Source organism: Triturus cristatus, chromosome 7, assembly GCF_964204655.1.
Source record: "Triturus cristatus chromosome 7, aTriCri1.1, whole genome shotgun sequence".
Classification (NCBI taxonomy): domain Eukaryota; kingdom Metazoa; phylum Chordata; class Amphibia; order Caudata; family Salamandridae; genus Triturus; species Triturus cristatus.
Window position 1 is genome coordinate 523,821,934 of NC_140590.1, and position 288,358 is coordinate 524,110,291.

The window sequence follows — 288,358 nt, forward strand, 5'->3', positions numbered from 1 at the left end:
GTGGGCTGTTCCGCACGAAGCTGGGAGTATCGTCAACAACGACTGTGACACATTAGCAGTTATACACCGGAGATGTCATTGTGCTCATGCAATGCTGTGTTTCCAAATAGTTCCTTTGTAAAATGCTCAAATTCAGTTCTAACTCTGGGCATGGAGGAAGGAGGCAGATGTTATGTTCCAGCATGGCACTGGAGAGCCGTGGGGCACAGCAGATTTCTGTGGCATGCGAAGATGGTAGGCGAAAACTCTGAGGTGGTGAGAACACAAGTTATTTATTTTAGGGGCATATCATCAAGCTGGCAATAAAAAATGATCGCCGCTTTTGTGGCCGTTTTCGGCCGAAAAGCGGCGATAAGTTTATCGCCTAATTAGCAAGGCCACGCTAACGCGTGAAACCTTACATTAGCGTCAGGATTCCTAACGCCCAGCTTTGCATCTCTAATGAGATGCAAAGTGGGCGTTCCTGACCTGACATGACAGGAGAAATGTCGCTAAGAGACATTTCTCCTATCATCAAGCCCCACGCTATGAAGCATAGCGGCAGGAAAAGTAGCGATAACCCCTGTTATCGCTACTTTCCTTATGCCTGCTTCAGGACTGAATTAGCCATGATATCCTATGGTAGGTGGATATCATTGCTAAATTTGTGAGTCCCTATCAGCAAGCTAACGCCACACTACGTGAGATTATCGCTGGGTTTCCAGCGATAATCTCACGTTTGGCAGTTAGTGCTAGGATTTTTATCTCTTTTGAGATAAGCGTTGCTAATAGCACGCTATCTCAGCTATAAAAATCCACGCTAGCCGGAGATAATTATCCTAGCTCTAAGTGCGCTTAGCGATAATTATCGCAGGTTGTTGCTGATATGCCCCTTAGTTATATGTAGTTTGCTAACTAGTGGTTTTACCCCGTTGCGCTGTAACATGCACAATACCATATTGTGCAGATCGGAAAAAGGCCGAGAATTCCCCGAGGCCTCACCATGACGGAAAAACAGGTTTTAGGAGAATCTGCGGTTAGCAAAGCAGGTATGAGGTTCATTGTGGCAGGTGGCGACAGACATGTTCTACAGGAATCCATCATGTCATTGCTTCATTTGAAGTGGCACGTCCCACCAGAGCTGCCATATTTCAATATAAAATTGTCAAGAATCCTTAATCTACTAGTAATAAACAACGCCAAATAATAAAGATGGCCCAGCTAGCGCTAGCATCTGGTTTGAAAAGCAGGTCATGATTTTGAATAATTATGGGGCCAATTCAGACATTCATTTTTCTGAGGTTGAAAAATTGAGTACCTTCCTTAGAATGCTTAGAAAGAGCAAAAACGATAGTATGATCCCTAAATAAAAGTAGGCTAATGGATGCCAATGGATGAGAACAACACACATGCTGACACCGCACAGGACCATAAGGAAACACAAGTTTTAATACTAACGCAACCATGACCAGGATTCAATATTATGTTTTAGCACTATTATGCCTGAGGAAGCTCTAGGCAAGAAGGCCACTGTGAGGGGGTGAAACAGAAAGTGTTGGCTATCAAATGTTCTTTCTTTTTGTCACAGGGATCCATTGATCCGTAATCTGCTTTGCATGACTCAGACACTCCAAAAGAGTCGAGCATCTTAAAACTAATAAAGAAGCAATACATTTGAATTTTTCCATAAAAAAGAGTGACTACATCAACTTGTTCTGAAGTGTACTGCTACTGAAGAGTTAGTGTCTGAGGTCCAGTTTTTATACTCAATTCTGCCTTTGAAGTGGGGAAAAGCTTCTAGAAGCAGGCCATTGATGTGCCCAGGTGCCCTGTCTTCTTGACCCTTGCTCCACACTAACTACAGGGGGTATGAAGCCCTTTGTGTAGCTGGGCTCAACTCCTCACTCTCATCCTACCAGTGATGGCCCATCCGGTCACACCTAAACTCCCAAGTGTGTGTGAGTGTCTAGGAGAAGTACACAAAGCCTAACTGTCAACTACACCAAGTCATGACACCCAATGCAGACATCAAATGGCTAAGGCAGGAAAATGCAAACTTTCTAAAAGTGGCATTTTCATAATTGTAATTTTAAATCTGACTTCACCATAATTTAGGATTTTTCATTACAATTCCAAAGACACCAGCATGAACTGGCTACCTGTTCCCATATGCAAATTACACTAATTAAATGTTAATAGGTAACTTCAAGGCTATCCAATGGGAGAGGTAGGTCTTGCAAGTAGTGAACAATGAATTAAAGAGTATTTCACTACCAGGAAATGCAAAACTTAAAAGTACGTTTTACTATTTAAATATATTGACCCTGCCCGCTTGGGCAGTCCAGAGCCTACACTAGGGTTGACATATATGTATTAAAACGAGAGGTTTTGGCCTTGCAAAAGGTTTACTTTGCCAGGTCAAAAGGGAAGTTTAAAAACTGCACACACACAGGCTGCAAAGGCAGGCCTGAGGCATAATTAAAGTGCCATTTAAGTAAGTGGCACAATCAGTGCTGCAGACCCACTAGTAGCATTTAATTTACAGGCCCTGTGCACAGGTAGTGCCACTTTACTAGGGACTTATAAGTAAATTGAACATACCAATTGGGTATACGCCAATCTAACATGATTTAGGGAGAGAGCACAAACACTTTAGCACTGGTTAGCAGTAGTAAAGGGTGCCGAGTCCTAAGACCAGCAAAAAAGAAGTTGCAAAAACAGGACGTATGAAGGCAAAAAGTTAGGAGAAAAACCACACTATGGATGCCAAGTCTAACAAAATCACTATTGTAAAAATAAACACACCAAAAGTAAGTTATATATTTGCTTCAAAATAGATATCAGAATCCATTTAATACAAAATTGGCAAAAAACAATAGGGGAAAAATATATAGAAGTGTTCCTCCAGCCTACGTGTGTCTCCTACAGTGGTGGAAAGCACACAGCTTTGTTTAAATACCCCTCATCCACCATAAGGACCCTTGGTGGCATGCTTTTTTTTTTTTTACTTTATTTTGAAATTTTCCCAGTTATCAGCGATACAGAGTTGTTAGATCACTGTCAGCCATAAAAATCAAATGTATAAAGTACAATTGCATATATAGGTGTTACATGTAAAATATATCTATTATTTCTAAAATATCTGAATCTTTACATTATTCAAATCTCAGTCCCCGGTGTCCCTTCCGCCCCTTATTCCACTTACAGGCAATACTTTTTCCCAATGCATTCTTGGTCATTACAGAAACACAAATCCCATCCATTGGAAAAGACATTTCCTCAAGATAGGGCTCTATATGAATGCAACAATGTGTTTTATAAGCGTGTGCAGATACCCCACTCCCTCCGGGACTTGTCCCTGCTCCAGTTGTGAATTCGAGTTCTGCCACATTGTTTCCACATATGTCCGATAAGGGCCCCAAATGTCCTTAGGGCGAGACGAACTAGTCATCACACTGGCATATATCTCACTATGTACGTTGCAATATGCCAAGTTGCGGAGCCAGCCCTTCAGGTTGGGCACAGCCCTACTGCCCTAGTTTAGAGCCACTTCTCTCTTGGCCAACAGCAGACCCAGGGACGCAAATCTTCTGACCTTTTTAGGGAAATTAACAGTGTATCCTAGCAATGCTACTTCTGGAGTGGGGAGAAGGGTCAGGTTAGTCATGCTTCCTAGCGCGCTGTGGACTTGTTCCCAATAGTTCTTCATCTTAGGACATGTCCAAGTTTGATGCACAAAGTCTGCGTGTGGGGCGTTACATTTCTGACAATTGTGTGGTCTAGAAGGATCTAATTTGTGTGCTTGTGCAGGTGTAAAATAAGTACGGCGTAGGAATTTAAAGTGGAGAAGTTTGTGTCTGCTATTAAGAGAAACATCCTTTGTGACCTCACAGCACCTCTTCCACTGATCGTCAGTGATTGCACGGCCTAAGTCGTTTTCCCATGCAGCACGAAATTTGTCATCAGTCACTGGCCTCATGTCAGCGATTGCTTTATAAAGTTTGGATATAAGATGGGCACCAGACTCGCTCTCTATGATTAAAGTCAGTGGCGTGAACGTAGCGATAGGGGATGATGGACGGAGCGCTTGAGCAAATCAAACACTCACCCCCAGTCAACTGATCTGGGTTTAATCCATCATCATTCTTTAGCTCACTCCACCACCCCAGTTCAGACAAGGCGTGAATGTGTCAGGTTCTACGGGATAGGGAGGCAGAGTGGCACACAGAGCAGAGCACACTCTACCCAGGACGAAGTTGTCCATGAAGGAGATGTCTTGGAAGCGGGCGTCTTCCGACACTGAGATGATGTGCCTCTCCGGGTATAGATCCCCGATTTTGGAAACATCAAATTTGGCCAGAGTGCGGTGTACTATTTTCTCTCCAGTTATTGGCAGCCAAGGAGGATTGGGGAGGGGTAGGGCAGATGAATACAGCACTGTGGCACCGGCGAGCCAACGTAACTTATCCCACTCCCAGCTCTAATGTTGGAGACCGCCTGTATATCGGTTGGGTCTCTAGGGAGGCCCTTCGGCAACACAATAGCCAACTTTTCTGGAAGGACGAGGTCTGCCTCCGGATGCAGAAATGGGAATCTGGTATCTGGGTGGAACCAGGCGTATCAGCACTGGGCCACCAGATAATATAATTGTAGGTCAAGGACCCCATACCCGTCTCTACTATATGAGAGAGTGAGTACCTGTCAGCGGACGCGTGCCCGTTTCCCTCCCCACACCAATTGGATTAGGTGTTTGCACAGTGTTAAAAAAAAAGTTTGTCAGGGGTATGGGAATATTGTTGAAGAGGTATAAAAATTTGGGAAGCACTATCATTTTAAGTATGGCGACTCTGCCCGCTATGGATAGCGGTAGCTTCAACCATCGTTCCACTTGAGACTACAAGGCGCATATTGCTCGCCCATAATTTAAACTGAGGATCTGGGCGGTATCCAGGTGAATGTGGATGCATAAATACTTTACAGAGTCATTACACCACTCTAGAGGGAACTTTCAATTCCATGGAACTGTACTGCTCGTCAAAGGGAATATCACCGACTTATGCCAGTTGATGCCCAGTCCCGAAAAATGACCAAATCTGAGTATTTCTCACACTAGTGGATCTAAATTATTCTGGGGATCTCTAAACTAGAGAATCATGTCGTCTGCATATAGCGAGACTAGTAAAGGGCCAGTGTTAAACTGTAAGCCTCTATGTAGATGCCGTTCTTGGAAATGTCGAATCATGGGATCCATGGCCAGGATAAACAGAAGAGGGGATAGTAGGCACTTTTGTCGTGTTCCTCGGGTGAGTGAGAAGGGCCGGGATAAAGTGCCGTTTAGGCGAAGTCTTGCAGTGGGCGTGCGGTATAGTAACACAGTGGTGGCGACATATCCTATTGGCATGCCCATGCGCCGCATTATCGAGTGAAAGAAGGGCCATTCTAAAGAATCAAAGACCTTCTACGCGTCAAGAAGGATTTCGGCTGCGGGAACGTTAAGATTGATTCTATGAATAACGGAGAAGAGTGTTCTAAGATTTAAAGAAGTGGAGCGTTTTGGGACAAAACCTGACTGGGCCGGAGATATGATATATTCCATCAACTGTGAGAGGCGATTGGCGATAATTTTAGCTAAGATTTTATAATCTAGGTTTAATAGCGACAGGGGTCTGAGGAGCCACAGAGAGACGTATCTTTGCCAGGTTTGGGGAAAAAAATGATGACAGCATTACGAAGTGTGGGGGCAGTATCTGTTTCTCTAGCGCTTCGGCATACACTTCTATCAAATGTGGTGCCAGTATGTCCTTGTAAGCCTTATAGAAGTCTCCAGTAAAGCCGTCTAACCCAGTGGCTGAGGAGCCGCGGAGAGCATCAATGGCACCCAGGACATCGGCCTCAGATATCGGATCAGCTAAGAAATCCTGCATGTCCTTTTCTAAATACACCAGTGCAATTACGGATAGATAGGCTTCCTGGGCCGTGGAATCGCTCCTTTCTTTAGTCGCGTATAGGGCCGAGAAATAGTCCAAGAACACATTGTGGATCTCTGTGGAAGAGGTGTGTGTCTGAGTATCGGAAGTGTGCAGCTCTGTTATGTATGCCCTTTCGTATGGGGGTCGAAGCATCTGCGCCAATACCATGCCGGGCTGCTCACCCTCCCCATATCGCCGGGCCGACTGATATTTGCTCATATATAATAACTCGCGATCTGCAGCCTCGCGAAACTCAACAAGAAGGACCAAGCATTTTCCCGTATCCAACTCTGACGTGCAGAGTGCTATGGAATCTAGGTCCATGAGTTCAATTGGTGGCATGCTTCATCATCAGGGTCTTCCCGCCCCGCTGTGGGATGGGGCGTGCTGCGACCTACGACTACGTGGGAGCACTGATTATGAAAAACAATACTATGTGTGGTGTAGGAGTGTGAGTGGAAACACGGAGCCGCGGCGAGGCAGTGTCCTGGTAAAGAGGTAACCTTGATATTTGTGTGACTATCCCCTATACTTCCCTCCCATTCTGAAGGCTCATGGGACATTTATCTGGGCAATATAAGAAACCCATTCAGCAATATACCTACTGGGGTATAGTATTTTGTGCATGTAGAATTTATATGCACCACTTAGGTATGTTTAAATGTGAATACACAGTTTTTTTGATTTGAGTGTAGAAGGGATATCTTCAAGGTCCTGATGAGGAGCCAAGGGAGGGCTTCGAAACATGTCGACACAGGAGACACTGCTCATTAAAGCATAGTATCTTCATTTCATTCCCCACGTTTAACGATACCAGCTCAAAGGAACATTAAAATTATTTTTTTCCACTGAGCCAGGTATTTTTCACCATTCACTCACTTCTGACCCTTCCACTCACACTACTACCCCACACATAGTATTGTTTTTCATAATCAGTGCTCCCACAAAGACCCCGATGATGAAGCATGCCACCAAGGGTCCTTTTGGTGGGTGAGGGGTATTTAACCAAGGCTGTGTGCTTTCCACCATTGTGGGAGACTCACATAGTCTGGAGGAACAGTTCTATATTTTTTTCCCATAAGGGTGGATTCCTTTGTTTTTTGACAATTTAACTTGAGGAGGACATATCCACCTCTTATGCTCTTTTGAGCATTACCTCTTCACTCCCTTCTTTTGTCACTCCATTCAATACAAGTCAGACTTAAAGAAATGTGTAGCTCAGAATGTCTAGAAACATGTGAAGAGATTCTATCTTTCCTACAATTATTAAAAATGTTGAAAAAAAGAACTTGTTGTCATAAATATCATATTTCAGCTTATCACGTTTCATTTGAAAAACTGAGCAGAAGAAGGAAACGCCACATTTCGTTTTAGTGTTTTTTATGTGCAATTTTAATTATGCTCTGGAACCTATTTTTTGCATCAGCTGCAGACCCTCTCAGCTGGCGCTGTTTCATCAGAACTCATTTGTAATAAATTTTTTACGTTGAAAGGCATTATTTTGCAGGCGATTGGGGACAGCAAAAGTCGCCTATAAAAAGGAAATTTGAGACAGTCTTATATACAGGGATTATAGGGTGCTTTATATTATATTATGTTTATTCTCAGCAGGCCTCATATATTTAAAGGGCCAGTACAAGCACTTGTCAGTACAGCTGTTACCAGCAATGAACACTATAAGCACTTCTCAACTGTGCCATTGTGCATTTAGGGGAACACATCCAGCACTTCTCTGTAGGCTGCCATATTTGTAATGTAACATCATTGACCCCTCTCAGAAGGGCTGCTTTACTAGTAATGCACAGCATATAGCATGCCTCCCCTAGTAGGAGAGCTGTGTTGTTACTGGATGTTATGTCCACACATTTCGAATGGTGACTGGTTGGCAGGTCTTATTGGGGGTATCGTGATTAATTTTCCTGAAGAAGACCTTGCTCAACTTTCATTCGTGGTCAAAAAGGTAATTAATTACAAGCCTCTGCCTAACAGCAAAATGTAGATCTGTGAATAAATACTAACCAAACTATGTCTGAACTATAGCAACGATGGTTTGTAAGAGTGTCGAATTGTATCTCAATACATGCACATGGTTTGTTGGTAACTTTACATCTAGATCTGTTCAAATAGATTTAAAGGAAGTTCCCCCTGGGGACACTGTGCATAATTAACTTTGACCCATAGTCACAATAGTCCACTACGTACAAGAATGTTCTGATACATAAATGGCAAATCACAACACTGTCATGTTTTCCTGAATTATAATTAAATGTAAAAGGAAATAGGTTCAGACAGCTCAAGACACTATCGGTTCATGTGTCCAACTCTACCCCCACAGTACATCCACTTGCCCCTAACTCATCACATTATCAATGTATGTCCCCACCTCATACTATGTGTTTATGTGCTTGAAATTCATTATATTATCTATGCAAGTAGCCCAAGGTCTTCCCACTGTGTCCAATGCATGCCAATTAATTACCCTGTCTGTTTATGTGCCCCAAACTTCTTACAGTGTAACAGTCCACGTGCCACAAGCTTTTCAGACTGCCTACTCATAGACCCCCACCAGGGCCGCCAGCTCTTTGGGACATTTCCAAGAAGACTGGGTTGGTTGGTGGGCTACCCACTTTAATGCATTTTTTGCTATTGCAATAGGTAATTTTGTAAGGTACTTCAGATATGTTAAGGTTTGCAGGTAGGGTGGTAGCACCAGCGCAGGGCTGCAGCTGCTGGTCTTTCTCCCAGTAGCGGCTCATGGAGGGAGTTCGGTGGGGCAGTGAGGTGGGGCAGGGGAGGGGCAGCGCGCGCAACGAAATTCGTTTTATTTATTTAAATATGTACTTACCTCCGTTCATCCATATTCCGGTGTTTACATTTCCGCACCCTGCCCCTCCCCCGCCCCGCCTCACTGCCCCACCGAACTCCCTCCACGAGCCGCTACTGCTTTCTCCTTCAGGTTTCAGTCACTTGGAAAGAGCAGATGAGAGCTCTTTAAGGAACACTACTCACTTTCTGTGGGAGTGACTATGCCCAAGGCTCACTTGCTATCTTCTTCTTCTGGGTGCATAGAACGGAGGGACAAAGAGTAAGAAGTATGAAGGCCCCTCTCCAAGGGACTCCTGGAAGTGACGCTGAATGAAGGGAAAGGGTGGGCATTGAGTGGATTAGTGCTACAAGAGGTGCTGCTCTGGGGGTGCAGCACAGGCTCGGTATGAGAGATTGACTGAATGATTATTAACCTACAAAAAGAATAGTTAAAAATAAGTACCTTGATACAGGGTTCCTGTCAGCTGAACAGAAAAACAGAATGTGCACATTGAAAGGCTTCTATTTATTTACATATCTGTTTCTTTTAGCACCACCACTGTCACTTGAGCAGCACCTCTGGCACTCCAGCAGCACTCTTAGCACTCCAGCAGCACAACAAGTACTTTCAGCAGCACCCTTGATAGTTGTCATGTTAAAAGTTAAGAGTCCCCAACAGCTTTCGTTCAGGCTCGCCTCAGTGCGGCAGTTTGCAACTTGTGTTGCCAGAAGATAGATGGTGTATGTGCTGGAGATGGGATGTGTTCTCCCCAGGTGGCACGGTGACGCAGAAGCTTGTGGTGCAGGGTTTGCACTGAGTACCGATTGAGGTCTTTGATTTAGAAACATGGCCTTTCAGGTGCACTCAAAACGTGCAATTCTGGAAGCCAGAGGTTGGGAGCTGTCTCTTGGCTCAAGCAGTATGTGTCCGAACAAATTCTTGGTACTTAGCAATTCATGTAATTGGCATGACTTCTGGACGATCCTGTCGCCTTCAGATATCCTCCATGTTTTGAGGTGTAGGTCAGGATTTCATATGGATGTGCTGGTGACTTTGGAAAACAGCTTGTGTTCCTTGTGTGCTAATTGTTCCTCTTCACGATATTTATGGTGCCTTCCATTCTAGAAGGTTTCCAGCTGGCACTGGGAGAGCATTAGTAACATGTTGGAAATCGGAGGGTGCCAACCTGTGTGCATTTTCATATTGCAAGCTGCCTATGTTACGTTTATTCCCTCTTTCCTACCATTCACACAAATTCAAGAGTATATAAATGATTAATGAGTGAGCGGGATATTTTCCCTTCCTGATCAAAGCAGTGACCTTAGACAGCACTTCACCTGGCAGTTTGAGAAGTGCCCTGCTAATATGCTGTGTCCGTTTTCATGGGACACACTCAAGACACATTGAGCAGCTTCTGAGGCAACTAGAACAATGGGCTTGATTTAGAGTTTGGTGGAGAGGGTACTCCATCACAACGGTGACTGAGTTGACTCTCTGCCAAAGTGAAGGTCTGCCCACCTCATTTCGGGGCAGAATTACAAGAAACGGACGCATCTATAGGGATGCGTCAGTTTCCCTGTGCTAGCCTGTGATACCCTTGCGCCACTCTGGATGTGCCGTATACGGCACACGATGGCGCAAAGATTGACAGGTGCATCAGAAATTCTGACGCATCTGTTGGCCCAAACGTCACTCATTGCTGGAGCCGTGTCGCAAGCACGACCCAACTCCAGCAATGCATGTTGAGACCTTTACTTATTGTACTGCGTCACTTCTTACGCCTGCTTCAAGCACACGTAAGGTTTTGATGCAGTAGCGTCCTAGAAGTGGCGCAGTGAAATCTTGAAGATTTCACTGCATCACATTTACAAGGCTTTCCTACGTGGGAATGCCCACCCTGCATATATAATACCTGATGCAGGTATAATGCCACGCAGGGCTTTACAACATGACGCATCTCCCTAGATGCGTCACGTTGCAAATTGGGCGCATTTTTTATGCCACAGCTGTATCACAAAAGTGCCACAACGGTGGTGCAAACGTGTTGCAAGGGGCTTGTAAATTTTCCCCTGAGAATTTAGCGAACCTTCAGTATGGTGACAGAGGAGACTACGCCATCTGCACTTCGGAAATACACAGCCAACGGCCCAACACAGTAGTGGCTGTCAGAGGTTTTGCCATTTGCCTCTCTGTTTTATTTTGAGTGGCAAGTTTTCATTGTCCATCAGTGTCAGTTAAAAACCCTGATAGTAAGGGGCAGTGAAAACTACAAAATGACCCCCTGGGTCATTGCTTTTTTATTTTCAAAAACAAAATCCTGCTTTGGGATTTTGTTTTTGAAAACAGAAGAAAAGATGAAAGTTTGGTGTGTGCCTCTGGTATGTTGATTGAGCCATCTGTCGAAATTACGATGGATTTAAAGGAACTGCCATGACAGTAGTCTGTCGGGCTGGCGGGCATCTCTAAATTTGATGAGTGAAGTACCCTTGCTTTTTTGGGAGTGAAGTACTCCGCCCTGGTAACGGTACTTAATCCATCCTCTTAACTATAAATCAGGCCCTTAATCTGTCTGCCAAACTACAAATCAGCCCCAATATTCTTTATGTATGAGTGGATCCAAAGGCACTTTAAGACAAATATCTGGAAATCTCTGTGCCCCTCCTTAATTGAACACCGCATCAGCATATTGAACAGCACACCTGGAACTTGTTCAGAATCCTAACATTGAGAAGCCTCTGCCTTCTGATTAACAGCCTGAGATTTGGAGTTTTCCTTTAGTATTTGAGCATCTACCTGACACTTTACTTAAAACTCATGACTTTAGTTTTGTGCAATTTTTGGGGAAATCTGGAGAGTATTATATCAAGCTAGGAAGTATTTCTAGTATGCCATTAGTAGCATGAACATATGAGCAGCATCACTGGCGTGTTAACAGCATAGTATTATTTCTTGAAGCACCAAAATCAGCAACGCTCTGGCATGTAAGCAACAGGTACTCTTTGTTCTGCAAGCTTGGCACTTTGAGCAGCACATTTGTTGAATGAAATAGTACTATTGGAAGCTGAGCAGCTCCCGAACACTTTCGTCATTACATCTATTATTTAAGTGCATCCCAAACATTGAGAGGCACCATGGTGTTTTGAGAAGCACCAAGGCAACAGAGCAGCAGCCTCCCACTTGAACAACCATTGGATTATGGGAGAAGCATCTTTTGAATATCTGGGCAGTGTTGTCCTTTGAATATCCGAGCAACATAGCTAGCGTATTCGGGTCACACTCACATTATTTGGTCAATACCCTTAGCACCACTATAAAGTAACACAACAAGGCCTATCAGCAGTATATTCAGCACCTTAAGCAACCTTCCTGCGTTTGGAGCTGCGGCCCTGAGCACTTTAACAGTGCTCTTGAACCTGAGCAACACACCTGGTACTTTGCAGAAAACTGCACGAGCTGAGCGCTAGCCCTGATATACGTAAACACCTCCAGCATACTCTTGCAACACCCCTGGGCTACAGTGGCGTAACGAAAGTTGAGGGGGCCCCCCTGCAAGGTACACGAAGGGGCCCCTGCTCCGAATTTAATCCAGAGCTCTCAGGCCTGAGTACTGTGCTGAGGGGGCCCCATGCATTTCTGCGGCCCCCCGCACTGCGGGGCTGCGGGGGGCCTTTGTTAAGCCCCTGTGAGGCAGGGAGTCTGGATGTGGAGTGAGTGAGCGAGGCAGGAAGCCTGGATGTGGAGTGAGTGAGTGAGCGAGGCAGGGAGCCTGGATGTGGAGTGAGTGAATGAGTGAGCGAGGCAGGAAGCTTGGATGTGGAGTGAGTGAGCGAGGCAGGGAGCCTGGATGTGGAGTGAGTGAGCGAGGCAGGAAGCTTGGATGTGGAGTGAGTGAGCGAGGCAGGGAGTGGTTCAGGGAATTGATGAGGAAGTGAGGTGGCCTGTATTGTGAAACCCTATAAATCTATCGCCTCTCTGATATAAGTCAACTAGAAGTAAATCATGAACCCTCTGCCTTGTGTTACCTCACTGATGCTTTTCCAGCATCTCTTCCTCACTTCAGTTTTATTCATTATATTAAATTAAAACATCTCAGTTGAATGACTACTGGAGACGTTAGGCAGAAAACATAAACAATTGCAGATCACCTGGTTTTGGGTAACGGCGCAGGTAGAAGTAATTACGTTTTCAAATGTTCTTAGATCTGAAAGCATGCTAATTACAGCTAGAGGCTGATGTTCCATACCTTTGCCATCCAATGCATTGTGCTACCCATTATAGAGCACCCAGCAGCACATGCATCACAGTACATATCCAACCCTCTGCTTAGAAGCATGCAGATGCACGTCTGGCCATCTTGGCATGGTTTTTGTAACAAAGAGCAGTCCATGATGGTTGTCGATGCATGCACAACATGATGCACAGGCAGGTATTTTTCCATTTTAAAAACATTAATTTTCTATTCCATGGCAGCTGACTTCCATTTAAAATGGCGAATAAAAAAGAGGTATCCATGCAATGCTGCATTAAGAAAAAAAAGCAAGCTTCCCAGTGACAGTGCAGCTGACGAGCCCTAACCAAAGCAATATATATATATATTTTAATTAGGTGTATGGGAAGGGGCAAGGTGGGGTAACAGGAGTTGGGGAAACGGGAAGTCCCTAAAGAGAGAGAGGGTGCAAAGATGTGAGGAAAAGGAGTGGATGGGAGAGTGAGACCAAAGAAAGACAGACACCTCCATGGAGTGCTGAAACACAAATTAAAATGTAAGCGGTGGAAAGATAGAACTCATTCAATCAGTAAGAAACACAGTAAAGATGAATTGATCCAGGGAAGGGACAAATGAAAGACCTGGGTAAAAATACACAGATGAAGAGTCAGGGAAGTGAGACAGACAAGAAAGCCAACCGGTTATAAGCAATGTGCGGACCCAAAGTCCACTCAATGCATTTTGTTAATTGCGTTGTAGTCATCCCCCAGACAATAAACATCTAAAGCTGCCTGTAAGCGAGGCCTAAAGAACACTTTGCCACAGAGTGCATTACATCTTTGGCAACTCCTTATAAAACCACTTCTGAAAATGTGCCTTCAGGTGCACTGACGATGTACACTGGCATTCTGTTCCAATGTATGGTTGGATTCAAAGCTAGCAAGGCACAGCCTTCTTTAAGGGATCGCTTTGTAAATGTGTCTTTCTCTTTCTGTTTAAGTTAGGAATTCCATCATGTTGAGCCTACACATGGTCCAAGGAGATGCATTCTGGAAACCCACATAACAGTTTATTCATCATATATTCTGACAAGTAAAAGCTGCCGCACTCTAACCAAATATTACTTGCACTTAAAGGTGTAGTCATAGGAGGCATGAAGCAAACAACGTTAATTTCAGAAGCACAGGGGTCGTTCTAATCACAGTCAAAATATATAAATTTATAATCGCGAAATGTAATTGTTGCTACTTATTTTAATATGCTACTCCAGTTTTACTCTTTCATTCTTAACAAATGTAGGGCACGCAGGAACTGATGTAAAAATCTCCTTTGTGATCACGACCTTAAAGTTTTTTTCCCGTTTTTTTTACCTACTAACCTGCATATAGGAAATACCATTCTGACTCATAAATGGGTTATGCAGTCCACTCTAAATTGCGTTTAAGAAAGTCCTTGCGAGTCCCTCCAAGTCGTGGTTCGTAATGACCCGCATCAATGATTTGCGACCACAGCCATTGATCACAAAGTGACACCCAAGGTATGGTGGTTTCTGATTCGCGAATAGGATGCTGTATCTTAGGGACAGCTTTCTCTTTGAGAATCATGTCAGATGGCCTCAGGGGACGTCCCCCCTCTACAATATCTTCTCAAATGGTAGATTTTCTTTTTATAAAGCAGAACTTGCCCCTTTATAGGGCTGCTTTAAAAAAAAAAAGTTTACATATGGATATGTGAACGCAAGAATGGAGGTCTGCTGTCCCTTGCTGACTATCATCCTGATTGTGGACTTAAAAATATTGCCTTATAATAATAATCCACATTTGTAAAGCGCGAACAATCACCTGTAAGGGTCTCTAGGCGCTGGGGGCCGTCGGGAAGATGAAGCAAGCTATTGCCCAGAGTCACATGGTGCTGGGCTAATCTGCCGCCGGCGCCGGGGATCGAACCGTGATCCCCAGATTCCGGAGTCAGTCGCCCTGGCCGTGGTACCCCACCCCTTAGTGCACTTGGTGTATGAGAATGGAGTGTTGTTGACAGACAAAACTCACGTGACTCCATTTGTTATCCACACCATGCATCTGCTTCACATCCCCCCACGCCCACCTTTCATTATCCCAATTTCACCCCGCTGGCATGAGTGCAGCCCTCAGGCATGCCACATAAGGGAGAAAGGGTCCCAGGATATACAGACTTATTAGGAACTAACACACAATCAATAACAATGAGTACAAAAAGAGTGAATGACAAAGTGTTATTTAATCACACCTTGGCAAGATACACATTTTTCATAAATACAATCGACTGTGATCAAACAGTGCGGGGTGCCATGGAAGGGAAAAGGGGGTAGTGAAATGAGTGAGGTAAAAGGGAAAAGTGACATATAAATTGTATGAAACTGTCACAACTTAATTGTAAGGCAAAACAATTTTGAGCCACAGAATCCAGATCAAGTTCATTGGTTTGGAAAATAGATTATTTACAGAAACCATGTACAAACAAGAACACAGTGTGAAATGCACTGTTGGAAGTACTGGCAATGAAGTATTGTCGACGTTTCGACCCCTGGACATAGGTAGGTAAGTTGGCTCCTTACTAACGGGGTCTTCTTCAGGACACAAAGGACGGTGTGACAAGGGGGAGTGGCACCTATAATGATATTAAATCGATATTACAAATAAAATAGGAATCCCAAACAAACGAGATGGAGGGGACTAGATATGAAACAAATGGCTATATTTACCCAATTAGAAGGTGGACATGTAATCAAAATCCGCTTGGCGTCAGAAGGCGCAGGGGCTGAATAGCTCCCGATGGGGGTGGGGTGAGTGACACCTACAAAGAATAATGAGGTGTCATAGTGGAGATCCGTAAAACAAATAAAGGATACATGAAAGTTCAAAAAGACTACGGCATGATTGACTTACTTAATTGCCAATTTCGAAAAGATCGGAGAAATTAATAGCTCCAACATCCCACGCCGTGGCGCACCATCGGTGGGGAGAGTGAAACTAATCACAAAGGAATCCAGCCTCTAGAAATAAGGTAAAGGAGTAGTAATAAAAAACATCTTAAAAACCCAAACCTAAAGGAAGTACAGCGCAAGGGAAAAGGAACCCAAAACTATCACCAGCAAACATAACTTTAAAGGGTTTGCTACTGTTCGGCACACTCGAAAGGGAGGCTGCGGGTCACAGCGGGAGATGGGAACAGTATAAAAATGTGTATGCCCAACAGTTAATTCAAATCTTGATATGGTCAAGTGTGGTGAACACAAAACGGCCCCCAGCGGGTATAACATTAATCAGCAGGGGATGCAATTTAAACGGAAAGGTAAAATATAGGACCCAAAGGTATATATCGGCGGCGTTAGAAACGGCAGCACCCGCTATCCTCGGAGTTCGTAGGAAAGGCACTGATGCGGCACTGAGTAAGCATTGAAGTAGAGAACCTTCTCTGACATGTAAAGTCTCACACTCACGCCTGCCATTGTAGACGCAAAATGTTCGAACAGTTTGCTCAGGTCTGAAGGTTTACATTTTTCTACTGGTTTGAAGGTCACTTTTTCAATGTCATTTTCTGCACCTACACAGCTCTTTTGTTTTTATTATGTCACGTGATCTCCTTTGAAGCTGTGCAAATGGAAACGTATAAATCTGCCTTCTGCGCTTGCGTGCTTTACCTTTTATGCTCACAGGGATCCTTGCCGCCCAGCTCTGTGATTTGAAGACCATTTTTTTTGTTAATAAAAATGTCCTGCCTCCCAATTCGGCATGAGCAAAGATTTCTCTGAGAATCTGGTGCGCTGGCTGGTGTTTGCGATTGACCAACAGTGGGGATAAGAGGCTGGCTCTATGGCGTGAGTACAGTGCTAAGGGGGCCCCCTGCAGCTCGGGGGCCCCCGCACTGCGGGGGATGCGGGGTCCTGTGTTACGCGCTAGGTGTGTTTCACTCACAAGATAGTGAACACCTCCAGGGACATCTTAAGGATTTTGGGGGCCCTGGGCCAAATGTATTTTGGGGCCCCAGTTCGGAACAGCTGTGAATTTATGATCTATTTTCAGCTCTTACATGCCCTCTTTGGCCAGGTCACTGACAGTCCACAGACACACTGGTCCAAATTCTAAATGTGTTTGCATCTGTATTTAGGGTTAGTGGGGTCTGCTTTCAATATTGTAACACAGCAGCAGTTCACTAATATTACTGCAAATAACCTCTGTGACATATGAATGTGTGAGGGGTCCTGCTTTGATCTGAAAGAATGAAACATAAAAGCAACATTTCTCTGCAAAATGTCTGTTTCAAATACCATTGTATTTTGATTTATTTTGAATATGGGTGATGTGTGAGAGTCTATGACACCCTGTGTAAGAATTATTCGGGGTCATCAGGGTAAGACTCTGCAGAACCGAGCTGGCTCTATCAGGGGCCCCTCGGAAAGGCTGGGGTCGTGGGCCAGAGCCCACATTGCCCATGCCTTAAAATGTCTCTGAACACCTCCCATGGCACGTTCAGAGCAGCACCCGTGACATATTGTACCAGCAACACTGAAACATTAAAGAGCACCCCAGAAATAGAGCAGCAACTGTGCCATATTTGGGTAGCACTCTGACATATTTAAACAACACCTCATGCACACGAAGCAACACAACTGGCACTTGAACAGCACCCCTTGAACTTTAGCCACCACACTGAGCACCTCCTGGCATAGTTAGTTATCAGTCAGTATACTGATCAGCACCTGAAAGTTTGGGCATCACCCCTGGAATATGTAAGCTGCAGTCTATGCACTTTGTGCAGGCATCGGTGAATGCTATGGGCAGTCCCCATGGCATAGTTAAACAACACCCCTTTAACTTTGAGGACCATCTCTGACACCTTGATCATCCCGTTTGGGTGGTGAGCTTTTCTCATTGAGTCGAATTCCTGGTGTAATCAAATTATGCACATGGCACAAGCAGCACTAAAACTGGCATAAAAAGTAACAGTCCTGGCATATTTGTGCATTGTCCTGGAATACTTTGTAGAACATTTGAAAGCAACGTGGAACTTGAGCAGCACCTGCTGCATTTTTAGTAGCACCCCTCTCACATTAAGCAACACTCCCCACACTTGAGCAGCATCCCTGGTACATTATCCCTCACACTAAGCAATACCGTTGACCTATTTCAGCTGCCTACCTGGCACGTTAAGCAGCATTCCCGGCCTGTTTCAGCAGCACTCGCAGAATTAGTTAAGTTTATGTTTATTTTAGTACCCATGGCAATTTTAGAGGCATGTTGCATTTTTGAAAATCATCTATGAGACTCGAGCTGCACAACTTCAATGTAAAAGAACCTCATTGATGTAATGTTGCACAATATACTTGGCATATCTCAATAGTACATCTGGTAAATTTGAGATGCATACTGCAGGCTTTGAAAAGCAATCCTTGAAATTAGGACAGCATTTCTGGCATAGGGAAGACCCTTGGGAGGACTCTTGCCATTTTGAGTAGCATCATGATATCACCTTATTGAATGGCATTCTGGTTTTATTGAAGCACCCATGAATATTGAGGTTGCACATTAATATGCCTGACAGTCGAGTAATCTCAGACATAGGTCCCGTGCACAAAGTATCACAGAAAACAAGCTATACCTGGCTGATGAGCAATAACTAAAATGAAACTGGTCCTGGGTTGCTTGTGTTTCGTTTGTGGGTGGATCTGGCCAGGCAGTTCGGGCTGGACTGTTCTCAGTGAAGCAGAGACAAGACTGATTTACACATGGTTGGGTCCAAACTGAGGTGGCATGGTCTGCAAAATAACAATGGATTGAGATGCGTCCCCTAGTAATTACCAGTGGCTGACATTAATTCAAGCATTCCATCCATCACCTTTTGTATACTTTAGTGTGTCCCCATAAGTGGAAGGGGCATGTGAAGGCTGGGTCCTGTGCACACTGTGTCACTGGAACCAAGCTATACTTGGCTGATGAGCCCTTACTAGGGAAAAACCGGTCCTTGAATGCTTGTGTTCCACTTCAGAGAGGACCTGGCTCAGCAGTTTGGACTGGACTGTTTCCATTGGAGCAGGGTCAAGGCTGATTTGCATATGGCTGGGTCCACTCTCAACTGAGGTGGCATGGTTTGCAAAACAATGAGGGATTGGGATGCAGCCCAAGTAATTACCTGTGACTGACATTAATTCAAGCATTCCATCCATCACTTTTTTTGTATACTTTAGTGTGTCACCATAGGTGGGATGGGTATGCACATGCGTGGGTGCTGTGCACACTGTGGTCCTGGAACCAAGCTATAACTAGCAGATGAGCCACAACTAGGGTGAAACTGGTCCTGGGTTGCTTGTGTTCCAGTTCAGGGAGGAACCGGCCTGGCAGTTCTGGCTGGACTGTTCCCATTGGAGCAGGGTCAAGATTGAGGTGGTATGGTGTGCAAAGTAATCATTGGTCGGAATGCAGCCCCAAGTAAGTATAGCCTGTGGCTTCGATTAATTCAAACATAACATCCATCTCTTTTTTGTATACCCCGGATCATTTGAGCAGCACCCAAATATATATTGGCAGCATCCTGACCTTTGACAGCTGAAATTCCATTATTGCTTTATTTATGGTACACAAATTCGTATAGGATATTATTACTTGACTACGGGGCCACAATAACTATTTGGGGCATATTTACAATAACTGGCGCATCCCTGCATATCAGCAGGGATGCGCCAGTTATTGTGCGCCACAGCTCCGCCACCGTGGATGCGCCGCATTTACAATGCGGCGCACCATGGAGCAAAAATGGCACAGATGCGTGACGCATCTGTGCCGTAAAAGTGGCGTATTGCTGGAGTTGCGTCGCAAGCGCGACGCAGCTCCAGCAATGCTCTGGGGGGCCCAATCTTGTTAATGCTGCATCAATCCTTATGCCTGCTTCAGGCAGGCGCAGGGTTTTGACGCAGGATGGGCATAAAAGTGACTGAGTGAAATCTTGTAGATTTCACTCAGCCACTTTTAGGAAGCGTTCCTGTGCCGGATCGCCCTCCCCCGCGCGCAGGAACGCCTACAACGTGACGCATCTCCCAGATGCCTCACGTTGTAAGTACCCCGCACCATGCCGCAGGATTTGCGTCGCCGCTGCGTCACAAAAGTGACGCAACTGCAGCGTAAATGAGGCGCAAGGGGCTTGTAAATCTGGCCCTTTGTCTTCATGCACAATGTTCAAAACTGGTGCTATTCCTCCAGTGACAAGAATTGATGACGACATTGTTTTACCAATGGGACACTGGGGGCAGCTTGGCTCTGCTTACCGATGCAACACGCGCCTGTGTGCTGAGCCTGCCGTCCCCGGGCTCTCAGTCCTTCTCCATTCTCTTGTTGTGCTTTGATGGACGCCTTCTGCTGGGTAAACTTTATGGAGAGCCTGTCTCGTTAGCCCAAAGTCACGCTTTGTTTGCTCCTTTTCTCGGAGAGGTAATTAGACGCTCATACCTCTTAATAATGCATGAGAACTCCTCTTTTATCCCAGGTGCTTTAAATGTGTCTCTTCAATTTCGCCGGAATGTGTTTGGAACATGCACAATGTATATTTTATGACTGCTATCAGCTGCAGGATGCGTCCGCTCCCAGGGCGCCTGTCCTTCGACCGAAGGGCTTCCATTCTGCGGAAAACATAGCTCAGTTTTAAGGAGGCTGACGAGAGTGCCGGCTTGTCACAGGTGACTGGGGGTGCCATGCACGAAGAGAGGCCCTCGGGTATACCAGGCAGCGAGGCGCATGTGTCCGCTCGGTTGTCTGTCGGCTTGAATGCTGAAGTCCCTCGGCCGCATCATGATGGGCTGCGCTGCCTCAAACCAGAGCGGAACAGCTGTTTTTGTGTGTCAGCAGGGTGTAAAGTGAAATCATTTTACCCGACCTTTCTCAGAGTTACGGCAACTACAGCTCGGACACGGCCATCTTTGCCTCTTTCTGTTTCTCAGCTGTGCTGTCTAAAATAACGCTCGAACTCGGAGAAATATCGGATTAAATTAATTTACTTCACGCACACTGTAGGCTAAAAACAAATGCAGGCTCTTTGTGGCCCATGCTGATACCCCCCCACGTTCAACCCGGCATAAAAGAGTGTAGCACAAATACAGCGGTGTGGTTTAACAACTCATTTCACCTGCATTAGGGTAGTCTGATGTAATCTGGACATTGAGTAGATAGCCATAAACTATGAAAAATAAAAATAGTGCTAATGTTAGTGGCAGTTCTTAGGCACAGGAAACGCGACGAATAGTGCTGAATGTGCATTTTGCAAATAAGTAGTTATGGTGAGAGTAAACAGGCGGAAAAATAGTTTATTATTAATGTTTAGTGCTGGCACTTTTGTGGTTCAAATCGAAGGAAAGCATTGCATCCATGAGAGGCACGTGGGTGCAGCGCCAAAATGTGCAGTGATTTGCAAACGTCAGCACAATCCCTAGCAAATTTAAGCTAGATTGTACAGAATGAATGAAAACGGTACAATCACAATGACGCAGGCTCACATACTACTACAGTGAAGATTCTTGCCTCCTCACTCCTTAGGCCCGGTTTCTCCTCTGCTGTGTTATTTTTCTCATCTGGAGGCTTCTTTCTTCCCACTGGGAAGGATGCTATTTCTTGGAGTTACTGTTCCCCACTCAGCAGGTGCCCAACTCCCCATAAGGAAGGTTCCTGTTTCCATACTCAGCAGGCTCCCATCTTCTCACTCTTCACTGTTTGTCTTCATTCCCTGAAGTTTCTCCGCTCCTCATTCTGAGTTTTCCTGTCTTCCCATTCTTCAGGTTATCGCCACACTCTGCAGGCTCCTGTCTCTGTACCCCGGGGGTTCCTAGCTTCTCAATATGCAGGTTCCTTTTCTCCCCTCTGTGAAGTTTGTCTACTCACCTAGGGGCATATTTGCAAGCTGGCGGTAAAAAATTATCGCCGCTTTTGCGGCCGTTTTCGGCCGAAAAGCGGCGATAATTTTATCGCCTAATTAGCAAGGCCACGCTATCGCGTGAAACCTTGCTTTAGCGTGGGGATTCCCAACGCCCAGCTTTGCATCTCTAATGAGATGCAAAGTGGGCGTTCCTGACCTAATATGACAGGAGAATTGTCGCTAAGCGACATTTCTCCTATCATCAAGCCCCACGCTATGAAGCATAGCGTCAGGAAAAGTAGCGATAACCCCTGTTATCGCTACTTTCCTTACGCCTGCTTCAGGACTGACTTAGCCATGATATCGTATGGAAGGTGGATATCATGGCTAAGTTTGTGAGTCCCTATCATCAAGCTAACGCCACACTGTGTGAGATTATCACTGGGTTTCCAGCGATAATCTCACGTTAGGCAGTTAGCGTGAGGATTTTTATCGCTGAGGAGATAAGCGTTGCTAATAGCACACTATCTCAGCGATAAAAATCCACGTTACCCGGCGATAATTATCCTCACGCTAAGAGCGTTGAGCGATAATTATCGCCGGTTGTTGCTGATATGCCCCCTATTTCTGTAGTCTGTACATTTGTGTTTCTTGGTTATGCAGAATCTTGTGTCCTTCTCTGTACATTTTGACCTCTCCCCCATGCTAGGCTTTTCTACCCCCTTACTATCTCTATTGGTCAAGCTGGAGAACACAGGAGGACATCAGGCAAATCTAGTCTAACATTTATGAGGACGCTTCCTGTCTCACTCTACTTCCAGTCAGTGTTTTTTTTTAAAGTGTAAGCAAAGTTCATTATATAAAGATAAAAAGGAACAACCTTTAGCAAGTCATCAAATGTAAATGATCGTACCAATTTCTATTAAATATATATGACAATTAAATAAATATCATGTAAGATTTGAGAATTGAAAAAGGAACAGAGAGCAGAAAAAGAATAAAAGTTAGAAAGGAAAAAGAAGAGATATAAGTTGGATGATGAAGTTATTATGAAACAGCATACATATTCAATACAATGTCTATCTATAAATAAAAATAATTCATATCATATGTGTGTTACCATAGAGAGGATAAGAAGTAATTATAAATACATAGATTAGACCTATACACTGGAACAGTGAAGTGGGTTTGTTGACTTCTTCAATTTATGGGTGTTGAATAGTAGAGGACTGAGTAGCTGTGTCTGTATAAAATGTGACAGGTGCCCAAATAATCCCTCTTTGTATAGCTATGGTCAATGGATGAACATAAACTTGGTCTAGATGATGGTTGTAGAAAATACCTTACCACCACACATGAAAGGAAATAACAGAGGTGTGCTTCCAATTCTTGCTAATTTGTTGAAAGGCAGCTGCCAGTAACAAGTCACTAATATAAACATTATGAGCAGAACGTTTCCAATCTTCCAATAAATTACCAAAAATTGCATTTGAAAATGAAAAAGTAACACTAAGTGAAAAATATTGCTTACTTGCTTCCATCTGTTGTGCCAGAACTGATGTGCGTGAGAGCAAGAAAATAACATGTGACATAAATCTGCAAAGGGGGATTTTACGAGACCAACAATTAGTCATAGTGGGGGATTCATTTTATGTAATGTAAAGAATGTGATTAAAAGCCTATTATAAATAAATAAATAATGTTTCAACAAGGTTTTCAACCCTAGAGGCTTTATGAGTTGTAAGCCAAATTTTCTTCCAGATTTGAATTAACCAAACACATTTGAAATACTTTTACCATTGTAGCTTTATTTGTGTCTTCTCTCTTAAAGTTGAAATGCTGGGCGAATTAATGGTCTTGTACAGAATTAGGGCATTGGTAGACATATCTATGGGGAATACCAATTGACCATGGGATCTTTCTAATAGGAAGAAGAGAAATCGTCTCATAGTGAAGTATATTTTTGAACAAAGGAATTAGGTAGATGAAAACAGATTGAGCTTGCTGTAATGTCATACAGGTATTTTTTTATGAACAAGCTATTCAACCCAAAAGAGAACTTTGCTCCCCAGGCCTTCTAAAAAAACAATTCCACCTCTAATCTTGATCAACAGATTGTACCAAAGGGATCAGATTGATGAGCCACTAGAAATTTCTTTAATGTTTAAGAAGGTGCAACAGAATACGATGTGATATGTGTGCAGTTTTTTGAGTAAATGTTACAAATTTCTCTAAGGATAATAGGAATAAAAAATGATAGTTCAATATCCACCCATAGAGAAAGAGAGCGAAGATTATCATCTGAATGAAAATATTTGGATTGATTTAAAAAAAAAAAAAAAAGTATGATGGTATGTATGAAAATTAGAAAAGTGAACCCCACCTAATTCTTTAGGGTGCTGTATGTTGGAAAGACAAGAGAAAAGAGTGTGTCCAGAAGGACTAGTTTGCACACTTTAAAGAGAATCCCCTAGACCATCAATTCTAGGGTTCTTATCGCTTTATTTAGCTTATTTTAAATTATTTAGATTAGCGAAGCAAATATTTTTTCATGTCTTAGAAAAGAAACCTTTCATTTACAGAACACCACATTTACAAAAACACATTTATACACAATGTTATATTCAACTTAAAAACGAAAAAATTCAAAGACAAAAATGACAAGTGAAACAAACTTAGACAATCGTGTGAAATAACATTAACATTGAAAGTAAAACACCAGTCCTAGTTTTTACATAAGGCAAAAAGCGGACGTTAGATTCTTAACTAGACGTTGTTAATTGTCCTGCCTAGGCCAAGAGACCTGGTGTTATGTCTTCAAACCAATGTTGCCTACACAAGAGGAAAAAAGTATTACTACATTCCTTAAGGTACAATATATACACAATTCCCCGGGCTCACAAGAACTCTTGTGAGCCCAGGGGATTGTGTATATATTGTGGACACACTCTTTTCTCTTGTATTTACAGTGGTCCAGTCCAGGAGATTTTAGGACCCGAGCCTTCTTTGTTCTCAATATGTTGGAACGAGACATCCGAGGATGTTTATCATGCCACAAGAACAACTGAGAAAGAGTATTAATTGTTTTAAAGTAATGGCTCTGAATCTACACCAGGAGATTCATTTTCATTGAATCTAAATGCTCCACTAAGATAAATGGAGTCCATCTAGAAGTTAAAGAAGACATTTTTGATTGACTTCAAAATTAGCTGAAATAGTGTCTTTGTTATTATCTATAAACCATAGCTCCAGCTATTTAATTTCTGAGCAGTCCTTGCAAAATTGATGTAATCAAATTCATGTTTGAAACAAAATGCAGTAAGAGGGAGAATTTCACATTTACCTGGATTAAGCATATATCCTCAGACTGCAGTAAATCGATCTATTTCCTTAAGAAATGCTGGTTTTTATGAAGTTGGATAAGAGAAAAAACATCAAAATATCATCAGCATACACTGCCAATTCAATCTGCTTATCCCCATATAGAAATCCCACAGTATTCAGATTATGTCTGATTTTAAGTAAAAAGGGGTCCAAGGCCAGGATAAAAAGTAGTGGAGAAAGAGGACAACCCTCTCTAACCCCTCCATACAGGGAGAAAGAAGAGGATATCAGCACAGGTACAAATATAGAAGCTGTCGGAGAGGAATATAATAAAGAAACTAAATTAAGGAAATAGAGACCAAATCCAAACCATCAAAGCGAGTGAAAAATAAACTACAAGCTCATTCTATCAAATGCTTTTTCTGCATCAAGAGGAAAAGCTGCCAATTAATGTTTATATTTATGGTATTTCCTTCAAATAATAAAAATAATCTAGTGTTGTTGGATAAATTTTGACCTTTAACAAAACATGTTTGTTTGCTGACTGTCAGCTTTGCTCCAGTGTTTCAAGCTGTAATGCAACTAGTTTTGGTCCTTAACTCTACTATTGGTAATTTGCCCCCATCTTATAAAGGTAGGAGATGTGCAACGACTATTGATTTTATTTTTGTTTTGCAGTCCCTGGGTCGGCTCCTATCCTTATTTAATATTCAACAGAGCCCTTTCAGTGACCACAATTCCCTGATTCTGGTGCTTAATGCACAGGGCACCAAGACAGCGACACGTAGTACGAATATGGGCACACTTTCCGTCACAGACCAGGGAAGGCGCCTAAGGTGGTCGGAGGTGGATACTAAAGTTTTTAACCACTCTCTTTTTCAAATGCGGTAACATGAGATCTTAATGTGTTTAAGATCCCTCAGTCTCAGGGTAGGTAATTGTTAACTCATTTATTGTTATTGTTCAGTCAGTAGCAAGTTTGCTAATAGTCCCGGCAGTCACTACCTGCTTGGATTGCCCTAGACTGTTCAATAGCGAGGGCTCCAGGGCACTTCGGAAAATTAAGACGGCCTTGAATCAGATGCCATGTGTTAGATCCTGGGTGGCCAGTTGTCCGAGTAACTACAAAAGGGCTGTTAAGGAACGGAGGCACTTGTTACAAAAACAAGCTTGGGAAGAGTTATCACAAGCTAGCGAACTAAGAGATAGTACTAATTTCTGGAGGGTCATCAATAGCCCTTGCTGCTCAGAACTGGATAAACCAAACCTATGTCATCACATCACCGTTGATCAATGAAAGATCCATGTATCCATGTATGTTTCCAACTATAGTTAAGGGGAGGGATTTATCAATGAATATCAGCCCTTTCTGAGTGCGGCGCTGATAAACTTCCTTCTTGATGAGGTCAGGCTTGGCATCGAGGGATTGTCCCCTGGACCCGATGGGATTCCCCCAGACCATTCCCACAACAATATTGACGTTTGGGCTCCGGTCTTGACCAGTGTACTAAATGCAGCAGTAGCATCAGTGATACCACTCTCGTGGTCCACCGCCACTATTGTACCGATCTTCGTGAGTCCTCAAACCTTGGTCCCAGGATCTCACTCTCCCCAGCAGCTCCGTGGAGCTCTGCCGCTCCGTGGTGCTCTGCGTCGCCTTGACGCCAGCCAACCCTCCGGTGCAGAGTTTGAGTCTATCTTGATTTGCTTTTGCCTCCTGATTGACTTCTGTATTGTGCCTGGTACTGTTTTCGTCAGTTTTAATCTCCTGTAATTGTGCCTGCTTCTGTTATTTTATTTCTGCTAATTTGTGCCCCCTCGCTGTGTTTTTTGTCTTCCCTCCATTTTCTGCCGCTGTTGTTCCACTGACCCCTCCCCTCCGGCCCCGCTCCCGCCTCCCAGCTGCTCCCCCCTCCCCTACAAATGCCGACCACTGATGCGCGCCAAAGGCACGCCTGAGGCAAGCCTGTCTGTGCCCGTCCGGACCTGGACCGTGCCCAGCACCAGACCCCTTGGCCCCCGCGAGCGCCACAACACCCGACACCGCTAGGACTCCAACACCCTCCACGCACTCAACACCAGCCGACCCCCTGCCTGCTTCCAGGCCATCCCAAAGCTCACCCATGGACCCTTCACCTGCCGAAACTGCAGATACACCAGCCAGCACACACAGGCATGCCCCACCAAAGCAGGCCCCAACAGTCTCAGATGCATACTTCTCGACACCCACTCAGTCCACAAGCACGCTGTCGAACTCTGGGACCTTCTCGATTCATCCTTCCCAGACATCACCTTCCTGACAGAGACCTGGATGAACGCCTCCTCGGCACTCGACATAGCCATAGCCCTCCCGGACGGCTACAAAATCACCCGCAGGGACCAAAACAACAGACCAGGAGGAGGATCCACCATCGTCCACAGGAACACAATCAGAATTTCAACCAACACAAAAGACTCCCTCAGCATGGCCGAACACCTACACTTCCAGATCCACATCAATCACAACACCACCCTCAGAGGAACCCTTGTCTACAGACCACCGGGACCCCGACCACAGTTTAGCGACTACATCACAGACCTCATCAGCACACATGCCCTAGCCTCGACAGACTACATACTCCTCAGAGACCTGAACTTCCACCTCAAGAACTCCAACGACAGCAACTCCACAACCCTGATCACAACCTAGCCAACAGCTCATCTCAACACCCACCCACTCAGCCGGGCACACGCTCGACCCCATTTTCTCCGCCAGCAACCACATCACCTTCAGCCACACCACCGAACTCCACTGGATCGACCACCACTGCATCCTCTTCTCCTTCGCGAAACACATCGCACACATCTAACCACAATGAATCCCATTCCGCAGCTGGAACAAAGTCACCGATGACCAGCTCCTCACCACTCTTGCCCGAGACCCTCCATCCGAGCCCTCTGACACCAACGCAGCAGCCCACAACTTAAGACAATGGACCCCCGCCCTGATCAGGAAACCCTCCAACAGGTGCTCCCACACAAGAGCCATCTGGTTCAACGCCGACCTCAGACCTCCAAACTAACCTGCGGAAGACTCGAGAAGCAGTGGCACCAAGACCAGACAACCACGCGGCCCTCAAGAATGCTAGACGCAAGCACCACCAACTCATCAGAGCCGCCAAAAGGACCTCCTTCAAGGAACGCATCAACAACAATGCACACAACAGGAAAGAGCTCTTTAGCATCGTGAAAGAACTTGCCTACCCCAGCTCCAGCACAAATGACATCCCACCGTCGCAAGAACTCTGTGACTCCCTGGCCACCTATTTCCACCGCAAGATCGCAGACATCCACGACAGCTTCAACACCCAGACACCAACAGATGCCGACACCCCCGACTCAACACCCACCAAACACACCGACCTCCTGCTCTCCTGGATCCAGGTCAACGACGAAGACATCATCAAAATCATGAACACCATCCACTCCGGCTCTCCCTCCGACCCCTGCCCACACCACATCTTCAACAAAGCAATCCCATCATCGCACCCCAACCCCGAAAGATCATCAACAACTCCTTCGAGACAGCCACCTTTCTGGAGAACTGGAAACATGCCGAGATCAACGCCCTTCTCAAGAAACCCAAGACGGACCCAAAGGACCTCAAGAACTTTCAACCCATCTCCCTGCGCCTGATCCTGGCGAAAGTCATTGAGAAAATCGCCAACAGACAACTAACCCACTTCCTGGAGGAGAACAACATCCTGGACCTCTTCCAATCTGGCTTTCGCAGCAATCACAGCACCAAAATCGCCCTCATCGCCGCCACCGACGACATCAGGACCCTGCTGGACAATGGTGAAACCGCGGCCCTCATCCTCCTGGACCTCACAGACTCCTTTGACACTGTATCCCACCACACCCTATGCACACGCCTCCATGACGCAGGAATTCACGACAAAACCCTGAACTGGATCACCTCCTCCCTCACTGGCAGAACCCAGAGAGTCCGTCTCCCCGCTTTTAGATCCAAAGCCACCACGATCACCTGCGGCGTACCCCAAGGATCATCCTTCAGCCCAACCCTTTTCAACATCTACATGGCACCTCACACCAACATCGTCCGGTCGCACCATCTCAACATCATCTCGTACGCCAATGACACCCAGTTGATCCTCTTAATCACCAAGGACCCGGCCACTGCCAAATCCAACCTTCACGAGGGAATGAATGCTGTCGCAGAGTGGATGAAAACCAGCCATCTGAAACTGAACTCCGACAAGACGGAGGTCCTCATCCTCGGCACTACCCCTTCCGCTTGGGACGACTCCTGTTGGCTGGCCACGCTGGGAGCTGCCCCAACAACCCACCAACCACACACGCAACCTGGTATTCATCCTGGACTCAACGCTTACCATGACCCAGCAAGTCAACATTGTCTCCTCCTCCTGCTTCAACACCCTCTGCACGCTCCGCAAGAGCTGCAGATGGATCCCCACCAAAACCAGAAGGACGGTCACTCAAGCCCTCGTCAGCAGCAGGCTGGACTACGGCAACACTCTCTACGCGGGAACCACAGCCAAACTCCAGAAGAGACTCCAACGCATACAAAACGCCTCTGCATGCCTCATCCTCGGAATCCCTCGCCATAGCCACATCACCACCCACCTAAGAGACCTGCACTGGCTCTCGGTCAACAAGTGGATCACTTTCAAGCTCCTCACCCACACCCACACCCACAAAGCACTCCACAGCGCCGGACCTGCATACCTTAGCAAACGACTCACCTTCTACACCCAAAACCGCTAGCTTTGCTCCGCTGACCTCGCCCTCGCCACCCTCCCTCGCATCCGCCGTGCAACCACCGGTGGCAGATCATTCTCCCACCTCGCCGCCAATTCATGGAACACCCTCCCCATCCACCTGCGACAGACGCAAGACCTGCTGACCTTTAGGAGACTCCTTAAGACCTGGCTGTTCGATCAGTAGCTGCTGCACCCCCCCCCTAGCGCCTTGAGACCCTCACGGGTGAGTAGCATGCTTTATAAATGTTTTGATTGATTGATTGATTGATCTTCAAGAAGGGAGATAGGGATGACCCTCACTGTTATTGTCCCATATCACTCCTTGATTTTACGTTTAAGGTGCCGGGGCAGGTTTTAATAAATAGGCTCTCTGATTGGGCTGACAAAAAATCAAATCATCACAGAGGTGAAATATGGCTTTCGCAGAGGCAAATCCATAATAGATCAGTGCTTGAATCTCTATCTTCTAATTTCTAAATATATGATTGCCAAATGTGGACCCCTGTGCCTTGGTTTTTTGGACCTTACTGCAGCATTCGATAGATTGAACCGAAATAAATTGTGGAGGTTACTTTGCAACTTAGGAGCCAAGACCTGCAATTATAAACATCTTAATGACTCTTTATGCCCATACCACTGCAGCAGTTAGATATACCCAGGAAGGGGGTCTAGCCGACTCTTTTAAATGCACTAGAGGGGTGCGCCATGGGTGTATCCTTGCCCCTTTTTTTATTCACTTTATATATAATGGATTAGAATCCGCTTTGACCTCTTTACAGGCTGATACTCCCAGAATAGGTAGGAGAGAGGTGCCTGTCCTGCTGTAGACAGATGACGCTGTCTTAATATCAACTACCCCTATGGCATTGCAGGCCCTAATAGATGGGTTTGTCTCGTTTATGAATGGCTTGGACCTGTCACCCAACTTTACAAAATCATATGTCATGGAGATAGGTAAACAGGGGACTAGATCAAAGACTTATAAGGCAGGCACACATAGCTTAGCAAAGGTTCTGGCTTTCTCATACCTTGGCATCTTATTTGATGTCAAATGAAACTGGAAACCCATGCAGGAGGGGAAGGTACTGGATATGAAAAAATCAATGGGAGCTATCGCAAATTATGCCCACAGAATAGGGTCATGGTCTCCGTGGATGATTTTTAAATTATACCAGGCTTTCTGAATTTCTAGAGTGCTGTACGGCAGCGAGATCTGGGGGTACATGGTGGTTGCTAAATTACAGACGGTTCAAAATAGATATCGAAGACAGCTTTTGAAAGTCCCCCTGGGTACATCAGTGTATTCTGTACATGAAAAATGAGTTATCAAGTACATACCTGACCTGGTTGCGGTCAAGCCTGTGTTGTGTTGGGTGAATGATTGGGCTAGCGAGGAGACATCATTAAACAGAGCAGTAATTTTGGATTGCCTCACAGTTGACCAAGCTTTCAAAATCCCATGAGTGGAAATAGTGATTTTTTTAGCTAAATTTGATGTTTGCAGGGGATTCTGGGTAGGAAAACATTGGGGGATCCACGCAAGCCATACCTCACTGGACTCCTCGGGTGTCTAGTTTTCAGAAATATGTGGGTTTGGTAGGTTTCCCTAGATGGCCGCGAACCCGGGGTCAAAATATCAGGTGCCCCCCTTACAAAACCAGGCAGTTTTATGATGGGTAATTTTGAAGTCACCACAGTACGATTTGGGTCCTTTGCTGTTGCAGCCACTATGCCTACCCCAACAAGTGAGGTACCATTTTTATAGGGAGACCTAGGAAAACGCTAGGTGGTAGGAAATTTGTGTCAGGCCGGTGGTCCCACAACTTTCCCACACAGAAAAGTGAGGAAAATGTGATTTTGTCCGGCTAAATATCAGGTTTGTATGGGATTCTGGGTAGGGACACATTGGGAGATTCATGCAAGCCATACCTTACTGGACTCCCCACCGTGTCTAGTTTCAGAAATGTGTGGGTTTTGTACGTTTCCCTAGATGGCCGCTGAGCCCGGGGCCAAAAACCCAGGTGCCATTCCTTGCAAAACCAGGTTGTTTTGTTATGGGTAATTTTGATGTCTCCACAATACGTTTTGGGCCCTTGCCTGCCGCGGGTATTTGACCCACCCACACGAATGAGGTGCTATTTTTATCAGGAGAATTTGGAGAATGTGGTGGTCTGGGTCGAAGTTTGTGGACCAATGCAGATTCCAGAACTTTCCATCACAGAAATGTGGGGGAAATGTGTTTTTTTTACAAAGTTTGAGATTCTGGGTGACAGAACTTGGTGAGAGCCACACAAGTCACCCCATCCTGGATTCCCCTGGGTGTCCAGTTTTCAAAAGTATATAGGTTTGCTAGGTTTCCCTAGGTGCTGGCAGAGCTAGGGTTCAAAATCTACAGCTAGGGACTTTGCAAAAAAAGTCAGTGCCTAATGTGCTTCCTGCTGGCCTGGTGAGGGGGGAATCGAGGGGCATTGCCCCAATATGCCCCCCATGGGGGGGCAGAAAGAAAGTGGCTATTTTCTTGGGGGGAATTGGGGCGATTAAGATGCCCATTCTGGGCAGTCCCCACCCCTGCGTTTTAAAGCCAGCATAATCGCTGTTGCCTAGTGGGCACTCTGCCCCCAGGGGGGCATATCAGGGGCTACTGCCCCATCTGCCTCCTGGGGGTGCAGAAAGTCAATGGCATCTTCTTTGTGGGGTGGGGGCATTGGCATTTCCACTCTGGGCAGCCCCCACCTCTGAATCCTTTTTTATCCCTGGTGCTTAGTGGGCTTTCTGTCCCCCCGAGAGGGCAGAAAGGGGCTATTGCCCCCTTCTGCCTAGCGGGGGGGCAGAAAGACTGTGGTAATTGGTTGGGGTTGGGGCATTGGCATTCCCATTCTGGGCACCCCCCACCCCTATGTATAAAAAAAATCCCGGGTGCCTAGTGGTCTTTCTGCCTCCCCGGGGGGCAGATTAGGGGCTACTGCCCCAATCTGCCTCCTGGGGGGCAGAAAGACTGTGGCTTTTTTGTTAGGGTGGGGGCATTGGCATGCCCATTCTGGGCAGCCCCCACCCAAACTTTGGATAAAAAAATCCCTGGTGCCTATTGCACCTTCTGCCCCCCGAGGGGGCAGATAGGGGGCTATTGCCCCATCTGCCTCTCAGGGGGGCAGAACGACTGTAGCATTGTTTTGGGGGATTGGGGCATTGACATGCCCAGTCTGGGCAGCTCCCACCCCTACATATATATAAAAAAAATCCCTGGTGGTTAGTAGGCTATCTGCCCCTCCCGGGGTCAGATAAGGGGCTATTGCCCCCATCTGCCTCCTGGGGGGGCAGAAAGCCTTTGTTTTCTTTGAGGTGGTAGGGTGGGGGCATATGCATTCCCATTCTGGGCAGCCCCTACCCCGGCCTATTAAAAAAATCCCTGCCGTCTAGGGTGCTTTCTGCCCCTGGGGGGGCAGATTGGGGGCTACTTCCCCAATCTGCCCCCCAGGGAAGCAGAAAGACTGTATGTACCAACATTTTAGGGTGGGAGGAAATGCCCTAGCCCAAGGGGCCGCTCCCCCCTCCCTGGTGGCAAGTGGGTGGATCCCTATTTGGGGATCACCCTCCTAGGGTGATCTCCAAGCAGGGATCCACTAGGGAAGATTCCCATTGGAAAGGCAAGATTCTCCCCTTTCCAATGATACCTCTCCCAAGTGTTTCAGTGCCCGGGGGGCTGAGATAGCCCCACAAGCACCGAAACAATGAAATTGAAACCAATCAGTTTCATTTTCAATGCAATGACGTCAGCGCGCCATGCGCGGGATCGTCATTGCAGTGAAAATGCAAAACAGCCTCGGGAGGTTGGGGATGCTCTTCCCCAACCTCCTGAGGCCAATAAAAATAAGGAAATCCCTCTACTGTCTGCAGCAGAGGTATTTAGTGCCCCTGTTCTCATGACGGAATGGTTCCGTCATAAACACAGGAGCACTGGTGCTCATGATGGACCATTCGGTCATGAGCACCAAAACGGTTAAAAGAATTGAGATTCAGGCATGCTCGTGTAGCCCTATTGTATTTGCAACTCTTGCCTAATGTGCGTACGCTCTTAAGAGCAGTACTAAGATTAAGAAGCTCTAGTATATAATTGATGGATATAAGGATATGGTGACTTTGTACAGTTGACGTCATATTGTTTTTAAATGAAATTGTCATAAGTATGTTTATCTCTGTTTCTTTTATGGCTGTGACTACTGCCGAATAAAGATTATTATTATTAATATTATGATTAACTAGTTTTGCAAAAGGTTTATAATCAATGTTGACCAAAGAAATAGGTCTATAATTTTTACACAGTGTAAAATCATTACCCTCCTTGGTGATTAAACAATTGAGGGTATCTTGTAACATACCTTCGGCATATTGTTTTTTATAACAAAGAAGGATAATAACTTAAACAGTTTAGGATGAAGTAATTTAGAAAAAGTAAGAGAAAATTCTATTGAAAATCCACCCGGGCCTGGGTCTTTCCCTTTTTTAATCATATTCATTGCTAAAAGTATTTCCGTAATGGGAATTTCATTACTAGAACATAAAATACGTAGACAAGTGATTATCTTTAGGAATCTGTGTTAAATATTTGGTAATAAAATCTGAAGATGCAATTGCTTCAGGTGTGTATAATTTAGAATAATAAGATTTAAATTTAGCTAAAATTTCAGAATCTTTGAAAGCGGAAATAATGCCCTCTGTTAAAATTGACTCAATCTTTGTTCTCGTCTTCTTAATCTTACGGTAATTAGCTAAGAGTTTTCCTGCTTTGTTTTGGCCTCCTTAATATTTAGTGCTGGAATGAAGTAAATATGATGCTGCATCATCAGTGGAGTGTTTATTGAATTGACATTTAGCTTCAGTTAAGTCATCTAGACAGGCTTTGGATTCAGTAGTGAAGTATAGATGTTCTAATTGTTTAATATTTCTCATTAAGTCAGATGATTTTTGATGATTTGAATTACGTTGTTTTGATACAAATGAGCTGATACATTCTTTTGCCAAGGCTTTAAAAGAGTCTCAGACAATTCAAGGGGAAATATTAGGAGTATCATTAATAAGGAAAAACTCCTAAATAAAAGATTCAAAACTCTGAGTAAATTGAGTAGTCCACAGAAGAGAATTATTGAATATCCATCTTTATTTCCATTGGAAACTGGAAGTAAGCCCAAATCTATCTAACTGGTGCATGGTCCTAAATTAATATAGAATCCATTTCTAACATCAAAAAATTGGAGCATAACTCTTTGGATTAAATAAATGATCTAATCTAGATTGTGAAAAGTGTACTGGAGAAAACAAAGTGTATTCACATAGGGTCGGATTACAAAGCCTCCAAGCATCCACCAGAGGACGTTGCTAAAGTTGCATATCTGAATTGTTTATGGATGATGGAAAGAATGAAAGAAACTTTTGATCTTTTATGAATAAATAGATCCATAACTAGATTACAATCTCCTCCTAGAATAAAAAAATCCTGGGAGAGAGACATTCATTTATTGGAAATATGAAGCCAAAAATTCTTGTCTGGTTATGTAGGAGCATATAAATTAAATATCGCCAAAGGGATTTTGTTTATGAGCAATTTAACAATAATCCAACACACACTTTGTATCACAATTCTGAGAAAGTAATCTGAAATCCAGAGATTGTTTACCAATCACAATGACACAATTTTTCTTACCAAAGCCAGGAGAGGAAAATACTTGATCCACCCATGACCGAGAAAGTTGTTAATCTCACTTTGAACAATAAGTGCTTCTTGTAGTAGAGGCACATCAGTTTCCAGCCTCACCAGATGGGATAATACACATTCACACTTAATTGGTGAACTTAACCCCCCTAACATTCCATGAGGTTATTCGTAAGGTCATAAACCTACAACTTTGACTATAATTTAAATATAATAAGCAATAAAATAAGTGTGAGAAGACTGCTGTACATTCAAATTAATGACAACAATAAAGACAATTAAATGAAATAGAAAAGAAAATGAGAAGAAAGAAGTGATGAAAGAATAAAGAGGAGAAAAAAGTGGACACAAATAAGACAAAATCAGCTCATTGAAAACATAGAATAATATATATATCACATCTAGAATACAGAGAAAAAATCTGGAATGGTGAGACCACATGATGAAGACGACACACTGGACCTCAGGATATAATGGAGAGAAAGTCGGTCCAGACGGATAGCTGTAAGAACTTTCCATCATGGTGAGGTAACATAACTAAATGGAGGAAAATGAAAAAGAAGAAGAAGAAAATATGGTCAATGGCATCATTGAAAACAGTACATGCTAATAAAGCAATCAAGGCAGAACAAATCTTGTCATGTCCATGGCTTTTGTTTGCAACTATCAATGAATTTCTGTAAAAGCAAAGGATTCTCATATGTGTTTGTTTTGTTATGATAAATGACCTTAAATAAGCATGGATGAGATAATCCAAAACATGCATTTAGTGAACTAGGAGCAGGGTGCATCTCCAGGAAACTCCAGGAACATTTAATGCCTATCTGCAGGTGCATTGGCATAATCTTGTTGGAAAAATAAATTGGAACCCATCCATGAAATATGGCTTTCACCTTTTGTGGTCTTGAGAACCTCTAGCAAGTCGGTAAAACAGTATGATGACTGCCCTAAGTGTCTTAGAGGTTGTTACAATTTTAGGAGGCATGACCTAGACAATGAGCTCATTTAATATTTAAAGTAGAAGTTTCTGGCATTCAAAGAGCTTTAGTGATAAAGGATTTGAAAAATGAAATAAGATCTGAGCCTTGCAAACTCTCTGCTAGTCCATAAATGCAAAGATTATTCCTTCTGTTTCTATTTTCCAGCTCTTCAGTGTTTTTTAGTTGACACACCTCTGATTGAAAAAATGAGAGTTGATGATGAGTGTCATGCATAATTCCTATTTTTTGTTGTATGTCAGTGAACCTATGAAGTACCATAAAAATAAACTAAAGGACTACACCTACCAATAGTCCCAACACCATTACAAATAATTAGTCATTTGGCAGTGAAGAAGGTTCAATCGTTTATTAAACAAAATACTCTATAGAGGAGCGTCTCAAAACCTCATCCATCAGGTGCGCCGAGAAGACTGTTGGCTCGTATTCAAACATGAGGTTATATACTTTTCGGTTCAACACATACAATCACTGTGAAAAGGAAAAATACCAGTTGGCCCTCGAGCTCCATGGAAGGACCATATATGGCACACATCAGATCAGTACAAATGCTTGACTATCTATTACACAGGAGGTCAGGAGGGGTGACTCCCTTTCGTCTTGGTGCCTGGGAGTGTAGACACGGCGCCTCCAGGAGTGCGCTTATCGCCCCCAAAGCCAGATGCGACCTTGAGTCTTAGAACAGTCGAGTTAAACAGCCTACCTTCAGCTGCTACCTGTAACTCAGATGAACTGGGGCCTGACAACTGCACGTGATCAACACGTGATCACGGCCCGTGCTCGAGCATATGATCAGAAGATGGCGTCTGTATGGTTCTTGGCCTACTCTTTTAGCAATAGATATACGGGGAGGAAATAAACGAATTTCCTCCATGCAAAAGGATATATATCAAACAGGGAGTATACGTATAGATGCATCATGCTAACATAATATAGGTCCGATACCCCTTATATACAGGAAATCTACCTTTTTTATCCCTCAGAACGGCCCTTTTAGCATGATGTAGCTAACAAAAACCGTTCAATCTTTAAATATTCCCTCATCAATCTGCATTAAGTCTTTGAGCTCCTGTTGAACTAGCTGAGCTTTTACCGCTGTTGGGGATGGACCAGACACAGAAGAAGTGAGTTTTGTCACACAATAAGAGCAACATGCAGGTCCACATTGTACACAAACACAACACGTGAATATGGTACCGGCTATACATGCCAGCAACATCAACATATTTCATCCCCAAGTAGACAGCAAACCCCAGAACCAACCAGAGAGAGACCACGTACCAGTTCCTACATGTATATCGGAAGCTAGACGATGTAACTTCTGTATAGCCAAATGAACGGAGGGGGCGGAGTCAGGAATATAAACACAGCAAGAGCTGCCGATCACACGGCATGCTCCTCCTCGATCTGCCAAGATAACGTCCAAAACCATACGGTTTTGAAGCGAAACGAGTCTAGTCGCCTGTAGCTCTACTGTTATATTGGTCAGTATTCCTGCAGTAGTGTTAATCACCCCTTCAACTACTCTAGACAAACGTCGTACTTCTCGGCTAGTAAGCATAGGCCCCCAAAAGGGTAACACTCCCTTCACAATGTCAGTAAAATGCTGCAGTGGAGTATCGGTCTGATCTATATCGGTGGTATCTATCTCTCTTTTATTTCTCCCACTAAGCACACTACGTTTATCTAGTCGGTGATCCTTGTGATAATTAAAAGAGGCAATATAGACTGGAGGGTACAGGAAGGACAGGTAGCAACGTCCAGTCCAACCTCAAGGAAGCCAAGTATAGGCACTTTCTCCACAGACAAAATATATATTAGGAGGGGTTAACAACGGAGGGCTGCCAAAGGTACGCAACCGATAAGTGTAATTACATCGGCTTTCTCCTACTGATATGTACCCTGCTCCTTGAACACAAAACGTAGCGGTATTATTTAATACAGGTACTGGAATAACCCTATCTTCAGTAACATTACGGTCCTGAAACTGTCGATAATATTGAGTGAAATTGAATTCAACAAAGTCCATAATTTCATTTTTCAACCAAGTGGTATTTTCAAACGTTATATACATATTCATACAAGCACTAATAATAATCTTTATTTAGATATAACACAGATATCTTTAAAAGAAATTACAAAATTTCACATTAAAAAACCAACTGTTTTAAAATGGAGAAAACGAGCAGCAGATCAGTAGCCACACTAGAAGTAAGAATTTTCTACATCCTAAACCGCCTGATTCAATGACACTGTAAAAAACTGTACAGACATTACTTGTTACGCTGACTAGAAAAATACAACATACATATTAAAAACAAGTGTTGACCTATTAGATTGCAAAGCATAATAGTCTTTTCATTTCATCTTCCCTAAAATTTTTGTTAGCAAGGCCTATTTTACATAAAAACTGCGATATGCTTGCTGAATAAAAGTTGTTAAACCCAGGTTTAGATCTGTATTTTCGGGGTTCAGGGCCGCAATAATGGCTTGCCTACATGTCCGAACACCCAGCCTATTCCAGTCTGCTTTGAGTTTGAACCTGCGTTGAGAATTAAAAGCTGGGCAAAGACAGACTACATGTAGCAGAGTTTCAGCAGTCTTGCCACACCCTCTACAGATGACGTTTTCCGCCGTGCGTCGCCAGGAGTGCAAATCTTGCAGAAAACGCCAGTCGCCCATTCTAATTGTCATAAAACTACATTTTAAATGCAGTGAGTATGTGCAAGACAAATAAGTGGCAGGGGCTAGCCGTCTGTATGAGTTTACGAGGGCCCAAGCATGACTGCGTTTGGTAAATAGTGCCTTATCCATTATAAGAGAACTCATTCGCACACATTTTTTAATGGCAGTTTTAAATACTGCCCGACTGGGGTTAAGGGCCCATAGCTCACTCGCCGACATTTGAAGGATATAGTCCTTGAAAAGGCAACCGAACGTACCTCCAGGGTTTTTCTGGGTAATTTCCAACCAGACTAAAGATTCTAATGTGCCTGAATCTGCTTGCCTCAATTTATGACAGAAGTTTAAATATGTACCCATGTTGGAGATCTCATAATTCAGTATCCCCAGCTCTAATCTTACCTGAGCTGGGGATGCGGGGTTTGGCAGATGGAGTACCTTTTTGTAAATTTTGGTTGTATGTTGGTTTAGGGCAGTATTCAGCTTGCCTCTGAATATCTCTATGCCGTATAATAAAGTAGGGCCAATTTTTGCTCTCATGACTTCTAAGAGTGGTAAAAGAGTTGGGCCAGAGATATTTTTCGAGAGCTTTGATATTGACACCGCAAGGGTCATAGTTTTAACTGCAATCTCGTTCCGATGTTTAATGAGATTACCCCTAGAGTCCAAATGGACACCTAGGTACTTGTACGAGTGTCCTACAGCAAGGCTTACGTTGTTATATGACCATCCACCAACAGTGTGCCGTTTCCGACCAAATGGGACAACTTGTGTTTTCTTTAGGTTAACCTCTAGTAGGTTCATTGTCGTATAAGTGTACTGTTTATCCAGGAGTCTTTGCAGCCCAACCCTAGTAAGACTAAAGAGGACCAGGTCGTCGGCGTCTAAAAGATTACTTAATGTCGTGCCTCCTACCTTTGGGGGGTGACTGTTAGTGTCGTCCAGTAAAGTTGACAAGTCTGCTATAAACAGATTAAAGAGCATGGGGGCCAGCACGCATCCCTGCTTCACGCCTCTTGATGTCGAGATGTTCCGCGAGAGATGCGTGCCGGACCCCAACTTCACCCTGACCCAAGTGCTGGAGTGAAGTTGTATAATTGCCTCCAAGAGTTTATCCGGGATCCCCCATTTCCTCAACTTGTCCCATAAAGCAGCCCTCGGAACCCTGTCAAACGCTGCTTTAAAGTCGACAAAGCAACAGAACACTGATCTGGATGTAGAAAGAGCTTTGTCGACAATAGTTGACAGTGCTAATAAATTGGTCATCGTCCCAGAGTTGGCAATAAAGCCTGTTTGATTAATTGGTATCAAATTGTGGTCCTTTACCCATAGCCTCAACTCCTCCAACAGGAGGCCCGCATTTTGCTTTGCCTCAATGTCCAGCAGTGCGATAAGTCTATAATTATTGGGAGAGGCCCGAGAACCTGATTTGTAAATAGGTTGAATTATTGCACCCCGCCATGAGTCTGGGATTGTTGCAGTTCTCAGAGCAAAGTTAAAGAGATTTGTCAGTGGACCTGACCAGAGAGCCACATCAGATTTAAACAGATTCTGTGGCAGGCCATTTGGGCCTATAGCTCCATCTGATCTAGCTCTTGACACAGCAGTGGCGACCCTTTCTTGAGACATCTGAAGGTCCTCATTGTCGGTGTGTGAGCACTCTGTAAGAATGCTCTGCTTGTTATTAAAATCTGTTACATTCTCTCTTATGGGGCTGGTTCCTGTATCGCCTAGGCATTCTGGAGATCTGAATGGTCGGTGAGGAAGGTAACCCAGTCTGATTCTTGGATGTTGGCAGATCCAAGGCTCAATGTGCTCGAGTTGGACGGATTGATTAGGGCCCAAAATTTTCGTGAATTTTGGCTCTTACTCTCATACACTAACTTACACCAGAATTGGTTATCATGTATTCGTTTGTCTTTAGTGATCCCCTGCCTAAGTGACTTTTGGGCTGCTTGATACTGTTTTAAGCATTCACTATTTCCTGGAGCTTTTACCAGTAGTCGTAGGGCTTTGTTTCTGGCATTCTTAAGTAGCTTCGACTGTTATGAAAGTGCAAACTGGCGCGGAAGGGATCTCCTTGGGGAATGCTGTTTTTTTGGGAAAAGATTAATCAGATGTAAACAGAGCATCGTCCATGTCGCTATCGGGGAGGTTTCATGATCAGTTCCACCTCTTATGAGCTCCGTGCTTACTAATAGGATCTTTGGGCTGATATCTTCACTCCATCTGAGGCGCTTTAGGTTTTCAGAGTAAATTCCCCTGCTGGTTAAGGGGGCGGATTTATGCTTCACTGGATTTGTTTTGAAAGCTATGACCTGAGGTCGATGATCACTTTCAGATCGAGGGTGAATGCAAAAGCTAACCAGACATGGGAGCAAAGCTGAGTTACAAATGGAATAGTCCAGATAGGATCGTTTCTTTCCATTTGTCCAAGTCCAATTGGGGGGGATATCGCCCTCCGACCTTCCATTTATGACCAGGTAACCTGCGCTGTAAAAGCGCATCACACAGAGGTGACCCAGGCCACAGTAGGCTTGATTTGCCGGTTTGAATTGTAACTCTGCCTCATTCAAGGAGAATAAAAAGGGCCCTTCAGTTTCTGTTAGCCCCTGGAATAAATTGGTATTAAAATCCCCAGTAACAATGCAGTCTGAGTCAGAGTACTCCACGGCTAAGTCACTCATAATTTCTGTTAATCGTACCAGGTGTGCTTTTTTTGTACGAGTATTTGGATTGATATATACGTTTAAGAAAATGAGTGAACGATGTTCCCGCCATGAGTTGATTTTGACCCCCAGCAGCCAGTCTTCCTCCAGTTTTAGTTGTGTTATTGGCGCTTTTAAGTTGATTGATATATATATTGACATGCCACCTTTTGAGTGACCATACCGGCTGTCCCTCAGTGACAAGCATTCGGATCTAAAGTTCCCTCTTCATTGTTCCCTTCGGGGTTAAATCCTTGATGAGCCTCAATATACGCTAAAATCATTTCATAATCCTTCTCTGAAAACCTTTGAGCATCCACAGTATAATGCATGTACATCATAGAAAGCAATTTAAACCAAGCCTCGCAACTTCCAAGATGAGACAAAGGTAGGGATATGAATAAGTCGTGCTTGTGCATAACAGATGGTAAAAGACCACAAACCCAGCAATTTGTAGAATTGGTAGCACTGTGTGCTTGATGAAGCATTTCAATGAATGCATTTTTCACGTAGGTCTGACGATGCCTTTCCTTATGAGGGGCTAAAGTATGAAACACATGTTCCGGAGGTGGGGTAGTTGTTCCTAAAACAGTATGCATAGGGTGGCAAAATTTCTGAACACTCCCAGTAATATAACTAGCAATATTGCTATAGTAGCTACAAATGCAATTTTAACACGCTTGGTCCAACTAGAAAAAACAGGCTTATATGTAGGAAAATAGCGTGGTACAAAAGGACATTCCTCTTCAGGAACAAAACGAGCAAAGGGATACATGCTAACTAAAAGTCCAACAATAAACTAGGGAAATGCAGTCCAACCTGCCAGAGGGTGCTTCTTTCCTGTGTCCATTTAGAGCCTCACAGGCAGGCTCCTATCGTTCATCACAGATAATACTAAAACAAAATATCACACGTTGGAGTTATGTTCTCACTCAACCCTTGAAGAAAACACAACCTGGGCCCCTTTTAACATAAAAGTCAGTCTTTCTTTCTGAACAGAGCAAACAAATGTTCAAGGCTCTCAGCGCGTTCAGTCCAGTGTCTCGCTCAGTACACCAGAAGCGTATCTAACAGACATTCATAGCACAGGTCTGTACCCTATCACTCAAGTCTCTCCCTATCTCCTACCATGTTCACCTGGTGTACCATGTTGTTTTCTGGGTCGCAGGTTGTACCGAGTATGGCCAGGCACTTCTTGATAAGGGAACAAAACAGAGGATAACGAATCTGGTGAAACAGGGGCACTGCGAGCCTCTGAATTAGCTGTAGGTACAACAGAATCTGGGGTGATCAATTGTGCTGATAACAGAGCCCCTTCCGAGCCTGGTGCACCTTCTCCTTGCTCTTCAATTACCTGGGCGTCAGAAAAAGGAATGAATCGAGGAACTCGCTCACCTTCCTGAGTCAGAACCCCGTCCTGGATTCGCTGATCATATGGAAGCGGTAGGGGTAGTTTTTTCAGATGTGACACATGAATCCAGTGTCGCTTGCCAGTCACTTTTACCTCCGTTTGCATGGCCAACAAGACTTGAAATGGTTCAGACCAATGAGTATCCAAGCTGGATTTTCGCTGCTAGTTACGGACCAGAACCCACTGTCCTGGTTCCAAACGATGTCCAGGACCCTCCGGCAGGGGCTGCAAGACTGCTGAGACCTGTTGATGAATGGAACGAAGATCTTTAGTCAAAGCATACAAATAGTCTGTCAGCATAGGATACTCTATATCACGAAACGTTCTGGGTCTCGGAACACCCCAAACATTAGCAGGGCGCCCAAAAACAACCTCACACGGAGACAAACCAGAACGAGAATGTGGGGTAACTCGTATTGACATTAATGCCAGCGGCAGAGCATCTGGCCATTTCAATCCAATACTTTCCTGAACTTTAGATAATTTGAGCTTTAATATCCCATTATACTTCTCGACCAACCCAGCGGACTGGGGGTGTCGAGCCGCATGGAATTTCTGTTTAATCTGTAGTCCATTACATATATGTGTGATGAGTTCTGCATTAAAATGTCTTCCGTTATCACTCCAGATCACATGAGGCAATCCGTAACGAGGGAAATACTCCTTTACCAACGCTTTTGCCGTTGCCAAAGCAGTGTTTTCTTTTGTCGGGTAGGCTTCCACCCACTTACTGAAAGCGCATACCACGACCAGGACATACTTCAAATTATTAATGCGCTCCAGCTGGATATAATCCATTTGAAGCACCTCAAAAGGCAAAGATGGGGGTGCAAAGTTTCCACTCAGAACAGGCTCCCTGCCCCCTGGATTATGTCGTAATCAAACCATGCAATATTGTACCAAATGAGCAGTGGTCCTAGAAATATTGGAATTGTACCATACAGGATCTAATAATGCACAAATACCTTTCACCCCAATATGAGCTGGACCATGTGCCATTGTCACCACCGCATTCACTAATGCATTAGGCAAAAAGCGACCGCTGCTTTTCTGTCAGATCAATCCAACAACCATCCTCATCTAATCTCCCAATTCGCTCTTTCCAGTGAGCCAGTTCAATAGGGGTAGCTTCTTTCTGTATTTCACAGACACTCTCCATGGTATTATCAAACATCTCTGTTTTAGCCACCCACCTAGCAGAGCTAGTCACAAACATTGGGGTCAATTTGGATTTCGCAGTTTCCTTAGCGACTTGATCGGCAAAGGCATTACCCTCCCCCACTGCATCAACCACTGCCTTATGTGCACTATATTTGACTACAGCCACTATTTTCGGTAACGTCAATGCTGTCAGTAATCGCAGAATCAAGGGTCCATGCTGTATTCGCTGACCATGAGAAGTAAGAAAACCTCTCTCTGCCCACAGTCGACCAAAACTATGAGCCACGCCAAAGGCGTACTGGCTGTCGGTGTACATATTTACTCTCAGTCCTTCACTTAACTCACAGGCCCGAAACAATGCCACTAATTCAGCCACCTGTGCTGACTGATAGGGTACTCGAGAAGCCTCAACTATAGTATGAAGAGTGGTTATCGCATGCAGCAGTTTTCGTGCCATCTGGTAACTTGAAACAAGAGCCATCGACGTACAACTCCCCTTGAGGGTCAGATAGAGGAGTGTCAGTCAGGTCTACCCGTCCCTTCATTTCTTCTTCAGTCCGAAATATTCAATCATGTACATCATTGTTCTTTTCATTCGAAGGGAGGGGTAGTAACGTAGCAGGGTTCAGAGTGGCACATCGTTTAATCGTAATAAGGGAAGCAAACAAAGTCAATTCGTATCCAGTAAGACGCACATTCGTGAGGTGCTGGGTCTTTGTTTTGTTCAATAATGTGTCCACAGCGTGCGGTACCATCACTGTGAGGTCAGTGTTCAGAACGAGCCCTTCCGACTGCCGAATAGCCACCGCAACCGCAGCAGTAGCTCTTAAACATCTAGGAAGTGCTCTGGCGACGTTATCCAACAACGCCGAGAAATAAGCACAAAGTCTCTGCTTACCACCAAATCCTTGTGTTAACACAGAAAGCGAGCAACCGTCCACCTCGTGTACGTAAAGCACAAAAGGTTTTCGGTAGTCTGGAGTACCAAGAACAGGTGCAGAACAAAGCGCAGATTTCAAAGAGTCAAAAGCATCTTGACAAGCATCCGTCCAGGGTAAAGGTTCATGCACATCTTTAGTGGTTAGATACAGAAGAGGTTTAGTAAGAAGGGAAACATTAGGGATCCATTGGCGACAGTAAGAGGTTATGCCGAGAAATGCACGAACATCACGCTGAGTACGAGGTACACACATATTGAAAATGGTAGTCACACGCTGAGGGGTTAGTCTCCTCCCCTCCTTCAACAGTAGATGACCGAGATAGGTCACCTCCTGTCGACAATATTGAAATTTAGAAAGGGATACTTTATTGCCATTAGAAGCCAAATGAGACAATAACAGTACTGTAGCCTTCTTACAACCTTCCTCGGTATCAGAAGCCACTAACAAATCATCCACATATTACAAAAGCACATTACCGGAGGGCAAGACCAAATCATCCAACAATGTTTTCAAAGCTTGACCATAAATACTAGGACTCTCTGTATACCCCTGGGGAGCGCGGCAGAACCGGAAGCTGCGACCAGATAATGCGAAGCCGAAAATATGATGGCTATCAGGATGAAACGGAATGCTAAAGAAAGCATTCTTTAAATCAATCACAGAGAAATATTTAGCAGTAGGAGGAATCATAGTGAGAATAGTAGTGATGTCTGAAACCACAGCGTATTGAGGCACCACTATTTTATTAATTTCACGCAAATCAATCACAAAACGATAGGTATCAGCATAATCAGGATCGCTTCCAACAGGGGGTCTCTTTAAGATAGGTAAAATGGGGCTGTTACACACATTAGCAGCTGTCTCTTCTACCACACCCTTTTTTACCAAATCTTGTATGATGGAGAGCAAAGCCTTCTCGCCTGCCGGAGAAATTTTGTACTGAGGTATACGAGGTAGCCGAGCATTTTGCTTCAAAGTAATAGAAACGGGCAGCATCTTTAATAATCCTACATCTGTGTCACCAGTGGCCCACAATGTTGCTGGAATAGCAGCAAACTCAGGAGGGAGGGGTTCATTTTTAGTGCAGCACTGCAAAGTATGCTTCCCAAGGGAATTAATAGTCAAGTAAACACCATCAGGTGAACAATGTATTGTAGCATGTAATTTCTTCAACAAATCCAAGCCCAACAAATTTTTGCCACAGTGGGAAGTCAAGAGAAATGGGGAGTCTATCGTAACAGGACCAATTGTAAAATGCGTGTTCGCGAGATATTTCTCCCCGAGCACGCAAACAGCGATTGTGAAAAGGAAAAAAGCATCGCGAACAAGCGATTCTGCGTGTTCGCGAAATTTCTGCGTGTTCGCGGAGATTTTTTACCGTTTCGCGGAGATTTGCGTAACGCGATTCCGCAAATTCCGCCCACCCCTACAATAAGCACAATGGTTTATTCCCAAAACGACAGCCGGCCCTCTGCCTCGTCCAGTTCCCGCCCCCCTCGGGACGAACCCTCTACCGCCCCTCTCTCTGCCTCGTCCTTGCGCAACTTGTTGGAACAACACCCGTGTTTTAAGATCCTTCGCTTTCTTTTCCATCTTATCCTTACTCTCATTTTCTCTATGTTCGTAATATTGGGCCATGCTCAATATTACCGAGGGCGTGGAAGTGGTCCAGGTACTTTCAGCAGCTTGTAGCCATGCAGAGACTTCTGGTAAAAAATTGGTCACAAAACGATTAACAAATAATCGAAAACCGCCTTCCAACGATAAATCCTGTCCACTAAAATCAATGAATATGCCCTCAAATCTAGTGAAAAAATCAGAAACACTTTCATCTTTCTTCTGTTTACATGCGGTCAATTTGTCCCAATCCACCTTATGAGGCGGAATTAAGGAATTCATGTAAGTGATAATACGGCCAGGTAATGCCAATAATTCAGGTCTCGGCTTATCCCCAGGCTTACGATCCTTGTCCCAATCTTTTATCTGATCCCATGTTCAGCCAAATTCTTGAGCATGGTCCTGATCATGCACCTGACGCCATACGTCAACGGGAACTAACAATGCAAAAAATAGCTCTATGTCAGCTAAGGTCATGAAGGCCGAGGAGGCCACCTCTCTGAGTGCTTTATAATAAGCCGTGGGATTCTTACGGGGGTCGGGTAATTGTGATTTTAGCGAGAGGACTTCACTCCTCTTCCAGGGCCTCTACATGAGGTCTAGTCACCACGCCATGGTCATCCTTTAATTCCGGTATTTCAGGATGAAATAAAGGGTGAACTTCTCGCATAGGATGCTGAGAGTCCCACGAGGGACACTTTTGATGCATCCGCTCGCGATAATTTAATAAAACCTCCACATTTCTATACACTTCCTCCGGGCTAAGTTCAGACTTATGAGCCCTGTCCCGGATGTCATACATCACTTGTGGGGCCATCCCTCCTGGAAAGCACTGTTCCCAGAGAGTAATGATACGTGCAGCCATGTATTTCAAGGCATGTTGCTGCATAACAGGCTCATAGTCTCGAAGCGTGTTCCATATGTCAAATATAGTGTAAATAGGCTGTCGCATCCACTGGGATGACTGATCCGCAATCATCTGTTGCTCAGTCGGTCCTACAGCCGAACGGGTAAACAACTTCCGTGCGTCGAGATCCCCTGAAGCACGAAATAGAGTCGAAACAGCTGGAGATGGGGTCGTGCTCGCAGAAAGGAAGGCCCACACAGTGGTGGGGGGGGAGACAAAACAGCTGTGGCCGTAACGGAAGACGGCAGTGTAACAGGCAATAAAGTAGCCGTCTCAGACACTGAGGGCAACAAAACAGAGGACGTTCCCGGAGAGGCAAGGGAAGAGGAATCAACAGGGGCGGAAGCTGAAGGGGCCTGTACTAGAGTCTTGGGAGCAACAGGATATATACGCTGCGGAGCATAAGGTGGAGGTGGACGAGTAGCCAATAAATCCTCTATTTCATCTTCCGCTTCAGTCCTAGCCACATAGGTCTTATCCACTTGCAATCTAAATTGTCTGTCTGCACAATCAATCCCTTGTTCAGTTCGTGCTTTATCATAAGCTATAGCTTTCTGTGTAATCGTCTGATTTCCTTTCATCCTACATACTTTCTCCTCCCGCATACGTCTACGCTTTGCTTCCTTCTGCCACAGGTTTAGGGAGTCAAACATTGACTGTCGACTACGTTTAGAAAACAATCGAAATGTATCTTTTTCTCATCAAAAGACCCGGTTAAGGGCCATTGTAATTCCACAATATCTTTAGTATATTTATGCCATAGTGTATTAAACAAGAGAGGGGTAATACCATGCTTTACATACATATCATAACTTGGGCTGCCCTTAGGCGGGGCAGGTAGACTTTCAGCCAAACGCATATCATTAGGGCGACAACAACATCCAAAACAACTCAATTTGCTAAAACACGGCATGGTTATTGTCATCGTGCGTTCCTCAGCCAATCATAAAAATAAACTTCCAAACATGGCCATGTTCAAACATTTACAAAACATACAACTTCACGCTCATTCAAACATACACAAGACAATAATATACATATACGTACAAAAATATTCCAAATTACGTCTTTTTCAAACAAAGAACGGAGCCCGTCGACTCCTGTTCATGGAGAATCAATCAAATTCAGATTCCAAGACCGACAGATACCAAAATCAAGCAGTACAAAGGCTACCAAGAGGCCGTCAGACAGGTATAACCACAGACCGACCTACAGACCATCCCGCAGCCTTCCTGGTTCACTCTTGGGACTATTCTGACTAAGCCCGCTTCATTAGCACCGCTTCAGATGTGTCCCCAAGGCTACCCAGGTACAGCCACAGGCGTTTCCGAGAGCAGTCCGGCCGGGCGTGCACCACACGTGCCACACCGGGCGTCCGATCGGCGTCTCTATTATTCACAAAAGGTCCGTCAAGCATCTGTACGTGCAGCTACCACAATGCTGCCCCGTCAGACCCCCAAGATTCTCCGTGGTACACTAACCACCAAATACTTACACAGCTAACTGCTTCAAAAGCACTTCTCAACAGTGCATGCCAAGAACATCAAAACAATTCCACTCACCTGGTGCACACAGGTACAATCGCGTGTTCTCCACTGCCAACTCCTGAAGACCAACACGGTCAGCTCCTGGGTTACGCCCGTAGGACTCCTGTGAAGGGTCACTAGCAGCAGGGGATACTCTGATCGTGAGAGCGGAGTAAGTTCATACCAAAGATGGCTAAATTTCAAAGGATACTTTTTCCGTCCACCCGCTCAACCAGAATTACCCCTTGTCCTTACCACCCGTTTACGGGGAGGACGACCCAGTCATGGAGTCCCGACGGAGTCGCCAACTGATGTACCATAAAAATAAACTAAAGGACTATACCTACCAATAGTCCCAATACCATTACAAATAATCAGTCGGTTGGCAGTGAAGAAGGTTCAATCGTTTATTAAACAAAATACTCTATAGAGGAGCCTCTCCGAACCTTACCCATCAGGTGCGCCGAGAAGACTGTTGGCTCGTATTCAAACATGAGGTTATATACTTTTCAGTTCAACACATACAATCACTGTGAAAAGGAAAAATACCAGTTGGCCCTCGAGCTCCAGGGAAGGACCATATATGGCACAAATCAGATCAGTACAAAGGCTTGACGATCTATTACACAGGAGGTCAGGAGGGGTGACTCCCTTTCGTCTTGGTGCCTGGGAGTGTAGACACGGCGCCTCCAGGAATGCGCTTATTGCCCCCAAAGCCAGATGCGACCTCGAGTCTTAGAACAGTTGAGTAAAACAGCCTACCTTTAGCTGCTACCAGTAACTCAGATGAACTGGGGCCTGACAACTGCACGTGATCAACACGTGATCACGGCCCGTGCTCGAGCATATGATCAGAAGATGGCGTCTGTATGGTTCTTGGCCTACTCTTTTAGCAATAGATATACGGGGAGGAAATAAACGTATTTCCTCCATGCAAAAGCATATATATCAAACAGGGAGTATACGTATAGATGCATCATGCTAACATAATATAGGTCCGATACCCCTTATATACAGGAAATCTACCTTTTTTATCCATCACCTAGTATCCCCGAAGGCCATTTGTAATCCAGATTTTATAGGTGCAGATTCGTTTTCTCCATGTAAAGTTTGCAAGAACAAATTTCTTCCAAGATAATGTTCATGGTAGGAGAATAGGTAGACTTAACTGGAGAGGAAAGATCTTTTTTGATTCTTCTATGTGAGGAAAGATTTGAGGAATTATTCACTTTGGCAATAGATTTGGAAGAAACTGGAACCAAAGGATTAGACACTGATGAGCTAGATACTAAGGAAGACTGTGACAAAGGGTCTGAATGCTCCATGTCAGAACGTAAGGCAGAGAATGGGTTAGGGTCTGAAAATGTAGAATTAATGGAAGATATTCTAACATGAGGTGCATTAAATTTCAGATCATGTGTTTTCCCCATAAAAGATTAGCAAGTTTTCTCCAACATGGAGTTTAAGATCATGGAAGCCAGCTGAAGTAACACAGGTTATCGTCAGAAGTGACCTCAGAGTATTTAATAATGAGAGGCAAAAGAAAGTCCAACTGCTGCACTGAAAACAAATATAGAAATACAGAGACAAATATGCAGCCAAAAGTTACAAGTAATGGGAATACCTGATGTCAACTGTATCTTGAAGATTCATTCTAATAGTATATGACACTATTGAGATGCATACTGAGATGAGGGAAGTGCCGGAACCAAAACAAATAGGCGAGTGCCATCTGCCCACCCAATATCTTAATGAGATAACCACAGTGCCACCATAATATGATGTGACAGTTGACTTAAGTGGTGGAGCAGCACTTTCCCTGAGTGTTCCTCCTCGTTCAGTGCTCCATAATACAGGCAATGTATCCCCGGCTGACTGCTTCTCCCTGTCAGGCCACAGCACCCCTCCAATCAGTGGTTTTACCCAACTGGAGTAGGCGCCTGATCTGAAGCAATGGTGTTCCACAAGAGCGTATTTAAGTCTCCCCATGCCATTTTAATGTTTTCCGCTGGAGCTTTTTGTACCACAGTCATACCTAACTACAGCTATAAAAGCACGTTGCAACATTCATGATGAGGATGGCATAATCGTGCAAGTTACTTTAGTAGCCTTAGATAAATTGACTGGAGGCTGACAGCAGGTATGGCCAGGAGGGGCATTTATATTATTATCTGATACACAGCAAGATACACAGAGTAAGTTGTTATCTACAATGTAGGTTCCTCACCTAGAGCTAAACGATAATCACTCAATCCTCAGGCAGCCTTTACTAGTGGCTTTTACCAGTCACCAATTTTCAACAAGGCAATACTGTACTGGAACCTTCTGACTTTACAATAGGGCAGGTGCCTGAAACAGATACAGGACAACAGGAACTCTCTGACCAGACATAAGGTGAACATGTCACACCATACCTTATTTCTTTGACTACTAATAGAAAAAGACAATCCCCAACAAGGCACAAAAAAAAAAAAACTCATCACATGATTCACCGCACCACCATTCTAACTAAAGCTTTAAGAATACAAGGAACATGAAACAAACAGAACGAAGACTGCTCTCATCACGCCCTTTGAAGAGAAACCATCACTGCACAATCAAATCAAGCTACAATGTAATTCTAACTACAAAAGTGGGGGAGTGATTCAGTTCAGGGATTCAGAGGCTGGAATCAATATAATAATCTTTAAACAAACAGATACCTCTGAAACCATACATGAGACTTTACTTATGCCACACTAGTCCTTTTTATTAACTCTGGGCTCCAATCATTTTCTATTTCTCTCAGTTTTTTAAAATTGATGGTTGCTATCACTATATATATTAGAACATACCCTCTATGTTTTTTCAAAAGCAACTGACAAAAACAATTGACAAAACATTATTTACATCACATACATATGTTGTATCACTAACAACACTTAGTTTTTTTCACACATAAAAAACATATGAAACAACATCAAGCACAATTGTAATGATGCTTTCAATTTTTCATAAAGGATATACTTCTCATCCAAACTTTTTAGTCCTACTAAGTTGTGTCTAGTATTGAGACCTTTTTTCCTTATGTCCTCAATATTGTCTGTTCACAAGGTCCTGCAGAGGTCAGAGACTGCTTTCAAACTCTACTCTTGAGCTTGTACACTCCAGCTCAAGACGCCTGTTGTTTGGCGTGTTATTGTCCTTGTTTGCTCTGGACCTCTTGATAATAAGAGCCAACGCGTTTCGACCTTCATTGGGGGCAGGGGCAAAGATGATATATCTATGGGAAGGTCTTTATCAGGGCGGGGCTATTTTCAGGTAGGACATCTATTGCCTGTGTGAATGAGAATAATGATAGTGTAAATCTGTGCTTTCTGCTATTAACACTTAAAAGATTTTTATACTTGGCTCCTTACATATCAGGTCAGATTCTCATGGTCTGCTGAGGTGCAGTGTATGGCCTGTGTAATTACAAATAACAGTACTGTAAGGCTAATCTTCCTGCTCACTGCAGTTTAAGTTCTTCTGGTAATTGGCTCACAACATACCAGGTTGTGTTTTCATGATGCACCGGAGTTCCGTTGTTTGTAGCCTCCTTAACATGTCATTTTGATCTGTTCTTTATATTGCCTTCTACGTATTAACGTGCTGGAGATATAGTTGTAAAAAGAAGGAAGTGCCTTTAATCTTAGTACTTAATGTTCCTATTTAGTGAGCGGCATGCGTTATCACCTCATGTGTGCCAAGGTGTAGATGATTTTTAAACGAAACGGTGTGTTTTTAAAAGACTCGCAATTGAGGTGAGAGAACATAATTAGCATGTTGCAACCTAATTGGGTGTAAATATGTGGTCTGTGGTCGTAGAGTGCCCGTCATGCAGAGGGTTGTGCAAATGTGTGCATGCCTCGTATTGTCCCCCTCAATCTATTCATACTTAGAGTTATGTTAAACCTATCGCAGCATACGGCATGCAGGGTCAAGTAGGCGGCATTTGAAAGTAGTGGCGTCGTTCTCTGCCGCTACTTCTGCATATCTTGTTTTAGGGTCGTTGTGAGCCCGTCTGTTACTGCTTCAGGTTTTAGTACTTCAGTGCTCCAGGCGTTCTCGCGTGTAGTGCCATAGCCGATATTTAAACGGCTGATTCTTCCTCCTCTCTCTTACGTGCGTATAACGTAATTACGCACATGTCGTATGGGGCACTTCTTGCCTAACTCCGCCTGACTTCTGAATCATGGCGATTTGGATATTATCATGATGACGGTGCGGCATGTCATTCAACCTTTTATTGATTTATTTATTAGCGTATTTATTATTTATGAGGCTTCTTACATGACTCTGCCTGACTTATGGTTTTACTGTTGTCATGGCATTAGATGTTATGATAATGACGATGCGGCATGTCTTTCAGCTTTTGGTGATGTATTTATTTGATACTTCATTTGAGCCTGTGTATTTTAAAATCTCCTTCGTTCTAACACCTCCCATGTTTTACAGTAAAGGGTGGAATTTCTTACTGATCTGGCCTTACTCAATGGGTGTTCTCCGGACTCTTTTAGGATTTAGGCATTAATGTCCACGACCTAAAGCAATGCTTATTGTGTGTTGTTTGTGGTTGTTGAGCCAAACTTTGGAGTTTCTAATGTGCACTCTTCTTTTATTGCTCGCCCATATTTTTGTTATCCACAGTGTGTTATCCCATTCATTTCCTTCAAGCCATTCTCGATCGTTCCCAGGTGCATGATCGTTTTTGCTTCAATTCTGGATAGTAAATTATCGATGTTGTATCCAGTCACGTGCCTTAGCTCTGTCCATTTTATATCATTTGGGCCATGGCCTCTATCAATGCAGTGCGTTACCATTGGTGCGTTGAGGGTTCTACATCTTATTCGTGAGTGGTGCTGAGTTATCTGCTCTTTTATGGGCTGGGTGGTCTTCCCAATGTAGGCCTTTGGGCAGGTGCATTCTCCACAATAGATTACATTATGTGTATTGCAGTTCGTAAACTCTTCGTGCTTTATATATTTATTGCCATATATAAATTGTGTGCCCCAATCGTGCTGTTGCATGAAATACAGTTCCCACATCTCCTATGTCCTTTGATTGGAGGTAGAGACAACAATGTGCGTAGGGACTGGACCTGCTTCTTTGCTACAGTGTTTGCGTGCACTAGTTTGTCCTTTATGCTTTTATTTTTCTTCAGGGCAAAGATAGGTGTATGTGCAAACGGTTCCAAACCCTTCACCGTGTTCCAATTTTTAGGTACAATTGTTTTCACTTCGTTAGTGAGGCCGGAAAAGGTTGTAACACAGACTAATGACATACTGTCTGTCTTTATTCTTGGTGTTAAGAGGGAGTCCCTAGGAATATACCAAGTCCTTTTCATTGCGCGTTTGAGCAGTTTTCGTGGATAGTCTCTCGCAGGTAGTTTTATTAGAAGGAGTACAGCATTGTTTAAGTAGTCGTCCTTCTTGGTGCAATTGCGCCTTATTCATAGAAACTGTCTGAATGGTAGATTCTCGCGCAGGTTTCGTTGGTGGAAACTTGTGAAATGAAGAAGTGTGTTCCTGTCTGTTTTCTTTGTGTATAGGGTTGTATATAGAGACCCCTCTTCATGTTTAACCAGGAGGTCCAGGAAGTGCATCTCTGTTTTGCTGAAATTCAGGGTGAACTGGATGTCCGGATTTCTGTTATTCAGCCAGGTCACAAAATCGTTACGATGTTCTGCTGTTCCTCTCCATAGCATGAACACGTTGTCGATGTAGCAATGCCAAATTTGTAGGTGTCCATCGTAGGGATTATTACTATATATCAATTTGTCCTCAAAAAGGGCCATAAACATTATGCCATTTCTGGGGCGAAAGTACACCCCATCGCGGTTCCCTTAACTTGTAAGAATTGATTGTCATTAAAAGCGAAAAAGTTGTATTTAAGGCATTTCTCAGCGAGTTGTAATCGAAAGAATGTGGGCACGTTGTGCGGCCTTATACATTTATAAAGAAAAAATTGGAGGGCTTCCAATCCTGCTTCTTGAGGGATGTTGGAGTATAAACTGACTATATCCAGTGTTACCAGTAGTTCATATTTTTCATCAAAGGGTTTGCCTTCCAGCAATGTGATACCTTGCATGGTGTCTCTTATGAAGCTCACAGTGTCACCCACTAGGGGTTTGAGAGATGTATTGACATATTTTGCCGGTCTTTCGAGAATGGAATTTACTCCAGAAATTATCGGTCTTCCCGGAGGGTTAACTGAGTCTTTGTGGGTGTCCTTGGGTTGTAATTTATTAGGTATTGGGATTCTTTTTTTGCTAACCAGCCTTCTTCTTCTCCAGTGGATATTAAATTGATCAGTGTTAATTTGATCATTTTGTTCCAGTCTTCATCTGGTCTTCGATAGTACCCCTTGTCGGATACTTGACAAAGAACTTCTGCCTCATACTTTTCACGTTGCAGGATCACAATGGCACTGCCTTTATCCGCGGGCTTTATTATGATTTCTTGATTACTCATCAAATGGTCCAGTGCCTGTTTTTCATTTTTTGGTAAGTTCCATTTTGTGAAGGTCTTCTTTTTGTCAAGTCGGTCTATGTCCCTCAGTACGTTTTTTTCAAATGTCAGTAACTCTATGGGAATATTTGTTGCATTTGGAAAAAAAGGTTGATGGGTTTTTTAGCCTAGAAGCACTTAAACTGCAGTGAGTAGGAAGATTAGCCTTACAGTACTGTTATTTTCATTTACACAGGCCATAAATAACTGCACCTCAGCGCACCACGAGAACCAGACCTGGTATGTAAGGAGCCAGGTATGAGAATGTTAATAGCAGAAAGCACAGATTTACACTATCATTATTCTCATTCACACCGGCAATAGATGTCCTACCTGAACATAGCCCCGCCCTGATGACGACCTTCCCATAGATACATCATCTTGGTCCCCCCCTAATGAAGGTCGAAACGCGTTGGCTCTTATTATCTAGAGGTCCAGAGCAAACAAGGACAATAACACACCAAACAACAGGCGTCTTGAGCTGGAGTGTACAAGCTCAAGAGTAGAGTTTGAAAGCAGTCTCTGACCTCTGCAGGACCTTGTGAACAGACAATATTGAGGACATAAGGAAAAAAGGTCTCAATACTAGACACAACTTAGTAGGACTAAAAAGTTTGGATGAGAAGTATATCCTTTATGAAAAATTGAAAGCATCATTACAATTGTGCTTGATGTTGTTTCATATGTTTTTTATGTGTGAAAAAAACTAAGTGTTGTTAGTGATACAACATATGTATGTGATGTAAATAATGTTTTGTCAATTGTTTTTGTCAGTTGCTTTTGAAAAAACATAGAGGGTATGTTCTAATATATATAGTGATAGCAACCATCAATTTTAAAAAACTGAGAGAAATAGAAAATGATTGGAGCCCAGAGTTAATAAAAAGGACTAGTGTGGCATAAGTAAAGTCTCATGTATGGTTTCAGAGGTATCTGTTTGTTTAAAGATTATTATATTGATTCCAGCCTCTGAATCCCTGAACTGAATCACTCCCCCACTTTTGTAGTTAGAATTACATTGTAGCTTGATTTGATTGTGCAGTGATGGTTTCTCTTCAAAGGGCGTGATGAGAGCAGTCTTCGTTCTGTTTGTTTCATGTTCCTTGTATTCTTAAAGCTTTAGTTAGAATGGTGGTGCGGTGAATCATGTGATGAGTTTTTTTTTTTTTGATTTACACTATCATTATTCTCATTCACACCGGCAATAGATGTCCTACCTGAACATAGCCCCGCCCTGATGACGACCTTCCCATAGATACATCATCTTGGTCCCCCCCTAATGAAGGTCGAAACGCGTTGGCTCTTATTATCTAGAGGTCCAGAGCAAACAAGGACAATAACATGCCAAACAACAGGCGTCTTGAGCTGGAGTGTACAAGCTCGAGAGTAGAATTTGAAAACAGTCTCTGACCTCTGCAGGACCTTGTGAATAGACAATATTGAGGACATAAGGAAAAAAGGTCCCAATACTAGACACAACTTAGTAGGACTAAGATGTTCGGATGAGAAGCTTATTCTTTTAGAAAAATTGAAAGCATCATTACAATTGTGCTTGATGTTGTTTCATATGTTTTTTATGTGTGAAAAAACTAAGGTGCCGATTCCGATCCGGTAAAAATAATTTGCGTATATTTTTACGTACGAGTTGTACAAGTACCGTACAAACTGCCAAGTACGATTCGTTCGTGAAAAATAACTACGAATAGCGTCGGGAAAAGTCTACGAGAGTGCGTCGGAAAGTGTTCACGTCCGAATATCGTCGGGAAAAGTGTACGAAAGTGATCCGGACATTTTTACGTGCAAATCGTAAAACACAAGTCCGAGCGCGCAAGTACGATCCCGACCGTCCGTCCGAATACACAATCGCACGTAAAAAGGCCCGTACGGAGCCAACGCAGGAGCACACATGTACACGGGTAAACTCATGCCCGTGTACGAGCCGTACAGCCCCCCCACCCCCAAATAGGTCAGCACCGTACACCACCCTGTCCGCACTGTACCCCAGCCCCGCAACTGTACGTGCCGTACACCCCCAAGTACGCACTGTACCCCCCATGTACGCGCCTTACCCCCCTGTCCGCACTGTACCCCAGCCCCGCACCTGTACGTGCCGTACCCCCATGTACGCGCCGTACCCCCCCTGTAGGCGCATCACCCCCGCATGTACGCGCCGTACCTCTGCATGTACGCACCGTACCCCAGGGCCGCACGTGTACGCACCGTACCCCCAACGCATGTCCGCGCCTTACCCCCCCATGTATGCGCCGTATCTCCGTATGTACGCGCCGTACCCCAGGGCCGCACGTGTATGCACCGTACCCCCACCGCATGTACGCGCCTTACCCCCCATGTACGCGCTGTACCTCCGCATGTACGCGCCGTACCCCAGGGCCGCACATGTACGCACCGTACCCCCACTGCATGTATGCGCCCTACCCCCCATGTACGCGCCGCACCCCCGCATGTACGCGCCGTACCCCAGGGCTGCACCTGTACGCACCGTGCCCCTACCGCATGTACGCGCCCTCTCCCCATGTACGCGCCCCCCTCACCCCATGTACGCGCCTCCCCCCATGTACGTGCCGTACCTCAGCATGTACACGCCGTACCCCAGGGCCGCACCAGTACGCAACAAACCCCCACCGCATGTACGCGCCGCACTCCAACACCGTACTCCAGCACCCTCACCCAGCATCGCGTATGTATGGATCGTACCTACGCGAAAATGACTCTTACAGAACCAGAACACTGTAAAACAGCACAAGGAGGGTCAATTCGACTCGCACAACACCACAAAACACGTCTACATGACAAAATACAACTCAATGACTGACCTGGCACATCCAAACAGCCAAACAGAGGCCCCAAATCACAACCACCACTTATAACACACCCACCAAAATTCAAACACAGCCACACCCAAAAATGGACCAATAAAAAGGGCCCACACACACAACCGATGAGCCTTTGCAACAGACCCACTGCTGCCAGACCCCACTGACAAACAACTCCACTGAGAAACTACTCCACATCACTCATACCTCCACTACACCTTCACTCACACACCTTCACACAACCTCCTCCACAAACATCCCCCTCTTCACATTCACACACACACCATCACATTCACACCCACACACCCACAACCATGCACACCCACACCCACACCATGCCCACAGACAAGAATCCAAAGTTCACAATGGCGGAGCTGGACCTCCTTGTCAACGAAGTCATCCGAGTCGAGCCACAGCTGTTTGGAACATTGGTCAGACAGACCAGCATATCTGCAAAATCTGCCATGTGGCAGAGGATTGTCGACACGGTGAATGCTGTTGCGCCCATCCGAAGGACCAGGCATCAATGCCAAGCCAGGTGGTACGATCTGCGCAGGGCGGTCAAGAGGAAAATGACTGAAGAATATGCCCAGACTAACATCACTGGAGGTGGGCCGCCCCGCAGACCCGTACACTACCATCCCTGGGAGGAGAAGGTGATGGCCCTGCTACCGCCGGTGGGAGTACACGGAGTCGAAGGAGTCGCAGAGCCTGATGAGTACACAAACAACTTATGTAACATGGGGGCAATGGGGTCCACACCACATACACACCAAATGCACCCAACTTCCCCCAACCACTCACCGCAAACAACCACACTCAAAAACCACGCTGATGCCACTAACGTCACCATGCACCCTTCACAAATCAAGCCAAGCCTACAACAACCACAAACACAAGACTGTATGTCCCGGAGGCTGGGAGTGTGGGCCCCACACAACACATTGTGAAAATGAGACGCAGACACCAATGCCCTCAGCCCATATGGCATAGGTACATAATCATGCACAATGCACAAGGACTGGCAAAGTACTGACAAGGTAGATGACACTTGGCCCTGCTGTATGCAGCACAAGGCCCTCCTGGGACCACTGTACACTCAAACACCAACTCCACAAGCACAGGTATCTAGCACAGGAACTCACACTCACTGTCATGCCAGCATGCACCATGAGGGGACAGACACATCACCTGGGAGACCCAATGACAACTCACACTACACACAACAGCAGGCCCGGTCACAACCCCCCCTAACACAAGCACACACACCCGGGGCAGGCAACGGATTTACAAACTCCCACAATGGACATGACACAACAAGACCGATCCAGAGCCAAATAAGCATCAGAGCAAACAATCTACAGGTCAAACACTCAGGAGAACATCCCAATCTGTCCCCCGCAACATACCCATCCCCAAGTGGACATTGAGAGGAATGCTAGGCACATCCAACTACCTGGAGGAAATGTGTCAACTTGAATATGTATGAAACATAGATGTCGCATGAAACACCATTAACATTGTCTCTCTCTCACACACAGGGCAACGTCGTCGATCTCCCCCCAACACTGGGGGGGAAGAATCACAGTCCCAGGCACCAAGTGAAGACAATCCCACCGGCAGCGACGACTCTCACCACTCCTTGGATGACCCCGACCAACCTGGACCCTCTGGTGCCCAAGCCCCTGCAGCACCTGCGTCAGGTACATCTGTGCCAACCACCACCACCATTCCTGCCACATCCCAGGACACACCCAGGAGCCCTGCTCACACTGAACAACAGAGCCAGTCTGACCAGGAGGGACAAGGTTCTCCGGGCACCCAGGAGGAGGCAGGCAACCCTGCAAATGCCATCCCTCAGGGGTCCTGTAGACTCGATGTGCCCACAAGGGCAGGCCAGGCTCAAGTGGGCAGGGGTGGTGGGAGAGGAGGCAGGCGGAGGCGCGAACCTGACCAGTCAGCTCAGGACCCCGGTATGTCACACATACGCAACATCCTGGACTCATACCGACGTGACACCAGAGGCATCAACCAGGTCGTGTCAAGACTCTCCGAGATGCAGGGGACCCTCGATGACATTAAGAACCTGCAGGTCGAGCATCATGCCAGTCATCAACAACACCAAGAACGGATGGAGGCAAGACTGTCTGAGCTCCTGGCGGTGCACAGGGACTTGAGCCAATCACTCCGTCAGGTCGCCCAAAGCCTGGCAAACCCTCCCTGTGCCACCAGGCGTAGACCAGCACCAGACACAGGTAGGGAGGAGGAGGATTCATCTGACGGAGCGTCCCCAGCATCGTCAAGACCTGCATCTGAGGGTCCCCGGAGGAATGTGGGTCGTCCACGGAAAAGACTGTGAGAGTCAGCGGACCATCCCCATCTCCCAGGTCACCTGGCCTGGCACCTGGCCCTCCGGCGCAACAGCAGCACCTCATCCAATGACATTCTCTGCCACATGGACTTGCTGGTCACAGTCTGACCAATGATGACCAACACTGTGGTCTGGACTCTGATGACTTCCAATGCCAAGGATACCATCTCCCCCTGTGAACTTTGGATTCTATTCCCCCGGTACAGCACTAGGGGTGGACGGAATTTGCGAAATCCACTTTCGCAAATTATCACGAAAATGTTTAAAATTATCGCAAACAAGCGGAAATATCGCGAAGATGCGGAATTTTTTTTCCCGCATGTTCGCGAGATTTTCTGCATGGTTGCGGGTCGCCAACTTACCCATGTGGTTGCTCACGGGCGCGGCCTTCTTGTTTTGAGTTGTCTTGCGGTGCATGATCGCGAGAAGAAAGACGTGATCGCGCGACGCATGACGTCACTGCGGGCGCGAACTGTCGCGAGACAGCGCAAATGGCTAAAAACAAACCAACATCTCATGGAGAACGCGACCGGATCAAGAAAACTTGTCGGCGAACGCAGGGATTCAGGTAAGGCGATCGCGCGCGCGCGAGAATGTATTATTTTACAGCGCGAGCAAGAAACAAATTATCGGCAAGCTGCGGAAAGCGGAAATTTTTACATTTTCGCGCTCTCCGTGGAACGCGAAAATGTCAAATTATCGCAATTTCCGCGAACGGAACGAAATTTTCGCCCAGGCCTATACAGCACCCAATTGCATCTACCAAACCACTTACCCCACCGTAAATAAATATTTCTCTTTGGACATGAGACGTTCCTGTCATTTTGCATCATTCAACGACATATGTGTGTGGAAATGTAAAACTATGGCTGAGTGTTGAACCAACTCCAGCCATCCATACCCTGGGATCAGAGTCTGGTACAGGACACACATGGGTCACAAGGTATCATTCAATGTAGGCATGGATCACAACACTCACCTGTGATGGCCTCTGGCTGCTGAGGGGGGGCTTGCTAAACTGTGCGGACAGACCTATTTGGGAGATCATCATCAAGGCGTAGAGGTCATGGATCATGTGGAGGTTCCCGGGGAGGGAGTCCCAGGTATGTGTGGCCAGGTGGGAGAACAATGTCCTGTATGCTGGAGTACGGTGGCCAGGGCAAGGTTGGATGCACGGAGATGGCCCAACGGGATCTAGGATGAAAGATGTACAAGGTTGGTTGGGGTCGGGGTTGTGGACTGCCTCCTGAGTGTGGGTGGGGAGTGTGGAGGTCACCCTGCAGCAGACAGTGAACCATTACAGCTATCCATGGTGGATGGTGAGGTGGCTGGTGCGCAGGGTGTTGAATCTGAGGTGTGCAGATGCCCCCTGGAAGTGGACCAGTTTCCTGGGAGTGTGGATGTACTTGCTCCGTAGAGGGCAGGGCAGTATTTGACACGGATGTTGTCATGGACCTGGGGGATGGTCTGTCTTTTCTTGGAGTGGATCCATCTTTGGATCATGTGCATAATGCAGAGGGCGTTGCAGCATGAGGTACAGATGCTGTGGACTAGCATGGCATATGTGAGTGAGCCAAACATGATGCACACCATCTTGTGTGTGTGGTACTGGGGGCTTGTGCAGGGCTCTTGCGGGTGGGACGCAGGCACTTGACACAGCTGGAAGGGGACAATCCTCAGATGTTCACCTCAGTCCTGTACAAGTCCAGCCTCAGGTGGCTCGTGTGCAGCCATCCATCAATAGATCTCATGCATACTTGAATGATGGAACTGCCAATGTCTGTGTCTTTGTTGAGGGTGAGGAGCACCTGGCTGTCAATGGCACACGACCTGATGATGAGGTGCTGTGCGCATGTGATGGTGGAGAGGGGGGTCCTGGACACTCTATAGATTGACATGGTGAGAGATGATACCTGTGCCATGTCCCAGACGATTACACCATACTACATGCTGAAGCCTTGAGTGCCACTCCCATGCCCTTGCTGGGCTACAGAGCCGGTGGGGAGTATTGGGAACGTGACCTGGTTGGTGTGACAGAGCCTGGAAGGCGGGGCAGCGCAGTGTAGGCAGGTGTTGTGTGTGTGCCCAGGGTATGTCTGACAGCAGGCGTTAGATGTGCGGATGGACATAGCGTACACGCGTGAGTACGTGCCTATCACTATCGTTGGGGATACCGTAGGGCCTAGTGATACGGCACGTGCTCAAGCGTGTACGGGCCGTACACGCGTGAGTACGTGCCTATCACTATCGTTGGGGATACCGTAGGGCCTAGTGATACGGGCCATACACGCGTGAGTACGGCCCGTATCACTGTAGTGATGGTGCCCTAGGGGTACGTGTGAAAAGCGCCGTACCTGTGTGTGGATTTAAGAATTACAATGGGGACACATGAGGGACAAGTATTAGGGCCTAAATGCATGCTTGTTGTCATGGATACCGAGTTTCAAGTTCAACATTTTACACCATGTGATCTGGAAAAATCAGTTGGCCACATTTAACATTGTTGCGAAGAGGTTGTTGACTTGACATGATGCTGCAAAATCGAAAGATGCAAAGGCTGTCACTGGTGTATGTTTAAAGGGATTGGAGGAAACGTAGGATGCAAATGAGTCTGACAAATCACTCTGTACTCCTGTATATGAAATAGGCCAGCAAGGCAGATATAAGGCAGCCAGAACCCATGAGAGGGCACTTGCCTGCACAACATGTCAGTCGATACCACTGCTGCTGTATTGTCTCCCTCTGGCACCATGTCAAGGACTGTGGAGAGGGCCCAGCCTTTCACCCAGGAGGAGAACGAGGCCCTGCTGGATGTGATCCTCCCACAGTACCCCATGCTGTATGGTCGACCAGGGGAGCAGGTGAGTGCTGACTCCAGTACCTTTGCCTGTGCACCGTTATTGTGTCTGTCACTTCTGGCATTGTGGCCAGGTGTGACAGACATGCAATGTTGGGTGGAGTGGGTCCCGGGGGGGGGGGGATTGCTTATGTCTCCCATGCAGGGCTTGATGTAGTTCATGTCTGCACCCCTCACTTGCATTGTGCTTACTGTGACATTCACTGCATAGTGCATAGCACATTCGGCCAGTCAAATCCTCTTGGGCATTCTTGTTCTATTGTCGTGCAGTGATTCAGTGGTCACTCCGGTGTGACAGGTGACTGCACCCACAGATGTGTTTGAGAGTTGAGTGGAGCTGTGGTGAGAGTGGTGAGAGTGTCCAAAAGATGTGTACGCCTCCTGGACATTGATGTGTGTGAATGTTTCTTGTCATGTGGATGAGAGTCTATGTGGAGTGTTGCACCACAGCTGCATGGAGGAGGCAACTGCTCAATCAATCTGATGTGTGAAGTAAGCCATGCTGTGTGTCTGACTTGCTGAGCTAGCCCCACACCTATGACCCCCCCCCAGGCAAGTGGCACATGTGCAGAGTGAGGTTTGCATCCGCTGTTGCCAATGGCAGGTGATTGAGGTGTGCCTGTGTGTGTCTGTGTACTCTGCTGAGGTTTCGTCAGTGGCCTGGCGCATGTGACTGCTTTGCGTTGCTGTCCATCAGCCTTGCGTTGCTTGGGCTGCACAGTGTGTGCCATGATCAGGGATTGGTTTGCACCCCTCATGCCACCTGTGTACTTACTATGCCATGTAGTGCATTGCTGCGTCCCCAGTGGAAAAAGTCCCTATGACTAAGGTGCCATTACTTGCCAGCATACTATGCCCTGTTCTACCAATCTAAGATGGTCAACTGTGTGTCTCTGTGACATGGTGCAGGTGTAGTGATGTTGTCCCACTTTGTCATCCACACAGGTATCCCCCTACCACAAGGGGAAGATCTGGAAGGACGCCGTCAAGGCCGTGCAATCGGCGGAGGGTTGCAGTCGGCGCCTGACACAAGTGAGGAAAAGATGGCAGGACATCCGGTGCTGGACCCGGAGGATCGCCCGGGTCATGCTGAAGGAGGAGGCTCCTCGCAAGCATGGCGGGCGCCGGCGCCTGACCCACCAGATGTGGCGTGTCCTGGCGGTGGTCTTCCCTGACCTGGATAGGCGCATACAGGAGTTACAGCAGCAGGAAGGGGGTAGGAACATGTGTGTTTGTTGTGTGTCGCAAGCTTTTGTTGCTGCTCAGTCGCCTGGAGACACTGCCAGGGTATATATGTGCAGTGCATATCTTGTTCCCCCACAGTCAACCTGTGCTGTTCTTCCTCTCTTCCCCTCCGTGACATGTGTTACCTGGTCTGTGTGTGATCACTATTGCACATGGTCATCTAGGCTGCCAGTTTATCAAGGTGCACACTGCTTTCAGCATCATGTGTGGGGGTGGTCTGCCTGTGCCCTGTCCTGTACAGTCATTAGGGGGTGCATATTTGTTGCCACTGATGCTGAGTCCCAACATAGGAGTGTGAGGTTTCAAATGAACAGACTTGCAGCATGCATTACCAATGTTGTGGCCTCAGACATGATGTGCATGAGTGGGATATATGCATAGTGCCGGGACGGTTGCTCCTGTAACAGTCAGCTCATTCCAGGACCATGGAGCAGTGTGCACACTACAGTCCCCTGTCACAGCCTGCCCTCCTACTCATGTATGTCATCCAACACTGTGCACATTCACTATTGGTACATAATGGCTCTGCCTCTGTGGCATTGTTTTCTGGCCTAGGTAGTAGTTTTCACATGTGTAATACATTTGCCCACTGGACAGGGATTCACCAGTTTTTCTTGTGCATACTCACACTGGGAAGTGCCTGTGTGGCTATTCACAACAATCTGTTGATGTTTGTTTGTGACCAATATGTTTTGCCAGCCCTACAAGGTGATCTTGTGTTAATGAAGCTAGTTATCAAGCACAGTTATTGTAACCCTGAATATGAGCTCTCACTTCTTGATTGGTATCAGTCACATTGACTCAGGTATGGGTGGGTGTGCGCGGGAGGGTCGTACATGTTCAACCCTGATGTTTCATTGCCAGTTCTGACTTGTGTGTGATGATTCAAAGTACAGAAAGTCATCGTGAAGTGCCCCCGTGATGTTGGCCAGTGCTTGCTGTTGGTGCTTTATTGCCTGTGTCAGTTATTGGCAATCATGTATCCTGCTTGGACATTTTTGCCACCTGTGTGTGGTTCAGATGCTACACAGTTGTGACTTTGTGTGCTGACATCTGTGGGTACATTCTGGCTTGCCATGAGGGGGAACCCAGAGTACAGCTAGACTTTTTTGCTAAACAATTGCAGGCCCATTAGCTTATGCGTTGTCCTGGGTGTGGACATGTGTGCCACTCCAGATGACAGTCAGTAGGTCATATGTGTAGCCAACTGTGTGATCAGGTGACGGATAGCCATGTGACAAATGACATTTTTCAAGTTGTTACTCGGGGAAAATGTCCATTGGCACTCACTACACTTGTCAACATGTCTCAATGTTTCATATGCTTGACCTTGTTGTTTGGTTGTGAAGGACAATGATGTGCCTGCATGACAGATGTCTCCCAAGGAAGTGCACAAGACAACACCTTTACACTTTTCACGGACACGCTGGCACATTTTACAGTAATGCACAGTTTGGACAACACTTCTTTGGAGTTCATACATATACATGTTCCCACAGTGTGCTAGCATTTGGGTTAGTCCTTGGTTGTTGCTGGTACCAAATTACGAGTGTCAAGTCATCCAGCCACCCTGGTGCCATGTATATGTACTTACTGCTACACCATTTCTTCCTAACAGTGGCTGATTTGAATGAGTCTGGCAGCTCAGACAATGACTGTGTACATGTAGTTTGGTGTGCACCTCCTTGTGTGACTTCTGCTATACAGACACATGTGTGTTGTGTTCACAGAGTGCCACATTCACACATGCTAGACATGTCCATTTTGTAAAGGGTTGTGATTCTCCAGGAGTCACAATGTATTTCTTTGGGGTGTCAAAAGTACTTACAGGTCTCTGAGTGTGGGGACACCTTCTGCATTGGCATGTGGTATTTGGCCTTGGGTGCGAGAATACTGTTTGTTTCCCAGTGAACAAGAGGTGGCATGCCTTCATAGTCTTGCTGTGCTCAACTGATCCCAGACACTAGCTTCTCATGATCTTGTGATTTCGAGTTATTTGCTGTTGTGTCCTAATTTTCATTGTTTGTAAGTGGCATGGTGCGTCAACCAACTGGGGAGTGCAGGGCTTACATATGTGGGGAGTATCCTAGATGTTACTCCTGATGCCTTTCCTGATATGCACTGTTGCCTATTTTGTTTGGACTCATGTGTCAGATGTATACAGGTGACAGATTTTTTCCTGTCTCTTCACCTTGCACACAGCATCATCGGAGGACACCGAGGGAGACACCGGCACGGACGTGGAGGAGGGATCGAGCAGTGGTGCCACCACTGCTGTGGAGTCGGTGGAATCTAGTGGCACGGAGGGCGAGGGGAGTGAGGTGGAGGACCTGCCCAGTACCAACACAGACTACGAGGCAGACGGGTCCGAGGCTGAGCTCCCAGAGGGGACGGAGGCTTTGGAACCGTGTGGAGAGGTGGACCAGCCAGTGGGAGACTTCAAATAATTTAAGAATTCATAAGAAGAACAGACGGCATTGCGGGGTTAGGATTTATAGGCCCCCCGTTCATCTAACTGACCCCGAAGGATTTGGTCCAATAGAATAGTAGTCTCGCCATGGATACATTGCCGCTTAAGAATATGATGGGGCAACACGGATTGCTGTGGAATTGATGTTGTTCCAGGAGATATATCCTTATATACCCTAGTCCTGATGAGGCCCGCAAGCAAGTTGGGCTGAAACGCGTCGACTACTGTTGAATATAAAGAGCCCCTGAGGAATCTAAATCATTGGTTGAATTGAGATATATATAGTACTAATAAATTGTGTAAAGGGGTGTAAGTGGCATTACCTCCTAGTACTATTTAATGGGGCGACTTTAAACAATGGAATGCTCACGATAAAAGTGTTAACATCCATTATTTGTTTTAGGGGAATAAGGAATGGATTAAATGTCCTTTGTTGTGTGTTTTTGTTTTTCCCTTTTTTTTGAGTAATGGATCTATGTTCATTTATTTAATTATGTGTGAATTGAATATTTGAAACTTTATTTATATGTTGATAAAAGGGATTCATCAAATGAAACTGTGTCCAGACAATGATATGACTAACAGACGATTAATTTCAATACATAAATAACTCACTGTGAAGGATTAATTTGTGGTATCCTTCATATTTTGAGAGAAATATCATTTGATTGGTTCCTTCGCATCATCTTGTTTTTTGTTATAATTGTTCTACCCAGATGCGGTTGGAATATTGGATGCCCCCTTATTATACATAACCCAGAGCTGAAAGCAGCAGTACATCTCTCGCCGCCCCCTCCATTCCCATCACCGCCTTCCCACTTGCTCGGGTCCCTTCTGGCCGTGCTAGGCCATACCGTGTCTCCTTCGTGCCAGGCACCGCACCCCCTGCCCCTGTCCCCCCTGCTGCCCTCACTGCCGAGTCTGTGGACATTCAGCGGCAGTTGCAAGTTGGGCAGACATCGATCCTGACTGTCCTCCATGGCCACACCAGACTGCTGACCCAGATGGTGTCGTACATGGAGGGCATGTCATCAGCGATGTCTGACCAACGGATGTTGCTAAGGTCCCTGGACTCGTCACTGACGGCAGTAGCGAGTCACCTGCAGTGCTGCCTCCCCCCCTACCCCTGGCCCATCCACAAGTCCAACACCCATGCCTGTCCCAAGCACACCCAGACATCCACTCACAGGCACCCCACCAGACACAAGCAGCACACCACCACGTAAGGGCAAGCGCACACCTCCTGACACGCACACTCAGGGGGTAGCAGGCACACCCACTGGGTCTGGGGCACACAGGCAGGCATGCAGCCACAGTCCTCATCCGCATGACTCACTCCCCAGTCCCTCTGATGTCACTCCCCTTGGCTCCCCTGCCCCAGATTCGGAGAAGGAGGCCTACTTTGCTGGGCTGGGCCTCAGCCCCACTAGTTCACCTGGACGCAAACGGTCACGGCACTCCACGGGTAGGGGAGTTAAGTCCCCCAGCCCGTCCTCCACCTCTCCCAGTAGCGCTGCAACCCATCCCTCTGACCCCCCCCCTCCTTGGGGCCTGTTGTTTCTCCGGGTGCAGGGGAGACGCTTGAAGAACTGGCAGAAGTGTGCAGCGCTGAGCTCGCCTCCACCTTTGACGCTGCCCCACCCCCTGTGGTGGAGTCGTCCGTCCCTGCACCCACCACACCTACCCTTCCCCCTCCTGTCCCTGCGGTGCCTGGTCCTTCCCCACATGATGCCCCCCGCCCCCCAGTCCACAAAACACTCTTGTGATGTGCAGGCAAGCTAGGGGAGACGCATGGCCATGTGTCCCCCCCAAGGACTGCTGATATGGACTGGCCATTGGCCTCTGTGAATAGTCTTGTTTACACATAATTATTTTCATGCTGAATAAAGCATTTTCTTTTTCTTTGGAAAAGTCTTGCATTTCAGGTATTGATGTTGATGCTGATGCTACAGGAGTTGGGGTTGTGGGCATGTGTTATGTTTCAGGGAAATGTTGTGGTCTGCTGCTCATGGGGTGGAACCTGGTATCTGCGTGCCATCACAAGATCTCTGCAAAGATTCTTTGTCGTGTATGCTCTTTGTGTTTGGAGACATTGTCCCAAGGGGTGTTCCTTCCTCTGTGGCACCTGACATCTCCCCTGCAGAGAGTTGCACAATTGTTGTGTTGCCCTGTGTCTACATGTCCTTTGTTGGTGATGGATCCCTTCAACTCTGGCCATGCCTGCTCAGCAATGTGTCCGGCTGCATCGTCTGTGCCATCCTTGGTACTCACTGTACTTGTGTATAGAGTATTTTGCCATGCCTTCATGGATAAATGGTCCCTTTTACGCACAATGCATGTGTGTAATCCCAGCCTAGTACACATATGGTACTTGTTCTGCTGGGTATTTGAACACCTGACTCACAATTGTGGGCATTGTATCTGTGGGAACTCCACACTATTCCTTCCATGACCGACAACATCTTGGTGGCTAGCCCAGCACCTGCACATTCCTATCAGTCCTGGGATGTGCGTGACAGTGTGTGTTCTCTTTGGCTCTCTTAGTTTGTTAGGCAGTGACATGACTATACAGTCTTGTGGCATGTTCTCAATGTGTGTATTGTGCTGCATCTGCCAGGGGTGGGTATGCATGTGTTATTTGTCCTCACACCCACATGTGGTGTGTCATGCAGTGGGGGTAAGACCTCCTTCCTCCTGGGAGTGGGACAATGCTGTCAGTGAGGTGTTGTTATGGCACTATCCTCATTGTCCTAAGTTAGGGATACGTACATTCACCCATGGAGCTGTGGTCATCTGATAATGATGTACACCCCCCCATGTCTCTGTCCACTGCTGGGAGTCCTCTGCACCCACCCCTCATATGTCTGGGTACTGCTGGGAGTGATAGGCACCCACCCCTCATATGTCTGGGCACTGCTGGGGGTCCTCTGCACCCACCCCTCATATGTCTGGGCACTGCTGGGAGTGATAGGCACCCACCCCTCATTTGTCTGGGCACTGCTGGGGGTCCTCTGCACCCACCCCTCATATGTCTGGGCACTGCTGGGAGTGATAGGCACCCAACCCTCATATGTCTGGGCACTGCTGGGGTCCTCTGCACCCACCCCTCAAATGTCTGGGCACTGCTGGGGGTGATGGGCACCCACCCATCATATGTCTGGGCACTGCTGGGAGTCCTCTGCACCCACCCCTCATATGTCTGGGCACTGCTGGGGGTCCTCTTCACCCACCCCTCATATGTCTGGGCACTGCTGGGAGTGATAGGCACCCACCCCTCATATGTCTGGGCACTGCTGGCGGTCCTCTGCACCCACCCCTCATATGTCTGGGCACTGCTGGGAGTGATAGGCACCCACCCCTCATATGTCTGGGCACTGCTGGGAGTGATAGGCACCCACCCCTCATATGTCTGGGCACTGCTGGGGGTCCTCTGCACCCACCCCTCATATGTCTGGGCACTGCTGGGGGTCCTCTGCACCCACCCCTCATATCTCTGGGCACTGCTGGGAGTGATAGGCACCCACCCCTCATATGTCTGGGCACTGCTGGCGGTCCTCTGCACCCACCCCTCATATGTCTGGGCACTGCTGGGAGTGATAGGCACCCACCCCTCATATGTCTGGGCACTGCTGGGATTGATAGGCACCCACCCCTCATATGTCTGGGCACTGCTGGGGGTCCTCTGCACCCACCCCTCATATGTCTGGGCACTGCTGGGAGTGTTAGGCACCCACCCCTCATATGTCTGGGCACTGCTGGGGGTCCTCTGCACCCACCCCTCAAATGTCTGGGCACTGCTGAGAGTGATAGGCACCTACCCCTCATATGTCTGGGCACTGCTGGGAGTGATAGGCACCCACCCCTCATATGTCTGGGCACTGCTGGGAGTCCTCTGCACCCACCCCTCATATGTCTGGGCACTGCTGGGGGTCCTCTGCACCCACCCCTCATATGTCTGGGCACTGCTGGGAGTGATAGGCACCCACCCCTCACATGTCTGGGCACTGCTGGGAGTGATAGGCACCCACCCCTCATATGTCTGGGCACTGCTGGGGGTCCTCTGCACCCACCCACCCACCTGCGCCCTTGCTGTGGTACACTGCTGTCCTGGCCATACACCACCCCCATCCGTGGCATGTGTACGCCTTGTATCCATCATGTATTGGGGCTGTAGGGTTACGCGTGTACGGCCCGTACCCACGCTCTGGGGGCGTGGGTACGGTCCGTACATGCGTACCCCTACATCACCACTGCAATGGTGGTACGGCCCGTACCCATGCTCTGGGGGCGTGGGTACGGGCCGTACCACCATTGTGGCGGTGACGTAGGGGTACGCGTGGTACGGCCCGTACCCACGCTCTGGGGAGCATGGGTACGGGCCGTACCACCATTGTAGTGGTGATGTTGGGGTACGCGTGTACGGCCCATACCCATGCTCTGGGGGCGTGGGTACGGTCCATACACGCGTACCCCTACATCACCACTGCAATGGTGGTAAAGGTCCGTACCCACGCTCTGGAGAGCGTGGGTACGGGCCGTACCACCATAGTGGCGGTGACGTAGGGGTACGCGTGGTACGGCCCGTACCCACGCTCTGGAGAGCGTGGGTACGGGCCGTACCACCATTGTAGTGGTGATGTAGGGGTACGCGTGTACGGCCCGTACCCACGCTCTGGGGGCGTGGGTACGGTCCGTACATGCGTACCCCTACATCACCACTGCAATGGTGGTACGGCCCGTACCCACGCTCTGGGGGCGTGGGTACGTCCCGTACCACCATTGTGGTGGTGACGGGTACGCGTCCACGTCCACTTCCGTTGTGGCGGGACGTGGAATTGGTGGACACGCCCCCCGAAGTGACCAGACCATGGAGGTAATTAATGTGCAGGATGTATTAGTAATTTGTGGGGTGTGGGTTATGTTTCCTGCCCCTTGCACACACCCACCCCCCGCTTTGCCCCTGGGGGTTGTTCTGACCTTCTGCGGCATCTGCGTCGGTTTCTGTACACGAGGTGGTAGGCTATGAGGGCCGGGATGACGCGTAGGTTGGGGTTCTTCGCTGTCCGTCGCGTACCGGGGCTCCTTGTTTGCGTCGTCCTCAATTTCCCGGCAGTTTTTGGCTCTAGTAAAAAATGCTGCGTGCGGAGTGACGTCGGCACGAATCATACTTGCTGGTCCGTAGAACGCTACCTGACTCCGTCCTGACATCACGTATGCACCGTCCAGATTCAGATTTGTGTGTATTTTTTTGCCGGTCGGTGTTTTTTACGACTCGTACGGAAGTGGTATTTCTGTGCGAATCGTACTTGCGAGTTTGTAGGCCGTTTTTCCCGGGTACGAGTCGGACTGAATAAACGCTCCGTACGACCATTCGTACCCGGGTTTTACCGGATCGGAATCGGCACCTAAGTGTTGTTAGTGATACAACATATTTATGTGATGTAAATATGGTTTTTATCAATTTTTTTTGTCAGTCGCTTTTGAAACAACATAGAGGGTATATTCTTTTTATTTATTTTTTATTTTTATTAAATCAGCATTGATAATTTCATAATTACATTCAAAGAGGTTTTAGTCAATACATAATCAATACATAAAGGGTACCTCAGTCAGACCCAATTAATTATTGGGGCCCATAATGCTAACCCAAATTTCTTTTGAGTTTATACAGAGCAATTTCCAAATTATACAAAGCTAACAATTTAGCCTTCCAAATAGAGAAAGACGGTGAATCCGGACTTAGCCATTGAGAGGTGATACATAAACGGAAGACAGCCATACATAAAAGCAAAAACCCCTTCTCAGGAGTTGAGCGCTTTCTAATATTTACCCCAAACTCATAACCAAATAACACTAATTGAGGTGTAATATCGACAAGCACTCCAAGAGCTGAATTCAGGAAACATTGTACCTCCTTCAACAAGGGGACCAATACAGGACATTCATAAAACATATGCACCGAGTCAGCTGCCCTCAAGGCACATCTAGGACAAACGTCCCCCCGACTGGTCTCCCATTTAGCTATCTTCGCTGGGGAATAGTACAGATCAAAGATAGCCATATAACATTGACTTTTGAAGCTACCTGATAAAAGAACGGCATCCACCAGGCCCAGTACAAGCTGTAGGTCAATACCTTCTACCCCCAACCTTCTATCCCAACGTTGCTCAAAGTGTACAAGGTCGTCCTGCTGGGTTGCCATTATAAGTTTAGAAAGTTGAGAGATCTTACATCTCCCCTTTATAGATTCCAAAATCAAGTTTTTTTCCCAAGCTAATACGCCCTCTTAAATTACTTCTATCTAAAAAACTTCGAATTTGAAGATATTTAAAGAAGTCCGAGCGTTGCAGCCCATACTTCTCTTCAAGTTCACAAAACGACATCATATGATTATTTAGAAAAGGGTCCCCAATAGTTCTAATCCCCTGAATATTCCATCTCAGAATAATTGAGTCACAAAAGATTACAGGGAGCTTCCCTGTTATTCCTAGAGGCATATAGCGATTATATTCCTTTAACCCCTTCCCTGCTCATGACGGAACCACTCCGTCATGAGCCACGGGCGCCGTGTGCTCATGACGGAGTGGTTCCGTCATGCTGCGGCCGTTGGCGGCCGCTCCGCCCACGCGGCAATGATTCCCCGCCTGTGCGGGCGATCAATGCAAGTGTGCGGAGTCGTGACGGAACCACTCCGTCATGAGCACAGCACGCCCGTGGCTCATGACGGAGTGGTTCCATCATGAGCATGGCGGTGCCGCAAACACCCCAAACCCCCCCAGCGCCGCGGCAAAATTTGTGCCGCGGCGAAGGGGTTAAAATGAAATGTTTACAAACTTTGCGCCAGACTGCAACTGCAGCCCCAAGAATCTTAAAACGGGTTCCTTTATAATAACTTGGCTCAAAGAACTTAGAAAATAAATACCTAGCTTCAGGCCCCATGATGAGCTCATATATAGAAGGAAAAACAGCTTGATCTTTATACATCTGAGTACCAAAAAATAGTATCCCCATGTGCTGGAGCATCGCAGCCCAATAATAATAACAAAATTGGGGGATATCCAACCCCCCCCCTTGCTCTTGGTAAATTGAGCCATTTAAAAGCTCTCCTTGTCCTCTTATAACCCCATATGAAACGAGAGCACATTCTTTCTATCCTTATAAAGATTGAATTAGGTAGCAAAAGTGGGATTGTACGAAATAAATAAAGAAATTTAGGAAAAACAACCATCTTAATAACATTGCACCTGCCATATAAAGACAGGTGCAAATAATCCAGATTCTCTAACATTTTATTGGACGAGGCTAATATTGGATCGAAGTTTAAATTAACAAAGGTTTGTACCTTTTTATTAACTCTGGGTTCCAATGATTTTCTATTTCTCTTTCAGTTTTTTAAATTGAAGGTTCCTATCACGAAATACATTAGAACATACCCTCTAAAATGTTAGAGGGTATGTTCTAATGTATTTCGTGATAGGAACCTTCAACTTAAAAAACTGAAAGAGAAATAGAAAATAATTGGAACCCTGAGTTAATAAAAAGGACTGCTGTGGCATGAGTAAAGTCTGATTTATGGTTTCAGAGGTATCTGTTTGTTTAAAGATTATTATATTGATTCCAGCCTCTGAATCCCTGAACTGAATCACTCCCCCACTTTTGTACTTAGAAGTACATTGTAGCTTGATTTGATTGTGCAGTGATGGTTTCTCTTCAAAAGGCATGATGTGAGCAGTCTTCATTCTGTTTGTTTCATGGTCTTTGTATTCTTAAAACTTTAGTTAGAATGGTGGTGCGGTGAATCATGTGATGAGTTTTGTTTTTTATGTGCCATGTTGGCGATTGTCTTTTTCTATTAGTAGTTAAAGAAATAAGGTATGGTGTGACATGTTCACCTTATGTCTGGTCAGAGAGTTCCTGTTGTCCTTTATCTGTTTCAGGCCCCTGCCCTATTGTAAAGTCAGAAGGTTCCCGTACAGTATTGCCTTGTTGAAAATTGGTGACTGGTAAAAGCCACTAGTAAAGTATGCCTGAGGATTGAGCGATTATCGTTTAGCTCTTGGTGGGGAACCTACATTGTAGATAACAACTTACTCTGTGTATCTTGCTGTGTATCAGCTATTATTATAAATGCCTCTCGTGGCCATACCTGCTGTCATCCTCCAGTCAATTTACCTAAGGCTACTAAAGTAACTTGCATGATTATGCCATCCTCATCATTAATGCTGCAATGTACTTTTATAGCTGTAGTTAGGTATGACTGTGGTACAAAAAGCTCTAGCGGAAAATATTAAAATGACATGAGGAGCCTTAAATAGGCTCTTGTGGAACACCATTGCTTCAGATCAGGCGCCTACTCCAGTTGGGTAAAACCACTGATTGGAGGGGTGCTGTGGCCTGACAGGGAGAAGCAGTCAGCCGGGGATACATTGCCTGTATTATGGAGCACTGAACGAGGAGGAAAACTCAGGGGAAGTGCTGCTCCACCACTTAAGTCAACTGTCACGTCATATTATGGTTGCACTGTGGTTATCTCATTAAGATATCGGGAGCGCAGCTAGCACTCGCCTATTTGTTTAGGTTCCGGCACTTCCCTCATCTCAGTATGCATCTCAATGGTGTCATATACTATTAGAATGAATCCTCAAGATACAGTCAACATCAGGTATTCCCATTACTTGTAACCTTTGGCTGTTATTTGTTTGTTTAAAGATTACAATGTAATTCTAATCACAGACAGCTGCACCCTTCATACAACCTTATTATTAGAGCAGTAGCTACAAGCCTAAATAGCAGTCTGAAACAAAAATGTAGAGCCGTCCCCTAAGTAGGCTCCCTTCGATCCTGAATCAATACATCTTTCCATAGAACATACATTAACCTGCAAGGCACCTTTGTAGGGATGTCAACTGCAACCTCCCTCCTGGACAACCTCCACATCATCGGACTCAGACAGATCGTACCAGAACCAATGAACTCATCAGCACACACCCTCGATCCCATCTTCCCAGTAGGTGACTCCAGCACCTTCAGTCACACCTCCGAACTCCCACAGATGGACCACCGCTGCGTTCAGTTCACCTTCAAAACTGCCCTCTCCCGCAGACGCCCACATCAGCTCCAGCACAGGAATTGGAACAAGATCTCTGATGAACAGCTTGCCGCTACCCACATCAGCTCCGCTCCCACCGCCACAGACGATGACCCTACCACTGCCACCTGCATGCTACACAACTGGATCACAGACTGCACCAACACCTTTGCCACCCTCAAGAAAGCCTCCAACCCTTGGCAGAACTGGACAACGCAATGATACAGACTTCTAACCCGGATACAGCGGGGAAACATTTGGCCCTCCTCACCGAATACAGAGATAATGCGGATCGCAAGATACTTTTTTTAGGCAAATATAAAACCACTTGGCGATATGGCGAAGGCGAGCGTCCTGGCCAGGTGCTAGCTCAGATGCTTTTTCCCTCATAGAGCAAGACCGTTGTTACCGAGCTGCGTACTTCCACAAACCAGGTGCTCACTGGCACCTCGGAGATTTGCGATGAATTCCTTGATTATTTTACATCTCTCTACACTTCCAAAGTAGGGTGCGATCCCATGGCGCAGGAAGCTTATTTATCTGAGATCGCATTGGTCTTTCTGGAAAAAAATATGCAGGACTTTTTAGCGGAGATGATCTCCGAGGCTGATGTCCTTGGGCCATTGACACCTTTCGATGCTCTTCTGCCCCCAGGCTGGATGGCTTTACGGGGGAGATTTACAAGGCGCACAAAGATCTACTGGCGCCGCAACTAATCGAAGTTTACGCAGAGGCCCTGGAGAAACAAATTCGTCCCCCCACACTTCATGAAGCAGTTGTCATACTCCTCCCCAAACCGGGCAAAGACCCGTAATTATGTGGGTCCTACAGACCTTTGTCCCTACTAAATTTGGATTATAAAATTCTAGCTAAGATCATCCCAAATCGCCTGTCCCAATTGATGGAATTTATTATCTTGCAGGCCCAATCTGGCTTTTTTCCCTGTTGATCGACCTCATTGAAACTCAGGACGCTCTTTTCAGTCCTCCACAGGATTAATGCCGAGGTCCCCACCGCCGCACTGAGAAGGCCTTTGATTCTTTAGAGTGGCCTTTTTTCGTGTTGGTTATGCACCGTATGGGAATGCCTGTGGGATTCATAGCCACCAACTCACTATTATACTACCGCCCCACGGCGAGACTTCGCCTGAACGGCACACTCTCCCGACCCTTCTCTCTATCCCGCGGCACCCGACAGGGCTGTCCTCTGTCCCCCTTATTGTTCATCCTTGCCATGGAGCCCTTAATGCGACATTTCCAAGAAAGGCATCTGCAGAGAGGCCTACAATTCAACACTGGCCCCCTCCTGGTCTCGCTCTATGCAGATGACACCATCCTCCATGTCAGAGAACCCCAGGTGAACTTAGCGATGCTCATTAGAGAGATTCTCCGATATGGTCAACATTCCAGCCTGGGCATCAACTGGCGCAAGTTGGTTATTTTCCCCTTAACCTCCAGTACGACTCCATGGGAATGTGAATTTCCCCTCGAATGGTGCTCTGACTCTGTTAAGTATTTGGACATTCACATCCATCTTGATACCGCCCAGATCCTTTGCATCAATTATGGGCAATCAATCAGCGCCCTCGAAGCTCAAGTGGAAAGATGTTTGCGGTTGCCATTATCTATCGACCGCAGAATTGCAGTTATTAAGATGGTGGTTCTCCCCAAATTTGTATATCTTTTTAACAACATTCCCATACCTCTCCCGAACAGTTTCTTTTTGACATTGCGTTCACACCTTATCAGATTGGTCTGGGGGGGGGAAACAGGCTCGCGTATGCTGGCAGGTGCTCACCCTACCATAGGAGAGGGGAGGGTTTGGTGTGCTGGATTTACACTTTTATTATCTTGTGGCCCAATTCAGCTACACCTTTGCATGGTTCCACCCTGACGCTAGGATCCCCTTTCTCCGCCCTGAGGCAGATTTTGTCCTTCCTGAGCGGTTATCCACTGTATTACCTAAGGGCGTACCTAGAGACCCTAATGATATCCAGACTGTTTCCACTACCAGCTGGGCCTGGGTATAGGCTGAGACGAGTCACCGGCGCCTCCACACTATATTCCTCGGCTCTCCCTGTCCCCAATGCCCGCTGGCTGCCAATCACCGGTGAAAAACTGGTGCAGCGCACTTTGGCCAAATTTGATATCTCTAAACTGGGAGATTTGTACCCAGACGGGCACATCTTCTCGGCGACAGAGGATGTCCGCTTCCATGATGCCACATTTATGGATAGCTTTGTGCTGGGTCGGATTCGTTCGGCTCTACATGCCACGCTGCCTGGTTTTCCCATTGAACCGGACTCATTCACTCCGCTCTCGCTCATCATTGAAAACGAGAGTGGACTTCACCTCATATCTAAACTGTATAAGACATGCTCTGGGATGATTCTGGACAATGATGACAAGATCCGCAAAAATTGGGAAGACGATTAGGCCACCCCATCACGGATGACCAGTGGACTAAATTCTGTACAGTAATGAAAGAAGTCTCACTAAACAGCAGGCATAAACTACTACACTTTAAGGGGCATATTATCAACGGCCAGCGATAATTATTGCTGGCCGTGCTTAATGATAATAATATTATTGCAGGCTATCTCTGGAATTTATTGCCCTGGTAGCGTGTTATTAACAACGCGTTTCTCCAGGGCGATAACAATTCCAGAGATAGTGAGGTTATCGCCCTTTCGCAGGGAACATCGCTGGTTTTCCAGCGATGTTCCCTGCAAAACGGCGATAACCTTGCTGATACGACCCACAGGGTCGTATCAGCATAATCCACCCCTATGTAAGGGATGGCTAAATCAGGATTTTAGCAGACATTAGATTTTGGCGAAAACACCAGTTTTCACCAAAATCTAACGTCTGCTAAAATCATGTGGGCTGCCTTGTAAATATCACGATGTAAACATCAGCGATATTTGCAAGGTAATCCATCCGGGGAACGCCCAGTAACGCCCACTTTGCATCTCATTGGCGATGCAAAGGGAGGCGTTGGGAAAAAGGGTGCTAACACGCGATTATGCATGTTAGCACCCTCTTGTAAATAGGGCGCTGGTTTTATCTCTGCTTTTTTGGCTTTGTAAGCCAAAAAAGCAGAGATAAAGCCCTTGTAAATATGCCCCTAAGTTCTTACTCAGAATATACATCACCCCTGCCAGAGCCCGTAGACTAGATCCATCCAGACCCCATACCTGCCATAAATGCGACTCCCCACACGCTGATTTTGCACACCTTACATGGTCCTGTCCAAAACTACAGTCATACTGGGAGATGGTGCACAGTACACTAGGCGACATGACCGAGCTGTCCCTCATCCCCACACCTGAAGTGGCACTACTGGGGTATGTGGTAAACTTCCCCAGAGGCATCAGGAGGTTTGTATCCCTCAGTCTGCTGCTGGCCAAAGAGAAATAGCTGTTCACTGGAGCCATAGGACAGCTCCCACTTTGCAAGGCTGGCTGAATAGTCTGGCTTACTGTAACACCAACAGCGAAGTATACTCTAGCACACTGCCTAGCTCCTCCCATCCCAAGGACATTTGGAGTCCATACAGGTCTTATGTGGAAACTGCTCGACGAGCCTCTGGCTCACAACTGGAACGGGGCATTGTCCCTGCAGGGGTGGGGTAACCAGTCTCGTCATTTTCAATTGTTTGCTTTCCTTTGCTTTGCTGTGCCCTACAGTGCTTGTGGCTCTTTGACTATGTGGCTTCACCTATGGCGGTTGGATACGGGTGGGCCTGTAGACCTGCTGCTGGGAGGCGGATGACTACTTTCAGGAAAAAGGGATGGGCCATCTGGACTGTATTTTAAAGCCTTGCTGGTTCTCTTCCTCTATTAGATACATGCTGTGTCGACTTTTGTATTGACGTATTACGCTCCACTTTACCTTTCTCAATTGTAATGACAATGACAGTGAACAACTATGCCTGTATTGCTATGATGTACTAAAGGGTAAATAAAGTTTAAAAAAAAGAAAGCCTCCAACCCTCACGCCAAGAAAGCCAGATGGTTCTCCACCGAACTCCATGACTCCAGACGCACCTGCAGATGCCTCGAAAAGCTATGGAGGAACTCCAAAACCCCAGCAGACCTAGACAACTTCAAAACAGCCACCACCGGCCACCACAAACTCATTAGAAACTCAAGGAAGCAATAGCAAGGAACTCTTCAGCATCATCAAAGAGTTCGCCCAACCCAACAGCGAGACCACTGACATTCCACCCTCCCAGGACCTCTGGGACAGACTCAGTGCCTTCTCCCACCAAAAAATGAAGAGGAACCCTCTCCCAGCATTCCCAGCACCACGCAGCTAACACTAGACAGCTGGACCGCCCTCAGCATTGAGGACACCCTGAAAATTATGAAGACCACCCAGTCCGGGGCCCCCATGGTCTCCTGCCCCACCACATCTAACACAGAGCCGCAGTCATCATCGCCCCAAGCTTTAACAAATCATCCACTGCTCCTTCGAGACTGTCTCCTTCCCCGAAGACTGGAAACACACTGAGATCAACCCTCTTCTGAAAAAACCCTCGGCAGACCCCCACCGACCTCAAGAATTTCTGACTGATCTCCCTACTCCCATATCCGGCCAAAGTCATGGAAAAAGTCGTCAACTCACCCCTTTTATAGAAGAAAAAAACATCCTCGAGTCCTCCCAATCAGTCTTCAGGAAGAACCACAGCACCAAAACCGCCCTTCTCGTGCGACAGATGACATTCAACCCCTCCTTGGCAGAGGAAAGACTGTGACCGTCATCCTCCTGGACCTCTCTGTGGTCTTCAACACAATCTCCCAATGCACCCTAGCCCGCAGACTCCATGACGCGGGCATCCGAAACAAGGTCCTTGACTGGATCCGCTCTTTTCTGTCAGGCAGAACGCAATGGGTCTGACTTCCTCCTTTCCTCCTGGATCCCACACTGACAACCTGCGAAGTCAAACAAGGCATCCTCCATCAGCCCGACGCTGTACAACTTCTAGATGGCCCGCTCGCATCCATCACCAGATCACACGGACTCAACATCGTACCATATGCAGAAGATGACACCTAACACATCCTCTCCCTATCCAACAAAACCAACATCACCAAACCCAACTTTCAAGACAGAATGAAAGCAGTTGCCAGGTAGATGAAGGACAGCTGACTACAACTCAACACAGACAAAACCGTGGCGGTCATCATGGGCCCACACCCGACGCTCGGAAGGACATCTGGTGGACACCCGCCCTCGGGAACCCTCCCTCCCTCCTTCACAGACCACGCTTGCAACCTCGGAATCATCCTGGACTCCGAACTCAAAATGGACCGGCAGATAAATGCCATCATCTCTTCCTGCTACCACACCCTCCGCCTACTCCGAAAGACCTTCAAATGGATTCCCCCTGAACACAGGAAAAACGCCACTCACGCCCTCATCAGCAGCAGACTGGATGACGGCAATGCACTCTATGCCCGGATCAACAAGAGCATCACCCGCAAACTCCAGTACATCTAGAACCCCACCACCAGATTAGTCCTCAACCTACTGCACCACTGCCACATCAGCCAACACCTACGAACACTACACTGGCTCCCCGTCGAGAAGAGAATCACCTTCAAGCTTCTCACCCAAGTTCACAAGGCCCTTCACAACACCGGACCCACCTACATGAACCACAGCCTCATGTTCCACGCACCCCAACGATCCCTCCACTCGGCCCAGCCCTCCTTTGCGACGGTACCTCGCATCAAGAAGACCAGAGCAGGAGGACGCTCCTTCTCCTTCCTTGCTGCCAAGGCATGGAACACTTTTCCTCTCCACCTCAGACAGACGTCGTCACTCCCCGAGTTCTTGAAGGACCTTAACTTCGGGGAGCTGCATGCCCTCCTCCCCCCCACTCAGCACCTTGAGATCTTTTCAGGTGAGTAGCTGCGCTTCATAAACCCTTGCTGGACTGATTGACCAGGTGCACAGACCTCATAAGCATCCCATACTACCGCAAAGTATCATGGCAGAACAGTAGAACATGGATGTATGGTGGAAGATAAAGTAGAGCACCAAACCAATGAAGAGGAGATGACTAAAGCACCACTACAAACTCAGACACTAATACTAACTGAACACATTAGTCTTTAATAACATCCTATAACTGCATAAACAGGTAGAATGAACAGAAGTAATGCTAACACTCCATTAATAACGTACAACACAAAGGGCTTTCTAGTGAAACCGATAACCGAGTCACACTAAACCGTATACCAACACTGAGGCGGGTGATACATTTTGCACTGCTAGCCGAGTTGATGGAGTTTTGGCCATTGTACGTTACGAATGTAATCAATCAATCAATCAAGATATTTATAGAGCGCGCTACTCACCCGTTAGGGTCTCAAGGCGCTGGGGGGGAGGGGGGGGGGCGCTACTGCTCGAAGAGCCAGGTCTTGAGGTGCTTCCTGAAGCTGAGATGGTCCTGTGTCAGTCGAAGGTGGGAGGGGAGGGAGTTCCAGGTTTTTTCTGCCAGGTAGGAGAAGGATCTTCCTCCAGAGGTGGCTCTGCGGATCCGTGGGACGATAGCGAGGGCGTGGCTGGTGGAGCGGAGCTGGCGGGTGAGGGTGTAGAACGTGAGACGGCTGTTGAGGTATTTCGGTCCCATGTTGTGGAGGGCTTTGTGTGAGTGGGTGAGCAGTCTGAACATGATCCTCTTGTTGACCGGGAGCCAGTGGAGATTTCTTAGGTGCGTTGAGATGTGGCTGCAGCGAGGGATGTTGAGGATGAGACGCGCAGAGGCGTTTTGTATGCGCTGGAGATGGTTTTGGAGTTTGGTTGTTGTTCCAGGGTAAAGGGTGTTCCCGTAGTCCAGTCGGCTGGTGACGAGGGCCTGTGTGACTGTTCTTCTGGTTTCGGTGTGGATCCATCGAAAGATTTTCCGGAGCATGCGCAGGGTGTTGAAGCATGCGGAGGAGACGGCGTTGACTTGCTTGGTCATTGTGAGCGAGGAGTCCAGGATGAAGCCCAGGTTGCGTGCGTGGTCGGTGGGAGTTGGTGCGGCGCCCAGTGCCGAGGGCCACCAGGAGTTGTCCCATGCGGAGGGGGATTGTCCGAGGACGAGGACCTCCATCTTATCCGAGTTGAGTTTGAGACAGCTGTGCTTCATCCAGTCTGCTACCTCTTTCATTCCTTCCTGGAAGTTTGTTTTTGCGGTGGCTGGGTCCTTGGTGAGGGAGAGTATCAGCTGGGTGTCGTCGGCGTAGGAGATGATGTTGAGGTTGTGTTTTCGTACGATGGCAGCGAGGGGGCTCATGTAGATATTGAAGAGTGTTGGGCTCAGTGAGGATCCTTGGGGTACGCCGCAGATGATTTCGTATGCCGAGGAGCGGAAAGGGAGGAGGCGGACTCTCTGGGTTCTGCCGGTGAGGAAAGAGGTGATCCATTCCAGGGCCTTCCCCTGGATTCCCGTTTTGTTGAGGCGGTGGACTAGGGTGCGGTGGCATACGGTGTCAAAGCCTGCTGAGAGGTCCAGGAGGATGAGGGCGGCTGTTTCGCCGTTGTCCATTAAGGTTCTGATGTCGTCTGTGGCTGCGATGAGGGCGGTCTCGGTGCTGTGATTTGCTCGGAATCCGGATTGGGAAGGGTCGAGCGAGTTGTTGTCCTCGAGGAAGGCGGTCAGTTGTTTGTTGATGGTCTTCTCGATGACTTTGGCCGGGAAGGGGAGAAGTGAGATGGGCCGGAAGTTCTTGAGGTCCCTGGGGTCAGCGGTGGGTTTTTTCAGAAGAGCGTTGATCTCAGCGTGCTTCCAGCTCTCCGGGAAGGTGGCTGACGTGAAGGAGCTGTTTATGGTGTTCCGTAGGTGGGGTGCGATGATGGTGTCGGCCTTGTTGAAGATGTGATGGGGGCAAGGGTCGGCGGGGGAGCCGGAGTGGATGGTGTTCATGATGTCGATGGTGTCTTCGCTGCTGATGGGGGTCCAGGAGTTGATGGTGGTGGTGGGGGCCGTCGGGCTGGTGTCCGGAGGTGGAGGCTGGAGACCGAAGCTGTCGTGTATGTCAGCAATCTTGCGGTGGAAGAACGTGGCGAGGGAGTTGCAGAGGTCTTGTGAAGGGGTGATGTCGTTGTTGTTGGCGTCTGGGTTCGAGAACTCTTTGACGATGCTGAAGAGTTCTTTGCTGTTGTGGGTGTTGTTGTCTAGTCGTTCCTTGAGTGATGTCCTCTTGGTGTTCCGGATCTGCTGATGGTATTCGCGGGTGGCAGCTTTGAGGGCTGTCATGTTGTCTGTTATCCGTTCTTTGCGCCAGGGTTTTTCGAGAGTTCGGCAGGATTTCTTTGCAATTTTGATGGCGTCTTTGAACCATGCGGGTTTTCTGGTTTTGGACTTGCAGTGGGTGTTCTTTAGTGGAGCGAGGTCGTCGGCGCAGTTGGTGAGCCAATGGGTGAGGTTGAGTGCTGAGATGTTGGCGTCGGGTGTGTTGGTGTCAGCAGGTGGGTTCTGGCTCAGTGATGTGGTGAGTTGGTCCGTGGTGATTTTGGTCCAGCATCTGCGGGGGATCCGAAGCGTGTGTTGGTGATGGGTGGGCTTCTTGAATGTGAAGTGTACGCAGCTGTGGTCGGTCCAGTGAAGTCCGGTGGCGTGGTTGAAGGTGATGTGGTTGCTGGCGGAGAAGATGGCATCGAGGGTGTGGCCGGCGAGGTGGGGGGGAGAGTCTACTAGTTGCTTGAGTCCGAGGCTGGTGAGGTTGGTAAGCAGTGCGGCGGTGGCGCTGTCGTTGTTGTTTTCAAGGTGAAAGTTCAGGTCTCCTAGGAGGACGTAGTCTGGTGAGGCTAGGGCGTGCGGGCTGATGAGGTCGGCTATGGTCTCGCTGAATTGTCCGGGAGTCTGTAGATGAGAGTTTCTCTGAGGGTGGTCTGGGGGTCGGTGTGGATCTGGAAGTGCAGATGTTTATCGGTGGGGAAAGTGTCTTCAATGTTGGTCGTGATGCTGATGGTGTTCCTGTAGATGATGGCGACCCCTCCTCCTGTTCTGTTGGTGCGGTCCCTTCGGGTGATCTTGTATCCGTCCGGGATGGCTATAGCGATGTCGGGGGCTGAGGAGGCGTTCATCCAGGTTTCTGTGATGAAGGCGACGTCCGGGGCTGTTGTGTCGAGGAGGTCCCAGAGGTTGATGGCGTGCTTGTGTACGGAGCGGGTGTTGAGGAGGATGCACTTGAGGTGGTTGTTGCCGATTGGTTTGGTGGGCGTTGAGCGGTTTTGGAGGCAGGTGAATTTGCAGGCTTGACAGGTGAAGGGTCCATGGGTGCGCTTGGGGGTGGCTTGGTAGCAGGCGGGCGGTCGTCCGGTGTTGAGTGCATTGAGGGCGGTAGTGTCGTATCTCAGTCGGTTGGTTTGGGTCCTGCGAGGTCCAGGGGTTCTGGCGCTGAGCGCGGTCCAGGCGTGGACGGGCGTAGACGGGCTTGCCTTTGGCGTGCCTTCGGAGCACAAAATACAGGAGAGCACAAAATACTAGTTAGCAGAGGACGCTAACTCGCGGCAGCAGCGGTGATAACCTGAGCGCACTCACGAGGAGCCGTGCGGTACGTGGAGCGACCGGCCCTTCAGCAGGGACAAGGTCACAGCTCACTACCGCGCGGACTCCGCCATAAATGGCCAAGTGGGAGGGAGGAGCAGCTGGGAGGCGGGAGCGGGGCGGCGAATGGGAAGGAAGGTGAGGATACAGAAGAGAAAGGGGGCGGGGCCGCAGGGGAGCAGCGGCGGGGAGCAGGGGGGAGTGCACAGGTGGGAAAACGGTCCCAAGGGGCGGCGAGGGAGAGAGAAAAAATACAATCACAAAACAGTGGCAAAAACAGTCACGGGCAACAGTACAGTTACAGGGCACAAAATACAGGAGAGCACAAAATACTAGTTAGCAGAGGACGCAAACTCGCAGCAGCAGCGGTGATAACCTGAGCGCACTCACGAGGAGCCGTGCGGTATGTGGAGCGACCGGCCCTTTAGCAGGGACAAGGTCAATGTAAGGTGGAGTCCTGGAAATATTCTGCCAACTGAGCTGCTCGTCTGGTGCTATCGCTAAGTGCGATTTTTGGTCACTAGTAGGGCACCCAGTGAGATTTCCCCAGTGCGGGTGGTCGCGACCGTTCATGGTCTGAAAGCTGCCATGCAAGTAGAAAATATACTTGAGCGGCAGCAAAATCAGCTCGAGAAGCAGAGCCTGCTGGCATGCCTAGTGGTGCTGCTCGCTCTTATTTTTCAACACAATACAAGGTCCTGGCACTAAAAATCAGCATGAGCAGTGCGACATGCCTAGTTTTACCTATTCACTGAACTCCGCGGAATCTCACTGAGTTTCATTTAACTCAGCGGAATTCCGTGGAGTAAAACTCCATGAGTTCCGCCCACCTCTAGTTAGCACACACTGCTGCACCTAAACCTCTGAGCACATTATGTAACATTCTGCCACTCTACCAGACACACAACACGCCAGTAAGCAAATACCCAAAAATGCATAAGGAAAATACACCAAAGAAGCATTCTGCAATGGTAAATACACATGGAGTGTTCTTGATATATTAAGTAGCAAGCGATATGCACAAATGCAAAAGGATACACCACCTTAACCACTAACAGAGAAGTTGGGCAACAATGAAGGAAAATGGCTAGCAAGGGGATCATTTACAAAAAGATTATCAACTGGAAATGTGCTTTTGATGTCCAAAAGGTGACATTCAGATTCAAACATGCAGTGCGATTCAACCTGACTATAGATTGGAGTTTATCTGAAAAAAGCATGCATAAGTGATATGGATTTACTTGAAAAAGACTTTTTTATCATGTAAGTCATGATTGAAAGCAAAATATAACATGCAAAACACAATACATTAATCATGCCTTGCAAAAGTGAATTCGTAAATTCTGTAGACCATGATACAATGTATGACAATTCTACACTTTTCTAAGGAATCAGTCAAATGTGAAGACCAGGTAATTCACGGATGAGGATCCAAAACACAGTTTATAGAGACGAAGTGGAAGCACCATCGACGTTTCATGCTCAGTTGTCCTTAGTATGCGAGACCTTCCTCAGGACTGTTTTATGTGTCAACCCCTCCTGACGGGTAAACAGATTATAGTGGTTAAGCTCCATCAACAGAAAAAGCATATAAAAAGGTTTCGGCTGTTGGGTGGCTCCCGATGCTAATAAAGGTTCCATCGTGTATTACCAAAGAACATCAGCTGCTACATATACGCATCCACTCGTTCTTAAAGCTGTGAGATGTAATCAGATTGCCGCTAGCACTTCAAGGCAACTGGTAATCAATTTTACACCTACGTATTTATTTTTAACTGGACTTTATACTATCTCAAGACTTATCTACTTTTATATTATGGATTGACTTTTATCGGTATTGTATATTGTAAAGGTTTTCAGTAACCATACACAATAAAGATTATTAAACTGGAAAACAAACCAGAAATGTATATATGTGAGTTTGAAGCTGGTTTAATTTAAGAAGACGCCTGGCAACTTTTAGAGCGGCTGCAGTGTGTACGAGGATTTTTGCTGTTATACTCCCTCCTTGATTCATACAGGAGAGCTGCATTAAGTTATAGTCAGAACAGCTTTCAAAGTAATATGCACATTCAAAACCACATATGTACAATTCCTTTGATTGAGCACAGCCAGTATAGTCTGTTTATGTGTCACTAGGGATCAACAAATATCTCCTTTAGCTAAAGCAGCTCTGAGGATGGCCTTGCGTACTAAAGACAATTGAGAATAAAACGTCAATGGCACTCCCACTTTTCAATAAACTGTCTTTTGGATCCACGTTTATGAATTACCTGCCCTTCACTCTGGACTGATTGCTGAGAATTGACCCATGGTCTACACTATACTCAAATTCGATTTTACTAGACGTGATTAATATATGATGTTTTGCATCTAATGTACCCTTTGTTTTGTACTTAGTCATGACTTGCATTATAAACTTATCTCTTCCAAGAAAATGTATATCACATATGCCTTCTTTTTCTGGATAAGCACCAATCTATACTTTGTCACATTGAGTTGCACTGTATGATTAAATCTGAATGCCTCTTCTGGGACATTAAAACACTCAACCAATTAGTAATCTCTTCATAAATTATCCCCTTACTGGGCAATTACCTTGACTTCGTCAAATACCAAAGCTCATGAGGGGCTCTTGAGTTGCCCTTTTGTTCTTTTTATGTCCCTGTTGTGGCAACAGCCATGGTTGCACCTGCGGTTGTAATGGAAGCATCCATGACTGTTGTAGTTCCTACTGTGCTTGCAACTGCTATTGCAGCTGCTTTTGCAACTGTGGTCTCAGCTGTCATGACTGGGGTTGTAGCTTCTTTTGTTGCTATATAGTCTCACCTGTTGTTGAAGCATATTGTGGCTGCTGTCATTGGTGTCATGATGCTATTGGTGTTTCATGCTTTTTTTTCTGATGAGGTTTCGGCATTAGCCGTTGTTTCTAAGGTGCTGACTTAACTCCTGTGATCCCTGTGTCATCTGCTGTGGTCACTGCATGCTAATGTGGTTCTTGCTGTGACACCTATTATTGCTGCTGTGGTTATAGCTGAAGTGGTAGCTGTTGAGGCAACTGCTGTTGATTCTGTGGTTTGTTCAGCTGTGGCAAATTTAATCACTATTTTTGTTCCTATTATTATGACAGATGTTGTCCTTGCTGTTTGTCTTTGCCTTTGTGGCAGCTCTTGTTGCTGTTTCTGTCTTCGGAATCAAGGCAGCTGCTGATGTGGTTTCTGCTGTAAGTACAGCAGTGGTTTTTGCTGTTGTCCTGGGTAGGCTTGCAACTGTAGCTGATGTTCTTTCCTCTGCCTTTCCTACCTTGGTGGCGACTGTGGTTATGGCTGTGGTCATTGCTGCTGTTGCAACAGCTGTGGTTGCAAGTGTTGTGACAACTGTTATTTCTGCTGAAGTGTTTGATGTATTTGCTTCTGTAGACATTGCTGTGGATGTGTACCAATGTCTGTGGAAGCAGCAGGGGCAGCATTTGTGTCAAGAAAGCTCCTTAGTGTGACAGTGGCGAGGGACAACTCTTTCATCCACCTCACCAATTCAAAAACTCAATACAAAATGTATAACACTTCAATCAACTCCTTTTGCTAACACATTAGCTTGGCAGACTGCGAAAGCACTGAGCAGGTCGAAGAACCACTGGCGTCGGTCTACTCTTATGAATAAACATTTACTTTCCTTTTAAATAGCCACACAAGAGATGTATATTGCCCTACTTTTGTCAATGGAAATATAAAGATTCTTCTGATAATATTTCCCCAGAGAAAGTAGGCTCGTTATCTATAACATAAAGCACACTCATTAGTAATTGCAAACTAGCCCCTAGAGAAAACAAGTGTACCTGCAAGAACGGCATACCAGTAATTAATAACTTTAAAAAAAAACATTGCAGGAAAAGGAATATTCCCTCATTATCACTGTCCCACCACAGAAAGTGTTTTGTTTAATTTCCAACAAAACTAAATTGTTTCCCTGCTGATAAAATTATAACACCATTGTTTATTTCCTGTATCTACTGCAAACCAGAACAAATGAAATGACACTAGATACCTACCTTCTCTTTACATGCTATGAACCCTAAATTAATTTCATATTAATTAACTGTTTTTCAGTAATGCACAAAAGAAGGAACAAACAATTGTCAAGTGAATGACAGGAGCGGCCCATGCAGGTAAGATCGGGGGGGGGGGTGGGAAGGGAAGGGAGTCGACAGACGAGGACGAGTTAAAGTTACATTTAAAAAAAGACAAACACTTACCTTGCACTCGCTGCATCACCGAATCGTCGATACCGCTAGTACAAGGCAAGTGGTTTTCTTTTTGTAATTTAATTTTAACTCATCATCATCTGTCGACTCCCTCCCCACTCTGGCACACCGTTCTTACCTGCCCTGGCCACTCCTGCTGAATGATCCTGTCTGAAATAAACAGTTTAGGAAAAGAGAGCCATGTCTGAAGTGGGCCCACCACTGTGGTAAGCACATTTGGAAGAGCCAGGAGTGACAAGGAGTGTCTGGCATTGGTGACTATTTGGCCGTCGTGTCATTACCGTCTTGAGCATGCGCCGAAGGGATTACCTGATCCCTGCACAGATGAATAAGTACGAAAGTGGTATTGGACAGTGCACATATAAAATAATCTATTCAGGCCATCAGGAAGCAAATTACAGCAGGCTGGTGTAGGCCCCTAGTAGGAGATGCATTCCTTACGGTACCATGGTGGGTAAGTCCAGCAGGAGTCTCGGGTACTCACAACAACCCTGGCATGCTTGTCACTTACGTGGAAGTGGAGTACTAGGGCTGCTGCCTCCTACTCGGAGGCTGCCCTCAGGTAATTTCAAGGCCATGCAGGTTGATTCGGAGGCAGAAAAGCCCAGAAGTCTCTGGCCCCTCCCCAGCGAGGGACCAGAAGCAGGCCCACAGCAGGCACAGGATGGCCAAAAGAGGCAGGGCCAAGGTTCTCATGGGCATAACAAGATGAAGTAGAAGAAGGGCCACAGAGATGGGCCCCCAAGAAGGGGCCAGGGGACAATAGAGCTATAGTGCTGGCACGTAGTGGCATGCAGAACCACAGCCAAAGAAAGATAGCACCAGGCGACATCCATCAAGGAGGACAAGAGTAGAATGGTAGAGAGAGGAAAGAGGACTGGCCGCCCATCAATGGAGGGAGTTAGGCAGCACCAGGCATCTTGGCAGGTAGTGTGCCCATTGTTAGTCAAAGATACTTCTATTAAAGAGCAGGTTGTGAGGGTGTACGACTCCAACACTCTGGGACCAAAGGAGAAGCATAGTGCTGCTCACTCAGCAGGCAAAGAAAGGGCTGTGGTGGACAGTACATACCTCACCCTAAGAAGGCTGGTTTACAGGTGCCAAGCAATAGTGTGGCGCTAGGGCAGGAGTCAATTTGGAGAAGGAAAGAGTCAGGCTGGCATGCTGGGGAGGACAGAAGCGGAAGTTTACATGATGGGTTATGTTCCCAAGGCAGGGGATCAGGGGTCTGTCAGAATCTGGCCAGCCATGGAACAGCATAGCGGCTGCACAGTAACAGGGAATGAGGAGTCTGAATTGCTGGAGGGACATCTAAAGAGGAGATGAGTGAGATGAAGGATGGTAAGGCACTGCCTGTCCGGTGGAAATGGAGTTTGATGGAAAAAAATCATTTTATTATGGGTGTTGGCTTTGCGAGCAAGTCAAGACAATGGTAAGGAGATGCCTCAGAGCAAGAGAGTCTGCACATGCAGAAGAAATGTGAAGTACAGCCCACAAAGGAATAAGCAGACACATATGTGGGAGAAAAGACTACACTTGCAGGAGTGAAGGGAGGAAAGGGAAGCTACTGAATAAAGGAGCATGGTATGTAAAGCGCTCTGCTACTCATAGGAGCAGCATCCATGCTTGAGGAAAAGAGACTAACATGGGCCAGGAGCCTAAGAGCCCAGGAAACAGGAACTGGATGTCATTATGACATATGAAGGATGTGTGGTGATAAGACAGGATGGATTGAGGGGATGGGGTCAGGACTCTGGAGCAGAATTAAGATGGGGAACGTGGGGAAAAAGAGTTTGTGGTCTTCTGATCTGAGGTGTTTCTTTAGGCATGGTGAGATTCATGGGATAGGTTTTTGGAGAAAATCTAAGACAGCTAGAAAAAGGGGGACACACCTTCAAGTCCAGAAGCAGGCAGTGGCCTGAAAGGAACGAAAGAAACAGGCAAGAAGAGAGGGAAGAAGTGAGGAACAAACAGACCACCAAGTGGGGCACTGTGTCAAGGAAGTGAGGGCTGATGGTGGCGGCACCAGTTAATGAAAAGGAACTATATGAGGGGAGTACCATGGGCCAAAAAAGATGAGGTTGTAATTTATATATATGCATGGTAGTACTAGATACATCAACCTATACTGACCTCTGACATATATTTGAGACTATGGAAATAGTACCTGATGTAATTGTGATATGTGGGTATGTAAAGCTCAACCTTCTACATCATTGATAATATAAAGAATTGCCATCCTGCTTGCAAAGCTACTTGAATGTACAAAGATAAATCCAATATCCCTCTTGTAGGAAGGTGGATATCTGACTATGGTTACCCCCAACTTTTTGCCTAGTGTCTAGCTGGTTTTTCGACTCAGTTGGCCTGAGATCCTGCCATTCAGGGTCTCAGGCTGTCTGCTCTCTCTTTAAAATGGACTCCATGTACCCTAGGTACATAATCAATTGGTAAGGATCACCTTATTGGACCCTGTACAGTGTACCCTAGGTACCCAGGGCATAGGTGTACCCTAGGCCTCCCAGGGGCTGCAGCATGTATTATGCCACCCCTGGTCTGGCCTTCCAATCAGACACAACTGGCTGATCACTCAGCTGGGGCAAGGTCGTGTAATCACCCCTTGCTTATATATAGTATGCCTATATCTACCCTTATATATAGACACATGTGTACCTATCAGTCACTCCTATGGCAGGCCTTAACAATCCTGGAGGCAGAGTGCTTGGTAACATGTGAGATGGTGCTCTAGCATGAGCTGAGCCTGTCTGCAGCTTTCGGAACCATGTCCTTATAGCTGTTCTATGATATAGCCTACCATATACTCTTAAAGTGCCTTATAATCTTAAACGGTTATGGTAACTATGGTTTGGCTTTATCAAAACATGTCGTGTAAGGTGTCTAACACTTTGGAATAATACCCCCATACCATTTCTGGTGATGAGGATATTATTCCTCCCTTCTAGAGGGAGAGACATGTTAAAATCCTACTTTGCTGTTTAACTCTAACCAAAGCCTCAGCATCACAAAATGGATGCTGCTGCCACGACACAAGTCTGACCTCCTGCAGCTGGGAGTGATCCCAGCCAGGGAGGCCTGGACAATAGGTTTCCTGCTTGGGGAGGTGCTAGCACCTCCCCAGACAGCCTTTAGTGTATTGGGGCAGGGTGGGCTGAAAGGAATGAGACATGCCTGGGGCACACAAGGTGTTCCTTGCATAGTCCAGTTCAAACCGGCGCTGGGGCACTCCAGCCCCAGCTCTGGCGCGAAACTGGACAAAGGGAAGTGGGTGTAACCACCCCCTCCCAGGTCCCACCCATAAGGCGTGACCTAGCAGGTATACCAGCCCCCCAGATTAGTATAAGAGTGGGAGTTGGGCCTCAAGACTTTAGATTATCCTGAACCTGCAAACTTGAACAGAAACTCTGGACCTTCGACATTCGACGAAAGAAGAAGACTGAAGAATCTCCCTTGTAGCCAAGGAGTGGCTACCCTGTGCAAACAGGCACCATCAAGAGACTACCCTTTGCTTTGCCCACGTTCTACGAGGAACCGACTGCAGAGCCCGACCAGAGCCTTGACTTCCAGACTTCTCCGACCCTGATCCACATCGACAGCAAAGCTGAGATCCGTGGAGGCGACGAGCGACGTGGGACCGGCTACCTGGGAAAAGTGGCTAGTAACTTAAAGCGCAGCTTCTGAGGCACCGTCGAAGTTGTGCACCGGGGATTGAGAAGCCCCAACCCCAAGCACCATCTGCACCGAAGATCAGCCCCCCACACTCCACGAGTCCTGCGTGAGGCCCTTCTGCATTTTCCTGCTTGCCGCGTCTGTCCGGTTGCTTGCCCGCTGGCTGGTGGCCTTTGTGACGACGCTCCCTGAAATCTTCTGCGCTGGTTTGGCTCCTCCAGACTGGCTCCCGCTTCTCTGCAAAGAAGAAGCACCCCAGACCTTCCTGGTCTGCACCAGAAGCAAGTCCTCCGTTCTTCGTGGGTTCCGCTTGCCAAGGCTTGGTGAGTCCTAGTCCAACTTCGACGCCGCCGACAGCAAGAGCCTTCGTGGGACAGCTCGCCTCCTGGTCCTGGTCGTCCTCGACGCTTCCTGGTCCTCCTGGCTGCAGCGACAAGCTTCACCTTCACCTGCAATCTTCACGACATCGCCTGGTTCCTTCCTGGTTCCACGTGGTCACTGGCTAGTGACCTTGACTCTGTCCCTTCTGCTTGCAGGTTTCCTCTCTTCTTGATCCCAGCCTTGGGATCCACCGGACACTCTTCACTGACTGCCTGTCAGCATCTTTCTTCAGGCATCCATAGGAGTCGACGACGAAAACAACGCATCTTCACCCCTATGCACCCGCAGCCTGTGGGCTAGGTAACTTGGGTACTCCGGTGCTCATCAGGATAGTGACTATCCTAGTGTCTAGTTTTCAAGTCTCAACTTCCTAGCTACTCTGGAAGTGTCCTAAATCTACCGTTTTCTAAACTGTACTATTGCTATTGACTATTACGCATTACGCGTGAGTGTTTCCACTCTGCACACGAATCCCGTGGGCCTCCCACTTCCTAACTAACGCTAGTGTAGTGTAGCCCCAGCGATTCCCTAGGCCTAGGCCTATTCTATTTCCGTGACAGTGGTCCTTATACCACTTACTTAGTATATGGTTTGCGTGGCCCCTAGGGCCTAACTGTATTACTTACCTGTGTGACTTAATGTATACTTAAATAAGACTGTGTTGTACTTACCTCTAATCTCATAAAGAGTGCTGAGGGTTTGACTAGAATAAATACACTTTATTTTATATATATATCTGTTGTGGTGTCCTTTCATTTGGTATTCAAGGGATTATATATGGTATCACAGCTGGCTTCACATGCCATTCAGAGTTTAGCCTAAGACTGCTCTTGTCCATGCTACCACTAGGATAGCTGGTCTATAAGGTTGACTTTACAACCAATCACCATAAGGGTATTTGGACTGATATAAGGTGTGCACTAGAACTAGTGACATCATACATCAGGCCAACTTCTCACATTGGTGAGCAGCGGTTGGGATCTGAGCTTGCTGTTGTAATACCATTGTAATCTTGAGATACTAAATTGAAAGATCACACAGATATTGTCTAGGTACATATAACATAGATTATAATACTTAAGTCCTACTGGACTTAGTAGTTGTAGGTTGAAGGGAGTAACACACCCTGACTACAACTACTAGAGAGGTTTAGTAGAAACAACTAGTGTAGGTAGGTGCACACACCACACCCTCACTAGATCATGTCTCTGAGAGGAGATCAAGTAGATGCTCCCTCAGGAGGGTCAGGTCTGCAAAAGACCCCCTCTAGATATGATACCTTAACATTCCAGGAGATGAGACACTTGTGTACCTCCAGAGGAATAAAACAGGGTGCAAACCCTACCCTCCTTCAGTTAAGACAACTCCTAGAGGAGTATGATACTCTTAGGGCATCTCAGGCAGGTACCCTAGGTACAGAGGAGGGTCTACCCACCACAGAGGAGTCAGATGGGACTTCAGATGAAGAGGTAGACAGCCAGGGCCAAGTAGGAAGACTTAGCCAGGCTAACCTAAGCTTACATGGGAGTTTGCATGGGGTCCCCCCATACAGACCCCCAAGTAGGCTTACACAGAGAAGCAGGAGGGACAGATCCCCTTCAAGGGAATCCATCCACTCCCATGTCTCTAACATCTCTAATGCTTCCTCTCACAGGGGAATGACTTCCCCTGAGAGAAAGGAGCATGAAGCCAGAATGAGGGAAGCTAATCTGAGGATTCAGAGGGAAGAACTTGCCCTTGCCAAGGAGAAGCTTGCTCTGGCTAGAGAACAAAAGTTAAGTGGGTCAGAACCCACTGGTGGCAGCAACATTCCTAGAGATAGGGATAGGTCTTATGACCATAGAAACCTAAGCAAGATAGTCCCCCCATATCAGAATGGGGATGACATCCACAAGTGGATGACTGCTTTGGAGAGGGCCTGCAAAGTACAGCAGGTACCCCAGAGTCAGTGGGCAGCTATCTTGTGGCTCTCCTTTTCTGACAATGGTAGAGACAAGCTCCTCACAGTCAGTGATGAGGATGCAAACAATTACAAAGTCCTGAAGAGTGCTCTGATAGATGGGTTTGGCTTAACCACTGAGCAATATAGGTTGTTGTTCAGAGACACCCAGAAGACACAGACACAGGACTGGTCTGATTTTGTGGATTGTGCCACTAAGGCTTTGGAAGGTTGGTTAAATGGCAGCAAGGTGCAGGACTATACAGGATTGTACAACTTGATTATGAGGGAGCAGATCCTTAGTAATTGTCAGAACCAGCTTCTCCATCAACACCTGGTAGACTCAGATTTGACCTCTCCCCAAGAATTGGGAAAGAGGGCAGATAAATGGGTCAGGACCAGGATTAGGCCTAAAAATCAGGGTGGTGACCAAAAGAAAGATACCACCAAGCCTCAAGATAAGGGTGGGGATAAAGCAAAAGAGAAATCTTCCTCAGGGCCCCAAAACTCCACACAGGGTGGTGGGTCCCAAGCTCCCTCCTCTACCACAGTTAAAAAGCCTTACTGCCATGAGTGTAAAACTCCTGGGCATTGGAAAACTGACAGCAGTTGCCCAAGGGCTAAAAACAAAACTGTTCCTCCAACTACTCCTGTCACACCACCTATTACTGTCAGCAGTAATCCCCCAGGTGGTGGGAGTGCCCCCAAAAATTTGGTTGGGTTGTCTTGGGGAACACAGGGGGATCCTGGCTTAGCCAATTCCCCTACAGCAGCTACTCTTGTCTGTGATGGTGGCATGGGGTTTGCCAACTTCACTGCCTGTCCCAACACTTTGGGTAGGTACAGACAGGAACCCTACATCAATGGTAGAAAAGCTGAGGCCTACAGAGACACTGGAGCTAGCATCACTATGGTGGCCCATAGGCTAGTTCCCTCTGAGCAGCTTTTGCCTGGTTTCTCATACCAGGTAACTAACATTGATGGCAAACAGAACAGTCACCCCATGGCAGAGGTATGTCTCAGCTGGGGAGGGGTCACTGGCCCTAAAAGGGTGGCAGTGTCTCCAACCTTGCCTGTGGACTGCTTACTGGGGAATGACTTAGAACTCTCAGCTTGGGCTGAAGTTGAACAAGACACCCATTCTAAAATGGTAGGCCTTTCACAAAAGGGTAGTGGGTTTGTGCCAGCCACAACCCCTGTCCAAGTAGATTTCCTCCCTGAAAAGGTTGGAAGGGCAGTGGTAGCCACAGCCCAGGCAAAGACAGACTTCCCTGTAGAGACTGGCAGAGCTGTGACAGTCACAGCTCAAACCCAAACTGAGTGCCTCCCTGAAAAGGTTGGCCAGGCTGTAATGGTCTCAGCCCATACTCAGACTGACATAGGTGTAGTGAAGCCTGAAACTATGGATCACTCCACACAATCAGAGAGTAGTGGGGAGGAAGAAAAGTCTCCCTCTCCCCAGACATTAGGAAAAGGTCAGCCTCCTCAGGGATCTGACCTCACCCCTTGTGAAGGAACTGCCCCAGAGGTAGCCAGGCCTGGCCTGGCAGAGCCTCTGATGTCAGTGGCTCCTTCCAAGGTGGGACCCAGTCTGGTGCAGGTAGCCTGCCTCTCTCTACCCTGCCTCAGTCAGCCCAGGGTTGCAGAGGTCAGGGAGGCCAGTGGACCCCAAGAGGGCACCTGTCCACAAGAACCCCCCAATCAAAAGAGTGAGGATTGCCTGGCTAGTTGCCCTAGCCAGGTGATGGGTAAAAACATTCCTGAGGGATCCCCTTTACAGGTAGTTAGGGACCTCCCCCAGAGGGATTCTGTTGGGCACAGGCAAACCTGGGACCTTAGGGCCCCAAACCTGACCTGTCCCTCCAGTAAGCCCACAAAAGGGACCCAGCCTCCAGCTTTAGGTAGCCAGAGGCTGACCCTGAGAGCACAGTGCAACTCAGTTAAAGAAAGAAAGGCATCCATGGTGGAGGATGATTGGAGGAAGCTGAGGCCTCACTTTGAGGACACTCACTTCAGTACTCCATCTCAACACCAGCCTTTTACTTTGCAAAGACACACCCAAGGTAGAGATTCCCTATGGTGGAGACCCTATGATACCTTTAGGATGAGGGATTGCTTAGTGGACCATGAGACAGGGGGTAACCATGCCAGTGCTGGTTCTTCCTTATATGGCCACTTAGGCAATAGAGGCTTACCTTGTCAAGGCCAGCCTTATCTCCTTTCGTTTGGGGGGGGGGTTGTGTAGGAAGGTGGATATCTGACTATGGTTACCCCCAACTTTTTGCCTAGTGTCTAGCTGGTTTTTCGACTCAGTTGGCCTGAGATCCTGCCATTCAGGGTCTCAGGCTGTCTGCTCTCTCTTTAAAATGGACTCCATGTACCCTAGGTACATAATCAATTGGTAAGGATCACCTTATTGGACCCTGTACAGTGTACCCTAGGTACCCAGGGCATAGGTGTACCCTAGGCCTCCCAGGGGCTGCAGCATGTATTATGCCACCCCTGGTCTGGCCTTCCAATCAGACACAACTGGCTGATCACTCAGCTGGGGCAAGGTCGTGTAATCACCCCTTGCTTAGATATAGTATGCCTATATCTACCCTTATATATAGACACATGTGTACCTATCAGTCACTCCTATGGCAGGCCTTAACAATCCTGGAGGCAGAGTGCTTGGTAACATGTGAGATGGTGCTCTAGCATGAGCTGAGCCTGTCTGCAGCTTTCGGAACCATGTCCTTATAGCTGTTCTATGATATAGCCTACCATATACTCTTAAAGTGCCTTATAATCTTAAACGGTTATGGTAACTATGGTTTGGCTTTATCAAAACATGTCGTGTAAGGTGTATAACACTTTGGAATAATACCCCCATACCATTTCTGGTGATGAGGATATTATTCCTCCCTTCTAGAGGGAGAGACATGTTAAAATCCTACTTTGCTGTTTAACTCTAACCAAAGCCTCAGCATCACAAAATGGATGCTGCTGCCACGACACAAGTCTGACCTCCTGCAGCTGGGAGTGATCCCAGCCAGGGAGGCCTGGACAATAGGTTTCCTGCTTGGGGAGGTGCTAGCACCTCCCCAGACAGCCTTTAGTGTATTGGGGCAGGGTGGGCTGAAAGGAATGAGACATGCCTGGGGCACACAAGGTGTTCCTTGCATAGTCCAGTTCAAACCGGCGCTGGGGCACTCCAGCCCCAGCTCTGGCGCGAAACTGGACAAAGGGAAGTGGGTGTAAGCACCCCCTCCCAGGTCCCACCCATAAGGCGTGACCTAGCAGGTATCCCAGCCCCCCAGATTAGTATAAGAGTGGGAGTTGGGCCTCAAGACTTTAGATTATCCTGAACCTGCAAACTTGAACAGAAACTCTGGACCTTCGACATTCGACGAAAGAAGAAGACTGAAGAATCTCCCTTGTAGCCAAGGAGTGGCTACCCTGTGCAAACAGGCACCATCAAGAGACTACCCTTTGCTTTGCCCACGTTCTACGAGGAACCGACTGCAGAGCCCGACCAGAGCCTTGACTTCCAGACTTCTCCGACCCTGATCCACATCGACAGCAAAGCTGAGATCCGTGGAGGCGACGAGCGACGTGGGACCGGCTACCTGGGAAAAGTGGCTAGTAACTTAAAGCGCAGCTTCTGAGGCACCGTCGAAGTTGTGCACCGGGGATTGAGAAGCCCCAACCCCAAGCACCATCTGCACCGAAGATCAGCCCCCCACACTCCACGAGTCCTGCGTGGGGCCCTTCTGCATTTTCCTGCTTGCCGCGTCTGTCCGGTTGCTTGCCCGCTGGCTGGTGGCCTTTGTGACGACGCTCCCTGAAATCTTCTGCGCTGGTTTGGCTCCTCCAGACTGGCTCCCGCTTCTCTGCAAAGAAGAAGCACCCCAGACCTTCCTGGTCTGCACCAGAAGCAAGTCCTCCGTTCTTCGTGGGTTCCGCTTGCCAAGGCTTGGTGAGTCCTAGTCCAACTTCGACGCCGCCGACAGCAAGAGCCTTCGTGGGACAGCTCGCCTCCTGGTCCTGGTCGTCCTCGACGCTTCCTGGTCCTCCTGGCTGCAGCGACAAGCTTCACCTTCACCTGCAATCTTCACGACATCGCCTGGTTCCTTCCTGGTTCCACGTGGTCACTGGCTAGTGACCTTGACTCTGTCCCTTCTGCTTGCAGGTTTCCTCTCTTCTTGATCCCAGCCTTGGGATCCACCGGACACTCTTCACTGACTGCCTGTCAGCATCTTTCTTCAGGCATCCATAGGAGTCGACGACGAAAACAACGCATCTTCACCCCTATGCACCCGCAGCCTGTGGGCTAGGTAACTTGGGTACTCCGGTGCTCATCAGGATAGTGACTATCCTAGTGTCTAGTTTTCAAGTCTCAACTTCCTAGCTACTCTGGAAGTGTCCTAAATCTACCGTTTTCTAAACTGTACTATTGCTATTGACTATTACGCATTACGCGTGAGTGTTTCCACTCTGCACACGAATCCCGTGGGCCTCCCACTTCCTAACTAACGCTAGTGTAGTGTAGCCCCAGCGATTCCCTAGGCCTAGGCCTATTCTATTTCCGTGACAGTGGTCCTTATACCACTTACTTAGTATATGGTTTGCGTGGCCCCTAGGGCCTAACTGTATTACTTACCTGTGTGACTTAATGTATGCTTAAATAAGACTGTGTTGTACTTACCTCTAATCTCATAAAGAGTGCTGAGGGTTTGACTAGAATAAATACACTTTATTTTATATATATATCTGTTGTGGTGTCCTTTCATTTGGTATTCAAGGGATTATATATGGTATCACAGCTGGCTTCACATGCGATTCAGAGTTTAGCCTAAGACTGCTCTTGTCCATGCTACCACTAGGATAGCTGGTCTATAAGGTTGACTTTACAACCAATTACCATAAGGGTATTTGGACTGATATAAGGTGTACACTAGAACTAGTGACATCATACATCAGGCCAACTTCTCACACCTCTATATCACAGTCTTGAGAAACCAGTCAGATGCCCAGAGATTGTTTACAAAGCACAATGACACCGTCTTTCTGTCCTGAGTCAGGACAGGAAAATAGTAGGTCCACCCATGACCTGGCAAGTTTGTTAATCTCACCTTGAACAATAAGCGTTTCTTGCAGTAGAGCCACGTTAGTTTCTAGCCTCACCAGCTGAGATAATACACTTTAACACTTAATTGGTGAACTTAGCCCCCTAACATTCCATGAGGTTATTCGTAAAGTCATGAACCTATAACTTCAATTATAATATATTTATCATAAGCACAAAAATAAGCAGACGACTGCTGTAAATTCAAGTTAATCACAACAATAAAGAAAATTAAATGAAATAGAAAAGAAAGTGAGACTAAATAAGTGAGGAAAGAATGAAGAGGAGAAAAAACTTGAAGCAAATAAGACAGAATCAGCTCACTAAAAACGTAGAATAACATATACCACATACATAGAATACAGAATAAAAATTGGGGATTTTGAAACCACACGAGGAAGATAACACACTGGTCCTCAGGCTATAAAGGAGAGAAAGTCAGTCCACATGGATAGCTGTAGGAACTTTCCATCAGGGTGAAGTAACATAACTAATTGGAGGAAAATGAAAAAGAAGAAGAAAGTATGGTCAATGGCATCATCAAAAACAGTATCTGATAATAAAGAAATCAAGGTGGAACAAATCTTGTCACGTCCATGACTTTCATCTTACAACTGTCAATGAATTTCTGGAAAAGCACTGGATCCTCATATGTTGTTGTTTTGTTCTGATAAGTGACCTTAAATAAGCAGGGATGAAATAATCAAAAGCATGCATTTGCATTTAGTGAACTAAGACCAGGGCGAATCTCCAAGAACTTCTTACCATTATCTGCAGTTGCCTTGGAATAATCTTGCATGAAAAAAATTAATTGAATCCCATCCATGAAATACGGCCTTTACCTTTTAAAGTCTTGAAGAACCTTTCACAAGACGGGGTATAGCAAAAACAAAACGATTATCCCTCTGGGTGGTGAGAAGTTGTTGCAATTTTAGGAGGCATGACCTAGATGATGAACTCATTGAATATTTAAAGTAGTAGTTTCTGGCATTCCAAGAACTTTAGGGGTGAAGGATTACGATAGGATAGGATATATGCTTGGAAAGTGCTTGATTGCGTGGTGTCTTGGCGCTAGTGCATGTGAAAGGGAGTACAACCTACATTACCAGGAGAACCATGTTTTCAGAGCCTTCCTAAAAAGCTGCCGATTGGATTGAAATCTCATGGCCGTTGGCATTTTGTTCCACAACTTTGCTGCACAGTTCGATAAAGTCCTACCACCCCATCTTGACTGCCTGATTTTTGGAGTCTGGATAAGGCCCAGATTAGTGGACCTAAGAACTCGAGAAGGGGTGTAAGGTAAGAAATGTTTTTGGATGTCCTCGGAACCACGACCGTAAAGTGCCTTATGCACCAGGCATAAGGCCTTAAATTTCACGCGCTGCTGAATGGGAAGCCAGTGCAGTGACTTGATCCCTGCCAAGGTAGAATGTCCTTTTGGTATGTTCAGAAGTAGTCGTGCTGCAGCGTTCTGTAGAGACTGCAGTTACCTCATCTGGGTTTTGTCAATGCCCAGGAAAAGGGTGTTGCAATAATCCAATTTGGACAGGAAGAGAGCCAACACCACCGTCTTTTGCAATTCTTGTGATATAAAAGGAAAACATTTTTTAATAAAAAGAAGCAGGAGGAAGTGAGACTGTTGACCTGGGCAGAAAAACTTAGCTGGTCGTCGAAGATGACTCCGAGGTTCCTACCCTTAGAGACAGGGCAGGGGCACTCCCCAGCCTCAAACGGCCACCAGGAGTCATTCCACAGTGATCATCCCTTGCCAAACTCTACCACCTCTGTTTTATCGGTGCTAATTTTCAAGAAACTATGGTTCATCAAAGTCATAACCTCAGTGAGACAAGCATGAAAACTGACGGCTGTGGTCTCAGGCCAGTTGGATATAGAGATCACAAGTTGAGAGTCATCAGCGTAGGAGACCAGGGAAAAACCATGTCTCCTGATGAGTCTGGCCAACAGAGTGACGTAGATGTTGAACATCGTCGGGCACAGGGCTGATCCCTGTGGGACCCCGCATGGAAGATGGAAGCTATCAGATTGCAGACCATTCCAGTTCAGACTCTGCTCCCTTGCCTCCAAAAAAGAGGAGAGGAGGGCCAGAACTGTGTCCTCGATTCCCACGTCCCTCAGCTGCTGCACTAACACAGTGTGATTCACGGTGTCAAATGCTGCTGATAGGTCTAGGAGAATGAGGACCGCTCTGCTCTCTCCATTGCAGTAATCAGGGCTGACTCTGTGGAGTGACAGGATCGAAAACCAAGCTGTGTAGAGTCAAGCAGGTTGTTAGCATTTAGATAGTTAGTCAACACCTTATTAATTGACTTCTCCAGAATTTTGGCTACTATCGGCAAGCCAGGAATTGGGCGGTAGTTCTTAGGTTCAGTAGGGTCCAGAGTCGGTTTTTTGAGAATTGGGCTGATACATACTCTTTTCCAGGCCACTGGATAATTACCTGATTCAAAACTTGATTAATAAGGGGGGTAAGCTTATCACAGATCTTCCTGGAGGCCAGGTGCATAGTGGCTGGGGGGCAGGGGTCTTTAGGTGAACCGGATTTTATAGGGAGGAGGAGTTTTTGTACCTCATTGTTTGAGAGTGTTTGAAACCAGGATATTCTGCAATGGGTTGACCTAACATCACAAAGCGGTTGGTGTTGATTATCTGGAGCTCCCAGAGTCTTTAAGAGGTCATTATAAATCAGTTGAACCTTATTCTGAAAGTATAAGGCCACTTTGTTACACATGGCTTGGTCTGGTTTAAATACATTGTCCTGCTGGGGTTTAGCCAGTAGTTTAACAGATTTCAAAAGTTCCTTAGAGGAGTTTCCGGCTTCCTCAATCTTCATTGTAAAAAATAGCCTCTTAGCTGTGATAATTGCTTTCTTGTACTGTTGCAGAGCTAGATTATAGGCTGCTTTCTTTTCACTACTGTGGACTAGTCTCCAGGGATGCTCAGCTCTCCTACAGTTTATTTTTAGGCACTTAAGCTCAGGGCAATACCAAGGTGACGACGTCCTACACCTTTTTACCGTCACCAGTTGTTCAGGCGCAACACAATTGGCTGCTGCCAGAAGCCAGTCATTAAACTGGGACGCTGCTGCATTATTGTCCTAAGCTAACGTGATGGGGAAGTGACCAAGGGATGTTTCTAGATCCCTGCCTTGAACCTTATTCCATCATCGAAATTTTACCTTGAAAGGCTTAATTTGAGTACAGTAATTGGGCAGCGTAACCTTGATTTTAAAATAGATGGCCTTATGGTCCGTCCATGGAAGAGTTGATGTTTTAATCAAATTGATGTCAGAGTTGTTAGTAAAAATGCCGTCCAAAGTATGGCCAGCCAGGTGGGTGGGTTCGGTTACTAGTTGGTTTAAGCCGTATGCTGCTAAATTGTCAAGCAGTCTGACTGTGTCCAAATTGTTTGTTAGTTCCAGGTGATAGTTAAAATCACCCAGAATAGTGAGGGAGTCTGTATAGGACTCCAAAAGCATCAGAAGTGGGTGAAAGTAGCTCTGGGCCCAGGTGGGCGATAGATGAGTAGCCCCTGAAAGGTAGAAAGATTGTTTAATTTTATACAAAAATGCAGTGCCTCTGCTGGTAGAACTGAGATGACTTCCACGTGCACTTTCAGATGGTCTCGGTGGATGATGGCTATACCCCCCTCTTTACCTTCATCCCTATCTTGAGAGGTGACTGCATAGCCCGCTGGCAGGGCGATGTTCCAGTCCTGGACCGAGGTTTTGTCCGTCCAGGTCTCTGTCAGAAAGATTATGTCAGGGTTAGAAAGCTGAATCAAATCTTCTAGCTGGTATTTGTGTTTTTCTATCGACAATCAGCAGAAGACACTGAACATTAGATGCAGATCTCAACCTTTCAAACCCTCTGCCAGTCCATAAATGTGAAGATTATTCCTTCTGTTTCTATTTTCCAACTCTTCAATGTGTTTTTCTTTAGTTGACGCATCTCTGATTGTAAAAATGGGAGATGATGACGAATGTCATGCAAAATTCCTATTTTTTGTTCTAGGTCAGTGACCATAGTATCCAAATAAGTCAATTTTTCACCTGGATTTTACAGGCATAGATTACTTTCCTCCATATAAGATTTGAGAGCACAAATTTACTCCAAGATATTGTCCATGGTAGTAGAAGAGGGCAATTTAACTGGAGAGGGAGGATCTTTTTTGACTCTTTTATGTGACTGAAGATTTGAGGAATTAATCTCTTTGGTGATAGATTTGGAAGAAACTGGAACCAAAAGATGAGACACTGGTGAGTTAGATACTGAGGCAGACTGCGACAAAGGGTCTGAATGTTCCATGTCACATTGTAATGCCACAAATGGGTATGGGTCCGAAAACGTAGAATTAATGGAAGTTATTCTAAAGTGAGGTGCCTTAAATTTCAGATTACATGTTTTCCCCGTAAAAGAATAGCAAGTTTTATCCAACAAGGAGCACAAGATCACATAAGCCAGAAGAAGTAACACAGGTTACCGTCAGAAGTGACCTCAGAATATATGTGAGGCTGCATTGAAAGAAAATGTAGAAATACAGAGACAAATATGCAGTCAAAAGTTACAAGTAATAGAAATATCTTATGTCGTCTGTATCTTGAAGATTCATTCTGATAGTGTATGATGCTATTGAGATACATACAGAAATTAGGAAAGTGCCAGAACCAAACAAAATTGGCGAACACGAGTCACTCAATCTGCGCTCCCACCATGGTAATGAGCTAACAAAAGTGCCACCATAATACAATGCAACAGTTTACTGAAGGGGTGGAGTAGCACTTCCCTGGACTTTTCCTCCTCATTGTGAGCGCCATAATGCAGGCAATGCTTTCCCAGCTGACCGCTTTTCCCTGTCAGGCCATAACACTCTCTATACTCAGTGGTTTTACCCAATTGGGGTAGGCACTGATCTGAAGCAATGGTGTTCCACAAGAGCATATTTCAGGCTACCCATGCCATTCTAATATTTCTCACTGGAGCTTTTTGTACCACAGTCATCCTTAACCACAGCTATAAAATAACCTTGCAACGTACACGATGAGGATGGCATAATCATTCAAGTTACTTTAGTACCGATAAGTAAATTGACTGGAGGCTGAAAGCATGTATGTACAGGAGAAACAATCATAATAGTAGCTGCTGCACAGCAAGTTACACAGAGTAAGTTGTTATCTACAATGTAGGGTCCCCACCAAGAGCTAAATGCTATTCGCTCAATCCTCAGGCATCATTTACCAGCAGCTTTGACCAGTCACTAATTTTCAACAAGACCATATTGAACTGGAACCTTCTGACTTTACTGAAGTCCAGGTGCTCGAAACAGATACAGGACAACAGGAACTCTTTCACCAGACAAAAGGTGAGGCATGTCACACAATACCTTATTTCTTTGAATACTAATAGAAAAAGCCAATCGCCAGCATGGCACATGCAACAAAACTCATCACATGGGTCACTGCATCACCATTCTAACTAAAGTTTAAAGACTACAAGGACCATGAAACAAACAGAACCAAGACTGCTCATGCCATGCCATGCCCTTTGAAGCCAAACCATCACTGCTTAATCAAATCATGCTGCACCCTTCATACAACCCTATTAATAGAGCAGTAGCTACAAGCCTAAAAAACTGTCTGAACCAATAATAAAGAGCCATCCCCTAAGTAGCCTCCTTTTGATCCAGAATCTATATGGCCTTCCACAGTATGCCAATATACATTAACCTTCAAGGAGCTTTTCAGGGATGGCATCTGCAACCTGGTGCACAGACCTCATAAGCACCCCATACTACTGCAAAGTGGTACAGCAGAACAGTATAACATAGATGTATGGTGGAGGAGACAAGCAGAGCAACAACGTAATGAAAAGGAGATGACTAGGGCAACTCTACTAACTTAGACACTAACACTCCCTTCACACATTACTCTCTAAAATCATCCTATAACTGCATAATCAGCTAAGATTAACAGACATAATGCTAACACTCCATCAACAACGTACAACCCACAGGGCTTTCTAGTGAAACCTATAACCCAGTCACACTAGACGGTATACTAGCACTATGGGTGGGCAATAAATTCCGCTCCGCTGGTGGAGTTGGCAGAATTTTGGCCACTGTGTATTACGAATATAAGGCGGAGCTGTGGCCAAATTCTACCACATGGTGGTGTTTTTTCCTGTGTGTGGTTCACCCATGGTAAGCACGAGCGAGATTTGGTATTTCCCTAGTGTAATTTTTGGTCACTAGGAGGGCACACAATAAGATAAGGGAAGAGGTGTGGCGCGGCGGCCAGGGTGACTGACTCCGGAATCTGGGGATCACGGTTCGAAACCCGGCAATGGCGGCAGATTAGCCCAGCACCATGTGACTCTGGGCAATAGCTTGCTTCATCTTCCCGATGGCCCCCAGCACCTAGAGACCCTTACGGGTGATTGTTTGCGCTTTACAAATGTGGATTATTAAGATTTCCTCAATACGGATGGTCGCGACTGTTCATAGTAAGCTGCCACTCGAGTAGAAAATCTACTTGAGCACCAGGAAAATCAACCTGAGAAGCAGAGCCCACTGGACTACAATGTGATGCTGCTCACACTGATTTTTCAGCACGGAACGAGGTTCCGGCGCTAAAAATCAGCATGAGCAGTGCAACATGCCTATTTTTCCCATGCACTGAACACCGTGGAATCTCACAGAGTTTTTATGTAACTCCACGAATCCCACCCACGCCTAGCTACTGTTGCAACAGCTGTGGTTGCAGATGTTGTGCCAGCTGTTGTTTGTGCTGTAGTGTTAGATGTGTTTTCTTCTGTAGACATTGCTGTGGATGTGTACCAATGTCCACAAATCCCGCCCACGCCTAGCTAGCACACACTACTGCACCAAAAAACTCAAGCCACATTATGTCATATTCTACCATTCTACCAGACAACAAACACAAGCAAATACTCAAAAATTCATAAGGTAAATACGCCAAAGAAGCATTCTGAAAATTGTAAATATGTGTGGATTGTTCTTGATACATGAAAAAGCAAGAGATGTGCACAAATGCATAAAGGATACACCACCTTAACCACTCACAGAGAAGTTGGGCAACAATGAAGGGCGATGGTCAGCATGGGGATCATGGGCATGTCACACAATACCTTATTTCTTTGAATACTAATAGAAAAAGCCAATCGCCAGCATGGCACATGCAACAAAACTCATCACATGGGTCACTGCATCACCATTCTAACTAAAGTTTAAAGACTACAAGGACCATGAAACAAACAGAACCAAGACTGCTCATGCCATGCCCTTTGAAGCCAAACCATCACTGCTTAATCAAATCATGCTGCACCCTTCATACAACCTTATTAATAGAGCAGTAGCTACAAGCCTAAAAAACTGTCTGAACCAATAATAAAGAGCCATCCCCTAAGTAGCCTCCTTTTGATACAGAATCTATATGGCCTTCCACAGTATGCCAATATACATTAACCTTCAAGGAGCTTTTCAGGGATGGCATCTGCAACCTGGTGCACAGACCTCATAAGCACCCCATACTACTACAAAGTGGTACAGCAGAACAGTATAACATAGATGTATGGTGGAGGAGACAAGCAGAGCAACAACGTAATGAAAAGGAGATGACTAGGGCAACTCTACTAACTTAGACACTAACACTCCCTTCACACATTACTCTCTAAAATCATCCTATAACTGCATAATCAGCTAAGATTAACAGACATAATGCTAACACTCCATCAACAACGTACAACCCACAGGGCTTTCTAGTGAAACCTATAACCCAGTCACACTAGACGGTATACTAGCACTATGGGTGGGCAATAAATTCCGCTCCGCTGGTGGAGTTGGCAGAATTTTGGCCACTGTGTATTACGAATATAAGGCGGAGCTGTGGCCAAATTCTACCACATGGTGGTGTTTTTTCCTGTGTGTGGTTCACCCATGGTAAGCACGAGCGACATTTGGTATTTCCCTAGTGTAATTTTTGGTCACTAGGAGGGCACACAATAAGATAAGGGAAGAGGTGTGGCGCCGCGGCCAGGGTGACTGACTCCGGAATCTGGGGATCACGGTTCGAAACCCGGCAATGGCAGCAGATTAGCCCAGCACCATGTGACTCTGGGCAATAGCTTGCTTCATCTTCCCGATGGCCCCCAGCACCTAGAGACCCTTACGGGTGATTGTTTGCGCTTTACAAATGTGGATTATTAAGATTTCCTCAATACGGATGGTCGCGACTGTTCATAGTAAGCTGCCACTCGAGTAGAAAATCTACTTGAGCACCAGGAAAATCAACCTGAGAAGCAGAGCCCACTGGACTACAATGTGATGCTGCTCACACTGATTTTTCAGCACGGAACGAGGTTCCGGCGCTAAAGATCAGCATGAGCAGTGCAACATGCCTATTTTTCCCATGCACTGAACACCGTGGAATCTCACAGAGTTTTTATGTAACTCCACGAATCCCACCCACGCCTAGCTACTGTTGCAACAGCTGTGGTTGCAGATGTTGTGACAGCTGTTGTTTGTGCTGTAGTGTTAGATGTGTTTTCTTCTGTAGACATTGCTGTGGATGTGTACCAATGTCCACAAATCCCGCCCACGCCTAGCTAGCACACACTTCTGCACCAAAAAACTCAAGCCACATTATGTCATATTCTACCATTCTACCAGACAACAAACACAAGCAAATACTCAAAAATTCATAAGGTAAATAATACGCCAAAGAAGCATTCTGAAAATGGTAAATATGTGTGGATTGTTCTTGATACATGAAAAAGCAAGAGATGTGCACAAATGCATAAAGGATACACCACCTTAACCACTCACAGAGAAGTTGGGCAACAATGAAGGGCGATGGCCAGCATGGGGATCATTTCCAAAGAGATTATTAACTAGAAGAGTGTTTTAACGTCTCAGAAGGTGACATTCGGATTCAATCATGTAGTGCAATTCAAAGTGAAAAAACATAGATTAGAGTTTATCTGGAAAAAAGCAGGCCTAGGTAATAACTTTACTAGAAATAGATTATTTTATAATGTAAGTCATGACTGAAAGCACAATATGAAGTCCATAACATGCAAAACATCATACATTAATCATGTCTAGCAAAAGTGAATTTGTAAATACAGTGGGCCATGGATCAATTCTAAGGAATCAGTCCAAAGTGAAGAGCAGGTAATTCATGGATGAGAATCCAAAATACAGTTTATAGAAAAGTGGATGTATCATGGATGTTTCAGTCTCAATTGTCCTTAGTACGTGAGATTATCTTCAGGACTGTTTTGGCTAAAGGAGTTATTTGTTGACCCCATGTGACACATAAACAGATTTTAGTGGTTGAACTCAATCAATAGAATTGTATATATGTGGTTTCAAATGTATGTATGACTTTGGCAGCTGTTTGTAAAACAATCTCTTTCAAGTAAATATATATTACATTTTCCTGTTTTTTTTTCTGGATAAGCGCCAATCTGTACTTTGCACATTGAGTTGCACTGTATGAATAAATCTGAATACCATCTTCTGGGATATTAAAACACTCATTCAGTCAATAATGTCTTCATAAATGATCTGCTTGCTGGCCATTTACCTTGACTTCGTCAGCTACCCAAGCTCATAAGGGGTTATTGGTTTGCCCTGTTATTCTTTTTATGTCTCTGTTGGGGCAGCAGCTATGGTTGTACATGTGATCCTTGCCATGGAAGCTTTCGTGACTGTTGTAGATCCAGTTGCACTTTCAACTGCTGTTGCAGCTGTTTTTACAACAGTGGTCTCAGCTGTCGTCGTGACTTGGGTTGTGGCTTCTTTTGCTGCTATGTGGTTCCTCCTGTTGTTAAAGCTATTGTGACTGCTGTTATTGGTGTCATGATGTTAACTGTGTTTAATGCAGTTTTCCCTGATGAGGTCTCAGCTGTGGCTATTATTTCTCAGTTGCTGACTTAACTCTTGTGATCCATGTATCATTACTGCTGTGGTTCCTGCCTGTTACTGTGTTTGTTGCTGTAACACCTTTATTGCTGCTGTGGTGGTATCTGTAGTGATTGCTGTTGTGGCAACTGCTGCTGATTCTGTGGTTTGTTCTGTTGTGGTAAATGTAATCGCTGTTCTTGTTCCTATTATTATGACATATGTTGTCCTTGCTGTTTGTTTCTGCGTTCGTGGAAGCTCTTGTTACTGTTTCTGTCTTTGGAATCATGGCAGCTGCTGATGTTGTTTCTGCTGTAGGTACAGCAGTGGTTGTTGCTGTTGTCCTGGCTAGGTTTGCAACGTAGATGCTGTTCTTGTCCCTGCCCTGATTGCGGCTGTGATTGTGGTCACTGCTACTGTTGCAACAGTTCTGGTTGCAGATGTTGTGACAGCTGTTGTTTGTGCCGTAGTGTTAGATGTGTTTTCTTCTGTAGACCTTGCTGTGGATGTGTACCAATGTCAGTGAAAGCCGCCGAGGCAGCATTTGTGTCAGGAAAGTTCCAATCTGTGACTGTAGCAAGGGACAACTCCTTCATCCTCCTCACCAATGCAAAAACACAATGTAAAATGTATAATGCTTCAATCAACTTCTTTTGCTAACACATTAGCTTGGCAGACTGCGAAAGCGCGTAACAGGTCAAAGAAACACTGAGTCGGGCTATTCTTTTGAATAAAAATGTATTTTCCCTTTAAATAGCTACACAAGTGATTAATTTTGCCTTACTTTTGTCAATGGAAATATAACATTTCTTTTTTTAATATTTCCACACAGAAAGTAGGCTTGTTATCTATAACATGCAACACCCTCATTACTAATTACAAATTAGCCCCAAGAATGATTGTTAGAAATGGGATTTCTGGTTGGCTAGGGCATGCACCTAAGCCAGGCAGAAACCACCACTCTAGTCAGGGCAAGGGAGTTACACGCTGAAGATAACCCCTACTCACCCCCTTGGTAGTTTGGCATGAGCAGTCAGGCAATGTGTAAAGCTTTTGGGCAACACACTCACACAGTAGCAACACACTAGACACACCACAAAAGAAACTCCACACAAAGTTATAAAAAAATAGCCTTTGTATTATCCAAAACACATTAGAATTATAATCACACATATACACTGTGCCAACTGGCACTAGGCAATATTTACAGGGGATTATATACAGGACAGGGCCAATCGGGCCTCAGTCAAAACCATCACAAAGTACAAGTAGTAATAATATCACAACCAGTAACTACTGGCAAAATACTGTACTCAGCATTAGGAACTGCAACATAAACGTATTATGTCTGCATCACCTTAGGCCTAAACACATTAAGCAAAAATAGCACAAGTAGCACTTCTAAAATAGGTATAATAAATCTGCGCACACCATTGCGTAGCATTTATTATCACTATTCCAAATATACCAAACTTGACCACGCTGCTCCTCTCATATCAGGAATTACCACTGAAACACTTATCAGGGAATCCCCAATGCATTCCTATGGGAGGGCAGCCTCACAGCAGTGAGAAACCAAAATGGCTGTTTGTCACTACCAGGACATGTTACACACTTAAGGTACATGTCCTACCTTTCACCTACAATGCTCCCTGCCCATAGGGCTAGCTAGGGGCTACCTTAGGGGTGACTGACATGCAGTAAAAGGGGGGTCACAGACATGGCACACACTTTCGGTGCCATGTCACAGCAGCATGAACACTGCACGCACAGGCTCTGCAATGGCAGAGGCCTGAGACAGGTTTAAAAGGCTACTTTGGTGGGTGGCACAATCAGCGTTGCAAGCCCACCATTAGCATTAAATTTACCAGTCTCGGGTATCTGAGATACCACTTTACATGGGACTGACAGGTAAATTAAATATTCCAAACAGGTGTAGACCAATCTTACCACGTTTACCACAGAGAGCACATGCACTTTACACTAGACAGCAGTGCTAAAGTGCCCAGAGACCTAAAACCACCAACATCATGTCAGGAAAAAGGCTAGGAGGAAGGCAAAATGTTCAGGGATGACCCTGCAAAAAGGGCCAAGTCCAACAATGATGTACTGGTAATTCATAACTTTGCAAAAAAGCATTGCAGGAAAAGGAATATTCCCTCATTATCACTGTCACACCACAGAAAGTGTGTTTTAAAAACAAATTTGCTGTCAAAATTATAGCAGCATTGTTTATTCCCTGTATCTACCCCACAACAGAACAAATGAAATGACACTAGATGCCTTTGCTTTACATGCTATTGTTAAATGGTAGCGGCAGTTTCAGTCGGTATCCTTTCAAGTATTTGCCCGGCGGTAATCGCCTCTCATACCACTTGATAATTTACCAATAAAAGAGGCAGGCGCCGGAGACTGGAAGGCAGGAAACAAGGTTTTATTCCGTCGGAGCAGAACACATCAGATCAGACAGCAAGGTATCGTCACGAGGTGCTCTAACTGCATCTCTGAGACCTGGTCTCTTATACACTGGTTTATTGCTTTATTATACATAGTATATTCTTGAGATTCCCTTGATGCCTGAAAGAACATCCCCTGAAGCCCCGGTTCAGATCCGTTCCCACACATAGATACAGTAGAAGTTCCCACCCCACCCACAGTAGGAGATGGCTATTGCGCAGCAGGGTATTCCGCCAATTCCTGGGGGTGTGTGCGACCGGTCCGGTCTCAGGGAGTAGGGGCTTTTGATCTACTGTAATCCCTTTGATGCGGGGTGTTTCCCTTACAGTAGGGGCAATAAAACTGCATCCGCAGGGCTAGGTGATGGCCTGGGACCAGTTCGGACAATGGGGCGCAGAGGAAGGGGGTTATCAAAGGAGAGGCATGACCATGTATGGGATGTCGGTCGGATGTGGTTCCGTAGCAGGGTCGCGCAGAAGGAGAGGGTTTATGGCCTGTATGAGAGAGCGGGTGTGGCCGGCGCGCGGGGGATGCTCGCAGCGCCGGGGGAAAGCGCTGGCGATCGAGAGTGAGCGGGGAGAGAGAGTGGGGTGCCTAAAATGGCGGCCGTGCATTTGCTATGCGTGGCGCTGGGGAGAGGCAAGATGGCGCAGATAATGTTCAGTTTGCACGCTAAATTTCCACAGTCCTCCCTTTTAACATGTCTCGCCAGCTTGCCTAGTTTGGATCTATCCCCATAATACCCCGTACCTCCACCTCATTCAGAGCTTTCATCCGCTCAGTTTCAAAGTCCAAAGTCTTAGGGCAGATGCAGTTCATAAAAAGCGAACATAAAGGTGGCAGACACTGAATCCCCAAGCAACATCCACATAGTATCATGATTGGTATGAGGATAAATGAAAACAGCCTCCATCCCCAACCTTTAATAGCGTCCCAAAACCAACTCCCCAGTGACCATTCTTCTTGTTCTTGATGGACCTCTGTGGACAGTCTGTGGAGGTGTTCAATTGCTTTGTAGACTGAGGGTGAGTTATCCGGTACGTAGGTACAACAGCTGGACCCAATGATGCGGCATGCTCCTCCGCGGTCAGCCAGAACCACATCTAGAACAAGGCGGTTCTGGAGAGCCACCAGGCGGACGGCCTGAAGCTCAGCGGTGTTGTTGGCGAGGGCGCCAGCTGTAATGTTCATTGCTGTTTCGACTGCCTGGGTTAAGTGGCGGATGGCACGGCTGTTTGCCATCGGACCCCAGAGCGGAACAAGACCCTTTACTGCGTCCATGAACTGTGCTCTGGTGGAGTCGGTTTGTACAATGTCTTTGGCACGTTTCTGTCGGTGATGGTTTGCTGGAGCCACATACGTCGGAGGAAGGACAAAGGCGATGTAGCAGGTGCCTCCCCAACCTTTCGGGAGCCAGGTGTAGGCCTTAGTACCACACACGAAGTACATATTCGGGGAGGCAACAAAGGAAGGTGGGTCAACTGAGTCCAATGTTCGGGTGATGAGGCAGGAGCTGTGGCCCACCAGCTGTGCCCCCAGGCCTTCGAGGCATACAGATCCAGTGATGTTGATGACGGACAGGGCCACTGTTAGGGTGGCGGCTGTCCGTTTTCGGAGGTAAGAGAAGGTGGGTCTGGCTGGATTGTTGAACACTTGCATTTCAATTCGTTCTTTGGCGGGGATGTCCATGTGAAAGGAAGTGTTCGATCTCAGAGGGCAGAAGAGGGCGGAGGTTCTACCAGTTTTGTTCAGCCAGAACCCATGGTAGAAGTGTGACATGGTTCTGCCGGAAGTGGCATTGTCCTTGTAGCTCTCCTGCAGGAGGATCAGCCAGGCGAGGCAGGAACCATGGACGGAAAAAGGTGAAGGGATGAAGGGGATTGAGTGCCCAGTGGCATGGGGCAGCAATCCACAGATCCAGCAGTTAGTGGCGTTGGTGGCAAGATTGTGTTGGTGGAGTAACTGCACAAAAGAGTTATTCCAGAACTCCTTACGCCTTTCTCGGAGTTGGGGTGAAAGTGAGATCAGATGGTGTTCTTTCGTGGTGGTAGGTTGAACGGTAGTCAGCAATGTCTTATGAGCGGGTGTGCTCTCCTCCATGATCCAGAAGGTGACCACGAGGAGATGGCAAAAGAGAAGGGAAATGAAAAGTGCTATTGTCTTAAAGCTGTGCATTCGGTCAGTCTTTGGGTTTTTGAAGTGGATCTTCGGACGTCCGGTTGCTTCCATCATCTTCATGTCGGGCGCTTCCATCACCTTCAAGAGACTCGGTAGCGGGCAGAACCACAGACTTTGTTTTAGTTTCTCTCCTGGTGGCCTTTGAGGTGACTAGGCTACCGTTCTGAGATTTCCACTTAGCCTGTGGTCTGCTTAGCCGAAGTTCTCTCCTTTCGTCGCAAGTTATACCCTTCTTTGGATGGCACAGTGGGATCGGGATATTCAATCAACTCAAGTGTCTCTGTATCCGGGCAGCGGCTCAGGGATGGTCGGTCTTTGTCCAGAAGTTCCTCTTGGGCGGTGATGTTGTCCGTGGTTGTCAGGGTCGGTGATACCTTCTTGCAGTGGTGTGCATGCAGCCAATTGCGTTTCCCCTCCACTCGAAGAGCTGTTCGGGTGGTGATCAGGACTTGCAGGGGGCCCGTCCACCGGGGCTCCAGACTCTTGGTGCGCTGGAAGTTACGCACTAAGACGAAGTCACCGGGTTGGATGTCGTGTCCCGGGCCCCTGGAAACATCGGGAATGGCGTACAGCACCTGCTGATGGATAACAGACAACGTCTTAGTTAGGTTATACAAATAGTCAGACATGAGGACGTCCGGGACGTCGTGGATGGATGATGGTTTTGGTGCAGTCCAAAGGTTCATGGGCCGCCCAAAGACGACCTCGTAGGGGGTTAAGTGGTGTTTGGTGGGGGTGGAATGCATTGATAGCAATGCTAGTGGGAGAGCGTCTGGCCATCTTAGTCCTGTGGTGGCGACTATTTTTGCTATCTTAAGCTTCAATGTGGCATTGTGTCGCTCAACCAGGCCTGCAGATTGGGGATGGAAGACCGCATGGAACTTCTGTTTTACACCCAACCCTTTTAAGATGAGTTGGATAACTTCGGCTACGAAGTGGGGGCCATTGTCGCTCCACAAAATTCGACAAAGGCCGTATCGGGGGAAGAATTCCTTCAGCAGTACTTTTGCAGTAGTCATAGCGGTGTTGTCATGGGTCGGGTAGGCTTCCACCCATTTGCTGAAGGCACACACAACGACAAGCACTACTTTAAACCTTGGCACCTTTCTAGCTGGACATAGTCCATTTGTAGGACTTCAAAGGGGTGATTGGGGACCCCAAACCCTCCCCGGGGTACAGCAGTTCCTTTCCCAGGGTTGTGTTGGAGGCATACTAGGCATTGTTGGACCAGACGTTTGGCTGAGTCTGGTATTCTGTCGTTGTGCCAGACTTTGGAGATGAGTTCGATCATGGGGGCAGACCCTATGTGTGCGGGGGAGTGTGCCATGGTCAGCATGGGGATCAAGTATGAGTCGGGTAGCAACCATTTGTTCGAGTCTTTAGTTCGCCAACAACCGTCATCGTCCTTCAATCCCACCCGGGCCCATTCAGTTAATTCGTGTGGTGTGCTGGCTAGTTGGATATCCCTAATCGTTTCCCTAGCATCCTTCCATTTCTCAGTTTGTGACCTGGTCACGTACATGCGGGTCGTGGACCTATTCTCGGCTGTGGTTCGGGCAGTAATGTCAGCTAGTGCATTTCCCTGACCTATAATGTCTGTCACCTTCTTGTGTGCCTGGCATTTGATCACAGCTATCCGTGTGGGGAGGAGGACTGCTTCGGTCAGGGCAGAGACTAGATCTCCATGCAGGATGGGTGTGCCATGAGAAGTCAAGAATCCCCTCTCTTTCCATAAGAGCCCGAAGTGGTGAACTACCCCAAAGGCATACTGACTGTCTGTGTAAATGTTTGCGGTTGTCCCTGCTGCCAGGATGCAGGCTCGTGTGAGGGCAATTAGTTCAGCCGCCTGTGCGGATCGCTGTGTGATGCGGGCTGTCTCAACAACTGTTCGAGCTGTGGTGACTGCATAGGCGGCTGAGGTGGTGCCATCAGGGAGCTTGATGCATGAGCCATCCACCCACAGTTCTCCGTCAGGGTCCGGGAAGGCAGTATCCCGGAGGTCAATCCTACTCTTGGTTTGTTCGTCGGTGAGGGTCACGCAATCATGTATAGGGGATGCATTGGGGTCAGCGTCAGGGAGAGGTAGAAGAGTAGCTGGATTCAGAGTGGTGCATCGTTTCAATGTGATATGGGGTGCAAGCAGAGTCAGTTCATACCCAGTCAGTCGTGCGCTAGTCAGGTGTTGAGTCTTGGTTTGGTTCAGGAGGGTATCAACAGCATGGGGTACCAATACTGTGAGGGGGTTCGAGAGCACGATCCCCTCACTTTGCCGGATAGAGACAGCAGCGGCGGCTACTGCTCGAAGGCAGGCGGGCAAAGCTCTGGCTACGGGGTCAAGAGTGGCAGAGAAGTAGGCACAAGGGCGTTGCTTAGGGCCTATGGACTGGGTTAGGACAGACAACGCACATCCCTCCCTTTCGTGGGTGTAGAGGGAGAAAGGTTTAGTGTAATCTGGGGTTCCTAGGACTGGAGCCGAGCAGAGGGCATCTCGTAATTCTTTGAAGGAGGATTGGCATTCGGGTGTCCAGGGGAGGGGGAAGGGGACACCCTTAGCCAGCAGGGAAAGCAGAGGCTTTATGGTAAGACTGAAGTTTGGCAACCACTGTCGACAAAAGGAGGTGAGGCCCACTAGGGATCGTACTTGCTTCTGAGTTTTGGGAACAGGGGTTTCTAGGATGGTTTGAATTCGGTCAGGGGTAAGTTTCCTCCCGTCTTTGGATAGTAGGTGGCCTAGATAAGTTACCTGGGGCTGGCAGAATTGCAATTTCTTTCTGGAGACCTTGTGACCGTTCTCCGCAAGGAAGCGGAGGAGGTGAATGGTGGCTGTGACGGCGAGAGGAGTGGTGTCGGCCGCCAAAAGAATGTCATCAACGTACTGTATCAACACCACTCCATCGGGTAGTTGGACTGCATCCAGTTGCCTCTTGAGGGCTTGGCTGTAAATACTGGGACTCTCAGTGTAGCCTTGGGGTGCCCTGCAGAATCTGTACGAACGGGCTTTTAAAGTGAAGCCGAACAGGTAGCGGCTGTCTGGGTGGATGGGGATGGAAAAGAATGCGTTCTTGAGGTCAATAACAGTAAAGATGGTGGCAGTGGATGGAATCAGGGTGAGGATGGTGGTGATGTCTGAGACTACGGGGTACTGGGTTATGACTACTTTGTTAACCTCTCGCAAGTCAACAATGAAACGGTAGGCTTTCTCATCCCCCTCGCCTTGCTTCTTTACAATGGGTAGGATAGGGCTGTTGCAAACATTACTGACTACTTCTTCCACCACTCCTGCCTCGACCAGGGACTCGATGATTTCCACCAATGCCTTCTCGCCTTCGGGTGATATCCGATACTGTGGAAGCTTCGGGAGCACTGCGTCCGGTCGGACGGTTATGTGTACCGGGTCGATCACCATGCGCCCTACATCTGAGTCGGTTTTAGCCCATAGATGTGAAGGTAATGTGTCGAGTAGGGACATATCAGCATCGGTTATAGAGAGCATACGCCGTGTGTGACAGGGTCTGGACAGATCTGGGTTATCGTGTGGGATGACTCGAAGTCCGTCTGGGGAGCATCTGATGGTGGCTCGAAAATGCTTTAGCAAATCAAGTCCCATAATAGCATCGGGGGTGTTGGAGGAGAGCAGAAAGGTCGTGTCAGTGGTGTTATCTTCTAAGTCAAAGGAGATTGGTGTTGATAAGGGGTTAGTGGAGGGCGTTCCGTCAAAGCCTATTGAGGTTACGTGTGAGCCAGACAAGGGTGCCCTAGGAATCAGTCGTTTAGATAACGCACTACGTGTCGCCCCAGTATCTACCAGGAATGGAGATTTTGTGCCCAAGACCTTAGCGGTAACGTAAGGACCTTGCTGGTCAACACGGAGTTCGACTGGATCCCTCCCTTGTCCCTGGCGGTCCTATGCGAAGTCATGGGTGCTTTCGTAGTCGGACTGCTGATACTGGTTTTGTCGGGGGCGATCAAAGGTGTTTGGTCTGCCTGGCCTGTCGTTGATGGTGTTGTTCGTGTGCCCTCGTCCCTGTCCTCTGTTTCTGGGGTCATATGTTGTGTCTCTGGGGTCCCTATTCTTGTTCATTTCCAGAAGGACCGGGCACTGGGATTTCCAGTGTCCGAACCCTCTACAGAACGCGCATTGATTCCCATCCAAGTCTCTCCGTCCGTTGTAGGGTGCAGGTGTATGGTCTCTAGGGGGTAGCTTTCTAGGGGCAGTTGGTTGGTAATTCTCTTTCGGGGGTTCCCTTCCTATGGTCACCCCTTGCAACTGTGCTATCATTACTCTCTCCTTCAGTTCCTTTTTCTTCTTCTCTGATGCCCTATCGTTCTCGTTTTTCTGATTTTCGTAGTATTGGGCCATCTGGAGAATCGCTGCGGGTTTGGAGGCTGCCCAACTACTCTCGCTGGTCTGTAGCTTCTGGGAAACTTCCTGTGACAGACCCTTTACATAATTCTGGACAAAGAGGTGGTGTCCGGTTGCGGTGGTCATGTCTTGGCCACTGTAATCGGAAAACACAGTCTCGAATCGGGAGAAGTATTCAGACACATCTTCCTGGGGTTTCTGACGGCAAGCCGTCACTATCGACCAGTCTACCTTTCTTTCTGGGATTAGAGTCTTCAGCCTTTGTACAATCTTGTCTGGGAGCTCTAAGATGGCTTTCGGGGGTTTCTGTCCTGGCTCTCGCTGTTTATCTATGGTATCGAGTTGTACCCAGGTATATCCGAACGGCTCAGCGTGGTCAACTTTCCGGATTTGTTTCCACACATCAGCCGGCAGACATAGCCCAAAGAACAAGTCGATATCTGCTAACGTCATTATCGTTGAGCCTAAGGCTGTACCCAATTCCGTGTAGAAGGCAGTCGGGTTCTTTCTTAAGTCGGGTAGAGTCTTTCTAAAAGTCAAAATATCTTGCCGGTCCCACGGCTGATAGACCCAGTTATATACAACCCTTCCCTTCGCATCTGGGTTGTTGATGTCGTCGTGTGTTCCCTGACCCCGTGGGGGGACCCAGTAGGGGGCAGCTTCTTTAATGGGCATCATGGCATCGGCCCTTCCTCCCTGGGGATTAATTGCTATGGGGGTTTCTGTTTTGGTGGTCTGTCCATGTTCTTTAAGGTGTCGGTAGACCTCGAGTGTACGAGTGAAGAGGTTCGTTACATCGCCCTCTCTTTCTTCCCCAATGTCTACCTTCCTATATAGGGCCGCTAAGCCTTCGGGACCTTTATCGTGGTACCTATCCTCATATGCATTCAGGGCGTGATAACAGAGCCGTACGACGAAGTGTCGTCTGCGGCTGTCGGCATACGAGTTATACACGTCTGTTATATACTCCTCACTTTCTTTTCGTTCCACCAGCGTCCCTACTATCTTGTCAATTCCTGCTCGTTCATCCTTAGTTAGTCGATTCATTCTGGTGGACTCTTTCTTTCCTATCTCATGGTCGACTGGCGTTGTGGTTGACGTTGGGTTCGGCACAAGAGGCTCAGCCGGCGCGGAGGCCGTGAGGGCCGAGGCCCTTGTACTGCTTTCGCTCGTGTTCGGGGGTTGTGGGTGTTGCACTATTGATTGGGAGGGTGCATACGGAGGGGGCATGTAAATGATCGGGGGACCTAACAGTAATTCGTCATTCGTTCGCTGCTTGGAGGACAACTCAGGGTAGAGCAGAGAAGGGGTCCTAACAGCGTACTGGCCTGAGGTTTCGGGCTCCTGTCTTAGTTTAGTTTCCCTTCTCTCCTTTATGTCTTCTTCTAACTTTCTAGCGGCAAGGTGAGCTGCCTTTCGTAATTCCTTTTCTGCTTTTACTTCTTCCCTCTTTTTCCGTTGCATCGCTTCTTTGCGCCACATGCCAATACTGTCAAGCATAGTAGGCGTCGTCTTATTGCTACGCAGAGCTACTTCTAGCGCTTCTATCTTGCGGTCGTCGAAGGATCCCATCAGTGGCCACTGACTCTCGGGGTCCTTCTTTGTATATTTATGCCATAGCTTGGTATAAGCTACGGCGACTAGTCCATATTTAGTGAACATGTCCTTATTAGGGGTGCCCTCCAGTGGAGCCGGATGGTTCACCTCTAATAAGCGGTCCGGGCAGAACCAACTACCAATCAGTGGGGAGAAGATAGGCATGACGGGTTTCAACGGGGACAAAAGTCAGCACTACCTATCTTTTCACTGCTTGCAAAGACTAGACAGAATATCTCTATTCTTCGTTATTTGCAAGCAGAGAATACCTCCAAAGAACCAATATCGAACAACTAGTGTTCGGACAATCAATCAATCAATCAATGGGGAGATAAAGATAGGCACGACGGGTTTCAACGGGGACAAAAGTCTGCGTTACCTACCCTTCACTATTTGCAAAGACTAGACAGAATATTCCTATTCTACGTTGTTTGCAAACAGAGAATATCTCAAAAAGCACTATTCTTCAAAACAATCAATGTTCGGACAATCAATCAATGGGGAGATAAAGATAGGCACGACGGGTTTCAACGGGGACAAAAGTCTGCGTTACCTGCCCTTCACTATCTACAAAGGGAGAGAGAGAGAGTATTTCTACTCCTCCCCGTTTGTAGACAGCGAATATCTCAAAGAGAACAATCAATGAGCACAATCAATGAGCAATACTAGTATTTCAAAAAGCGTCAAACAATCAATCAATTATTTCTCAATTTGTCGTGTATCACGACCTTACCCGGACCGCGTGGACAGTTTCTCGTCTTCCGCCTCCAGCGCCCGATCGTCCTCTACTCTCCGTATTTGCCGCGGCACTCCTGATGGTTCCCAGTCAGGACCGTAGATCACTCGAGAGAGGTCTGCTCGGAACCAGTGAAGTTCGGATGATCGGCTGCCAGACGAGGGTCTATTGGGCAGGAGCTCTCCCGATCGTTGCAGTCGTTCACTCTGTCGTCGGGACCTCTCCCACTGGATCCACGTGTCGCTGATGGGCCCCACGTTTGGGACGCCAATTGTTAAATGGTAGCGGCAGTTTCAGTCGGTATCCTTTCAAGTATTTGCCCGGCGGTAATCGCCTCTCATACCACTTGATAATTTACCAATAAAAGAGCAGGCGCCGGAGACTGGAAGGCAGGAAACAAGGTTTTATTCCGTCGGAGCAGAACACATCAGATCAGACAGCAAGGTATCGTCACGAGGTGCTCTAACTGCATCTCTGAGACCTGGTCTCTTATACACTGGTTTATTGCTTTATTATACATAGTATATTCTTGAGATTCCCTTGATGCCTGAAAGAACATCCCCTGAAGCCCCGGTTCAGATCCGTTCCCACACATAGATACAGTAGAAGTTCCCACCCCACCCACAGTAGGAGATGGCTATTGCGCAGCAGGGTATTCCGCCAATTCCTGGGGGTGTGTGCGACCGGTCCGGTCTCAGGGAGTAGGGGCTTTTGATCTACTGTAATCCCTTTGATGCGGGTGTTTCCCTTACAGTAGGGGCAATAAAACTGCATCCGCAGGGCTAGGTGATGGCCTGGGACCAGTTCGGACAATGGGGCGCAGAGGAAGGGGGTTATCAAAGGAGAGGCATGACCATGTATGGGATGTCGGTCGGATGTGGTTCCGTAGCAGGGTCGCGCAGAAGGAGAGGGTTTATGGCCTGTATGAGAGAGCGGGTGTGGCCGGCGCGCGGGGGATGCTCGCAGCGCCGGGGGAAAGCGCTGGCGATCGAGAGTGAGCGGGGAGAGAGAGTGGGGTGCCTAAAATGGCAGCCGTGCATTTGCTATGCGTGGCGCTGGGGAGAGGCAAGATGGCGCAGATAATGTTCAGTTTGCACGCTAAATTTCCACACTATGAACTCCAAATGTAGTTCATATTAATAAACTGGTTTCCAGTAAAATATAAAAAAGAGGAAATAAACCTTTGCCACATGAGGGATCCTGTCTGAAATAAGCAGCTTTAGGAAAAGAGAACCATGTCTGAAGTGTGCCACCCACTGGGGTAAGCACATTTAGGAGGAGCCGTGAGTGACAAGGAGTGTCTGACATTGGTGTCTATTTGGCCGCCAAGTCATTACTGTCCTGAGTCATTATAGATCCCTCAACACGATGTATGAGTGTGAAGGTGGCACTGGGCAGAGCACAAATAAAAGAATCTATAGCTGCCATCATAAAGCAAATTAAACCGGCAGATGTAGGCCCCAAGTAGCAGATGCATTCCTTGCGGTACCATGGCAGGTAAGTCTGTCTGGAGTCTCGGGTACCCACAATATCCCCGGCATCCTTGCCACTTACAAGGAAGCGGAATACCGACCTGGGCCACTGTCTCCTACATGAAGGCTGCCCTTAGGTAAATTCAAGGCCATGCAGGTTGAGTCAAAAGCAAAAAAGAGCAGAAGTTTTTAGCCCCTACCCACAGCACCAGGCGACATTAATCAAGGAGGACAAGAGTAGAATGGAAGAGGAAAAAGGAGAGGAGTCCGCAAGTGATATCGAAGGAGGATGTGAGGCAGGGTGACCAGGCATCTCTGGCAAGGAGTGCGCCCATTGCTAGTCGAAGATACTATTAAAGAGTAGGTTGTGAGGGTGTCCACCACCAACACTCTGGGTACAAAGGAGCAACATTGTGCTGCCTTTTCAGCAGCCAAACTGAGGGCAGTGGTGAAGTGCACAAACCTCGCCCTAACAATGCTCATTTTACAGGTGCCAAGCAGTAGTCTGGTGCTAGGGCAGGAGTCTAATTGGAGAAGGGAAGAGTCAGGCTGGCAAGCTGGAGAGGATAGAAGTAAAAGTATACATGATGGATTATGTTCCCAAGGCAGGGTCAAAATCAGGCCAGTCATGGGAGAGCCTAGAGGCTGCATGGTAACAGGGAACGAGGAGTTTGCACTGCTGGAGTGACATCTGAAGAGGAAATGAAGGATGGCAAAGCACTACCTGTCTAATGGGGATGGAGTTAGATGGAAAGTGTTTTTTATAGTGGTGATGACATGGAGAGCAAGTCAAGACAGTGGTAAGAAGATGCCTCAGAGTAAGAAGGACTGCATGTGGAGAAGAGATGTGAAGTACAGCCCACAAAGGAACGAGCAGACTCATATGTGAGAGAAAAGACTACACTTGCAGGGGTGGAGGAAGGAAAGAGGAGGTACTAAATGAAGTAGCATGGTATGTAGAGCGCTCAGCTACTCCTAGGAGCATCCCAGCTTGAGAAAAATAGACTAACATGGACCAGGAGCCTGTGGTCCCAGGAGACAGGACAGGAACTGGATGTCACTATGAAATATGAAAGATGTGTGGTGACAAGACAGGATGGCTAGAGGGGATGGGGTCAGGAACAGAATTATGATAGGAGACGCTGGGAAAAGGAGTTTATGGTCTTCTGATTTGTGCTGTTACAATAGACATGGTCAGATTCATGGGATTGGTTTTTGGAGGAACAAAATCCAAGCTGAGATAGCTAGAAAACAGAAGACGAGCCTTCAAGCCAGGAAGCAGGCAGCAGACTGAATGGAATGGAAAAAAAACAGGCAAGAAGAGGGGAGATGTGAAGATCAAACAGACTACAGAGTGGGGCACTGTGTGAAGGAAGTGAGGGCTGGTGGTGGCGACAACAGTTAAGGAAATGAGGGGAGTATCATAGGCCAAAAAAGATGAGGTCATCATGTAAATATATGCATGGTAGTACAAGATACATCAACCTATACTGAACTCTGACATATACATGAGACTATGGAAATAGTAGCTGATAGAATTGGGATATATTCTTTCCACTTCACATATGTATACAAAACTCAACAAGTTAGATCATTGACTATATATAGAATTGCCAACCTGCTTGCAAAGGTACTTGAATGTACAATAACATTTTATGCACGTTTTAGATAATCTAGGACGACTAGTTTAACCTTACTATGTATGTGATAGAACATTTTGGCTTCTATCAGAAATGCTTCATGAAATAATGAGTCTGTGCCGTGGGAACGTAGAACCATATCACTGCTTATGATATGACTTGATGCAAGTTCGGTAAAGAACCTATATTTATGATAATTTCATACTCGTACCCACTAGTGCCAGCAGATTGATAGTACACCTCTTCATCCGATGAACACCAGTCATCTAGTCTCTCCTGAAATACTGAACAACCCTACACTATACATGTAAGCCGGCGCCCACCGTTTGGCCATCGGTTAGCAACCCAACCATTCCTGACTTCCCGATGCATGCGCACAAGATGGCGCTAAGAATGGTAAATACTAATAATGACGACTTTAACTTAAGCCCCCTATATTCTAGAATTGGTGTGCACACAACCTTTGACTTACAGAGTTTCATTTTGGACCATACAAGAAACAAACAGCAACAACAAATATGCAGATAACACGTGACACGCTCAAAACAGGATCAATATATACTCTTATATAGAAAAGCTATGAAGGAACTTATTAAAGCTTTAAAGCACTCCTGCAACATCAAGCTTCAGAGTGTGGTGAACAGATTAAACAAACCTGCTGTTCGAGACTAAGGATAATGTAATAGCCAGCTAACCTCTCGCATGCAGGAACTAAGCCCTGGAAATGCACTGTGTACATCCTCTGGTCAGGCGTAGCCAGAGACTGTATTATAAAAGGGCGGTGACCGCTCGTGGTCTTCCCCGGCCCCACTCCATAGTCCTGCATGCCGAATACCGAGGATGCTCCTCACTGATGCGCACCCCCGTGTGACCTGTTCCCCAGCCTACTGCGTGGAGCAGCCCAGCCATCTCTGCGTATGACGTGCTGCTCTGCTGACTACTCTCTGCGTGCCCGTCCTGCTTCCAGAGCTTTCCAGTGGCCAGACCATGCCTCGGCCCCATCAAGACCCAGTGGCGTAACGAAATTTGAGGGGGGCCCCCCTGCAAAACACATGGAGGCCCCCCCCACTGCATGGACCACCACCTACCACTTTTCCCTACCATCCCAGAAATCTAGGCCCTGTAAATTGGCCACCACGTCTTTCTCAACAAAGATTTTTCCCATTTTACCTCTCTGGAGAATGGGTGTAGTCAAAAATCTTTAATTCATGGAAGCATGCTACAAATTCACCCTTCTTACTCAATCAATGTGTTGTCAATAGCCAAAATCCAAGATCTGTCAATTGCAAAGTCTTGAGGTTTACTCAAAGGGAGAGGATAGTCAGCATACATTTCTCACCAGTGTTTCATTAGCTATTGGTCTGCAATGCCACAATAAGTATCTTTTATAAATCAGGCGAACATATAAAGACAAGGGCAAAGCTACAAGGCATGCCCTTTGTACATCAAGTGAACAAACAAAGACAAACAGTGCATGTGCTTCAATACTATTTTCTTCCACCATGTTATCTGACTTTCGGTGTGAGGTAGCAAATAAAACAAAAACATGGATGTAGCTTGTGTGCAGTCCAGTGGCCATCTCTTACTTTTTAGGATGGGGGCTGCAGCAGTGAGTTTGGAGGGTGCATAAGGCAGTCTAAGGATGCGGTCCATCAGTGTTGAAAGGCAAGCAGTAACAAGTCTATGGCGAAGGTGGGGGGGGGCAGATTAAGGAATGAGGAATAAATATGGTGCCTTGTGCCTCATGACAATGAGGAGGCTGCCTTTGTAGTACAGCACATCAAGAGAGGAGCAGTCTTTGAAAACGTATTCCAGAGCTAACGGAAGGGAGATGAATGGGATGTGTCTTCTCTCTGCATCAGTGAGGTAGACCTTATAAGAGGTGAAGTTGGGGACTACTTTAGTTCAAACACTTGAATATAGAAATCCAAAGCACAATACATGATTGATTATACAGGTTTACAATCACCTCACAAGTCATGCGCACTTTTAATTAAAACATTAATTCAAACATGTTTTGGAACCCCCTTTTTTCTCGGCCCCCACTTGACGAATCACCACGAAACTTTCAGGGTAGGAGCGGAGCGGAGCTGGCCAAACGTTTGGAAAATTTCGCGAAGATTCGTCAATCGGCGCCAGACTTATTGGGAATAGAATGTTGCAGATTTCCTATGGAAAATAGGTCCTAACTATAACTATCTACTGGCGACCGCCTTATATGTAAAGGCCCAAAGCATTTCAGGAGGGCACACAACAGAATTCCCACCATACGGTTTGTGACACGAAACTTGCCTTCATTTCACGCTTCATTCGTTTTTTGCCCAACTCGTTTCAAGGAAGTGCTCCTCTTCGTCAGGGACTCGCTTGTTTAAACAGAAGGAACAGCCAATCCGTCTTTTATCCTCATGGCATCTGCATGTGTTTAATTAGTTACAGCCATCAGTTGGCCCGCATTATGTAAAGCGGCATGCTGAGAATTAGAGTCCCTGTTATTCCCTTAGTGGGTTAAGTTCCTTGTGTCCATGTTAAAAGCATACCTATTTTCGTAAGTAGGACTCGTGGTATTTCAGGCAAGTCTATTTTAAACTTGGAACTCTGTGCTGCATCACGCTTGAAATCGTTTCCAGCAGCAGCCTCTCATACTGTGTGTGGATGGTGCTCCTCCCCAGGACAGGGCTGCCCTATATATATATATATATATATATACACATAAAGGTTAAAGTAACATTATAGTTAGATTAATATGTCAGTGATCCCCCAGGGTTTTTTTAAGGACAGAGGGGCCATGCGGCCCCACTCCCCAAGCCTATTCTGGCCCCAGGGACCCCATCCCCTGAGGACCTTGTATAATATGGGTGGTTTGCCTGGTGCCTACTGAGGGCACCCACTAAACATCCATTGGAAGCTACAAGGGGAGCCCCAGGATGTTGTTTGAGCCAACATTGCTCCCACACAGAGGGAGCAGCTATTTATGCTGCTCCCTCCGGGCAGGAGCAACATCTTGATCTGTTTCCATGCTCGCATCAGTGCAGACAGGGAAAAAATTTGAAAGTTTGTTCCCAGGTGGCGGGAGCATTTTCAAAGCTTCGCACACTGGGCACAGTCTCTGTTTGCTCCGGTTTAGCAGGAGTTTTCAAAATGCTCCCACCCACAGGAGCTTACACACGTTTCCCTGCCTGCACTGGTGCGGGCAGGAAAACATCTGTGTCCTGGGTGTGGGATCTCCCGGACACAGCAAGTGAGCTGGACCAGGGGGTTCCCTTTGGCCATTAATGGCTCAGGGAGGGGGAAGCGCATGGCCTCCCTCCCTTTTTTTAAAGGTAGTTGCCCTGGAAGTTAGGGTCCCAAAGGCATTTCAAAGGCTAGGGGAAGAGACTCTCCCCTTTTTTGCAAGTTTCAGCTCTGGGGGGGGGGGGGGCTCCCTGGGTCCTATAATGGCACAGGGAGGTGGGCCCCATGGCCCCCCTACCCTTTAATTAAATAAATTGTCCCCGGAGGTAGGATACCTTTGGCCTTTGAAGGCTCAGAAGGGGTGCTGTGCGGCCGCCCCTCCTCCTCTGCACACATTTTGACCTTGGAGGTGGGCTACCCGTAACCTAAAATTGCTCAGGGAGAGGGGTTTCGTACCTTCCCACCCTGACCCCTTTATATTTATTTTCTTTTAACTTCAGGACAGGGGGCCAAGTCTCCAAGCCCTAAAATGGCTGCCCAAAAAAGTCTTCTTATGTCGCTGGCAGTCAGTCAGAGCGTTCGATCCTGCGGGAGTCTGACTCCTGCAGGAGGAAAGTGGCTCAAGGAAAATAAAGCTCTGTGGGCCAATTAGAACGCTTTATTTTTCAATTGGTGCTCCAGCAAGAGTCTCCCGACCCTCTCGCAGACCAACCCTTTCAGATGTACAAATCATTTTGACCCTTCATTTCTATAAACCTCTTTATTGGATTTACATGAAATCACAAACAACACAATCTGCAAAGCAAGATCTAGCTCCCTGCCAAATTTGGTGTAATTCTATTCAGCAGTTTTAGCTGTAACCCTGCCTAAAGAAGCCTTTGGAAAATGCATCAGGATCTTGCATTTTGGAGCCCCCCTTTTTTCCAGGCTCCCGCTTGATGGATCACCTCGAAGCTTTCCATGCTCAAAGTAGTCACATAGCAGCACCTTCTTGGAAAGCTTTGTGGAAATTTCTCAAACGTGGCCAAAGTTATTAGCAACACAAAAAATGTTTTTAATAATTTCACTGGTTTTGTATGAGTAAAAAGAAAGCCTAACTATAATGTCCCTGTGACCTTTGGTTTTTTCTGTTAATTTCTAAGGTTTTTTAAATACTAATTCCAAACTATAACGTCCCTGTAACCTTTGGTATTTTCAGTGAATTTCTAAGGTTTTTTAAATGCTAATTTCAAACTATAACGTCCCTGTAACCTTTGTTTTTTTTCAGGGAATGTCTATGTTTTATTAAGTAGTGCTAGCGTTGGCAGAGTGGTGGAGAAAGTAGACGGGGCCTTTAACCAGCCCTTAGGAAACCCGCTGTGTAGGACGTACAGAAAGTACCATGAGGGCTTCATGACCCCAAGGTCCCTCAGCATCCAAGAGGACTCATTCCCCAACAGGTAGTGCACCAGAAGACATGTTTGCAGAGTGGTGGAGAAAGGTAGCATGGCCTCCGAAGATCTCTTAACAATCCTGCTTTGTGGGACTTACTGGAGGTAACAGTAGGACCCATCCCCTGGTGCCAGGTATTTTTAGAATGGGGAGGGTGGAGCCACGTGGCCCTCCTCCTCAGGCTAATTATGGCCCCAGGACCCCTTCCCCAGGAGCCTGGATCTTTCTTTAAAAAAAAAAAATCATAATGGAAGGGGACTGCGTGGCCCCCCTTCCAAGTGCAGATTTTGGCCCTGGGGATCCCATCCCCCGGGCCTGCCTTTTATTTTTATTTTATTTTTATTTTTATTTTGGCCCCAATCCTCAAGGGCCTGGTCACAATACCGGGTCTCGCGTTGGGGACTGCAGGACTGCGGGAGCCAGCATTCCTTTCTGAAAGAGGGAGCTGCTGAACATGCAGCTCTCTCTGTCCAAAAGCAATTCTGCCCCGCTTCGTTTAAGGGAGAGCACAAAGCCATAGCAAACTGCAGTCTCTTGGAGGTGGGCATCCTACCTCCCAGGACATTGCAGGAGCTGGCCCTGGGAGGTAGTGGTCCCCAGGGCCAATATTGGCTCCAGGACGGGGTGCCGTGTGGTCCCCCTCCCTTGATCTAATTTGCTCTGGGGACATGGTGGTCCCCAGGGCTGCGGGGGGCCCATGCGCCCCCTGAATTACTTTTAATGTAAGCCCCAGGGAGGGGGTGGGTCCTGGGGCTGGGTGGTGCCTGTGTGGCACCCGTTTAAATTACAATATAAGCCCCAGGGAGGAGGTGGTCCCTGGGCCTGCCGGGGGGTCCACATGGTCCCTCTACATCAATGACATTGAAACCCCCAGGAAGGTGGCGGTCCCCAGGGCTGCCATGGGGGTACGTGTGGCCCTCTGCATCAATTACAATTAAAGACCCGGGGGTTGCGGCCCCTGGGGCTGCAGGGGCTCATCCTGGACCCCTGCATTTTGTAACCATTAAGCCCCGGGGAGGTGGCGGTCACAGGGGCTAGGGGGGAGTCCGAGAGCCCCCCATGGACAAAATAAAGAAGCCACATTGTTTTGACAGAGCAGCCCCGGGGAGGTGGTGGTCGTCACCAGGGCATATTAAACAGATGTAGATACATTTTGGCAGGAATATATATTATGGGGTGTAAAGTGTAATCTACAAAACTCAAGCGAGGAGTGCTACATTGTATGGGGCAGAATTGTGGGGGCACTGCTCTACACCCATTCTGAACAAGGTAGAACACAACTTTATGAGGCAGTTGCTAGATCTCCCCCCAGTACCCCCCTCACCCTTCTACGCCTGGATTTAGATATTAGGCCCATTAGCGAAGAGATCGCCCTGGGACCTGTAACCTTTTGGCGGTGGTTATGGGTGACCCCAGAAATGGCCACCTATCAATCTGAGCTTAAAGAGCCCCTGAGTATTCCGGGCACCATAAAAATACCCTGGTTTAAACACATAAGGGACCTTTGCAACAAACTGGGTAAAGTAGATATATGGAGATCACCTGAGGAATCATGTCCCTTAATTTCACAGTTGGAACTGATAAGATCCTATAGAACATATAAACTTTGTGTCAGCCAAGAAAGCTTGTCTTGCGGCCGTTTGACAGCTGAGTTTATACAAATCAAAGACGCGTATAGTATGGAACCTTTCCTGGATGACATGCAACCAATTCTGGCTAGGAAACTGTATGTGCAGTTTAGACTAGGGACTCTACCGCTCCGTGCCTTTACAAACAAATGGTCCAATACCCACTCTGGTGGATGCCCTGCCTGTAACTGCAGGGAAGAGACAGAGCTACATGTTCCCTTATTTTGCCCCACCTATACATTACTTCGGCAGCGCTGGCTTTTCCAACTATGCAGGAACTTAGGCTTTGTACATTGCTCTGTGGCATATAGAGTCCTAAAGTATGACACTCATGCCCCCATTGTCTTCACCGTATCTCGTTTCTTAAACTCTATGTGGCACTCACGGCGGACCTTTTTAAATTAGCAATTACGGTTCATACTTATTTCCATTTGTTGTACCTTGGTGTTTATTGTTTCAATTTTAACACTTTTAATTGGTTATGGATTTTTGAACTTGCCTTTTTAACAGATGTCTGTAGTGTATTTTAATATGGACCAGGACTAGGTCCTCGAAGAACTTAAAATGCACTTTAATATGGTTAACAGGCTTTTAAATGTACAGCTCGTTTTTATTGGCACATGGAGTAACTATATGGCTGCGTATTATCCATGACTTAATTGTATATATTTTTTGTGTTTTTGTATGTTATGTTCTTTTATGGTCCTTGAGACCGAAATAAAGTTATCGAATGGAATGGTCATTTTTGTATTTATCTCTACATTGGTTAAGCATTCTTAAAATGATAAGGGTCAAACACTGAGTCATATATTGGGTCACGGTATACCACCATAACTTTAAGGTAAACAGCGGTACATGCTGATCACAAGGCAGTATATCATTGGCTTAGGGCTGCATTTACAAAAGTAAAAGGCAGCCATGTGGTTTTCACCACTCTTTGGCTGTGTTCTTGGTTAGGGCCTTCGATAAAGGTAAGTAGTAGGTTTTATTGCCATTCCCTACCTATTTCCACTTTATTAAAATGGTAATAGGTCGGCCATTTATTAATATTTTTCTATATATTTTTTTAAAAGTTGACAATGTATTGTGCTAGTACCTGCAAAGCACCGCAGTAGTTACAGGAAAATATAAAAAATAAATGTCTATGGTGTACCTTGATACTATGTTAATTTATCTTTCTAAAAAGTAACTATATCAAAAATTAAAATACACTGCAGTCCACTAAATTTTCTAAACATAGTGTATTGCAGTATATTCTTTAACCTTTTTAAATATTGCATTTTTTTAATACATTTTTTAATTACAGTACTGCAGTACTTCCTGGGTGGTCCCAGGGAACATCTTGACCTTTTAAAAAAATATATAGAACCTTATATTGAAATAAGAAGGGAAATTATATGAAACCTACTGCTTAGCTGTATCTTAAGCCCTACCCCAAAACATAGCTAAAGTCTGGGTTAAACAAAATTGCTGCCTTTTACTTTTGTAAAGGCAGCCATTATCCATTCTTATACTGCCTTGGCATCAGCATGTGCTGCACAATACTGCTGTAATTTAGCAGTATTTCATGAAAATGTGCAGTATTTTGAGGCCTCAGATATCTAGTTTAAAATTATTCTAACTTGAAAACAGCTTACCCTACTTAAGTGTACTTCCAAAAAGGAACATCTTAACACGATAATCTTTAAATCCTGCAAAATGTATTTAGCTGTTTTTACACTACGTCCAATACAAAAGTCCATGAAAAATGCATTGGTGGAAAAATGTGTTTTGGGACCCTTCTTTTTCTGTGTCCCCTCTTAACAGATCATCACATAACTTTCCATTATCAGTCACTATAGAAAAAGTTATAGGTCTGGAAAGTTTCGTGGAGATTTGTCAATCGAGTTGAATGGTGTAGCGTGGAGTGGTGTGCAGCAGTGTGGCATAGAGTGGAATACCTCACAGTGGAGTAGTGCACAGTGGGGTACAGTCAAGTGGCATAGAGTTGAAAAGTGTAGAGTCGTGTGGCATAGAGTGGAGTTGGGTAGAAAGGAGTGGCATAGAGTTGCGTGGCAAAAAGGGGAGCTGGGTACAGTGGAGTGGCATAGTGTTGAGTGGCATACAGTAAGGGGGTGTAAAGTGGAGTGACGCAGAGTACATTAGCATATAGAGGTGTAGAATGAAGTGGTGTAGAGTGGAGTAGAGTGAAGTGACATAGAGGGTCATAGCGTAGACTGGAGTGCTGTAGAGTGGAGTGGAGTAGAGTGGGATAGCGTGCAGTGGAGTGTCATATAGTAGAGTGAAGTGGCATAGAGTGAAATAGTGTAGAATGGAGTGGTGAAGAGCGGAGTGAAGTGGTGTAGAGTGGGGTCTCATCGAGTAGAGTGGAGTGGTGTACAGTGGAATAACCTAGAGTGAAGTGCCATAGAGAGTAGTAGCAACTGGCATACAGAATAGCGGTGTAGAGTGGAGGGACGTAGTGTGGAATAGCTTAAAGTGTAGTGGCATATAGTCGAGTGATGTACAGTGGAATAGTGTAGAGTGAAGTGGCATAAAATGGAGTTGTGTAGTGTGCAGTGATGTACAGTACAGTGTTGTAGAGTGGAATAGTGCAGAGTGGGGCGGCGTAGAGTGGAGTGGCATACTGTGCAATGGAGTAGACAGGAGTGGGGTATAGTGGAGTTAGATAGAGTGGAATAGCACACAGTGTTGTGGTGTACAGTGGAGTGGCGTAGAGTGGAATAGCGGAGAGTGGAATAGGGTAGCATATTTTGGCATACAATGAAGTGGCATGGAGTGGTGTCGATTGTAATAGCATAGAATGGAGTGTGGTACAGTGGAGTGGCATAGAGTGGAGTGATCTACCTTAAAATCATCCAATATCTTTGTTTTTTTACCTTTCTAAAAGAAAACCTGTTTAGGTAAAGACACATTCTCAAGTATTCTATTTCACTTGCAAAATTATTTATAATCTAGACTTTCGATCTAAGCAAAAATATCGAATTTTAAAATATTGAATCACATTTTTTAATACATTTTTCTGACTAGACTAATGTAATCATTTCGGGAAAAGGTTTGGCTCCATTTTGTTCACCGCCTCTGTTAATTGCTTTGAACAGGAACTTTCTCCCTCAACCATAGCTTCCCTTAACTGGTTTCTCTTATTTTTTCATTTTTCATGTTTTATTTTTGAATGTCTTGTCATTTACTTTTCAATTGTATATGCATGCTTTCACTCACAGGCTTATGTGCCAGTAAAATTAAGATATCACAGGGAAAAAAAAATCAAAGAATGAAACAAAGGACTTAACCTGCATAGACAGAAGAAAGACAGGGCGAGAACCACTATGAGAGTTAAAAACATGAAACAAAATAGTGCAAATAGTGAGGTTGGAAGCCAGTGTGGTGTAGGAATAGAGCCAAAATTATTCTGTAGAATGGAACAGAAAAAACTAGTCTATAAGAGTAAGGAACCTAGAGGGAAATATAATGTGGTAATACAGAGTAATTGCGTGGCTCATGAGGTAGGCAGACAGAAAGTAATGTTAGTGTAGTGATAGAGCTCTTAGCCTCAGAATGGTGTAGTGTTCTTTCTAGTAGTGATTGTTTCCCAATAATCCTTAGTGCACTTTCTGAACTAGAAGTGGCAGTATTCTGCAGGTAAGAGCTGAGGTTAGAGAGAGGTCTACTCTTCACAGGTCTATCAAAGGATTCTCAGCATGGTGCAAATATATAAAAAATATGTGCCAACCAGATACCTCAAAAATACCTCAATGTATACCTAAAAATAATTTATTTAGTTATCGATTTGTTACTCATAATAGTTTTTTTTTTTTTTAACAAAAGGAATGGATCATTTTATTCATGGACTTGACAAAACTCAAGTATAAAAATGTACATGCATTTAGTAAAGTAATTTGTCAACGGATTTAAAGTGTAGTTGATTGTAACTATTTATATAAAAAAACACATTGATTACAATAATTGTTAAGACAATATAAATGACCATTGACGTTTCATTTTACAGTGCTGGTCATGCTATGAAACATCATTAGGACAAATACAGACCAGGTCTGTTTATATTTCGATAATCATACATAATATATAGGAAATCGAATATAATGCAAATTTGAGAATCTGTAGATTTATCATGTAATCAGGAATAATATTATATAAAGTATGAACTATTTCGTTAAAAGATAGGACTAGTCCTTAATTGCTATTTTGTATGACTTTGCTTCTATCCTTCTAACTTGCCTAACATTCTGCTTGAAAAATTAATATAAAATGATGTTCCACTTTTATAGTTACTACCCATTAAGTGGACAAATTCATATTTTCGAGATTATTAATTCTTACTCAGTGGTGTCAGATTTCATGGGGTGTGATAAATGTCTGTCCAAACACTGTGACATATGTAATGAGGGCCTAAGTTAAATGTTTAATCGTATAACAACTAAATTAGCATTTTTCATAAAAGGTAATACTAAAACGAAGGATACAAAGTAAAACAATAAAATTCAAAAGCAATGTAGCTGACAAATAGGAAAGGAAAACTAAGGATAAGTATAAATAGAGAATACGCCAAACAGTCGAGCTGGTGCACAGCTGGCCAAGACCAAAGGAGAGAGTCAGCCTGCCCAAGAGAAACATCACCAACACCAACTAAATCATCTTCTACCAGCTGCTACAAGGTAAACTAATATGTTTAACAAAATAGTTACAATACTTCTAAATAACAAAAACATAAACATAACATTAAATAATCAACACTGAATTAAATACATCTTTTTTCTTATCATATTATCATGGCAGACTGAACCCTCAAAGGACAGAAAATAGCTAAAACAAAATCAGCAGAGAACCGCTGAACATATTCAAACCACACCAGAAAAACAAAGAAAATATAAATCTGAAAATGTAGCTGCACAATATTACAAACTAAAAATAATGTATTCAGTGACAATCATTTTTTATTTTAACATAAATATGTAATTATATTTCTCACATGTATATAACAGACTACATAATGTCTAATGTAGCAACCCTCATGACTTCATAAAAAATCAAACCCTTACTAATGTATATGCATTATACAAATATTTAAAAGGCGCAAACAATGAGCAAACCTTTTGGAAATGTACTAAATATTATTCAAATGGATGTTGTGGTTGTGTTACAACATACATAACAAAAATTAAAGAGCACGGTCATTAAATATTGTCCAAGATTTAAAAGAAGCCTCCATTAATTCATCAGTACCAGCAGGGTCAATACCTAGAGACTCTGGGCCCTATTCATAAAGGTATGTTTGTATATGTAGCTGTTCTCAAGTGAAGATCTGCAGTTCCAAGTGTAGTTTTACCCCTAGATGTAGACTTACGAATCTCCACCCCCTCAGATCAGGGGGCAAAGTCTCTCACTACTGGATTTACAACCATAGAGTACTAACAGTAACTTTCCCCATGTAGTTGGATCCTGTCTCTGTCGCACCGCACTCAAGGAGTGTGTCTTCTTCACTATGCATCCTAATCTGGTATATGGATTGCTTGTTCCTGGCTACTCCAACATAAGGCCAAGTGAGAAATCTACACCCCTGTATCCAAACTGGCTCACATTGAAATACTCACAACACTTAGTCCTACTCTCACTCTACACAGATAGGTACATATCATAGCCAAAATCCCTATACACAAACACTAAAATCACCACTCTTTTATCAGTAAAAATGTTTATATTGATCTTCACATATTCACACCTTGGGCAGGGATAGTTCCATGAATATCCAGACAACACACAGTATACACAACACAACTATGTTATTATGCTGGATAGTAGTACAAACGTCTATTGGTTGTTTAGGTTTCTGTTACTTGTAAATTAAAATGTCTGATAATATCTTGGATTTCTTTTTTTTTTACAAATAATTCAAATGTAACTTAGATAGCATTGGAAAATAGTTCTCGCTACTTCCCTTACTCCACTTTCAAGGTTTTGTGTTGTCCTCCTTTCATCACATCTACTGCTGCTCCAAGCATTGTAACAACTCATGGATTCTCCAAATGGAGCTATATGGGATTAAAGAGACCAAAGATAGCAAACAGATAGTAGGGATTAGTAAGCCTACTGTGTTCTCTTTTTTGTTTGATGTGATCATATCTCTTTCTATATGTATGTATTATGATATTTTTTCATATCATAGTAACGTCTTGTACGCAAATAGTTATTTGTGTTTTAATAACAGGTCTGATAGACAATCTGATAGTCTGCATGTTTATGTAGTTATGTCAAAATATGAACCTGTATGTTTTCTTTCTTCATGTGCAAAGATATTCCATTGTCTCCTGTTATACATATATATATCCATCCATGTCCTGGTTGTACTCAAACATTTGCCACTGTATGTAGTCCCCTGACGTTGCAATGTAAGCACAATAACATTCTTTTCATTCAAGTTGTAAACGACAATGTGTTTTACTCATGTGTTTTGTTTTTGAGTGGAGTGGATGTATGTGGTGCAGAGTGGACTTATGTTTTTGTATTAGAATTTTTTGTGGTGGAATTGTGCGCGGTGGAATTGCATGGTGTGTAGTGTATTTGTGCTGTGGAATTATGTGGTTTGTTGAATAGATAGGGGTGAGAGCTGCATAGAGAGAGGGATAGGTAGTTTGTGGATGAAGTGGTGATTGAATTTCAGAGAGAGGTGCAGAAAGAGTGTGAGAGAAAGCGAGAAAGATAGGGATAGCTGACCATAGATGCATAAAGAAGGATATGCACAGGGCCGGACTGGGAACTAAAACCGACCCTGGCAAAGTGCTCGGCTGCCCCCCTCCCCCCTACATGGAGTTGAGGGTGCCACCAAGCTCTTTGCCAGGGCCGGTTTTCAGCCGATTTTGTTACAGGCCGATTTTGTAGCTATGCTGCAAAAACCGCTCTGTAACAAAAACGGCCCCCAGGGGTCCAAAACCGTCCCCCACCAGTGCGGCGCACCGGGGGATTGCCCGGTGCCCGCTATGGCCAGTCCGGCTCTGGATATGCATATGCAGAAGACACCCTAAGAAGAGGAGGAGAATGTAGTGGAGTGGCATGGATTTAGTAGGGTGGATAGTATTAAGTGTATTGTTTTGGGGTGAGTTGTGGTGTATTGACGTTTATTGTAGTGCTGTGGAATGTATTGGAGTTGATTGAATTGGTGTGTACTGTGCTGCATTAAGTAGGAAATCGTACATAAAAACAATTTTGCTGAAAGAAAAGGGTTGCATGCAGTCATATTTTAGGATGTCAAGATTATATAAACATTCTTAGTTTTACAGATGTGTCCTTTCTTTGGTTGCATCCCACATTTGGCATTGTGGCTGCTTTGTATTTGTTCATCTTGTGCTAAAGAAATATATAGAGAATGAGGTCTACTAAAGGTGTCAATACTGAATGCAAATCCGTATAAGTGATAGTGGCTGATAGGCTAGCTCAGCAAGTAAACGCTTCCCACTGGGATCTAGATAATAAGGAGAGGTTATGCCATTATAACAATAGCTGCCGAATTCATAATTAGGGAGCCAGGTTGATAATGCACATGTATTATTTATAACATGATTGTACCTTCGCAAACTATTTTTTGACTAAGTTCACATTTAATTTAATCGGCTCCCAAATTCATTACTACTACACTGCTGACTGTCTGTAAACTCTAGAGATGCTAGTGGGCACTTCTGGTTTACCACTAGGAAGGCTAGAGGTGCCTCGGGACGTTAGTGAGGGAGATACAGGACTTACAACATAACAATTACCCATTGTGAGAGTTAGTAATCTAATAAGGTCAGAATGTGGTTAAGAGAATGTGTTTCCATCTAGTCTTGGAATGAGGGTTATACTTATGTATGACTCTGCTGTTCCACATGGCAGTGGTTAAGTACAAGGTATAAATCAAATATAAATAAACCTGGACTTTGGCACATATACAACTAAATGTAGAGTCAATATTTTTGGATACCTCTTTGGTAGGATTCCAGGACTCCTATAAGGAGGTGGAGGAGCTAGAAATAACTAGGAGAGTGTTTATGGACAGCAAATGTTGCATGCCATACTCACTTACAAACTTATGTGCAACAGACCTGGATGTGGCCCAGCTTGCATACAGATTAGTGCCACAACCCAAACGTGCTGCCCGTAGGGATGAGTGTTAGAGATGGGAAACCAGAGCTGCACTTTGTTAATGGGTGCAGGGCTTTGGTGGGCAGGTAACTCGCACTCAGTCATGTACCACCTTTGACTGATGACCAACGCTCTATTACATGGGATTTCGCAAACCCTAATAAACATAAACATATTCCTACTGGGGGTAAAGGGGAGTGCAAAATGTACATTTTGTCTGAAAGGTTTTCCAACGTGACAAACTTCTCGCTTTGTGAATTTTTGACAAAGAATGTCAACTACAGAAAACCTCTTGCGCAGGCACAGATTCCAGCAGAACATGTTTGGAGAAGAACTGACCAATGCCAATATTTATTGAGAGAAATGTTCTCCTACTGAAAGAGTATTAGTATTTCTGCGGGCGTTGTTTCACGCAAAATGTATGTTTGCAGGTTTTTTTTTGCAAATGCTTTTACTAAACTTTATCAACTACCATAACATTCACAAAGGTTGTTAAGTCTTGCACAACAAAAAAAGCTTCACAGATTTTGCAGAGGAAAAGTTTTGTAATCTACACCGTATATTTTGTTAGGCCTTGTAACCCAACATTCACCTGATTATCTTCATCAGAAATCTCCATGCTTGTATGTTTCCTCTTATTGTAGACCCTGTGAGACACAATTGCCACGGAATGTTGCTGTGTTTAGAAACTGGTGTTTCTAAAGTATGGCCAACACACCCAGAGACAGGTGCATAAGGTTGAAACAGAATGCCTTTCTGCAACTTAGAGCACCGTGGTAATGGTGAGAAAACATGGTGGCTGGCACAGAGAAGGTACAAGGTTACAAAACACTCATAACTGGAATATCCTAAGTGAACTGTATCTAGGATGTTGCCTGGTGACATATTTATTGGTAATGGTATGGTGGTCTGATTCTTTAATGGAATAATGCATCCACTCCAAGAATTTATGTTTGACCTCATGGTCATAGGTTCAAATCACGGCAGGTACACTAAAGTCTTTTGTTCTTCCGAGGTTGATAAAATAAATTATGTAAGGTAACAATAGAGATATATGTTATTCAGTGCCAAGATGTCTCAAAAGGTGAATGAGTGCTTTACACATAAACATTTTATGTTAAGTAAAGAAACGTAAATTGTCTTCTCTAAGATCAAAGTTGCAAGTGACCTGGCTGACAGTGATGCTGAGCCATTCCTTTTTACAGTGAAACATAATTTTTTTGTATGGAATTCTTTTTTCCATACTGGTGGTAGCTATTATAATTTGGCTCACACAAGGAAGTTCGTTCTTGTAAATTCAGTCAGCGTCCCGTACCAAAATGTTAATAATTTTTTCCAATCAAAAAAAAAAATAGGCTTAGCTTACTTTCCAGCCTACTGTGCTTTATTAGAATTAACTTTGCTGTGTAAGGTAAGACCAGGTAAGTAAGTCCTTCAAATTTCCTAAAAATGGCTGTTAAAATGAATGAGATGTTAGAGATGGAGGGAATCATACTGGGAAGTGCTGTACTGATTATAAATATGGGGAGTTTCTTTCTGTTGCTCAGTCTCTTCATTTCCGAGGCAAAGGTAGACTTCCATATTTCATCTGGTCTGAAAATAGAACATTGTACATATTATTATATATTTCCTGAAGGATTTATCAAACTATGCCAGTCCCCCACCATGTTTTAATTTTACCACAAAATGGACTCTTGGAGATTTGCAGTCACTAGGCATACTCTCAGAGCAGGCAGTACATCACTTTGATGGAAAAGAGGTTCTGAGTCGGTGTAGGAAAATGACCAGGCTACTGGCTTTTTGCCAGTCATGCTGTTTTTGCACTCTGTAGATAGCGTCTTGAAATCTGAAAGAAGGCATTTAATCTGTCCCACGAATTGGCCTTCTGGGTTGTAAAAAGAAAATCGCCCCCAAATCTCCTATTGCGAAATGAGATCTGCAAGCTTTCTTGAAGCCAAAACCTATTTGGGATTCTACTTCCTACAAGAAACTTGTGGGTCTCTTCTCTGAGGGTCTCCCTATTTTATGGGGCTCCTTTCCCAGCACCCGGAATGGTGCCGGATAGAGCCCAGCAAATCGCGAGTAAGGGGACATTTTTTACAGCTGTTACAACTGTCTGTGAATATCAAAAGGCCTGCATCTGTGAGGCCTGACCTGAAGAATAGAGCAGCACTGAAGGAACAGTGAATGTTTTCTAGTAAGTAACTACTGGCTGGGCATGTTGCATCATTCTGCTCGCCTGCTTGGATCATCCCATCTCTTTCACGTGGGGCAGGTTCCCGAGATAAAAACTGCTGCAAAGGCACTTGACTAGGGGATGCACCCTAAACTCTATAGGTTTTAAGGTTTCCCTTCTTTCCTAGGTTTTTATGCGTGCCTATTTCAAATTCAGCTGCTGGATTGCAGGGTGCTTTATGTGGGAATGGTCGAAGGTCAGCCAGGCATGTTAATGGCTTCTTGTAAAATACTGCTTATGATCTCAGGCGGTGCATAATTAATATTTCAAACATGATTAAAGTACTATAAATGATCACAATCCGACCAATTATAAGATCCTTTCAAAGGGGATTACCTATTGACTGTATTGTATTCATAGCGCTTTCTGACACAAATTACCAAATAATGATTTTAATCCATGTTTCACTTTTGAAGCAAGCTCTGTAGCCACATTGAATGAAACAATCTATAGCTCGTGTGATTTGAACTGCAATTAGGAAACGCTATCCCTCACTCTTGCACTCCATAAACGCACTGTGTACAGTAGGTCACAGGATTGGGCCTAGCTTTAGCGCTATCACTGAAGTGTCACAGAAAGGTGAGCAATATTTCCGAAGAATAAATGTCACCCTATTCAAATCCCTGAAAACTGCCACTTTCTCAAACGTATTCAATGTTTGGATTCACAGTATCAAAGGACCATCCACGTTTTATGATCCATTACAAAGTTTCATTTTCTTTGCAGTGCCAGGGAGTTACTCATGCTACTTACCTTTCACCTACACTTTCCATGCATTATCTTTTTTCTCAGTTTTTGTGTGGTTTAAAAACTGACACCACGAACACACTGGGTTCAAGCTAGACTGGCTGATGAGGGGTGTTACCCTGAAACCGGTCCCAGGAAGCTTGTTTCCGGTCCAGGGAAGACATGGCTTGGCAGTTTGGGCTGGACTGTTCCCAAAAGGCACAGAGGCTAGACTGATTTGCATATAGCTTTGTCTGAACTGTGGTGGCAAAGTGAGCTAAAGAATGATGATGGGTTCAACCCAGATCTGTGACTGGGTGTGAGTGTCTGAAAGGTTTCAGTGCACCATCCATCATCTCCTTGTGTTTGCTTTACCACGAACACAATACCCAGTCAGTAAACCATAGTGCTGCTATTTTGTACTCTACGTAGCACATTGGGGAACTCCAAATTAAATGTGACTGGGAAAGCTATTTTTAAATCAGGGCTTGCTCATCACTCCATTACATGGAGTTCCACAGTTCTAATGTTCCACAAGAATGGAACTTGATGAACTCATCACAGGGGATGAGGACATAGCGGGGGAGTTTGGGCAATTCTATGCGGACATGATGATTGTATGTCTTAATGGCTAATAAATTGAGAATGGCAGATGTCAGTCTAACAAATGCTTAGTAAATCGGACACTTCAAAGTATCTGCACTTTTCCAACAATTAGTAGGACTAGAATTAGAATAGTCAATCTGACTGCTCCCACCCCAAATATATATACTTTCACAAATGAAAGTGAGATGGAGTTTCAATAGTAAATCACCCCATCCCCCAATCATATGGATATTACAAACTGTTAGCAGGACTGTAGTTAGAAAGGTAAAGCACTCCCACCCAATTCTTTACATTTTCCCAAATGCAGGTAGGACTGAAGTTAGAAAAGTAAGTATACCCCCGCCCCAAAAATATATGTACTTTCCCCAGTGTTACTAGGAATGTAGTTAGAAAAGTAAATCTGACTCCAAATATACTCACGTTCGCAATTTTTGTTGGGCTGGAGTTAGAGCAGCACATTTTACCTCTACCCCATTATTTCCTCAAATGTATTTGTAAGATTGTTTATAATTTTGTGGTTTTACTATTTAGTTTTTGTTTTGGTAATTGTTCTGTAGTAATTTGATAGTTATTATCAAAGTTAATAGTTATGTTATTGATGATGTATAGATTTCAAAATAGTTTCATTGATTAAAATTCTTTCTAGATGTATTTAGATATTTTATAATTGTTAACATTTTTACTAATTATTATCGATGTCTATATAAATATTATTGTTTAATGATGTTTTTTAATTATTGATATAATTGACTTTGTAAGATTAAGTTAATTTGTGTAAGAATTTGATTTAACATTAAGGTGCCGATTCCGATCCTGTAAAACCCGAGTACAAATGGTCGTACGGAGCGTTTGCGCCGTACGACTCGTACCCGGGAATTCCACCGTACAAACCAGCAAGTACGATTCGTACAGAAATAACATTTCCGTACGAATCGTAAAAAACACCGTGCGGCTAAAAAATACATACAATTCCGATCCTGGACAGCGCGTATGCGACGTCCGCACGGAGTCAGGCAGTGTTTTACGGACCAGCAAGTACGATTCGTACCCACAGCAATCCGCATGGCTATATTTTTACGGGAGCCAAAAAGTGCCGGAAAAGCTAAGTACGCCGCGATGCACGAGGAAAAGGGGGCCCAGTACACGCTGTACCCCCACCCCTGTATGTACGCACTGTACCCCCACCCCATATGTACGCGCCGTACCCCCAGCCCCCCCGTATGTACGCGCCATACCCCCACCCCCATATGTACGTGCCATACCCCCAACCCCATATGTACATGCCGTACCCCCAGTCCCCCCATATGTACGCGCTGTATCCCCAGCCACCCATATGTACGCGCCGTACCCCCACCCCCATATGTATGTGCCGTACCCCCACCCCGTATGTACCCGCCGTACCCCCAGCCCCCCATATGTATGCGCCATACCCCCACCCCCGTATATGTACGCGCCGTACCCCCACCCCGTATGTATGCGCCGTACCCCCAGCCCCCCGTATGTACACGCTGTACCCCCACCCCCGTATGTGCGCGCCATACCCCCACCACCCGTACGCGCTGGGGGTACGGCGCGTACATACGGGGGTGGGGGTACGGCACGTACATACGGGGGGCTGGGGGTACGGCGCATACATACGGGGGGCTGGGGGTACGGAGCGTACATACGGGGGGGCTGGGGGTATGGCGTGTACATACGGGGGTGGGGGTACAGCGCGTACATACAGGGGCTGGGGGGTATGGTGCGGACATACGCGGGAGGGGTTGGAGGCTGGGGGGGGCCGTACAACTTGTACCCTGGGCACAAGTGTACCCGGGGTAGGGGTCGTGCAAAGTTCGCTCCGTACGGGAAGTTTTCCATACGCTTGTGTATTCGGGACGCCGGTACGGATCGGACTTGTGCGCTCGGACTTCAGTTTTACGACTCGTACGTAAAACTGTCCGGGGACGTCTCGTTGACTTTTCCCGAGGTCATTCGTATGTATTTTTCACGTACGAATCGTACTTCGCCGTTTGTACGGGACTTGTACAATTCGCATGTAAAAAAATACGGATACGAGTCGGACGGTAAATTTTTTTAACGGATCGGAATCGGCACCTAAATGTCTTCTTCCAAGTGGTTCTTGATAAACATGTTTTTTCCTTACACATGTAAAGTATTATTATATAAAGACAATATATGTTTGCCAAAAAATGTTTTTATGTTCATTTAGTAGTAATTAAACACACTTTTACCTATTTTTTAATTAAATGGTCATTATTTGGTACTGTTTAATATAATTTTTTAATTACTTGATTTTGTCTTAGGTCTTTATGTAGTAGATATTTTTGAACTCATTATAATGTTTACACTCATTAGCTTTGTACTTTATTGTTAAACCTGGCATTATTGGCGTGGTTCTCCCCTAACATTTTGCTTTCCATCCCCCTGGTTCGCTCACTTTGATTTTGCTGACTTTAGGACTCTGCGCACTTTACCACTGCTAACCACAGATAAATAGCTTGAGCTCTCTCCTTAAAACATGTTAGAATCAGCTTACACCCAAATGGAATATTTATTTACTGATAGTTCCCTAGTAAACTGGTACTACATTTACCCAGGGGCTTTAAAATAAATGCTACCAGTGGGTCTGCAGCACTGATTGTGTTACTTAAGTAGCCATTTTAAAAGTCTCAGGCCAGCCATTGCAGCTTGTGTGTGCCGTTTTAAACTGCTATTTTGATCTAGCAAAATAAACATTTTAACAATATTTAACAAAATACAAGAGCATGATCTGGAATGGCAACCACAACTCTAGTTTAGTGGTCCACCAGTTGGATTGCAATCATAACATTTCACAACTAAGGTTTACGGTCCTGGAAACCATAGCAAGCAATCCGGAAATCCAAATCCAAAGACAGTTGGCTCAACACGAAACATACTGGATTAAGTCTTTTAACAATTTGATTCTGGGAGGATTAAATGACAAATTAGTGATGGCATGCTTTCTTTAACATGCTGAAGCAGACACATTAACATAGAGCACACGAGGCAGAGCAAGTCCTCATGCATTACAAGCAACACCCAATTGTCTCACAAGCAATTGTAGGTCACAACAAGGGTAGAGTAACACAGCTTTCATGTGAAATTGATGCAGGGATGGTTTTATGAAAAAAAGAATGCATTGGAATGAGTAGAACCACAGCTGTGTTCATATGCATGTAATAATATATAATGGAACTCGTAAGTATGAGGACATGACTACACACCGCAATTGTTAGGACTATCAGCATTAGTTACAGTGAGGTGTTGTTTTTCACTGGTATTTGTAGAACCTGATTTTAGTAAGGTTTATGTACAAACAATATTCATGGACTTGCAGGCACATGGACACGGTTACAGGCAGTGGATGGTGAAGTCTAGACATTAGTTATTTTATGTGCAAACATGATAATACCCAGTAGGTTACAATTAGGTGTATGGACATCACTGATCCTCAGTTATAAGAAGCATTAATCAGACACTTTGATGGAGTCAGTATGAATGTTGTGCATCTCATCCTGATGTTCTATTTTGAATGTCAGAATTCAAAGTTGTTTTATTTGTATCATTATGTTTTTCTGCAATGTGTAAATTTACTGAGTAAGTTTCCATTGTCAATATTTGCTTCATTTTTACGGAATGTTTTAACACCATTCTAAAATACATTCACCACTTCCTAAAAGCCACATGTTACACAATTAGTTTACATTATGAGCACCGGCATGGGCTCGATTAAAACGTGAGTGTTTGGAACTACACCGCTGTTTTTTTTTATTACGTCCACAATCACAGGTTACTGTCATGTCACAACACACGCTTTTAATGTTAAAACAACTTTCACCATCTATGGAGTTTTAACTTGTTGGACGGTGAGCTAAGAGAAACTATCAATTCACATTGAAGCAGGTAACAGTGAACTAGATGTTGAGCAGAACATGATATATGTTTTTATATCAGGAATGGTTGTTAGAGTTTTTGTTTTGTTCTTTAAGTGCTTCATTATGGAAGCAGTGCCGGAATGAGGATTATTTTCAATTTTGTAATCAACTTGTTGGACCGTTTTCTGAAGGTATTTTCATAACACACAGCAAAAAGGCATGGGACACATTGGTCGCATTATGGTTTTCTGACTGGGAACTTATTTTGCTTAACAGAAAGGCACAGTTGGATTTCTAACCTTAAACAGAAGCTTCACCTTTTGCATTACTTTTGATCATCTTTGAGGTATGAATCTGGATTCGATTTCACAATGGATAATTTGAATGGGTCTCCTTTTCTTCTGCAGGTGTTTGACTAGCAGTTGACATTGGGGGAGAAAGCGTCCTTTATTTTCCTCACCTTTGAGTTTTTTGGCAGTTGGTAAGCATAGGTTTGTCAGCAATTTATGAGTGCTACATGCTGGGGAACGTAGTTCACTACTTCACGTTTGGGTTGGGTTGGGTTGTGCACGTTTTTATGTGCGGGAGGTCACCTCTATGAAAAAATTCCTGAAACGCTTTATAGAACAATATGGATTTCACAGCGCACTGGTGATTCAACACTATAAAGCTCAGGAATCTGCCATCTATCCCGGAATGAACAACAATGATTTTCAACTGGTATCATTAAGCACAGACAGATCAATTGCATGTACAAGACATTACAGTTAGAATAAGGAAGACTCTGAAAGAATTGGGTAGAAAAAGGTCATAATGTATTAGATTAAAAAAGTTTACAAAAAGACATACAATAATGTAAATGAACAGGATAATGGAACAGTTGTATCAGCACTGTACGCAAAATCAATGACGTATAAGAACAACCCAAACTTTTACTTGGTGCTTAAAGTGTGCGTGACACGGAGACGGCGACGCAAGTGACAAGGTGAAATCAGCTGGGGACGGCGCAAAGTGAAGTGAAAGTGAAATTTAGAATAATATATACAAAGGTTCTGAATTCAATTTCTTTACAATAGAATTACTTAGATATACATAATAAAGAACCATAAGGCCATCAATTAAGCTGAGGAGTCGACGGCGTTTCGATCCGAGCAAATTGGATCGTCATCAGGACTGGGCTGTCTTATTCAAGAAACAGTGCTGGACGCGGGCCAATTGGGAGTGTTCCAGGGAAGGCAAAACGTGTTTAGGAGTTCCAGAGCAAGTCGAGGATAATGCTCGTGAGTAATGGGAACAACCAGAAAGCAATGAATGCAGCAATTCTTAATTTCAATGATTCGGCCTCATACTTAGTCGGCGCTAGAAAAGCGCGAGGTGTCCTGACCACCTAATAAATAAAGCGTCAGGGAAGGCGTCTGATTCAACCGGAATTCAGCGTCCTGAATTGAATTGATGGCCTTATGGTTCTTTATTATGTATATCTAAGTAATTCTATTGTAAAGAAATTGAATTCAGAACCTTTGTATATATTATTCTAAATTTCACTTTCACTTCACTTTGCGCCGTCCCCAGCTGATTTCACCTTGTCACTTGCGTCGCCGTCTCCGTGTCACGCACACTTTAAGCACCAAGTACAAGTTCGGGTTGTTCTTATACATCATTGATTTTGCGTACAGTGCTGATACAACTGTTCCATTATCCTGTTAATTTACATTATTGTATGTCTTTTTGTAAACTTTTTTGATCTAATACATTATGACTTTTTTCTACCCAATTCTTTCAGAGTCTTCCTTATTCTAACTGTAATGTCTTGTACATGCAATTGATCTGTCTGTGCTTAATGATACCAGTTGAGAATCATTGTTGTTTCTTACACTATTACCCCAGTCTCAACGAGGTTTAAGGGTTTATGCTCCTGTGGTTTATTATAATAATAATCTATCCCGGAATGACACTTGATGTTGTAGTATTTTCTCTATGTCTGCTTGTTATATACAACCATTAGAACTGATGGTGTTTCATTTTAAGCATTTCTGTTTTGTAGTCCCCTGATGAAGGGTCTTTGCAACCGAAATGCATTGGGTATATCAATGCATCCACATTCCTTTTATGACTAAGGAAGAAGTCTGCATTGTTTTTCAACAAATGTGAAGTAACAGTTGGAAAATCTATAGAAGATTGGAATCGGACTGAATAAAAAATCTATTTGTACATGAAAATACAAGTTTACATATCTATTGAACTGTGTTGAACTTTGGATGTACATTGTTTACTAGCAGCCCTAGGGCGGAAAGCAGTGCATGCTTGGACTAGTTCAGTTACGTGATCTAGTTATTTTGAAGACAATTCTGGGGACTGTGGGCGGGACTTTCTCTGGATTTGCACGCTCAGCATTTGAACTCATATATGTTTGTTTAAGTTGTTTGAACAATTGTTAGTGCATCACAACCATCTATATTAAAATAAACATCTTGCCAGGCCCAAACTTTCATTTTTATTACATTTAAGTCACCATTAAGGTAGGCCATGGACAGCCTAGAGGGCAGGGTGCAGTGTATTTAAAAATCAGGTCATGTACTTTTAAGTTTTACATATCTTGGTAGTAAAAACATCTTACAGTTTCACTACTGCAAGGGATGCCTCTCCCATATGACAACATTGGAGTTAGCTTATTACATTTAATAGGTGATCATTTTGAAATAGGGGCAGGTAACCAGCTCATGTTGGATGTCTTTGCGATTGTAATAAAAATCATCTCTCATGGTAAAGTCAGATTTAGTTTTACAATTTTGAAAATCCCAATTTTAGAAAGTTGGCATTTTCCTGCCCTAGCTATTTAGTGACTTCAGCCTCTCTCTGGGTCACATGACTGGCTTAGCTGACAGTTGGGCTTTGTGTGTTCATCCTAAACAGTCACACAAAATATAGAGCGTAGGTGTGCCTGGATGGGCCATCATTGGCAGGATGGGAGTGTGGAGCTGAGCACAGCCCTACTTACACTTGAACAGGATGTGTCTTGCCTTCAAAAAAAGGGCTGTATACTCCCTGGGTTAGTCTGCCACCAGGGGAGATAAGACAGGTAACCTGTGCACTTCAAAGGGAAAACTCTAGAAGCTTCTCTACTTCAAAGGAAGACCAGGTATAAATATTTAACCTCAGACACCAACTCTTCAGTGCACTTCTAGACCTGTGGCAACTGTGGCAGGAAGAAGGACTGCTGTGCTGCTGGAAGGACTGCTACTCTGCTGGACTGTTGCCCTTAGGGACAGGACCTGCACTTGAACCCAGGACTCCCAGAGTGCCGCTAAGGGGCTAGTTTGCTGACCTCCTGTTCCGAGCCACAAGGACATAACAGGCTCACAACCACCCGAACCAGCATCCAACCCAGCTGGAGCAAACCTCTGACCCCCAAGGGATGTGCCTCAGGTCCTGGACCTTTGATGAGGCCTCAGAGAGGCTGAATTGAAGTGTGTTAGCTCTTCACAACCATGAAAGTGTCCCTTGGCACAGAAAACTTGTCTCTCACAGAGCCTGACAATGCACAGTTACGTCAACCTGACTCTTCTAGCTACAGCATCAACCACTCACAGAAAGCACCACCACAAAGGTCCAACCCACCAACAATAACAACAGGATCTTCATATTACAGTGTCAACAGTCATCGACGCCAGGCCTGCTCCATGCGCCACATCACCAACTGTCCGCGACACTTACTGTCCTTGTAGCTCCCTCCAATGTGAACAGGACACTGTGTGATGGACTGAGAAGGTAAGTTTTCAGCTGGACTAACCTGGTCTCTCTATCCAACACACACTCCATTGCGTTCGGCCTGAAATGGTGACTTTCTTTCAGTCTCACATGACCAGATAGCCACGAATGGCGCTTTTGGCTTTTGTGTGCTATTTTAGACTTACATTTTTAAAATTGCATATCTCTGGTTCTCTTGATTGGATTTTTGTCATTTTGGTCTTGATTCATTTACTAAACGTTGCTCTAGTTTTCTAAATTGGTGTGTGGTTTTTCTTGTATCATTTTTTCAGTTCATTACTGTTTGAAGTGCTGAATAAAAATGTTACACGTTGCCTCTAATTTAAGTCCTACAAGAGATTTAAGCACAGGTTAATTTGCGGTCTGCTTGGGCCTCACAATGACAAGTACTGTGGTTGCTGTTTGAGCAGGGATTCACCCCCTCAACCAGTAACCCTCATTGATGGTATATACATTCAGTACCATTACTGCTGATGTTTTGACCAGGGATACCATGAACAGGTAAGTGGGATATTGTTAAAGCTCCTGTGACTTTGATCAGAGACAATGGCCTCCAAGTAAAAGATCAGGATCATCACTGCAACAGAACTGCATGACAGAGCTGTGGAGTGGGGAACATCCACTAAAAAAGAGTGCATGAAAGGAAGGAAAGAAAAGAAGGATGAAGAAAGGAATGGATGGGGAGGAAAATAAGGAGATGGTTCCATGAAGTGATAGATAATGGATGAATGGGTAGATGGTAGATGGATACATTGATAGAGAAGTATTAAGACCTGGATGAAGAGGCTGGATTTGTAGAAAGATGGATGAATGGAAGGCAAGGACGAGTGCTGGATGTTGGAGATTTGGGGGGATGGATGGTTGATCCTGGATGGATGGATTGATTGACGGATGGAGAGATAGGTGGATGCATCAATGAATGTAGAGAAGTATGGATGTATGGACTAAAAGATGAATGTGATGGATCGGTCGATGAACAGTAAAAAGAACAGATTGAAAGGGAAGGATGGATGACCAAATTTATTGAGATGTTAGGTATAAAAGACAATTTGGCACCATTGTTTTCAGAATATTGCTAGGGAAGCAGGTGAATGAGTTCCGGGCTTGCTCAACTTGCTCGCTCACTCATTGCTGTCCTCAATATGGTTGAAGGTGGGGGGGAGATTATTTTTCTGGCTACTCCCTTAGTTTTGAAAATGATATTTTGACATCACAATATTTTTGGGTCGAAATGAGAACACTCAGGGGCATATTTACAAGCCACTATTGCCACCGTAGCATCACTTTCAGTGACTTTGTGGTGGCGATAGGGGCTTTGCCTTATTTACAAGGCAGCGTTAAGCCACTTAACGTGTATTAACACTGCCTTGTAAATAAGGCACCCTTTCACGCTGTACTCAGCGTGAAAGGGGAGGGCAATGGGTGTTGCGGTGGGCGTTCTACTGCAACACCCATTGATTTTAATGCTGCCCCTATTTACAAGGGTGGCATAAATAGGAGGCAGCGCCAAAATTAAGACAAGGGAAAACCTGGTCTTACCCTGGTACAACAAGGAGAAATGCTTTATTTCTCCTCTTTTTTGCTGTTTCCATGTGTGCTGCCATGTGCAGCACTCATAGAAACAGCAAATTGCCATTGATTGTGTACGGGCAGAAAGCTGACCCTTTCTGCACATAAACAATAAAAAAAGACATTTTGCAACTTCTATGTGTGCTGCATTAAGCAGCACACATAGAAGTTTCAACATGTCATGAATTATTGTTTATGTGCAGGAAGGAAGACCTTCCTGCACGTAAGCAAGCATTTCCCTCAATGCAGACACCCTGGCACTATGGTGCAAGGGTGCCTGCATTGGCACTAGGCAGCTGAACTCAGCGCCAGTGCTAGGGGAAATGCAGGGGTGCGCTGCATTCTTATGAATAAGGCACATCCCTGTGTTTTCAGAATGGTGAAGCGTGGTGTTAGCAATGTTTGCTTAACACCACGCTTCTCCATTCTGTTGTAAATATGCCCCTCAGTCATTAAAGTTTAGGCGCTGAGCCTGCAGACAAAGAACGACTGGCGTCCCCAGAGAAAGGCAGCTTCTTCCACTGCTATGACTGTGCTTATAAAATCTAGAAATAGGCAATGCACACCAATATGAGGAGACACCTGTGCCCACCTCTGGCAAACAGGACTCCCATCTCAAACAGGAATACAGCATGTTTGGAAATGTTGGGGCCTATTCACAAAAGCATTATGAAGCATTTAAAGTAAAGGCAAAACAAAGATTTTTCTCTTCTGAGCAGCCACAATACTAATGTTTAAATTTGATGCATGTCGCCTAACATGTTTCAGAAAGATAAACGAGGGGGCTTATGGGAGTTAAACTGAGAGACATCACCATGTCAGAGTTGAGATTTAAACAATTACAAGTACATTTGTTGTTACATGGTTATAGTTCATGCTTGACCTATCCACTAAGGCCCCTTGGTTGATCCCTTCAACCACCACTATAATGAACTTGTCAGTGTGTTCTGTAAAAAAGAATCTGTGACATCTATTCAGCTTTTTCTACAGTAACATGCAGAAAGAGGCAAGAGAAGTGCAGAAAGAGGGAAGAGAGGTGCAGAAACAGGCAAGAGAGGTGCAGAAAGAGGGAATAGGGGTGCAGAAAGAGGCAATAAGTGCAGAAAGAAGCATCAAAGCTGCAGAAAGAGGCAAGAAAAGTAAAGAAAGAGGCAAGAGAGGTGCAGAAATAGGCAAGAGGGATGCAGAAAGAAGCAAGAAAATTATAGATAGAGGCAAGAGAAATACAGAAAGAAGCAACAGAAATGCAGAAAGAGGCAAGAAGTGCAGAAAAAAGCAACAGAGGTGCAGAAAAAGGCAAGAAAAGTGAAGCAAGAGGTGAGAGAGGTGCAAACACAGGGAAGAGAGATGCAAAAAGAGGGAACAGGGGTTAAGAAAAAGGCAAGAGAGCTGCAGAAAGAGAGAAGAGGAGTGCAGAAAGAGACAGGAGGGGTGCTTAAGGAACCAACAGAGGTTCAGAAAGAGGCAAGAGGGGTGCAGAAAGAGGTAAGAGAAGTGCGGAAAGAAGCAACAGAGGTTCAGAAAGAGACAAGAGAACTGCAGAAATAGGCAAGAGGGGTGCAGAAAGAGGCCAGAGAGGTACAGAAGGAGGGAAGAAGGGTGCAGAAAGAAGCAAGAAGGGTACAGAAAGAAGTAAGAGAGGCGCAGAAAGAAGCAAGAGTGGTGCAGAAAGAGGCAAGAGAAGTGCAGAAAGAAGTAACAGCGGTGCAGAAAGAGGCAAGAGAACTGCAAGAGAGGTCCAGGAAGAGGCATGCAGAAAGAGGCAAGAGGGGTGCAGAAAGAAGCAAGAGAGGTGCATAAGAAAGTAAGAGAAGTGTAGAAAGAGTCAAGAGAGGTGCAGAAAGAGGCAAAAGGGGTGCAGAAAGAGGCGAGAGTAATGCAGAAAGAAGTAACAGAAATGTAGAAAGAGGCAAGAGAAGTGCAGAAAGAAGGAACTGAAGTGCAGAAAGAGGCTAGCGAAGTGCAGAAAGAAGCAACAGAAATGCAGAAAGGCAAGAGAAGTGCAGAAACAGGCAAGAGAGTTGTAGAAACAGGGAAGAGGAGTGCAGAAAGAGGCAGGAGGGGTACAGAAAGAACCAACAGATGTGCAAAAAGAGGCATGAGGGTGCAGAAAGAGGCAAGAGAAGCGCAGAAAGAAGCAACAGAGGTACAGAAAGAGGCAAGAGAACTGCAGAAAGAAGCAAGAGAGGTGCAGAAAGAGTCCGGAGGTGTACAGAAAGAACCAACAGAGGTGCAGAAAGAGGCATGAGGGTGCAGAAAGAGGCAAGAGAAGCGCAGAAAGAAGCAACAGAGGTGCAGAAAGAGGCAAGAGAACTGCAGAAAGAAGCAAGAGAGGTGCAGAAAGAGGCAAGAGAGGTGTAGAAATAGGAAAGAGGAGTACATTAAGAGGCAAGAGGGGTGCAGAAAGAGGTAAGTAAGGTGCAGAAAAAGGCAAGAGAAGTATAGATAGAGGCAAGAGAAGTGCAGAAAGAAGCAACGGAGGTGCAGAATGAGGCAAGAAGTGCAGAAAGAAGCAACAGATGTGCAGAAACAGGTAAGAAAATTCCAGAAAGAGAAAAGAGAGGTGCAGAAACAGGCAAGAGAGGTACAAAAAGAGGGTACAGGGGTTCAGAAAAAGGCAAGAGAGGTGCAGAAAGGGGGAAGGAGAGTGCAGAAATAGGCAGGAGAGGTGCAGAAAGAGCCAACAGAGGTACAGAAAGCAGCAACAGAGGTGCAAAAAGAGGCAAGAGAACTGCAGAAATAGGCAAGAGAGGTGCAGAAAGAGGCAAGAGAGGTACAGTAAGAGGGAAGAGGGGTGCAGAAAAAGGCAAGAGGGGTGCAGAAAGAAGCAAGAGAGGTGCAGAAAGAAGAGAAGTGCAGAAAGAAGCAACAGAGGTGCAGAAAGAGACAAAAGGAGTGCAGAAAGAGGCCAGAGAAGTGCAGAAAGAAGAAACAGAAATGTAGAAAGAGGCAATAGAAGTGCAGGAAGAAGGAACAGGGTTTGCAGAATGAGGCAAGAGAGGTACAGACAGGGATGAGGGGTGCAGAAAGAGACAAGAGGTGCAGAAACATGCAAGAGAAGTGCAGAAAGAGGCAAGAGAAGTGCTGAAAGAAACAACAGAGGTGCAGGAAGAAACAAGAGAAGTGATGAAAGAGACAAGAGAGTTGCAGAAAGGAACAAGAGAGGTGCAGAAAGAGGCAAGAGAGGCACAGGAAGAAGCAACTGTGGTTTGCGTGCCATTAGTACCAGTTTAATACCCACATTTAGCAATAAGGAACAGGTGACCATTCCAGCTTTGCAAAGGGCCTTCCACCGCGCTGTAACACTTGTTGCTCCATTTTTGGTAACGTTTGAGCCGTTTGAGCTAGAAACATGGTATTTTTTGCTGAAATCTGCAGATTATGCAGCAGATGATGGATTATGTGGCAAATGTATAATTAGGTGAAAATTGGTACAACCGAACACTCGCATAATTCCAGTGGCCTTGCTCATACCTCTGACTAAGTCCAGAAGTGCTCCTCAGTGGTTCCTTCCTTTTTTTTGGCTCATTGAGTTTATAGTTTAGCTTCTATGGAAATGAGGAAGACTAAACCTGAGGTTATCACTCCACAACACAGACTACCATACCACATAATTGTTCTCCATATCACATAATCACACTCTACATAATTACTTTACACTAAATACCACATATTTCTAGCCACATAATTTCACTGCAGACCATACCACATAATTCCATTACACACAACGTACATCCACTCCACTCCATTAAAACCACTCTGGATAGCAGTGGGGAAGTGGTACTGATACTGCTGAACCTTTTGGCGGCTTTTGATACTGTGCCCCATGATCGACTTTTGCACAGACTTCAGGAATGTGGCATCGGGGGCACAGTTTTCAAGTGGTTCACCTCCTTTCTCGAAAGCCGCCAGCAAACCATATGATCCCCCCTTACACCGCCCCTATCCCTCCTATGAGGGTTGGAGTGCCACTGTTGGAGAGTAGGATCTGCTTCACATGGGTACCCCCACTTTTTTCTGGTGTTTCACTGTTTTTATACCTTAGTCTTGCTGTGGCCCTGCTAATCAGGACCCCAGCCTAGCTGCTTCCTCTCTAAAATGGTTTCCATGTACATTAGGTACATATCTAATTGGATTTTGGAGTGCCTTATAAGCCCCTAGTATATGGTATACTATGTACCTAGGGCATAGCTACCTCAGAGGCCTACCAGGGGCTGAAGCATGTATTATGCCACCCCTGGGAAGCACTCCAAAATGGCACCACAGGTCTGCTACTGCAGCCTGGGTAAGGGTGTGCTTGCACCCCTTACAGTGGTATAGGCTACCTATATCACTACCATTGCACACACATATAAAACCTATAAGTCACTCCTATGGCAGGCCTTAACAATCCTGAAGGCAGAGTGCTTGGTTTTTATGTGAGAGTGTGCCCCTCTACAGCATTCGGAGTATCTCCTCTGATGCTGTTTGTGGTGCAGCCTGACCATATACTCTTAAGTGCATTATAACCTCGCGGTAAATGCTAACTTTGGGATGGCTGCACGGAAACATGTTGTGTTTGGTGTCAAACGCTTTGGAATACTACCCTCCGCCAGTTCTGGCGGCGGGGGTTGCATTCCACCCTTCTAGAGGGAGAGACATGTTCATGACTTTCTTGAGCCCTGGCATCACAAAATGGATGCCTCTGCCACAGACATGGGTCTGGCCTCCTGTTGCTGACCAAAACTCCGGTAGGGGAGGCCTGGACAATAGGTTTCCTGTCCCAGAGAGGTGTAACCACCTCCCCAGACAGGCAGATGTGTATTGGGGCTGGGCGGGAGCACTCTCTGGTGCTTTGAAGTCCTGCACTGGGGGCACACTTGGTGTCCCTGTGCATAGTCCAGTTCAAACCGGTTGCAGGGGCTACCTGCCCCTGCTCTGGCATGAAATTGGACAAAGGAAATGGGTGTAACCACCCCTCTTTCCAAACCCTCCCATAGGTGGGCTCCTAGAGTATGTCCAACCCCCAAAATTAGTATAAGTATGGGAACCCAGTCCTTGCGACTTTAGATTACCCTGGACGAAACTCTGCAACATATATCCTGGACCTTCGACGTTCTATCCTGACTAGAAGACTGAAGAAATCTCCCTTGGGGTGAAGGAGTAACTCCCCTGCTTGGCAGGCACCAAAGAAGCAACTGTCCGGTCTGCAATTCCGAAACTCCCGTTGGACGCCGAAGTCTCTGCATCACCAGAGGTGGATTTTCTGACTTCGCTGAGGCTACCCTGAGTCCAAAGTAAAGTTGAGGCCCATGGCTATTGTGGGTAACGAGGAACCGTGACCCCTGGGCACCGCGTACTATTGCTGGTACATCAACTTCCTGTTCATCCTTGAAGTTCTGCTTTGGGCTCCGAGAAGCCCCAGCCTTGAGCACAGACTGCACAGAAGATCTCCAGCCTCCACTCCACGAGTGACCCGTGGGCCGGGTTCCAGTGCGACCGCTTGAGGCTCCTTCGCAATCGCTAGCCCGTTAGCTAGTGGGTCCCCACAAAGGCAACTCCTCTTCTACTTGGGCTTCCCTGGTTGACCCAGATGTGCCCTGACTTACCCTTGCTGGGTGAGTCCCTCAGACCTTGCTGGTCTGCACCAACGTCCTTCTTCTCTTTCCACAAGACTTGCCATTGCCAAGGCTTGTTGGGTCCAATCTGGTCGCCGACACCGCAGCACTCGACAGACTTTGTGGGACAGCTCGAATCCGGCTTGTGGACTCTGTCGACACCTCCTGGACCTCGTGGCTGAAGAGTCAAGACACCCATCAACTCACCTGAAGCACCCGACATCTGTGGGCATTGGTGCAGCCTGCCCTCGGTCACTGGCAAGTGACCCAGACTCTGTCCCCTCTGCTTTCAGGTTCCTTACATCCTAGATCCAGGCTTGGATCTCTTCGAACACTTCTCCTCTTCACGGCAGCAGCAGTTCTTCGCCAGCTTCCATTGTAACCGACGTCGCGACCCGACACCAAAAGACATCTATGCACCCGGCTTCCTTGGGTGAGGTAACACGAGTACTCTGGTGCTCCCGTGGGTGCTAGACCTAGAACTTCCTAAATCCAAAAGGGTTTGGTCCTGACTCGATTCTAAGTGTCCCTAATCTTTACATTTTCAACCGCGACATTGCCCATAGAAGCTAACGGGAACCCGCGGTTGGGTTTACACACTGCACACGGCCCCCATGGGTCCCCTGTGTCACTACCTTGGGTGGTTTCTTGGGGTCCCAGCGATTCTACAGGCTCTAGGCCTTGTGTCTAGTTCAGTCGTGGTTCTTATACAACTTTATTGGTATATGGTTTGGTACGCCCCTAGGGCCCAAACGTGTATTTGTGCTATTACTGTTGATTGCTAACTTGTAAATTAAGTACTTCAAACTCCAGCCTCGTAAAGAGACTCGAGGGGTGTGTTTTATCTTAAATACATATATTTTAAATATATACCTGGTGTGGTTGTCCTTTCATTTGGTCATTCAAGAGATTATAGACTGGTAAAAAAAGCTGCTTTGCATTCCTTCAAGACTTAGCCTGAAGGCTGCTCTCCATAGCTACCACTAGGATAGCTTTCAATAAAGGTTGTCTTTAACCTATTCACCATAAGGGGTTGTTTGGACTGATACAAGGTGCCCACTAGAACTAGTGGACAGCATAAATCAGGCCACCTTCTCACAGCCACAAGGTTTGGTTTTGAGCTGAACTTTGTTCAATCTATATATGGCTCCCTTGGCACTCCTGGCAGAGCATCACGGGGCTAAGGTCATATCCTACTCTGACGACACACAGCTGTTGTTTACCTTTGAGAAAAATGTGGTGTTGAGAGGAGATGTTATCAGCAATTGCCTGTCCAAGGTGTTTACCTGGTTCAGGCAAAACCAACTGTTATGTAATTTCGATAAGTCTGAAATCACCTGTTTCGGCCTTAGCCCCGGCGTGGATTGGCATAATTGGTGGCCTCAGGACATGTCCCCCCCACCTGCCCAGTTACCACCTTAGAAAACCTTGGGGTAAAAATGGATACGGACAGGTCCATGAAGGCACAAGTTCAATCTGTGGCCACCACCTGTTTCGGACTACTGAAAATGATGAGGAACTTTCTCCCTCTCCTCTCAGTCCCTAATAGGAAAACAGTGGTCCAGACTTTGATAACATCTAGGCTGGACTACGCCAATGTTCTGTATCTTGGCCTCCGTGACTACCTACTAGGTCGTTTGCAGGTAGTACAGATAGGGCTGGACTGGCTACCGGGCGTTTTGGTGTGCTGCAAAGCTGGGGGCTGATTTAGTTGATGGGGACCTGCGTGTGCTTAAAACCATTTATTTTGCTTTGTTTATTTAGAAGCACGCGCAGGTCCCCATCAACAAAATCAGCCCCCACCGCAGTGAAATCAGCCCCCAACTTGGCAGCACACCAAAACGCCCGGTAGCCAGTCCGGCCCTGAGTACAGAACGCGGCAGCAAGGGCCGTCCTGTTGGTTGACCTGAGAACTCATATGACGCCTCTCTTGATGTCCCTGCATTCGCTTCCGGTGTGGAAAAGGGTGATTTTTAAGGCCCTGGTACTAGTCTTCAAAGCCTTTCATAGTGTTAGATCCCCCTACGTTAGGAGCAGAATCCAGCCATATGCTCCTATCAGAACCCTGCGATCCTCAACTCAGAAGCTGTTGGTCGTGCCGAAGTTCGCACGTTCTCGGTCGGGCGGACGCTCGTTCCAGGTGACAGCTACTAAGCTGTGGAATAGCCTGCCGCCTCTCCTGAGACACGAACAAGTTCTTTTCAGCTTTAGAAGAAAGTTAAAAACTTGGTTGTTTCAATGAGAGTGGAGTCACCCGTAGCTGCTCCCAACTGTTCTGTCAATAGGGTTAAGCCGGGACACTCTTAGGAGTAGCCGTGCGCTTTACAAATACCCCTAAAACATAACATAACTCCACTCCACTCCACTCCACTCCAAAAAACATTAGTAAAAAACTTTTACATTTACAACGCCAATAGCTCTAACTCTCTCAAATGTGAGACCTATTACATTGCAAATGCTTCTTTAACTAGTTGTTGCTCTCTCACAGAAAGGCTTTCACAGATGTCAAATGAATAGCATTCAAATGAATATAGAGATATATATTTATATGCAAGCAATAATAACACACTTGGCAAATGTAACACTTAAATGCATGAATAATAATAATAATGAATAAACAAGCAGTAAATAATACAGGACATCCTGCAAGAAATCAGAAAGATATATACACTAAATCAAATGATAACTTTGGATGTGCACTCTGACTCACTCACACATCACAAAGAAAATACCTCAAGTGACCATAGCCACTGGAAACTGAATATGCACGCACAAACAGCCACCCATCACTATGGCACTAGTCAGAAACAAATCACCTCACCTGATCATTCACTCAAAATCCTTGCTAACTCAAGCTGGAGGAGCCCGTTGACAGCTAGGCATGGACTCGCGATCAGGGCTCAAATTCTTCTTATGACAGCACGTCTACTCCACAAGTGAGCTCCCAAGCTGGCTGCCAAGATTCTCCGGCTTTATAGTCTCAAAACACACTAGACGGTTCGAGAGTCTTTCCTTCCGCGCCAAGAAAACGTAATGGAATTGGCCACCTTCCATGAAAGCATTCCAGGGCAAAAAGGAGCTCCCACGTTCCCTCTACATTCTCAGACGTTCTAGCCTTTATCTTAACGAAGCTTATGAAAGCCTTTGATACATTAAACAAGCTCCTCTCCAAAAACAAACAACCTTGAACGTGATTAACCCAAAGAACTTGCAAACACTTTGGGGGCCTGTCTGTACACGCAGAAAAGCTCAAGTAAGGCGGAGTCAGGATTCAGGATGACATGAGGCCGTCAAAGCCAATAGAAAGAACTTCATAATACTTCCTAATGTACAACACAATGCACATTTGTGCACCACTGCCTATAGCATCACATACCTCATCTCTCAATGTACAACACAATGCACATGTTTGCACCACTGTTCATAACACTGCACTTCGAGACCAAAAAGTACATTCCACACCTCTCTCTCATGCTTTCAAATGTACATCCCACACATTCTGTTCTTGGCAAGCTGTTCTACTGTGACAGCTCCCACTTCAAAACTATGAGAAGAAATCTTCAAGAAAAACAAGGCATATGCAGGACGTCGTACATTCAAGCTAGGGTAAGTAAAACACCAAAGTCAATTAAAATGATGGTAGTCAAAGGTCATCAGGTGGTGTCAAACCATAAGAGTGCCTCTAGCACTACAGGTTGAAGTCCACTTTAGTCCTGAAGTCCTCAGGACACAAGGGGACCTCATCGGCCTACCAGCAGTGTGCCAAGAGGCACGTTTGCAGAGTGTTGCAAAAAGGGGAGTCGCCTCGGACCACCTCTCAGTGTGGGGCTTACTGGAGGTACCTGGTGGGCTAGTTGGCCCCTAATGACCCTTAAGTTTGAAGTGGACTTAATATCCCAACCCAGAACATGCCAGAAGGCGCATTTGCAGAGGGGTGCAGGGAGGGGGCGGGGCCTCCAGCGAGTTGCTGGTTTCTTTTTTTTCTTTTTTATTTTAGGATGGGGGGCTGTGTGGCCCCCTTTCCTTAACCCTTTTGGGCCTCAAAGACCCCATCCCCTTGGGCCTGAGCCATTTCTTTTAAATTAAAAGGAAGGGGGCCAATTATGGCCCCGGGAACCCCATCCCCCAGGGTTAGGCCTTTTTTTTTAAAGGGAGGGGGATCAAGCGGCCTCCCTCCTGGGCAATTTTCAGCCTCAGGGACATCATTTCCTAGGACTTGGCCATTTTTTAAACACTTTTTTTTTTTAAACCTACACAGGCCGATTTCGGCCACGGGGACCCCATCCCCCAGGGCATGGCATCTTTTTAAAAAAGATTAATAAAAAAGGAGAGGAGCCGAGAGGCCCCCCCTGGCCCGGGGGGGACCCATCCCCTGGGGCTTGGCCTCTTTGTTGAAACCGCAGGGGGAGCCCCAATGCCCCCGCGGTCCCAGCCGGCTCCCTGCCTCCCGCGGGAGCCAGCATTGCTTTTGGGCAAAAGGAGCTGCTAACATGCAGCTCTCTTTGCCCAAAAGCAATTCTGCTTTGCTTCATGGAAGCAAGTGCAGATATCCTGCCCCCGCTTTCATGAAGCAAAGCATTGTTTGCTATGGCATGATGGGAGCAGTGCTCCTGCCCTGCCATAGCAAACTGCAATGTCCTGGGGTGGGCATCCTGGGACATTGCTGGAGCTCACCTTGGGGGGTGGTGGTCCCCAGGGCCTTTAAAGGCTCCTGTAGGGGGACCACACAGCCCCCTCCCTGCATGTTTTAAGCCCCAGGGACCCCCGCCCTTAATTTAAGTTTTCCCCAGGGAGGTGGTGGTCTCCGGGGCCGTGAGGGGAGGGGCAGGAGCCCCCATGCATTTTTGATTTAAAGCCTGGAGAGGTGATGGTCCCCAGGGCTGCAGTGGGGGTGCGTACACCCGCATATTATTAACAAAGCCCCGGGGAGTTGGCGGTCCCTGGTGCTGTGGGGGCCCCCGCAGGCCCCTGCATAAAAATTAAGGATTGCCCCCAGGACCTGGCCCACCCTGGGGAATAAAAGAAATGAAGTAAAGGAGACCGCACTTCATTTTTTTAAAAATCCAACCGAAAATGTTTTGACATTTTTGGGGGGGAGGCCTGGGGGTCCCTGAGGGACCCCCTGAGCAGGCCTAGGAGGTCAGGGGGTTTCTACCCTGCCCCCTTTTCTTATTTTTAATTGTTTATTTCACCTTTTGTCTTGTGACTCCGAGTCACAAGATGGCTGCCAACACTTCCTGGTTTGAAGTGTTGGCAGCCAATCAGAAGTCAGCTTGTAATCAGGAAGGTTCACAAATCCACAGCGGTCACCAGATACTAATATTTTTTTATATATACATTTCTCAGGAACTACTGAACGGATTTACATCATTTCAAAAAAAGGTTGCTTTCTGAACCAAGACCTAACTTTTTGCCAAATTTGGTGTTATTCCGTTCAAAAGTTCGGGCTGTAACCTTGTCTAAAGTTTCCTATGGAGAAAACGCGTATTGGGACCCCATTTTTTCTTGGCACCTGCTTGAGGAATCACCCCATAACTTTCAAGACAGGAATTGACCTGTACGGGCCATTAGGTTTGACATTTTTGCGAAGATTCTTCAAACGGCGTCAAAGATATAGGCAAAAGAAAAAACGCTTTTTGAATAGAAACAAGGTCCTAACTATAACTACCTGCTGGTGACCACCAGTAGGTAAGAGATAGATAGATAGATAGATAGATAGATAGATAGATAGATAGATAGATAGATAGATAGATAGATAGATAGATAGATAGATAGATAGATAGATAGATAGATAGATAGATAGATAGATAGATAGATAGATAGATAGATAGATAGATAGATGGATAGATAGATAGATAGATGGATAGATAGATAGATAGATAGATATGGAATATAAAAATATAAGAAATATAAAAAATGATAAAAAATAATTTGCAAAACATTAAATAAATTACCAAATAATTTAAATATGAAAAACTTTAAAATGCCAAAACAGAAATTTGCTAAAAATATTATCGAAATTAAGAAATAAATATATATATACACCCACACACAAAAATATATATATATAAATATATATAATATATCTATATATACATATACATATATATATATACATATATATATATATATATAAACACAAACAAATACGAAGCATAGATATATTTAAACAATGTTGAGAAAAGTATTGAAGTCTGAGAATACTAGATATACGATTCCCACTCCAGTTTATGCAACAGTAGTGAAGGTGTAGGTTTTCAGAGGGGGGGAAATTACTTTTTCACTCCAAACTGGTCATCAGTAGGGAAAGTATTGGACTTAAAGGGGTAAGATTTACTATTCCACATCCAATCTGTGCAACAGTATGGAAATGTTTGGACTTCAGAGGGGTAACATTTACTATTCCCACTCCAGTGTGTACAACAGTAGGGATAGCATTTGACTTTGGAGGGGTATTTTTACTATTCCCACTACAGCCGGAACAGCAGTAGGGAAAGTGTTGGACTTCAGAGGGGTAAGATTTACTAATCCCACTTCAGTCTGTGCAACAGTAGATAAAGCGTTGGACTATGCAGAGATTAAATTTACTATTCCCACTCCAATCTGTGAAACAGTAGGGAAAGCATTGCACTTCGGAGTGGTTAGAATTGCTATTACCACCCAGTCTGTGCAACAGTAAGGAAAGCGTTGGACTTCGGAGGGGTTAAATTTACTATTCCCACTCTAGTCTGTGCAACAGTAGGGGAAGTACTTTACTTCAAACATATTACATATTTGAATAACCCTCTTAATTTATAACAAATATAAATCTCCTAAAATGAACATTATTAATTAACCTAAAAGAATTATGTATATAAAAAAAGAGAAACAATTAAACAATGTACATGATTATTAAACAATGTAATAATTAATTATCAATCGCATTTTTTTTATTTATGTATCGCTTAATCAAATTCTCACACTATGCACCCACAAGCCTAGCAGCCCACACATAAAATATAACTTAAATAAATATGTATAACATAATTTACATAATTGATAATCAAATAAGTAATTATTCAACAATTATTAATTATGTGTTAATTGTTACTTAATTAACATCCCACCCTATACTCCTAAAAGCCTACCAACCCACAACAAAAATAAATCAATATTACATAATGTACATAATTAACTAACAATTAAATATTTAATAATAAATCAATAATTGATAATTAATTATTAGTTATTCAACTTCCCACCCAATAGCCCTACAAGCCTAACAGCCCACACCTAAAATATAACTAATATATAACATTATTACACAATTTATATAATTAATAAGCAATCAAATGATTAATGAATCATTACTTGTTAATTAATCATTACTTAATTAACTACCCAACCTATAGCCCTAAAAACCCAGCAGCCCGCACCTAATATTTAGGTAAAAAATATAATCATTACACAATTTTCATAAGTAATAGTCAATTCAATAATTAATAATACATTATTAAATATTTGTCAAATAATTACTACTTAACTTCCCACACTACATCTATACAAACCTAGCAGCCCACTATGACACTATAAATTACTATTAGCAATTAAATTATAAATGATAAATCACTTAAAATTACAAACTATAATATAAAATGTATATATGTACAAAAACACATTAAGATACAGCAATATTTTTTACAACTATATAATTGAAAACGATTTTAACAACTATATTCTTAACAATGATATCATTTACTGCCAAAAATCAATAATTTTGAAAACAGAAATTCAGCATCAGAATATTTTTGTATCACAATATTGTTTTTCTGATATTTCTGTATCACGATATTTACAACTCAATATTTTTCCCACATGCCAAATGGTCTTGAGCTCCTTTTCCCTGGAGTGGTTGAGTGTTCCACTCTCCTGCTGTTGTTATTTTACCCCTCTCTTCCTAGAATACTGCTGGGTCACTCTCCCCTGTGTACTGATGTGGTCCTTTTTCCCCAGGGTTCTTATGTATCCCTCTATTTCTAGAAGGCTTTTGAGCTCCTATCTCTCTCTCTCTCTCTTTTGAAGCCCTCTCTTCCTATGTCTCATGCGGTCCCCAATCCTATGGGTGTTGCTTATGTTTCCCACTCTCCCTTGGGTGATCTTGAGACCCTTTCTTGCTAGAGTGCTTGTGAGCCCCTCTTTCCCTAGGGTGTTGCTGGGCTGCTCGCTCCCGAGCAGCAGCGGCCGCACTGCAGTGCCACCTTCCCTCCAACACCACCAGTGAATAAAACGATAATAAAATGGGTTTTAACCCCGTTTTATGGTGATTTTATTTGAATCCCCTGGACCCGCCCTCGGGACTCTGACGAGTCTTGGGGGCTGGTCCAGCGGATGACACTGCTGGTGGGGGAGTGGTGGGCACTCCCTTCACTGCGCATGAGGTGCTAGGCCCGCCGTCTCAGGCCGGCTAAACCCCCTCATGTGCAGTGAGTCTCTCTCCAGGCCCAGCTGCGTTGCTGGGGCTGGAGAGAGCAGGCACAGGCTCCCAGTCTGCATGGGAGTGCACGTTGCCAGAGCTCAGGCCAATCTGCCAATCCGGAAGCATGTGAGAGCAGCTTCAGGATTGGCCGCAGGGCAGGCTGGCAGCCTGTACCCTGGGCCAGAAGCAGGAAGAGCGCGATGCAGTGGGAGATGGCAGCGGCGGTGTTAAGGTGAGTTAATTTTATTTATTTATTTATCTTTGCCCCGCACCCTCCCCACTTCCCTCCTCCCCACCTCCTTCCTTCTTTCCTCCTCAGGCCCGGCCCACACCACCACTTTGGCAGGGGACTGGCTGCTACTGCTCCCTATGGTGCTTTTCAGCCTCTTTTCTTCCCTTCGTAGGCTGTTGAAGGGTCCCTCTCTTTGCGGCTCTACCTTTCGTTTTCCCTGCGTGCTCCTGAGCCCCTCTCTCCCTATGGCACGCTTGAGCTCCTTTCTTCTTGGTGTGTTTTTGAGTCCCTCTCTTTCTCTAAGGTGTTCGGGGTGCTTTGGTGCCCTTCTTTTCCTGGGGTGCTGCTATACTCCTCTCTTCCGTACCTGTCGTGTTCCTCTCTAGTTCTAGAGAATTCCTCCTCTCTCATCGGTGCGCTGTAGTCCTATCTCTGTCTCTGGTGCTCCCCGGAGCAGCTCTCCTCTCCCGGCACGGCTCTCTAATAGCTGCCCGTGTTCCTCTGCCTGACAGCGAGGAGCCCTCGTCAGCGCGTCTGGTGACAGGCATTGTACAGCTGCACTAATTGCTGATCGGACAAGCTCTGGGACTGTCGCCTCCACCGAACTCGGGAGCTAATTAGCTGCACTGGCCTTGAATCCAATAGGTTAGGCGTGTGATCAGAGCTGTGAAAAGCCTCCCTGCTTCAGGATTCTCATCTATACCGAGGGCAGGTCAGGAACTACCCAGTGAGAAGGAATTTACAGGGCTGGACTGGTAGCCAGACGCAAAACTGTTTTATGTTTCTTTACCATATGACCAACAGCCACAGGGCAACATGCATGGTTACAGAATCGACAACCCCCATCTCAAGATAGTTCTGGGATGGTTTATTTCTAAGCTATGCTTTAATAAATGACGACAACCCGTGAATTTGAATTAGAGCTGTGCAAAATTTGAGTTATTTGCATGTGTGTAACTATGTGAAATTCCAGAACATTGACGTGAAATTATGTCAAATGTGAACCGGGTTCAGCTTTGTATTTTAGCATCCTCAAACAACAGCTGCGCGCGTGCTGGTCCTTCGCTTTGCTCCAATGCTCCTATATTAAAAATGTGCTGCAAACGAGCCATAATTATGTCCCATGTTATAATGCAGTAATTTCAGGAACTTTGTATAACAAGCATAGTGCATATTCACGAAATTACACAAGATTCTGATGGGTTGGTGGTAATTTTGCCCTGGTCTAATATGAAACACATTTTCAAAATACACAGGTTAAAAAAGCATATGTTTTATGAGGAGATCTTAACTAGAGCTTATTATCCAAATTCGTGTACTTTTTACTTCCCTTCATAAAGATTCTGATCTAAACCATGGATGGTAAGACTACTATGGGGGGAGGGTCAGGGATAGGGGTTTGCGTCGGCAGGAGTTACAAGGAAGTAAATTGACTATTTCCACCTTATCCTTTTTGATACATCCCATAGCGATTGATGATGGCCCATCAGTCTTGAACCGCAAATGACAACATAAGAAAAGGTACTGCACACCACACCAATTTTATTGCTAATATGTTACTTTAAATGTGAGATACCAGTACTACCCAAATCTATTTAACTTTAAAAAGACTGTGTGTTTAGCTTACTCACTAGGGAAAAGTTTAATAGTTGTACACATTAGTTGAACTGGGCAGGGGATTTATTATTTTGATCAAAGCAGTTCCCATACTTCTTATTAAAAAAACTCATCCATTGTTGTTGAACTCTGAGTTCCCACAGGTTGAAAGGGGGGAAGATGCATCTACTCTATTGTCAAGTGACAGAAGGGAGAGACAGCAGAAAAAGGGAAAGCATTCTCTCCATAGTGCCTGCTGTCCAAGAAAAATGTAAATATGTGCAATTAGTTAATCAGCAAATCTAAAGGCTACCTGGGAGCCGACATATGCTTTAATTGGTAGAATCTGAAATGTGCCTATTTAATGGAAACCTATCAAAAAGGTTTACACTTTGTACATCATCATTGGGTTCTGCACATGGGTACTCGCTTATCCAGGTGAGTAACTCCTCCATCCAGAGGAAGATACTGGTGGGTCCTGTGCAGCCTTCATCACAACCTTTTTAGAGAGCCAAAGCCCTTCCATGGTTGTCCACATTTTTGTTAGGTAAGCACACTTTACTTACATGTCTTTATTATTATTGTATAATGAAGACTTTGTTGCAGGTGTGCATCCTGTCTGTAACCTGGGAAAAATAAGAGGGGTCAGTACATAGATATTTAAGCATACATTTCATATCTGTGACTGCTTCCATATTAATCCAAATGTGTGGCTCCTTTGTTGCATGCAACTACACCCATTTCATGCAGGTAACACTAAAGCTGCACTTGATATTGCCTTCTTTGTAGGGGGACAGGCAATCCCTTGTTTTTAGGAAGTGGTACGGTACATTGGCTGAGAAAACCGCACTTAGTCCTTGCAAACATACAATAAAACCAGTAAAAACCAGCAAAAACAGTGTCCTTCTTGTGTTCAGGGAAAGAGGGAGAAAAAAAAGATTGTACCTTCATTTTTTGTCACCGTACACAATACTGGTTGGTGCTAATAATAAAAACAGCCACAAGGTTCTCAAAGGCAATGACGAATAAGATACAGATTAGTGAGACAAAACTGAAAGCAACAGTACATGTGACAACTTAAAAAAAAGAACTTGAAGAGATGAACAAGGAGATGATGGAAATCAAGGACTTCCTGACTCAAACAAAAATACCAAAACTTGGAAAAGATCTCAAAAGATTCTCACACGAAAAAGTATTTCCATATGCACAGAGTTACTGCAATCCTCCAAAGAGCCAAGAATCTGGACAGTCTGATTACGACTCCTCAGGAGGAATCACAACTGACTCCACAGGATGAAGCAGTGGCGATGACAATAAGAGCAAGCTTAGACGAAGAGGCCGCGGCTGGCAGACCAATTGGCAAGGACTACAATATGAAGAGCCTACAGTCCCGTTTTACCAACCGTTTACACCTCAATTTGGAGGGTGGATGTGCCCCTATATAATGGAACCTCCACCAAGTTTCCTCTCCTTCTTTGTTTAGGGAGGGCCAGAGATCTCCACAGAGAAAGAAAGAAAAAAGACTGAAGATGGGAAGACGAAGAACAAGGAGTAACAACGAGGAGCCGGAAGAAGGAACCAACTCCAGGAACCAGCACCAACAGTTGTTATTGTTTAACTTGACCGACATCAACCTGAGGGAAGTCCAACTTTCCATCCTGAACAAGGGACTAGGTTTCATCCCCACCCCTAACCTGGACAAATTGCAACTTCATAGCGAATTGGCCGAATTCTGTCAGAAGATCAAGCTGAAAGCTAAATTTAGAGACAAAGCACCCCGACACTGAAGGTGACACAAACTTGAGGAACAAGTCTACATTCCGCCCTATGAATGTGATGGTACCAGTTGAAATAATGGCCTTTGAAAAGTCCCTTTTTAAAGAACTTGTAAACATCAACAATATAGACTTCAAACCCTTCCATAACCTCGCAAGGAAAGAAAGGCTGGTGCTTAATGAATTCACAAACAATCGGGACCTAGTAATAAAACCGGCTGACAAAAGCAGCGGGATCATCCTCCTTAAAAAAGACAATTACCACACCAAATGCCCAAAACTACTCTTTGACGTGCAATACAATGAACCCCTGACCACAGATCCCACAACCAGACTATAAGGATACATAGGGTGCATGGTCGAAGAAGCCCAAATAAACAGCTGGATTTCCAAAAAAGACGCAGAAAATTTGCTTCCACAAGAACCAAGAACTCCATACATCTACTCACTATCCACAATGCATAGGAACAAACAGCCTCCCCATGGATTCTCAATAGTGTCGGGCATCAGCACTATTTTTAAACCATTGTCCCAGTTTGTGGTCTATTTTTTCCACCCTATTGTGCAACACACCCCTACTTATCTAAAGGACACCAGGGATCTACTTGACCTTCTAAAAATCCAAGAATATGACCCTACCCACAATCTGCTGTTTGGATTAGACATTGAAATTCTATACGCCAGCCTGCCACAAGACACCACCCTAGAAGCCTAGAACCAATTAAAAGCATACTGTTCAGGGAAGACTGGCAGTACAACACTCCAAGGCACTTCATTCTAGAATGCTGCAGACTGTCACTAACCGAAAACCTTTTGGAATATAAAGGTTTGTTGTTCCTCTGGCAGTACAACATTCCAAGGCACTTCATTCTAGAATGCTGCAGACTGGCACTAACCGAAAACCTTTTGGAATATAAAGGTTTGTTGTTCCTCCAGACCCACGGGACTTCGATGGGCAGCACTTTTGCCCCCATTCTAGCAGGTCTGTATGTGAGTAATTTTGAAAGAACAACTATACTGGATGTCTCTAACCCTTTTAAACAAAAGATACATTTTTGGAAATGGTACATTGAAGATATACTTATAATCTGGCAAGGAAACAAAAACTCAGTTCAAGAATTTCTGAACTGGCTGAACACTCACGATAATTTCCTAAAATTCACCTGCTATACACATCAGTCCCAGCAGGCGTTTTTGGATGTCACCATCTTTTCAGATGGCACAGAACTCAGAACTAAAACGTATCACAATCCAACGGATAGGATCAGCTTGCTATCTTTCTCCCACTGAGGGAGAACCTGCCATAAAGCCAATGTATAAGAATCCACTATAACTGCAGTAACCCGCAGGAATTTAATAGCCAGGCATGTGACCTAATGAAAAAGCTCATGGACAGAAAATACTTGGGACACATAGTACACAGGTGCAAAAAACGTGCAAGGAGCCAGAACAGGGAGAGTCTCTTGAAACAATCCAAAAAGATCCCTAAAACTAAAGTTCTAACATGCATCACCATGTATTGCACAGCATCCAACCACGTGAAGAAGGACAGCTCAAAGCATTGGAATGTAATCCCATCAGGCACCCTTAACTGACCCACACCCAGATTCACCCACAAATGAGGAAAGAACATACGGGACTACCTTGTTTACACTCGACCAACAAAACTTCTCAAAACTAGGAGCACTCTATCATCTGCTTGGGGCTTCCAACCCAATGTTGGACACTACCCATGCAGCACATGCTCAGTATGCCACCTGACAAAGGCAACAAAAACTCTTGACCTAGATTCCAACCTTAAATGGACCTTGAGAAGGCATACTAACGCCCCTGTCATCTGAGATATATAGGAATGACATGGAAAAAGATCATAGGGGAACATCATATCAACATAAGATATGGCAAAATTACAACACACATGAACAACTACTTCCTCACAGAGGAACACACAGAAAATTAACTGGAATGGGATGCCTTAAAGACACTTGATCATACCAACAAGAGCACTGATAACGCATTTTTAAAAAGAACAACAATGGATCTATCCCCTTAAGACTTTCCACTTAAGCCTGAATGATAGCATTCCGTGGCTGGCACTAAACCAATAAAAACCCCAGCCATGCAATAACATACAGTTTTACCCCCAAAAAACCCTGAAACACTGTCACAATAAGCAACACATTGCTACAGTCCTCAGGAGAACCAACTATTTTTCATAGTGGGTCCAAATCAACTTTAGAACATTGACCAATCTGACACAAAAATAGAGAATAGCATGTGTCTTTCACTTTTCATAGCAAGATAGAACTAAGTGATATCACCATATCCATACAATAGATACGAGTACTTGAGCCTGCATTCTGTTCCAATAACAACATCCACATGCCCTGAGCGTTGCGGCATGGCATTACTTATTAACATTATCCAAGGATATACACCACACTCTATGACACAAGACAGGAGGCACTCAAAACATTACTATCCAGGCTCCCAATCCCCTGAGCTATCATTCAACAGAATGATACAACCACCCTCCAGACGTCTGACACATGGAATCATCTTCAATCATAACATACCACTTTTTAAACTAATTGTAGTTAATAACTTTTTAATTAAAGATTTGCCCCCAAGAAACTAATGGTTATCATTCAGCAGAGCTACACAATCATAATCTAGACGTTAAAAATCTGATGTCCATAGAAAAATTAGGATCACCTAAAATCATGCCATACGATTTTTGTCACTTTTTAAAATTCTTTAGGCAACTCTTTTCCAGAAAAACTGAAAGGTTAATATATAAAAATATGCACAGAAAAACAACATGTTGTCTATATCTATCATGAGCACTCACTGCTCATGTGAACGCCAATCCAAATCATTGTCCTTTTTTAATAACAATAGAACCCTTTTCCCAACTAATTTGAGCCTCCATTGCATGTCATGGTCCACCTGAAACTGATAATTATTGATTTTGCAATCAACGTCACCCTTCTTATACAGAGGCTGCGCTGACAACGTCCAACATTCAAGACGAGGAAGATGACATAGGCACATAGGCTAAGGGATCTCTGTGAACCAAGTAAGTGAGGGATTTCGTGACACAGTTTTCAATCTGTACAAACACTGTTACTATTTCTTAAAGTAGACTCTATGTATGGTCTAGACACTTCTACAACAAAAGTTTGAAACAAATATTATAACTGTGACCGTACAATCGAAATGAATTTTTTTACCGTATTTACCTTTAGATCATGACGAGACCCTTAATCCTCATCCGCCACCTATGAGGCACAACTTTACTTGCCATAAGGTATTTAAGAATGTATACAGCATACTGGTATACAAAGTGAAAAATTAAAATGGCACTGTTTAAACATTTTGTCACCATTTTCATTAAAAACAGTATTGAAACTGCTGTTAGCAGCAACATCGCACTACATGGTTATTGACACCAGATAGATTAATCCTTGTATCAAATAAAACCACTAAACTGCCTCACTCCATTTCATAAATAGAACCTATATGAGGTCCGAAAACCGTCTATTTGTAGCAATGCACAATAGCACACAAGATTTAAATACACACCGAATGGTAACACGCCGATTGACCCCAAAAAACCTTCCACGATTGTTCTTTATCAGATGTTGAGACAGCATTAGACGTATCCAGAATTGCAGAAGAAATACTGTACAACCACTTCCTTTAAGCAACTGTGCTCCCTCTTAAAATTCAAGGTGCCAACACACCCAGACGTCACTAATATAACAGTCGTTATCATACGATAACACTCAAACTTACACATTAGATAGAAACCAATCTGCCCAACCATACAAAACGATGCGAAATGTCCATTGTGCACCTGCCACTGACAACAATAATGGGCATCTCTACCCCAAAATCCTCTTGGCCTCCCCCCAAACACAAGGACACTGTTTTTACTGGTTTTATTTTATGTTTGCAAGGACCAAGCATGGTTTTCTCGGCCAAAGTACCGTACCCTTTTCTAAAAACAAGGGATTGCAATGAAGAAATCCTCAAGTGCAGCTTTATTGTTACCTGCATGAACTAGGTGTAGTTGCATGCAACGAAGTAGCCGTACACTGGGATTAAAATAGAAGCAGTCACAGATATGAAAATGTATGCTGAAATATCTATGTACTGACCCCTCTTGGTTTTCCCAGGTTACAGACAGGATGCATGCCTGCAACAAAGACTCTGTTATACAATAATAATGAAGATGTGTAAGTAAAGTGTACTTGCCTAATTAAAATGCAGATAAACAACCATACAAGGGATCTGACTGTCTAAAAAGGTCCTGATGAAGGCCAAGAACCCATAGGGGCATCAAAGGCTGAAACATGTCGATCACTTGCACGTGATGCTAAGGACTGGTAATGTGTCCGAAAAACATCACTTTATTTCACCTTTTAACCTTACTCCTATCCCTCTCTTTTACAATAAAATTCATTTTTTGAAGGTATAGAAGGAAATGTTATTCTCACTGCACAGATCGCACCAGTATTCCCCTCCAGATGGAGACCTTACTCACCTGGTGAAGCAAGTACCCAGGTGTGGAACCCAATGATGATGCTATCCAATAAGACACCCCTGTGGAGATTATGTATACCGCTGGTGGCAATTACTTGTTGAGGGTTTCCAGGATAACACTCTAGGGACTCTGGCACTTATACCGGCCTCTTCTTTTGATTTATGACAAGATGGTTTATAGGAGCTGAGCGAACCCCTTATGCTTTTATCTCCCCCCTTCTTGTTTGTTGATACACTTGGTACAGTTAGTATCTTACTAGAATATAATTTTTGAAAGCACTGCAAATATTTAAATAATTTCTTTGCAAATTGTGCAATAGACTATTTATACTGTGTGCAACCTTATACTGCGTGTAATATAATTTTTAAACTAATGATACATATTCACAGTGTTTTCTGTCACAGGCGTGGACCTGTTAGTCCTACAAACACACATCCCTATTTTCTTAATGCAATGATTCAAATCCGTGACCCTCCGATAACACCTAAAACCATCTGACGTAATTGCATTAAGCAGCCAAGCTTTCCTACCCAAAGAATGCATTTCCCCATATGTAAACTTAGGTTGCTTATACTTTTCATTTAAGGTGTGTACATTATATTTTATATGCAGCATGTCAGAGGCCCACAAAATAGTTAATATTTTGTTATTTTTAGCCACATCTCTGACCCTGCCCCCACACTTGCTGCCCCTGCCCCCACTGTAATGAGGATCACAGTTCCCATACTGTTCTTTATGCACTTTGACCTCTTGTACCGCTTTCCTTTCTAGAGCAGCCACATTTGATTTGATAGCTTTATGTTTCTTGAAGTGTTTCTGCCTTTGGTTAACACGCTTGCAACCTTCGTCCATTCTTTATGTGCAGAACTGCGAAAGCCTACTTTAGTGAAGGCATACTAAAGGTGTTTACTTATTACAAATTGCAACTCACAAACCTATAGGTGGAGCTCTTCACCTCATCTTCTCCTTTCTTTTTATACAGAACTCTCTGCCATGATTGAAGAGAGGTTTAGGGAGGGACATGCAAATACAAAACACACACCCACAAGAGAGAAAAAACATTGCAATGCACAAAACACACGTCCATATTTGCTACATATTGTAGGGCATATTTATGCAGCTTTCATGCAACTCAGCACAGCACAGCAAGCCACCTTGCTGCTCTGCGTGAAAGGGAAAAGGCAGGAATGCACTATACTTAACATAATATGACACATTCCTGTCCTTTCCTTGCACTGGCACCTTTCTCACTGCCTAGTGCCAACACAGGCACCCTTGCATCATGGTGCAAGAGTGCCTGCGTTGTAAGCAGGATTTTTGTGTGCAGAAGGTACATCTTTGTGCATAAAAAAATTACCTTGAGGCATTTTCCTCTTTCTATGTGTGCTGCAGACTACAGCACACACAGAAAGAGGAAAATACATGGAGAAAAAAACATATTTCTCCTTTCTACGCCTCCCCTGGAGTGTGTAGCATATTGATGCATTGCCAGGTTTACCTTTGTTTGTAAATCTGGGAATGCACCAAAATGCATGTGTGGATGCATGGGAACATCTTTTTGTATTACTCTGGATTTATTAAGCCGCGCAGGGCCACCAAGGTGGCTTTGCATGGATTGATAAATCAAATTTAAGAGTTGTGTCGCTCCTGTTCCCCATTATGTGGCACAAGGTTGACACAACTCTTTTATATATTTGTCTCTGTATGGCTAAATCTGGGCAGAGCAAATACACGTATATCCTAATCTCACCTCCAGCATGGAATTTGGGTATTGGGACAAAGGTGAAACCCACGGGGACAGCACCTGTATGGGATTAATAATATAATGCTGAAGAACATCCATTTCATCTTCAATCTACATTCATCGAAAATGCTGAGCAACAATTTCAATTATTTGTCAATGTGATCTTGATGCTTCCGTTTTTTAGTTTACAAATACCTTTGAAATCGTTTGGGAACATTTTAGTTGGTACCTGAAAAAGTAAACACAAGATCATCCAGAAGAGGGAGGCTGACAAGCACCCTGGGAAGAGTGGGACAAGAGTAACCTTTGGAGATAGGCACATATGCATCATTGAAAAATAGAACGGCCATCACCGGAGGCAAGATAGGCTCAAGTAGTCTCTGGAGAAAGGAATATGAACACCCTGGGGAGAAAGGGAATGTTGAGTGCACTAGGGAGAGAAAGTAGCAGGCGCCTTACAGATGGTATTCCGAACCACTCTCTGAAGAGAGGGGCATGGGACCATGGGGAAAGAGGGGCATGAACACCCAGAGGACAAGAGTATCCTTATGATAGGGACATGTAGGGTAAAGGGACACAAGCTTCTTAAGGAGAGCAGAGCAGAACAAGTGCATAGTGGGTGTTGGACAGGCCACACGAAGGGCTGGCTCCCTCCCCGCATGACAGGGCCCCAGCCCAGGCCCACCAGGCGTGACCCACGAGAATCACCCGCACCCCGTCTCCCGACGGAATTCCTGCCCTCGGACCTCCATGTATCACGGACCCAAGCCACCACCGGCTCCCCCGGCCGGGTCAAGCCGCCATCTTGGGCCCTGCGCCACGAGGCCGCGTGGCCTCCATCCGACCCTAACCCTGGGCCTGGCCGGCCCCGACATCCCGGCACCACCATCCACCCAGGAGGTGAGCGGACCACTTGGCAGGTCAATGGGAGAACGAAGCGCCAAGGACTCTCCCCCGCCAGGTGCCGATCGCCTCCAGCTCCCCCAGGCGCTGGCTCCACCCCCTGCTGGGTGTCTGGACACCTTCATCCCGGACCCTCCGACCTCCAAGTGCGAGGGTCCGGACATCAAAGGGCGCCTGCCCTATAACTGGGGCAGCTCCGGAGCAGGGGGGCAGTTGTATCCTGGAGTCGAGAGACACCGAGAGAACTCAGCCTTGACGGACTACTGGCGCTGCCGTAGCCCTACCTTGCGAACTATCGTCCTGCCTGCTGGCGCTGCAGCGGCCTTCTGCAACATCCATCCTCGTCGGGACCTGCTGGCGCTGCCGCGGACCGTTGTAACGACCACCTTCACCGGGACCTGCTGGCGCTGCCGCGGACCGTACCTCGACCATCTTCACCGGGACCTGCTGGCGCTGCCGCGGACCGTGTATCGACCATCTCCACCGGGACCTGCTGGCGCTGCCGCGGCCCGTACCAGCTAAACCACCAAGCTCGAGGATTGTGAGCTAACCACCATATCATCCGAACTACCAGACTGGTAAACAGACTGTCCCGCTACCCCTTTTTCCTATCTTGAGAGACTTAATCGAGGGGACCCCTGAGTCCAGACCTCCTTGTACCATTTCATCGTACCTTAAGAAGTGCATATAAAGAACGCTAAATCTTATCCTTGTGTGGTATCTGTCTGTGGGGGGGAAGTTATTTGTCTGTACGATCGCTGGAGACGGCTCTCCCCGGAGACCTCTCCCCTTGTCCTCGGCCGACCCTCCCGGTCCGTCTAACATTGGTGGCCAGCGGCGCGATCCGAATCAACGCGTAATCGTACAGAGAGTAGCTCACCCCACGACAAAACCACGATGTCAGCCAAAGATAGCGGTTCCACTGAAAAGTTCCAAATGGATAAGTTGGAAGAATATAGCCACCGCGAACTTAAACAATTCTGCATGGAACTAGGCATTGCTACCACCGGCCTGAGTACCAAAGATGATTTGAAGCACGCCCTTGAGTCGTGGACAGAAACTGGGATCGCCGGACCCTCCGACCAAAACAGTGTTGCACCAGAGGGGAACGCCACGGCTCCCGAGGAGCGGGGAACGGGCCTCTCGCAGGAGGAGATCCAGGAAAGAGAAAGAACCAGACTACACGAATTGGAAATGGCACGACTCAAGATGGACGGTGAACTCAAGTTAGCCGAGCAGAAAATAAATCTAGAGCATCTGCGGCTCCGAGAAGAGCGAGAAGAAAAGCAAAGACAGAGAGAGCTTGAGGAAAAAAGAATAACACTCGAACACGAGCGCAAACTGGCGGAAATAGAACTTCGGAAACAGAATAAAGAACCGGGGATGCCTGAGCGACCGCACACCCCGGGGGCAACCGAGAAAAAAGTCCACATCCCCAAGGATGTTGTCCGAGAGTATGTTCGAGAAGACGACATACAACAGTGGTTCAAAGCCTACGAGATCGCCATGACCTCCCACCGGATCGACCGGAGTGATTGGGGAGCCGGACTATGGGGGAGGTTCGTCAACGAAGGCCGCGATGCCCTGCTGCAGCTCCCAGATCACCAAATGTCGTCCTACGACCACATGAAGGCTGCCCTCCTCACCCGCTACGGCCTCACACCTGAGATGTACCGCCAGAGGTTCAGAGATTGCACCCGGATCCCGGGTACAACTTGGGTGGAGTACGTCAACTATTTCAGCCGAGCCTTCGAGGGTTGGATCAAGGGGAGCCAGGTAACAACCTACGAACAACTCTTTAACCTTATGGTATGGGAACACCTGTCGAACAACTGTTTCGTCGAGCTCAGGCAGCACCTCCTCGACAGTAAACTGACTGACCCCCGGCAGCTCGCCGCTGAGGCTGATCGATGGGAAAGCACCCGAGTGGGCCGGAGAGGACCACACGAGCAAAACCGAAGCAACCAAGGCCAGCACCGTCCCCGGGGAGGAGGAGGAGGCCAGGGGCGAGGGAGAGACAGCCCCCCGGCCACAACCGTGACCAGCACCCCGCCCCCGACCGGCCGGGGCAACCCCCCGATGCGTCCTGGGTTCCGAGCCAACGTCACGTGCCACCGATGCCAGCGAGTCGGCCACTACGCCAATGACCCGAGCTGCCCGCAGAACCAAACACCAAGGCCCCGCCAGGTAGCTGCCGCCGCCCTGGGGGAAGAACGACTATCAGAGGAACAGGACGAGTATGAGCCGGCCCAGCAAGAGTGGGAACCGGCCGCCATGGTTCTAGCGTGTCTAGGGGGAAAAGACATGGTCCCGCGGGCTCCCCTACCCGCCAACACCAGGAAATACGGTCAGTGGGTGACCATTAATGGGCATCGGGCCGAGGCCTTACGTGACACAGGCGCCAGTGTGACGGCCGTCCGCTGTCACCTGGTGAAACCCGAGCAGATCCTGCCGAACATTCTCTGCCCCGTCCGCTCAGCCGACAACTCCGAAAGTCTGTGTCAAATGGCCTGCGTCCCCTTCGAATGGGGAGGGGTCTCCGGCCTGTTGAAGGTGACGGTCCGGGATGATGCCCCCGTGGACTGCCTCCTGGGGAATGACCTTGAGAGTTCCCCGTGGGCCACCGTCGAGAGAAGAGAGCACCTGGGGATGCTGGGCCTCCCGGACTGGGCCTGCGTAACCACCCGGTCCATGGCCGCCCGTGCCGTCCCCCGATCCGAAGAACCGGAATGGCCAGCACCTCCGCCCCCGGTCGCCCCAGTAGAAGACAACGACGAGGCCAACCCCCCGGAACCAACGATCGAAGGGGACCCGCAACCCCAGGACTTACCCGGCCTGGCTCAATGGCGTCAAGAAGGGGGGCCCACCCAGGAGCAGTTCCGCCAGGAGCAAAAGACCTGCCCCTCCCTCGAGGGACTCCGCCAACAAGCCAGCGCCCAGAGCGCAGGGGACTCCACCGGAACTCACTGGGTCTACTGGGATAACGACCTGCTATACAGCGAACAAAGAATCGCGGAGCTAGGGGCCGGTCGAGTACTAGTGGTACCTCTCCGCTTCAGAGACTTTCTGCTCAACCTGGCCCACGATGTACCCCTGGCTGGACACCTGGGCCAGGACAAAACTTACAGTCGCCTAGTAACCCACTTTTTCTGGCCGAAGATGATGAACGACGTCCTGAACCACTGCCGGTCCTGCCCCACGTGCCAAGCCAGCGGGAAGAGTGGCCGTAAACTGAAAGCCCCTCTACAACCCTTCCCAGTGGTCACTACCCCGTTCGAGAGGGTAGGGATAGACATTGTGGGGCCCCTGGACCCCCGCACGGCGCAAGGACACAGGTTCATCCTAGTACTGGTGGACCACGCCACCCGCTACCCCGAGGCGGTGCCCCTACGAACTGTGACCGCTCCGGTGGTTGGCCGGGCCCTAATGGGGATCTTCTCCCGGGTGGGCTTCCCCCGAGAAGTCGTCAGCGACCGAGGGACGAACTTCATCTCCAAGTACATGAAGTCCCTCTGGCAACAGTGCGGGGTCACCTACAGATTCACGACCCCCTATCACCCCCAAGGGAATGGACTAGTGGAGCGATTCAACCGCACTCTCAAGGGGATGATTGGGGGATTGGAAGAGCCCCTCCGTCGCCAGTGGGATGTACTACTCCCGTGCCTCCTCTTCGCCTACCGGGAAGTTCCCCAGAAATCCCTCGGTTTTAGCCCTTTCGAACTCCTGTACGGGCACCCTGTGCGAGGGCCCCTCAGCCTAGTCAAAGAAGGTTGGGAGATGGCCCCCCTAAAGACCCCTCCAGACGTCTTCAAGTACCTCCTGGCCCTACGCAACCAGACTCGGCGCTTCAGGGAGATGGCCAAGGCGAACCTCGAGGCCAGCCAGGAAGACATGAAGAGGTGGTATGATCACAATGCCTCCTCCGTCGAGTTCGAACCTGGTCAACAAGTGTGGGTGATGTCCCCCACCGAACCATGTGCCTTGCAAGATAAGTGGACGGGGCCCTTCAAAGTGGTCGAGCGCAAAAGCCCCGTCACTTACCTCATCGACATGGGACCCCCCGGGACCCCCTTCGGGTCCTCCACACCAACAGACTCAAACCACACTTTGTGCGCTCAGAACTTAGCCTCCTGATGGCTACGGACAGTGGGGCAGAGGAAGACTCCGAACCCCTCCCGGATCTACTGAAGGCCCAGGAGAACGACGGTTCCGTGGACGGGGTCCGGCTCTCCGATGCCCTCACCCCAGAGCAACGCCAGGGCTGCCGGGACCTCCTGCTGCGGTTCGCTACCCTGTTCTCCCTCACCCCCGGGGTCACCCCTTGGTGCTTGCACGACGTGGACACCGGGGACAGTCCCCCTATCCGACACCGGGCCTATCGCGTACCAGATCGGGTACGGGCTTGCATACAAGAAGAAGTAGCCAGAATGCTCACGATCGGGGTCATCGAGCCCTCGGACAGTCCCTGGGCCAGCCCGGTTGTATTGGTACCCAAAGCTGCTGCCCCCGGCACCACACCTGAACTGAGATTCTGCGTCGACTACCGGGGCTTGAACGCTGTCACCCGGACCGACGCTCATCCTATCCCCCGGGCGGACGAACTGATCGACCGGCTGGGGGCCGCCCGCTACCTCAGTATCTTCGACCTAACAGCGGGCTACTGGCAGATCGGCCTCACACCCCGGGCTCAGGAACGATCTGCCTTCTCTACCCCCGATGGCCACTACCACTTCAAGGTCATGCCCTTCGGCATGAAGAACGCCCCCGCCACATTTCAACGTCTTGTGAACCAGGTCTTGGCGGGGCTCGAAGAGTTCAGCGCGGCCTACCTGGACGATATCGCTGTATACAGCCGCCACTGGTCCGACCACCTCCTCCACCTCCAAGAGGTCCTACAGGCCCTCCAGCGGGCCGGCCTCACGATTAAGGCCGGCAAATGCCAAATTGGTCAAGGGTCCGTGACCTACCTTGGACACCAGGTGGGAAGCGGGCTGGTGGCCCCGCTGCAACTTAAAATTGCTGCCATCCAGTCCTGGCAGCCCCCCGTCACCCAGACCGAGGTCCGAGCCTTCTTGGGGCTCACCGGCTACTACCGGCGGTTCGTGAGGGACTACGGCAGCATTGTGGGGCCCCTCACGGGTCTCACGTCCAAAAACCAACCGAAGCGGATTAACTGGACCCCCGATTGTCAAGCGGCCTTCGAAAAGCTGAAGTCCGCCCTGTGCACCGCCCCTGTACTCCAGGCCCCCGATTACAGTCGGGAATTCGTGGTACAGACAGACGCCTCCGACCACGGCATCGGGGCGGTTCTTTCCCAAGTGAACCCCGAAGGTCATGACCAGCCGGTGGCCTTCATCAGCCGACGTCTCCTGGCCCGAGAACAGCGCTGGAGCACAATCGAGAGGGAGGCCTTCGCAGTGGTGTGGGCCCTCAAAAAGCTCCGGCCCTATCTCTTCGGTACCCACTTCCGGGTACAAACCGACCATCGACCCCTGCAGTGGCTGATGCAGATGCGGGGGGAGAACCCAAAACTATTGCGCTGGTCCATCTCCCTGCAGGGAATGGACTTCACCGTGGAGCACCGACCGGGCCAAGACCACGCCAACGCGGATGGCCTGTCACGCTTTTTCCGCCTCGACGAGGAGAGTCCCCAAGGAGATGGGTGACTCTCCCCGCCTTCAGCTGGGGGGGACGCATGTTGGACAGGCCACACGAAGGGCTGGCTCCCTCCCCGCATGACAGGGCCCCAGCCCAGGCCCACCAGGCGTGACCCACGAGAATCACCCGCACCCCGTCTCCCGACGGAATTCCTGCCCTCGGACCTCCATGTATCACGGACCCAAGCCACCACCGGCTCCCCCGGCCGGGTCAAGCCGCCATCTTGGGCCCTGCGCCACGAGGCCGCGTGGCCTCCATCCGACCCTAACCCTGGGCCTGGCCGGCCCCGACATCCCGGCACCACCATCCACCCAGGAGGTGAGCGGACCACTTGGCAGGTCAATGGGAGAACGAAGCGCCAAGGACTCTCCCCCGCCAGGTGCCGATCGCCTCCAGCTCCCCCAGGCGCTGGCTCCACCCCCTGCTGGGTGTCTGGACACCTTCATCCCGGACCCTCCGACCTCCAAGTGCGAGGGTCCGGACATCAAAGGGCGCCTGCCCTATAACTGGGGCAGCTCCGGAGCAGGGGGGCAGTTGTATCCTGGAGTCGAGAGACACCGAGAGAACTCAGCCTTGACGGACTACTGGCGCTGCCGTAGCCCTACCTTGCGAACTATCGTCCTGCCTGCTGGCGCTGCTGCGGCCTTCTGCAACATCCATCCTCGTCGGGACCTGCTTGCGCTGCCGCGGACCGTTGTATCGACCATCTCCACCGGGACCTGCTGGCGCTGCCGCGGCCCGTACCAGTTAAACCACCAAGCTCGAGGATTGTGAGCTAACCACCATATCATCCGAACTACCAGACTGGTAAACAGACTGTCCCGCTACCCCTTTTTCCTATCTTGAGAGACTTAATCGAGGGGACCCCTGAGTCCAGACCTCCTTGTACCATTTCATCGTACCTTAAGAAGTGCATATAAAGAACGCTAAATCTTATCCTTGTGTGGTATCTGTCTGTGGGGGGGAAGTTATTTGTCTGTACGATCGCTGGAGACGGCTCTCCCCGGAGACCTCTCCCCTTGTCCTCGGCCGACCCTCCCGGTCCGTCTAACAGTGGGGAAACGTAAACATGACCACCCTTGATAGAGAAGAATATCAGAGAGCACATGAAGTGATATTACAGAAACTCTGAATGATGAACAACCAAAAACGGCTCTTGTTTGTGCATGGTTACATGTCTAATTATCGTAAGAGCATACAATTACGTCTTTCAAAATTAACACGGGCCCTCATAACATGTGAATGAGAGAGTTGCCTTTATACTCTTGCAAGCTTCCACTGAAAAACTTTCAAAAGCACTAAAATATACCTGAACATTCACCACCCATAAGCTTGCAGATGCCTGCATGCTCCTGTGGAGTCCTTTGAAAGGGGGAATGAATGATCTCAGGGGCAGAATATACACTTAGGTGCCAATTACGATCCTGTAAAAAAATGCCCCGTACGACTCGTATCCGGTCTTTTTACCGTACGAATCGTACAAGTGCCGTACAAACTGCCAAGTATGATTCGCATGGGAAAAAGTCCATACGAATCGCATTGGGAATAATTCCCCACACGTCCTCGGGTCGGAAAATGTGTCCGACACATCCTCGGACGATTTACCGTACAAATGTGAAAAGTGAAGTCCGACCGCGCCAGTACGATCCATCCCGTGCGTCCGATGTTACAACCGGATGGAAAAAACACCGTCCGCACCGAACTCCCATAGCAACCATGGAGACATGTGCCCGCATACGCGCCCAACACCCCCCCCCCAGCCCTCCTATGTACGAGTCGAATCCCCACCCGTGTATGTACACCCGTGTATGTACGAGACGTACCCCACCTGTGAATGTACACCCCCGTACGTACGGCCCGTACCCCCACCCGCGTATGTATGGAGCGTACCCCCACCCCAACCGTGTATGTACGACCCGTACCCTCACCCGCGTATGCATGGAGCGTACCCCCACCCCAACCGTGGATGTACGGACCGTACCCCCACCCCAACAGTGTAAGTACGACCTGTACCCTCACCCGCGTATGCATGGAGCGTACCTCCACCCCAACCGTGTATGTACGACCCGTACCCTCACCCGCGTACGTATGGAGCGTACCCCCACCCCAACCGTGTATGTACGACCCGTACCCTCACCCGCGTATGCATGGAGCGTACCCCCACCCCAACCATGGATGTACGGACCGTACCCCCACCCCAACCGTGTATGTACGACCCGTACCCTCACCCGCGTACGTATGGAGCGTACCCCCACCCCAACCGTGGATGTACGACCCATACCCTCACCCGCGTATGCATGGAGCGTACCCCCACCCCAACCGTGGATGTACGGACCGTACCCCCACCCCAACCGTGTATGTACGACCCGTACCCTCACCCGCGTACATATGGAGCGTACCCCCACCCCAACCGTGGATGTACGGACCGTACCCCCACCCCAACCGTGCATGTACGACCCGTACCCTCACCCGCGTATGGATGGAGCGTACCCCCACCCCAACATTCTAAGTACGGAGCGCACCCCAGGCCCCAACACCAGCACCTTCACACAACATCGCGCATGTACGAGTCGTACCAAGCCAGACACAAGGACAGCACTGTACAACAAAATCGCCGAAGTACACACCGTACACACGCTAAAAACGCACGTACACAACCATGACAAAGCACAACAACACAAGAATACACTATTCGAATGGCACAAAGCCACAAAACATGTCCAACAAGCAGAAATACAACACATTCACTGACCTGCAACTGCCAAAATCCCAAACAGAGGCCAAAAACACAACCACTCCTTATAACACACCCACCCAAAGTTCAAACACAGCCACACCCACCAATGGACCAATAAAAAGGGCCCACAGACACAAACCATGAGCCTTTGCAACAGACTCAATGCTGCCAGACCCCACAGACAACCTACAGCACCATACTTGAACCTTTACTACACCTTACACTTGCACACCTTCACACACCCACCTTCACAAACACCCCCTCATCACATTCACACACACACACCTGCACAACCACACCTACACACCCACAACCATCCACACCCACACCCCCCACAACCATCCACACCCACACCCCTCACCATGCCCACTAACAAGAATCCAAAGTTCACTAGCCAAGAGTTGGAGGTCCTTGTCGACGAAATCCTCAGAGTCGGGCCACACCTCTTTGGAACATTGGTCAGACAGACCAGCATTTCCGAAAAAACAGCCATGTGGCAGAGGATTGTCGATGCTGTGAATGCTGTTGCGTCCACCAGAAGGACCAGGCATGAATGCCAAGCCAGGTGGTACGATCTGCGGAGGAGGTTCTGAGCCAAAATGACCGACGACCACAACCAGGCCAACATCACTGGAGGAGGGCCGCCCCGCAGACGCGTACAATACCATCCCTGGGAGGAGAGGGTGATGGCCATACTGCCGGTGGTGGCAGTGGACGGATTAGAAGGACTCCGAGACCCGGGTGAGTACACAAACAACTCACCTCACATGGAGGGAACGTCATCCACAACCAAACTCACAATCAGTCACGCAACCACCCCAAGCTATCGCATGACTCAACCACACTCCATGAACACACACATGCCACTAGCGCCACCATGCCCCATGCACCCAGCTGGACAATGCCAAGTCACAGGCCACAGAAAACACCAACACAAGACACGGTAAGCCGGATGGCGGGAGTGTGGGCCCCAAAAATCACATAGTGCAACTCAGAAGCAGACAACAATGCCCTCTGCCCATATGGCCTAGGTCACAGCCAGACAAACAGTGTGTCCCCACACAGGAAAGACTTGCCAGCAAATGGCGGACGCCTTGCATTAAGACATGTGGGTGAATGCACGTTTTTGCACATGACAGCAGCTAATAAACAGCCCACACTATGAAAGAGTGGTAGCACACACCACCACAGCAGCAGCGCAGACACAGACACTACACCCAATGGGTGCCTGGAGATCAGAAACAAACTCACATCAACAAGCCAAGGGCCATTCAAAGATCTGCAAAAAGTGTGTGCCTAGGAAGCTGGGCTGAGGTGACAGAGGGTGACACACAGAGGGAGGGAGAGGGGGAGAGAGAGGGAGGGAGACACAGGGAGACGGACAGAGGGAGGAGGCTGACACAGGGAGGGAGGGAGAGGGGGACAGAGAGGGAGTGAGAAAGGGACACACAGGGAGACCAATTCAGCCTTGTGGGGTGTGGGAATGTCTGCTCGTCAGCAGGTGGACTGCGTGCATGTAGACAAGGGTGGCCAGTGCCTGAATCCCCCTCTCTTCTCCATGGCAAAACACAGGGCCATGTCTCAACCTGTGCACGAGCACAACGCCAGCTACCTGCATTATATAAGTGTCTGGAACAACTCCATGTGCCCACGTACAGTGCAACACGGAAGGCGCCAATGCATGGCTCGCCACACCTGCCCACTCCACTGCTGACTGCAGTCACAATTGACGCAGCAAGTAAGACTGTGCCACACATAGGTAAAGTCTCAAAAGCTGTGTCCAAGGGACATACCCATGCACAAGTGCACTGTGAGTGGAATGCAAGACATATCCAAATTCCCAGAGGAAATGTGCCAACTTAGAAACGAATGAAACATGGATGTTGCATGGAACAAAATTAACATTGTCTATATCACACACAGGTCAACGTCGTGGATCACCCCCCAACACTGGGGGGGAAGACTCACAGGACCCGGCTCTGCGGGATGACGGACCCACCGGCAGCGACGACTCTCACCACTCTGTGGACGACCCCGACCAACCTGGCCCCTCTGGTGTCCAACCACCTGCAGCACCTGCGTCAGGTACAACTGGGCCAACCACCACCCCCACTCCTGCCACATCCCAGGAGACACCCAGGATCCCTGCCCCACCACCACAATGCAGCCAGGCTCACTAGGAGGGACACGGTGTACCGGGCACCCAGGAGGAGGCAGGCGACAACGCTAATGCCACCCCTCAGGGGTCCCGGAGACCCGATGTGCCCACAAGGGCAGGCCAGGTGCAAGTGGGCAGGGGTGGTGGGAGTGGAGGACGGCGGAGGCGTGAGCCTGACCAGTTGGCTGCGGAACCGGTATATTCCCATGTCAGAAACATCCTGGACACATACCGGCAGGACACCACGGGCATGGCCCAGGTTGTGTCCATCCTCGAGGAGATCAAGACCCAGCAGGTCCAGCAACATGCGGAGCAACATGCCTGTCTACTGCGACACCAAGGGCGGATGGAGGACAGACAGGCTGAGCTCGTGACGGTGTTCACGGGAATTCACAGTACACTCCGTCGGATAGCCGACAACATGGGCAACCCTCCCTGTGCCACCAGGCGTAGAACATCACCACCCACAGGGAGGGATCAGGAGGAGGAGGATACATCCGACGGAGCATCCCAAACATCGTCACGGCCTGCTTCGGAGGGTTCCCGCAGGAGGGCGGGTCGTCCACGGAAAAGACCGTGAGGGTCGGCGCAACAGCACCATCTCCCAGGACACCTGGCCTGGCACCTGGCCCAACAGCAGCACATCAGCAAAAGACATTCTCTGCCACATGGACTTGCTGGTCACTGTCTGACCAATGTCGACAAAGACTGTGGCATGGACTCTGAGGATTTCCAATGGCAAGGACACCAACTCCCCTAGTGAACTTTGGATTCCACACACCCGGAAATCCCCTCATGTCATACCCCCCCCCGTACCCCAACAAAAATAAAAAGTTACACGATAAAGAGATGATGCCTACATTTTGCATTATTACCTTACATGTGTCTTGTAAAGTCTAACCATGCCTGAGTTCTCATATGACTTCAACCATCCACACCCTGGGGCCTGAGTCTGGCACAGGACACACATGGGTCACTATGTATTAGGCAACACAGACATGGAGCACCATACACACCCATGATGGGCCCAACCAGCTGAGGGGGTGGCCGCACAACCGTGCCGACAGACATATTGAGTACAGCGACAGCCATGCGCAGAGGTCAGGGATCATGTGGAGTGTCCTGGGGGCACCCAGGTATGAGTGAACAGGTGGCAGAACCATGTCCTGCAAGCTTGAGTCAGGTGGATGCAGAGAATGGTGGCCTGGCCAACGTTGGATGCATGGGGATGGCACATGTCATAACACCCACACAGTCATGGACATCATGCACAATACACAGTCCAATCCCACACAAACAGCTTGCATCTTGCTACTCGACACATAGACACAAAGCCACTATCACGGAAAACCATGCCAGACATGCCGGATGCACCATGGCAAGACACCAGCATTGACTGAGAATAGGCACCTTGGAGGCATAGGGACACCTTTATTATTCATGTATTCGGGAATGCAGAGGCAACTCGGAGTACACATAAACAGGTCATGTGGAGTAACATGTGGGTCCAACACTGGAACCCCCCTTCTGCACCACTAATGCGTGATAGCCATGGAGCTGGCACACAAGTGTCGGGTAACAGCTAAACACCCCCTGCTGCTCACGGAGAGGCTGCCATACACCATTGATCCTCTGATGTGGAAGTCCCACACCATGTCAAGCCAATGCAAACCGTATGTGTCCGAGGGCAGTGTTACACACATTGATGCCATCATCACAATCCACTATCCCATCACAGATGACTGTCAACAAGTCTGACCATCTATTCAGGTGTACCCAGCTACATGTCATGTGTCCCATGGTGATGCGACATGTCTGCAGAGGAACCAAACATCGACAGGGGCAGTGTGCACACATCGTAAACAACTGCCACACACAATACACCCCTGATGCATCCCTTACCCGAAGGAGACTTCCAAACTTGTCCGTGCGTGTAACGCTGAGTCAGCACACGATGACGTGTCCATGAGGAATAGCAGTGCAACAACAATGCAACCAGCAGACGGCATGCGCAAGTACCTGGGGATGAGAGACACACAAGAAGTCAGCCACAAAAAGCACAGCCACTTGCATGTGCATGTACTCGACACATGTAAGGATGACAACATGCTAGGTCACAATTATGACTGGGGAAATACACTCATCACTGGCACCATCACTCCAGTGACACATCCACACACACCTCTGACTCACGTGGCATACATGCAGATGGACACACACATCACAACACATGCCACACGGGGACCAATGCGTGCACACACAGAGACTGGTACTCCCCACTAAGCAAAGAAGTCGCGTATGAGCCGACTCCGGATGTCCTCTTGCGGAACCACATCCTCCACATCACTAGCCCCATTGCCAAGCCCTTCGTCCTCCACGGGTGGATGGTCCTGATCATCTTAATCCAGGATGAGTGGCACAGCTTTCTCAACTGCCATGTTGTGCAGCATGCAGCAGACCATGGAGATTTTGCAGACCTTCGCCAGGGCATATGGGAGGTCGCCGCCGGTCTTGTGGAGGCATCTGAATCTGCTCTTCAGGAGGCCAAATGTCCTCTCTATCACTCGCCTTGTCCGGCCATGGGCGGTGTTGTAGCGGAGCTGGGCCGGCGTGATGGGGTTGCGGAGAGGTGTGATCAGCCATGGCATGTTGAGATAGCCAGCTTCCCCTACATGGAAACCACATGGACATAAGTAGGACAGGAGAAGCGGTCGTGCTGGAAGTCTACGCAAAATACAGGACAGACAGAGTGTACCCACCAACAACACATGCTCGTTCGTTGCGCAGCTGCGTCATCATTTCAGGCACCCTGCTACGCCTCATGATGTAGGCATCGTGTGCTGATCCTGGAAAACGAGCACAGACATGTGAAATCACCATGTTGGACAGACACACCACAAGGGCATTGATGGAGTGGTAGTGTTTGCGATTCCTGTACGCTACCTCCTGTGCCTGTGGTGGTACCAAAGCCACATGTGTCCCATCTATAGACCCAATGACATGGGGCATCCCTCCCAGGGCATAGAATCCACGCTTGACCCCAGTCAACAGTTCAGGAGTTGGGAAATGGATGAACTCATCCAGGTGAAGCAACATGGCCTCTAAAAATTCATGCAGCACACGGCTGAACATGCTCTGGGACATGCCACCAACATGAGCTATGGTATATTGAAAGGTACCCGTGGCAAGAAAATGTAGGGCTGCCATTACCTTCAGCTTGGGTGTCAGTGCCGTAGGATACCTGTGCAGCAGTTGCAGGTGTGGTGCCAGCCTTGCCGTCAACTCCTCAATCAACGGTTGGGGGAAGCGGTAGCACCGTATACAGTCATTCTCCCGCATGTCAGCCAAGTCCGGAATTGGTCGGGGAAGAGGCGGCGCTGTGCAGTAATTTGGAAGTGACAAGGAAGAGTGAGTGCACTACAACAAAAATTTATTTGTACTGAGCACATGTTAATCTGTCAACACACATATGCTACATACGGAGTCAGGTATGTACCACGTGCCCTGGACACGTATGGCTGCCAGGTGACACTCCTACCAAGACCCAGCTACACATGGAGATTGTGAACCTCCACATGCCATGGCATGGGATTAGCTGTATCCCAGTGTAAGTGAACAGCCAGACGCAACACAGGGGTGACATACATCAACACATCAGCAGAAGTAGGATGTCGATTTCAGAGACAGGTAGCGGAACACTAGTGCCACAGGTCACATGACATTACACTAGGACAGCCCACACACCTTGCCAAGAAGGTGTACATGTAATGACTCACCACACATACATTGAGAGGATGCAGACATGTCCTTGTTACGCTACTCCGTGTCCCATGCATACATACACACCTCATATCCGATATCACATGTGGCCTGGTGTGCGTAACAGTGTGCCATGTCCATCTACACACAGACACATGTTGGCTGCTGCAACAGCTGATGCTTTTGAGGGAGCACCAACATCAAGCTAATGGGAACACACCACACATACATGACATAGACACATCGTGCACCGTGGGTAGTCACATGTCTGGTGTGGTAACCCCTGTAGCGGGCATCAGGGGACACTTGCATGTGTTGTTGACTGTGCCATGCCAGTGACGCTCATCCCAAGTGTGCAGTACGACATGCACACATGTCAAAGGAGTTAAGGGCATGCCTGGCACACATTGCACCGTCACACATAACATCTGTACACATCTCATCATACATCTGTTGCCTTCTCGACTCAGGAGTAATGTGCCACATCACAGCCTTTCACACCTGTGCCCCACACATGTAGTACTGCCCAGACAATGCCTTGATGTCCATCCATGGACAAGTATGTCAGCTCTATTCCTTCCTGTGTGCTGCCTGTCACCACTGTGATGTGTGAAAGGCACCGTACATTCGCTCAGAGGGCCTGTGTACGTTCCCTATCACCATGGGAGTGCTGCCGTATGCGTACCCATAGTGATAGTGAGCCTACAGGAGTGTGTACGGTCCGTAACACTATGGGTACGCATACGCGAGCACTCTCATAGTGATACGGACCGTACACACGCCTGTACGCTCACTATCACTATGGGTACGCATACGCGAGCACTCTCATAGTGATACGGACCGTACACACGCCTGTACGCTCACTATCACTATGGGTACGCATACGCGAGCACTCCCATAGTGATACGGACCGTACACACGCCTGTACGCTCACTATCACTATGGGTACGCATACGCGAGCACTCCAATAGTGATACGGACCGTACACACGCCTGTACGCTCACTATCACTATGGGTACGCATACGCGAGCACACCCATAGTGATACGGACCGTACACACGCCTGTACGCTCACTATCACTATGGGTACGCATACGCGAGCACTCCCATAGTGATACGGACCGTACACACGCCTGTACGCTCACTATCACTATGGGTACGAATAAGCGAGCACTCCCATAGTGATACGGACCGTACACACGCCTGTACGCTCACTATCACTATGGGTGTGCTCGCGTATGCGTACCCATAGTGATACGGACCATACACACGCCTGTACGGGCCGTTGCTATGCATTTGGGGTGCCCTAGGGCCCCGGTACGCACCGTACCTGTGTGTGAAACTCCAAATGGGGACACATGAGGGACAAGTATAAAGGCCTACTTGCATGCTGGTTGTCATGGAGACCAAGTTTAAAGTTTGAATTTTTTTCTGCAGGTGCACAGCAGAAGTCAGTTTGAATGAATCTACTTTGTTGCAATGTGGTTCTGGAGTTGACATCATGCTCAAGAAAAAAACACAATAAGAACCCACTGACTGTGCTAGGTTTGAAGGGATTGGAGGAAACATAGGATGCAAATGTGAGTGACCAATCACTCTGTACTCCTGTGCATGAAACAGGCCAGCAAGGCAGATATAAGGCAGCCAGGTCCCATGAGGGAGCACTTGCCTGCACATCTTTGGATTCTACGACCCAGCTGCTGCTCCTGATTCCCTGGAACCATGTCAAGGTCTGTGGAGAGGGCACAGCCTTTCACCCTGGAGGAGAACCTGGCATTGCTGGATGTGATTCTCCCACAGTACCCCCTGCTGTATAGGCGACCAGGGTATCAGGTGAGTGCAGAGTCTACTAGCACAGACTGTGTCCCTTTTTTGTGACTGTGACTTCTGGCATTGTGTCCAGGTGTGACACACATGCTATGTACTGTAGGGGGGTCCCAGGGGGGGGGGAATGCCTGATGTCTCCCAGCCGGAGCATGCTGTGGTGCATGTCTGCCGTCCTCACTTGCATTGTGTTTACTGTGACAATCACTGCATGGTACATGCCACATTCTGCCTGTCTTGTCCTCCTGGGAATGTAGCCTCTACAGTCCTCATTTGATTATGTGGTCAGCCCAGCGTGACAGGTGACTGTACCCACAGATGTGTGTTAGTTCTGTGTACCTGTGCTTAGAGTGTCCACATGATGTGTTCGTACCCTGGACATCGGTGTGTGTGTAAGTCCCCTGTCATGTGGGTGGGTGCATATGTGGAGTGTAGCACCCGGGCTGCATGAGGGATGGATATACCCTGCCCATCTGATGTGAGCAGGGAGCAGTGCTGTGTGTCTGACGTGCAGAGCCAGCCCCACACCTGTGAGCCCCCCCGTCTAGTGGCACATGTGCAGAGTGAGGTTTGTCGCTGCATTTGGCAATGGCAGGTGAATGTCCTGTGCCTGTGTGTGTCTGTGTACTCTGCTGAGGTAGCGTGAGTGGCCTGTGGCATGTGACTGCTTAGAGGTGCTGCACATAATCCTGGTGTCGCTTGTGATGCACAGTGTGAGCCTGGATCATTGATTGTGTCGTTGCCCTCATTCCACCTGTGTACTTTCAATGGCACATACTGCTTTTGCCCTTCCCCAGAGGATCATGTCCCTATGACAAAGGTGCAATGCGTTGGATGCATACTATGCCTTGTTGTAAACAGCACATTTGTTCTAATATGTGTCTCTGTGACATGTGCCAGGTGTATTGATGTAGTGTCACTTGTTCATCCTCACAGGTAGGCGCCTCTGCCAAGAAGCAGATCTGGATGAACGCCGTCAGTGCCGTGAGGAGGACGGACGGTCGCAAGCGGCGCCTGGCCCAGGTGAGGAAACGCTGGCAGGATATCCGGTGCTGGACGCGGAGGATCGCACGGGTCCTGCTGGGGGACTCACCTGAGACCCATAAGAACCGTGGGTGCCGCCGTCTGACCCACATCCACAAGCGTGTGCTGGCGGTGGTATTTCCAGACTTGGACAGGCGCTTACAGGAGAAGCAGCAGCAGGAAGGGGGTAGGTACATGTGTGTTTGTTGTGTGTCACCAGCATTTGTAAGTGCACAGTTGCATGGATACACTGCCAGGGTTTAAAGGTGCTGTGCAGATCCTGTTACCCACAGTATAGCGGTGCTCTCCTGCCTCCCTTCCCCTCCTTGCAATGTGTTCCCTGGTCTGTGTGTAGTCACTCCTTCACAAGGTTATGTAGGCTGGCACTTTATCCACGTGAACAATGCCTGTAGCATCATGTGTGGGGGTGGTGTGTAACAGGTTTTGGGACCTTGCCTGTGCCCTGTCCAGTTCAGTACTTGTGGGTTCCATGTCAGTTGGCACTGATGCTGAGTCCAGACATGGGAGTTAGTCTCTCAAGTGTCATGACTTACAGCACGCAAGTCCTATGTTATGGCCTGTGACATGATGTGCATGAGTGTGCGGTACACATAGTGCAGGGATGGTGGCGTGTGTTGCAGTCATTCCCATTCAGGACCATGGAGTTGTGTGGCCACTACTGTCCCCTGGGGCATATTTTCCTAGGTGTCATGTGTGTCATCACAAAATGTGGACACTCTCAGTGTCTACAGCATAGGTTGTGCTCTGTGCCATTGTCCCCTGGCACCATGTATATTGACGTCAAATGTAGTACAAGTGTCCACTGTACAGCCTGACCTGATTTTCCTTGTTCATACTCACGGTGGCCAGTGCCTGTGTGTCTTGTTACAATCATCTGATGATGACCATTTGTACATGATTATTTGGACAGGCGCACCTTGGGTATTTTGTGTCTAATCTTGCATTTATCCAGCCCATGTGTATTTCACCCAGACTAAGAGATGTAAGTGCTTCCTGTGTCTCAACAAATTGTCTCATGTAGGGGGTGGTTGGTGCGGGCAAAGCCTATATGTCAAAACCTGATATCTCCTTGCTAGGTCTGGCCAGTGTGTGATGTTTGTCTGGAAATACACTCAAGGTGCAGTGGGACAGTCATGGTGGGCATGTTTTCAGCATTACCTATGCAGCATGTGCCTCAAGTTCATGGATATGGTCCCTGCTCATCCCTATTTTCGGCAACGCTGTGTGGTGCAGATGCAGTGCTGGATTGTGCCCAGGGCCTGGCTCCTCTGTCAAATTCCATTTCATGTCATTTGCTATTGTGTCATGCTCTCCATAGTTTTTCAGTGGCATGGTGGGTCAACCAACTGTGTGTTGCATGCCCTACATCTGTACCTTGTTTTGTAGATGTTACTCATCTTTCTTTTCAGGCTATGCACTGTAACATATGTAGATTGGACTCATGTGACATATGTATACAGGTGTATGATTAATTGGTGTCTCTTCACCTTGCCCACAGCATCGTCGGGGGACACGGAGGGAGACATCAGCACAGACGGAGCGGAGGGACCGAGCACCAGTGCCAGCGGTGACATCGTTGCTGGCACATCGAGTGGAACTGAGGCGGAGGAGAGTGAGGCCGAGGACCTGTCCACTGGCACGACAGAATATGAAGCTGACGGGTCCGAGGATGATCTCTCCGAGTGGGCGGAGGCTGCACCAGCAGCTGACAGCGGCACAACATCTCTCCCCGCCCCCTCCATTGCCATCAGCCGCCTCCCACTTGCTCGTGTCCCTTCCCAGCGTGCCCGGTCACCACATGTCTCCTTCCTGCCAGGCACCGCACCCCCTGCCCCTGTCTCCACTGCTGCCGCCAATGCCGAGTCTGTGGAGATCCAGCGGCAGTTGCAGGTTGGTCAGGCTGCGATGCTTAATGTCCTCCATGGCCACAGCCAAGTGCTGAACAACATGTAGGCATACTTGGAGGGCATTTTCTCATCGCAGGCTGACCAACGCAACTTGCTGAGGTCCATTGACTCGACACTGACTGCAGCAGTGGGTCTCCTGCAGCGCTACGTCCAACCCCCTACCCATGACCCATCCACACTTCCCACTGCCATGCCTGTCCCACGTACACCCAGACGTCAGCATGCACCCACCACAACAGACACAGGCACCACACCAGCAGGGAAGGTCAAACGCACACCTCCTGGCACGCACACACAGGGTGAAGTAGGCACACCCACTGGGTCGGGGGGCAAACGTAAGACACGCAGCCAGAGTGGGAGTCCGCATTCCACCAAATCCACTCCCTCCAAATCACCTCCCCTCAGCTCTCCTGGCCACATATCCGGCAAAGACTCCTTCATGGCCGCTCTGTCCCTGAGCCCCACAGTGACACCACCCCGCAAGCGGTCAAGGGAGTCCCCGGTCAGGGTGGTTGAGACCCCCACTGTCCACACCCTCCCCCAGTGGCGCTGCGACCCATCCCTCCGACCCTCCCCTCCTTGGGGCCTGTGGTTCCTTCGGGTGCAGGGGAGTCGCTGGAGGACCTTGCTAAGGTGTGCAGCGCCATCCTGGCCTCCGCCTTTGGCCCTGCCCCACCCCCTGTGGTGGAGTCCTCCATCCCTGCACCCACGACGCCTACCCTTCGCCCTCATGTCCCTGCGGTGCCTGGTCCTTCCCCCCCACATGATGCCCTCCCCACTCTGGAAGACGAAGGAGTCTGACTGTGCAGGCAAGCTATGGGACACGCGTCCCACTGTGTCCCCCACCTGGATTTGAACTTTGGATTGCCCTATGGGCATTGTACATTTTGAACTTTCAAGGGACAAACAGATTTTTGGATGCTGAATAAAGCAATTTCTTTTTCCTTAGTACACTACTGTGTGTCTGGTATTGCTGTTGGTGGACCTGCCCCATTATTTTGGGTGGTGATTATGTGTTGGGTGTGTGGGAATTGTAGTCTTGTGCTGGTCATAGGGTGGATCCTGGTATCTGTGTGCCATCACAAGCTGTTGGCTACATAACTTTGTTCATGTAAGCAGTTACTGCATGGTGACATCGTCCCAAGGTGTGTTCCTTCCTCTGTGTAACCTGACATCTTCCCTGCAGGGTCTTTCCAATATGTGGTGCTGAGCTGTGTCTACATTGGCTGGGTGTTTGACGGACTCGTTAGACTTGGGCCATGCATGCTGAGCAATGTCTCCACCTGCATCATTCGTGGCGTCCTTGGTGGTCACTGTACTTGTGTATGTAGACTGTTGTCATGACTTCATGTGGACATGTTTTCTTTTCGGCGCTATGCATGTGTATACTCCCAGCCTCGCACACATGTGGTACATGCACTGCAGGATCTTTGTGCACCTGACTGACATTTGTGGGCATTGGATCTGTGGGTACTCCACCCTTTTCTTTGCAGGGGCACTGCTGTGAGTGTTAGGCACCCACCCCTCCTGTGTCTGGGCACTGCTGGGAGGACACTGCACACACCCCTCCTGTGTCTGGGCACTGCTGGAAGTGATAGGCACCCACCCCTCCTGTGTCTGGGCACTGCTGGGAGGACTCTGCACCCACCCCTCCTGTGTCTGGGCACTGCTGGGAGGACTCTGCACCCACCCCTCCTGTGTCTGGGCACTGCTGGGAGGACTCTGCACACACCCCTCCTGTGTCTGGGCACTGCTGAGAGGACTCTGCACCCACCCCTCCTGTGTCTGGGCACTGCTGGGAGGACTCTGCACCCACCCCTCCTGTGTCTGGGCACAGCTGGGAGGACTCTGCACACACCCCTCCTGTGTCTGGGCACTGCTGGGAGGACTCTGCACCCACCCCATTTGTGTCTGGGCACTGCTGGGAGGACTCTGCACACACCCCTCCTGTGTCTGGGCACTGCTGGAAGTGATAGGCACCCACCCCTCCTGTGTCTGGGCACTGCTGGGAGGACTCTGCACCCACCCCTCCTGTGTCTGGGCACTGCTGGGAGGACTCTGCACACACCCCTCCTGTGTCTGGGCACTGCTGGGAGGACTCTGCACCCACCCCTCCTGTGTCTGGGCACTGCTGGGAGGACTCTACACACACCCCTCCTGTGTCTGGGCACTGCTGGGAGGACTCTGCACCCACCCCTCCTGTGTCTGGGCACTGCTGGGAGGACTCTGCACACACCCCTCCTGTGTCTGGGCACTGCTGGGAGGACTCTGAACCCACCCCTCCTGTGTCTGGGCACTGCTGGGAGGACTCTGCACACACCCCTCCTATTTCAGGATATGTACGCTTAGAACATACACGGGTGTGGGTTCGCTCCATGCATACGAGGTGGGGGTACGGGTCGTACATCCACGGTTGGGGTGGAGGTACGCTCCATGCATACGTGGGTGAGGGTACGGGTCGTACTTACACTGTTGGGGTGGGGGGTGTGCTCCATGCATACGGGGGTGGGGGTACGGGTCATACATACACGGCTGGGGTGGGGGTACGCTCCATGCATACGGGGTGGGGGTACGGTCCATACGTACACTGTTGGCATGGGGGGTACGCTCCATACGTAAGCGGGTGAGGGTACTGGTCGTACTTACACTGTTGGGGTGGGGGGTACGCTCCATACGTACGTGGGTGAGGGTGCGGGTCGTACATACACGGTTGGGGTGGAGGTACGCTCCATGCATACGCGGGTGAGGGTATGGGTCATACTTACACTGTTGGGGTGGGGGTATGCTCCATGCATACGAGGGTGGGGGTACGGGTCGTACATACACGGTTGGGGTGGGGGTACGCTCCATGCATACGGGGTGGGGGTACGGTCCGTATGTACACTGTTGGCATGGGGGTACGCTCCATACATACGCGGGTGAGGGTACGGGTCGTACTTACACTGTTGGGGTGGGGGGTACGCTCCATACGTACGCGGGTGAGGGTACGGGTCGTACATACACGGTTGGGGTGGAGGTACGCTCCATGCATACGCGGGTGAGGGTACGGGTCGTACTTACACTGTTGGGGTGGGGGGTGCGCTCCATGCATACGGGGGTGGGGGTACGGTCCGTACATATCCGTACCCACGCTATGTGATGCTTGTGCGGCCCGTACCCAGGCCTTTGCCACGTGGGTACAGCCGTCCCGCCATTGTTGGGGTGACGTAGGTGTGGGCGTGGTACGACTCGTACCCACGCTCTTAAGGCGTGGGTACGGGACGTACCTGTATTGTTGTGTTGCCGGTTCGCGTCGTCAACCACTTCCGTTGTGGCGGACGCTGGCTTTGCCGGACACGCCCCCACCCCCTCGTAGTGACCAGGGCCTGGGGGTCAGGTATGTCCAGGGCATGTGTGCTGTGTGACTTTGGTGGGGGTTTTGTGGCCTGCCCCTCCCCCCCCCCCTTTCCTCCCTCCCTTTGTTGTTCTGACCTTCTGCGGCGTCTGCGTCGTAACCTGTAGAGGAGGTCGACTGCTATGAGGGCCGGGATGACACGTAGGTTCGGGTCCATGTCTGTCCGTCGCGTGCAGGTACTCCTTGTTCGCGTCGTCCTGATTTCCCGGCCGTTTTTGGCTGCCGAAAAATATTGTCCGTGCGGGATGACGTCGGTGCGAATCGTACTTCCTGGTTCATGAATGGCAGGCTGCGTGCGTCCCGACGTCACGTCGGCGCTTTCCCGGATCACATTTGTATGTTTATTTTCGTCGGTTGGGGTTTTGTACGATTCGTACGGAAATAGTATTTCCGTGCGAATCGTACTTACATGTTTGTATATTGTTACGACCGGGTACGCGTCGGACGGAGAATATGCTCCGTCCGACGGCTCGTACCCGGTTTTTACAGGATCGTAATTGGCACCAAAATGCACTACCAGTCTTCAAGCTACATGAGTCCAAATCAACAGCCCACCTGATCACAAACAGTCCTACTCAGAAGACTAGTGGAAGGGTAGAGTTGTTTTGGAAAATACCATATTCACCACAAGCTCTCAAGACGTCTCCGTAGTAGAGTGTCAATTGTCTGCCCATCTGGTAGCTCAGTGCACTAATGCACTCCCCCCGGGACCTGTGTGTGACCTTATGGGCACGAGCTATACAAAAATAAAGAGGGCCACTGTATTGATAAATGCACAGGCAGGAAAGCAGGGGTAAACAAATCCTATACTGCACCAAAGTAACCTGCCTGGCATACTAGCTAAGCGGGATATCTCGCTATGATTTAGGAAAAGCTCACAGTTGCAATAGAACCATGTAATTCAGACAGTGTATACCAAAAATATTTCAGTCAAAGAAATACATTTCATTTAATTTCAAACTCTTCAATGTTCAATATGATTAAATGCAAAATAAATGTCAAAAAGTACATATCAAGAAAAATACATGTTGTGTGACAGTATACAGACTAAATATTCATAAATACAGTAGATTAACATTTTCGGTCTGAAAATCTCCCAAAAATATCCCCCATTCACACATTCATACTCACAATCAGAACTACGTACAAATCATTCGCACCACATGCATCCTCCCTCCAACAACATACTTCAAATATCCATAAAACCAAATGCAGAAAAACAAAAAGGATATAAAATACAGCAAGGGCCACAGCAAAGGCCGCTGCAGCCCCGCCAAGCATATTACGAGTTTGCTCACTGCCAGCAGTCTTATGGCGGTGTTCACACCATGAAATTGTTGGCAGTTAGGAAACTAACAAGGCCCTCCAGGGCCCCCTGTTGCCTCTGGCCATGCAGGGGGGCACATGGTGTGCCCCCCATCTGCATGTACGCCCAGTTCCTGCAAGACATGGACTTAACTATCCATGCCATGCAGGAACTTGATTTGGCGTTCCCATTGATGTGCCTTTTTCAAAGGCACTGACATGGAAATGCCAAAGGACTGCCCGCCAGACAACAGGAATACTCATAATCTGGCAGGTAGCCGGTGGTCGAGTTTGGCAGTGCGGCATCGGGCGGTGGTGTGCTGCACCGCACCGCTAAAGTCATAATCAGGCATGTTGTCATATTTTAATTGATGTTTGTTGTAAGATTTACAATGCAAATATTTTCAGAGCTTGGCACAGGCTCTAAGATCCCAGCCAGACCCTTAGCTCGGCTCTGGCTCAGCTCTCCCTATTAATTTGTAGGCTCGCCCACCCCTACATAAAACCAGGTCCATGCAGTAATTCCACATTCTGTGGGGATTACTCATAATAGCAGGAATTCCTTGAGAAAATTTGACAGGCAACGATAATTCTGGCAACCCAAAATCTCCTCATGGAATTCCTTTATATTCGTAATCAGGGCCTTAATGACACAAAAGATAACTCACACCCTGTCAAGTTTCAACTGAGGAAGGAGCGGGTAAAGGAGGTTTACTTATGTAAAGCTGTTGCCAGGGTCATACTGGGACAAAAAATGGCCCGGGTACCAAAACAAAAGTGGCCCATATTATCGACGTATTGGTTAAAAAAGTTGTGATATATGGGAAATAAACAGTATAAAACGGCCTATCTGGCCATAAAAACAACCCAAACCTGCTAAAAACCAGCCACACACTGATCTGTCAGACCAGCCCATTGGGCAATTCCTGATTGCCCTATAGGCAAGTTCAACCCTCGCTGTGGCTGATAACCACTGAATGGAAGGAAGGACTCTGGATGCAAAAAAGGTTGGGTAATGCAGGCGAATGCCGCATAGCTGAGCATGGCCAGGTAACAAGGACCATGACATCAATCCGCACAGACAATATGTGTGTATATGGGCATGAAGAATTGTTCACACATTTTGTGTGTGGTGGTGATTTATGGCAATAATTGTCAGGTAGTGTGAATCCTAGTATATCAAAAAAGGTAAAGAAATATCTTATTGACTATTGGCAAAAACTCATCAATTTCCATTGATGGAAGCTTCAACCACCTAGACAATATTGCACACATCTTACACTCCTAATATTAACTAATACCATCTAAAATTAAAAACATTATCTAAATACATTGCCATTTTTGTAATGTTGTTTTGCAAAATTAAAGAATAGTTTACATTCCTACCTGTTGCTGTCTTCTTTCTTCAACACTTGGTGATATTTCATAAAACCTGTCGCTAAGAATCTTAAAGAATCCAATAATCCTAACCTTCTCCGACGTCCCATTTGTTGGTATTCCACAAAGAAGCAAGAAAAAAGACAATAATGAAATCTACAAAAAAATCTAGTTGTTAAAAAATTGTAAAAAAACATTCTCAAAACGGTTTCCCTGCAAAAAACCTGCAGTCATCATCCATAAATCCTGAGTTTTTCCATCAACGCTGTAGTCTGTACCTTGTAATGTCACAAAACAATTACAAACCATGACACAAACATTTTTTAAATGTTGCTTTCATTTTAAACAGGTTTAAAAAAGTTGTATCTATGAATTTTTTCCAAATTTTTAAAACGTAAGTTAAAAAAAAACAACTGCCCCCGATGTGACCATAAGAAAACTATCTCTATGGGGATGTAAAAGTGGTTAAATGGTTAAATAGCAATCAAAAAACATTAGGGTCTGATTTTGATTTTGGCGGTCCTAGCACCCCTGCCACATTTTGGCGGTCTGACCTCTCGCATACCTGGCAGTCCGACCACCACATTACAGCGTGCGCAGTCAGACAGATGTCGGATCACCTCCAGACCGCTTCCTCCCCCAATAGCTGAGCTCCTGCTGTGGTGGGGATAGGGGCGGTCAATGGTGGCGGTGCCCGCATTGGCACCACTGTCAGTATCATGACCTGTCTTTTTTCCGACTTTTTTCTGGCGGGAACTCTGCCATGAAGAGGTTGGCAGAAAGGCAGGTTTTGGGGTGCAAACATGTCTCCAGGGCGAGTGTGCCCTGGAGACATGTTAAAAGGTGGAGGCTGTGTGCATCTCCATGCCATCAGCATGGTTGCCTGCACTGTTTCTCATGCAGACCGTACTCCGGGGAAATAGAGTGCCCTACACCCCAGAGGCATTGCAGCATGGCTGGCCAGCCTTGGCCCGTGCAGGTAAGAGTGGTGGGGCCGGGTGGGGGGGAATTCAAGAGACAACCATGCCCTTGACCAAATTTTTCATAATTTAAACTTATTAGCTGATCCTCCTTCTCCTATTACCTGGTCGAACCACTTACTTCTTATATTTGATATACCCCATTCTGGCTCAACCTCCCAGGCGGCCGCTGGGAATAAGAATTCCAGCTACAGAGCCTTTCATAAAATATCCATCCTGAGTTAGCCGAGGAAATAGATAGTATGGGTAGCCGAGGAAATAGAGGTGAACATCTTAAAACTCAGCAATGTCTCCAACAGGATTCAAGCTTGGAGACCTTTTGCAATATCCATATGGATATTAAAATCCCCCAGGATCAGGCAATCTTTGTACTTATGGGCCAGGGAGGAGGTGGCTGAATTGAGTGAGGTAATAAAGTTTTTGATGGCACCGGGGGGGGGTCTATAAATCAGAAAACTTGCGATGCTTTGATGGGGTGACAAAATACAGTGGAAACCTAAGAACTCAGTGTTCTCTATGTTTTCCATCGGGATAAGGGAGCAGTTTAGGCTATGTTATAGATTATAGCGATCCCACCACCCTTATCCCCAGAGCGATCCTTCCTGAGAATTTTATAATCCGTAGGAATGGCCATAGCGATCGTAGGGTTGGAGGCATCTGACAGCCATGTCTCCTTAATCCATGTCTCTGCAATGGCATCTGTGGTAAAGACATATGCATTGTAATGACTGTGATAATTGTTATGCGTGGTAAAGACTGCGTGGTAATGGTTGTTTCCCCTTAACACCTAACAGAGTATAAAGAGAAGGAGAGTCACAAAGCATGCAATAACTGATAGGACTAGGAAGTAGTCCAACAAGTGACTTTAGAATCTGTTAAGAAAACTGACTCTGGGAGAAAAAATTAATCTTGATAGACCAGATTCTTTCTGCATGATGGAGTATTTTTGAGATTTTTTCTATGCATTTATATTTAGAGAAGTTAAACGATTTGTTGGAAAAATACTTGAAACAAAAGTCCCAGTTGGTGAGAGGGTGGGTTGGTAAGAACAAATAAACATCAATTGGGGTAAAGTTTTGTTAGTTTCTGGAAATCTTACTAGAGTGGGCAGGAGGGGTAACTATTAAAGTTGTTAATTATAAGTAAATGAGGTCAAATGGACAAGGAGATTAGCCATGCCTTTTGGGAAAGTGGTCAAATGTACAAGGAGGCCAGCCTTGCCCTTGGTCTGACAGGGTGTCTCCAGTCTTGCTGGGCATGACGGAATGCTGTAAAGCCATGATGAGAGGAGTTGCTGGGATACTCTAACGTAAAGGATTGGGTACCAGAGAAGTCAGATTTAGAGGAGGTTATTTGTTCTTAAGAGGGGAGGTGATGGTATTGAATTAAGTTCCACTAGTTTGCAGTTTATGAAGTGTTTTAGTTCGAATGATGGAGGGACAAAGGTTGTGGAATTTGTAATATCTGGAATAGAACCTAACATCTGGAGCAGAACCTCCTACTCGACTCCCAATCCAGATTCCCCAGCAACCACAGCACTGAGACAGCCCTCATAGCGACTACCAATGACATGAGAGTCCTACTTGGCTGAGGAGAAACTGCGTCTCTGATCCCCCTGGACCACTCAACATCCTTTGATATGGTCACCCACCACACACTCATCACAAGACTGCACAACATAGGCATCCAAGAAGTTGCTCCCAAATGGATAGTGTTAGACCTGGCACCATTGGCGTGGGTCTCCCTTCCATTTTTTGCCTTTACCTCCTGTGTTTTGCTGTGTGTTGGACTCCGTTTATGCTGGTCTAGATGCTTTCGGCACTTTGCCACAACTGTTCAGTGCCAAAGTGCAAGTGCTCCAATTTTAAATTATTGTTATGGATTAGTGATTCTATGATTGGCTTATTTGATTTACTTGTCAGTCCCTAATACTGTGCATCAAGTGTGCCCAGGGCCTGTAAATCAAATGCTGCTGGCGGGCTTGCAGCACTGATTGTGCCACCCACAGAAGCAGCTTGTAAAAGGTGACTCAGGTCTGCCATCAGGAGCCTGTGTGCAGTCCGGGACTGCCATGTTGACTTGGCAAGTGCACACACTTGCCAGTCCCTAAACCTTCCTTTTTCTACATATTAGTCACCCCTAAGGTAGGCCCAAGGTACCCCTGTGGGCAGGGTGCATTGTGTGTGAAAGGTAGGACATGCCCTGATGTGCGTGGCATGTCCTGATAGTGAATTACTGCCAATTTTGTTTTTTAGTATTGCAAGGCTATCTGTTCTTGTAGCCAGAATGGGGAGCTTGTTTATAACATCTTATTAACATAACTGACCCTGGGAATGAGTTTAATATGCCTGAACTCAGAATGTTAAGATACATCTTTTAGTGAGGGTGATTTTTACATTCTGTGTTTGAAAATACCACTTTTAGAAAGTAGGTATTTTCTTGCCTAACCATCCAGTGTGCCTCTGCTAGGGTTGTGTATTGCATGTCTGGATTTTAGATGACAGGGGCTGGAGAAGGGCAGTAGCTCCAGAAGTCTGATGAGTCAGGGCTGGGCTGAATAAACCTGGGCTGCATGTAGAGTAGGGGGAGGAGATTTCCTTTTCACCTGAATGGGCCTGGTCTGCCTTCAACAATGCTGTCTCCACCTCCTGCCACGACGATGCACTGGTGAGGACAGAACTGGTTCTGGCTAGGTACAGACACACTCTGCCTTCAGAGAACAAAGGATTTTGGTGTATAAAAAGAGGGGCCCATACCCCAGACCTTTAGATCACTTCTGAGAAATCAAGAGGAAACCTTTGCCAAGGAAAAGAGCCGGATAAGCTGTGGAGGACTACTGCCCCTGCGCTGTTTGCTGTCTGGGGTTGGCCTGCAGTGGCTGCTTGCTGCCAAGGAAAGGAGAAAAAGGACTTTGCTGTATGCTTTGTCACTTGCTTGAGGAAAAGATCTCCAAGGGCTTGAAACTGAGCTTGCCTCCTGTTTGGAAGTCCCAGGGACACAAAGACTTCATTCCTTTTGTCTCTCTGCATCTGGAACTGCTGTCTCAGCTGCTACAGAAGGAAATTGCAACACCGAAGCCGTGGGCACCACTCGTGAAGAGCACGACACACCACCCCGACTTGCACCGAAGGCCCAATGCCTGCTGACTCCATGCCGCATCGCCTCCCAAGCTGTCATCGAGGCCGCTGTCTGCACTGGAGCCGAGGACACCGCCCATGACGTCCACGACGCACACCTCCCCTGGGGTCGTAAGGAACCGACGCCGCAGTCGCCAACAAAGCATCACCTCCCCGACACCATGCAATATCTTTGCTTTCACCAATTCCAAGGTACTGTTCTTTGGGGGTCTGCTTGACTCCGGGCCAGACACCGCGCACCTCGCGATTGGCGCCATTCTTTGGGATTTTCATCAGTTACGACGTCGTAAAAACTACAGGTGGAGTTATTTGTTGCTAGAGAATTTATTCGAGTGAATAACCTATTTTTTAGGATAATTTTGATACTTTGTTGTGGATTTTTGTCATTTAGTCTTGTTTTGGTTTAGATAAAGATTACTTATTTTTCTAAACTGGTGTAGTATCCATTTTTAGTGTTTTCACTGTATTACTATATGTGCTCACAAATGCTTTACACACTGCCTCTGAGATAAGCCTGTCTGCTCGTGCCAAGCTACCAAGGGGGTTAGCAGGGGTTATTTTAGGAGTGTATACCCTTTACCCTGACTAGAAGCAAGAGCCCCTACTTGGACAAAGGTACCTACCTTTGCCAACTAGAGACCCCCATTTCTAACAGATAGCCTCGTTACTAACCGGAAGAACACAGAAAGACTTCATTCCCCCCAACTCTAAACCCAAGGAAATAATTTGTGGATTACCCCAAGGATCCTCCCTCAGCCCCACCCTCTTTAACACTTATATGACACCTCTGGCCAGCATCGTCAAAACCCATGGACTCAACACCATATCCTACGCTGATGACACAGAGCTCATCTTCTCCCTCTCTGAAGACACCACCAACACCAAGATCAACTTCCACAACTGTATGACACATGTTGCCAACTGGATGAAGGACAATTGCCTGTAGCTCAACATGGACAAGACAGAGGTACTGATCTGTGGAAACAAAAGCTCCCCATGGGATGCATTCTGGTGGCCCTCAGAACTCGGTCCTATTCTTACCCTCATTGACCACGTTAGGAACCTAGGCATCATTCAGGACAACAAGCTAACCATGACAACTCAGGTCAACTCCGTCTCCTCCTCCTGCTTCCTCATTAACTGCATGTTTCGTAAGATATTCAAATGGCTACCCTAAAGCGCAAGAAGCATTATCTCCCAGGGCCTCATCACCAGGTGTCAGGACTACAGCAATCCTCTCTATGCAGGGATCGCAGCTCACCTCCAACGACGACTGCAGTCTATACAGAACGCTGCAGCCAGACTCATCCTGGATCTCCTTCATAAACGCACATCATCTTCTACCTCAGGAGAACTCCACTGGCTCCTTGTACAGAAAAGATGACAGTTCACGTTCCTGACTACGTTCCTGACCTGCGCATACAAGGCCCTAAGCAACTGCGGACACACCTACTTGAACCACCGCCATCATCCCACCAGACACCTCCGCTCCACTTCCCTTTCTCTAACCCCCACCCCCACATCTGACTTAGCAGATGCTGAGGTCACTCTTCTAAAGAGCTACCCTTTCATTTCCAGGTCTCCCCATCTCTTCCAGAGTTCCAAAAGTTACTGAAGACCTGGCTATTTGGATACTCAACTGGACCCTGCTAGCCCCTGGATACCCTCACATGTGACAAGAAGCGCCCTATGAATCTACTGATTGATGGATTGTAATATTTTATCTCTTCTTAATTAAATGCTGGTGTGAGTGTGCACAAAAGTCCAAGTCTTCCCACGTGATCTACATTATGCAGAGCTAGCCATTCGATAATTAGGTACACATTTTAGGAGCAGGCTGCATCACATCCTCAGGGCCTGCTTTTGGGAATATAGGCTCCAAGAAAGAGACCTGCAAGTTGTGAAGATTCTCTGCGCCCTGTTCGACCCGCAGGAAGGCAGAGATGACATACACACATTCCCATCGTTCTCTGGCTTCTCTGCACCTAGAAGATGAGTCGCCATAGACTTCAAACAGGAATCCGGTTCCGCCGGAAGCAAGTGTTCCTGCAGCAGATCTGTATTTTAGGACCCTCTCTCTTCAGTCCATCTTTATCTCGGCCCCCTACTGCCCCCGCTCTCCTTCCCTGTGACTCAGGTCCTTTTAATTTCCTTCACTTCAGAGAAAAATCGACTGAGCATCTCTCCAAGCCCGCCCAGCCAGGCCATTAATCCGCCAGCGTTCAGACAACGTTGTCCTTTTACTTTATTTCCAATAGATCAATGACAATCCTTTGGCCATTAGCGACCATGCACAGCCTTCCCCACCCCCTACCCCGCCGCAGCATTAAATGAGAAGTTTCTGTTTAAAGCAACAGCGCTCTTTAAGATATATTTGACAAATATTGTCACAGTGGCCCTGCGTTGGAAAAGCAAGGTTCACTGGACCATAATGTATGCAACACCAATAACCCCGACCTTTTGGTTCTGACAGAATATTAGCTATTACCAGGGCCACTAGAAATATGTGGCATGGGAGGGTCTAATTATGAGGCAGGGATGACTAATTTATGTAACAAGAAAAGGCAAATATGCAAACAGAAAGGTGATAGTCAACCTTTACTTTGAGGCAAGACGTTACTACGTTGTTAGTAACTTTTGACCCGTTTGAGCAAGGATCAGAAACCGTTTAATTCTAAAATTTGCAGATTATGCGACAGATGGTGGTTTATGTGACAAGTGTGGCAAATTAATTATTATGCAGAAAATGATACTGCCGCAAAATTGCATAATTAAAGTGGCTCTAGCTATGACTGAAGCAGTATGGGGCCCCGTGCTACAGCATCTTCTACACTACTATGGCTGACTTGCTGTGTGAACAAAGAAGCATGGGCATAAGCTTAGAGGGACATCAACATATGGGGCATCAACATGGTGGTGCAATAGCAGCTGTCTGTTGTCCAAGCTCCACCTGATGCCCCATCATGACTGTGCCAAGTGAAGCCTGTACATGGCTTAAGCCTCTGGCCCTCAGGAATAGTCCAGTTTCCCCCGCAATGGTGTACATGAAGTACAGTAAGTGGCAGTTTCCTAGCAGTGAGAGGCAGTTTCCTAGATCTCCCACACTATGGGGCAGATTTATGAGAAAGTCATGCAGTGCGGTGCAACAAGTCACCTTACTGTGCTACAGTGCATGACAGAGAAAAAGCAGGAATACAGCGTATTTAAGGCAATACGATGCATTCCTGCCTTTTCCCCTGCGCTGGCACCCTTTTGGATGCCTAGCGCCAACTCAGGCACCCTCAGCACCACACAAGGTGGTGCAAGAGTGATGCAAGTACTAAATGAGATTTATGAAGCCATGCAAGGCCACTTTGCATGGCCCTGATTGGCTCCTAAAAAATCTGGAGTAAAGAAACACAACTCAAATCCCTGCATTGCCTTACTCTGTGCTAGGGAGGCATTCCATGGGCGTTGTGTGGGAGTTTCCATGCAACTTAGATGGTTTTTGACGCATTCCCAGAATGACCAGAACTGGTAAGCCTGGGAATACGCCAAAAAGATACGTCTTTGAGGAGAAATATCTTCATTTCTCCTCGTTGCTTCCTCTTTCTATGTGTGCTGCATTCTCCGGCACTAATAGAAAGAGGAATCTGCCTCTCAGGATTGGTTTTGTACAGAAAGGTGCCCCTTTCTGCACAAAAAAAAATCAATGACAGTGCTTTAAATGGGCCGGTACTCACCGGTACTGAGTACCGGTACTTCTCAGTTTTCTCTCCCTGAGTACCAGAACTTATTTTCGGGCATGGAGAGTACCGGTACTCTCAGAAACAGCAGGGCTCATGCCCTGAAGTACGGTACGTGCAACACAAAAACTACTGAAAATGGCCCTTTCAGATGGAGCATGTTTATGTGCCGCTCTGGCAGGCAACTGCCAATGTATTCCCATGCTGGGTTGCTCCTGCAGTGTTAGGTTCTAATTGGCATCGCAACAAGAATGAGGATGTGGTCAGAGCTGCTGACAGTGGAGCTGGAGAACCAGGTTTGTATCCTGACGTCGGCTCATCATCCTGTGAGCTCCCTTAACCAATGGTGCTTAAAAAAAGTAAGCTTTAATGCAAATGTTCTGATTGTCATGTAAAGCGTATAAGTGCCAAACGCAAATTCGCCCAATATTAAACTGCCAAAAATTAGGCCCTGCACCCAGGGCTTTAAGTGGGCCGGGTCTCACCGGTGCTGAGCACCGGCAGTTTTTTAAAGGAGGCCTCGAAACGCGTCTCTATCAGGCTCAGTTTTGTGCCCTGGCACAGGAGGTCTGTTTTTCCCGTACTGGAGTGACATTGATGTCCGTGTGCTCACACTGCTCACTTCTCACTAGTGAAGAAGTTACGGCATGACGTCATGCCAGGTGATTGTTTTTGGGAAAGGGAAATCCTTTAAAGAGAGTGATTTCCCTGTCTCTTTTTGAAACTCAGGAGCAGCAACATTTTTGTGGGGGCACTAGGGCTTCAAGTGGAAGCTTTTTCAATATTATAAACAAGCCATAATTGCTGCTTATTTATCTTATGCAACTAACAGCCATTGACAAAGGCAATAGTCCTGATTTGTTGTAGGTATTATGTTACTTTTGGTATCCTATCTGGATGCAATGACAGAAACAGCCAAATACAAGTCGAGCAGCACGCAATGCTAAGCACAGATTTTTAGCTTACGTGTTTTTAAGCCACACCCTTAATTACATTGGCCATTCCCCTTTGAGAAACCCCTCAGTTTTTTCATCCCACTTAAAGCCCTGCCTGCACCTATGACATAGAAGCTGATGCTTGCCATGTTTCCTTTGTAAGGAGGCAGTTTGATATTGCGCGAATTTGGCCCATGGGCATTTAAGCGCTTTACATGATGATCAGAACGTTTGCATTAAAGCTTACTTATGTGGCTATTGTTAAATTCCTGGCTCAAAGCCACGCCCCCAGCCATGCCCCTAACTGCCCACCCAGTCTAATTAGTGAGTACCGGCACTTCTAATTTTCCATTTAAAGCACTGATGGTGCGAGAGCTATGCAACTACGCTCATAAATATGCCCCTATTTACATTAACTGCTGTGTGTGACAGAATTCAAGGGATTCCACCCCTGTTGTGCATGAAGTGCTGTGAGAGACAACATCCTAGTGATCCCCCATAGGGTGTGCATGAACTGAAGTACCTGGAGGAATCGAATGTGTTCTCCCATGCGGTGTGGAGGAACTGCAGTGCAGGACAGAGGCCAAGGTTTTTCCCCACATTGTGTGCATGAACTGCAGTATACTAAGAATACCCCCAGCCAGTGTGACAGAGTCCAAGGGTTTCCCCCACATGGTGTGTATCTGCAGTATCCTATGAATACCCCCAGCCAGTGACCCTCAGTGTGACAGAGTCCAAGGGTTTCCCCCACATTGTGTGCATGAACTACAGTATCCAGTGAATACCCCCAGCCAGTGACCCTCAGTGTGACAGAGTCCAAGGGTTTCCCCCACATTGTGTGCATGAACTGCAGTATCCTATGAATACCCCCAGCCAGTGACCCTCAGTGTGACAGAGTCCAAGGGTTTCCCCCACATTGTGTGCATGAACTGCAGTATCCTATGAATACCCCCAGCCAGTGACCCTCAGTGTGACAGAGTCCAAGGGTTTCCCCCACATTGTGTGCATGAACTGCAGTATCCTATGGATACCCCCAGCCAGTGACCCTCAGTGTGACAGAGTCCACGGGTTTCCCCCACATTGTGTGCATGAACTGTAGTATCCTATGAATACCCCCAGCCAGTGACCATCAGTGTGACAGAGTCCAAGGGTTTCCCCCACATTGTGTGCATGAACTGCAGTATCCTGGTGATACCCCACATGGTGTCCATGTTCTCCACTGCGTGGCAGATTTCCAGGGTTTCCTGCATACGGTTTGCATCAATAGCAGTATCCTGGTGATACCCCACATAGTGTTCATGAGCTGCAGTGTGTTTCCGAATCCCAGTTTTTGCCCTACATTTTGTGCATGAACAGCTATACCCTTGGATCCCCCCACATAGTGTTCATGAACTACCATCTGTAGCAGAGCTCACAGGCTTTCCCCACATGAGTGTGAATGAACTGCAGTATCCAAAGGATACCCCCACACCGTGTTCACTATCCGCAGTGTGTGACAAAACCACAGGGCCTCCCCACGAACTGTGTAAGGTATAAATAAATAAATTGAATGAATAAATAGGGATTGCGGTGCATGGAAGAATCCCATGGATTTTTAAGGGCCAGGGTCCCACGGCAGGATGGTACATTTTAGGATTATCTTTAAGGTTGGGCATAACTACGAAGTGTGGCTGCTACCAACTTTTTGCAGTTTAAATGTTTGGATAAACAGGAAGCCGACAAATACATTTAAAGAAAAAAACATAGGGTCTCATTTACTATATTGTGCCGTAGGGCAGCACCACAAGCCTTCCGGCTGCGCTGCCCCACATCAAAAGAAAAAGACAGGAATGTGCCATATCTATGAGATACAGTGCATTCCTGTCCTCTTCCACAGCAATGGCATACAAATGGCTGCCATGCTCTAACGCAGGCTCCCTTGCATAATGGTGCAAGGGTGTCTGCATTGAAATCCGGTTGTTTTTGTGGGGGAAGCAACACTTTCCCTCATTAAAACCACCCTTACGCCACCCATGGGGAGGATAAGGCTTTTGACACATTCCCAGGTTTACAGCTTGCTATAAATCTGAAAATGTGTCAAATGCCATGGATGTTATGTGGGAACACCCACAGTAACGCCCATGGCACACCTTTCCATCACAGTGTGAGGCAACGAAGCGACTTGCCCTGCATTGTCTCACATCATATCTACAAGGCTCTGAAAAGCTGCCCAGAGTGGCTTTACTTGGTATCATAGATATGGCTAAGCCCAGTGCACCGCCTGAGTGTCATTAAAAGTAACCTTCCACCGGCAAAGCCCCATAGTGTACCGCAGCATAAAATCTCCCACTACTGTTCATGGTGGGAGCTGCAGGTATCGGCTAGGAGCACAACACGATTAGAGTAAATCCCTGCAGCCCATGGCTTTAAGTGGGGTGGGTCCGCAAGGTCACTGACACAGTAGTAATTAAAGCCTGCCCTTGAAACGGGTCCCTGTCTCTCTCCATATTTATGTGCCCAGGTTAGCAAGAAACAAAACAAATCAATTTACAAACGACGACAATAAAAACCATTTAGGTAATCCATGGCAGCTATACGGCTCCTGCAAACATTCATGTTTTATTTAATTTTGCTTTCCCCATGAGAGATTGGTTTTTATTAGGGTTTGTTGTGTATTTATTTCATACAGCATATGGTCGCCTCTAGGTGTCTGTGTGAGATCAGGTTGTGGGTAGGTGATATACATTTGTAATGACCACGTTTGAGCCCTGTGGGTTAAAGCTGATGCAGTGCAAATTATAGTGGGTCATAACGAGTTGCACAGAGCAATAGGCACGTGTGGCAATTCTAGCTGTGATTCTATGCTAAAGTGTGTAAAGGAGGGTCACAATCAACATATATGCAGGGCTCAAGTAAAAGAAAATATGCCTTACAGGTGAGTGGGGCATTGTGTTTGGGGGAATGGTGAAGTGAAGTAGACGAAAAGAAGTAGATGCAGGAGAGAGAGAAGGGGGGGCGTGGCTTGATGCCGTCGTAAGGAGCAGCAGAGTCCTGAACACCTGAAGGGGCCCCTGGCATCATAGCTGGCGGCGGAGGTCCTGGTGCTCACCTGGGGGCAATTTCGGAGTGCTGTTGAGCCAGCGCGCACAGAAACCGGCAATTTCTCTCCCTGTTGGCGCTCCGGCGGGGTGGTGGACAAAATGGCGGCCGTGCTGGAGCAGGGTTTTTAATATAAAACCAAATACCTGTTTCATTTTCGTATGTCATTATTAAAAGTACTACTGATTAATTAGTAATTACTAAAGATTTGTCGAGTCTTGTCTAACCAACCTTATTAACAGAAGAATTACACATGGGAATGCAATTGCATGGCTAAAATAATAAGTGAACTAAGTTGGTGAGCAAATTGACAGTATAGATGTTGCTTATGTGATGTTATTGTGTTTTGCGCTTATAACAAACATGCAATAATGGCTTTTGATGTCGCAAATGGCTAGATAAATACATACACATAAGGGTATTAGCAGGGGAATAACACTGTATAATCATTTCCATGTAGTAATTATAATTTTGTGTTTTCTTCGCTTAAGTTGACCATTGTGGCCTGCTGTAAAATGGCCACCACCCGCAGCCTGCATTCGAGTAGATGACAATATGGAAAGAGGCTTTGCGTTGACTGCGATCCTGTCCTCTGATTGAACTGAAAAGCCATGAACATGACGACAGATCTGGGAGTGTTGCCAGATGCCCCTGAACGTGAAGAAATGTTGCAAACCCAAAATCCGACCTGATGAACTTATAATGGTCCCATGGATGAGATACATTTTATCCTGTGGAGACATCCGTAGATGTAACGAATTAGCTATAGACTTCTAATTTCTATTCAGAACTTGAAACTATCAATACATGAGAAAATTCATTGGTGTAGCTTAATGTACCTAGACGACATATTTTTCTGCCAAATCGAATATTTTGAAAGTATATTTGCAACATTTGGAATGTAAATTTTGGTATAAATATCAGTCGACTAGAGAGGTCTAGCGCCACTTCTTCTCGAACGAATGATCAGAGGTCCCGACGCTGACGGAGAGGACGGTGACTCTACATGACGGCTAGAAAACTTGAACTATTTGCTGAGGACCGGTTCTGACTTAGAAAACGACTTTTAGCCAGAATCGGTAAATATGGAGAAAATTGATTTTGCATTCAATTGGTTTTTCTTACAATTTGATTTAGATAAACAATATTCTGTTTGAATTACTGTGTCGGGTGGTTATTTTATTGTCATGTTTATTGAATATTTAGAGTGTTAAGTTGTATCACCAATTCTATAGCAACTAGTTGCTCTCATTGACCTCAGGGTACATGCAGATTGGTTGAGCATAGAAAAGTGTTTCCCTTATACATGGCACGGATAGAGTGGTAGGATGAATGTTGGTGTTATGGGCCCCACCAGCGTGTGATGTGTGTGTGTGCGTGTGACTGTGAAATCACTCCGTCCGTGGAAGTAGAGGGGATTCGGAAGCTCCGATCTGCACCAGTTTCTTGGTAGCAGAATGATGGTTAACTATTGTCTTGGTTTGGTGAATTTGCGTGTATATTAGCTTATTGATTATTGATTGGTATTGATATATGTACTAACACTATATGTTGAAGTCGTATTGAGTTTTATGTAGTGTGTACGGCTTCTGGGACGTAGGAAGTCGGTGACAGTTCCGTAGTAGGGCAGAGGGAAGCGCTGCTCTCGGAAGAGGTGGGATTGTTGGCCCTGTATGTAGACAGGGGAAAACGGGTGACAATTGAAGTTGCGCGTCGCATTGTCTGGGTTCGATGAGGTAGCATCGCCGTGTGTTGCCATTAGAGACATATTTTCTGTGTGAGAGAAGTGTATATGGTAGCGAAGGTTACCTGTGAAGTTGTGGTCTTAGGTATCAGGGATCCTTATGGCATTCCGATAACGCTTATCACTAGAAAGGTAATAGGTATTCTCTGAGCTTGTTAGAAGGACAGAGCAGAGGTAAGCGCTGTTTTGTTAACGTGTGTTATAATTCTGTAGTAGGACAGACTGTTCGCTGTTCTCGGGAAAGACAGGATTCTGTGTGAATGTACTACATTTTCTGGAGTGAAAGTGCGTGATTGAGAAGGCATTCTGGTTAATTGTGAAACTCTTAGGAGCATTCTGGAGAAAACAGTTAATTGGTGCTTGCTAGAAGGATAGAGTAGAGGGATGTGCTACTTTATCAACGGAAGTAACGATTCCGTAGTAGGGCAGAGGTAAGCGCTGCTCTCGGGAAAGGCGGAATTCTCGTGGGAAAGGTCTTTTGCTGTTCTGTGGTTAGCGAAGCAGACAATGGAGATGTTTGTATGTTGTAACTAACAGACTCGTAGAAGTTGAAACAAAGTCTACCGAGTAGTTTTTGTAAAGGAGGGGTAGACGAGAGACAGGAGACAGGAGCAGGAGCTGCTGCAGCGACTGCTGACGTCAGGAAGACCGCGCTGTGATTGGACAGTGGGTTGGAACGGTGGAAGCACGGTGATTGGTGTGCTAGTGTACGCCGCGCAAGGATTGGGAGACATACAGGGTGACGTAGACGCTCCAGGATTGGTGCGTTAGTGTGAGTCGCGCTGGCATTCGTGGACTGAGTCAGTGACGTAAACGCTCCGGATTGGTGCGTTAGTGTGAGTCGCGCTGCAATTGGACAGGAGATCGTACAGTTGTAGAAAAGACTAAAGGGTTGCGGAAAACAAGAAAATGTATTACTACGCTGAGGAAAAGAAAAAGAAATCCTTGTTTAGTAAGGTTAAGACCTGGTTTGACAAGGATAAGGATGTTGTGACTAGGGAAGGACAGTTACTTCCTCCGATAAGAACCCCCGCATCCTTCATGGTTGCAAAATATGGGTATCATACCTGTATTTGGTTAGACAATTGGGCAAAGTACACCAAAGAAGATGGAGTTTTAGCTTTCTCGGAACATGGCTCATTTAATCTGGCCATATTGAGAAACTTACGGGAGAGGATGATGAATCTAGAGCCTCGGCCTAGGCCGACGCAGTTTGAGGCATTGACTGAATGGGAAGATGAAATGCATGAGTGAGAAAAGCAGAGGAGTGGAGGAAACTACCGGTACATGTTCGAGCGAAAGTATGATCGTGAAACTCATCATGATCGGATGAGAAGATGGCGAGATGCCAGCATGACTGAGGGATTATATCCTGTAAGAACTGCAGGGGAGACAGAAGGGAGAAAGTGTACAGAGAAAGAACACAATGTAGAAACAAGGAGGTATGGGGCGAATGAGTCTGAAGACGATGTCTTAGATGACATGTTCTATAAAAGACCACCTCCGTATAGACGAGAACCAGAAGTAGGAACCCCAGTTACCCCAATGAGAGACACCCTGCGGGTTATAAAGACAGAGGTTACGACCCCTGAGTTGAAAAGCAGTAGTTCTCTTGCGGAAAGAGAGAGAGAAAGAGAGAGAGAAAGGGAGAATGAAATTGAGGATGAAAAGACAAGAGAACTAGCAAGAACCACATTTGAATTGACAGAGAAAATAAGAGAACTGACTAAAAATCTTGAAGCAGTTATGGTGCCTGTAACAATAGGTCCGGTTATGCCTATTTTTGAGAAGCAGAGAACTGGTGAAGGTGGTTTAACGGTTCCATATGTAGGCAACAGACTGGTTGTTCCTCCAGAACACATAGAAATGAGATCGGGAGAAAATCAGTGGAGATCAGGAGAAAATCAGTGGAGACATACCATATGTGGAGGAGAGTTGAATGTGCAGATTAACTCGGTTTTGAATTCCGGTTGTGTGGAAGGGAACAGAATGGCTGGAGGATCGATCTTAGAACCACAAAGAGTGACAGAACCAGTGGGTGCAGAAAAATCTATGGGGATAACTGCTGAAGATTTGAATGATTGGTTGAAAGAAAAGGAATCCCAGGCAATTGATGTAGCTAGACTACGTATGGAATTGGAGGAGCTAATAGTAGGAACAATTCCTACAGAAACGCTGAAAAACTACCAGGATGGGGAAATACTATTCTTGTGCAAAAGCATCACATGGAGAGCAAAGAACACACATGACAGGTTGAAAGGAATAGCCAGTGAAATGGGAATTGACATGGACAAGGTAAAAGCTTTACAAAAGCCTTACCGAGTGGATTTTACAGATAAGGACATCGAGAATCTGAATAATGCAGGCCGAGCAGGGCAGATTAAGGAGATGATTGCTTTGCTGCGAAAATGGGGAGATGTGGAGAGATGGAAAGATAGATGGTATAAAAAATGAGAAGATGCAGCAGACAGAACTTACTCAACATTCCCTATGAGAGAAAAGGAGAAAACAGTGACAGCATATCCCATGAGGGAGATTCCAGGAGGAGGGTATGTACATGTCCCATGGACCAGACAAGATATTTTGTCATTTACAAATGATTTCCCTCGACTGAGAGAGAAGCCCGTCGAGTGGTATAGACAGGTTGACAGATTTGTGAAGTTGTCAAAAGTGCTGTGGATTGACCTGAATAGTCTGTTTGATATAATTGTACCAGCAGACTAGTGTGCAGAATGTAAGATAGTCATAGACTGGCCCACAAAAGAATACCCGAGAGATCCCAAGACAGGAGCTCCAGATCCGGAGGTAATGAAAAAGTATGAGCAGGTGATGGCTTTGCTGAAAAATAAGGTACCTCCCAAAGAAACAGACTGGGTTAAGATAGATCGAACACATCAAGAAGTGAAAGAATCAGTCCATGCTTACTATGAAAGACTAATACTAGCTTTCAAACAGTTCAGTGGAGATGAAAATCTGGGTGACAAGGATCTGAGCCATTTTGTAGATAGATTTGTGTATGGCTTGCGACCTGAAATCAGTGAAATGATAAGGCAGCATACCGTAGACTGGCAGAGCAAAAAGATTGATGAGATCCTGAGACATGCAAAATACTTCAGTGATGAGATAGAGGCAAAGCAAAGAAAACTGAAAGAAAAAGCAATGTGGGCACAGGTGAAAGTTGCAGAAAGACAGGAAGCACAGCTGGTTGAACAAGCAAATAACCCAGGAAATAAACCCAGATTTGGCCCAGGAAAAGGGAAAGGCAATATTGAGGAAGCAAAGAAAAGGTTTTCCTGTCACAACTGTGGAAAATTAGGGCACTGGAAATCCGAGTGTAAGAACTCACCGTCTGCTAACGATGACAATCCATCATTGAATTCACAGGTGCAGAGTGAGGGGTGTGGTCAGCAGCAGCAACAGCAGAAGGCTGTTAAGCAGCAGAATCAGGTGCCAAAACCGCCCTTGCCACAAAACAGAGGATCCCAGAAGTACAGCCAGGATTTGGGGTTCTACAATGAAGAACAGGTAAACAAGCCAAAGCGCGCAAGCACTGTGTCACAATATTGGCTAAGGAATGAGGGAAGTGATTCTGAGGGAGACTTCTGACGGTGCCGAAGAGAGGAGGAAGAGTGCGTACTTGGCGCAACTCTAGAAATAGACCAGGCAGGACCTTTTGTAAATGGAAAAATCAATGGTGAAAGTGTTACTTTTCTAGTTGACACAGGAGCTACGAGATCAACTGTCAGGTCAGCTGATATAAAGAATCTTCCTCTCTCGGATGAAACAATCCAAGTGGTTGGTGTGTCCAACACACAGATAAAAACTCATCTTACTGAACCAGTAAGGGTTAGAATAGGGAAATTCTCAGACATGCACCGGTTCGTGGTGTGTGACACCAGTCCTGTGAATTTGTTAGGCAGGGATTTGCTGTGCAAGATGAATTGCACTATTTTTTGTACCCCAGATGGAATAGTCTTTGAGACACCAGATGAGGATGTCCTATACAGAATGACCCTAGATAACAGGGAAAGTGAGGCTATTGGAACATATGCTGTGTTCAATCCGGACGGGTTACCCCCAGAATTAAAACAGACAGTAAAAGCAGCAGTTTGGGATTTTACTGGAGAAGATGTGGGCCTGATGAGAAATGTAGATCCAGTAAAAATTTCTGTAAAAGATGGAGTAGTTTACCCAAACATCCCACAATACAGACTGACACCTGAAATAATTGAAGGAATAACACCTATAATTGAGAAAATGATCCAGCAGGGGGTGTTAAGGGAAATATTGAGCAGCCCATGTAATTCACCTATAATGGGACTGAAGAAACCCAATGGGAAGTTCAGAATAGTACAGGATTTGAGAAAAATCAACAAGTTTGTTGTGTCATGCTGTCCCATTGTGCCAAATCCATTAGTGATTTTGTATCAGATTCCCCATGATGCAGAATGGTACACAGTAATTGATTTGTGCCATGCTTTCTTTTCAATCCCGTTGCATCATGACAGCCAGCCGATTTTTGCATTTAGATTTGGAGAGAGAATTTTGGCATGGTGCCGAATTCCACAGGGGTATACAGAGAGCCCTTCGATATTTAATCAATTGCTGAAGAAATCTCTGGAGAGTTTAACAATGCCTGAAAATTCAGCTTTAGTCCAATACATTTATGACCTGCTTGTGGCATCAAAAACACGTGAAGCTTGTGAAGTAGACACCATTGCTTTACTGAATCACTTGGCAGAAGGAGGATTAAAAGTATCTCCAGCCAAATTGCAATTCTGCAAGAAAGAAGTCCAGTATCTGGGACATAATATTGAAAAAGGCCTGAGGAAAGTGACCATTGACAGGATCAAAATCATCAGAGGGATGAGAGCCCCAATGACACAAAGAGAAGTGAGAATGTTCCTGGGAATGGTTGGTTATTGTCGTCAGTGGATAAGTAACTTTTCATTAATTGCCAAGCCACTGATTAAATTGACTAAAAGTGAGGTGAAAGACCCATTGGAATTAAACCCAGAAGAAATGGCAGCATTCAAAGAATTAAAGAACAGGCTATGTGAAGCTCCTGCCCTAGGAATGCCAGATTACGAAAAAGAATTTGAGCTGTACTGTAGTGAGAGGAATGGATGTGCACTTTCAGTGTTAATCCAGAAACATGGACGTCTGAGGAGGCCAATTGCGTACTTCTCATCAACACTTGACCCAGTAGCTGTGGGTTTACCAGGTTGCCTGAAAGCAGTAGCTGCTACATGCAAAAGTCTGGAACAAAGTGAGGGAATTATAATGGGATATACTGTACGGGTATTCGTACCTCATGATGTGGCAATCCTTTTAACAAGGAGCCGGACACAGTTTATGTCTCATAGTCGGCTGACTAAATATGAGAAAGTCATTCTTGGTGCATCAAATGTGAGTCTTGAGAGGTGCGTGAATGTGAATCCAGCAACGCTGTTGCCAGATGCTGAAAGTGTGGGTGTAAGAGATGATGTTGATCATCATGATTGCCTGGATGTGCTTGATTACTGTACAAAACCAAGACCAGACATAAGAGATCTGCCACTGCCTGAAAGTGATCATGTGTTGTTTGTGGATGGGTCCTGTCTGAGAACTGATGAAGGAATGCTGAGTGCCGCATATGCTGTGTGTACAGTTTCAGGAGTTGTGGAAGCATCACCTTTGAAAGGAGTTAAATCCGCTCAAGTGGCAGAATTGGTGGCACTAACGAAAGCTTGCAAGATTGGAAGGAATGTGAGAGTGACTGTGATGACTGACAGCCAGTATGGCTTCGGAGTTGTCCATGATTTTGGCCAGTTATGGCTACAAAGAGGTTTCCTGACCTCAAGTGAAACTCCCATAAAGAATGCTGAAGTGGTTGGAAAATTGCTTGAGGCGATACAGCTGCCTAAAGAACTAGCAGTTGTAAAATGTGCTGCTCATAGTCAAGGTGATGATTTTGTCACCCTTGGGAACAAATTTGCCAATGACATAGCACAGTATTGTGCAAGGAATAATCACTCCATTAACCAGAGTAAGGAAAGGGAAATGTCTTCTTGTTCCTTAATGTTCACTAATGAGGTGGGAACATGGGAGGAGGTGAAGCAGTTGCAGGATGAGGCAGGAGATGAGGAAATGAAAGATTGGGTAAAAGCAGGTTGTGCACCAAGGGAAAAAGACCACGTGTGGGTCTATAGGGATGGAAGACCAGTCATGCCCAATAGCATGTTGTCAACAATGGCTCGGATGTATCATGGCCAGGGACACCTGGGGAGGGATGCTATGATAAGGGCCTTTAAGCAGACCTGGTACAATGCAAAATTCAGGCTGATAGCAGAAAGTCTCTGTCAGAGATGCCTGACATGTCAACAATTCAATCCTGGAAAGAAAACAGTGGTGAGCCTAGGTACAATAGGCAGAGAGGGAGGACCCTTCACCAGAATGCAGATAGACTTCATCGAAATGCCCCAAGTCAATAGATTAAGGTATGTCCTGGTGGTAGTCTGTTTGTTCTCCAGGTGGGTGGAGGCATATCCAACAAGAAGAAATGATGGGATAACAGTGGCCAAGCTACTGTTAAGAGAATTCATCCCAAGGTATGGGTTCCCAGTGACCATTGAATCAGACAGAGGAGGACACTTTTATAATGAAATCATGGGTTTGATCTGTGAAGCATTAAGTGTACAGCAGAAGCTACATTGTGCTTACCGACCAGAGGCTTCTGGTGTGGTTGAACAAATGAATGGTACCATCAAAAACAGAATTGGCAAAATGTGCCTGGCCACAGGAATGAAATGGCCTGATGTCTTGCCTCTAGTCCTGATGACAATTAGGTCTACTCAAGACAGAACAACAGGTTTGAGTCCACATGAAATCATCATGGGACATGCTATGAGACATGCGTTTGTACCAGTCAACAAGCTGATGACTATAACTGATGACATGATTTTGGATTACTGTAAAGGCCTGGCTGACGCAGTCCATTCTGTGTTTCACCAGGTTGGAGAAGACGCCACCACACTTGAAAAGAAACCAGCCCATGATCTGAGCCCAGGGGACTGGGTAAGAATAAAAGTCCACAGAAGAAGAAATTGCCTGGTTCCAAGGTGGGGAAGGCCAAGGAAAGTCCTTCTGACCACAACAACTGCTGTGAAGTGTGTTGGAGTGAAAAATTGGATACATGCAAGTCACACTCTGAGAGTTCCAAATCCAAGTGACGGCACTGGAAAAGAATACTTTGAGGAGTCAGATTCCAATGATGATGCAGACAGTAAGGCAGTAAAAAGAAAAAAGAATCCTGAAAGGGGGGAAAGTGAGTCAAGAGAAACTTTTGTCCCACCAGAAGGAATTCTGAAAGGAACATTGCAAACTTCAGAGACAAGTCCAGATTCTGAAGAAGTGCCTGAAATCCCAGCTAACAGTGACGAATACAAAAAGAAAGAAAGAAAAGAAAAGAACATTCCAACAGAAGTGACACCTGAATCAAATGAGAAAATTGGAAAAGTTCCACCTGAGATAATTCTTGAAGAGGAAGGGACAGAAAAAGAAAGAGAGGGACAGATTGCGGAAAAACCCCGAGGAGGTGTAGGGAACATCGACAACAAGCTAGGTGAAGGGACAAGTAGACAGCAAGAAGATTGCGTGTCGGAGACCCGAGGAGGGACAGAAGTAGGGAAATCTCAACCGGTGGAAAAAGAGACTATTGGAGAAAAGAAAGTTGTTGGAGAAGAGAAAATTGTTGATGAACAAGAGGCAACTGAGACAGAATCTGATGTAAGTGAGAATGAGATACATGAAGGTCGAGTACTGAGAAAGAGAACTTGGATTAGAGAGAGAAACAGTAAAGAGGGAAAACAAAAAAGAAATGCTAAAGGAGATCTTTGGCCCAACAAGATAAAGAGACTGAGATATCGACTGACACAAGTTAACTCTTCGAAAGCTGAACAGGTGAACGAAGTGTCAAGTCAAAACCAAACGAAAGGAGAGGAAACAAAGATATCTGAAGGAACTAAACGAATCAGAAAACCAAACCAGAAGTATAAGTCGCCAGAATGGACGCATGTGGCACTGCCTGAACAAGGTGAAGAGGCAGACAGTCAAGGAAGTCCAGAGGAGGCTTTACTGAAAGTGGTTGAAGAAGAAGAAGCAGTTGGAATCCTGAGAGTTATCTTGTCCGACATTGGAGAAGAAACGGATGTTCAGGACCTAATCCAGTTTGATGATGATGAGGAAAGAGTGAAAAGTGATGAAAATCCAAATTGAGTAAATCCAAAGAAATCATTTGGAGAAGAAAGTGAAGAAGTAAAATAAAACTAATAGATTGTAATAATCTGTTGGGTACTTGCTGCCCTAAAAGTTCGGTAGTGGAGTAGAAGAGGCTAAGTCAAAAGACACGGTCAAGTTAACAAGATGGCTAACACTGAGAATAATCAAAGTAGATGTACTTTCATGAAAAGATGGTGCAAGATGTGCTGCTGCTGTACAGGATTATTAATGCTACTGTGGAGCGTGCTTGCTCTACTGATCTCTTTTAGAGTAACAATAGACACTTTAGAAGGACATACTGAGAACATGACTAACATAGGGAAGAGTTCACAGAAAATAGTTCCAACTAGAACTAGCAATGTATATATACATAAGGATAGGTCTATTAATGATTTTTCTAGCAATGTATTTTCAAAATTATTGTACGAATATGTAAAGACAATGGATGTAAGGGATTGCTACGTCTGTATGCAATTACCTGCCTCTGTTTCAGAAGGAGTGACTTATCATCACCTTCCGGCTACGTATGGAATTTCATGTAGTTTGTTGATTAGTATATTTTATCAATTAGGGAAATTAGATTATAGCATGTCTAATGTAGATAATATTCTTGGGCAACTGCCTATGAATAAAGAACTGAATCCTGCTAAAGAAGCTAACACTTTAGGTGAGATTTTTATTGAAACTAGAGAATTAACATTAGAATATGTTTTTAGAAACAATTTAACCTGCAGTTTGAAGGAAGAAGAGAAAACTTTCCTAGACATGGTTGAGAGAAGAAGGTTGAACATGCATAAGAAAGCAGAAGGACATAAGATGAATGAAACAGTGTGGGACATTGAGAAAGAAAAAGAGTTGAAAAATGGAGCCAGTCCAACTATGGCTATAGATGCACCACAGAAAGGCAAACTATGCATTACCAGGAAGAAATCCCAGTATGATTATTATTTCATAGGGACTAGTGAGTGCCATGATACTTACTTTATTGCAACCGGATGGGGATTTAGAGGAGGAGAAGATCCAGTCTTTTTTTTCAGGAGTGTATTATATTTGTGGGAACAAGGCTTATTACAGGTTGCCTGACCATTGGTATGGCACATGTTATGTTGGCCTGGTCTTTCCCAAGATTTTTCATATGGATAGAGTAGAAAATGCTGAACAAACTAATCCATTAACACGCTATAGAAGAGAAACATGGACAGAAATTGTAGGAGATATTTTTGGAGCTTTGATACCAGCAGTGGGAATTTCATTGAATGCATTTGGCATTCGGAAGCTGTCAACAGTGGTGGATCGCTTGTCAACAAGAACCGCTGGAGGCTTTCTTTTGGTAAATACTGAAATGGTTGCTTTACGCGCTATGGCGATGCAAAATCGACTTGCACTTGACATTCTATTGGCAAAAGAGGGTGGAGTCTGTGGAATGCTGAAAGTTCAACATTGTTGCACTTACATTCCTGACGAAAGCAAAGATCTAAAGGTCTATATCAAAAATATTACTGATTTGCATGAAGAATTAGTACCACTGGAAGCTGAAAGTATCTGGACTAAAATGGCTAATAAGATGATTGCTATTAAGAATTTTATAGCTAAAATAGGTAGTACCATATTTGGTAAGGTATTATTTCCATTAACCTGTGTAATTGTTGCATTATTGATTCTTAGATTAGGGTGTATGTGTTGTAGATACAGAAGAAATAAAAAGAAAATAACACGAGAAAATGTTAAAAAGAGACAAAAGAAACCAGAAAGAGATCCACAAGAGATAGAATTAGAAGAATTGATGGAAAGTATGTATATAGAATCAAAAAGAGAAGATGATAAAGAAACAAGAGTTTAAGAATGAACAAGAAGACATTTTGAATTTCTTCAAAAAGGGGATTTAAATTGATTTTAGGTTTTGATTTTTGTGGTGATAAGATATCACCAAAGGGGGGATTGCTGGAGCAGGGTTTTTAATATAAAACCAAATACCTGTTTCATTTTCGTATGTCATTATTAAAAGTACTACTGATTAATTAGTAATTACTAAAGATTTGTCGAGTCTTGTCTAACCAACCTTATTAACAGAAGAATTACACATGGGAATGCAATTGCATGGCTAAAATAATAAGTGAACTAAGTTGGTGAGCAAATTGACAGTATAGATGTTGCTTATGTGATGTTATTGTGTTTTGCGCTTATAACAAACATGCATTAATGGCTTTTGATGTCGCAAATGGCTAGATAAATACATAGCGGTACAAAAGGGGGTGGTGATGGACGGAGCATCAGAACCAATCAAACACTCACACCCAGTCAACAGATCTGGGTTTGATCCATCACCGTTCTTTAGCCCACTCTGCCACCCCAGTTCAGACACGGCCATATGCAAATCAGTCTGACCCTGTGCCTCATGGGAACAGTCCAGCCCGAACTGCCAAGCCATGCCTTCCCTGGACCGGAAACAAGCTTCCTAGGACCGGTTTCTGGCATTTCAGCCGTCTTCAGCCAGGCTTGCTTGAATCCAGTGGCAAAGTGAGCAAGGGACTCACGTCTGAGCATACCCTGCCAACTTATGGCGAACAAAGCGGTACAAAAGGGGGTGGTGATGGACGGAGCATCAGAACCAATCAAACACTCACACCCAGTCAACAGATCTGGGTTTGATCCATCACCGTTCTTTAGCCCACTCTGCCACCCCAGTTCAGACACGGCCATATGCAAATCAGTCTGACCCTGTGCCTCATGGGAACAGTCCAGCCCGAACTGCCAAGCCATGCCTTCCCTGGACCGGAAACAAGCTTCCTAGGACCGGTTTCTGGCATTTCAGCCGTCTTCAGCCAGGCTTGCTTGAATCCAGTGGCAAAGTGAGCAAGGGACTCACGTCTGAGCATACCCTGCCAACTTATGGCGAACAAAGCGGTACAAAAGGGGGTGGTGATGGACGGAGCATCAGAACCAATCAAACACTCACACCCAGTCAACAGATCTGGGTTTGATCCATCACCGTTCTTTAGCCCACTCTGCCACCCCAGTTCAGACACGGCCATATGCAAATCAGTCTGACCCTGTGCCTCATGGGAACAGTCCAGCCCGAACTGCCAAGCCATGCCTTCCCTGGACCGGAAACAAGCTTCCTAGGACCGGTTTCTGGCATTTCAGCCGTCTTCAGCCAGGCTTGCTTGAATCCAGTGGCAAAGTGAGCAAGGGACTCACGTCTGAGCATACCCTGCCAACTTATGGCGAACAAAGCGGTACAAAAGGGGGTGGTGATGGACGGAGCATCAGAACCAATCAAACACTCACACCCAGTCAACAGATCTGGGTTTGATCCATCACCGTTCTTTAGCCCACTCTGCCACCCCAGTTCAGACACGGCCATATGCAAATCAGTCTGACCCTGTGCCTCATGGGAACAGTCCAGCCCGAACTGCCAAGCCATGCCTTCCCTGGACCGGAAACAAGCTTCCTAGGACCGGTTTCTGGCATTTCAGCCGTCTTCAGCCAGGCTTGCTTGAATCCAGTGGCAAAGTGAGCAAGGGACTCACGTCTGAGCATACCCTGCCAACTTATGGCGAACAAAGCGGTACAAAAGGGGGTGGTGATGGACGGAGCATCAGAACCAATCAAACACTCACACCCAGTCAACAGATCTGGGTTTGATCCATCACCGTTCTTTAGCCCACTCTGCCACCCCAGTTCAGACACGGCCATATGCAAATCAGTCTGACCCTGTGCCTCATGGGAACAGTCCAGCCCGAACTGCCAAGCCATGCCTTCCCTGGACCAGAAACAAGCTTCCTAGGACCGGTTTCTGGCATTTCAGCCGTCTTCAGCCAGGCTTGCTTGAATCCAGTGGCACCCCGAGTGAGAAGGGTATGCTCAGACGTGAGTCCCTTGCTCTCCATGCCACTGGAATCAGGCTATCCTGGCTGACGAGGGCTGAAAGCCCGAAACCGGTCCTAGGATGCTTGTTTCCAGTCCAGGGAGGACCTGGCTTGGCAGTTCGGGCTGGACTGTTCCCATGGGGCACAGGGTCAAGACTGATTTGCATATGGCTGGGTTCAAACTGGAATGGCATGGTGAGCAAAAAAACGATGGATTTAGGCCCAGATCTCTGTACTGGGGTGAATGTTTGACATTGTTCTGCATTCTGTCCATCAATTGTTGTTTTTGCATTTGTCACCCCGAGTGGGAAGGGTATGCTCAGACGTGAGTCCCTTGCTCTCCATGCCACTGGAATCAGGCTATCCTGGCTGACGAGGGCTGAAAGCCCGAAACCGGTCCTAGGATGCTTGTTTCCAGTCCAGGGAGGACCTGGCTTGGCAGTTCGGGCTGGACTGTTCCCATGGGGCACAGGGTCAAGACTGATTTGCATATGGCTGGGTTCAAACTGGAATGGCATGGTGAGCAAAAAAACGATGGATTTAGGCCCAGATCTCTGTACTGGGGTGAATGTTTGACATTGTTCTGCATTCTGTCCATCAATTGTTGTTTTTGCATTTGTCACCCCGAGTGGGAAGGGTATGCTCAGACGTGAGTCCCTTGCTCTCCATGCCACTGGAATCAGGCTATCCTGGCTGACGAGGGCTGAAAGCCCGAAACCGGTCCTAGGATGCTTGTTTCCAGTCCAGGGAGGACCTGGCTTGGCAGTTCGGGCTGGACTGTTCCCATGGGGCACAGGGTCAAGACTGATTTGCATATGGCTGGGTTCAAACTGGAATGGCATGGTGAGCAAAAAAACGATGGATTTAGGCCCAGATCTCTGTACTGGGGTGAATGTTTGACATTGTTCTGCATTCTGTCCATCAATTGTTGTTTTTGCATTTGTCACCCCGAGTGGGAAGGGTATGCTCAGACGTGAGTCCCTTGCTCTCCATGCCACTGGAATCAGGCTATCCTGGCTGACGAGGGCTGAAAGCCCGAAACCGGTCCTAGGATGCTTGTTTCCAGTCCAGGGAGGACCTGGCTTGGCAGTTCGGGCTGGACTGTTCCCATGGGGCACAGGGTCAAGACTGATTTGCATATGGCTGGGTTCAAACTGGAATGGCATGGTGAGCAAAAAAACGATGGATTTAGGCCCAGATCTCTGTACTGGGGTGAATGTTTGACATTGTTCTGCATTCTGTCCATCAATTGTTGTTTTTGCATAGATAAATACATACACATAAGGGTATTAGCAGGGGAATAACACTGTATAATCATTTCCATGTAGTAATTATAATTTTGTGTTTTCTTCGCTTAAGTTGACCATTGTGGCCTGCTGTAAAATGGCCACCACCCGCAGCCTGCATTCGAGTAGATGACAATATGGAAAGAGGCTTTGCGTTGACTGCGACCCTGTCCTCTGATTGAACTGAAAAGCCATGAACATGACGACAGATCTGGGAGTGTTGCCAGATGCCCCTGAACGTGAAGAAATGTTGCAAACCCAAAATTCGACCTGATGAACTTATAATGGTCCCATGGATGAGATACATTTTATCCTGAGGAGACATCCGTAGATGTAACGAATTAGCTATAGACTTCTAATTTCTATTCAGAACTTGAAACTATCAATACATGAGAAAATTCATTGGTGTAGCTTAATGTACCTAGACGACATATTTTTCTGCCAAATCGAATACTTTGAAAGTATATTTGCAACATTTGGAATGTAAATTTTGGTATAAATATCAGTAGACTAGAGAGGTCTAGCGCCACTTCTTCTCGAACGAATGATCAGAGGTCCCGACGCTGACGGAGAGGCCGGTGACTCTACATGACGGCTAGAAAACTTGAACTATTTGCTGAGGACCGGTTCTGACTTAGAAAACGACTTTTAGCCAGAATAGGTAAATATGGAGAAAATTGATTTTGCATTTAATTGGTTTTTCTTACAATTTGATTTAGATAAACAATATTCTGTTTGAATTACTGTGTCGGGTGGTTATTTTATTGTCATGTTTATTGAATATTTAGAGTGTTAAGTTGTATCACTAAATCTATAGCAAATAGTTGATCTCATTGACCTCAGGGTACATGCAGATTGGTTGAGTATAGAAAAGTGTTTCCCTTATACATGGCACAGATAGAGTGGTAGGATGAATGTTGGTGTTATGGGCCCCACCAGCGTGTGATGTGTGTGTGTGCGTGTGACTGTGAAATCACTCCGTCCGTGGAAGTAGAGGGGATTCGGAAGCTCCGCTCTGCACCAGCCACACCTTGTCACAGCGGTCGTAGCGGATAGAGATGCCCCAGCAGGTCGAGAGAGCCTGCTGACTGGCGGGGTGCAGCCTTATTCTCCGAGGACAACGAGCAGATATATGTGAGGGCACCCGCAATTTATATAGAGGCGCGGTGGGGTTCGAGACGCGCTCAGTGGAGGACGCCTGACCCTCAGATGGCGGCGCGAGATGCTTCAGGCGGATCGAGAGGCTGAACGCGGCCGCCGAGGGAGAGCAGCAATTGAGGTCTCCTGAGCAGGCAATCATACCCTGCTTCTAGCGCCTGGACTTGGATAGAACTTTCGGTTCTGGGGAGCGGAGCAGGTGAGGAGCCTTCGTGTTGGCGAGTTCACACAACTGTGGCGAATGCTCAGCGGGAGGAACACGTGGAGGCCAGTGTTCACCGTGGAGGACGCGGAAGCCTGCGATTGAAGGGGGCTGAAAACCGCGTCGGCGCAACTATAGTGCCAGCTGCATGCCCTCTCGGGAGCTGGGGACTGCTACTCTGGATGTTTGGGGTGGCTGTGTAGCTCTGGGCCAAGGCGCTGCCATGGGGAGCGGCAGGGAGGATGATGTTGCGCTGCTGCTTGATCACTGAACCCTGAATGGGAGCTGGAGATGTACTGTTGCCCTACTTGGAGTTGCGGATGCTCTGAAAATCTACTGGTTGTTCTTGTGTGCCCGGGGCGACTGCCTGCATGAGACGGTCGGGAGGAGCGAGGCCAGCCCACCTTTACACAGGAGAACCATAGGATCGTGGGAGTGCGCACTCTACAATTTGGGGGGAGATGAACACCCGGTTCCCCTTCTGAGCTGGCAAACCTGAATAGTACGCTCTTCTCTGTAGCGCCAGGGAAACGACCTGGTGAGCCGGGGTATATCTCCCGAATTTTCCAGTGCGCACTGTCTATACTGACTTTTCCTGACCCCCCTGTGCTCCCCCGCTGGATGTCTGGTGCGCCCCACCGCACCCAGTTCGAGTGGGCCGAACATCTCGCCGGAAGGGCTTCACGGCCTTGCATGTGGAAACCACGGGGTGACAATCAGATGAAGAGGAGGACATGGCGGAACAGCAGAGAGATGAAGTAGCAGAGGGCCCCACGTTGGTGGACATCATGCAGGCCATCACCTCCTAGAGGGAAGCTTTGGAGACCAAGATGGACGCCATAGGGGTGGATCTCAACCTCCTGAAGGATGACCACCGCAATCTCAAGGAGCGGGTGAAAGCTACTGAGACGACTCTGGAGGAGGTTCCGGACGCAATCTCTACCCTGCAGCGCTCTCTGAAATTGGTAGAAGAGAGAGTCAGGATCTTGAAGGTGAGATCAGCGGACAGCGAGGGGCGCTCTCGCAGGAACAATCTGCGCATAGTGGGGGTCCCGGAACAAGAGGAAGGAGACAACGCTGTTCGGTATCTGGAGAATTGGCTTCGGACCGAGGTTGCCCCGGAGGGGCTCTCTCCCTTCTTCGCCCTTGAACGCGCACACAGGGTCCCAGCCAGACCTCCAAAGCCAGGCACACCCCCGCGTCCGCTGGTCGTGTGATTACTTCACTACCACGACAGGGACCACATCTTGCAACAGGAGCGAGGAAAGCAGAACCTCCAAATCACGAACACTAGGGTGATGATCTTCCCGGATTTCACCAGGGTGGTACAGAGACAGCGCGCTTCCTTTCTTGCACTAAAGTGGAAACTCCAACAGTTGCGACTACCGTACGCCATGTTGTTCCCCGTGTGCCTTAGAGTGGTGGATGGGGCGACTACTCATTTTTTCACCACACCACAAGATGCATGGCAGTGGCTGGAGGCGTGAAAACCGGGGTCGGGGGGTGCTTCCCCGGCGGGCACAGCGGAACGCAGATCACCTGAGCCTTTGCGGTCACAGAGATCTATAACCGCGCGGGGACTCCACCTTGAAAGGGACAAGGCTGTGAGGGCGGTTGCGGAGATCAGCCGCAGTGCAACTAGCCCTTGCTCCACTGTTGCTAGCCAGGAAGTGGGTGGGCTTGGGACTTCTCCTGCAGGCAGCACAAGCGGGGACTCTGAACCTGAACTCCCTGTGGTTACACCCCAGACGGCAGACTTCCTCATGTGAAATGGATCCATGATGTTGGGCGAGAGCGGCCCGATCTGGCGCTAGGGAGCAACTCCTTGTCAGACTGGACTCTGGGGGCGTTAGTGCGGAGCCCCCAGCCATGAATGATAACTAGGTCTCTTTCTGCCTGCTGTGGATGGGGGGGGGGTAACCGGGGAGGCTCTGGGTCCTACTGGGTCAGCTCACACCTCACCACGCTTAGTGCCCAGTTGATCGTTGCATTAGTTTGGATGGGAGCTAGTTTGAATGTACGGGCCCGATTCACAGAATTAACTTAAGACAAAATCCTAAACTTACTACTTTTGGTCTTCACAGAATGCACTTACTACTTTTGGTATTCACAGAATGCACTTACTACTTTTGGTATTCACAGAATGGATTTATGACTACTAACTTTACGTCTGCACTCGGGCTGGAAATTCTGGCCCGGAGGCGGAGCTTCCAGCCCGGAGGCGGAGCTTCCGGCCCAGAGGCGTGTCACTGAGATGGGGCAGGAGGGCGGACCACTGAGATTCCAGATATGGGTTCCACCGTAGGACTTAAATTTATGTCATGTAATGTCAGGGGCATGCACTCTATGATACGCCGGCACAAGATTCACGCATATTTGGTGAGGAGGGGGGTACAAATTGCTATGCTGCAGGAAACGCATTTAACACAGACGGAGGGGGCGGCACTACAGCGTAGATGGAGGGGGCAGTTGTTCTACACCTCATACTCGGCCTTTGCCAGGGGCTCATTGATCTGGATACGAGCGGGGGTCTCGTTTCATAGCGCTAGGCAGCTGATTGACCCAGATGGTAGATATGTGGTGGTGGCGGGATGGCTGGACAGTAGGGATATAGTGTTGGGGAGCCTCTATGCCCCCAACGTAGCTCAAGCTGGATTCTTCGAGCACCTCTCCGGGAAGCTGGCTCCCCTGTTGATGGGTTCGGTGCTGTTGGGGGGGACTTTAATTGTATTGCTGATGTGGACCTGGATCACTCTCATCCACCTCTTCCAGATGCTCCCATGCACAGACTTGCAGCAACTAGGCGGGCGTGGCAGTGCCAGTGGGGACTGATAGATACTTGGAGGGCCCACCACCCGGGCGATAGGGACTACTCATACTTCTCTGGGTTGCATGAGTTTCATGTTCGTCTGGACTCATTCCTTTGCTCCCCAGAGGTGCACGGAGGGAGTACCCATAGTGAATATTTGAACAGAACGATCTCTGATCATAACCCGTTGCTACTATCGCTGGATTGGGTACAGGCAAAGCCTGCCATTCCTACTTGGCGGTTGAGACCGGAGGTGCTAGAAGATCCGGTGTTTAAGACCTTGATTGGATCTGCGATCGACGACTATTTTCTAGATAATGCGGGGTGTGCATCGAGCCTACTTATCGAATGGGACGCGTTCAAAACCGTAATCAGAGAGCGTTGTATTGGGGAGGTGGTGGGAGTCCATAAGGTGCTGACACAGGAGGTGCTGAGGGCAGAGAGTAGGCTCTGAGACCTGGAAAAGGAGAGACCGGAACGACCTGATAGGCAGGAGGACCTGCTTGCGGCACGCGAGGAGGTGGCAATGCAGGTGGAAAGGCTGTGCTCCTTTGATTATAAGGCCTACACCACTCGGGCCCAAGTGGAACGGGACAAATCTGGGGCGCTGCTGGCATGGTTGGCAAACCCGGCGCGTAGAGGCACGCCGATTCTGAAGATTAGGGACCAGGGGGGTGTGGCGTATTACACTCAACAAGCCATTAACACACATTTTCTAGACTATTATATCACTCTTTACCAGAGTAGGCTTGATCGTGCGGCAGCTACTGGAGGAGGGCTATTAGAGGGGTAGACCTTCCCCAGATTGATATCGAGGCGGTGAAGGAGCTTGGTAAAGATGTTTAGGTGGGAGAAGTGCGCAGCACTATCAAACATATGGCTCGGAACAAGACGCCGGGGACGGATGGCCTTCCGGTGGAATTTTATTCTGCGTTTGTAGATACCCGGGGCCCCGAAGTTTGTCGTAGTATATAACAAAGCACGGCGGGAGGGTTGCCTTCCTGCTACCACGTGGGAGGCAATCATCGTGCCCCTCCTTAAACCGGGTAGGCCACCCTGGGACCGGACTGCATACAGACCACTTGCCATGCTTAACCTGGATTATAAGATACTAAGTCGAATCCTCTCTAGTCGGCTAATGGCCCACATGTCAACGTTAGTTCACGTGGACCAGGCGGGATTTATCCTGACTAGGAACACGGCGATGAATATAAGGAGATTACTGCGTGTCCTGCGGGCGAATACCTATTGCGGGGAGGAGGCTTCGATTTTTGCGGTTGATATCAAGAAGGCCTTCGATAGTCTAGAATGGCCATATCTTTTCGCGGTACTAAGGGCGTTTGGCCTGGGAGACCGCTTCGTGGAATGGACAGCAATCTTGTATAATAACTCCACTGCCAGGGTCCGAACGGGAGGGCTGATCTCTGCTGCTTGCAACGTGGGTAGGGGGACGAGGCAGGGTTGCCCGCTGTCACCCCTGCTCTTTGCGCTGGCAATGGAGCCAATGGCTGTTCAGGCCCGATCGGGACGTCACTACCAGGGGTTAGTAGTGGAGGGACACTTGCAACACATAGCGCTGTATGCTGACGATCTACTACTATTTCTGGCCGACTCGGAGGAGGCCCTCCGCGGAGCCAAGGGACAGCTGCATTCTCTGGGGGAGGCCGCAGGGCTTCGTGTGAACTGGTCCAAGTCCTGTCTTTTTCCGACTCGTCCAGGCAGGTATGATACGCAGCCGGCGGAGGGGGTCCCGTGGGAAACTAGCTGCTTGTCTTACCTTGGAACCCAGATCTACCACAACCCTAATGACATGTTGGAAGGTAATATAGGGCGGGCCATATGTAAGGCCAAGACCTGTTTTGAGTTTTGGGGAAAGCTCCCGCTATCGGCAGCGGGTAGAGTTGCCTTGGTTAAAATGGTCACACTGCCCAGGCTCCTCTATTTTTTTGGGACGCTTCCAATCTGGATTCCAACCCAGGTGTTCGCGCAGCTCAACACATTGCTCACAGGATTCTTGTGGGGCGCGGTGCATCGGAGGGTGGCCCTGGTCACCATGCAGCGACCCAGAGCGGAGGAAGGATTTGCCTTGCCGGATCTAGAGGCATATTACCATGCAGCGCAGTTACAATGGTTCACTAAATGGGTGGCTGGCCGAATTAGGCACCGAGAGGAGCCTGATGGGCCAGACCCTCCCTTGGCGCTGCTATCCCGGGTGCTGCTGCGCTTGCCCATAAGGAATAGGGTGCTCCCGACTGACTTACAGGTGGTGCGCAAGTGCTGGAACCGATTGGCCCGGCGTGCGTGCACGCACACCCCCTATGCACCGGAGATCATGCTGGAGATATGTGAGGTCCTACCACATGGAGGTGATTGGGGTAGACTACGGGATTGGGAGGAGATGGGGATACTTACTGTAGGAGATCTATTTGAAGATGGCAACCTCCTACCTTTTAATGACCTGGTGGAGCGCCATGACCTACCATGCGGGGACTTCCTGCTTCATGCCGCACTGACAGCAGCCATTAGGAAACACTGGCGGGAGGGGATGGTGGAACCTCAGACCTCTCTGGCCTGCCAATATGTCGTAATGGCGGCGGGAACGTTTAAGGCGGTCAAGTGTCTCTACAGGCGGATTACCCACAGCTTGCGAAAGCCCTTGTCGGCCATACGTCTCAAATGGGAAGAGGATTTGGGGGAACCAATTGGGTAAAAGCCATGGGGGGAGTTGGTGGAACGGGCCTGGAAGTGTTCCAGGAACGGCCGCTTCCAGCTAATCCACTTCTACATGCTGCATAGGGCTTACCTTACCCTGGGCAAGGTGAATGAATACTTCGGGGTTTCAGCAGCATGCCCATGGTGTACCCTGGAGGGAGGAGAGGGAGGGGGGATAGTTGGGATTGGGTGGGGGGGTTGTTAGAGTTGCAAGCTATAGATAGAGGCCAGAGAGATACCAACTAATAGTTCTCGCTGACTTCTACTACAAGACGGAGGAAGGGGTGCCGGGGATTATCCCGCAATCAGATCACATTCCCCCATGTTAGGAGAGGGTTCCTTTTCTCATTTGCTTGCAGATGAATGTTGATGCATTATGGAACTGTAATATTGTGCTAAGTACTAAGTTTGTGTCCACTTGCAGTCTTATTTGGGTACGTTTTGTGCCTATGTTTTTTGATAACGCAATAAAAATTGTTAAAAAAAAAAAGTGCAGGAGAGAGAGAAAAGAGGGCATTGAAAAGGAAAGAGAGGAGAAGTGAGATATGCAGATGGAGGATTTCCGACAGATGTGGGGGAGAAAATGACATACGTTTTTAACATAGAGACTGCCAAGGGAAGTGGTGTGACGTGAGGTATGGGAGTGATTGAGACACTCCGAAGACCACAACTACTTCAACAGACCTTAGCAATGTTTAAATCATAGAACAGAAACATTTACAATTCTAATTATTCACAACAAAATCCTTGTAACTGATTTAGCTGATACAGCTAATAAGCATTGGGAATGGCAATGGATCTGGCTTGTTTAGGGGCATTGATGAATATTGTGTGACATGGATGGACAGCCACAGAGAAGCAAGAGGTGTGGAATGGACGGAATAAGTTAAAATACTGAAGGCTTTGTCCATAACGAGGGCAACCAAAAGGAGAGTACAAGTGGGAATACAGATTGACAAATATTGTGCCCCGAACCAAAGACAAGTTAATACACTGAAGGCTTAGGCTTTGTCCACAACAAGGGCAGCGATATGGAGCCCAAAAGTGAAAATACAGACTGGGGAACAGTGCGCCTCTAATCAAAGGAATTCGATTTCCCACAAACAACTGATGTGGTAAGAGTTGACATTGGAACCCCCCATTTCCACATAATTGAAGCAGAAATGACCAGGTCCAGGTCCTGATGAGAACCCCTGAAAAGCTTGGGGTTTGAAACGTGTTGACCCACGCCCCTGGGAAAGGACATTTGCAGCATTAGTGTCTGGGAGAGATCTAGCACTGGTACCACTCTCCTCTTGACAACATTTTAAGACAGCGTTCCCAGGGCTACACATAATGGCAGGACATAATGTACATTACAAAAAGTAATTTTTCCGCCATGTGTATTATATGTCAGTAAAAATCTGGTCAAATATGTTATGCATATATATATATGTCAGTAGGTTTGTACATGTTAATTATGTAAACATAACTGTGATCTATGTATGTTCTATGTATGTTTGTAGTAAGTGTGTTCATAAATTGAGTATTGCCCTTTATGAAGACATGCTTTAAACGCAAAAAAACATTTTTCTGAAAAATAGAAAGAAAAGTGAAATAAATCATAAGGGCTAATGAACTAAGGGCATTGGTTTGTTCGTTTACTTTTGAACAATTGAAAAACAAGGCAACTAGATACTTTGTATAAAAAATTACAGGTGAGTGGGGCATTGTGTTTGGGGGAATGGTGATGTGAAGGGGACAACAAGAAGTAGATGCAGGAGAGAGAGAAAAGAGGGTGTTGAAAAGGAAAGAGATGAGAAGTGAGATATGCAGATGGAGGATTTCAGACAGATGTGGGGGAGAAAATGGCATATGTTTTTTGACATAGAGACTGTCACTGGCAAGGGAAGTGGTGTGAAGTCAGGTATGGGAGTGATTGAGAAACTCCGAAGACCACAAATACGTAGACAGACCTTAGCAATGTTTAAATCATAGAACAGAAACATTTACAATTATAATTATTCACAACAAATTTCTTGTAACTTGTTAGACCTGGCACCTTGGCGTGAGTCTCCCTTCCTCTCTTTGTCGCTGTGCCTCATGTGTCTTTATGGTGTTGGCCGCTCAGCGCGCTGTGCCACTGCCAACCAGTGTCGCGGTGCGAGTGCTCCCTATGTAAATTGTATATGTTGGTTGGATTCCATGATTGGATTGTTTGGTTTACTATCAGACCCCAGTAAAGTGCGCCAGGGGCGCCAGGGCATGTAAATACGAACACCGCTGGTGGGCTTGCAGCACGGGTTGTGCCACCCACAGAAGCGGCCGGTAAAATACGTCTAAGGTCTGCCATCGCAGAACCTGCGTGCAGTCTGGTACTGACACGCCGACCGACAAGTGCCCACACTTGCCAGTCCCTAAAACCTTCCCTTAGCTGCATGTTAGTCACCCCTCTGGTAGGCCCACGGGCAGGGTGCATTGTACGCCTAAGGTAGGACAAGCCTGGATGCGTGGCATGTCCTAGTAGTGAATTACCGCCATCTTGTTGTTCACTACTGCAAGGCTACCCTGTTCTCATAGGCCAGTATGGGCGGCCTGGATTATTACACCCTATGATCCTAACCGACCCAGGGAACATGGTAGAAGATCGAGTTTAGTATGCCTGAACTCGGAATAATAAGGTACATCCTTTCGCAAGGTTTATTTTAATATTCCGGGTTTGCAAATGCCGCTTTTAGAAAATCGGCCTTTGCTTGCCTAAACATTTCAGCCGCCTCTGCGTGATGTGTATCTGATGTCTGGCTGGTGTGAGTGACAGGGCTGGGGGAACCCAGATGGGCAGGGCTAGGTAGCCTGGTATGAATAGGACGATCGACAGGTAGATGGGTGGGAGGAGTGCTTCTAGCTTCTGAATAGGACAGTGCTCCGCTACCTCGATGCCGGCTCCACCCCCTGTGGAGCGTCTGATGACTCTGCCCTGCACTCTGAAAGAAGAAGCCTGCATCACGTAAACAAAGTGCTCAGAAACCGGACTGAACTAGGCAAGGGCCCCCCTGGCCTGGGAGAACAAAAGATTTGTGGTATAAATGGAGGAGCCCTGCTCCTAAGAAACTAGATCCGCTTTTGACCAAGAAGAATCTCTGCCTGAGGAGGAGGCACCGGGAAAGCTGTAGGAGGAAGACTGTCCCTATCCTGGGGGATTGGCCTGCAGTGGTGACCTCGCTGCCAAAGGGGAGAAGAGAAACTGTTGCTGAAGACTTTGCTTTATTTTTACTTTCAAGACTTGTGCTTTTCCAAAACGATCTCCAAGGGCTTGGAACTGAGCTTGCCCCCTGAACTGAGCCCCAGGACCATTGGGCTCTACCTGATCTTCACTTGCCTGCTGCTAGACCGTGGTGACCTTTCCCTCGCCGGAGCTGTGACCCTCGTGCCGCAGTCCCTCCCTGAGCCGTGACCAGGACTGCTTAGCCGCCCCCGCCTTGGGAAGAGCCTCGCTCGATCGGAGCCGCTCCCCCTACGCTGTGCTGGGCTGCCCCTGTCACCTCGCTCGCTGGAGGCTCGCTGTGCACCTTCACCCTCCCGCCGGAATCGGCGTTTGTGAGCATCTCCCAGCCTCGGACGGCCCGGACGTACCTGCGTGCCCGGCTGCCCCGCTTTGTTCACCCGCCACCTGCAACACCCCGCTCTTGTCGTGAGCCTGAAGATCAGACCCCCCTCGTGAAGTGTGGGAGCCCCGGACGCCGCCTCGCTCTTCTGTCGAAGAGCCGCTGAAATCCCGCACCCGCCTTTGCGTCAAGGAACAAGGTACTGTACTTACGAACTCGACCGCGAGCTCGCATCGGATCCAGGGTCCGCAACGTTCTTATTTCCCTGTCATCTGCTGTGTGCTCCCTGGGCGCTGCCTCAGCCCGAAGTGCGCTGAGGCCTACAGTTACCTTGTGCCCGCCTAAAGAACTTTCCGTAACACAAAGAGAACTTTACCGTAATTCCTAAGAATTGTGGCCCCATCAGTTCCTCGTTACTGGGCCTTGTATTTAACTCTGCTGAGACTACATAAAAGCTTATTTTTATATACTTCCTGATTGGTGTCCGTTTGTGGTGCATGCAAGGGGTTTACTGTATGTATTATTGCACTTGCTTAACCGTGTACGCCTGAGACTTAGCCTAGACTGCTCGCGCCACGCACCTAGAGGGTGAGCAGGGGTTATTCTGGGGAGTCATCCTTCGCCCTGACAAGAAGTAAAGGGTCCCTGCTTGTTGTGGGTTCACACCTGCGTCAACCAGAGCCCCCTCATTTCTAACATAACTGTTTCAGCTGATACAGCTAATAAGCATTGTGAATGGCAATAGATCTGGCTTGTTAAGGGGCAATGATGGTTAGTGTGTGACATGGCTAGATGCAGTAAGAGTAAACTCACAGAGAGGCATCACAATACTGGGGAAGAACAGGATTTTAGGTTTAATTGTTTTGAGCCACGACCTTCCTTACACTGGCCATGCATCTTGTAAACATTTCCAAATTACAGTTTTTAGGCCACGCCCCTTTTAAAGTCCCCCCCATATTTTTCATCCCAGGTAAAGCCCTGCTGCAGCCTGACGCCCTGCCCATGCCCCACAGAACATCAGGCTGCTGGGATTCTGCGAACTTTAAGTATGCCACAAGGGAGAAACTCTAGGATTTCTCACTTCCTGTTAATCCTCAGAACTAGCAAATTACATGGGCGTAATTAAAAAACCTGGATGCGCGTATTACTTTCCAGGGGGCGCGCAAACACCTCCCCTTTAATCCCATGGATACCTTTACCAGTACAGTACCATGTGTGGACCTGCCAAGGGAAGCAACGTGATTCCCCATTCATTAGGGAGTACTTGCCTACTGAAGGTTAATATGGTGCCTTTGAGGGGCGTCGCGAGCCGTCCACACCTCCCGGGGGACTCTGTCGGTGATGGATGGGACTCCGCCTCTCAAATACCCTAGTACGTGTAGCACAAGAATCTGTAACACAATCTTCGGTACACAGATGAAAAATATATTATAGCTTCTGTGCCGTGGCAGGGAAGGCTTCAAGATCACACAGCACCCTTACAGCACGAGCTACGGTAGTGACGCACGTGCTGCATGTTATTTTTCACAATACGGGATGCCCTCACAGTTCTTACTTCTAGAAGACTTCGTTTTGTGCTATACAAACACCATATATTAACCACAGCAATTAATTATAGGGCTGTGGAAGAGCAGAGATTTCAAGTGTGCCGACAATGAGTCTTTTATGTAATTTAAAAATAAAAAAAGAAGTCTACAAAAAACGCGATGTGGGCTCCACCCTACAAAATGCTTGGCGGCAGATTTACAAGCCCCTTGCGCCTCTTTTACGCCGCCGTTGCGTCACTTTTGTGACGCAGCGGTGGCGCAAAGCCAGCGCCATGGTGTGGGGTACTTACAACGTGACGCATCTGGGAGCTGCATCACGTTGTAAAGCCCTGCACCACATGTAGGTGTTCTGGCGCGGGGGGGGGGGCGTTCCTGAGCAGGAACGCCTCCTAAAAGTGGCTGAGTGAAATCTACAAGATTTCACTCAGCCACTTTTAAGGCCATGCTGCGTCAAAACCCTGCGTCTGCTTGAAGCAGGCGTAAGGATTGACGCAGCATTTTAAAGATAGGGCACCCCGAGCCTTGCTGGAGCTGCGTCGCGCTTGCGACGCAACTCCAGCAATGCGCCACCTTTACGGCAGCAGATGCATCACGCATCTGGGCATTTTTGCCCCATGGTGCGCCGCATTGTAAATGCAGCGCATCCATGGTGGCGGAGCCGTGACGCACAATAACTGGCGCATCCCTGCTGATATGCAGGGATGCGCCAGTTATTGTAAATCTGCCCCTTGCTGCTTAATGCACAGAGCTCATTGAATGTTTGTGGTGTAATACACATAAACTCTGAGCAGCTGGAAGCCAGCGCGCTCAGATGAGAGCATGCGCAGCATGTGTGTATTTCGGATGAAGGAGGGGTCTGACCACAGTGTTCTGCAATGTTAGGAGCTCTTGGACCAGGTAGTTGTGGAGTCAACAGTTACACATAGCTGGTATAATACATTCTCAGCAGAAATAATCTAATTATTATCGCTTTGAATATTTGGTCCTCTGTGTAACCTTAGAAACTCTTATTACCTCCCGAATTGGTGCTACCAGTTGTGTGATGCGCCTTCCAGTTTTTCCACCAAAACAGTTTTCCAGCGGAAAACCGTCAGAAAATAAGAATGTGGGGAAAATCCTGAGGCTAATCCGTGTGCAAACAGCAGTTCCTGCTGCTGAACCCGTTTCCGTAGGTGATGGATTATTAATATAGCATAATGGTGCATTAGTGGATGAGTAGTAAACTAAGTGATTGTTACTCTAGGTAAAGTATCATCCAGGTATGGTATCGTCTCATTAGTTTTCACACAAAACTTGTAATGAGGGCTTAGGTGGAAAATTATGGGAGCAAAATTTCCTTTTTATGCCCTTATGCTCTCTCGTGAGCAAGTCATGATTTAGGGACACACTCCTGATTGTGCCCGAATTAGGGGGCATATTCACAAGGGCTTTATCTCAGCTTTTTTGGCTTTAAAAGCCAAAGAAGCGGAGACAAAAATATCGCCCTATCAACAACAGGGTGCTAACATGCAAAATCGCATATTATCACCCTTTTTCACTACGCTTCCCTTTGCATCTCCAATTAGATGCAAAGTGGGCGTTCCAGAGCAAAATACTTGGAGAAATGTCACTAAGCGACATTTCTCCTATTATCAAGCTTCACGCTAACCCTGTTAGAGACAAAAAAAGCAGCTCTAATCAGACTTAGCCATGTAATCCAATGGGAGGTGGATTACATGGCTAAATCCACCATGGGCAATCAACAAGGATATCCCTATCCTTGTAGTTTTATCGCAGCATTACCAGGGATAACCTCCCAAAATGCCGCTATCGCTGGATTTTTTATCGCCTAGGCGGTTAGCGTTGTTAATAACGCGATAACCAGGCGATATTATCCAGCGATAGCGGGCGTTAAAAAAATTAACGCTAAGCGCCCTTAGCGTTAATTTTCCCCATTCCTTGTTAATATGCCCCTTGGATATTAACTTGTGTGCAAGTGGAGCACCCTATCATGATTTGTATCAGGGAAATATTGCTACAAAACTCGGAATGGTGCAATAACAGCACAATTGATCAATTCCGCACACAACATTGTCGATATTCACTATGTGTTCAATTGCCACCACATATTGAGCAGGGAGAGAAACAGCTCATCTGGGGGGCATAGAGTGTGAAAGACAGGGTAATCCACCTCCAACATGGTAAAGTACCCTGTCCAAACAAACCAGTGCATCACTTCGCTCCAGTTGCAAGCTGCACAGCATTTGTCATGAGTTTGCTCAAGTGCAAACATAACTTCAATATTTTTTTCAACTGAATAATATTGATTCCATGTTTCATCAGTATTTTTTTATTCATAAGGGAGGCAACTTCATTCCAAGCTTCAAATGCTACAGACATTCCCATCCAGGCTTCATATTGCAACACGATGGAATGAATAGTACATCCTGGTTAATCATGAAGATATTGACCCAACGCATTTCGGGCTGAAAGCCCTTCTTCAGGGATAACTTACATTTAAGGAAAGCCGATTAACATTGAAGAAAATCTTACACCACAAAAAACAAAACTCAGCCTTCATAGTATTATAACCATTCCCTTAGCGCGCTATAAATCGCTTTCCGTGTGCCCGATTATAATGCTCAAAGGCAAAGTGTTGTGCGTGTAAGCTTGTGGTCTATTTTTACATCCCTGGCAAAGTAAGCTTGCAAAAAGATGTATAATAAGTGTGGCATGTTTACCCATTAGGTCAACACAGGGCACTGTTTACAAAAAATATCCTTTAGTTTGCAGCATTTCAGAACGTTTATTTTTGGTGCAACAGCACACATGCTTTTGGTTTTCTGGAGGGATTGTGTGATTTTATTTTGGCAGACACTGCTCACAGTATAATCGGGCACTTCACCACTTAAGAGACTGTCTTGAAAATGTGTAGTGTGTTAAGTCAGAAGTTAAAGTTTGATCCTGCATCTTCAATAACCTATCCCTGACTCTCAAAACAGAACTTCGCCCATTATCTATGCAGAGAATATGTGTCCCTTCCAAGAAACGCAGAAGGTTTGACAAACCTTCAGCATTTAATCAAAAGACGACTTTGTAATCAGGCTCCGCTAACAGCATTTCCATTGCAAATGATGCCTCTTCATGCCAATTCCTAATCAAATGGCTCATTTATTATCAGCATCTTACACATGCCTCCCCTGTGTGGGGTGGAGGGTGTGAAGCTCTGAATGTAGAGGGGGACCTGAGGCACCCACAACGATAAGGAGCTAAAGACACACTAAAGAAAGGTAACCAAGGGGTGGAAGGGAAAAAAGAGGTATGAGAAAGTGATGGCGTTAAGGATAGAAATGAAAGCATACCTATGAGGAGAGAGCACAAGGTAATCTACACTTGAGAAAAAAGGAGTGAAAAATTCAAGTGAAAGGGAGAGTATGAAGAAGAAGAAGGGTGCTTAATGTATAGTAGATGTATAGTGCTTAATTGTAAAAAAACAAGTGCTGGGGGTCAATGTTTTACTCAGAATCCAGCGGCTAACAATAGTGATAAGTCTGAGAGCAGAATAGTAAGGCTACGAGGTCTTGGTTCCACCAGATGCCTCTTTTATCCACCACCAGACACTCCATGCCCCTTTGCCTCGCTCTAGCAGTTTCTTTTTAACCCCTTCGCTGCTAGGCCTTTTCCCCTCCTGTGCTAAGCCTTTTTTGGGCTATTTGAGGTAGTGCGCGCTTAGGCCCCTGTAACTTTTTGACCACATTAGGTATCCATGCCAAATTTGCGTCCTTTTCTTCCAACATCTTGGGGATTGTAAAGGTACCCAGGGTTTGTGGATTCTCCTAGAGGGTTCCCAGAAATTAGTCAAAATACAGCAATTTTTTTTTTTTTTTGTAAAAAATGTGAAAAACGGGCTGCAAATGAAAGCTTCTGGGTTTTTCTCTGCAAATGGTATCAAAAAAGGGTTTGTGGGGCTGAAATCACAATTTCTCCAGCTTTTAGGGAATGACAGAATTTTGTTAGAAAACCAACATTTTTTACACAGTTTTGACATTTTTCTGGGACATACCCTATTTTTGCTATTTTTTGTGCTTTCAACCTCCTTCCAGTTAACGGTAGAAATGGGTACAAAAACAATAATGGATCCTGGAAAGCTATACATTTTTGAAAAGTAGACAAAATTCTGAATTCAGCAAGGGGTCATTTGTGTAGATCCATCAAGGTTTCTTTATAGAAATTTACAGGCAAATATAGGAAAAATTAAAAATTTGTTGAAAAAAGCAGCCTTTTGAGTCAACGTTTTTACCTGTAACTTCTTCGAATTATGACATCTCTTTGAAAGCAATGTACCGTTACATCCGGTAGACCTTCCTGGTTGTGGGGACATATAGGACTTGTAGGTTCACCAAGAGCCCAACGAACCCAGAGTAGAAAAATGAGCAGCATTTTGTAATGTTTTTTTTTTTTGGTCCGGGTATATAGCAATTATTGTGGGAAAATGTATACATGGAAAAATCGGTATGAAAGTCACCTATGTATTTCTGAAATGGGAACAAATTACAGAGTTCAGAAACAGTGCATATTTGCACATTTTCGAAATTGGGAATACTCATATTTGCATGACAATTATTGGTCATTTTTCAAAATGACTTTTTTTTTACACAATGTCTTTCATTTGGAAGGGAGAAATGCATCAAAAATCAATAGGTAATAACAGTTGCTTTACAAATTTGAACTACCCTAAGTCTCCCGATAAAAATGGTACCTCACTTGTGTGGGTAGGCATAGTGCCCACGACAGGAAGTGGCTCAAAACCTAAGGTGAACACACCACATTTTCACACTGAAAATTTACACTTTTTTTGCAAAGAGTCTAGCTGTAGTTTTTGAACCCTAGCCCTGCCGGCACCTAGGGAAACCTAGCAAACCTATACATTTTTGAAAACTAGACACCCAGGGGAATCCAGGATGGGGTGACTTGACTGCCTCCCACCATGGTCTGTTACCCAGAATCCCTTGCAAACGTAAACAATTGACAAAAAAAACACATTTTCCCCACATTTCTGTGATGGAAAGTTCTGGAATCTGTGTGGATCCACAAATTTCCACCCACCCCGCGTTCCCCAAAGTCCTACGAGAAAAATGGTACCTCACTTGTGCGGGTCGGCATAGTGCCCGCGACAGGAAACGGTGCAAAACGCAACGTGGTTTTGCAGTGCAAAATGACCCTTTTTTTGACAAAGTGACTAGCTGTAGATTTTGAACCCTAGCCCTGCCGGGACCTAGGGAAACCTAGCAAACCTATACATTTTTGAAAACTAGACACCCAGGGGAATCCAGGATGGGGTGGCTTGACTGCCTCCCACCATGGTCTGTTACCCAGAATCCCTTGCAAACGTAAAAAATTGACAAAAAAAACACATTTTCCCACATTTCTGTGATGGAAAGTTCTGGAATCTGCGTGGATCCACAAATTTCCACCCACCCCGCGTTCCCCAAAGTCCTACGAGAAAAATGGTACCTCACTTGTGCGGGTCGGCCTAGTGCCCGCGACAGGAAACGGCGCAAAACGCAACGTGGTTTTGCAGTGAAAAATGACCCTTTTTTTGGCAAAGTGACTAGCTGTAGATTTTGTACCCTAGCCCTGCCGGCACCTAGGGAAACCTAGCAAACCTATACATTTTTGAAAACTAGACACCCAGGGGAATCCAGGATGGGGTGACTTGACTGCCTCCCACCATGGTCTGTTACCCAGAATCCCTTGCAAACATAAAAAATTGACAAAAAAAACACATTTTCCCCACATTTCTGTGATGGAAAGTTCTGGAATCTGCGTGGATCCACAAATTTCCACCCACCCTGCGTTCCCCAAAGTCCTACGAGAAAAATGGTACCTCACTTGTGCGGGTCGGCATAGTGCCCGCGACAGGAAACGGTGCAAAACGCAACGTGGTTTTGCAGTGCAAAATGACCCTTTTTTTGGCAAAGTGACTAGCTGTAGATTTTGAACCCTAGCCCTGCCGGCACCTAGGGAAACCTAGCAAACCTATACATTTTTGAAAACTAGACACCCAGGGGAATCCAGGATGGGGTGGCTTGACTGCCTCCCACCAAGGTCTGTTACCCAGAATCCCTTGCAAACGTAAAAAATTGACAAAAAAAACACATTTTCCCCACATTTCTGTGATGGAAAGTTCTGGAATCTGCGTGGATCCACAAATTTCCACCCACCCCGCGTTCCCCAAAGTCCTACGAGAAAAATGGTACCTCACTTGTGCGGGTCGGCCTAGTGCCCGCGACAGGAAACGGCGCAAAACGCAACGTGGTTTTGCAGTGAAAAATGACCCTTTTTTTGGCAAAGTGACTAGCTGTAGATTTTGTACCCTAGCCCTGCCGGCACCTAGGGAAACCTAGCAAACCTATACATTTTTGAAAACTACACACCCAGGGGAATCCAGGATGGGGTGACTTGACTGCCTCCCACCATGGTCTGTAACCCAGAATCCCTTGCAAACGTAAAAAATTGACAAAAAAAACACATTTTCCCCACATTTCTGTGATGGAAAGTTCTGGAATCTGCGTGGATCCACAAATTTCCACCCACCCCACGTTCCCCAAAGTCCTACGAGAAAAATGGTACCTCACTTGTGCGGGTCGGCCTAGTGCCCGCGACAGGAAACGGCGCAAAACGCAACGTGGTTTTGCAGTGAAAAATGACCCTTTTTTTGGCAAAGTGACTAGCTGTAGATTTTGTACCCTAGCCCTGCCGGCACCTAGGGAAACCTAGCAAACCTATACATTTTTGAAAACTAGACACCCAGGGGAATCCAAGATGGGGTGACTTGACTGCCTCCCACCATGGTCTGTTACCCAGAATCCCTTGCAAACATAAAAAATTGACAAAAAAAACACATTTTCCCCACATTTCTGTGATGGAAAGTTCTGGAATCTGCGTGGATCCACAATTTTCCACCCACCCCGCGTTCCCCAAAGTCCTACGAGAAAAATGGTACCTCACTTGTGCGGGTCGGCATAGTGCCCGCGACAGGAAACGGCGCAAAACGCAACGTGGTTTTGCAGTGAAAAATGACCCTTTTTTTGGCAAAGTGACTAGCTGTAGATTTTGTACCCTAGCCCTGCCGGCACCTAGGGAAACCTAGCAAACCTATACATTTTTGAAAACTAGACACCCAGGGGAATCCAGGATGGGGTGACTTGACTGCCTCCCACCATGGTCTGTTACCCAGAATCCCTTGCAAACGTAAAAAATTGACAAAAAAAACACATTTTCCCCACATTTCTGTGATGGAAAGTTCTGGAATCTGCGTGGATCCACAATTTTCCACCCACCCCACGTTCCCCAAAGTCCTACGAGAAAAATGGTACCTCACTTGTGCGGGTCGGCCTAGTGCCCGCGACAGGAAACGGTGCAAAACGCAACGTGGTTTTGCAGTGAAAAATGACCCTTTTTTTGGCAAAGTGACTAGCTGTAGATTTTGTACCCTAGCCCTGCCGGCACCTAGGGAAACCTAGCAAACCTATACATTTTTGAAAACTAGACACCCAGGGGAATCCAGGATGGGGTGACTTGACTGCCTCCCACCATGGTCTGTTACCCAGAATCCCTTGCAAACCTAAAAAACTGTCAAAAAAAACACATTTTCCCCACATTTCTGTGATGGAAAGTTCTGGAATCTGCGTGGATCCACAAATTTCCACCCACCCCGCGTTCCCCAAAGTCCTACGAGAAAAATGGTACCTCACTTGTGCGGGTCGGCATAGTGCCCGCGACAGGAAACGGTGCAAAACGCAACGTGGTTTTGCAGTACAAAATGACCCTTTTTTTGGCAAAGTGACTAGCTGTAGATTTTGAACCCTAGCCCTGCCGGCACCTAGGGAAACCTAGCAAACCTATACATTTTTGAAAACTAGACACCCAGGGGAATCCAGGATGGGGTGGCTTGACTGCCTCCCACCATGGTCTGTTACCCAGAATCCCTTGCAAACGTAAAAAATTGACAAAAAAAACACATTTTCCCCACATTTCTGTGATGGAAAGTTCTGGAATCTGCGTGGATCCACAAATTTCCACCCACCCCGCGTTCCCCAAAGTCCTACGAGAAAAATGGTACCTCACTTGTGCGGGTCGGCCTAGTGCCCGCGACAGGAAACGGCGCAAACCGCAACGTGGTTTTGCAGTGAAAAATGACCCTTTTTTTGGCAAAGTGACTAGCTGTAGATTTTGTACCCTAGCCCTGCCGGCACCTAGGGAAACCTAGCAAACCTATACATTTTTGAAAACTAGACACCCAGGGGAATCCAGGATGGGGTGACTTGTCTGCCTCCCACCATGGTCTGTTACCCAGAATCCCTTGCAAACGTAAAAAATTGACAAAAAAAACACATTTTCCCCACATTTCTGTGATGGAAAGTTCTGGAATCTGCGTGGATCCACAATTTTCCACCCACCCCGCGTTCCCCAAAGTCCTACGAGAAAAATGGTACCTCACTTGTGCGGGTCGGCATAGTGCCCGCGACAGGAAACGGTGCAAAACGCAACGTGGTTTTGCAGTGCAAAATGACCCTTTTTTTGGCAAAGTGACTAGCTGTAGATTTTGAACCCTAGCCCTGCCGGCACCTAGGGAAACCTAGCAAACCTATACATTTTTGAAAACTAGACACCCAGGGGAATCCAGGATGGGGTGGCTTGACTGCCTCCCACCATGGTCTGTTACCCAGAATCCCTTGCAAATGTAAAAAATTGACAAAAAAAACACATTTTCCCCACATTTCTGTGATGGAAAGTTCTGGAATCTGCGTGGATCCACAAATTTCCACCCACCCCGCGTTCCCCACAGTCCTACGAGAAAAATGGTACCTCACTTGTGCGGGTCGGCATAGTGCCCGCGACAGGAAATGGTGCAAAACGCAACGTGGTTTTGCAGTGCAAAATGACCCTTTTTTTGGCAAAGTGACTAGCTGTAGATTTTGAACCCTAGCCCTGCCGGCACCTAGGGAAACCTAGCAAACCTATACATTTTTGAAAACTAGACACCCAGGGGAATCCAGGATGGGGTGGCTTGACTGCCTCCCACCATGGTCTGTTACCCAGAATCCCTTGCAAACGTAAAGAATTGACAAAAAAAACACATTTTCCCCACATTTCTGTGATGGAAAGTTCTGGAATCTGCGTGGATCCACAATTTTCCACCCACCCCGCGTTCCCCAAAGTCCTACGAGAAAAATGGTACCTCACTTGTGCGGGTCGGCATAGTGCCCGTGACAGGAAACGGCGCAAAACGCAACGTGGTTTTGTAGCGAAAAATGACCCTTTTTTTGGCAAAGTGACTAGCTGTAGATTTTGAACCCTAGCCCTGCCGGCACCTAGGGAAACCTAGCAAACCTATACATTTTTGAAAACTAGACACCCGGCGGCTTCCAGGGAGGTATGGCTTGCGTGGATCCCCCAACGTTTCCTTACCCAGAATCCCCTGCAAACCTCAATGTTTGCTCAAAAAATCACTTTTTTCACAAATTTTGGGGTGGGAAAGTAGTGGCATCACCGGGCTCACACAAATTTACCACCACCCAGCGTTCCCCCAGGTCTCCCGGTAAAAATGGTGCCTCACTTGTGTGGGAGGCCCAAGTACCCGCGGCAGGCAAGGGCCCCAAACGTAGTGAGGCGACATCAAAATGGCCTATCGCCAAACCACCTGGTTTTGCAAGGGGGGTCACTTTGGTTTTTGGCCCGGTGCGCAGCGGCCATCTCGGGAAACCAACCAAACCCAGGCATTTTTGAAAACTAGACACCCGGCGGCTTCCAGGGAGGTATGGCTTGCGTGGATCCCCCAAGGTTTCCTTACCCAGAATCCCCTGCAAACCTCATTTTTTGCTCAAAAAATCACTTTTTTCACACATTTTGGGGTGGGAAAGTAGTGGCATCACCGGGCTCACACAAATTTACCACCACCCAGCGTTCCCCCAGGTCTCCTGGTAAAAATGGTGCCTCACTTGTGTGGGAGGCCCAAGTACCCGCGGCAGGCAAGGGCCCCAAACGTAGTGAGGCGACATCAAAATGGCCTATCGCCAAACCACCTGGTTTTGCAAGGGGGGTCACTTTGGTTTTTGGCCCGGTACGCGGCGGCCATCTAGGGAAACCTACCAAACCCAGGCATTTTTGAAAACTAGACACCCGGCGGCTTCCAGGGAGGTATGGCTTGTGTGGATCCCCCAACGTTTCCTTACCCAGAATCCCCTGCAAACCTCATTTTTTGCTCAAAAAATCACTTTTTTTACACATTTTGGGGTGGGAAAGTAGTGGCATCACCGGGCTCACACAAATTTACCACCACCCAGCGTTCCCCCAGGTCTCCCGGTAAAAATGGTGCCTCACTTGTGTGGGAGGCCCAAGTACCCGCGGCAGGCAAGGGCCCCAAACGTAGTGAGGCGACATCAAAATGGCCTATCGCCAAACCACCTGGTTTTGCAAGGGGGGTCGCTTTGGTTTTTGGCCCGGTGCGCAGCGGCCATCTAGGGAAACCAACCAAACCCAGGCATTTTTGAAAACTAGACAGCCGGCGGCTTCCAGGGAGGTATGGCTTGCGTGGATCCCCCAACGTTTCCTTACCCAGAATCCCCTGCAAACCTCATTTTTTGCTCAAAAAATCACTTTTTTCACACATTTTGGGGTGGGAAAGTAGTGGCATCACCGGGCTCACACAAATTTACCACCACCCAGCGTTCCCCCAGGTCTCCCGGTAAAAATGGTGCCTCACTTGTGTGGGAGGCCCAAGTACCCGCGGCAGGCAAGGGCCCCAAACGTAGTGAGGCGACATCAAAATGGCCTATCGCCAAACCACCTGGTTTTGCAAGGGGGGTCACTTTGGTTTTTGGCCCGGTGCGCAGCGGCCATCTAGGGAAACCAACCAAACCCAGGCATTTTTGAAAACTAGACACCCGGCGGCTTCCAGGGAGGTATGGCTTGCGTGGATCCCCCAACGTTTCCTTACCCAGAATCCCCTGCAAACCTCATTTTTTGCTCAAAAAATCACTTTTTTCACACATTTTGGGGTGGGAAAGTAGTGGCATCACCGGGCTCACACAAATTTACCACCACCCAGCGTTCCCCCAGGTCTCCCGGTAAAAATGGTGCCTCACTTGTGTGGGAGGCCCAAGTACCCGCGGCAGGCAAGGGCCCCAAACGTAGTGAGGCGACATCAAAATGGCCTATCGCCAAACCACCTGGTTTTGCAAGGGGGGTCACTTTGGTTTTTGGCCCGGTGCGCGGCGGCCATCTAGGGAAACCTACCAAACCCAGGCATTTTTGAAAACTAGACACCCGGCGGCTTCCAGGGAGGTATGGCTTGTGTGGATCCCCCAACGTTTCCTTACCCAGAATCCCCTGCTAACCTCATTTTTTGCTCAAAAAATCACTTTTTTTACACATTTTGGGGTGGGAAAGTAGTGGCATCACCGGGCTCACACAAATTTACCACCACCCAGCGTTCCCCCAGGTCTCCCGGTAAAAATGGTGCCTCACTTGTGTGGGAGGCCCAAGTACCCGCGGCAGGCAAGGGCCCCAAACGTAGTGAGGCGACATCAAAATGGCCTATCGCCAAACCACCTGGTTTTGCAAGGGGGGTCACTTTGGTTTTTGGCCCGGTGCGCAGCGGCCATCTAGGGAAACCAACCAAACCCAGGCATTTTTGAAAACTAGACACCCGGCGGCTTCCAGGGAGGTATGGCTTGCGTGGATCCCCCAACGTTTCCTTACCCAGAATCCCCTGCAAACCTCATTTTTTGCTCAAAAAATCACTTTTTTCACACATTTTGGGGTGGGAAAGTAGTGGCATCACCGGGCTCACACAAATTTACCACCACCCAGCGTTCCCCCAGGTCTCCCGGTAAAAATGGTGCCTCACTTGTGTGGGAGGCCCAAGTACCCGCGGCAGGCAAGGGCCCCAAACGTAGTGAGGCGACATCAAAATGGCCTATCCCCAAACCACCTGGTTTTGCAAGGGGGGTCACTTTGGTTTTTGGCCCGGTGCGCGGCGGCCATCTAGGGAAACCTACCAAACCCAGGCATTTTTGAAAACTAGACACCCGGCGGCTTCCAGGGAGGTATGGCTTGCGTGGATCCCCCAACGTTTCCTTACCCAGAATCCCCTGCAAACCTCATTTTTTGCTCAAAAAATCACTTTTTTCACACATTTTGGGGTGGGAAAGTAGTGGCATCACCGGGCTCACACAAATTTACCACCACCCAGCGTTCCCCCAGGTCTCCCGGTAAAAATGGTGCCTCACTTGTGTGGGAGGCCCAAGTACCCGCGGCAGGCAAGGACCCCAAACGTAGTGAGGCGACATTTGGGATAGGCAATGTTGATGTCGCCTCACTACGTTTGTTGTCCTTGCCTGCCGCGGGTACTTGGGCCTCCGACACAAGTGAGGCACCATTTTTACCGGGAGACCTGGGGGAACGCTGGGTGGTGGAAAATTTGTGTGAGCCCGGTGATGCCACTACTTTCCCACCCCAAAATGTGTGAAAAAAGTGATTTTTTGAGCAAACATTGAGGTTTGCAGGGGATTCTGGGTAAGGAAACGTTGGGGGATCCACGCAAGCCATACCTCCCTGGAAGCCGCCGGGGGTCTAGTTTTCAAAAATGCCTGGGTTTGGTAGGTTTCCCTAGATGGCCGCCGCACACCGGGCCAAAAACCAAAGTGACCCCCCTTGCAAAACCAGGTGGTTTGGCGATAGGCCATTTTGATGTCGCCTCACTACGTTTGGGGCCCTTGCCTGCCGCGGGTACTTGGGCCTCCCACAAAAGTGAGGCACCATTTTTACCGGGAGACCTGGGGGAACGCTGGGTGGTGGTAAATTTGTGTGAGCCCAGTGATGCCACTACTTTCCCACCCCAAAATGTGTGAAAAAAGTGATTTTTTGAGCAAAAAATGAGGTTTGCAGGGGATCCTGGGTAGCGAAACGTTGGGGGATCCACGCAAGCCATACCTCCCTGGAAGCCGCCGGGTGTCTAGTTTTCAAAAATGCCTGGGTTTGGTAGGTTTCCCTAGATGGCCGCCGCGCACCGGGCAAAAAACCAAAATGACCCCCCTTGCAAAACCAGGTGGTTTGGCGATAGGCCATTTTGATGTCGCCTCACTACGTTTGGGGCCCTTGCCTGCCGCGGGTACTTGGGCCTCCCACACAAGTGAGGCACCATTTTTACCGGGAGACCTGGGGGAACGCTGGGTGGTGGTAAATTTGTGTGAGCCCGGTGATGCCACTACTTTCCCACCCCAAAATGTGTGAAAAAAGTGATTTTTTGAGCACAAAATGAGGTTTGCAGGGGATTCTGGGTAAGGAAACGTTGGGGGATCCACGCAAGCCATACCTCCCTGGAAGCCGCCGGGTGTCTAGTTTTCAAAAATGCCTGGGTTTGGTAGGTTTCCCTCGATGGCCGCCGCGCACCGGGCCAAAAACCAAAGTGACCCCCCTTGCAAAACCAGGTGGTTTGGCGATAGGCCATTTTGATGTCGCCTCACTACGTTTGGGGCCCTTGCCTGCCGCGGGTACTTGGGCCTCCCACACAAGTGAGGCACCATTTTTACCGGGAGACCTGGGGGAACGCTGGGTGGTGGTAAATTTGTGTGAGCCCGGTGATGCCACTACTTTCCCACCCCAAAATGTGTAAAAAAAGTGATTTTTTTAGCAAAAAATGAGGTTTGCAGGGGATTCTGGGTAAGGAAACGTTGGGGGATCCACGCAAGCCATACCTCTCTGGAAGCCGCCGGGTGTCTAGTTTTCAAAAATGCCTGGGTTTGGTAGATTTCCCTAGATGGCCGCCGCGCACCGGGCCAAAAACCAAAGTGACCCCCCTTGCAAAACCAGGTGGTTTGGCGATAGGCCATTTTGATGTCACCTCACTACGTTTGGGGCCCTTGCCTGCCGCGGGTACTTGGGCCTCCCACACAAGTGAGGCACCATTTTTACCGGGAGACCTGGGGGAACGCTGGGTGGTGGTAAATTTGTGTGAGCCCGGTGATGCCACTACTTTCCCACCCCAAAATGTGTGAAAAAAGTGATTTTTTTGAGCAAAAAATGAGGTTTGCAGGGGATTCTGGGTAAGGAAACGTTGGGGGATCCACGCAAGCCATACCTCCCTGGAAGCCGCCGGGTGTCTAGTTTTCAAAAATGCCTGGGTTTGGTAGGTTTCCCTAGATGGCCGCCGCGCACCGGGCCAAAAACCAAAGTGACCCCCCTGGCAAAACCAGGTGGTTTGGCGATAGGCCATCTTGATGTCGCCTCACTACGTTTGTTGCCCTTGCCTGCCGCGGGTACTTGGGCCTCCCACACAAGTGAGGCACCATTTTTACCGGGAGACCTGGGGGAACGCTGGGTGGTGGTAAATTTGTGTGAGCCCGGTGATGCCACTACTTTCCCACCCCAAAATGTGTGAAAAAAGTGATTTTTTGAGCAAAAAATGAGGTTTGCAGGGGATTCTGGGTAAGGAAACGTTGGGGGATCCACGCAAGCCATACCTCCCTGGAAGCCGCCGGGTGTCTAGTTTTCAAAAATGCCTGGGTTTGGTTGGTTTCCCTAGATGGCCGCTGCGCACCGGGCCAAAAACCAAAGTGACCCCCCTTGCAAAACCAGGTGGTTTGGCGATAGGCCATTTTGATGTCGCCTCACTACGTTTGGGGCCCTTGCCTGCCGCGGGTACTTGGGCCTCCCACACAAGTGAGGCACCATTTTTACCGGGAGACCTGGGGGAACGCTGGGTGGTGGTAAATTTGTGTGAGCCCGGTGATGCCACTACTTTCCCACCCCAAAATGTGTAAAAAAAGTGATTTTTTGAGCAAAAAATGAGGTTTGCAGGGGATTCTGGGTAAGGAAACTTTGGGGGATCCACGCAAGCCATACCTCCCTGGAAGCCGCCGGGTGTCTAGTTTTCAAAAATGCCTGGGTTTGGTAGGTTTCCCTAGATGGCCGCCGCGCACCAGGCCAAAAACCAAAGTGACCCCCCTTGAAAAACCAGGTGGTTTGGCGATAGGCCATTTTGATGTCACCTCACTACGTTTGGGGCCCTTGCCTGCCGCGGGTACTTGGGCCTCCCACACAAGTGAGGCACCATTTTTACCGGGAGACCTGGGGGAACGCTGGGTGGTGGTAAATTTGTGTGAGCCCGGTGATGCCACTACTTTCCAACCCCAAAATGTGTGAAAAAAGTGATTTTTTTGAGCAAAAAATGAGGTTTGCAGGGGATTCTGGGTAAGGAAACGTTGGGGGATCCACGCAAGCCATACCTCCCTGGAAGCCGCCGGGTGTCTAGTTTTCAAAAATGCCTGGGTTTGGTAGGTTTCCCTAGATGGCCGCCGCGCACCGGGCCAAAAACCAAAGTGACCCCCCTGGCAAAACCAGGTGGTTTGGCGATAGGCCATCTTGATGTCGCCTCACTACGTTTGTTGCCCTTGCCTGCCGCGGGTACTTGGGCCTCCCACACAAGTGAGGCACCATTTTTACCGGGAGACCTGGGGGAACGCTGGGTGGTGGTAAATTTGTGTGAGCCCGGTGATGCCACTACTTTCCCACCCCAAAATGTGTGAAAAAAGTGATTTTTTGAGCAAAAAATGAGGTTTGCAGGGGATTCTGGGTAAGGAAACGTTGGGGGATCCACGCAAGCCATACCTCCCTGGAAGCCGCCGGGTGTCTAGTTTTCAAAAATGCCTGGGTTTGGTTGGTTTCCCTAGATGGCCGCTGCGCACCGGGCCAAAAACCAAAGTGACCCCCCTTGCAAAACCAGGTGGTTTGGCGATAGGCCATTTTGATGTCGCCTCACTACGTTTGGGGCCCTTGCCTGCCGCGGGTACTTGGGCCTCCCACACAAGTGAGGCACCATTTTTACCGGGAGACCTGGGGGAACGCTGGGTGGTGGTAAATTTGTGTGAGCCCGGTGATGCCACTACTTTCCCACCCCAAAATGTGTAAAAAAAGTGATTTTTTGAGCAAAAAATTAGGTTTGCAGGGGATTCTGGGTAAGGAAACTTTGGGGGATCCACGCAAGCCATACCTCCCTGGAAGCCGCCGGGTGTCTAGTTTTCAAAAATGCCTGGGTTTGGTAGGTTTCCCTAGATGGCCGCCGCGCACCAGGCCAAAAACCAAAGTGACCCCCCTTGAAAAACCAGGTGGTTTGGCGATAGGCCATCTTGATGTCGCCTCACTACGTTTGTTGTCCTTGCCTGCCGCGGGTACTTGGGCCTCCCACACAAGTGAGGCACCATTTTTACCGGGAGACCTGGGGGAACGCTGGGTGGTGGTAAATTTGTGTGAGCCCGGTGATGCCACTACTTTCCCACCCCAAAATGTGTGAAAAAAGTGATTTTTTGGGCAAAAATTTAGGTTTGCAGGGGATTCTGGGTAAGGAAACGTTGGGGGATCCACGCAAGCCATACCTCCCTGGAAGCCGCCGGGTGTCTAGTTTTCAGAAATGCGTGGGTTTGAAAGGTTTCCCATAGATGGCCGCCGAGCCCTGGGCAAAAAAACAAAGTAACCCCCCTTGCAAAACCAGATTAACTATTGTTACTACAGCGTGAGAATTAAGGAATAATACTGCAAAGAAAATGTGGCAGACAGTTTGAGGTTTACAGGACAATGGGGATAAAAAATATTTTTCAAATCACTAGAGAGACATCACCATGAACTCCCAAGGGTTTTCGACAATATCTACAGTTGGTGGATTATTCTTACATGGAAAGTGTACCTTGGCAGAGAAACTAAAGACAAAGATTCCTGCACAACCATCTATTCCTCAAACACACACACATACTGGTTGGATTTGGCACGAGGGCGAGTCATGGTTCAGTGTATTAAATTTTATTAACAAGAGATTTCACAAAAATGAAATGCACTGTCAATAATTAAATTCACAAAAAACCAAACCAATGACTTGCAGCTCGTGAGCTGTAAAGCCACGTCAAGGCACCAACCACTTTACAGGCCATTCACACACCTTTCATACGTGATACAAACAAGACCATTCGCACCACCAGGTACAAAAGCAACACAGTACAAAAATCACCAAAAAGGGACAAGGTACACCCTGCTTCAGAAAGACAAATATTACTGCACAGCCATCTAACCCGCAAGCACACACACATACTGGTTGGATTTGGCACGAGGGTGAGTGATGGTTCAGTAGATAAAATTGTATTACCAAGTGATTTCACAAAACATGAAATGCACTGGTAATAATTGAAAGGGCAAGAAACTGAACCATTGACTCACAGCTCGTGAGCTGTAAAGCCACGACAAGGCACCAACCTCTTTACAGGCCATTCATACACCTTTCATACGTGTGAGACATACAAAACCATTCACACCGCCAGCCGCGGGCCCATCACATAACAAAACTCACACCAGCACACAGCGCCATTCAAGGGCCCATCACTTTCACACGCCCACAATCCAGACACAGCAACTACACAGGCTGAAGGATTGCGTGGAGTGGCACTCAGCTAGCAGTGTGTGTAGTGACCAGCAGAAAGTCACTACTCACACACAGCCAGCCAAGCACCAGTCGACACACACCGCTAGCCAAACGCCAGTCCACGCACACCGCTAGCCAAGCGCCAGTCCAGGCACACCGCCATCCAATCGCCAGTCCAGGCACACCGGCAGCCAATCGCCAATCCACCTACACCGCCAGCCAAGCTCCAGTCCACGGACACCACCAGACAAGCACCAGTCCGCACACACCACCAGTCCACGCACACCGCCAGCCAAGTACCAGTCCACGCACACCGCCAGCCAAGCACCATTCCACGCACACCGCCAGCCAAGCTCCAGTCCACACACACCACCAGACAAGCTCCAGTCCACGGACACCACCAGCCAAGCTCCAGTCCACGGACACCACCAGCCAAACACCAGTCCGCACACACCACCAGTCCACACACACCGCCAGCCAAGTACCAGTCCACGGACACCACCAGCCAAGCACCATTCCACGCACACCGCCAGCCAAGCACCATTCCACGCACACCGCCAGCCAAGCACCATTCCACGCACACCACCAGCCACGCACCAGTCCACGCGCACCGCCAGTCCATGCACACCGCCAGTCCACGCACACCGTCAGCCAAGCACCATTCCACGCACACCACCAACCAAGTGCCAGTCCACACACACCAACGGCCAAGCGCAAGCCTACACACACCGCCATCACATTTTGGATTTTTTTAGAAAAAAATAAAAACACAAACAAATTGCAAATAGATACAAATCTTCTAACAGAAAATCAGCAACTAAATACATTGCACTAACACCAACCTTGAAACAGAATCATATTTTCCAAAGAATACAGACCAGGCAGTTCACTTTACCACTCATGAATCTTCCCAGAAATTTTTACGCGTGTGGTACGCTCGGAAACAAGCAGAGAGACACAGTGCAGGATGAGAGGGACAATCGGGGCAGTACATACGACTCTCCTTCCGCAAACCTCTTCGCCAACAGACTCTACATCTCCTACTGGGAAAATCTTTTGCGGGTGTGGGAGGAATGTGATCTGGAAAGTGGCGTTCTTTCAATCTAGCAACATCCTCCACCAGTCCAACTCTAGGAACACTTGCCTGTTCCACTACAACAAGGCTGCCTATTACAGACTCCTGAAACTTAGCAAAAGTCATCTTTGACTCAGGGCAAGAATCCTGGAACACAACAAAAGCATTAAACATTGCCAAGTGGAAAAGATGGATAGCCAACTTCTTGTACCAAATGTAAGCCTTACGAAGAGCAGTGTAAGGTTCCAACCTCTGATCTACTCTGTCAACACCACCCATGTGCCTATTATAGTCTAAAATGCATACAGGTTTGCGCGCTTCAGCGACCTGACCCCAAACAGTCACAGGTGCAGTGCTTTCATCATGGATGGAAGTCAGCATGTAGACATCTCTCCTGTCTGTAAACTTCACAGCAAGAAGCTCCTGGCAACGCAACGCACTGCACTGTCCCCGCACAAGCTTTTGACAAACAAGTTCTTTCGGAAAACATTTACGGTTACAGCGGATTGTGCCACAAGCAAAAGTGTCCACTTTGGCCAATTCCCTGAACAACCGCACACCAGTGTAGAAGTTATCTACATATAAATGGTGGCCTTTGTTAAAAAATCCTCTACCAAGTTCCCAAACAATTTTCTCAGTCACTCCAAAAGTGGACGGACAACCAGGGAGGTTAAACCTAGATTCCTTACCGGTGTACACCCTGAAATTAGAGACATATCCAGTCCTACTGTCACACAGCATATACAGCTTTATTCCATAGCGTGCCCTCTTACTAGGAATGTATTGCCTAAAAACCAAGCGGCCCTTGAACAACACCAAAGACTCATCCACTGCAATTTCTCTACCAGGGGCATAAATCTCAGAAAATCGATCAACAAAGTGATCAAGGACAGGCCTAATCTTAAAAAGACGGTCACAATCAGGGTGATCTCGTGGCAACGCTAAACCATTATCAACAAAGTGCATCATCCGAAGCAGAAGCAAATACCTGTCACGACTCATGACTGCCGGAAAAATAGATGTTGCCATCAAGGGACTGCTAGACCAATATGAAGCCAATGATGGCTTCCTTAGCAAGCCCATCAAAAAAGTTAAACCCAAGAACTTCTTCATCTCTTCAACATTTGTGGGAGTCCACCGGGTAGCTCTAGAGTGTGGCTTAAGACTGGCACTGTTGTCCCTCAAAAACTGTTCGGCATACAAATTAGTCTGCTCAACAATCTCTGCCAAAAACACATCGTCCATAAACAACTGAAAAAAATTTACAGGCAAAAAGTTCTCAGTATTCACTCTAGACCCTGGAACACCAGTAAACTCTGGAAATTCCGGCTGCACCATGCCAGGGGCAACCCAGAGGTCATCACTATCAACGGGAAGCCTTGCAGCCCCAGCCTGCAGCCCAGATGCCTCTTGCCGCACTACACCAACGGGAAGCCTTGCAGCCCCAGCCTGCAGCCCAGATGCCTCTTACCGCACTACACCAACGGGAAGCCTTGCAGCCCCAGCCTGCAGCCCAGATGTCTCTTGCCGCACTACACCAACGGGAAGCCTTGCAGCCGCAGGCTGCAGCCCAGATGCCTCTTGCCGCACTATCGGCACATCAGTCTCCTCCTCTAACACAGGCACTTCATCCGCACTAAGAGTATCTTCATCATCCGATGACCCCATACGGAGAGAAAACTCACTGCCAGAATCGTCCCCTGCCCCCTCTCCCTCAGAAGCAGAGTCAGTCTCTGACCCAATATCAGAGGAAGACTCAAACAGCAAACCAACAACCTGCTGAGCAGTCATCCTGCGGCTAGCCATTATACTTACTAAGATAGAAGACTGCACAAACAAGTCAACAACAACCAACAATGTGCAAACCAAGTAAGTAAAGAAATGTGTACCTTTTATCACAAAGATCAATGTACTCAAAAACTATACAATCCAATTACAAGAGACAGCTGCACTCACCAGAAACAAACTCTGCAGTGACACAGCAAAGACCAACGATATCAAACTAGAAAGAAGAAAAAAAAACAAAATTACTCACAAGACAACAAAATACACATCGAGCACCAATGCAAAAAGTTTTTGACACTCAAAAACCCAACATACTGCTATTATTACACCATTTGCAAAAAAAAACAGGCAGAGAAATCAAACACATTTGCATTGTACAAAAAAACAGTCTCTTACCAAACTACACAAACAGCAGAACCACCAGTACCAAAAGGTCAACGTGAAAAGAAGAAAAGCCTTCACCTAGAACAAAAAAGTAAACAAAAAAAAACATTACAATTGGAAATCACAAAAAATATAACAATAAACATTATAACATGCCATGTCACTACCCAAATGGTCAATCGGGTTGTGTGCCAGGTGGGGCAGAAAACAGCAGGAAAAAAAGGCTACTCAGTCCCAGGGCGGGTGAGCCAAATACATATAACAAATTGCACCCTGGAAGCGAGGGGTCACTTCTATTTCTAATTGAACTAATTCCCTGGTGTCTAGTGGGCTTTTCTGCCCCCAATGGGAGCAGAAACGGCAAAAAAATAAAACCGATCTGCCCCCAGAGGGGGCAGAAAAGTCTTCAAAAAATTTAGGGGCCCAAGGAAGCGACCCTTGCCCAAGGGGTCGCTTCCTACAATAATATTTATATCCCTGGTGTCTAGTGGGCTTTTCTGCCCCCCCCCTAGGAGCAGAAACGGACAGAAAGACAACCAATCTGCCCCCAGGGGGGGTCAGAAAAGTCTTCAAAATAATTAGGCCGCAAAGGAAGCGACCCTTGCCCAAGGGGTCGCTTCCTACATAAAGAAAAAGACATCCCTGGTGTCTAGTGGGCTTTTCTGCCCCCCCAGGGGGCAGAAACGGGCAGAAAGACGACCGATCTGCCCCCAGGGGGGGCAGAAAAGTCTTCTAATTATTTTGCCACCCAAGGAAGTGACCCTTGCCCAAGGGGTCACTTCCTACATAACATAAAAGACATCCCTGGTGTCTAGTGGGCTTTTCTGCCCCCCCTGGGGGCAGAAACGGGCAGAAAGAAGACCGATCTGCCCCCAGGGGGGGGGCAGAAAAGACTTCGAAAAATTTTGCCCCCCAGGAAGCGACCCTTGCCTAAGGGGTCGCTTCCCAAATTCAAATAAACAAATCCCTGGTGTCTAGTGGGCTTTTCTGCCCCCCCTGGGGGCAGAAACGCGCAGAAAGCGGACCGATCTGCCCCCAGGGGGGGCAGAAAAGACTTTGAAAAATTTTGCCCCCCAGGAAGCGACCCTTGCCTAAGGGGTCGCTTCCCAAATTCAAATAAACAAATCCCTGGTGTCTAGTGGGCTTTTCTGCCCCCCCTGGGGGCAGAAACGCGCAGAAAGCGGACCGATCTGCCCCCAGGGGGGGCAGAAAAGACTTCGAGAAATTTTGCCCCCCAGGAAGCGACCCTTGCCTAAGGGGTCGCTTCCCAAATCCAAATACACAAATCCCTGGTGTCTAGTGGGGCATCCCTACTCCACGATCGCGACGCTGGAGACATCGGGGGAGAGGAAATACTCTTTCCTCTCCCCCGATCCCTCAATACAAAAGAAATCACCCCCGCGGCCCCCACCGGACAACGGAACCTACCTCTTGCTGCCTTGGACGCGCTGGAAGAAATGGATTCCAGCGCGTCCAACGCTTCCTGATGACGCCGGCGCGCGCTGTGCGCGCTGACGTCATCAGAAAGCGTGGGGGGGCTCGGGGGGGGTCGGGGGTGGCAGCGGAAGCTCTTCCGCTGCCACCCCCGTAAAGGGGGGCAAGATCGAGGCACAAGGGGGGGAGCGCCAGCGCTTCCCCCAGGGGCTGTCCTCATGACGGAACGGTTCCGTCATGAGCACAGCCCAACCGATGCTCATGACGGAACCGTTCCGTCATGAGCATCGAAGGGGTTAATCCTGGTTTCTCCCTGTTTCACAGTTTTTCCATCTTTCTAGTGCCCTTTTTTCATTTTTTTGTGTTTTTCTTTCTCTTGCTCTGGATCAAAGTCTGTTGAGAAAAATAGATGTCGGTCCCCAAAAATGAGTACCATTGGACCCCACCTGTAGCCACCAGCTCAAATTAAACACTGAACAGGTATGGATAAAATGAGACTAAAAGCAAAGCAATAGGCACAACCATGTCTGGACATCCTTAAACAAGTATAAACTGAAATCACTGCACTTCGAAAATCCACCATTTAGGAACTGATGGCATCGTATACAATAGTTTACTACTAAAAAAGATAGATATATGGTAGATCTGATGTCCTAAGAGTGGTATTGCCTCACACTCTTTGCTTTCACGCCTTCTCTTTTGCTGAATTTATTTGTGTTGACTTTGGGACTCTGTGCACTTTACTACTGGTAACCAAAGCTAAAGTGATTGAGCTCTCTCCTTCAAACATGGTACAATTAGCCTCTACTTAACTGGAACATTTACCTTGATTGTATTCCCTAGAAAATGGTACTACATATGCCCATGGCCTGTAAATTAAATGCTACGAGTTGTGACTGCAGCACTTATTGTGCCACTCACTAAGGTATCCTTTCAAAACATATCTCATGCCTGCTAGTGCAACCTGCAGCGCAATTTTAAACTGCAATTTTTACCTGACAAAATAAACGTTCTACCACGGATAAACCTTCCTTTTTAATATTTAGGGGCCGATTACGATACCGTCAGGAAAGAATTCCTACAGAATCGGTTCTGCAATGCTTTCCGAACGTCTCAACCGCGAGATTCCCGAATGACAGATCATGATGCAATGCATGTTAAACTCCCACCGAGTCGTTCAGAATGCAATCCGTCCAAACGAATTCTCCGGGAAAAAAAACGATGTGGCTGACTCATTAGCAAACGCTGAAGAATAGCATTGCGGTTACGAATCAGACACGGTTTACCCTGTGAACAGATGAAGATGCATCAAACGCCATTACTGAACCGTGTCTGTCTGTGTTACAAAAGGCAAGTGGAAATTGTCAAAAATAGTCTAGACAAGCATTGGAAGTGTCAGATTAAAATTAAAAAAAATCAAAATATTAGCCTTACCCACCTATCCACCTGCTGTGGGTGGCTGGTCTGTCGTCTTTGCGCATCAACACCCGAGTATTTCACCAGTTTTTAAGAGGCATTTACTAGATGGTGACCTATGTTTGTTTTTCAACAGTCCGAGAGTTCCAACATCTCCACTCTGCCCATTCTTTAAAGTTGCCAGTTACTTTATCTGCCACTGTGTGAGAATGCATTTCCTTCAAAGTGACCTTTGGCTTTGTTTTTGGGGAATTTTCAGCAGCTTGTACTCAAACTGTAGATATTGAGGAACTTTGCATGATCACTAGTTACATTGGTCAATTACACATTGCTGGGAGTGTTAGCTCCCCCAACTCCCAAATTGGCTCAACATTGCTGGGGGTATTTGCCTCCAACCCCCAAATTGACTCTAGATTGCTGGGGGTATTAGCCCCCCAACTCCCAAATTGGGTCTACATTGCAGGGGGTATTAGCCCCCTAATCCCCAAATTGGCTCAACATTGCTGGGGGCATATGCCCCACAACCATTCCAATTAGCTCTACATTGCTGACTGTATTAGCCCCCCAAACCCAAAATTGGCTCAAAATTGCTGGAGGTATTTGCCCCCAAACCCCACAATTGGCTCTACATTGCTGGGAGTATTATCCCCCTGAATCCCAAATTGGCTCTACATTGCTGGGGGTATTTGCCCCTCAAACTGACTCTAGATTGCTGGGGGTATTAGCCCCCCAACCCACAAATTGGCTTTACATTGCTGGGCGTGTTAGCCCCCACACATCCCAGATTCACTGAACATTAATGGCAGTATTAGCCCCTCCCAAAATTGATCAAAGTATTTACTGCCCCTACTTTCTCTAGTGTTGTCTTTCGTGGGGTAGTTGCATACTTCTATAGATGTAGGTGTCTAACTCACCGTCTGCGACAACCGCATCGGTTGGGATTGTAGTACACATTGTAGACGTAGAGTAGAACTAGGACATGCACAATGGGATCCATATCTGCACAGTCTCGGTCACAGGAATCGTGTTGTGGCACGAATCGGACTTCAAATACTCCCCTTTCGACAGCTCTGACGCATTGGTTGTGGTAACTGATTCGGCGCTTAGGAAGTACGCATCGTACTTGGCTGGTGGAAATTGGACCTTGGGAGTAGCTCCAAATGGCTCCATTGTATGATTTGGAAGGCGCTTCGTTGGGAATATCCACCCAGAATGGAGGTAGCTGTGTCAGTCAGTAATTAATGGGTTTTAGGCATCGTAATGCGTCGGTGGGGAAAACCGAAGCAGAGTACGAGTCGGTAGGAAGGTCCGACTCCAGAGGCTTTAGCATGCCCTTCCTGATAGCTTCGTAATTGGAACCTTAGAGTCTCCCATAGGGTGGGACCTGGAGGCTAATAGGACAGGGTGCATTGTATTTAAAAAGTTGGACATGTGTACTTAAATTTTACGTGTCCTGGCAGCGAAAAACTCCAATAGTCATTTCTCACTGTTGTAAGGCCTATCTCTCCCATTGCCTAACACTGGGTTGGCGTATTACATTTAATAAGTGCTAACTTTGGATTGGGAGGAGGTGGGAATATACTATTCACGCTCAAATTAATTCTAATTTAAAATCCTCTTTAATGGTAAAGTCGGATTTTAAGTCACAATACTGAAAATGCCACTTTAAAAAAGTTGCCATTTTCTTGATCCAACCATATGTGCCTTCTGCCATTGTCTTGAGTCACACAACTGTGAATGGTTCTGCTGTTGGGGTTTGTGTATTGCTTCCAGATTGTAACACAAAGGGGGCTTAGGTGACAATAGGATGGTCCCTACTGGCAGGATGACTGGGAGGTGCTGCACCCAGTCCCACTTACGCTTCAAGAGGATTTGCCTCCTGCACATACAAAGAAATCTAACACTTTTTTTCACCCCCAGAAAGTTTGGAGCCTTGCTAAGGAAAGGGGAAGAACTTCCCAGAACCAAAAAGGAGGCAGGGTAGGACAGAGAATCCCCACACAAAGGCTGTCACGAGGTTTAAAAATTGGGCCTCCAGGGCCACTCTTCAGATCACCTCTGGACCTGTGGAAGTGACAGATGAAGGACTGCTCTGCTGGCAGAGGACTGCCCTGCTGCCTGAATGACTGCCATGCTGTCCGAGAAAGAAGATTGGACCTGCTTGCCTTTATTCCGGACTAGCCAAAGTGACTCCAAGGGTCAATTGGCTTCCCTCCTGTGTGAGCTATAGGGATACAACGAGCATTAGAGGCCTCCCTGCAAGTGCCCAGCTGACCGGCCGCAACTGGACTGCCTATACTTGCAACTGGATCTGCCTGAGCCCTGCTGGCCTCTGCAGGAGGGAGTCCTTGATTCCCAAGAGGTGTCTCCGCATGTCCTGGACCCGCATGGTATTAGAGTGTATTCCTCCCAAAGAAAAGATAAAAATCCTAAAGTCTGGGTTGCTTGTGACCATGAACATACCTGCTTGCACCAAGACGCTACCACCCACGACGGCCGCCAATGCAGCGCTCAAGTGAGACCTGCTCATAATGTCTACAGTGACCCCCAGCGACGACCAGCAATGCAAGACCTACGCTTCCCACTACAGCAACGACAGCCCTCGATGATTGCAAATGCAAATCTCCAGCAAAAACCGTCTGCTATGTCTGTTTCTTTGTGCTATAGTGACGACCATCCACAACGTCCATCCTGCTCCTCCCGCTACATCGTTGACCTTCCACAGTGCTCAACCCGCTCCTCGCGACCTCCTTTAACACGAATGAAACTCTTTGTGCCAGACTCTGAATGTAACTTTTTAGCAGGATTAACCTGTTCCTTGAATCCAACCTGTGCTCCATCTCATTTTGCCTGAACTTGTGACCATCTCCCAGTCTAGAGCAAACAGGGGCCGTATTACATAAGGTGCCCATGGGGTGCAACGGGCATTTGTGCCCGCTTTATGCGCCCCGGGGCAGTTTGGTATTATAGAAAGGGATGCAGACGTTTGTGCGTCCCCTTCTATAATACTGATAGCGTTGGCACACTTAAAGCGCCAGCGCTATCAATAGAGGGTGTTCCCTCATTTGCATAGGGGCGTGCCCTATATACATGAGGGAATTCCTTTGACTCTGCACCCTCGCCATATTACAGACGCAGGCGCATAGTCAAAGAAGCCCTCAGGAGGCGCACTGACAGTGTGCCATTTAAAAGGTGGTGCACTGTCAGTGTGCCTCCTGACAGCAGACCTCTGCAGAGGATGAAGGGGGTCCATGGATCCCCCAGCCATCCATTTGTAGCAGGGTGCAGTCACTGACTGCACCCGCCTGCAAGGAGATCTCAAAACCCCTTTGAAAGTGCAGGCGGGTGCCGCCTGCACTGTGAAAACACGGAGCGGCTGCTCCGTGTTTTCACATGAATGCCCTGCCCCCAGGGTAGTGCGAGTTCACGGCTGCCCTGGAGGCAGCGCATTAACCATAATGAGGGGGCATTGGCATTGTTTGCGCCCGGTGCACCTTTTCAAAGGTGCGCCGGGCGCAACAATGCCTATGCGTAATATGGACCCAGATGACCACGAGTGGTGCTTTGTGCTCTTAGGCATTATTTTCCCTATATGTTTTAAAATTGAATTTCTCTGGTTCTACTTATTGGATATTTTACACATTGCCTCTTTGTTAAACCTGTCAGCTTTTGTGCCAAGCATCCAGTGGGTTAAGCACCAGTTAGTTTAGTGACTTGTGGTTCACCATGACAAGGATTGTGGTTGTTGCTTCAGTAGGGCTACCATCCCTCTCAACTCGTAACTCAATTTCTTAAAATACATATGTGAGATTAAATCCCAGAAAATGTCTTCACTGCAGTCCAGGTGACAGGGAGTGAGCACGGAGAGTGCTAATGTAAAGCATGGTCTATGCTAAGATTTAGATGGATTGTAATCAAATAAGGTGGTAGAGACGTAGATGTGGTATGATACTACCTTTAGTAATGACAATGGCGGTTTGTCACTGGAATGGTCTGCATTTGGAATCCTGAAATTAAAGTACACAACACAACAGCACTCAACATAACAAAATAACTGCAACACTGTGCAGCAGAACAGTGCAATAGTAGCAAAACTGTAGCACAACCACAGAATAACTCACTAACAGCAAAACAGCACACCACAATAAGCCAATATCATGTTGCAACATAAAAGCAACATAGCAGTACATAAACCAACCCAACAGACCACCAAAACAATAAAACAAAACAACTACACACAAAGAAAAGAATAACGCAGCGGAGCACAACAACCCAGCATACAAACACAACACATCAGTACTAACCAAAACATCACAAACCAAAACAGTACAACAGGTCAAAAAACACACCTGAACAAAATAATCAAAGAAAACATAACAAAGTACACCAAAACAACACAACAAAATAAAAAACACATTAATAATACAAAATGATATTGATAACAACAACACGCCAATACAGCAACACGTCAATATAAAAGAACGCAATGTATACACTACATAATTTAATTGTTCAGATGTTAATTTGTTAATATTGCTTTTTTGCATTGTTTTATTATTATTTATATTCTGTTATCATTCTGTGTCAGTGTGTCCTCGTGCTGTTTATGCCATTGGCCTGCGGTAATATGTTTTAGTATTATTGCTTTTATCTTCGTGTACTTTGATGAGCTGTATTGCACAGTTGTATTGTTATTTTGTGTTTTTGCTTTGTTAGTTTATTGGTTTTGTTCAATTGTGTTGTTATTGTAGCAGTGTATTTTATGTGGGTGTGTTGTGCTGTAGTATATTCTTGTGGTGTATTGTTTTTGTTGGTGTATATTAAGGTGTTGTTGTACTGTGTATTTGTTTTGATGCTGTTGACTTGTGTTTTTGCTATTGCATTGTTGTACAGTTGTGTGTTGCTGTTCCACTGTATTGCTGCTTTGTTGTTCTGGTATTGTAGTATTATAATGCACTGCTGTGGTGCGTATTTCAGGGGCAGCATATGTGCATAATTATACAAAAAATATTCTTCTCACACTTCCACTGCCTCAAATCTGTTTTTTTACCACTGTAGCAGATACAGCTTGCACAGAGCGCTGTCCAATTTATCATTAGGGACTTGTAAGAGTGCCAACCGAAAACTGCTGTGCGATACTCCGTTGTCTCCAACATGGTTTTTGGTTGATTGATTAATTAAACAGCACTAAAGCACCTGTGTTTTATTACATTTGGCAGTGGTAACCTTTTGTATTTTGCGGGTTAATTACTCACTGCTCTACTGTTCTGCACAGACTCATCTCCACCTATTCACCTCCTCCTTTTGAAAAGCTGCAGAGTGCTGGCTGCTCATCAAAACAATGCGCTAATCATGTGTCCGTCTGCTGCTGCCTTCCTGACTATATGGTTACTGAAGGACTTGCAATTACGCTGCAAAAACATCTTATGCTGCGTGAACGTTGTTTAACATTTATCCGAGAATATAGCTGTTAGAAGGTGGTTCTGACCATCTAAGCTGCCCGCATATTTCACTTCTTGAACACCTAATTTTTTTGCTTTTACTGTGGGAGAGCCTCATGAGCTGGAACTCACCCTCAGTGAACTCATGATGAAACAGACTGCATGTGGATTTCACCGGTGACCCCCTTGTGAGAGAAGGCTGCTGCGCTGCAGCCTGTGTAAGGGGCACCGGACCCCATTTTGAAGTATCCCAGAGGCCTATGCAGGCAGGAGGGAGCTGGGCAGAGAGGTGATGTGCCGTTGCAGGATATGGCAGAAGGGCCTTCCTGCCAGCCTCCTCACTATTCTTTTAAAAGGTCTTGCACAGGAAGAGAAGCTCTCCCTGGGGTGTGGTCTTGCTGGGGAAGACTGGTGCTGGAGCCTGGCACAATGGGCAGTTGGAAGGAAGAACGCTCTGACTGTCCCAGGACCCTGGACTGCACCTTGAAGGGAGTCCAGGGCCAGTAAGGAGAAGCCTGGGCCTCTGCGCAAGGAAAAGGGAGGCCCAGAAGGAGAACCAGGTGAAAGGCTGGCGCAAGGAGCCAGGGAAAACAGCTCCCTGCTGAGTTCACCCCCTTGGAAACCAGGAGGGTGGTGAGCAGTGCTCCAGGTGGTTGGGGCTGGTCATCAGGAGCAAGAAGAGGCCAAGATTGAGAAAATTGGTCCCCTGGGGGCTGAGATATGCCCCCCAAAAGGTAGGCGAAGTTTGATCTCTACCCTGACCGTTGACGAAGCACGTGGGGCTCCGCTGCCGGTCTTGGATGTGCCCCAGGGGTGGGTCGGGTCCTGGGGGCTGCCCCAGAAGGAAGTAAAGTCAGGGAGTGCTGTCATGAAAGTGCCTAAAATGGGGTGCCAGGAGGCCATTCAAGACCGACGACAACAGAGGGTGAAAAGTGCTGTCACGTCCCAAGCAAAGAGATCTTTGGGGCTTTGGGCCCCCAACTCCAGGCCCACTAAAGACAAAGCCGGGGGGACCGTCACGCTCCCCGTTAAGATCTCTGGGGCCCGGGACCCCAACTCCAGGCCCCAAAGCCAAGACGGAAGTCGGGGAGCGTGAAGGTTTCCCTGAAGGGGCCCAGGATCCCAAACTCCGGGCCCTGGTGTGAAAAGGGGGGTGTGCCAGTGCACTCCTCTGCAGCGAAGGAAGCCAATGCCGAGGAGCGCGATCACGCTCTCCGTGAAGACCTCCTTGGGGTCCGGGAGACCCAACCTGGGGCCCGATGTGGACCGCGAGGAAGGGGGAGTGCAGCAGCACTACACTGAGCACTACCCTGCCTCAGGAGGAAGGCGGGGGGAGTGCCGACTCACTCCCCTGAGGTCCCACCAGACCAGCGGCAGCCTCCGTGTCTGCCCGCGGGCAGACCAGAATGGAATTGCCACCTCCCGCGGCAGCACACAAGGGTGCTGGCCAGTCAGGGTGCTGGTGGGAGCCGCCGGGGGTGGGCTCCCTGAGCGGCTCTCCAACGATCCTAGAATGCAGGGTGCCCGGGTGGGACCGGGCCCCCGAGAAGCGGCAGGAGCGGCCAGAGGTGGGCTACCCAAGCCACGCATAACTCACCTATGAATAAAGGGTCCGGGCCCCAACGAAGGAGATGAAGCAGCGTGAGGCCACCAATGTTGGCAGCGTGGCTCTGCCCGAGCAGCTGGCAAGCCGCTTCTCTATTATTCATGTGCATGAGGAAAGCGCCCCATAATACCCTGCAGGGCCTGGGATGGCCTGCAGTGGAAACCGGCTTGTTGGTGGCGTGGGGTGGCCCCAGGAAGATGGGGTCACCACAAAATGAATACAAAGGTGCAGGGGAAGCTGCAGGAGCAACGCAGACTCCCCCAGCACGAAAATGGAAAGTTCCCACCCTCAGTCTCTGGGGCACTCAAAGGAGACTGCCCCTCAAGGGTTCATCTGTGTTTTTAAACCTACCTTATGCTGAAATCTTTGTTCTACAGCCAGGAGCTGAAGCTTAAGGTTGCACTGAAGTGTGCAGGGTAATATCCCTACGAGGTGGGAAGGTGCAATTGCATAGATGGTGCATTTACAAATGGTGTTCCTCTTGGGGACTGGGAACCACACGTGTAATGTGAAATGATAAGTGAATTGGGGTTATGTTACTGGACATTCCAGCTAGGGTGTCTGGCTGTACATGCTTAATCCTGTGATTATAATTGTGATGTCTTTTAGGGGCTCTAATAGCAATGCATTATAACTGCTATCAGAAATAATAAGTACCTGCCATTCTAAAGGGATGCTTAGACATGTATTCCTGCTACTGTATTAAGTGATGATCAACCCAGATTGCTAGCCACTGTGATTCAGGGGTGTATACTGTATAGTCAATATGAGACTCTTAGTCAGGGTTATGTGTCACTAGGGCAGGTGTTGCCATTATAAATGCTTGTTGAGATAATGGGGTGGGTCGCCACTGGGCTGATGCCAGTGGGCGGAGCCCTCACTCCATATTATGGTCAACTGACTGCATTAGGGGGAAAGATGATGTGCATACATGGGAGTGGTGGTACTAGACCCCACACCCCCCGCGGGAGGGGTGGGAATGTTATGCAATGTCACAATATAATTCCAACAGCTTATGTATATTTGTATATTGTTTCATAGTATGGAGTAGTGTGTGTGTAATAAATATACTCTTCCTTTTTATAATGAAAAGTATAGACTGGACAATCAATTATTGAGTGTCATTTCTGCGTACTGGTAAATGGCGATTACTTGCCCACACCACCTCCCTTGAGTAGGCCTTAGACTGCTCTGCAACGCTACCATCTGAGAGTCAAGCGCTACAATGGGGTGTTTGGTTCCCAGTGAACGACAAATGTAGACATGTCATTTGTGCAGGTCTCACAGATACTGCCTCGTTTTACAACAATAGCACACAAATCTGTAATTTCAAACACAGAAATGACGTGCTGTAGCATGCTGACAATTAGTACACAGTGTAAATTTGTTGCATTCTTGACAAGGTGGCTCAGTGAGTGTGTCGCTGCTTAGAGGCCTCTTGTCATGCTAACCCTTTCAGCTAGGCTTGGTTCTTGAACCTTTAGCACTGTGAATTCTAGGATATGTAGTTTACTTTTTAACATTGAATGTATATTCTTAAAAAAAAAAAAACATGCATGCAAAGTGCTGTTGGGCAGACAGCAGGACGGGCTAAAGATGTCACTTGACAGTCTCTGATTTAAAGACTAGCTGCCTATATCTGCTCTGACCCAGTGACGTAACATAAAATGTTAAGAGGGACCCCTGAGTTTCCCATATCACACAAATATTCATTGGCCTTGGGTGGAATGGGGCCCCTCTGAACAGTTTGGGGTTCACAAAAGGGTTGGAGGCCCAAAGCGCCACAGGGCCTGGAAGGCACTGTGGTATGCTCTTGGACTGACCTGCAGGTCACCGGTTGGAATGTTGTAAAGCCAATTTGGCATTTCATTCTCCTGTGTCAATGAGTTGAGTACCCTTATATAAGAAAAAATCTCAATTTTACAGTGCTAACAAAGAGGATGTGGTCTAATGGGTAGGGTGGTGTACCTCAAATCAGGGGAACTGGGTTCGAGTCTCGGCAAGGACCCACAACATCCTGTGATTTGGGGCAAAACACTTAATCTCCCCGTGCCTAACAAAAATGAATGTGTCCTTGTGTAACGCAACTGGTGCTCATGTAAAGCACTCTGATACCCGACACTTTCGGGTCAAGTTCGTGCTTTGTAAAACTCCACCCCAAAGAAAGAACAACTCTGCATTATTAGAACATTAGAAAGTTGAGCACTCCGTTGAAGATTAACTAAACGTCTTGGGGGGCAATAACAGCTTATATAGGCCCTCTGCTCTAGCAATGAAATGTTTGTCTTATGTTTTTCTCCTGTTTCAGTTAGAACATTTTACCCTCAGAATGTTCTAATAGTTTTACAGGCCTTCTACAATTGTTTTGTTTCCGTGAACTGTGCGAAAAGTGATATTTTAATACTCGAATGGCAAAAGTCCAATTTAACAATTGTTTGATGGCAGGGGTGTGCAAATGCAATTATTTTATTGTGCGGCCTCCATCATTGAAGTCTAAAGAAGTTAAAGATTGTGACAGAAGTGTCCATGCTCAAGAGATGTGGCAGTAGATGATTGAGTAACTGCGATGGTTTATGTCGTCCCAAAATACGTGTTTTCGATTTTCCGAGATGCATGTGAAAAGTAATACCTATCAATAAAGATAAGCACTTTTTTCAATGCAAGAACACATAGCTTGAGACATAAATTCCCAACACTAACTTTCTCTGTGATCTACCACCCACAAGTTGGAATTTCCGCGAAGGCTGTTCTACATTTTAGTCCAAGGAATTTGAGAAAAGTATAGGCCTGCCACATTGGCTTTCCTCATTCTGACTTGTGGCTCAAAGCCTATAAGGAATTCATCGGGCCCCATGCACCCCCCTATGAGGGGTCAATTCCAGCCTCAGGCAACAACCCAGGAGAGGCAAGACCCATGATGATGACCATCATCCTAATCCCTCTCTCCAAGAACAGATCCCTCAAACTCTCAATCTGGGCCTCCCCCAGAAAGCTTTCAAGTAATATAAATCTTCATTCTTGACTTCCCGACACGTTGCGTTGTATATCCTGCCAAGATCAGCCACCCTCATCATCTCTTGGAATTGCCTCCTTCACATGAGTGGGAGGCAGCAAACACCCAGGTTACTGCATCATTTCGGATCATAGGTTTTGCCCTCTAATTTAGGGATCTACCCTACTTTAAAAACTTGACATTGTCACGTCCTCAATGACAGCACGCCGAGACAGGTTGGTGATTATGGTTTTGTTTATTTGGCTTCTAGGCCCTACCCACATGCACGTCCGGCCTCCTTGCCCTCGTGTCTAGTAATGCCCTCCCCGCTCTCTGACCGGATGTGGTGTCCGGTTCCTGTCCCCTCCCCATGCTCGGGTCCAGGGTCCTAGCGCCCCTTGACCCAAGTCACAACATCTTCCCCTTTGTCACAAGAAAGAAATGATGAGAGAAGAGAAAGAAAGAGAGAGAGAGAGAGAGAGAGAGGTCTTTATAGAGTAAGAGAGAGAAGTAGAAAGAAGATGTAGAGACGTTTATACACACCCATCACTACATTTCTTCAATCAGTCTTTTTGGCCTTTTGCTCACTCTTCTTGGACAAGTCCCCTCCATTCCTGTCTGTGATCCCCCTTCTTGTCCTTCACCGTTGTCCATTCTCCTTCCTTTGTTATCCATCACTCCATTGTTCTCCTGTGAGCCAATGTTCTCTACTGCCGCGTCCTCTCTGTCTTCATCCATGGTCTTCAGTCCTTTGAAGTGAGAACTGTTCCTTGTTATTCAGTAGTGGCCCGACTCCGCCGTTATCATTGGCCCCTTGATGCTTGTTATTGGGTCCTTTCACAACAGGCTGTCAGACTTTCTCTGTTGTCGCTGAAGCACCACCACTGAATCCCCTTGCTTGAGGTGCGACGGAGTGGCATTTCGCCTAGCGTCGGCATACGCTTTCATCTTCTCTTTTGCCTCTCGGTCTTTGACCGCAATGCTGCTGTGCTCTGGTGGCATCTTTTTCTTCCAGCTGTAGTAACCTCGTCCTGCTTGTCCTCCCCAGCACTAAATCAGCGGGACATCGTCCTGTGGAGCTGTGGGGGGTGTTTCTATAATCTCGAAGTACTTGACAGAGTGCTTGTCCTATGGAGATCTATGCCAGTTTTGCGCTTTGGACAGCCTTCTTTATGTTCCCCATGAACCTCTCCACCATGCCATTTGCTTGTGGCCACAGAGGCATTATCTTCCTGTGATGAATGCCTAGGTAGGTCATGAATTTAAGGAACTCCTCCCCTGAGAACGGAGGACCATTGTCGGTCTTTAATGTTTCTGGGGAGCCCCAGGCTGCAAATATGTCATCCAGTATTGGCAGTGTCGGGGTTGCTGATGTCGACGAGGTGTGGCACACTATGGGAAACCTCGAGTATTCATCAATGATCACAATCAAGTAGTTGCCCGTGTCCAAAGGTCCATAGAAGTCTGCTGCCAACATTGTCCATACTGCCCCTGGAAGTTCCGACATTTTTAACGGTTCAGGCTTTGCAGGCTGTCCCGTTGTTTGGCAGATGTGACAATTTAGGACGGTGTCCTCCACCATTCTATCTAGACCAGGGAATCATACTTTCTCCCGTAACATCTTTTTTGTTGCGATCATGCCTCTGTGTGACTCATGTGCCAAATTAACAATCTGTCGACGTAGTGCGCTTGGTATTACTATCCTTGTTCCTCGCATTATTATTCCATTTTCAGTCTCTGATAGTTTTTCATGTATCTTTTTGACCGCTAACATTTCCTCCTTGTTTACTCCTTCTCCGATGGTGCAATTGATGTTGATGTGTCCCCATCTCTGCTGCCTGGTCGTTACTTTAGTCGCTTGCCTTGTGGCATCCCTCGCTGTCTCCTGCTCTAGGTCCGCTTATGTTATTGGCGCCGGAGTGTTCTGTCTTAGCACAAAGTTGATATATTCTTCTGCCATTTATGTATTCTCTGGTGCCTGCGGTAAGGGGTGCCGTGACATGTAGTCAGCCGGGTTTTGTTCTTTGCCTGGCTTGTGCACGATCTTGAAGTCATAGTCCATCAATCGTATACACCAGCGCTCAATGTGAGGCGGTATCTTTGCAGTCGGATTGCCATATATTGTCACCAGGGCCTGATGGTCAGTCACAATGGTGAATGGATTCCCATAGATGAACATGTGATAGTGTTCACATGCCCATACCAACTCTAGGCTTTCCTTTTCTGGTTGGGAGTATGCCTTTCCAACCCACCTCTCACGTCGCCAGTTGTCACATCTTCAATGACTGAACACCGAGACAGGTTGGTGATTATGGTTTTGTTTATTTGGCTTCTTGGCTGTGCCCACATGCACGTCCGGTCTCCTTGCCCTCGTGTCTAGTAATGCCCTCCCCGCTCCCTGACCGGATGTGGTGTCAGGTTCCTGTCCCCTCCCCATGCTCGGGTGCAGGGTCCTAGCGCCCCTTGACCCAGGTCACTACAGACATGTGTATCAGCGATACTATTTGTAGTATTCAGGCTATGTCCACAGAAAGCATGAGGCTCCTCCTCAGAAATTCTAACTACAACAAACCGAGGAAGCGCTATATGAACGTGCAATAGGCAAAGTACAGAAACCCATGCTTTTGTCAAATACCAGAATTCAAGATATCGAGGGCCACTAATCTTGTGAATACTTATAAGAAATGTGTGCTTTACTCCAGGATGATGACCACCCAGTCACGTGACCATGGCTTGGCGTGCCAGTGGGGTACCTGAAGGACTTTATTAGTACACAGGGTATGCGTGCTGCAAGGCTACCCTTGTTGGCACTTTTTCACCCCACTGCATCCACTTCTGTGGGTAAAATGCACAGTGGTGCTTGAGCTTGATTCCCGTGTGCAAAATAAATGCTGTTGGAAGTAAACTGCTCATTGGGAGCACCTGGGAGTTAAAGTTAAGGCAAGTGATGTGGCACAACTTTAACAGCAGTAACATTTTCTTGGAAGGCTGGGGGCCGGAGGCCCTGTGTCTCGAGGTTTTTACCATTCAAACCCCAGTGGCTACCATGCCTCACTCAGGTCAGCTGCGAGAGGAAATGAGTACTTCATCGACCATTGCAATAAGTTTGTACTATCGGGTGGAGGCAGGCAAACAAGAAAATGTAAAGCTATTCAGGTAATTAATGAATCTAGGGAGGGCGCAGTTCCCCTCAGACGTCAACATAAAAATTCAGCAACTAAAAAAAACAAAAAACAAGAAATGGTATATCCCTTTGGCAGACAGCCGCCAATAAAATGTTGGGCCAAGTGATGCGGTCAAGAAGGCACTGATTGTCCATATGTGCGCAAAGGACCCAGAAGCTTTCCGTGTACACAAAGAAGCTTGAGCTCATATTGGTTGTTGGCCCTGGCCAGGAATGTCTCTGGGCTTCTGTTTCTTCCCATTTCCATGCCGCTATCAAGAATAAATAAGGCAGTGAACAGTTGAAGCATCTCAGAAAGTGTCAGTCTGCTTTCTGGGTTATCTAGGTGATGGAGAGACATGAAGTGGCTCTCTTGGAAATTGGTGAAGATGGCCAGTGGGGCTATGATGAGGTCTGTTAGAGGGGCAATGGAGACTGGGTGCACCGCTCAACTCAGCGATCATGCACTCCAACATCTCTGTTCATTCTCGAGACAACTTCACATTGTAGACACCTGACTCACCTGGGAGTGGAGCATGAAAATGGCTTCTCTAAAGCCACTTTTCGAAAATTCTTAGTCTGTGAGTCAAGAGAGGTAGTCTAGGTCTTGCCTGAGTTTACCAGTCAGATTGGGGGTATACCCAGCAAGGTGTCTGATCAGCAGTACCATGCTCCTTCAACAGGCAAACTATGACAGTGACTCCAAAAACGTTATGCAAATCAGTCTTGACCCAGCTCCTATGAAAACAGCTCAACCAGAACTGCCAGGCCAGGTCCTCTCTGAACTGGAACACAAGCAACCCAAGAACGATTTCTCCCATTATTAGGGCTCATCTTTGGGTATAGCTTGGTTGGTTTCAGTGGCACAGTGTGCACAGAACCTACACCTGGGCATACCCGTCCTACTTAGGGCATCACACTGAAGTATAACAAAATTGATCGATGGAATGCTTGATCTTCACCACTGGTAATTACTCATGCTATATCTCAGTCCATCGTTATTTCCAAATACAGGACAAAACATCACCAGTTGGATCTTCTCAATGTTTATTCAAGGGCCAGGAATGTTCTGTGGAGGTAGAGATGAGTTTCCAATTTTATCCAGTGCATTAGCCAATGACTGTTTAATTCCCTTAATTAAATCCTGGCAACTTTCTTAACGATACCCCCAAAACGTTTTACAGCAGTTCATTCTCAATTTACTGTAAACCTTCCCAGAGTCCCTCACCCAAGATGGCTATAGATGTCCTCCAGTTGCAGAACCCTTGACTCTTAGTCACTTTCACAGGGAGATTAGGTGTTTTCACCTCCCCAGCAGTGGAATTGGTTTTCCTTCCCGTTGGCAGCAGAGACAGAAAAACTAAAGAGGCTCTTGACACTATTGGTTTTATTGATTTCAGTTCTTGAGATCATCTATTCGGATTTTCACTTCGAAGAAAGTAGCTAAAAAGGCTGTTCTTAGTGCTTCCAACTGTTCCTGGGCTGGTCTCAGATGCCTAATCCCTGCTAAGTGGTCACTAGTGACACCACTTCCACCTACCTGCACCCAGGGGAAGGCACATTGTCGTATAGCAGTATGTTTGTAGCAGGCAGTCTGGGATTTGTATTCAGTCTCTGTAGTAGGGCAATTGGGCCAACAATTTGTAAACCAGAGTGCTGTCAGGCAGCACAAAGTACACTTTTACAAACGTCTACTTTAACCATTAAGTTTGATTTTTAATAACAGATGGAAGGCAACTTTGATTGAGGGTTCTATCATTTTCCCAGTAAAAATGATAGAACATAAGCTTGTATTCATTGCTGGGCTGCTCATGGAAAATCGAGCTTTGTCTGCACAGTGACAAATAACAATTTTTCAGGTGTTCACTATGGGATCCTACTTTTTCTTATTATGTAGCATGTCTCCTTTTTGTATGTTAAGTACTCTGCCATGAAGGCTTAAAGTGCACAGTATAGTGTTGACATGGCTTGTGCCTAAAATTAGGTTTTCCTTCATGACAAAACACTTTCCATTGTGACAACGCAGTGCATTTATACTGTGGTCTCTTGTGGAGGTTAATGGTGCTCTCTGGAGGTGTCTCTTTGGTTATATATGTAGGTGGTGTCAATATGACACATATGGCAATAAACTTTCATGCCGCAGGTACAATTTCTATAGCAAAGTACCTTGGGGCAGATTTACAATAACTGGCGCATCCCTGCATATCAGCAGGGATGCGCCAGTTATTTTGCATCACGGCAGTCACCTCTTGCGCCACCATGGATGCACCACATTTACAATGCGGCACACCATGGGGCAAGAATAGACAGATGCGTGACGCATCTGCTGCCGTAAAGGTGACGCATTGCTGGAGTCGCGTCACAAGCGCGACGCAGCTCCAGCAAGGCTCGAGGTGCCCCTATGCCTAACATGCTGCGTCAAGCCTTACGCCTGCTTCAAGCAGGCGCAGGGTTTTGACGCAGCATGGCTGTAAAAGTGACTGAGTGAAATCTTGTAGATTTCACTCAGCCACTTTTAGGAGGCGTTCCTGCACCGGTGTGCCCCCCCCCCCTGCGCCGGAACGCCCACATGTGGCGCAGGGCTTTACAACGTGACGCATCTCCCTAGATGCGTCACATTGTAAATACCCCGTAGCATGGCGCTGGCTTTGCACCGCCGCTGCGTCACAAAGGTGACGCAACGGCGGCGCAAATGTGGCGTATAGGGCTTGTAAATCTGCCCCGAGTACTTTTTGGAAACCTAAAGAACCCAATTAGGTGTAGCCAATTCAAATGTACAGTTTTAGGGAGGAGCACATGGACTGTGGCAATGAATAGCAGTATCACAGAGCACAAACACACAGCCATAAACCAGAAAACAATTGGGTTCATAAAAAGGTGAAACTTTAAGGGACACCACTCAGAAATGCACATATCTAGACCAACATCATGATAACATAATTCTGTAAATCTTCTCCTGAGTAAACACCCAAACATCGTAGGCTCCAGCCATCTTGTGATAGACGCCCTGAAAAACACCAAAACTAATGCAATCAACAGAAAGCAACTAAAGAGGTAAAGATGTGTGCACTTCTGAAGGGCAATTTTAATTTATTGTTACATACTTTATTATATTGTGTTGTACTCTATTGCAGAAACCTTACACTACACACCATGATAAATATTGACAGAAATCTCTTCAGGATCCTTTTCATTGCATTTTAGTTAGTAACATAACACATCTGTGTTGTTTTTGAATATGCATACTTTTGTATATCATCTTTACAGTACAATTTTTGGCCATATTCGCTATGGTTTTGCACATTTGCCAGTCAGATATCTTTCTCGGGGCATATAGCGTCTTCTACTTATTTTTTTTTTATTTTTAACTGGGAATAAGTATATGTTCAGCAGCAAAAGATCTGGGTTTTTAGCAACGCTTACTTATTGTCATGTAAATTAGTGTAATTGTCTCTACTTATTCATTTGAAAGTGTTTATTGTGCTGGGTAATGTGGCATAAGTATTGCCCTTGCAGGCTGTGAATGTGATTTAGAGCACAAAACAAAATGCATGAAATAGTAAACCAAAGTTAAATCGAATCAGTAGTTTGGAAACAGAGATTCACAATGTTGGAATGGCTTCATGTCTGTTCATCCGGCTTTCATAATGATGCCCTCTAGTACATCATTGACTCTGCAGACTAGAGCAATGCACAATTCTGTGGTATGAAGTTGTGTCTCTATATTTTATTTTGTAGTAGTGAACCTTGAAAATTAAATGTCACTTTAATTTGGGATTCATTAATTCTGGCACAGCGATGATAAGAAACAAAAAGGGACACCTTGACTGCCAGACTGATTAACAACACTTATTTGCTTCTATTTTGGTCCTCAGCTCTCTACACATTGACGAAGACTCTGCCTGGCTGGGACAAGTGTTGCAGCTCCCTAAGGGAGAGTGCACCCCTGCCATTAAACATATCCTGTTTTGTACTTCCCTGACCTTTTGCCATGAGGTAAAAGGCTGCAGCAGGACCTTGTGGTGAAGGTTAGTGGCGTTGCTGAGTCCTGCCTGGCTACAGCTTCTAGCCATACTCATTGGAAGAGTCACAGACCCAAAAAAGTGACTAAGGTCAAAAGTAAAACCTTGGAATGGGAGGACTCTGCAAATCTATTCCAGGGGTAAAGTGATGTAAAGACGACAACTTCATCAGGTAAGTCAAGGTCTATATTACCGGTCTCCTATCTCCACCAACAATCAGGACTCCTTACCTGAACATTCTATGGTAGCCTCCAGAGGACAACGGAAGATACCATATGATACAACAAGGAGGGGGGGGGGGGATGTACCATTACAAATAATGTGGAAGGAGTAGGGAATAACCACTGCATAAGTACATAAGTTAACACGTTGTAACATAAAGCAAATTGGCCATCCATGAAATCTTGGAGTGGGTGCAACGCATGTACTTTGCTGCAGCGTAATTACATGAAATGACAGCAAAAGTATGCAAGATTACTCAAAATTATATGATGAGCAGAACCCAGCCTTTAGCACTATTTTTGTAGGCAAAATACACCCATGCTTCCAAAATGGACCAGAGGATGCATTTTGCGATGAGAAAATAGTGCTAAATGCAACAGAATACAAACAACAGAAGCAACAAGCAGCCGCTCATGCCACAATTACTCTGATTACTACAGTGTAATAAAAATTTCGCCAAGGCCTACTGAAATTCAGTTTTGTTCTACTCAGAGCTTTTGGAGCAAAACTGAAGACTTAAGTAGGAGCTCCATAATAATGTATCTGTCTTTGAGAGACCCACGCAGTCTTCACCACCATGTGTTGCACCAACATGAACACCTTTAGAACCATTGCATTTTCTAAGTTACTAATTCTTTGGCCAGTGTGACCTAATTTGCCTCACCATCCCCCATTCTACTGCAGTTGACCTGCAATGAATCCTCGATCCTGGTCAAAAGCGAGCTGCAACTTTAAGTTGGTGCTCTGTGAGTTCTTGGATTAATTTGCTTTATATCTTTTAAAATTCATCGTTCTTCTTCCCCTCATCCACATTTAATCATGTTTGTGTATGTTTTCTCATTAAAGGATTCTTGATATTTCTAAATAGGTTTAAGAAAGTTATTGTGTTATGAATATATGAATGAATATTTATGAAGCACAGCTATCAGATGGAGCTATCCGAAAAGCAATGGACAAACAAACCTTTATCTAGAGTACTTCAAAATAAATCCAGGTTTTATAGGCTTTCTAGAGGTCAGATGGCTAGAGGTTGATCTGATTGAATGGGGATGTTATTTCATGCTTTAGCTGCGATTAAGGAAACTGTTCTGCCCCTAAGTCATTTAATACGAGGAATCGACAGAGGATTTCCAAGAGATGAATGTATGGATCGAGAGAGGGTATATCTCCTGAGACAGGAAGAATACTTTCAAAAGCACATGATGTTGGATAGGAAGCCAATGCATTGCAGAAAAGGTACCAAAGATATACATAGGTGTAGGAAGATTTAACATAGGAAGAGCAGCAGAATTATTTTTAATTGTGTGCAACAATTTCACCAGATAACCGGGCACACCAAGGTACATGGCATTAGCAGAATCCAATTTGGATAAAATAAGAACCTGAACCAGGGTTTTATAGCAAGAGTTGTGAAAAACATAGCAGCATTTTGCACATTAAACATGAAACAGGACACTTAGAGAGATGGGTCTTGAATGATAATCTAGTATTGAAGCTAACTCTCATATTTCTCGCCTGTTTCACTGGGGAAGAAGTGATTCCTAAGGAAGCAGGTCACCCCGACTCGGACAGCAGAGTTTGTTGAATGGGAAGAGCATCAGCATGAGCGTGTATTTTTATAATTAATTGGGTATCATCAGTGTATATGTAATCTCTGAAACAATATTTCTTGAGAAGGTGTAATAAAGGAATTAGTATTGGTTAATAGACCATCAAAAAAACTATAAAGCTACTGATGCATGTTAGCCAATAAAATTGTGAAAAGAATATATTTTGAATTGTATTATTGCAAGATGAAAATGGTCACAATACATGGCTTCCCACAAACATACATAAGAGGAATTAGGTCAATGTTGAAAAGTAAGGGCTTAAAACCGAGATACATGGTACTCCTCTGGGCCGGTCACACCACCACGCACCGCGCACACTCCCCGTGGGTGTGCCCAGGCTGCCCCGATCCCGCCGCTGCCCGCAGCTGTGCTCCTGACCACTGGCGTGGTCTCAGCCTCCGTAGCGCAGCGCCGCTTCCTGCTGACTGCTTGGCTTTTCTCCCCTGTTGCCCGTTTGTACCCTGCCACTGTCATTGCGGTATTGTTTCCCCTGTGTTTGTTGCTGTATCCCCTGTTGCCCTTCTGTGCCCAGCCTTTTCTCTTTTTTGTCTAAGTTTCGTTGCCCGCTGTTTTTTCCCTGCTGTGCCCCCGCCGCGTTTCCCGCCACCTCCCCGCTCCCCGCCGCTGCTCCCCTGCGGCCCCACCCCCTTCCACCTGGGACCCTTCCCATTCGCCGCCCCGCTCCCGCCTCCCAGCTGCCCCTCCCTCCCACTGGACCTTATAGGGAGGAGTGCACGCAGTGGTGTACAGTGACCTCAATCCCTCTGGGCCGGTCACACCACCACGCACCGCGCACACTCCCCGTGGGTGTGCCCAGGCTGCCCCGATACCGCCGCTGCCCGCAGCTGTGCTCCTGACCACTGGCGTGGTCTCAGCCTCCGTAGCGCAGCGCCGCTTCCTGCTGACTGCTTGGCTTTTCTCCCCTGTTGCCCGTTTGTAGCCTGCCACTGTCATTGCGGTATTGTTTCCCCTGTGTTTGTTGCTGTATCCCCTGTTGCCCTTCGGTGCCCAGCCTTTTCTCTTTTTTGTCTAAGTTTCATTGCCCGCCGTTTTTCTCCCTGCTGTGCCCCCGCCACCTCCCCGCTCCCCGCCGATGCTCCCCTGCGGCCCCGCCCCCTTCCACCTGGGACCCTTCCCATTCGCTGCCCTGCTCCCGCCTCCCAGCTGCCCCTCCCTCCCACTGGACCTTATAGGGAGGAGTGCACGTAGTGGTGTACAGTGACCTCAGTCCCTCTGGGCCGGTCACACCACCACGCACCGCGCACACTCCCCGTGGGTGTGCCCAGGCTGCCCCGATCCCGCCGCTGCCCGCAGCTGTGCTCCTGACCACTGGCGTGGTCTCAGCCTCCGTAGCGCAGCACCGCTTCCTGCTGACTGCTTGGCTTTTCTCCCCTGTTGCCCGTTTGTACCCTGCCACTGTCATTGCGGTATTGTTTCCCCTGTGTTTGTTGCTGTATCCGCTGTTGCCCTTCTGTGCCCAGCCTTTTCTCTTTTTTGTCTAAGTTTCGTTGCCTGCCGTTTTTTTCCCTGCTGTGCCCCCGCCGCGTTTCCCGCCACCTCCCCGCTCCCCGCCGCTGCTCCCCTGCAGCCCCGCCCCCTTCCACCTGGGAACCTTCCCATTCGCCGCCCCGCTCCCGCCTCCCAGCTGCCCCTCCCTCCCACTGGACCTTATAGGGAGGAGTGCACGCAGTGGTGTACAGTGACCTCAGTCCCTCTGGGCCGGTCACACCACCACGCACCGCGCACACTCCCCGTGGGTGTGCCCAGGCTGCCCCGATCCCGCCGCTGCCCGCAGCTGTGCTCCTGACCACTGGCGTGGTCTCAGCCTCCATAGCGCAGCGCCGCTTCCTGCTGACTGCTTGGCTTTTCTCCCCTGTTGCCCGTTTGTAGCCTGCCACTGTCATTGCGGTATTGTTTCCCCTGTGTTTGTTGCTGTATCCCCTGTTGCCCTTCTGTGCCCAGCCTTTTCTCTTTTTTGTCTAAGTTTCGTTGCCCGCCGTTTTTTTCCCTGCTGTGCCCCAGCCGCGTTTCCCGCCACCTCCCCGCTCCCTGCCGCTGCTCCCCTGCGGCCCCGCCCCCTTCCACCTGGGACCCTTCCCATTTGCCACCCTGCTCCCGCCTCCCAGCTGCCCCTCCCTCGCTCCACCCCCCCCACTCTCCTCATATGGCAGAGTGGCAAACGCGCAACATTGACGCGCAGCGGGCGTGCCCGAAGCGTGCCGAAGGTGCGCCAAAGGTAAGCCCGTCTGCGCCCGTCCGCGCCTGGACCGCGCCCAGTGCCAGGACCCCTGGCCCCCGCAGTCACCAGCCCACCTGCCGGACCTACTACGCCACCGAACTCAACGCACTCAACCCGGCCGAACCCCGGGTTGCTACCGAGCCACACCGAGAGGCACCCACGGACCCTTCTGCTGCCACTCCTGCAAGTTCACCTGCATCCGGACCTGCACTACTCCAGCACCGACCAAGACCAAGACGAGCAATAGCAGCAGCCACCTGAAATGCATCCTGCTCAACACCCGCTCCGTCCACAGGCACGCCGTCGAGCTCTGGAACCTGCTCGACACAACTTCACCAGACGTCGCCTTCCTCACAGAAACCTGGATGAACGCCTCTTCAGCGCCCGACATCGCCATCGCCATCCCAGACGGCTACAAGATCATCCGAAGGGACCGCATCAACCAGACCGGAGGAGGCATCGCCATCATCCACAAGAACACCATCCGCATCACGACCAACACCGACGACACCCTCGCACCCGCCGAGCACCTGCACTTCCAGGTCCGCATCAACCCCAAGACCACCCTCAGAGGCACCCTCATCTACAGACCCCCGGGACCACGCACACAATTCAGCGAAGACATCGCCGACTTCATCAGCCCACACGCCCTCCCCTCTGCTGACTACATCCTCCTCGGGGACCTCAACTTCCACCTGGAGAACAACAACGACCGCAACACCACCACACTGCTGGGCAACCTCGCCAACCTCGGTCTCAAGCAGCTGGTGACCACCCCCACCCACTAAGCCGGACACACACTCGACCCCGTCTTCTCATCCAGCAAGGACATCACCTTCATCCACGCCACCGGACTCCACTGGACGGACCACAGCTGCGTCCACTTCAGCTTCAGAAAGACCACGATCCACCACCACCAGCAACAGGTTGCACGCAGAAGCTGGAACAAGATCACAGCCGACCAGCTCGCGACTTCCCTGAGCAAGAACCCACCCACCAGCGCAACGAACCCCA

At 47.0% G+C, this 288,358-nt stretch overlaps 1 long non-coding RNA gene across 1 annotated transcript; it reads right to left on the minus strand.

Moving 5' to 3' along the window:
• Nucleotides 1–35,266: 35,266 nt before the first annotated feature.
• LOC146810010 (uncharacterized) lies at nt 35,267–162,009 on the minus strand. The gene is made up of 3 exons (XR_014965620.1): nt 161,884–162,009; nt 43,434–43,692; nt 35,267–36,187 (listed from the first exon to the last, which is right to left on the minus strand). It is a non-coding gene; the product is annotated as an uncharacterized LOC146810010 (long non-coding RNA).
• Between the last annotated feature and the right edge of the window lie 126,349 nt (nt 162,010–288,358).